The sequence below is a fragment of the Anabrus simplex genome, chromosome 2 (genome assembly GCF_040414725.1).
Source record: "Anabrus simplex isolate iqAnaSimp1 chromosome 2, ASM4041472v1, whole genome shotgun sequence".
Lineage (NCBI taxonomy): Eukaryota > Metazoa > Arthropoda > Insecta > Orthoptera > Tettigoniidae > Anabrus > Anabrus simplex.
In genome coordinates, this window is record NC_090266.1 from 379,827,467 (window position 1) to 380,115,824 (window position 288,358).

At 40.6% G+C, this 288,358-nt stretch overlaps 1 protein-coding gene across 1 annotated transcript; it reads left to right on the forward strand.

Annotated features, from left to right (window-relative positions):
• Positions 1–205: 205 nt before the first annotated feature.
• On the forward strand, positions 206–123,201 carry LOC136862849 (adhesion G protein-coupled receptor L4). The gene is made up of 4 exons (XM_067139112.2): positions 206–293; positions 64,861–64,918; positions 108,811–108,954; positions 122,968–123,201. Exons 2-4 carry the CDS (start codon positions 64,861–64,863, stop codon positions 123,123–123,125), a joined length of 360 nt encoding a protein of 119 aa, XP_066995213.2. The 5' UTR covers positions 206–293; the 3' UTR covers positions 123,126–123,201.
• Positions 123,202–288,358: the final 165,157 nt, after the last annotated feature.

The window sequence follows — 288,358 nt, forward strand, 5'->3', positions numbered from 1 at the left end:
GGACTCACGTCTGCATCTAGTGCGATGTTAATGTGGTAATGAAAGGTGGACTGTAAATGTTGTCCAGAAAATACAACGTATATTTCCGAGAACTAATTGGAAGGCCTGTTATTTATAAGTCTATTGTTATTTATCTTCCTATCACTCCAAGCTTTTTCTCGGGATGATCTCATCGTTGACCTTCAGTATAAGATGACCGAGAAGGCACTGCGAGTGTCTGTATAAAAGCGCGGACTGCTGCCAGGGACAACATTAGCAAGTGGACAGTCCGCACTTTATCAACAACCATCACAGTAAGTACTGCCAAGTATGTGAAGGTCACCTTTAATATAATTCATACGTTAATTCACTCCAGTGTGAGGGCGTCTGCAGGTATCTATATTGTTAGGCGAACCCTAGAGCGGAAAGCTGATTCAAGCAGCGTAGCCTCAAAAAGTCTAGTCGATGATGCATCTCAATTCTCGGACAGACATCTAACGTTTGAGCAATTAACGTGTATTTTTCGGCTATAAAATACGAATTGCATAACTGTTCTAACGTGGAAGCAATGAAATCACCCAATTTCCTAGCCACACGCTTTAATCAACGCTCCATGGTAGGTCTGAGAATTTACACAATTTCTTTTTCTTTTCCTTTCTGGTATTTTTCCAGTTATCTGGGGACTGCACTTTGTATGGATTCAGCCCTTTTTACGGGCGGATGCCTTTCGTGACGTCAACCCTACGGGGAGGGATCCATTTACTATGCGTGTTTCTGTGGTGATTTGTAGTGTGGTGTGTTGTACGTAGATGTGCGCTGAGACAAGCACTGACACCTAGTTCCCGAACCAGAGGAATTAACTCCACGCAGTTAAAAATCACCATACCAGCCGGGAATCGAACCAGGGCCCTCTGAACCGAAGGCCAATACGCTGACCATTCAGCCAAGAAGCCGGACGGGGAATTTACACAAATGTTAATAATAATAATAATAATTCCGAGCGAGTTGACCGTGTGGTTAGAGTCACGTAGCTGTGAGCTTGTATTCGGGAGATGGTGGGTTCGAATCTCACCATAGGCAGCCCTGAAGATAATTTTCCGTCGTTTTCCATTTTCACACGAGGCAAACGTTGGAGTTGTACCTTAATTAAGGCCACGGCCGCTACCTTCCATTCCTAGCCCTTCCCCATCCTTGCTTCGCCGTAAACCTTCGATGTGTTAGTGCCATGTTAACCACTAGGAACTAATAATAATAATAATCATAATAATAATAATAATAATAATAATAATAATAATAATAATAATAATAATGATAATAATAATAATAATAATAATAATAATAATAATAATAATAATAATAATAATAATAATACCGAGCTCGATAGCTGCAGTCGCTTAAGTGCGGCCAGTATCCAGTAATCGGGAGATAATGGGTTCGAGCCCCACTGTCGGCAGCCCTGAAGATGGTTTTCCGTGGTTTCCCATTTTCACACCAGGCAAATGCCGGAGCTGTACCTTAATTAAGGCCACGGCCGCTTCCTTCCAATTCCTAGGTCTTTCCTATCCTATCGTCGCCATAAGACCTATCTGTGTCGATGCGACATAAAGCAAATAGCAAATAATAATAATAATAATAATAATAATAATAATAATAATAATAATAATAATAATAATAATAATAATAATAATAATAATAATAATAATAGCGCGTGGCTTTCGAAGAGGCTTGGTGCTACCTGCTCCTCTGTGAGAATGGGGCCCTACCTATGAACTGTCGGAATTAACCAATGAATGTTAGAAATCCTAACTCGGCCGAGAATCGAACCCGAAGCCACTTGAACTAAAGGCCAGCACTTTATCCGTTTGGGCTTGGAACAGGAAATAACAATTCTTATTTTAATTTTACAATTTTCTTTACGTCGTACCGTCACGGATAGGATATCATGGGATGAAATGGCGTATGGCTTTTAGTGCCGGGATATCCCAGGACGGGTTCAGCTCGCCAGGTGCAGGTCTTTCAATTTGTCCCCCGTAGGCGACCTGCGCTTCGTGATGAAGATGAAATGATGATGAAGACAACACATACACCCAGCCCCCGTGCCATTGGAATTAACCAATTAAGGTTAAAATCCTCGACCCGGCCGGGAATCGAACCCGGGCCCTCTGAACCGAAGGCCAGTACACTGAACGTTCAGCCAACGAGTCGGACTATGATGGGATAGGAAAAGGCTATGAATTGGAAGGAAGTGGCCGTAGCCTTATTGAAGGTACAACCCCAGCATTTGCCTGGTGTGAAATTAGGAAACCACGGAAAGCCATCTTCAAGGCTGCTCAACAGAGGGATTCGAACCTATTATCTCTTGAATGCAACCTCACAGCTGCATGCCCCTAACCGCACGGCCAACTCGCTCGATGGAGATAATAATAGTAATAATAGAAAATGGACCAGAACTGCATTTCCTACACAGATCGCATCTGCAACCCCACCAGGATGTGGAAAAAAAACGACAGAAGAATAAAAGAAACACATTGTTATTGGTTCTGCGTACCATTAACTAATTTAACGGTTTTCGAAGCCGCTGAGGTGCCGGAATTGTACCCCGCAGGAGTTCTTTTTACGTACCAGTGAAAGTATCGACACGAGGCTGGAATATTGAATACCTCCAAATACCGGGATTGAACCCCCAAACTTGGGTTCACCGCCTTAGCCACTCAGCCCAGCACACCATGCATAAAACCGAGTTACTGGCATTGGCAACATCTTCATGCATGTAGCTTCGCAACAAGGTTTTGTACCGTGCGCTCGCTCCAGGACAATTCTGCCACAGTACCTTATTTGAAGTAATAAGCACCCACATCACCAAAAATAACATACATTCTATATATAGTATATATTAAAATGTTCACAGTAACACAGTCACAGTATTGGGGAGCTTCTACGTTAAAACAGGATGGCCAAATAATAATAATAATAATAATAATAATAATAATAATAATAATAATAATAATAATAATAATAATAATAATAATAATAACCTTAGCCGGGATCAGTGGCTCAGACGGTTTGGGCGCTAGCCTTCTGACCCCAACTTAGCATGTTCGATCTTGGCTCAGTCCGGTAGTATTTTTAGGTGCTCAAATACGCCAGCCTGGTGTCGGTAGAGTTAATAGCACGTAAAAGAACTTCTGCGAGACCAAATTCCGGCACCTTGGCGTCTCCGAAAACCGTAAAAGTACTTAGTGGGACGTAAAGCAAATCGTATTATTATGTTTTTGCTATTTGTTTTACGTCGCACCGACACAGATAGGTATTTTGGCGACGATGGGAGACGAAAGGCATAGGAAGGTGAGGGAAGCGGCCGTGGCCTTAATTAAGGTACAGCTCCAGCATTTGCCTAGCGTGAAAATGGGAAACCATGGAAAACCATCTTCAGACTGCCGACAGTTGGGTTCGAACCCACTATCTGCCGGATGCGAGCTCATAGCTGCGCGCCCCTAACCGCACGGCCAAATCGCCGGGTAATAACATTATTATTTATTAATAATCTTCTTCCTTTCTTAATCTGTTTACACTCCAGGGTTGGTTTTTCCCTCGGACTCAGTGAGGGATCCCACATCTACCGCCTAAACGGCAGTGTCCTAGAGCATGAGACATTGGATCGTGGAGGATGAAACTGTGGAGGACCGGGCTAGTTGGCCATGCGTGTAGAGGCGCGCGGCTGTGAGCTTGCATCCGGGAGATAGTAGGTTCGAATCCCACTATCGGCAGCCCTGAAAATGGTTTTCCGTGGTTTCCCATTTTCACACCAGGCAAATGCTGGGGCTGTACCTTAATTAAGGCCACGGCCGCTTCCTTCCAACTCCTAGGCCTTTCCTATCCCATCGTCGCCATAAGACCTATCTGTGTCGGTGCGACTTAAAGCCCCTAGCCTAGAAACTGTGGAGGAGGACCACTACCTTGCCTAGCTGGCCTCACCTTCTATGCAGAACAGGGGTCTTGTGAAAGGATGGGAATATTGGAGGGAATAGACAAGGAAAGGGGGATGGTAGCGGCCGTAGCCTTAAGTTCGGTACCATTCCGGCATGTGCCTGGAGTATCGAGTAGAAGTGGGAAGCCACGCAAAACCACTTCGGGGATGGCTGAGGTGGGAATTGAACCCCCTATACTCCGTTGACCTCTCAAGGCTGAGTGGACCCTTTCCCAGCTATTGTACCACTTATCAAATTTCGTGGCAGAGCCGGGAATCGAACCCGAGCCTCCGAGGACGGCAGATAATCGCACTAACCACTACACCACAGAGGCGGTAATAATAATAATAATAATAATAATAATAATAATAATAATAATAATAATAATAATTCATGTTTCTGTTACTAGCCTGTTATTAACCTCGTAAGGCAGACACTTTCATGAAGGTGGGTGGCGCTTGCCGTGTATAGGAAACAATGTTTAATGTGATGTAGTATAGTGTTGTATGTGGTTGTGATTTGCAGGAATGTTGAAGACAACACAACCAACAAGTTCTCCAGCCAATCAACCGTTCACGACTAAAATTCCAGGAACCATGTGGGAATCGAACCCAAAATTCCAAGGTCGAACGCCAGGGCACTAACCATTCAGCCACAGAGACTACAAACCTATGTGGACGGATGTATTCTCTATAGCGTGTTTCTGTGGTATGTTGCGTGTATGATGCTGATGATGCTTGTTGTTTTAAGGGGCCTAACATCGGAGGTCATCGGCCCCGTTGCGTGTATGTGGAGAGGTATGTATTGAGACAATTTCAAATGTCCATTCCCCGAGCTAGAGGAATTAATTGGATGCGGCTAAAATCTCCCATCCAACATGAAAGTCAAACCTAGCGCCCTCTAAGCAGAAAACCACGACGCTGACCATTCATATAAAAAGTTGAATTATAATAATAGTAATACTAATAATAATAACTTGTTTATCGTCTTTTCAATTGGTAGAGATTTTGCGGGTCCACCTCTGTGGTGTACTGGTTAGTGTGATTAGCTGCCACCCCCGGAGTTCCGGGTTCGATTCTCGGCTCTGCCACGAAATTTGAAAAGTGGTAGGAGGGCTGGAACGGGGTCAACTCAGCCTTGGGAGGTCAAATGAGTAGATGTGGGTTCGATCCCCACCTCAGCCATCCTGGAAGTGGTTTTCCGTGGTTTCCCACTTCTCCTCCAGGCAAATATCGGGATGGTACCTAACTTAAGGCCACGGCCGCTTTCTTCCCTCTTCCTTGTCTATCCCTTCCAATATCTCCATCCCCGCCCAAGGTCCCTGTTCATCATAGCAGGTGAAGCCGCCTGCGCGAGGTACTGGTCATCCTCCCCAGCTGTAACCCTTACCCAATGTCTCACGCTCCGGGATACTGCCCTTGAGTCGACAGAGGTGGAATCTCTCGCTGAGTCCGAGGGAAAAACCAAATCTGGAGGGTAAACACATTAAGAAGAAGAAGAAGAAGAAGAAGAATAAGAAGAAGAAGAAGAAGATTGATTTTGCGATCTGCCTGGCAGTCAGAATTTGGTTCCACAGTTCTTTAACATACCGGAAGCCACTGACGCAAAGTTATTATATTTAAACACCCTCAAATGCCACCCACGTCATTCGAAATCGAACTTACAATCTTGGAAATAGAAGAACTATACTAACCGACAGCTCCACTTCAGCTTTTTGTCCTGAAATGAGCTTCTTTGATGTATATTTATTTTTATTTTATTTATTTACTTGCTAGTAGTTTAACGTCGCACTAACACATCGAAGGTTTTCGGCGACACAAGGATAGGAAAGGGTTAGGCTTGTGAAGGTAGCGGCTGTGGCCTTAATTAAGGTTCAGCCCCAGAATTTGCCTGATGTGAAAATGGGAAATCTGGAAAAATATATTCTAATCCACCATCTCCCGAATACAAGCGCACAGCTACGTGACCCAAACCACACGGGCAACTCACTTGATGGATCCCCAATGTCTCATTAAATCTACAGGCCTGGATATATCTCATTTAAACACTTGTAAATGATGAACGAATGCCCCAGGATTCGATTCCACAATTTTGAGTGAGAATGGAGCCCTTCGATATAGTATGCTGCGTAGTCAGTCAAGTCACTCAAGGAAGTACTAATTCCATAATAAAATCACGAAAAGCAAACGAATACTCTATAACCTCTTTGGCCCATTGCTCACTTTATATCTGTTCTCAGTTTTCGTTAGATCAAGGGTCGGGGCCGATGACCTTCGATGTTAGGCTCCTTAAAACAACAAACATCATCATCAGCTGATCATGGGTCGGCGCGAGGGCATGTCCCCGATGTACTAAGCCAAGAGGATAACTGAACAAAGCAGAAACGTTAGGAGTAATGAATGGACTTCGTACGGAGATATTTTTGCTGTTGAGTAAACAGAAGTCCGCCTCTGTGCTGTAGTGGTTAGCGTGATTAGCTGCCACCCCCGGAGGCCCGGGTTCGATTCCCGACTCTGCCACGAAATTTGAAAAGTGGTACGAGGGTTGGAACGGGGTCCACTCAGCCTCGGGAGGTCAACTAAGTAGATGTGGGTTCGATTCCCACCTCAGCCATCCTGGAAGTGGTTTTCCGTGGTTTCTCACTTCTCCTCCAGGCGAATGCCGGGATGGTACCTAACTTAAGGCCACGGCCGCTTCCTTCCCTTTTCCTTGCCTATCCCATCCAATCTTCCCATCCCTCCCCAAGGCCCCTGTTCAGCATAGCAGGTGAGGCCGCCTGGGCGAGGTACTGGTCATACTCCCCGGTTGTATCCCTCGACCAAGAGTCTGAAGCTCCAGGACACTGCCCTTGAGGCGGTAGAGGTGGGATACCTCGCTAAGTCCGAGGGAAAAACCGAACCTGGAGGGTACACAGATGATGATGATGATGATAATGATGAGTAAACAGAAACGAACGTGTATTAAATTAAGTCTATAGGTTAGATATCCATGCGTTCAATAAAGAATGTAAACATAAATTTGATATTGTGTAGTTAAGCCCAGATCCATTGTTGGTAAGACGTGAAATGGCTCAAATCAAACTCGTACAGGGAAGAATAGTATCAAATAAGCTAAAGAAAAAAGTTGTTGATTCACCGAACTGAATTCTGCATGCATGAGGGATTGTATATTAAGAACACTGGTTTCATACAACTACGCATTACAAGTAAATTAGATAACGTATTTCTCTTTGCGACAGACTAATATCAAAGTAAAAACCGTACTGTACACTTCTAGAGGAAATACAGTAAATACAAGCAATTGTAAGATTAACTTCGCATTCCTACTCACAAGGGGACCATGGATAAGTTAATATCGAGACCGACAATAAATTTTCGCAGAGAAGATGAGGGGACCATAAGAAAACAATGCACAAAAAATTTAGTTGCCATTTCGAGCTGTAAGATCCTGAAATGGACACGGAAATGTCTAATAAGGTTGCACGCGTTAGCACATGGGTGTCAAAGCTTGCCCGCCGTAAGTGCAGAGCCCATGCAAGAAATACTTGTGCACGCGGGTGCAAGTCTCTTCCCCTCACTCGGCTTGTACTTCCCCACGTTGCTGTCTCAGGGCTGTGCACTCCTATTGATGATAGGCTCTAGTACCTGTTTTGGTCTACAAGTAGTGGTTAAAGCATTCAGCATAAGGATTGACACAATAATTTGTCAGTGTGTGTTTCTGTTTGTGTACTTCTGTATGAACATGGTTGCGTGAAGATATGCTACTTTTATCATAGCCTATTTTCTTTTGTTTAAGTTTATAAAGCCATGACGTTTTCCTACAGATGTGACATGGTAGCAGCATTATTCGACTTCATAATTGTTCATAGGAGAGTTGAGCATGTTAAGCCCCTAAGAAGTACATGCCATTTATTTTGTACCATATTTCATTGCTTATGGCGGGTCCTCCGTGGCTCAGGCGGCAGCGCGCCGGCCTATCACCACTGGGTTCCGTGGTTCAATTCCCGGTCACTTCATGTGAGATTTGTGCTGGACAAAGCGGAGGCGGGACAGGTTTTTCTCCGGGTACTCTGGTTTTCCCTGTCATATTTCATTCCAGCAACACTTTCCAATGTCATTTCATTTAATCTATCATTCAGTAATCATTGCCCCAGTGGAGTGCGACAGGTTTCGGCAGCCGGCACAGTTCCTATCCTCGCCGCTAGATGGGGCTTCATTCATTCCATTCCTGACCCGGTCGAATGACTGGAAACAGGCTGTGGATTTTCATTTCATTTTCACTTTATTGCTTATGGCAACCTTTGGAGTTGTTATTGATTTTCCTCGTACACGGTGATTGCAAAGCATGTTGTTAGCCACATTTTATAGAAACGTTGTGATGAACACGTTTAATTATGTACGTCCTTATATGAAAGAATATATATATGTATGTGTATTATACGAAGTAGGCCTACCGTAGTTCTGAAAGTTTAATATACACCCCTCCAGGCTTGCACTATATATAACGTCCTGGGCTAGCGTTCGTAACGGCTGTTTCTTGTGCACGCAGAGTTGTCAGTCAGCTAGTTACTTTTTAGCTTGATATTTATTTTATTTCTCATAATTTACAAGGTGTAAAACTATCAAACAAAAGTAACACAACAAACAAATCACTTGTGACAGTACAATGTTCACTTGTCACATGTCCTTTTGATCTTTGAACAATACACTTTACATTATTTTTCTCTTACACTATTCGTCTAGAACATAGTCATTTCAACTAAGCGGAAAAGAAGAATGTTGGTACAAAAGAGGCCATAAAAACACATTGCGTGAAAAACATTGCAATGTTCACTGCACGATCATTCGAATGGTATAATTAGAGCCCGGATTCATATGCACTAACATCTTAAAAAGTATGCATGCATGTATGCACTAAAAATGTTGAAAATATGCACGAAAAATTATTTGGTAGAAAAGAGTCCTCTGTTGTCATCCGTATGAAGATTAGATATTATTTTGCTCTTCCCGTACCTTTTTTCATTGGCTACATTATAGAGTTGTGCTTTTTATTCTGCTAAGGGTGATTTAGTACACGTACGAATTAAGGATCCTTTTAGGATGTTTTCCCGAATGGCTGTTATTTTTCGTTTCACTGCGGCTATTCTACTGTTTATATTGTAACCTGCTTGTTGACGCACCTGAAGGTAATTTAATATCGTGTAGTAGGAGTGTAGAGTGTTCCTTCTGTTACTTGCGTTTTATGCTCCATGTTTCTTAAAGAAGGTTTGGACCGCTGTTTTTTTTTGGCTAGGGGCTTTACGTCGCACCGACACAGATAGGTCTTATGGCGACGATGGGATAGGAAAGGCCTAGGAGTTGGAAGGAAGCGGCCGTGGCCTTAATTAAGGTACAGCCCCAGCATTTGCCTGGTGTGAAAATGGGAAACCACGGAAAACCATTTTCAGGGCTGCCGATAGTGGGATTCGAACCTACTATCTCCCGGATGCAAGCTCACAGCCGCGCGCCTCTACGCGCACGGCCAATTCGCCCGGTGGACCGCTGGTTTAACCTTATGCAACCATTTGTGAACAGTTAACGATCCCTGTTTTGTGAGACGACTGAGCATATCTGACCACATCTGCTGAATGTTCTCTTTCACTTGTTCGTCATCTAGCAACGCATTATTTAGTTTCCAATATCCCTTCCCGATAGCAGGTATTTTTCTAGTGGTACTGATCTTCAATAGGGGCTGCCTGGCCGAGGCGGTAAAGGCGTACCCGGTTCACCCGGAAGGACGTGGGGTCGAATCCTTGTCAGGAAGTCGTAAAATTTAAGAAATAAGATTTCCACTTCCGGAGGTGCATATGGCCCTGAGGTTCACTCAGCCTACACCAAAAATTAGTACCAGGTTAATTCCTGGGGGCAAAGGCGGCCGGGCGTAGACCTAACCACTCTACCCCATCAAGTGCCGAGGTTACGAATAGTGGAAGCCTTTACCTTCCACCACTCCCAGGACCCTCATGGCCTGTACGGAGATGACTTTGCTTTGCTTTTACTAACCTTCAGTACGACAGCGTGGTGATTATTGAAGGGTACTATTTTAACACTTATTTCATGTGCATTGGATGCTAGGTTTCTGTTTATGTAATATATATCAATTCTAGAGGCAGATGTTTCTCGGAAAAATGTAAATTGTACGAAATTGCCGTGTTTACTTTCCCATGCGTCGCGAAGCTGTAAGTCCTGATAAAACCTTGCAAGCACTGGAGAAGGGTTGAATTCTCCTCTCCGCTCTTTTGCGTGTAAAACACAATTAAAATACCCACCGAAAATTAAATCTTTGTAGTTATGTCGTAAATAGAAATGTAGTTGAGAGGTCAGAAACTCTTTTCACTCACTGCGACGATGTGTTCCAGAGTGTAGGTAGATGTTTATGTACAGTGTGTAATCTTCTGTCCGCCTCTGTGGTGTAGTGGTTAGCGTGATTATCTGCCACCCCCGGAGGCCCGGGTTCGATTCCCGGCTCTGCCACAAAATTTGAAAAGTGGTACGAGGGCTGGAACGGGGTCCACTCAGCCTCGGGAGGTCAACTGAGTAGAGGTGGGTTCGATTCCCACCTCAGCCATCCTGGAAGTGGTTTTCCGTGGTTTCCCACTTCTCCCCCAGGCGAATGCCGGGATGGTACCTAACTTAAGGCCCCGGCCGCTTCCTTCCCTCTTCCTTGCCTATCCCTTCCACTCTACCCATCCCTCCACAAGGCCCCTGTTCAGCATAGCAGGTGAGGCCGCCTGGGCGAGGTACTGGTCATACTCCCCAGTTGTATCCCCCGACCAAGAGTCTGAAGCTCCAGGACACTGCCCTTGAGGCGGTAGAGGTGGGATCCCTCGCTAAGTCCGAGGGAAAAACCGAACCTGGAGGGTAAACAGATGATGATGATGATGATGATGTGTAATCTTCTGTTAATATAGGCGTGATCCTCCCATTCGGGCTGTATTTCACAAATTTTAATGCTTAATCCAGATCTGTATTTAATTGCAGTACCTCTCGAGTTTTTCCCAGGATATATTGGTCATTTTCTCCAAGGTAAGGCGATGAGAAGTCTTAACTTCTCGCAGGAACAATATCAATGTTTTAATCTCTAATAAATTCTGGTAATAGTACTTGTTTGCTACGACTTCTCAGGCAATTTACATTAAGTGATGCTACGGAATGAATAATTAGAATGATTAAGGGAAGTAAAACTGCACCAATCATAATGATGAGTTGGAGGTGGAGACGAGTGCGGATGTTATTTATTCGGAACAAGTTTGATAATTCTAGTGCCTTCCTTTTTGCCATTGTCATCTATCGGCCGTTTTAACCAGTGGCGGCTGGTGCATGAAATCAGTTGTGTGCTGTAACCCATTTCCACTCCCCACCCTCCAAAATAAAAATATTTAGAAACATATAGAAAAACTCACTCAGTGACGATAAATGAAGTCCATACGTCGCTCCTTCTTGCTACAGAATTTGTCGATCACCCTGGCGTTGAACCCCTCCATGCTGGAGACCATTTTCTTCTCAATGGAGGGCATTGCGAGGGCACTTAGTCTTTCTTGTAGCATGGTGTTCCGAGGGAAGGTCTTGACCCTCTTCAGCGATGAGAAACATCTCTCAGGCTCTGAAGTAGTCATGGGTGTTGTTACTAATATCTTCAGAAGCTTAGTTATTTGGCAGAATGTACCTTGCAGATTACTAGAAATTATGAACTACAGAAGTGGAACTGCCCCACCAATATTCTTAAAATCTGGCCTACAATACAGAACCGACAGCTCTGTTCTGAGCCTTTTCTTTTCCACTATGCTATAGGCCTGGACAGTCACATCAAGTTCTTTATCCGGAAACGTTTTAGAAAAGCGTTCAAAGTTGGTGGACTCTAACAATTTTGCTGCTTCCAGGTGATCCAAGGTTTGGAAGCGATCACGGGCCTCACGTATTATTCTATCGCACACTTCCTTGGCATCAGTACGCCGACATGATAGTCTCCTGCGCTTGTTTTCTGAAGCACACGTTCCTTCAGAAGTACTGGCAATATTTTCTACAGATTCCCTGATGTTCTTTATCACTTGAATGAAGTGTGACACAGCATATTTTATTTTTACAGCATCAGCTGTTCTTGACTGCAACTGGTTGTACATAATGTCCACATGTGGCATCAATTTATGAAAAATTGGTAGCCAAAAGATGAATTCCTCGTCTTCTAAGCTGCGACGAAGCCCGTTTGCTTCAAAGCAAGTTTTATAGGATGGGGTTTTCTCCAACGTTAATAAACACTCTTTTATGGAAACATTTTGTTCGTACACCACATTTACGGTGCGCGACCTGAAATTCCATCTAGTCGCTGGTCCTGTTGGAATTCTTCGAGCTGCCACTGCTTCTAAAGCAGACATCCGTTGCGACGACCTTGAAAAGAAAACAGGGAACGCTGAAAGGTGAGCGAAGAACACCCTAGCCGACTGATTCTGCGAAGCAGCATGTTCCATTGTCAGATTCAGCTGGTGTGTATAGCAGTGGATGTAATGTGCGTTGGGTAGCAGACTTTTATCTTTGCTTGCCACCACTCATTACTGATGCCCCGGCGTATGTCTGCGCAATAACTTTGTGCGGTGTATTTTTAACCCGCGGTTACTCGCTAGGTGAGCGCGGCGCTCACCTCCGTAGTATATTGCTTGTTGTTGGAATGATACACGACCTTTTCTTTTGAAACTCTCTATACCTTTCAAACAGTCTGTTAGGAAGTGAAGGTGCCAGTTATTTCAGTTATATATGTAAACAAAGACCCTCACCCCATTATTAGGTGCGACAGTGCATGTTTGGTGAGCGGAGCGCTCAGTAGCGAGTAACAGTGTTACTCAAATTTTTCGCATTGTAGTAAGTCGAGTTTTGTCTTAAGCTTGTGTTAGTGTGAAATATTTATACTGTAACTGTTGTTGGGTGAATTTATACAAGCTATAATGGCGTCCACTGATCAGATACTTTCGTGGTTGAGTGAAACGGAGGAGGAAGTGGACTTGAACAATGAAAGTGATGGTAATGAAACAGATGATGTTTACGAAAGTGATCATAACTCTGAAACAGAAGTGTCTGCATGTTCTGAGGAAGATGAAGCAGTTTCGTTGATTGAAGGCCACATTCCATTCGTTCTCGGAAGGGATGGAATTACCAAGTGTTCAGATGTGTACCAAGCTGGTGAATATTGCACTGTAGATGAAATGTTGGAGGGCTTTCGAGGGCGATGTAGCTTCCGGCAATTTATGCCTAGAAAACCTAATAAATATGGAAATAAGATGTTTGCTTTGGTGGATTCCAGGGTATTCTATACCCTGAAACTGGAAATTTATGCAGGACAGCAACCTGATGGCCCATATAAAATGGATAATAGCGCAAGGAGCGTGGTGAAACGACTAATTGAGCCAATTGCCAGCACAGGGCGTAATATTACAACAGACAATTGGTTTACCTCTGTGCCATTAGCCATCGATCTTTTGGAAAATCACCGTACGACGATTGTCGGCACACTCAGGAAGAATAAACGTGAGATTCCCCCTTCGTTTCTTGATGTCACAGGGAGACGAGTTTATAGCAACATGTTTGGGTATGGAGAAAAGTGTCTCTTGGTGTCGTATGTTTCAAAAAGAAACAAAAATATTCTCATGCTTTCTACAATGCACGATAGTGACAAAATTGATCCAGATACTGAAGATATGGAGAAATCGGAGGTGATAACTTTTTACAACCTTACTAAAGGCGCAGTTGATGTTGTCGATGAAATGAAGAGTCTATATTCAGTAGCTCGAGTAAGTTGTAGGTGGCCCCTCACTATTTTTTTTCACTGTTGATTATTGCTGCTATAAATAGCCAAATCATTTATCGCAGCAACACAGATCATACCGAGTCACGGCGCGAGTATCTGAAATGTTTGAGCAGAGAGCTGGTAAAATCACACTTGTGACTTCCCCTCTCGGAGAACAATCATCAAACGAGAAATGCAACCAAGCAAGCAAAGGGCGCCAATCTTTAAGTTGAAGACTTAAAGATAAAAATTTATAATCAAGCTTGGACGGACTCTTATCACAGGGGTGGGGTGATAGTGCACTAATCATTAAGCAGGAGAATTAAAAATCAAAAGGCTAATTAAGGCAGATTGATTAAAATGAACTAGAAAAATACTATTTATTATATTTAATATAAATGACGACGGTTTAACGAGAACTGAATTTAAAATAGAAAATGAATTTAACAAAAAATTGAATGACTCTACTTCGCGAAAACTTGCAATATCTTTAACTCGCTTGCTCACCATGTAGTCTTGTTCTGCTGGTCCTGGGAAAGTTTCCATCCTCGTAGCGGGAACATCATCGGTCGTCTTTGAGATCTCTTCATCTGCAGCTAAGTACCATTCCTGCCTTGCCAATTGCACCTACCACTAATTGGAAGATGACTTCAAAACTAACACTCCCTATTATGCTCTATCCCATATCTTGGAGATAAGCCCTAAGTCATAGTTAGAAGAACCACCTTGGGTTATAGGGAGAGGATACTCAATTAAGAATCCTTCCAACTTTACTGAAAATGTTCTCTGAAGTTTCATTTCTATCTAGATTAAAACTATCTATTGACTTAGACTGGTTCAAACCGGTCTTGTAGCCGTTCTGTACGTAATTCCTGATGAGAGTGGCTCTACACCCCTCATTCAGAATTTCTAAGTATCGAGACGAAGAATCAAGTAGAAAATCAAGTAGAAGGTCTCGTAGAATAATATCAATCAGAATAATGTAGAGAGAAGATCAAGCCAAGAGCTCCAGCACGCCCTTTTATAACCTTCTCTCGCGCTAATTACAGGTCGCTACACGTGGTCCAATCAGATGACACGTCTCTCCCCACTCCAGATTTTAGAGTTGACGGGCCATAACCAAGATATCAACTGTTCTTCTATTCGTCCTTTCACTCAGTATCCATGGCAACATGACGCTCCTTTGAAAATATAGGCGGTGATCAGTTCGAATAATTCTGGTCGAAATACGGTAGCTTACGTTGGGACGCGTGAACACGTGCTCGCTTTCCCAGAACTTGATGTCTAAATTTGTCCTTTCTCCCTCCTCGGTGATGTGGCAAGATAGCGGAAATCTACTGCAAGTTAATTTTAAACAAATGTCGCAAGAATCTAAGTGAATATTAGAATATTCAGCCCTCGTTTACAAGTCGTAGTTACAAAGTAATGAAATGATAGTGAGCAAATGATTAAACATGAATTATAATACAATTACATACCAAAATAAATATCATGACGTTAAATTTCTGAATTAATTACACATAATAAAATTAATATAATTACACTGTAACGTCTGGAACGTTACATTCGCCCCCATGAGTTCTTAACAAATATCACATGAGTTGAGCTCACACACTTACTCCCACATTGACTTGAAATACCTCTATTACCTGCCCATTACGAGCGACAGTATTTTCATACAATTAATTATATCTCACTCTTTCCATATCTCTTTTAGACTGCTTACCATTGCGACTGTCTGTTATTTCAGTTCATCTTGAGGTTCAGATACCAAATTATGCCCAACACAAGCAACTTTCCATTTTTGTAAAAAACAAGATTACCCTAGAGAATATAACATAATATATTGCACCCGTCCACCTCCCGAGTCCCAGACTAGCATTTATCTCAGGGGTGTCGGTTCATTATTTAAATCATCAAATATAAATATAACGGCATAATAGAACACGGGGATGAACGGAACAACTTAAAATTAAAAGGGGGAAGGCTCGATTGTAACTTGAATTTAAGGACTCCATGATAGGACTAGGAAGTGACTGTTACTTTAAAAAGGGCATTATCTAACTACAATAAAAAGATTATGAGAGTGGTTTCCTTTGAAATAATTTGCCAGAAGGAGCGGTTTATTACGCCATTTGACGTATAAAACTTTGATACACGTGGCAACAATATTTGAATATACACACATGTTACATATATAAATCACTTGCCATACCGCAAGTGGTATCAATATCTTGCTGCGTTGCTTCTGAAATAAAATGACATTCGGAGGTATAATTTACGGATCGATTCCATTTGAATCGAACCGTTACTCAAGGATATAGCTTCCTTCTATCGGGAGCCCGAGCATAACCCATGTTACGGTCGGCTTCCCGATTTAACTAAGATGATGTACTCCGGCTATATACATTTTTCCGAGACCGGTACTCGGACTGGGTAATGTTTCTCGTGAAGTGCGAAAACTGGATTCCACGGACAGTTCCTATCTTACGATATCCAGCTGATGCCATACCAATGAATTAGCATTTACATTTTATTTACATGTGATCTGAATTGTCACCAGTTAGCCTCAGTAGACTACTGCCACAGATGAGATAACGAGGAGCGGAGGGAAATACCGTGCCAGTGACCCCCCTCGCATCGCGAGCGAAGTAAACAAACACGCAAGTATGACTGTAACATCGTCCCATACGGAAACCGTACAATAAAAAGATACCAAAAGACTCTAATATTATCCTTCTCATTGTTCAACATACGAATAGAGGGATGTTGTCACCAAATAATTTAATCCACGAAATTATCATCCTCGAAATTATTATTATTATTATTATAATTATTATTATTATTATTATTATTATGCAACGGTTCCTGGCACTGTCACGTTGATTAATATCGTCATTATTATGCGGGATGCAAACACAAATGGTTATTACTGTTATTATTATTATATCCCTCTCGTAGTTATTATTATTATTATTAATTAATAGGTGACTCAAGATATTATTATTGTTATTCACGTCACTTAAAAGGTTATTATTATTAATGGACCGAACACTTCCGCCAAATTATATATTAAGATATCGGTCGCAATTACAAATTAATTCACTGATCAACCAACGACATCATTACAGTTATTATTATGACAATTATTATTAATCTGACCGCGATGATTTAACATCGTCCTTACATTGTTATTATTATCGGTTGCATATTCTCAATTAGATTCCCGTTTAACATCGTTATCAACGCTCAATTAATTAAGGCGGTCCAATCCTTTATCTGCAATATTTATTATTATTATTATCACGACCTCATGATTGTCCACACTCGTTATTACAATGAATACAATATACGACCATTTCTGTGGAATCTGAACTCTCATTATCCTTAGATCCGTTGTATCTCAACGAATAACTGTGCAGTCTATTTATTTCGTACATGCTGTCACGGGTTCGAATTCTACCCGCTGCGTAACTCAGTATTTCTCTGTGACACTGCCCGTACATTTTACACTCATATCAATATCCTAAGTGTCTCTCGTACGGAATTTATTTTCCTCTCTATCTCACTATTCCTCGATTCATTTATTTATTCCTCACAGAATTATCAACTGACTTATTTATTCATTTCGGACATCGTACGACCTTTTATTATCTGACTGCAAATTCTTTCACATTTTCTATCTCATTTGGATCTATGCCTTAGTTCATTCTCCACAAATAATCGTAACATCTTGAAATTATATTTACCAAAATTTGACAATCATGGTCTCGTAATATTAGCACTACAAGTTCCGGCTAATGAATCGCAACTTCAACACGCGACATTTATACGTAAAAAAATATTGGACCGTAATTTAAACCACACGTTCATTAACATGTACGGATTATTAACACCGATCTACATTTCAATATTATTATTCGATCAAATTAAATTATCACGCACTTCAATTCCAAATAATAAAAAAAACGACATCCCGTCATTAAATGATTCCCAATAAACTCAACACTTGATCACATAAATTATTATTATCTCCAAATCATATTTAAAAAAAGAAATAATATCTTCTTTAAAAAAATAGTTATATTATTTATTTATTATTATTATTAATATTTAAAACAAAATAATAATTTCGCCTGTAATACGGTAGTCCACTCTTATATGTTTAACGCATAACCTCTTTTACAAATTCAATTTATTCTGGCACTAATCACTCCAGATATGATTTACTTGGAAATATTATATTAATCGCATCTCACAAATTTAACAACTTCACTTTGAAAATATGACCATATTAATTTCAACAAAACACACTTGGTATGGCGAAGCTGGATTTTCCTTCCATGTCATTAAATGGCTCGTTAAAACGACAAAACATAAAAGCACATATCGGGTCTTATTTAACTAGCATAATCAAAATCCAATGTAAAGAAAATTATCGACTACAAAGAAAATATGAATGCATGCATGACTTAACGTACTACACTATATATACAAATTTACATCTCCAACAAAATGAATACATAAAAGACCCGATTATTTACATTATTATGATTTACTACTGTCCGTGCTACAAATTTAGGATGGGGTCGTTAAGCGACCCATCTTGTTACAGAAGGTAACCAAGTATAATCAAATCATTCCCATTTTTCCCATCACGATAACATTTCCCAAATATATTTTACAGTTTAGTACTCATCTTAGTTATCGGTATTCCATTGCAGCTTTGCAGACGAGAGGCTTCATCCAGCCCCTCTCTGCGTTTTACTCCTCCATCCTTGATGGCGTAGTTTCACAAAAGATTTCCTGGCACATTATTATTATTTTACACTCATATCTTGATTACCACAAACCTTCACCATTTACTACGTTAACACTGTATACTTTAATTTGGATACAACAAATTTCTATCCTAGACCCAAGAATTTAATATATTTACACTATTCAATCTTCGTCCACCTACCGCACAATGGACCTGGACACGTACGACGAGGTGTCAACTATTTCGCCCGTCGCGATACGCCCGATTTATACGGCATTCTTGACGTGTTCATTACATCGGTTCGGTATAGCTAAGTACAGGCTACTACTTCCTTAAAGTACTGTTCGTCACACAGTCTATTATGTACGTACTTATGGTGATATATTTTATACTACTCTCTTGCAGGGTAATTACTTTACGTCACTGATTATTCATAAATAACAAACACTATCCTACGTTAACTATTTCCAGATTTAACATGTTGCTTGAGCGCGATCACACTTTTACAAACACTGGCGGATGCTCGCGCCATTAAATGACTGTACGTCCGTAGAATTCTAAGTTACCGGCGACCAACAGTTCAACTCCCGATTTTCAATTCACGTGTGCTGGCGACCGTCAATTCAGCTCCAACGATTCAAGACAAGTGGCTGGCGACCGTCAATTCAGCTCCGTATATATGGATGAAGCCTTTTTCCCGCGGATTTGTTGACGTCATGCCCCTTAGGGAGGGGGTGGATTTTTAATATCGGCACTTGCACTCCGAATTGGAAGTTAAAATTTACATCAAATTAATCCACTCCGCTAGCATATCTGCTGGATAAAATATGAACTCCAGGTGATCACAGATTTAGGAGATATGGATGGATTTCGCTCCTCACATTTCGCGCCTTCGTAAGCGTCCCTGACAACGTGGTCTCCTTTCAGCCAATGAGATTCAAGCTGTCCGGTTTCCAAGAAATCCAGCCTTCAATTTAATTAATTTGCCAATAAGTATTGATTATTTTTCCATGCGTGACATCTAATAAATTCATTACATCCATCCGCGTACTCATACTAATTTATTACTGAATACTTTTGTAATTACGAAAATATCTCATCCATCATTCCTTAAGATGGTATCACTGAGTCTCCCATCAAATTTTTACTATTGGCCGGCAAGCGGTCACGTGATTTAAATCTCCACCTGCTCGAACTTAGGCTAGCGAACGTACACTCAGCCGCTGTAATTTTCCATGAGGTCATGGAATTTCCGTCCTACCAAAAATATCCCAAGGTCTTACTCATGTGGTGAGTTTTCTTTGTATGATTCTCCCCCTTCCTCTTTCTGACCAAGACTTATTTGTGGACTCTGTATTTCCTTGTACGCCACCTAATGATATTCCCTGCTGTGAAGTAGCTAAAAGTTGTCGTGTTGAGCTAATCCGTCAGGCTCCAGTCTGTCGTCCTTCCTTCGCTCCGATTTCGACATTACCTAAACGAAATATTTTCAAATGCACTCCTCTGTATTTCAATAAATGTCTCATATTATTTTACCGATCAAATCATGATTGATTATGGGCCTAAGTCACTCGGGTTCATCTTCCTCTTGCCCAGGTAAAAAAAATCTAGTGAGCATCATGAGATTTTTTTATTTTTATGATGTGTCCATATCATCACTATCATGATTTGACATCGGATCCTCTGTTCTGCGACGGCTATTGATTTCGTCTCTCAACATCTGGTTCCTGACTCTTAACTCCTCGTTCTGTCTTTCGATTTGATGGATCGTATTGACAAATTCCTGCACGTCGCTGTCTATCTCTCCACACTCTGGACATGGCCTTGCTTCAATTGGTGTATGGATTACTTGGACTTCTTCTTCCCTTCCGTCATCTTCTTCATCCTCTTCTTCGACATCATCTTCTTCCGGCTCGTCATCTGCTTCCTCTCGTTCATCCTCTGCTTCCCTGTGGTCTGCTGGCGTGTGGTACAGCTTTAAATTTGCAGCGTTATAGATGTTCTCTGAACTTCCATCCAAGCTCTGAACTTTGTAAGCATTGTTGTCATAAGTTTGTATAATCTTGAAAGGGCCCACGAACAATTTGCAAAACTTGTGGTACACCTTCTGCTCTGGGTTAGATACACTAGGCTTCTTTACTAGAACGAGCTCGCCAACCCTCAACGGACGGTGGAATCGCTTATTCCTCAGCCTTCTCAATCGTCGTTCTGCTTGTGCCTCCAAATGTTCCCGTGTCTTTCTGATACAAATTTCGCTGGATACGCGTGGATCTGCAGGACATGCTACTGCATTATGCCATGGCCTGGCCGGATATCTGTTAAAGTGAACCACTTCCGGTATCTGGCCTGTTGCTTCGTGGATCGTGGTGTTAATACATTTAGTTATAATGGGCACCACGTCAATCCACCGCCAATGTGCCTCGGAACAATAGATCCTGCAAAATTTTGCAATCTCTCGCATGATCCTCTCTGATGGATTCGATTCGGGATGGCGAATCGAACTAAGTACATGCTGAATATCTAGTTGTCGTAATTGATTTGCAAACGCAGCAGATGTGAACTGACTACCATGATCAGTAAGGATCTTCTTAGGCTTCCCCATCTGTGGAATGATATGTGAAGTAATTCCTCGTAGTACAGTTTTAGAATTTGCCTTTTGCAGCGGATACAAGGCTACCAATTTAGAGAATACATCTAAACTAACAAGGATGAATTGATTTCCCCTACGGGCCTTGGGGAGTGGTCCGTACAGGTCCATTGCGAATATCTCGCGGGGTTCAGTAGGTAACAGTGGGCGCGGAGATTGCTTAAGTAAGTACGGATTAGGTTTAATCCTTTGGCAGACGTCACATGATCGTAGTACATTTCGGACTGTTTGGTTCATCTTGGCCCACACGAATGTCTCTTGGATAGTTGCCAAGACCTTCCCTATACCTCCGTGTCCAATGACCCGGTGTACATGGTTGACTACCGGTACTTGCATTTCAGATGGTATGACTATGCGAAGTTTCGTGTGTTCCTCATCCAAAAACTTATGAAGAACCCCATTCAAATAATGGTAGCTCGCTGATAATTTACTAGCTCTGTCATACTGTGGATTGTCTGGCTGCAATGTTTTGTTAAAGAACTCTATCATCAAGTTAGTGAACCCATCTCTCTTCTGTATTGCTCCTATGTCCTTCAAATTCCTTAAGACCTCCTGATCCTCTTCTATTAACTCAATTTGGTGGATTACGACTTCCTCCGGGTTTGGATGTCGACTCAATGTGTCTGCCAAAATATTGAGTTTCCCGGGGCAATGTTCGACTGTTAGATCAAATTGCTGGATAAATAATGCCCAACGGCTAACCCTCTCGCTTGCCATATTGGTTTTCATAATGAACGTCAGCGCTTTGTGATCGGTACGGATAACAATCTGAAAACCATACACGATCTTCTTCCAATACTGCAACGCGCTTACGATAGACAGCATTTCCAATTCTGTGATAGTGTACTTTATCTCATGCTTCCGCAATTTCCGGCTCATGAAGGCGATATAGGTCTTTATGCTTGGATCATCGGGGTTTTCCTGCAGTAATACGGCTCCTATACCTATGGTTGAGGCATCTGTTTGAATTATGAATTTGAGGCTAAAATCCGGGTATCCGAGCTTAACATTATGCAGTAATCGTTGCTTGGTCTGAGCGAACGCCTCATCACAATTATGGTCCCACTTCCATCGATTATTTTTCTTAAGCAGGTCCTGCAATGGTGCTACTACGGTTGTGTAATCAGGGCAATGATCAGCGAAGAATTGACACATTCCAAGGAACTGCCGAACATGTTTTACTTTAGTAGGCTTAGGAAACATCCTAATGGCCTCAATTTTGACTGGGTTTGGTCGCACACCATCTCCATCTACAAGGTGACCCAAAAATAACACCTCCTTCTGACAAAAATGTGATTTCGATAGGTTGACCTTGAAGTTATGCCCTCCTAAATCGGTGAGGACTTCATTAATATTTTCCAAGTGTTCCGAAAGTGTTCTTGTAGCTACCAAGATATCATCCACATACATGATAGTCGCCTCTTTGACCTTTGGACTTAGATTGCGGTCAAGAGCTCGAATGAGAACCGAACCCGCATTCTTAATACCAAACGGGAGACGGTTAAAGACATAAGTCTGTTGATCGAATAAGAATCCCGTCAACAACTTAGATTTAGCCTCCAACAGTATATGATGAAACGATGACGTCAGGTCAAAAGTGGTAAAATATTCCATATCTTTAAATCTCTTCAAGATCTCTTTAATAGGCGGGGCCTGCTCATACTCTGGGACCAATCTTTCGTTGATAGCACGTGCATCAAGGCAAATGCGCACTGATCCGTCCGGTTTCCTTACTATCACTAAAGGATTCAAAAATGGCGTCGGTGACTTCGATATCAATCCACTTGCTTCCATTTCTCTAATAGCTTCGCGGACTTGGGGATAGAATTTCTCGGCAATTGGATATAATTTCTTCTTATACGGGGACCAATCATTCACGTTTAATTCGTATTCAAAATTTTCAATTTTTCCAGGTTTTGAGCCAAACGTGTCGCTATGCTTTGTTAAAATTTTGAATAAATTTTCCTTCCCCTCGGGACCTATTACAGCTGCATTAACTTTATCTGCTATAACCTTCCCACAGTTGATTTCACCTTCCTGCAATTCTGCCGCAAATAGTTTATAATCATCAGAGGTCATATGATCATCCGTCTCACTCATGACACTTTCGTCCGTCCTAAGCGGATTCACGACTTCGGTGTTCCAAATTTCTTCATGCTCTCCTATCTCCGACTGAGGGTTCATGGTTGTATCCTCAATACCTTCCCTATGCTTAAATCTGACAGAGTTATCTCCCATATCAATCACAGCCTGGTATTCAGTCATAAAATCGGCCCCTAGGATCAAGTTATAGTTGATTTTATTCATGATGATAAATGTATGAGCAAATTTTGAATTTCCAATTTCGATGTCCAATAATGCCTGGTTCTTACATATGACGGATTTATCCGGGATAATTCCACGAATCTTCAAATTTGAAACTGGGATAATCGGGATGTTTACTTTGGATTGTAGTTCATTTAACAGAACTTGGGATACTACTGATACGCTGGCGCCTGTATCAATGAGTGATCGAACCCTCACGTGGTTGATCCTAGTGTATATCACTGGTAGTCTCTTAATTTCCTTTGAAATTTGGATTTCGGGATCGTCAATTAATTCGTCAGAGGTCACAACCCATGTATCGACCTCTACGATGATCCATTCTTCAGTTAAAATTCGGCGTTTTTTTTTTTCGCCCCGAGCCGTTCTTCAGATTCGAACGTCGGTGCATTCGGGTTTAGGTCGCTGCCCCCTTTCCTTGCTCTTTGGAATTGCAAGCTCTCCGCTCCTGTCGCTTCCTCATCACGGCCTCGATCATGGATCGCCTCCTTCCATTTTCTCTTGTTCAGCTCTTCTATGTACCGCCTAGACTCTTGGTATCTGTCATCCTTCTCTTGACGAGATCCTCCCTGGTAATATCTCGGGTTCCCTTGATTCCTAGCTGGATACGGCCTGTAATTACTTCTCTGGCATCCACGGTATCCCCTGTCGGCTCGAAAATTTCCTTGGTTTGTTTGCCGGTTGCCTTCCGCAAAATTCCTTGGTCTCGTCCATTGTCGCGGCTTCCACTCCGTATTATATGCTCGACGAGGTTCTGGATCAGTACTAGTTCCCTGGTTCTTCGTACTAGTGGTCTTCGGTTCGATTGTCCGTTCGATATTATTCACCTGTTGGTCCCTGCTCCTAATTTGTCTCGGGTTCGAATGATGCGTTGTGAGGTCTAATTGACGTAATAAAGCCTCCGCATCGACAGCTGTCTGGACATTTGACGCTATCATCATTCGTTGGACCTCGAATGGCAATTGCTTTCCAATGGCGCTAATCAATTCTGTTTCGCTCATTGGATTATCAAGCTCCCGTAGCTTGTGAAATTGTGCCACAAAGTAATCAGAGAATTTCGTGGGTGAAGATGTTGCATATCGTCTGGAGTATACTTCCAGCCTTAACTCCTGCTGTTCCTGAATACTCCAGAACTTTTGGAGAAAAGCCCGCCGAAATCCTTCAAAATCTTCAAAAGTATACAAGAAAGCCCTGAACCATACAGCTGGTGCTCCGTCTAGGAATTTCTCGACTGTTCGCAGTTGTCGCTCTACTGGTATTTTATTCTCACTTATATAACCGGCGATTTCCCGGATGAAACCTTTCGGGGTGACATGCCCACGGGCATCGAACTTTGGTGGCTTGTCATCAGACATCTTAATGACGTGTACCACCGATGTCGGGATAGCACTTGATGACGTAGACGACCCATCTCTGTTTTCAAACTTGAAACCGTGTGTATCAGCATGGGATAGGCCTCCTTTCTTATGAATCCCCTGGTTATCATGGGGTTCGTATTCGCGATATTGGAGGTTAAAATCTTGGCTAGACGCTGATGGTTCCAACCTAGCCTTCAACATCTCCAAGTCTTTTCGGATGTCATCCATTCCGTCGGGATTACAACTGGCTATTTCTTTTGTGCCGGAATTTTGCCCATTATACGCCTTGCATTGTTCTAATAGGCGAACTTCCGTGTCGGCAAATGATTGGCCCTGTTCGATTAGATCTTCCGTCCGCTGGAATAACGCTAAGTTTGCGTCTTCGCACTTAGTTATTCTCTGGCTACGGTCTTCTAAATTTATAGTTAGTTCTTCGACTTTGTTTTTCAGTCCTGCTACGATGACAAGTGTACGTGCGGCTTCCCCACGTAACTCGTTCATGCCCTTGTCATGCTTGTCCAAGGTGCCAGCTATCTGCGCGCATTTTTCTTCGACTTGTCCCCGGACGATGTCATTCTCCTTCCTACACTCATCCCGAATTTCCTCTATGTGTGATTCTATGTCTTTTTTATCAGTTAATCGCAGAGCGGCGAGTTCCTTGACACTAGCGTTCAATTTTTCCTTAATTTCTGCGCGTTCCATTTGAGCCTCATCTCTAACGCGGTCAACCTTTTCATTAACGATGGTAATGTACGCATCCATGTGCACTTTTAATTCGTCTTTCGCGAAGTGACATGCTTCCTGGACTTGAGTTAATTTGTCCCTAAGTTCCTGTCCCATCGCTACGCTCGCGGCCTGAACTGCATCTATTTGTGCCTTGAGTTCTGATTTATTTATTTCACACGCAGCCTGTACTCGGTCGATCTTATTCTCTAGTGAAACACTCGCAGCCTGTACTTGGTCGATTTTGTCAACAAGTTCATGTTTAGCTGAAACATTATCGGCCTGCATTTGATCAACTTTATTTTCTAATGAAACACTATTAGTCTGTAATTGATCTAACCTTCGTTCCATTGGACCAATACTTGCAGCCAATGCTTGCATCAAGTCCTCTAACGTGAGAGTTTTCACCTCTCCCTGTCCTTCTACCACTATGTCCTGGGATCGCTCCCTACCGTCGTCAGACATTATAACTTTTCTTGAGAAAGCAAAAGGGCCGATCGGCCTCTCGCCTTGCTGCACACGAAGGAATACGCTATTGGGTCTAGGCCCTATCCTATGACATTATACCCCTACACTAACGTTCATTTAACAAAAAAAAATTTTGCCTTTAAAACTTGTTTACATTTGCAGGTCATTCACCTTGAATGCTGGCTTGCGCCTAACATTCCACAATAAACCGCTCCAATATAACAACAACAACAACATTAAAAACAACGGTGAAGTTGGAAATCTCCTGCCCTGAAATACGTTAATTTTAATTTATTCCATCTCAACCTCTTTTTAAATAATAACTTGAACTGGTGCTCAGTAATATTTTTACCATTTCAAGCCTTCCTAAACAACTGTTTATAATATTCATCTCATGTCCAATGACATTTAAATGGAGTCCTGAATAACAAAAAAATATTAAATTCCATATGGGAAAAAGAGAAACATCAAATCTTCGAGCTTATTGAATTTTGAATCATTGCCAAACTTGAAGAGATTAGCAATGGATTATATTAATAACTAGCCAAATCTAGCTCCGTTCGAAACTAACCTTACTCTAGCATGATACTACGTTACAAGTGAACACACACTTGACCGTGATGCGGTCATCAATTAATAAACATCAAAAATTAAAAATAAAAAATTTGAAAAAAAAATATAAAAATCTAAAAATTGATTAGCAATAAAATTGGCCTCTCTGCCGTTCTTAAAGCAACACTTTGCCGTTCTTAAAGCCCCACTTTGGGCCAGCCATTTTGCACCCGTCCACCTCCCGAGTCCCAGACTAGCATTTATCTCAGGGGTGTCGGTTCATTATTTAAATCATCAAATATAAATATAACGGCATAATAGAACACGGGGATGAACGGAACAACTTAAAATTAAAAGGGGGAAGGCTCGATTGTAACTTGAATTTAAGGACTCCATGATAGGACTAGGAAGTGACTGTTACTTTAAAAAGGGCATTATCTAACTACAATAAAAAGATTATGAGAGTGGTTTCCTTTGAAATAATTTGCCAGAAGGAGCGGTTTATTACGCCATTTGACGTATAAAACTTTGATACACGTGGCAACAATATTTGAATATACACACATGTTACATATATAAATCACTTGCCATACCGCAAGTGGTATCAATATCTTGCTGCGTTGCTTCTGAAATAAAATGACATTCGGAGGTATAATTTACGGATCGATTCCATTTGAATCGAACCGTTACTCAAGGATATAGCTTCCTTCTATCGGGAGCCCGAGCATAACCCATGTTACGGTCGGCTTCCCGATTTAACTAAGATGATGTACTCCGGCTATATACATTTTTCCGAGACCGGTACTCGGACTGGGTAATGTTTCTCGTGAAGTGCGAAAACTGGATTCCACGGACAGTTCCTATCTTACGATATCCAGCTGATGCCATACCAATGAATTAGCATTTACATTTTATTTACATGTGATCTGAATTGTCACCAGTTAGCCTCAGTAGACTACTGCCACAGATGAGATAACGAGGAGCGGAGGGAAATACCGTGCCAGTGACCCCCCTCGCATCGCGAGCGAAGTAAACAAACACGCAAGTATGACTGTAACATCGTCCCATACGGAAACCGTACAATAAAAAGATACCAAAAGACTCTAATATTATCCTTCTCATTGTTCAACATACGAATAGAGGGATGTTGTCACCAAATAATTTAATCCACGAAATTATCATCCTCGAAATTATTATTATTATTATTATAATTATTATTATTATTATTATTATTATTATGCAACGGTTCCTGGCACTGTCACGTTGATTAATATCGTCATACCGGGCGAGTTGGCCGTGCGCGTAGAGGCGCGCGGCTGTGAGCTTGCATCCGGGAGATAGTAGGTTCGAATCCCACTATCGGCAGCCCTGAAAATGGTTTTCCGTGGTTTCCCATTTTCACACCAGGCAAATGCTGGGGCTGTACCTTAATTAAGGCCACGGCCGCTTCCTTCCAACTCCTAGGCCTTTCCTGTCCCATCGTCGCCATAAGACCTATCTGTGTCGGTGCGACGTAAAGCCCCTAGCAAAAAAAAAATATCGTCATTATTATGCGGGATGCAAACACAAATGGTTATTACTGTTATTATTATTATATCCCTCTCGTAGTTATTATTATTATTAATTAATAGGTGACTCAAGATATTATTATTGTTATTCACGTCACTTAAAAGGTTATTATTATTAATGGACCGGACACTTCCGCCAAATTATATATTAAGATATCGGTCGCAATTACAAATTAATTCACTGATCAACCAACGACATCATTACAGTTATTATTATGACAATTATTATTAATCTGACCGCGATGATTTAACATCGTCCTTACATTGTTATTATTATCGGTTGCATATTCTCAATTAGATTCCCGTTTAACATCGTTATCAACGCTCAATTAATTAAGGCGGTCCAATCCTTTATCTGCAATATTTATTATTATTATTATCACGACCTCATGATTGTCCACACTCGTTATTACAATGAATACAATATACGACCATTTCTGTGGAATCTGAACTCTCATTATCCTTAGATCCGTTGTATCTCAACGAATAACTGTGCAGTCTATTTATTTCGTACATGCTGTCACGGGTTCGAATTCTACCCGCTGCGTAACTCAGTATTTCTCTGTGACACTGCCCGTACATTTTACACTCATATCAATATCCTAAGTGTCTCTCGTACGGAATTTATTTTCCTCTCTATCTCACTATTCCTCGATTCATTTATTTATTCCTCACAGAATTATCAACTGACTTATTTATTCATTTCGGACATCGTACGACCTTTTATTATCTGACTGCAAATTCTTTCACATTTTCTATCTCATTTGGATCTATGCCTTAGTTCATTCTCCACAAATAATCGTAACATCTTGAAATTATATTTACCAAAATTTGACAATCATGGTCTCGTAATATTAGCACTACAAGTTCCGGCTAATGAATCGCAACTTCAACACGCGACATTTATACGTAAAAAAATATTGGACCGTAATTTAAACCACACGTTCATTAACATGTACGGATTATTAACACCGATCTACATTTCAATATTATTATTCGATCAAATTAAATTATCACGCACTTCAATTCCAAATAATAAAAAAAACGACATCCCGTCATTAAATGATTCCCAATAAACTCAACACTTGATCACATAAATTATTATTATCTCCAAATCATATTTAAAAAAAGAAATAATATCTTCTTTAAAAAAATAGTTATATTATTTATTTATTATTATTATTAATATTTAAAACAAAATAATAATTTCGCCTGTAATACGGTAGTCCACTCTTATATGTTTAACGCATAACCTCTTTTACAAATTCAATTTATTCTGGCACTAATCACTCCAGATATGATTTACTTGGAAATATTATATTAATCGCATCTCACAAATTTAACAACTTCACTTTGAAAATATGACCATATTAATTTCAACAAAACACACTTGGTATGGCGAAGCTGGATTTTCCTTCCATGTCATTAAATGGCTCGTTAAAACGACAAAACATAAAAGCACATATCGGGTCTTATTTAACTAGCATAATCAAAATCCAATGTAAAGAAAATTATCGACTACAAAGAAAATATGAATGCATGCATGACTTAACGTACTACACTATATATACAAATTTACATCTCCAACAAAATGAATACATAAAAGACCCGATTATTTACATTATTATGATTTACTACTGTCCGTGCTACAAATTTAGGATGGGGTCGTTAAGCGACCCATCTTGTTACAGAAGGTAACCAAGTATAATCAAATCATTCCCATTTTTCCCATCACGATAACATTTCCCAAATATATTTTACAGTTTAGTACTCATCTTAGTTATCGGTATTCCATTGCAGCTTTGCAGACGAGAGGCTTCATCCAGCCCCTCTCTGCGTTTTACTCCTCCATCCTTGATGGCGTAGTTTCACAAAAGATTTCCTGGCACATTATTATTATTTTACACTCATATCTTGATTACCACAAACCTTCACCATTTACTACGTTAACACTGTATACTTTAATTTGGATACAACAAATTTCTATCCTAGACCCAAGAATTTAATATATTTACACTATTCAATCTTCGTCCACCTACCGCACAATGGACCTGGACACGTACGACGAGGTGTCAACTATTTCGCCCGTCGCGATACGCCCGATTTATACGGCATTCTTGACGTGTTCATTACATCGGTTCGGTATAGCTAAGTACAGGCTACTACTTCCTTAAAGTACTGTTCGTCACACAGTCTATTATGTACGTACTTATGGTGATATATTTTATACTACTCTCTTGCAGGGTAATTACTTTACGTCACTGATTATTCATAAATAACAAACACTATCCTACGTTAACTATTTCCAGATTTAACATGTTGCTTGAGCGCGATCACACTTTTACAAACACTGGCGGATGCTCGCGCCATTAAATGACTGTACGTCCGTAGAATTCTAAGTTACCGGCGACCAACAGTTCAACTCCCGATTTTCAATTCACGTGTGCTGGCGACCGTCAATTCAGCTCCAACGATTCAAGACAAGTGGCTGGCGACCGTCAATTCAGCTCCGTATATATGGATGAAGCCTTTTTCCCGCGGATTTGTTGACGTCATGCCCCTTAGGGAGGGGGTGGATTTTTAATATCGGCACTTGCACTCCGAATTGGAAGTTAAAATTTACATCAAATTAATCCACTCCGCTAGCATATCTGCTGGATAAAATATGAACTCCAGGTGATCACAGATTTAGGAGATATGGATGGATTTCGCTCCTCACATTTCGCGCCTTCGTAAGCGTCCCTGACAACGTGGTCTCCTTTCAGCCAATGAGATTCAAGCTGTCCGGTTTCCAAGAAATCCAGCCTTCAATTTAATTAATTTGCCAATAAGTATTGATTATTTTTCCATGCGTGACATCTAATAAATTCATTACATCCATCCGCGTACTCATACTAATTTATTACTGAATACTTTTGTAATTACGAAAATATCTCATCCATCATTCCTTAAGATGGTATCACTGAGTCTCCCATCAAATTTTTACTATTGGCCGGCAAGCGGTCACGTGATTTAAATCTCCACCTGCTCGAACTTAGGCTAGCGAACGTACACTCAGCCGCTGTAATTTTCCATGAGGTCATGGAATTTCCGTCCTACCAAAAATATCCCAAGGTCTTACTCATGTGGTGAGTTTTCTTTGTATGATTCTCCCCCTTCCTCTTTCTGACCAAGACTTATTTGTGGACTCTGTATTTCCTTGTACGCCACCTAATGATATTCCCTGCTGTGAAGTAGCTAAAAGTTGTCGTGTTGAGCTAATCCGTCAGGCTCCAGTCTGTCGTCCTTCCTTCGCTCCGATTTCGACATTACCTAAACGAAATATTTTCAAATGCACTCCTCTGTATTTCAATAAATGTCTCATATTATTTTACCGATCAAATCATGATTGATTATGGGCCTAAGTCACTCGGGTTCAATATATACAATTCAGATTACAGACTCTGCCGAGTGTCTATCTGTCCTTTTACTCCCCACATCTCTCCGACATTCTTTGCTAGATAGCAATAACACATTCTCTTCCAATCTTTTACATTAGAAACATGTAAAACAAATGATACAAACAATTTACACTTTTATCACTCTTTCGAATGTTTCAACTTTATCTTGAAGCAGGATGCAATACACTTCACTCGAATTCACACGTGATTTAAGCTCACGGTAAAATTATTGCAAGTTAGAAATGCACATACGGGAAAATTAATTATTTGCCGTCGTCAGCTTTAATTAGCCTTCTGTAACATCTCAGAAAACAAATATATAAAATTTCATGGCCTCACATACGGAAAACAGATGATCGATAGTCAATGAACTAGCGTAAATCTACCGTCACACAAACACCTCCCTTGTTTACAAACACACCTAGGAAATACCGCCACAATTGAGACGTAAACTCATACCGCTCGTAGTCTGACATAACAAGTAGCAACTTCCCCGAGTTACTGACCTATATCTCACAATCCGGTTCAGCCACCTCACACGACAGGTATCTCCGTAAACTACTAATGTTATATGAACCATTCATTACGCTCTCGCCATCCGCTAACTTGTAAGCACATGGTCCTAGTTTTCTATGTACTTTATAAGGGCCTTGATATAAAAGAAAAAATTTCTTTGTTACCTTATCCTCACTATTTGACAACATGGGAACTCTCACCAAAACCATATCACCTACCTCAAAGTTATCAAGTACCTTACGTTTCTGTTGCCTTCTACGTTTATCTCCAGATTTAATCAGGTTCTCCCGTGCCAGTCGGACGTAAAATTCAGCATTACGAGGTGGTTCCTCAGGCAAACCTAACACTCTCACTACGCTCTCGCATTCAATACACAGACGTATTGATCTATCAGACTTAGGCACGACAATTAAGGGATTAACATATTGACTGTTTGATAATTCAATCACATCGTCTGCTAACATAGCTTGAATTTGATCCTCTACGGCTTTTGCATATTTGTGTGGTATCGGATACCGCGGTCCGCTGAATGGAGTCTTATCCAGCACAGAAAAAGAATGTTCATACAGATGGGTAACACCAGGTTTCTCGGAGAAAATCTCCACGTGTTCACATAACACTTCAAATAACTTGTCCTTCTGGATTTCATTTAACTCATTTCTACTTACGGCTTCTTTCAAGCCACATATTTTATCCTCATGAATCCACAACTGGCACAACTTCAGGCCCTCACTAGCCTCTTCATTTACTTTGGAAACCTCTCTCATTCTCCACACTGTACTAACTTCCGTTTTCCTCTGAATTTCCTCCTCAAACTTGACCTTGATATCCTCATTATTCCACCTCAAATTTAGCACTAGATCATTGTAATTTAACTGAGCCAATTTTAACGTTAACCAGTCAGATCCCAAGATAAGATCAAATATCAAATGCGGAATTACCAAACATATCTGAACGCTAATAGAATTATTAATACAGATCGGGACAGCTACTTGTTTACAAATTTGCTTAGACTTCTTTGCAACAGCCGTAATGATAAAAGTAGACTTAACAGGCATTTCCTCCAACTGAATACCCTGTTTCACTAATGACTCATACCACTGAGAACTAATACATGATATTTGGCTACCAGAATCAATCAAAACTTTAACCCACGCCCCCCAGACTTTCAATTTAACAACAGGATTGACTACTTTATTACTTGAATCTCCATTATTCTGCTCGGGTTCATACAACAAATCGTCTCTAACATCGAGGTCATATGGTAACACTTTCATGGCAAGACACTTCGCTACCTTCGTACTAGGCTGGAATTCTGACCTAACATTACAGCCTCTAGTTAGTTTAAAGGTTCCCTTTGTGTATTGACGTTAGACTCATTAGTACATTGCTCTGGCCTCCGTTGGGAATTTCCTGTCCTATATTCCTGTGCTCCGCTCCTGCTGTTCTGCTGAGGTCTGAACTGATTGCGAGCTTCGTGATTCTGTGTTCTACCGTTATGTCTCATTCCGTTGTGATGACTAAAGTTCTGAATATTCTCCGTTCTACTCCTAAGGTTACCTAACGCATCAAAACTGCCTAGTAGGTTCTCCATCTCCTGAATAGTACCAACTTTTTGCATGCAGGCTGCTTCTCTCACCCTGTCCGGAAAATGTCTTAAAAGTAGTCTTACTACATCAGACCCCTCGGTTATACCATCTAAGTTCTGACAAATCATGACATGTGCCAGGAAGTACTCGGTCATAGTGACTCCTTCATGCTGTTTGTACCTCCCAAATACCACCCTTTCTCTCTCCCGAGCTTGTATCGCTTCATTCCAGAATTTCTCTCTAAACTTATTTCTGAATTCTTTCAGGTTCGTCATCGTCTGCCTATATACCATGAACCAAGACCGTGTTTCTCCTACAAAAGCATGGTCAATATTCTCCATAACGTCTTCCCAGTCCATAGACCCTTCCTCTAGACGCTTTTCAAATCGTTTTTCTATCATCTTAAGGAAATCTAGCGGGTTCGTTTGTTTCCCATTAAATTTAGGTAGTTCAATTTCCCTAATGTAGCTATTTCCTAGACATTGCCTTCCCGTGAAAACCTGTTTATCCTTTGCCACCTGTTTTAACTGATTTTCTGCTTTCTCCATCCTGCATTCTACATCTCTGTCTCTCCTATCAATTTCTCTCTCCAAATTAACCTGCTTCTCTTTCAATGTCCTAATTTCAATCTTATTCTCTTCAGCTATCGCAAACCTTTCTTCACTTGCCCGGGTCTCATCTTCTATTCTAAGCTTTACCGTGTCAATCTCTTGTTGGACGTGGTCTTTAAATATCCGTATTTCCCCTCCTTGAGTCTCAACTCTCTTATCAATACTAGTGACCTGCCTCATTACTTCCTCCCTAGTAGAGTTGTTTTCCTTCCCCATTAATTCCAGAAATTCACTTCTCTGCCCCGCAAACTTTTCTTCTACCTCTTTCCCTCGCCGTTCATATTCACTTTTCTGGTCCTCTAATCGCTTATTAAAATGTTCATTTTTTACCACCAGATCGCGTAACTGCCTACTGTGTTCGTCCATTCTCCGATTCGCTTCCTCCTTATTTTCCCTCATCTCCCTGCTTAATTCAGCTTTAGTTTGCTCTAACTGTTCTTTAAGTTCATATTTAATATTCTCAATTTTAGTGTTAGTTTGTTCTAATTCACCTTTCAGCTCAGATTTAGTTTGTTCTAATTCACTTTTAAGCTCAGATTTAGTTTGTTCCAATTCATTTTTTATTTCAGTTTTACTGTCCTCTATCTTACTTAACATTAACTGCATCATTCCCATTAACTGATCATTATTATTACTTTCATTGTTAGTGTTCACTTCCGCTTCGCCCCCCATCCTACTATCATCTGACTCCATACTGACTTCTTTCTGCTTGCCTTCACTCTCCATACTACTTACACTTCTATCTTCAATTTCCTCTACTAGACTACACAACTCTTCCTCTGAACTCAATACATTATTGCCTTTTATCGCCCGTCCACTGCGCAACATCCTCTCCTCTTTCGTCTGATCAGCCATGACCCTTCCCACAATCAAACACTCCTAATGAAACGTGGATATCCAAATTTTGCCCATAATACTAATTCTGATATCGTTACTGTCATTAACTGCTCCGTACTTAATGATTTTCTCGCCACACGTTGGAGCGGCATTTATGTGACTTCCCCTCTCGGAGAACAATCATCAAACGAGAAATGCAACCAAGCAAGCAAAGGGCGCCAATCTTTAAGTTGAAGACTTAAAGATAAAAATTTATAATCAAGCTTGGACGGACTCTTATCACAGGGGTGGGGTGATAGTGCACTAATCATTAAGCAGGAGAATTAAAAATCAAAAGGCTAATTAAGGCAGATTGATTAAAATGAACTAGAAAAATACTATTTATTATATTTAATATAAATGACGACGGTTTAACGAGAACTGAATTTAAAATAGAAAATGAATTTAACAAAAAATTGAATGACTCTACTTCGCGAAAACTTGCAATATCTTTAACTCGCTTGCTCACCATGTAGTCTTGTTCTGCTGGTCCTGGGAAAGTTTCCATCCTCGTAGCGGGAACATCATCGGTCGTCTTTGAGATCTCTTCATCTGCAGCTAAGTACCATTCCTGCCTTGCCAATTGCACCTACCACTAATTGGAAGATGACTTCAAAACTAACACTCCCTATTATGCTCTATCCCATATCTTGGAGATAAGCCCTAAGTCATAGTTAGAAGAACCACCTTGGGTTATAGGGAGAGGATACTCAATTAAGAATCCTTCCAACTTTACTGAAAATGTTCTCTGAAGTTTCATTTCTATCTAGATTAAAACTATCTATTGACTTAGACTGGTTCAAACCGGTCTTGTAGCCGTTCTGTACGTAATTCCTGATGAGAGTGGCTCTACACCCCTCATTCAGAATTTCTAAGTATCGAGACGAAGAATCAAGTAGAAAATCAAGTAGAAGGTCTCGTAGAATAATATCAATCAGAATAATGTAGAGAGAAGATCAAGCCAAGAGCTCCAGCACGCCCTTTTATAACCTTCTCTCGCGCTAATTACAGGTCGCTACACGTGGTCCAATCAGATGACACGTCTCTCCCCACTCCAGACTTTAGAGTTGACGGGCCATAACCAAGATATCAACTGTTCTTCTATTCGTCCTTTCACTCAGTATCCATGGCAACATGACGCTCCTTTGAAAATATAGGCGGTGATCAGTTCGAATAATTCTGGTCGAAATACGGTAGCTTACGTTGGGACGCGTGAACACGTGCTCGCTTTCCCAGAACTTGATGTCTAAATTTGTCCTTTCTCCCTCCTCGGTGATGTGGCAAGATAGCGGAAATCTACTGCAAGTTAATTTTAAACAAATGTCGCAAGAATCTAAGTGAATATTAGAATATTCAGCCCTCGTTTACAAGTCGTAGTTACAAAGTAATGAAATGATAGTGAGCAAATGATTAAACATGAATTATAATACAATTACATACCAAAATAAATATCATGACGTTAAATTTCTGAATTAATTACACATAATAAAATTAATATAATTACACTGTAACGTCTGGAACGTTACACACTTGGTTACACGATCATCAGTTGTGAATATGAATACAATTTTGAAAATGCAGATAAGAAGAGAAGCTGGTTTGCCTGAAGTGGAACAGCAGCAACAGCAGGGTCCTCATGGGGTAGAACGTCAAAAGTGCATGTATTGTCCACGCAAGAAGAACAGAAAAACGACCGCTCGATGTGTGCAGTGTGCTGCGGCCATTTGCAAAGAACATACTGTAATAATGTGCAAACAGTGTTCTAAAAATGGTGCTGAGATCAACGAAAGTGATGAGTGAGTGTAGTTCGAATGTAAAATGTGAAATGATGACTAAGTGTGTAAAATATTTGTTTCCTGTTATGTTGATTTATATGTTTGAATAATTTATTTTGTACTAGCATAATCCTCCTACGTCAAATTTGTTTAATTTAATTATTAGGGTTTCTAAATAAATAACTGTTTGTTCAAATTTAAGTACCGGTATTCGTGTTCCTAGCGCTGTGCTCAGACGGTTCATGAACTGGCGCTCCGACCCCAACTTGGCAGGTTCGATCCTTATTATTATTATTATTATTATTATTATTATTATTATTATTATTATTATTATTATTATTAGACAGAGGTGAAATGGTTTTGAAAAGTGAGGTTGGACTCAATTTGATGTATTAAAAATACCTCCATCTTTATATGGGCAAATTTTGGCCTTTTAAAATGAAGGTGAGCGCTGCGCTCACTAGCGAGTAACGGCGCTCGTAGAGACCTAGCGAGTAATGCCGGGTTAAACATGTTCATTTCACTTAAAATGCATGATGCAAGAGCATCCGCATCCTGACCTTCTGGTTTAATGAAGCCCCAAAATCGTTCGTATGGAATACCATCCTTTTCATACCGAAATACCAACACTAACTGCGTCTGCTCTGAAATATCGGTAGCTTCATCGGCCATTACACTAACAAAATCTGCTTGCTGTATTTCTTCTTTCACTTCTCTGCAGGTCTCAAGCATGCAGTCCAACAGCTCGTTCTGGATGGTTTTTGAGGTCCCTTTAAAAACTCTATTAGATTCAATGTGCTCCTTTACTGCATTGTCTATGCTAGAAATTAAAACTACTAGCCTCAAGAAAACACCAGAATTGTCGGAACTATCACTTTCGTTGTGTCCCCTTAAAGCTAATTCAAACGCACCGCAAAACTTAATGCAGTCTACAATTCTGGATAGCACATACCTGTTCTTTTCCACTTGCTGATTGTGCTTTTCTTTTTCTTCGTGATAAGCACGGCTTAAAAATGTTGCAATATTAACCCTTCCTAAACCACTTACGTTTAAAGAATTATTAATGTGTTCCTCACTGTCATTATGCTTCTTAATTAAAGCGTTTAGATGTCCAAGATTTTTAATATCCACTGTTCCCCAAGAGTCACTAGTGCCAAAACACACACACGGAAAACAGAAAAATGGCATTTCTAATCTCGCATCCGCACACCCAATCGTTTTTATACACTTTTCTATTAAATTTTGTAGTGTATGGTGTTTTATTAGAGATGCCATTAAGAGCAATATCTAAATCTGGGGTAGGTCTACCTAACTTACTTACCTTGATTTTTTCTTATAGAGTTCTGGTTGAGAATCCTCTTTTCAAGAGGCTCTCCACTGAGTTTTCCATTCTGAACTAACACTTTTTTTGCTAGTTGTTTTACGTCGTACCGACACAGATAGGTCTTACGGCGACGATGGGACAGGAAAGGGCTAGGAGTGGGAAGGAAGCGGCCATGGCCTTAATTAAGGTACAGCCCCAGCATTTGCCTGGTGTGAAAAGGGGAAACCACGGAAAACCATTTTCAGGGCTGCCGACAGTGGGATTCGAACCTACTATCTCCCGAATACTGGATACTGGCCGCACTTAAGCGACTGCAGCTATCGAGCTCGGTGAACTAACACTCAAATAACCTCAACCCATATACACATACCTTATACAAAACTAATTAAGCACACAATAACACCTGCAATGACAAAACATTCACGAACTCAGAAGCACTTTGTGTGAGCGCGCAAAAACAAAACTTCTCAATGTTACCAAAAGCATTGAAATAAAACCAGCAACGCAGTAATGGAAAATACACGTTATGTTGCTATAGTGACATTTATGAACTAGGCATTTTGTAATTAAAGAAAATCAAAACATCGTGTCCTTATTCTGACAACGTAAAAAGTACAATTTTAATCGTTCATCGATTTACAAATGTGACAATGGAATAGGCAAGTTGGGAGTATTAAAAGACCTGGCGGGAACAGCTGATGCCTTCCTCTACACTATTTTGTTTTACCGCTTTTTGAGCGATTCCCTCTTAATACTACCACCGAATCCAGAGGGTGCCACCTGCCACGCTCTCATTTCGATCGAAATGCAAGTGTGATCACTGATCAGTGCTGCCTCTATGTGGTCGAACGAAGAATCGCTAGCAAGTGATGTCTTGGCTGTTCTTTCCACAGCATATCGGAAGTGTTGGGCACGCATGCGCAATAGGCAGAATTCCTGCTTTCTGGCAAAAATATTAACGAATTATCGCTGAGCTGTATACGGACAGCCTCCGGAGTGGGACGCACGACAACTTACCTGATTGTGACGGGAGTTGAATGATTTCTTGTTCTTTGACTGACGTATTTTTCAATGCACTGTATTTGATTGTACTAGATAACCTTATTAAAGTAATTTATTTTGAAATATGCAATGTGCTGCAGCACCTCAGCACATAAGGTACGGCCGCCCCTGGTGAATACCCGCGTAATGTTTATGTGTAGTAATTCTTATTCACGACGAAAGAAGAAGGAAGGAATAACAGTTTCAGTATACTGCTAAGTGGCTTACATGTGCTTATGTACACTTCTTGTCTACTTATTAATGCAGTTAAATTCACTATTAAAGATGCCGAATTATGTAGGAGTCAGAGAGCACTTCCTTCCGATATATATTTGTTGACGTTATCCCCCTTGTGATGGAGTGTGGCATAGGGAATAATAATAATAATAATAATAATAATAATAATAATAATAATAATAATAATAATAATAATAATAATAATAATAATAATAATAATAATACCGGGCGAGTTGGCCGTGCGCGTAGAGGCGGGCGGCTGTGAGGTTGCATCCGGGAGATAGTAGGTTCGAATCCCACTATCGGCAGCCCTGAAGATGGTTTTCCGTGGTTTCCCATTTTCACACCAGGCAAATGCTGGGGGCTGTACCTTAATTAAGGCCACGGCCGCTTCCTTCCAACTCCTAGGCCTTTCCCATCCCATCGTCGCCATAAGACCTATCTGTGTCGGTGCGACGTAAAGCCCCTAGCAAAATAATAATAATAAATAATAATAATAATAATAATAATAATAATAATAATAATGCCCGTCACGGTGGTGTAGTGGTTAGTGTGATCAGCTGCCACCCCGGGAGGCCCAGGTTCGATTCCCGGCTCTGCCACGAAATTTGAAAAGTGGAATGAGGGTTGGAATGGGGTTCACTCAGCCTCGAGAAGTCATCTGAGTAGAGGCGGGTTCGATTCCCACCTCAGCCATCCTCGAAGTGGTTTTTCGTGGTTTCGCACTTCTCCTCCAGGCAAATGCCGAGATGGTACCTAACATAAGGCCACGGCCGCTTCCTTGTCTATCCCTTCCAATATTCCCATCCCCAACATGGGCACTTGGCAGCCTCACCCACTGGTACTGGTCCTCCTTCCCTGTTGTATCCCCAGATTCAAAGTCTCACGCTCCAGGACACTGCCCTTGAGGTGGTAGGGGTGGGATACGTCACTGAGTCAGAGGGAAAAATCAACCCTGGAGGGTAAACAGATTAAGAAAGATGATAATAATAATAATAACAATAATAATAATAATAATAATAGCAATAATAATAGGGCCTAATAATAATAATAATAATAATAATAATAATAATAATAATAATAATAATTGTGGCCTCGGTCTCTTCTGATTTTTAAAGACATATTTGTAAGGATGACAAACTTACTGTTAAAATTACAGTGGAAGGATTATCACAGAATATTATTAAATATGTCTCAGGATATGTGGTATAATAATTTCGTGTGGCTATTTCTGGCTGGGTGCAAGCCTTGTAAGGCAGGCCCTCCGATGAGGGTGTGGCGGCATCTGCCATGTGTAGGTAACTGCGTGTTATTGTGGTGGAGGATAGTGTTATGTGCGTTGCAGGGATGTTGGGGACAGCACAAACACTCAGCCCCCGAGCCACTGGAATTAACCAGTGAAGGCTAAAATCCCCGACCCGGCCGGGAATCGAACCCGGGACCCTCTGAACCGAAGGCCAGTACGCTGACCATTCAGCCAACAAGTCGGACAGGATTTGTGGTGAAGATGTTAGTCAGTTGTCTACAATGTGACACTTGTAAGAAAGTAGTTGTACATAAAAGAAAATCCTTATCCAATCATTTCTTTCAAGAACAGAGGTAATCTGGATGTTCCTACGAAAGATGTTGTTCATGTGTGCAAACTTACTGAGATGTATTTCCGAGAGAATAAATGTAATGGTTTAAGCTGAGTCGTGACAGGAAACGTCACAGCTGTTGTACGAAACTCTTTAAGCTCACATACGTTAGAACTAAACCCAAGGACACACACGTTATTGGTGTAATTTAATCACAGTGCTTGAAAATACGTGTGAATCATGCTGTAAGAGACTTGAATGAAAACATATTTGATCATAGATTGGTCTGAAACAGGTGGCTATTTTTAAGCATTTATACCAGTGTTTCTCTTTCCTAACAGTAAAATAAACGACCTAATAGGTCTAATTAATCAGAATTATTGCTATTATTTCTGAGTGAATTTAATTATTTGAGTTATCTCCTGTCCAATATTCTGCTACTATTTTACATTAATGCATCAGGGAAGTGTAGTGACGTAAGATGGCGGCGGCCACACGCTTCCAGCTTCAGAATCCTGCTGCTCATTGCCAGTCTATGTCTATATGTCTGTGATTTAAAGTGTGGTAAGCTACAGGCCCTAGACAGTGATAAGGAAAGGATGACATGTAGCAAGTGTTTCGTGAACGGGAATGTGACTAGTGACAAAGCAAAAATTGACGAACTACAACGGGAATTAAATGAAGCAAATATCATGATTGCAGAGCTACAAAAGAAGTTACAGGAAGTGTATATGAGAAATGTGGGCAGTCATTCATCTACGGAGAATATTAAACCTGTAAACTGTGTGGTGATAGGCGATTCTACCGTGCGGCATATAGGACAAGAAAATAGGTCAGTGAAAGTGATGTGCATGCCAGGAATACGAGTGGAACAGTTGAACAGGAAAATAGAGGACGAATGCGGCGGGAATGTGGAAGTAGTAATTCTCCACGTAGGAACAAATAATTTTAAAAGGCAACCGTCTGAATATATAATGGGGGACATTTATGATCTAGCGAACTCGACTAAGAAAAAGTTCCCGAAGGCAAAAGTTGTAATTAGTGGTATACTAAGGAGACCAGATGTATCATGGAAGAAGATTGGCCGATTGAACGAAGAGCTTCAGTGGTGGCCGAAAGTTCCGGATCACTCTTTGTAGACGGCAACAGTTGGATCGACGACAGGGACTTCAGCAGGGATGGACTTCATCCTAAACAGCGAGACTAGGTGAACTCTTTTCGAGGGTTACAGAGTCCTTTTCCACCCAAACGAATGACTCCGCAGAACGGGCAGCCGAATGACGATCCCTGACGGAAGAAGATTCGATGCAAGTTTAACGACAACGGGGCCACAAACAGGATATTGTGAGAGGCAGTGATACCGGATCAGGTAAGTTTCTTAGATTCTTGCAGGTAAACTGCGGATGTATTGGTAATACAATCGCAACATTCTAAAACTTAGCTGATACGAGTGAACTTGATGTAAGTGTGGGAACGGACCTTTCATACAGAGATGAAGCAAAGATAGTGGACGGGCGAGAGTCGCGTTTTTAATTTGCTTTACGTCACACCGACACAGATAGGTCTCATGGCGACGAAGGCCTAGGAGTGGGAAGGAAGGGGCCGTGGCCTTAATTAAGGCACAGTCCCAGAATTTGCTTGGTGTGAAAATGAGAAATCACCATAAACCATCTTCAGGGCTGCCGGCAGTGAGGTTCGAACCCATTATCTCCCGAATGCAAGCTCACAGCTGCGCGCCTCTAACCGCACGGCCAGCTCTCTCGGTAAAAAGGACTGTGGACGAAGGAGTTGAATGAATGGCAATCCTATTGTTTGCCTCTTATTGTTAACGACGATCTGGTCTAATGCGAGTAGAATTAAATGGAAGTTTATGGAAGAAAAATAACTCTTAGAGCCTGAGGCAGAAAGGATTGCAAAGAGGCACTACAAGATCCTTTCGAAGCACTAAGTCCTCGTCAACCATTAAGCCCCATGAAATACACGCGCATAATTGGACAGAATATTTTTCAAAAGTCTTGTGCCACAACGGGTCCAGGCCAACGGAAGTGAAGCCTGTGAACAAACAAACAAACGAACAAACAATTCCATGGAAAGAAAATATTACGAAGGAAACTTCGAGATCACTGCAGCATTTTTAGCAGATGATATGACCAATATAACCAAGCAGCCGGTCCTGATGAAATCTTCTGGAACATTTATAGGAAATGCAGCCATGGCTCACTGATTCACGGGCAGGACTGTTTAACAAATGCATCGAATTACTAGAAATTCCTGGCATAAGGCGAAGATCCTCCATGAAGGTCCTGTATAGAGGCAAAGGATAAACCGGCGAACCAAATTCGTGTAAAGAAATAGCCCTAGATTCACAAGCATTCTAGCCAAGAAGATTATTGAACTAATGGATCACTAGATACCAGAGGAGCAGTTTGGTTTCCGAAAGAACAGGTCAACACTAAAAGCGGTTGGACGTTTCTTGGAGAGTATCAGGAAAGTCTAACGAGAATATGAAGGAAAACTCTTTTGCAGTGTTTATCGACTACATGAAAGCTTTTGACCTTCTAGACAGAAATTTAATAAACACGAAGCTCAAAGAATTAATAGGACAGAATACCCGATTGCCATACTCATGGTACAGAACATACTGTACTAGCAGACAACTACGTAACTGTAATGACAACTCAGGCCTTTCGGAGGAAGATCACGGGTTCAAACCCGACAGAGGTGGTAGGATTCTTTACGGGCAGTCCACGTCGTACGATGTCTGCTTGTAAAAGATCTCTGTTGATACATTTAGTGTTTAGCCAACAAAAGTAATTCAAACTCAGCAATGGTTCACCCAGCAGAGTAAAATAGAGTAAAATAGAACATCAAAATTGACGCGCAGGTGGACCAGACGGCGTCAAAAAACATTCTGCAAACAGTAGCTCAGGCCATACCAGTATTTATTATTATTATTATTATTATTATTATTATTATTATTATTATTATTATTATTATTATTATTATTATTATTATTATTATTATTATTATTATTATTATTATTATTATTATTGTACCGGGCGGTAAACCTCCACGCCGCGAATTCAAACATTGCGCCAGTTGAAACCTCTCTACAGGAGAAACTCTGAACTTTAAAATCTGTATCAAATCAAAGGTTTCTCGGAAGATGTCTCTACTGTAAATTTTGAAGTGTTCTGAATTATGTCTATTTCGATTTGTATTTGTTTGCTCTGTAGCAAGAAGTGTGGACATTCTCTTCTAGATGGCACTACTTAAGAACTATAATTGTGCACCCTAGTGCGAAGTGAAGGAAATATTTTTTTTTGAAGAAATTTGGTATTCATAAGTTTGTTCTTTGTTAAATTTCTTTCAGTCATTTTCTTGGGTTGGCAGTATAACCCTTCTCTTTCCGCCAGTTTTGAATTTAACCAATCAGTAATTTCTGTAATTTCTGTAATTAATTTTCCTCCAATCATAGCTTTCTTCCTCAGGTTTCCATGTGTAATTCCTAGTCTACCAATAAAGTTGAAGGGGTGTGTCTTTTTCATTCTTGAAAGGTCTCGAATTTTCCACGAGGGTATAAAAACTGCTGATTTTCTGGTCTCGGGGCCACTTCAGTAACATCTTTCGCAGTGTGTGAACATATATAGCAGGGGGCGGGAAGCGCCTCTTTCTCCAAGCAGCAGTTCATCTACAAGGTAATGGCCTGTTATCATCTTTTTTTTTTTGCTAGCTCAGCAGTTTAACTCTCGGGGAGGGTTCGAAATCTTTAGTATGTAAACTACCCCTTTTAAAATGTAAATTCTTTTCTGTCTATCTATAAATTACAAATCTGTAAAGCGGGGATAGGGAGTGCTTCACCCTCTCGAATTCCCCTTCATTTTGAATTTGAGGTGACTATGTTTTCGTAACCGTTTTTCTCTTCCTTCTTAAAGTCTTAAACTTATTTGCCAACTAGTCACCTCCCTAGTATGGGATTAGCCCCTGTATAACTGGCCGAGTGCCCCCTAGGTTTTAAGAAGTTTCATGTAGGAGTTTTCTGCCCTTTAGCTATTGTGGTGGTGAGCTGAGAGCTCAGAAATTAATCTTGGGGGCTCGAAGCCCAAATCTTGTAACAATTGTAATTTCTTAAATTGTTTTCCTGCTACTTGGTACCTGTTACTTTGTTGTTGTTATCTGTTGATTTTGAAAAGAAAATATAACCTTTGTTAAAGTTTTAAATTAACTTTAATTTCGTAATTTGAGACCTATTCCCGCCCGCACCTTCTTTCACCTCTAACTACCAGGGATAACTCCGTAACAAGTGGTAGCAGAGCGTGGTTGAATGGGTCTTAATTTTGCCCATTTTGATGGCTAAACATTGTTTTCGTTTCGAACTCTAACAATTTTCTCAGTTGTTGGAAATTTTTTTATTTTTCTAAAAATTTTCTGTCATCATGTCCGGCTCTCGCGACGTCCTCCATCCCGGCTATTTGCGCAAGGAGGAATTGATCTATGAATTAACGATCAGGAATGTTCAATCTGGAGGCACGGTTGCGATAGACACCATTAAGTTAAAAGATTCCCTTGATTTGCCTATTACCATCCCGACTTGGGAAAAAAAAAGAGATCGATGATGCTCTCTCCACGATCACTGATAATGCTACTGAGCTAGCATCTGTAGTTACTTTATTTGAAGTAAGCGATCCATCTCCTAATCAACTCAAAAGAGTACAGGCCAGATTGTACCACTTTTATAATAGGGTATGTGATCTATTGTCCTTAAAGTTAAATGACCTTCAGGGGAAGGAAGCTAGTGCTCTTGCTGGAAACCTGTCTAAAATGTCTAGTAAAGTTAGCCATTTGTTATCTGGATCTGCTATTCCAAAAACCGACCAACCTATGGTAGTAAATATCGTAAGTGGGGAGGATCCCTCTAAGGAGGAAGGAGGTAGCACTGCGGAGGCTACCCAACGAACATCTGCCCCATTAGAAACTGTGTCCGATCGTCGCACGTCCATTCCACCCTTCGTGTTAACTAATGCTCCTTCTTAATCCGCTTCTCCGCCACTTAGGCCCCTTCCTACTACGTTCCCGGGTTTCAGCAGTTTGCCCCATCCTTTAGCAATGTTGCTCAGAGGTATTTCTAAGTTTTCTGTTAACTCTACCAGTGACGTAATTTCATTCTTAAGGTTTTTAGTTGAGTTTCAGGATCATGCCCTTGTTTTTTCTCTTCCTCCGTGTCAAATTTTGCAGATCATTTATCCCTATGTAATTGGTGTTCTCTCCGATAAGATAGTTAGGGCAATTGCTGAACAGTCATCCATAGAAGACTTCCATGCCCATCTGTTGGCAAATTTTATCCCCGCCCGAGCTAGGTCATCGCTCATTCAAAAGTAGTACTACCGAGTACAACGGTTGGATGAAAATTTGGCAGACTTCATCCAAGACATTAAGTTTTACACTAGGGTATTTTCTCTACATTTCCCTCAAGATCAAATTGTACAGGCTATTGTGGAAGGAATTTCACCACCTTACAGGTCATACTTGTGTTTTGCGTCGCATCCGCAAACTTTCGCTGAGTTAGAGGCTATGGCTGTCTCAGCCGAAGGAGTTAATACGACGATACCTTGCGTGTCGCGAAAGAACCCCCTCCATCCTCTAGTAGTTTTCGGCCTCCACCTCGCCGACCCATCACACCCCGTAAATGTTACGCTTGCGGGTCGCCTGACCAACTTCGCAATAAATGTCCATTGATCAAATCTAGTAGGACAAATAATGGAGCAGGTTCATCCCAAGGCTGCTTTAAATGCGGCGCGTTTTCAAATATTACCAAGAACTGCCCTAATGCTAGCAGCACCCCCTCCTGCTCAACTTCTGGTGCAACTTCCACCAAGGCCAATAATAATAAGTGACTAGTGGCTTCGGCTGAGTCGGCGAACCCTTTTTCTCGAGGCTCAGCCCCAAGTAATCATGTCGAAATTTCAGGGAAAACTCTGTCTTCAAATTTATCTTTTGAAGGTCCCAAAGAATGTCTTAGGATTGCGGCGGATACCCCCGCACCGGTTCCATTTCTCAAAATTGAATTGAATAATGAGCCCGTAACTGCTCTTGTAGATTCAGGCAGTGTTTGTTCAATTATTTCGGCTGAGTGGTACTCCAAATTAAAATCTATTTGTAAACTTCCTGATCTTTGCTCGTCTTCGGTTCAATATGTTTCGTATTTCTAAATTTACTTGGATGGTTAAACTATTGTTGGCAAAGCACTTGTCTTGCCCCATTATATAGCGAGCAGACTTCATGTCCTATACTGGTCTAGTGCTCGATCTTCAGAGCAAGTCGTGCACTTTCAAATTTGACAGTAATTCCAAAATCCCTTTGCTAAAATGTAGTTCTGTGTCATGTTCATCTATTTCGCCTACCCAGGATGAGATGTTGTTAGATCTTAGACATCTACCTGAGGAGCAAGCTGATAGTACTCGTAAGCTGTGTCAGTCGTTTCCAGAGGTTTTCTCGGATACTCTTGGTGTTACTGACCTTGTTGAATACAAGATTGAGGTTACGGATTCCATCCCCGTCAGGTTTCCACCTTATCGACTATCTCCGCCTAAAATGAAGGCTCTGAAAGAGATCATTGATCAGATGTTGAAGGATGGCATTATTCGGCCCTCTAAGTCGGCGTATTCATCGCCTATTTTCCTTGTTCCGAAACCGCAAGGTGGCTTCAGGCCTGTGATTGATTATAGGGCTCTCAATCGGAAGGTGGTGTTACAATCTGTGCCCCTTCCCGACCTTCATTCTTGTTTTTCATGGTTTCGTAAAGCTAAGTTCTTCACCATATTAGACCTCAATCAGGCTTATAACCAGATACCGCTAGCAGAGGAATCCAAACATTTGACAGCTTTTGCCACGGATTGGAACTTGTACGAATACAACCGCGTGCCTTTTGTGCTTCCCACGGGAGCAGCTGTACTCACTAGACTGCTAGACAGGGTCTTCTCCGACATCAAGTTTGAGTACTTGTACCACTATCTTGATGATGTCGTCGTATTTTCGGAGACCTTCGAAGAACACCTGGATCATCTGAGAGAAGTTCTCAATCGCCTTCGTAAGGCTGGGTTAACTGTGAAGTTGTCCAAGGTTGCCTTCGCTAAGCCTTCCATGTCATTCCTAGGGCATATTGTGTCGCCCGACGGTGTTGCAGTGGATCACTCTAGAACACAGGCCATCCGTGATTTCAAGCCTCCCAAGGACATCAAGGGTATTGCTAGGTTCATTGGTATGGTGAATTTCTTCAGGAAATTTATTCCAAATTTCGCCAATAGAGCGGCTCCCTTGAACTTACTACGTAGGAAAGGCGTCAAATTTGAATGTGGACCTTCTCAACAAGCCGCTTTAGAAGAGCTCAAATTAGCTCTCTGTAATGCCCCTGTCCCCGCTATGCCCGATTTCTCTAAGAAATTCATCGTCCAAACCGACGCGTCGTCGTCGGCTGTGGCAGCAGTCCTCTTCAAGAGACTGAACTAGGGAGGCGACCCATCGCCTACGCATCTAGGACACTTGCGGCTCAAGAAGCCAAGTATTCCACCTATGAACTTGAGGGTTTGGCTGTCTTGTTTGCGCTAGAAAAGTTCTGCCTTTATCTGGAACATGTCAAGTTCGACTTGGAGACTGATAACCAAGCCTTAAGCAGGGTATTAGGTAGGCCGCGTCGTACTGGTCGTATAGGCCGCTGGGCCATCCGAATTTCTGCCTTCCAATTCGATGTCAGGCATATCAGAGGTACTGAAATTGTTGTGGCAGACGGACTCAGCCGTATGTTTTCCAATGATGTAGAGACCCATGAACTGGTCGATAGTTCTTCACCTCCTGAGTCCATACGACCTGAGGTTAATGCCATTTTAACTGATGCTCTCATGTTGTTTGGGGATTTGAGAAATATCAACGTGAAGATCCGACGCTGGGCCCTATCATGGAAACCCTTTCTTCTGGGGAACATGTTGTCCCTTATGTGCTGAGGAATGGTGTTTTATGTTGCCCGTCGAGGCATGATAAGAAGATGAAGGTGGTGGTTCCAGCCGTTCTTGTGCCCATGATCTTCAAGTACTATCATGAGACCCCATTAGGGGGGCATTTAGGTATCTTCAAAACCCGTGAAAAGATCCGGGAGATGTTTATTTGGAAAGGTATGGACGGTGAAATTCGTGAACTAGTTAAAGCTTGTAAATCTTGCTTGCTTAGTAAACCCACCATGTCCACCAAGGTAGGCCTATTGTCTTCTCATCAAGCATCGCGCCCAATGGAACGTCTGTATGTCGACTACGTCGGACTCTTCCCCCAGTCAAAGGGGAATGCCAACAAGTTCATCCTTGTGTGTGTAGATGGCTTCACTAGATTGTCATGGTTATTTCCGACTAAGCTGGCTACCGCTCAGTCCACCATTTCCTGTTTAAATTCTATCTTTGCTTCTTTAGGTCCTTGTCAATATATTCTGTCCGACAATGCTAAAGCTTTCACTTCCAATCTTTTCCGTAAATTCTGTTTTGATCTAGGCATCTCGCATGTAACAACCTCTGCATACTATCCTCAACCATCTCTGGCTGAACGGGTCAATCGTAATCTGAGTTCGGCTCTTATTGCCCATCATCATGAAGATCATTCTAGGTGGGACACGTCCCTACATTGGTTAGCTTTTGCTTTGAATTCAGCGGTTCATGAATCTCATAAGTTTACTCCAGCTTCTTTGATGTTCAAGTTTGTTCCGAACACGCCGCTCTCTAACCTTTGGCCTCTTAGTGATATTCTGCCTGATACAATAGATCCGGATAACATTAAAGATCTTTGGAAGAAGGCTAAGGCCAATCTTAAGGTGTCTCATGAAAAGGTTAGGGAAAGATATGATCGTGGACGGAGACCCACCAATTTGAAGGTAGGCGACCAAGTATTGGTCAAGAATTTTGTTCACGCGGGCAAGCTTGCCCCCAGATTTCATGGGCCGTGTATTATTCTCGATTTCCTCACACCTGTTACTTTATTATTAAGCAATCCAGCCACCGAGAGGATCTTTAGGGTTCACCTGTCGCAGGTGAAACCTGTGTAATTTCCGCGCTAACTTAGCTGGTTTTTATTTTTTTACCTTTTGAAAGAAATCTGAAGGTTATATTTTGGGTTTCATGTTGAGGCCTTCTGCCCTTTGAATCATGTTCTTTGTATTTAAATATTCATTGTACAACCTCCCCGTCAGTTAAACTGCTGTCCTGTCCACCTAGGCCATTACCAAGCTTCCGTCTCCTGCACAAACACACCAGTGGCTAATTAAAATGAAATAAAAACTTCCACGCCTCTGGATCCTCAGCCTCACCACAAAGACTGTACCCTAAAATCATCATGGTCCAACAAAATTCTGCTGCCGAGATCTTAATGTTTCAGTGCCCCCGCAGCCGTGCGGCGCCGTACCGCCACTGTGGTGGAGTACGGGCCCGCTCTACTCCAGTGAGGTCAACCAGCGTACGGCGAGTCGGAGTCCTCCTTCCGGCCAAGGCTGATGTGCGGCGCACCACCTGCTAACTGCCCGCGGTCTGTAAACAACCGCCGCGTGTGCGGCGTGCTTCACCACCACTACCACTCTCATAGTAGCGGGAGAGGTGTATCTCGGGGTACTTGAGGGGTCCGAGCGGCCTCCTCTGGACATAAGCAGCGGCGGCTGGTCTGGCCGTCAAAGTAATCGGCAACTAATGTACTTATGCAGCTACATGGACAGTCCATATCCACAATTATGGCGTTTTTGGATTCAACATCAACATTTGGTGGACTTAGAAAAAAATTTTCTTCTTCCAAGAATTAAAGTTTTCCTTTGGAATTCAATTACTACAACCATAGAGACCTTTTCATCAAAATCTACTACATAAGTTTAAAAACTGGACTTAATATAGTCGCACCCACCAATATCAAACCTATTAAGAGATCTCTGACTACTGAAAAAATTGGTATTTTATCTGCTAAATTTTTCTTCATCTTTTCTGAAAAAACTTGGACTTTTTAAACAAATTTTTGTTTTCTCCTGTGTCACCCCTTGGAAGGACTTTTAGGGGGGAGGACTGTACCGGGCGGTACACCTCCACGCCGCGAATTCAAACATTGCGCCAGTTGAAACCTCTCTACAGGAGAAATTCTGAACTTTAAAATCTGTATCAAATCAAAGGTTTCTCGGAAGATTGTCTCTACTATAAATTTTGAAGTGTTCTGAATTATATCTATTTCGATTTGTATTTGTTTGCTCTGTAGCAAGAAGTGTGGACATTCTCTTCTAGATGGCACTACTTAAGAACTATAATTGTGCACCCTAGTGCGAAGTGAAGGAAATATTTTTTTTTGAAGAAATTTGGTATTCATAAGTTTGTTCTTTGTTAAATTTCTTTCAGTCATTTTCTTGGGTTGGCAGTATAACCCTTCTCTTTCCGCCAGTTTTGAATTTAACCAATCAGTAATTTCTGTAATTTCTGTAATTAATTTTCCTCCAATCATAGCTTTCTTCCTCAGGTTTCCATGTGTAATTCCTAGTCTACCAATAAAGTTGAAGGGGTGTGGCTTTTTCATTCTTGAAAGGTCTCGAATTTTCCACGAGGGTATAAAAACTGCTGATTTTCTGGTCTCGGGGCCACTTCAGTAACATCTTTCGCAGTGTGTGAACATATATAGCAGGGGGCCGGAAGCGCCTCTTTCTCCAAGCAGCAGTTCATCCTCAAGGTAATGGCCTGTTATCATCTTCATTTTTTGCTAGCTCAGCAGTTTAACTCTCGGGGAGGGTTCGAAATCTTTAGTATGTAAACTACCCCTTTTAAAATGTAAATTCTTTTCTGTCTATCTATAAATTACAAATCTGTAAAGCGGGGATAGAGAGTGCTTCACCCTCTCGAATTCCCCTTCATTTTGAATTTGAGGTGACTATGTTTTCGTAACCGTTTTTCTCTTCCTTCTTAAAGTCTTAAACTTATTTGCCAACTAGTCACCTCCCTAGTATGGGATTAGCCCCTGTATAACTGGCCGAGTGCCCCCTAGGTTTTAAGAAGTTTCATGTAGGAGTGCAAGCTACGTCTCCAGTCAATTTGGTTTTTTGGGCCATTTAGTTAACCCAGAGTTTGTTTTCTTCATGTGAAGGCCCTGTAGGTTGGGTACAAGATACCCCTGTTTCACTGTATGTGTGCCTTAAGGGCAGTTAGGAATGAAGGTTGTGGTAGCCTTTGATAGGCTTGTAAAATTGAGAGTGGGTCTGGTCTTTTCATCTTAACATTGTAATTAGGAGCAAGTGCTCCTCGTACGTAGGGGTTTTCTGCCCTTTAGCTATTGTGGTGGTGAGCTGAGAGCTCAGAAATTAATCTTGGGGGCTCGAAGCCCAAATCTTGTAACAATTGTAATTTCTTAAATTGTTTTCCTGCTACTTGGTACCTGCTACTCTGTTGTTGTTATCTGTTGATTTTGAAAAGAAAATATAACCTTTGTTAAAGTTTTAAATTAACTTTAATTTCGTAATTTGAGACCTATTCCCGCCCGCACCTTCTTTCACCTCTATCTACCACGGATAACTCCGTAACAATTATTATTATTATCATTATTATTATTATTATTACGTCAACAATTAGTGAAAGAGAAGATTCAAAGTGTGCTGTGTGTCTTGATGCTTTATGAGTATGAGCTAACAGTATCAAAGAATATCGATAGATTTTCAATGAGATTTCATTATAGAGAACTGAGGAGAGTGTACGTAACTTGACAGAGAAAGCAGATTTAAGTCGCCGGATTGAGTGGCTCAGACGGTAAAGCGTTGGTTTTCTGAGTACAAGTTTGCGAGCTCAATCCCGGAACAGCCCTATTGTATTTGTAGGTACTCGTGTAATACAGCTCAGTGTCCGTAGATTTACCGGCAAGTAAAAGAACTCCTGCGGGATAATATTCTGGCATGTTGGTGTCCCCGAAACAGTAATCTTTGTTAGAGAAACGTGAAATCGATAACGTCATCATGAGATTAAGCTACTGCGCAAATAAGGACAGTCAACGCAAGGTCTTTATTCACGAGCACTAAGAAGAAAGCCTCGTTACGGTTCGAATCCATCAGTTGTTTAAGGAAGTGGGACTCATAGATCATGTGCGAATATCCTTGAAAGAATGTGACATATTTTGTTTGTGATTATTATCAGTACGTTTGTTTTCTAACAATAGGATCGTAATATGATAGTGATTGCTGTTTAAGGGGGTCTATCTTCAATGTCATCGACCCTAATTGTACAGGATAATAACATAAATGTTAAGGACAAAACGGGAGTAATATGGGCAAAGACGGTTCACAGCCAAGGCATTTGCTTTGAATTTTTCTGAATCAGCACTTTTGATTGGTGCAGACGTCTACAATATCATGACGTCATAATGACGTCATAAATTAGCCTAAACTAAGAGTCTTAACCTCACAGGCCCACGGAGGAGCCTATCGGTTAGGTTGGGGGAGAACAGCTCCCCTTTAACCGTCCCTCAATCCACGAAAAAGGTAGGGAGAGGGACTCTCCATGGAGGGTCCCTCGGCCCACCAAACAATTCCTAACCCCCCTCAGCAGTCCTCTACCCCCCCCTTCAGGCTTGGTGTCCTGGAGCGGTGGATCACTGAGGAGACCATTAGTTGGCACTCTGTCTGAAGACGGAATGCGGAGCTGTCGTTATTTTTTTCAGGGGGAGGGGGGGGGCGAGGCCGCAACCCTCGTGGCGATCAACACAAACTATATCGCCTCCGACATGCTTTTAATTCTAAATAGAGAAAGAGACAGCAGGGGGGATTGGAAAGTAGTGAAACTCATGGAGTATCGGCCTGTCCCCATGCTCAGTATGCTACAAGGCAGGTAAGGTGGTGAGGTAAATAGTGGTGTAAGCAGGTAGTAATGGTCAGGGAAACACCACATAGGCAGAAATAGAAAGGTGCCTCAGTGTAAAACCTGACAATTTGTAGAGAGCAAATGCAAGAATGTGGGCTGGGAAAGTCCAGGTAATATTAGTTAGGAACATTTTTTTTTGCTGGGGGCTTTACGTCGCACCGAGACAGATAGGTCTTATGGCGACGATGGGATAGGAAAGGCCTAGGAGTTGGAAGGAAGCGGCCGTGGCCTTAATTAATGTACAGCCCCAGCATTTACCTGGTGTGAAAATGGGAAACCACGGAAAACCATCTTCAGGGCTGCCGATAGTGGGATTCGAACCTACTATCTCCCGGATGCAAGCTCACAGCCGCGCGCCTCTACGCGCACGGCAAACTCGCCCGGTAGTTAGGAACAGGTATCATGCACAAGCCAAGTGTTATGATATATTTTGTCAGATTTAGGCAGCCTATTATTGTAGGAAGTACAAATAAATAAAAATTTGAGCCGGTCTAATTATACATGGCACTGCTATAGCCAGCGCGGGCCTTGGCTACCGGAGGACCTGAGACGCAACCTGCTCTCCATGGAGTCCCGATCCCGTAGAATGCGGCCACACCCGCCTATGTGCTTTTTTCATTTCTTTTTTTTTTTCGGGGGGGCCCCCGAAGCCCGCTCCCCCCGCGTGACCATCGACTCAATCTACATGGCCTCCGACATGCTATTATTTCTAAGAAGAAGAAAGAGATAGCAGGGAGGAGTGGGAGGTGATACAAGGAGTATCTGCCGGTTTCCGAGTTAGACTCGCTACCACGGCAAGAGTTTGTGTTAGGTATATGGTGTTGAAGTATGGTATTGAAGGGTCAGGGAAAAACCACATAGGCAGAAAGAAGAAAGAGCCTACATGTAAAACCTGACCCGCCTATGTGCGACCTATTGGAGGAGGCTGGCACATGACAACGGGTCTCCTTCCTCTCTGCCCGAGCCATGGCTTTGTTCAATGAGCATGCACGATGAGAGGCCGGGTGTCTTCCCGCCCCCCTCAGTTGGCGCACGCCGTCACCTCCCCAGGCGACGTGAAAGCTGTGTTGTAGTGGTCACAACAACAGCGATTGCAGCGTACCTGGAGCTCACAGCTAACCTGACGGTGGCCTCATCTCATACAGCGCAAACGCTGCAAAAGATGTTGAGGGGGACTTGTTGATCATACCTGATTGCCGCTACATGTTGAGGTCTTCTCCTGGCTAGTCCTTCCTTCGACTTCCTCCCTGGGCGTAGTCGTGGGTTACGGTGTGAGGTAGTTTCCCGTTGATTTCCTCACTGTATGCTAAGCCTACTGAGATGCATGCTTCTGTATATGCGTCTACATAATGTCTAGTGTTCGGTTTGACGATAAATTCTGTAGGTTTAATATTTTAATTTTTCTGTGTGTGTGTTAAGTTCTCAACAGCTGTTATAAATAGCCTAGGCATCATTGAAGAGGCGTACTAGATATACAGGGTGAAGCGTAATTCGCGCACTCGGGCGTCGCAGCGCGACTCCTCACATGCCACCAATAAAAAATGTCTCTTACAAAATTTCGTCTTGCGAGTATATCCGGTAGAAAACGGACGTTGAAGAGTAGCAATCTGGCAACACTGTAACCATATGTAGGGTAACTACCGCTGTCAGCACGTTCCCGTCGTGCTGTACAGTTGGTGCAGTGGGTAGAGTTTTTGGTTGTCATGCAGGAGGTCGATGGTTCGATCCTGGGTTGAGGCGCATTTTTTATTTGCTAATTTCCATCTGACATTACCTACTGCAATACAGTAAGACACCGTTTCTGAGGTGACATGTATCTTACATTTACAACATTTTGTAACGCTGAAACAACAAATACCTGGTTAGACTAATAAGATATAGACAGCTGAAACAAACAGGTTTCACATCTAGTAGATGAAGTGGTGCGAATAAATTCACGCCCACGACGTGGAAAGGGCGCCTTTCAAAGGTGACCAATGAAAACGATTATTCGTCCATTTCTAGGATCGTAGTATGTAAGTGCAAATGGTTTCTAGAGGACCCACTGCAATCGCTGTTGACGATTAAGATGCCAGATACCATACCACCTGGACTACATTTACGAAAGAAAAAAAAAAAAAAAAAAAAAAACATACGCCTCAACCCAGGATCGACCACTCGACCTCCTGCATGGTAACACAAAACTCTATCCACTGCACCAACTGTACAGTACGACTAACTCCTGTTGACAGAGGTAGTTATCATATATGTGGTTACAGTGTTGCCAGATTGCTACTCTTCAACGTCGTTTTTCTGCCGGATATACTCGCAAGACGAAATTTTGTAAGAGACATTTTTTTTGTTGTTGGCATGTGAGGAGTCGCGCTGCGACGCCCGAGTGCGCGAATTACGCTTCACCCTGTATAAGTAGTGAGGTAGTGTACCGTTGCATTCTTCACTGAGCCACAAGTGGGACATATTGTGTGCTAAGCCTACTGAAATGCATTCTTCTATAAAAGGGTCTACATGATAGCTAGCGTTCAGTTTGAGGATTGTGTTCTTAACTCGGACAGGTGAATGAATTAGAGTGTCATCATCATCATCATCTGTTTACCCCCCAGGTTCGGTTTTTCCCTCGGACTTAGCGAGGGATTCCACCTCTACCGCCTCAAGGGCAGTGTCCTGGAGCTTCAGACTCTTGGTCGGGGGATACAACTGGGGAGTATGACCAGTACCTCGCCCAGGCGGCCTCACCTGCTATGGGATGGGAAGATTGGAAGGGATAGGGAAGGAAGCGGCCGTGGCCTTAAGTTAGGTACCATCCCGGCATTCGCCTGGAGGAGAAGTGGGAAACCACGGAAAACTACTTCCAGGATGGCTGAGGTGGGAATCGAACCCACCTCTACTCAGTTGACCTCCCGAGGCTGAGTGGACCCCGTTCCAGCCCTCGTACCACTTTTCAAATTTCGTGGCAGAGCCGGGAATCGAACCCGGGCCTCCGGGGGTGGCAGCTAATCACGCTAACCACTACACCACAGAGGCGGACATTAGAGTGTCAGCTGTGTATAAGTTGGCATGTTTGAACCTAGTGCCCAACGGTAGGTAAGCAGTGCACGTGTTCTTACGTATATCAATATCGTATGACAATGTAACGAGATATTTAACGACATGTAAAACAGATCTCTCGGGAAGAGGCGACGTCTAGGTAGCCTGTATATCAGTTTCAACGTTTCAAGCCCACGTTCAACACTCACCCGGCTAACCTTACAGACACTGCCTGAGAATGTCATGTTTCTTTTTTAAAACGTTGCTTGCAGCAAGCTTGAAAAAAAACAAAAGTTATGCAGTAGAGGTCGGATAAGAAAGATTAAAGCAACGCACGGCACTCTCAACTTGAGAGTGTAGGTTGATGGCTGCAGTCCCTTCAGTCGAGCCTGCTTCTCGAATTTTGATATCTATCCTCTATAAATAAGATATCGTTCTGTTGCTGTATTAACTTCGCAACTCTAACAAGACAGCTTCGTTCAAAAGCACATCTATCAAACGTTAATAATAAGTTGAAAAGATAATATTTTCGCTATATCAAACGTTAGGAAAAACCAAACCAAACCCCATAGCAGTACAGCCCTTGAAGGGTCTTGGCCTACCAAGCGACCGCTGCTCATTCCGAAGGCCTGCAGATTGCGAGGTGTCGTGTGGACAGCACGACGAATCCCCTCGGCCGTTATTCTTGGCTTTCTAGACCGGGGCCGCTATCTCACCGTCAGATAGCTCCTCAATTCTAATCACGTAGGCTGAGTGGACCTCGAACCAGCCCTCAGGTCCAGATAAAAATCCCTGACCTGGCCGGGAATCGAACCCGGGGCCTCCGGGCAATAGGCAGGAACGCTACCCCTACACCACGGGGCCGGCCGTTAGGAAAAACGGTGAAGTATAATTTTTATATTATGTTACAAGTAAGTATTATTTCATACACATGTTTGAAGATTATGTTCCAGTTCCAAGACTTAACAATGATGTAGGTGTAATAAGTAAGTATATCAGATTTGTCGATGTTGTAAGAACAAAAAGAGCAATAGTAGTATATGCTTTCTGAGTTGAGTTTAAGGATTCAATTCTTGTAGGCTTCAGAAAATTCTGCTACTAGAAGGGGTTCTATCATTCTCAGCACCAGCTTCATCTACCTATCCCTCTATCTCCGCCTTTACCTTTACTTCCGTTTTAGTTCATAACACAAGGGGTTATTCTCTGACTGTTGTAAACAATATAGTATGCTGCCAGCAGCCTCTAGTATTGAAATCTGTATAGTAAACTGGTTCTAATAAAAACTGAGTTTTTCAATCATCGGAAACAAACATAGGGTCGTGCACGTTAAAGGTCAACTAAGAGGAGAGCGCAGCGAGTCCTACCGCAAAAGCACGTGCGTGTTCTTTTCTGTTCAGAACACAGCACATTTCATGCTAACTGGTTTAAACTTTCCTGTTCGTTACTAAATACACCTAGATTTTAAATTTATGGAGAGGGTAAGATAAAATCTGACAGTGAGTGTTATAAAATCAAACATAAGTTGTAAGCATTCAATATTATCGCATTCATATACTATCTGCGCACTTTTTAGCGATAGATTTATACCCTAGTGCTGAATAGATCGACTTCGGTTATCTTCGAGATTCGTATTGGCAACTTTTGAAACGCAAACTAAGAATCGTTTATCATCGCTGTGCGACATCTGGCGTACACTTTAAGTACTCGTAGTGTTGTAGTTTACACAGCAAAGCCAAACTATAGAATTCATGCTAGGAACAAGATTCGCATCGGGAAATATTATATAGTATTATATATTGTGTGTGTGACACAGTTGTTGGCGTTAAGATAATAAAGGTTTAGAAAATTCATATCGATCGATCATATTATCGATTCAATTCAGATTTCACTTCCATTCAGTTGGCAGTATTTACCGGAACCGGAAGAGCATCCTTCTTACTTCTCACCGAGTACAAAAATCTATCACTAAAAAGTGCGCGTACAGTACACATGTTGCCATGTTAACCCCTAGCGCCACCTGGCGATGGATACGGATCCAACAGCTACCTGATCCTATCACCTGTTAGCCATCTTCGCAACATAGAGTAACTCACGAACTGGCCGTCGGTGTGCGCTTCAGTACATGTGCACTTCAAATTCTATCTACGTATGCGCACTGTGCATTACCCTCACCTGGCAACACCCCGCCCGCGCCAGTGAGCATTCTATAAAACCGGGTGCAGACCCGACTTCTTCGCCACTCATCCATGCGGAAGAGCGGCCCGTCGAGGCTTCCTGATCCCAAGGCAATATTTTTGGACGGGGTCAGGCGGTGACCCCAGGAGAAGGAGAGTATTCTCTCTATCCCTCTCAAAAAACCTCGGTTTCTAACCTGACCGATAAGTCTCCTTGTATGAGGTTATGTTAGGGTCCATGGTGGTAAAGTTACCTGACTAATTGGGCTCCTCCATGGGGAGCCAGTTTGGTTAGGATTGCCCTCGTAGGTAAGGTTATGGCGTTATTATGACGTCAACTACGGGTAAATGATCCCTGGTCAACGATAGATAGATAGACAGATAGACATGATTTATTTTAACTGGCAAAGTTAGGGACACGTGTCCCTGTCTTACACTTAACCAGTGAAATACATAATTAACATAAAAATATATAACATCTATATATATAAAATAACTTGTCCTGACTGACTGACTGATTCATCATCGCCGAGCCAAAACTACTGGACATAAAGAAATGAAACTTTGGGGATATATTCATATTAAGATGTAGGTGCTCGCTAAGAGAGGATTTTTGGATATTCCATCGCTAAGGGGGTGAAAAGGGGGTTGAAATTTTAAAAAGAGTGTATCTATATCTCAAAACTTTAAAAGTTTACAGAAGTAAAAATTGGTATTTAGAATCTTCTTTTAAAATAAGGATACACGTATTTTTTTGTTTTCTGAAAACACCAATAGGAGGGGTGAAAAGGGGTGAAAATGTGGAAAACGGGTTGAATGCCTTCAATCAGGATACCGGTACTTATATCTCAGAAACTGAAGATATTACAGAGATGAAAATTGGTACTTTTGATCTCTTTTAAAAATAAAGAAATACGTATTTTTTTGTTTTTGGAAAATCCAATGAATGGGAGGGTGAAAAGGGGGTGAATTTTTAAAATGAGTGAATCTATATCTCCAAACTTTTAAAGTTTGCAGATGTAAAAACTGGTATTTAGTATCTTCATTAAAAATAAAGAAACACGTATTTTTTTGTTTTCGGAAAATCGCAATAGGAGGAGTGAAAAGGGGTGGAAAATGGGTTGAAAGCCTATAATGAGGCTACTTATATCTCAGAAACTGAAGATAGTACAGACCTGAAAATCGGTGTTTGGGATCTCCTTTAAAAATAAAGAAACACGTATTTTTTTGTTTGTGGAAAATCCAATTAAGGGAAGGGGGAGAAAAGGGGTAATATTTTAAAATGAGTGTATCTATATCTCAAAACTTTTAAAGGTTATAGATGTGAAAATTGGTATTTAGAATCTCCTTTAAAAATAAAGAAACACGTATTTTTTGTTTTCAGAAAATCCCAATAGGAAGGGTGTAAAAGGGTGAATAATGGGTTGAATGCCTTTAACGAGGCTACTTATATTTCAGAACCTGAAGATATTACAGACCTGAAAATTGGTATTTGGGATGTACTTTAAAAGTAAAGAAACGCGTATTTTTTCGTTTTTGGAAAATCCAAATATTGGGGGGTGAAAAGGGGGGTGAATTTTTTAAAATGAGCGTGTCTACATCTTAAAACTTTAAAATTTACAGATGTAAAAATTGGTAGTTAGAATATCCTCTAAAAATAAAGGAACACGTATTTTTTTTTGTTTCCTGTAAATCCCAATAGGAGGGGTGTAAAAGGGTGAAAAATGGGTTGCATGCCTTTAATGAGGATACATATATGTCCGAAACGAAAGATATTACAGAAATGAAAATTTGTATATGGAATCTCCTTTAAAAATAAAGAAACACGTATTTTTTAGTTTTTGGAAAATCCAATTAATGGCGGTTAAACAGGAGTGACAAATTGGGGTGAATTTTTTGAAAGACTATATCTACAGAATATCTCGGAAACGTAAAATGTTACAGACGTAAAAAGTGGGTGTTTGGAATCTCCTGTAAATGTAAAGAAACATAGGTGATTTGTTTTTGGAAACTCCACTTAAGGGGAACTCAAAAGGGGTGAAATTTTAAAATGAGAATTTTTACAGTATATCTTAAAAAACTTAACATGTTACAGAAGTGAAAATGGTATTTTTTATCTCTATTAAACATAAAGAAACGTGTATTTTTAGTTTTCGGAAATATCACTTGGGTGGTAGGGGGGGGGGTAAAAGTGACTAAAAATGGTGTTGAATTCTTTTAATTAGGCTACTGATATATCAAAAATGAAGATGTTACAGACGTGAAATTTGATATTTTCAATCTGCTTTAAAAGTAAAGAAACACGTATTATCTTAAAATCCTATGAAGCCGGGATGGGGGGGGGGGTGAAAGAATTGAAAAATTATTTGGCTAAATTGTATGAGAATACATGCATCTAATAAAAACTAAAGTTGTTACAGACGTGAAAATTCGCATTTGGATCTCCTTTAAAAACAAAGAAAAACGGGGTTTTGGGCGGGAAACCATCTTGGAGGGCGGGAGTGTAAAGGAGTTGAATTCCTTTCATGAGGACACATGAATCAAAAACTGAAGAAGTTAGAGTCGTGATAATTGGTATTTAGAAGATCCTTTACTATCAAAGAAACAAGTATTTTTTGCGGGAAAGTTCACTTGGGGGAGGGGGGAGTAGTGTGAAATGAAGTGAAAAAAGTAAATTACTTTTATGGGGATACTTATATCTCAAAACTGAAGGTAATAGACGTGAACATTGGTGTTTGGAATCTCCTTTAAACATAAAGAAACAAGCCTTCTTTTAATTTTTTTGGGGGGGGGGTGGTGGTAAATAAACTTAACGGCGGTGGGGTGTAGAAAGAGGTGAGACCAATTAATTTTACTGTTATTAATGTACTTATAAGGATCCTCCGTTGCTCAGGCAGCAGCGCGCCGGCCTCTCACAGCTGGGTTCCGTGGTTCAAATCCCGGTCACTCCATGTGACATTCGTGCTGGACAAAACGGAGGCGGGACAGGTTTTTCTCCGGATACTACGGTTTTCCCTGTCATCAGCCATTCCAGCAACACATAATAGTAATAATAATAATAATACTAATGTTCCGGACCGTCGTCAAATGTGCGGACCGCGCTGGAAACGGCTCCTGGACGGGTAATGACTAAGAATGCAGTCCGGCCGCGGGTTCAGTGCCGCCAAGGCACCCAATATGACACCACGCCGGATCTCCTGAAGGATTTTATCGATATTAAAAATGATTATAGGAAAAGATGGCAAAGATTTACGGACCCAGCTGGCCGGGAGGAATACCTGAGCGTAGTCCGGGTAGTACGAAATCGATTGCTGGGAAGAAAGATTGAAAAATGTGAGGAAACGTGCCGTATTCTAATAGAAAACGAGTCAGATCGGGAATTTTGGTGGATTCTCGCTGAAAACGAGTCAGATCGCGAATTTCGGCGGATTATATATCTAAAACAATAAGCATTCAATTATAAATTTCAGTAAAATACCGTAGCGAAGCACGGGTATCTTGCTAGTACTGAATAAATGAAGAAAGAGAATGAAACAAATTACTACGGTACTATGCTATCCTGCTGTACATAAAAATAACTATTTTAATCATCATCATCATCATCATCTGTTTACCCTCCAGGTTCGGTTTTTCCCTCGGACTTAGCGAGGGATCCCACCTCTACCGCCTCAAGGGCAGTGTCCTGGAGCTTCAGACTCTTGGTCGGGGGATACAACTGGGGAGTATGACCAGTACCTCGCCCAGGCGGCCTCACCTGCAATGCTGAACAGGGGCCTTGTGGAGGGATGGGAAGATTGGAAAGGATAGGCAAGGAAGAGGGAAGGAAGCGGCCGTGGCCTTAAGTTGGGTACCATCCCGGCATTCGCCTGGAGGAGAAGTGGGAAACCACGGAAAACCACTTCCAGGATGGCTGAGGTGGGAATCGAACCCACCTCTACTCAGTTGACTTCCCGAGGCTGAGTGGACCCCGTTCCAGCCCTCGTACCACTTTTCAAATTTCGTGGCAGAGCCGGGAATCGAACCCGGGCCTCCGGGGGTGGCAGCTAATCACGCTAACCACTACACCACAGAGGCGGACTACTATTTTAATACACAGTATAAATTAACATTTTGCTTCCTGCGAAGAAATTAACATACAACAAAGAACGAATTACAATTTCAATAATAATAGTAATAATATAGATAAACCTACTAATATTTACAATTAATTTGTCCAATTCCAGAAGTATATCACATTGACGAAATGTTCAGTTTTCATGAGTTTACTGTGGATGAAAAACATTGCAAAATGGGGATAGGGATAAGGATAACTATGCAGGAAAACCACAGCTGAGTACTTTCTAACACTACTGATGAATACTACTACTACTACTACTACTACTAATAATAATAATAATAATAATAATAATAATAATAATAATAATAATAATAATAATAATAACAATAATAATAATAATAATCAATAATGATAAGAAGAAGAAGAAGAAGAAGAAGAAGAAGAAGAAGAAGAAGAAGGACCATGGGGAGAAGGAGGAGGAGAAGAAGAAGAAGAAGAATGACCATTAGAAGAAGAAGAAGAAGAAGAATGACCATTAGAAGAAGAAGAAGAAGAAGACTGTCGCACTACGAGCTCGTTTCATAGAGATATTTTGAACACATACTTTTAAATCTTCCGTGGTCTGATATCCCTTTGACCTCCTGCGGAAGGAAGTTCCATTCACGGCTGGCCACAACAGTGAAGGAATTGTTGTAGGTTGAGGATTTATGCTTAGGAATAGCGAGCAATGTCGAGCTCAGCGCTCTGGTGTTTTTATCATGGTGTTCAGAAAGGCTATGAAATCGTTCATACAGGTAAGATGGGGATTGTAAGGTAAGGATTCGGTGCAATGAAGTCAGGGTATGCAGCTTGCGTCTGTCTTCAAGGCGTAGCCATCCGAGGTCGACGTAAGACTGGGTAACATGATCTGAAAATTTCAGATTACATATAAATCTTACACAGGCATTCTGTGCACGTTGTAGTTTATCTCGAAGCTCGGTTTTCACATCTTTGTAAACTACGTCACAATAATCGAATATTGGAAGAACGAGGGTTTCAACTAGTTTCTGCTTGTCTCACAAAAAATGCTGACTCAGCAAATATTCAAATTTCCCGCCAAAAGCATGGGAAATGTTGATTCAGCACCCATTGTTCCAGAACCTACTTTGCTCACACTACTACTACTACTACTACTACTACTACTACTACTACTACTACTACTACTAATAATAATAATAATAATATGGTTCCTTGTGAACATTGTTGACGTATTCCAACCTTACGTAATTATTAGGACTATTGTAGTTTCTTCAACGAAGGAAAGTCGTCGCGAAACTTTAAAATCTTCAGTCAGTTTGTCTCACTTCATGAAGCATAAACACAAAAGACTGCGGTTCCATAGGCCTACCTGGTGTTTCGAACTGATAAAGTATAAATTAAACCATACCGCCTGCTTATTACATTTGGTCCTATAGTGAGTACTTCTTCCAGCTGATGTGCTGCAACATCCCCCTCATGTGTAACCATATTTCTCTACTTTCATATACTGTATAAAAAGTAATGCCGTTTGTTTGGTTGTTCCAGATGAGTCGCCGTCTGAACGTGTTGTACCTCGGACTTGTGGCTATAGTAGCTGTTGCGGGTGAGTTTTCCTCAATGTGCTCCATGGTTGAATGGTCAGCGTCATGACCTCCCGTCCTCGGGACCCCGGTTTCGATTCCAGTCTGGTCGAGGGATTTGAATCTTAAACGGCTAATTCCCTTGGAACTGGGACTAGGTGTTAGTGCTGTCTTCAACATTTCTGCATTCACACACACACACACATCGCACTAACACACAGTTCCCCATACATGGCAGACACCACCCACAATCGTCGGAAAGTCTGCATTACAACGTTCTGCACCAGGCTAGCAACAGACACACGAAATTATTAATCTTTAAATTAGGAGATCATATATTGTGATAGAAATATATTGTGAGTTTACCCATGTCCACAGAAGAACAATAACAGCGAGGAATAATAATTTTTACTAATAAGATCTAGGTTGAAGTGTACTGTTCTCGGCGAGGAACTGGAGCTCCTGTGATGCCAAGAAGAGTTTCGCTGTTGCTATTGTTGACTGAAAGGAAACGAAGTTGAGGATGTATATTTCACAGCGCCCAGTGCTGTGCACTGTAGCAGCCCTGCGTTAAGCACTTATCGTTATTATTTATATTTATTCCGTATAAACAGAAGGTTTATAGCTTGCCTTTGGGTTCCATGACTGAATAGAATTCTTGGAAATTATAGAATTTAAAAATTTCCCGAAATATTTTTATAAAAAATAACACTATTTTTTGTTCTGCCCCGAGCTGGGTATAGTATCTTCAAATTATACGCGACTTGTGTAATAACTGTGAATGTTTACGAATTCGGTACATCATTAAATGGAAAACAGAGACGTAAGTTTTACACTGTAGTGCTGATAGCTATACTTTTGTTATATTTAAGTCTGCTATGTGCCGCAGCTCGTTTTAATCCTCCCGTATCACAACCAAGGACGTGGGATTAAATTATAGTATGATTGATAAATTGACGCATAAGGGTAGAAACTCTCCAGGACGAGAAAATTAGACAGAAGTACATGGATATGATTAGTGAGAAGTTTCGAACAGTAGACAGTTAGCAGGTTCAGGAAATAGGAAGAGAATGGGTGGCATACAGGGATGATATAGTAGAAACAGCAAGAGAATGCCTAGGAACAACTGTGTGTTAAGATGGGAAAAGGCGAACATCTTGGTGGAATGATGAAGTGAGAGCAGCTTGTAAACGTAAAAAGAAGGCTTGTCAGAAATGGCTCCAAACAAGGGCCGGGGCAGACAGGGATTTGTACGTAGATGAAGAAACAGAGCAAAACAAATAGTTGCTGAATCCGAAAAGAAGTCGTGGGAGGATTTTGCTAATAACATGGAAAGGCTAGGTCAAGCAGCAGGGAAACCTTTCTGGACAGTAATAAACAATCTCAGGAAGGGAGGGAAAAACGAAATGAACAGTGTTTTGAGTAATTCAGGTGAACTCATAATAGATTTCAGAGAATCACTGGAGAGGTGGAGGGAACATTTTGAACATCTTTTCAACGTAAAAGGAAATTTTCCTGGTGGTGTTGCGAACAGCCAAGCTCATAGGGAGGAGGAAAATGATGTTGGAGAATTTACGCTTGAGGAAGTGGAAAGGATGGTAAATAAACTCCATTTTCATAAATCAGCAGGAATAGATGAAATTAGACTTGAAATGGTGAAGTATAGTGGGAAGGCAGGGATGAAATGGCTTCATAGAGTAGTAAAATATGCATGGAGTGTTGGTAAGGTACCTTCAGATTGGACAAAAGCAGTAATTGCACATATCTATAAGCAAGGGAACAGGAAGGATTGCAACAACTATCGAGGTATCTCATTGATTAGTATACCAGGCAAAGTATTCACTGGCATCTTGGAAGGGAGGGTGCGATCAGTTGTTGAGAGGAAGATACATGAAAACCAGTGTGGTTTCAGACCACAGAGAGGCTGTCAGGATCCGCTTTTCAGTATGCGCCAGGTAACTGAAAAATGCTACGAGAGGAATAGGCAGTTATTTTTATGATTCGAAGATCTAGAGAAAGCACATGACAGGGTACCGAGGGAAAAGTCGTTCGCCATACTTCAGGACTATGGAATTAGGTGTTGATTATTAAAATTAATCAAAGGCATTTATGTTGACAGTTGGGCTTCAGTGAGAATTGATGGTAGAATGAGTTCTTGGTTCATGGTACTTACAGGGGTTGGACAAGGCTGTAATCTTTCACCTTTGCTGTTTGTAGTTTACATGGATCATCTGCTGAAAGGTATAAAACGACAGGCAGGGATTCAGTTGGGTGGAAATGCAATTTTTTGGAAGTTGCTTTAAGTCGCACTGACACAGATAGATCTTATGGCGACGATGTGAGAGGAAAGGGCTAGGAGTGGAAAGGAAGCGTCCGTGGTCTTAATTAAGATACAGCCCCAGCATTTGCTTGGTGTGAAAATGTGAAACCTCGGAAAACAATCTTCAGGGCTTCCGACAGTGGGGTTCGAACCCACTATCTCCACAATACTCGATACTGGCCGCACTTAAGCGACTGCAGCTATGGAGCTCGGTAGGTGGAAATGTAGTAAGCAGTCTGGCCTATGCTGACGACTTGGTCTTAATGGCAGATTGTACCGAAAACCTGCAGTCTAATATCTTGGAACTTGAAAATAGGTGCAATGAGTATGGTATGAAAATTAGCCTTTCGAAGACTAAATTGATGTCAGTAGGTAAGAAATTCAACAGAACTGAATGCCAGATTGGTGATACTGTGACCTTATCGGTCATGTACATATTTATTTATTAATTATTTGGCAGTGAAAAACCTTTGTAAAGCTCCCTCGTACTTGTTACAAAAAGTTGCATTAGGTTGCACATGCTTACACAACCTTTGTAGACTGCTAAACACCACTCCGTCTTAACTAAAAGAATACACAGATAGAGAGAGAGAGAAGAAAATGTCAAGCCAGAAAAATCGATAATGATACCTTCACCCGTTGAAAAAATGGCCGAACACGGTGTTGCCAGCTCGCGAGTTGCATTTGTATGATGAGATTTCGAGACATGCATAATATTTAATATGGGAAACCTCGGGATGTTATATGATTTCATTATAGACATCTGCCAAAATTCCAATTCTTTATAATATATTAATGTGTGGAAGAATACGCAATCGTTGCATTATATAACACGCTAAGCGTCCCTTGTACGCAGCACCCTCATGGAGGACATTGTAGGGGCATTATTGTGATAATTAATTTTAAATAAATAGCCGAACAATTCAGGTTCCGCACATAACCAGACTACTTAAGAAACTGAGTCACACGTTTGAGTGTATTACCGATGTCATACGACACGTGGAACTATTAATTAAAAAAGTAGTGGGGATTATCCACTATCTCTTGCATGAGAGGGGGAAAGTTTATAAAAGGAATCGCGATGATGACAACAGTATCCACTTCACGCGAAGGATCCAAAGCAGAACCACGGTTTGATGGTGTTCTGATCTATTTAGTGTTTCAGAATGTAAATGTACAGTTTATATCTTCGAGAATATTGTAATTGTCTACAAACAATAGTATTTAAAAAAAGGTTGAAGTTATGTGATCGCAAGGACGGTATATTTGTAACTTTTTAAGTGATGCAACAAGTATTAATTTCATTATAGTGTAATAATTGTATTTTTTGTGTTAAAGTGACGCAACAAGGCTTAATCTCATAAAAAATGTTATAAGTGTAGACGATAACCATTGGATTATGAACGTGCTCAGCGGGAGTAGCAACGGACATGAACCCGTGACGAACGTCAACACCATGGAAGCTTAAAAAATGAAGATGAGTGTCTTACCCGGGACCCGAACCTTGGATTGTTACGACATGATGATAAGTACTAAAATGAAATCATTTTTTAATAAATTCGCGGTTATTCATTATGCAGATCACGTAAATTAGGTTAGACATGTAAATTGCATGTATTTTTTAATTAGAGAGAGAACTTGTGAGTGGTCTTCATATCCATTTATGTTCATTTCATGGAATTAATAGTCTACTCCATGGGCTTAAATATATATATATATAATTAACGTAATGCATGTATTTGACGTGATGATAAAATATTAGTTAGTCTGAGAGTGCTTAGATTAGGTAAATGTAATAGAAAGTAGATTTGTTTTGGCACTGACCCAAGCCGTAATTTTGTATAATTTATTTACGTGATATCCAAGCTTATTATGATAATGCATGGTGATTATGCTTGTAAAAATGGATTATCGACTGTTAACATCAGGATAGCAAGGCACTCTTATTTTCACGTAATTTGCATGATAATATATTTGTTGATGGCTGTATTAATTATATGCGTAACTTGTGACATGCCTGGACATCGAACAAGCGCCCTCCTATTGAGATTAGCGTTTTCCTTTAATGTCGAATATTTTCCCTTTCTATATATGAGAATAACATTATGAATATGTTTAAAATCCATTTTTGATTTTATTGATTTGATTTTAAAATGTAGGAAAAACCAAGGCTGTATTCTGTAATCGGATGGAATCGAAGCCGGTCATTCTAAGTTGAAGGATGTGAATATGAGAAAATGAACAGTGGATTGATATTGTATTATAGAATTGTGGCAGGACAGTGAATTTATAAGCCAATGGAGCTTTGGAAATATGATATGAGAATATATAATGAAATAAGATTATTTAACAAATATGTGTTCCAAGGGAAACGATTTGCTTTCACCTTGAGATGTTGAAAGGATATTTCTGCCACACCGGGGCATTATTTGCTAGGGCTTTGACGTCCAGAGATTTACGAGCTGAGCGAAGATGGAAGGGTAGCGAGAGGGCTTGCCCCTTGTAGAGGATTACTGTATGCTGTATTGTTCGAGCTATTCCACTTAGAATGAAGGCAGTGCGACACCGATTATTGTTTAAAGGATTCTTTTACTTTTCCATGTATGATCTTATAATAATATTTAACTAGCTGGAACGCCAGTATTATTATATATTTGTTGACCCTATGATTAATTAAGAAAGGCAGGTTTTTTTGTCCCGTTTGTCGATGCCATCTTGGATATCATCGGTTCGAGTTCTGAGGCAACCATGGATTTTTGTTGTCACATATTTTTTTATATACAGCCAATTGCATGTTTATATTGTTATTGTTTCTTTTCATATTATGTGTACAAATTTTCCTTTTTTATACATTCTTTTAGTCGTGTTTCACTCTTTATGTGGATGACAAATCGAGTTTTATTTTCGTAATTTTTGTCATTGGATTCATTGGGATGTGGGTTCGATTTCTGGACCCGACATCAGTCATTTTATTTTGATTAGGATTATATCGACTAGCATTCATTTATTCTTTGTTTATTTTTGTAATATAATTAATTTAGCTAGGTGACCACTTCAAGTTATCTTCAATTTAATTGTTGTATAAATAATTGCTTCTTCTGATAGTGAAGAAAGTTATTAATGATAACCGTCGCATTTATAAGGATATTTCTGATTTTTTAAAAAGTATGTTATACAAATTATAATGTAATATTTATCATCATGTCGGGAAGAAGAAAGAGGTAAAGGAGAAATAAAATTTTTGACACTTTACAATTTGTATTTAGTCCATTGGACATTGCATATTCAACATTGATATACTATAAATATTCGGGATCAACCTTTAATTAATTTGATTTATCAAGGCTCAATAAATAGGCATTTAAAAATTGTCTGCCTGTCATTTTGCCGAATAACATTGTATCCCAGGTTTTCTTCCGTTCATTTATGCCTTTAAGCTAGTTATGTGTTATTTTCTTTGATCTTCTGCCGCGAACGCACCATGGCCTTGGGAGGTCGGTGGTTTGATTCTATGGAACGGAAGGGTGCAGTAGACACTTGCACGGTCGGAAGAGCATTTGCTCACCCATCATTGTGAAAATTTTTTTTGTTGTTCTTTCCTGATGAGGTGGCATTTGACTCTAGACTAAAAAGGTCCCTTTCCATCAGGCGCTTTGGCGTATGGTGCTATATGGCGGTATCCCGACTTTTTAGGGATTATCATGCAGTCATTTGGTTCTATGCGGCAAATGGCGTGGGGTGGAAAGGTTGCAATACAAAACTAGAACAGGTCGATAATTTCAAGCATTTAGGTTGTGTGTTCTCCCAGAATGGTAATATAGTAAGTGAGATTGAATCGAGGTGTAGTAAAGCTAATGCAGTGCGCTCGCAGTTACGATCAACAGTATTCTGTAAGAAGGAAGTCAGCTCCCAGACGAAACTATCTTTACATCGGTCTGTTTTCAGACCAACTTTGCTTTACGTGAGCAAACGTTGGGTGGTCTCAGGATTTCTTATTCATAAGTAACAGACATGAAAGTAGCGAGAATGATTACTGGTAAAACAGGTTTGAACAATGACAGGAGGGTACTCGGAATGAGGAGATAACGGCTAATTTAGGAATGAACTCAATGGATGAAGCTGTACGCATAAACCGGCTTCGGTGGTGGGGTCGTGTGAGGCTTATGGAGGAGGATAGGTTACCTAGGAGAATAATGGACTCAGTTATGGAGGGTAAGAGAAGTTGAGGGAGACCAAGACGCCGATGGTTAGATTCAGTTTCTAACGATTTGAAGATAAGAGGTATAGAGCTAAATGAGGCCACAGCACTAGTTGCAAATAGAGGATTGCTGGCGACGTTTAGTAAATTCACAGAGGCTTGCAGACTGAACGCTGAATGGCATAACAGTCTATAATGATAATGTATGTATGTATATGTATGTTGATAAAAAGAATACATAAGTAATTGCAAGTATAACATCTCGTTAACCGGTATTGCTAGGATGCGAGTATTTTGCCTTCAAGCACCTTATTAAAATTATAAAATCCTTTTATTAACAACCACCTACACAATACAATACATTACTCATTGAATTATAAAATAATCATGAGGTGCCTTAAATAATGGAACATGTTTCGTTCGACATAGCGAACATCATTAGCCTTAATTTACAAAGATTAGGTCGGGGCCCTGAGCTGAAATGATAAAAATTGTTAAAAGAGTGACAATGCCATAATAAAAAGTAAAATGATAACATTAGACTTGAAATTGTAACAATATGTACAGATTAACAGCAAGTATTTGTAGTGGAATACATTGAACGATGGTAGTCTGTAAAGTTAAAACAATCATGAGGTTGTTAAAGTAAAAGAATATAGATATAGTGGATCTTAAAATATATGTCAATGCGTGAAGCGTGGATTAATTATTGACGATGGAGTTCTTAAATTGAGCAAAACAAAAGTTGAAATAGAGTTTATTGAATAGTACGAGTCAAACTGAGCCAGTTAAAAGGCGCATGGCGACGAAACAAAGGTTAAAATGACGTGATCTCCAGTAATTAGGAATTCTGTAGGAGTGCCAAACACAATGCCAGAAGGAAATACAAGTTGAACTACTCCGTATTTACACGCTAGCAGTAAAATTCATCGTATACAACATAGGACACCAATGTGAACTCGTTAAAGAGTAACTATAATCTTGAAAGTAGGGAGAGTTCCAGCAAATCAGAGATGGATGGAGCAGATTATGGCACAATTGGAGTTAGAAATCTGGAATGAAAGAAAAGGGAGGAAAAATAAAGTTATGTTATAATGAAAAAAAATTGAAGAAGGAGGCTTACCTTTGGGACTAGTGTGAAGTGTTCGCTAACGTTGGCTGCGTGAAGCAAACTGGCGAGTAACCTTATTGCTGCTTCTAGTGTTGTATGTATGTATACGTAGAGGCGGGGAGTGAGTCATGTGAGGAGGAGGGGTGACCGATTCCTTGGACGGGTCGGGTATTCGTGGAGGGGGTGTCGCATGAGAGGGCAGTAGAGTAGTAGTTGTTGTATTATTAACAGTTGTATAATTAAAGATTCTAGTAAAGTTATTATTATTTATATTGAAAAGAGAAAGTAGTTCTGGAATTTTCTCGATTATTGGACTTTTAATTTCTGAAGTATCATTTAAATTTTGATGTCCGTTAAAATGCTGGTCTAGGAATATGTAAATGTTCTCAAACTCTGTCATAAGTTTACTTTTATTGACGTATTTCAAGATTTGAAGGTCTTTTTCAATTGTAGTAAAACTGTGGCCAGTCTCTTCCATATGGGTGCTCATGGCGGAATACTTTTTATGTTTCGAAGCGTTGTAGTGTTCAAGGTATCTGGTCAAAAAGCTACGTCCGGTCTGTCCGATATAGGAGAATCCACAATGGGTGCATTTAAGCCTATAGATACCAGAGTTCGAGAATTTATTGTGATTAATGTTAACTATATTTGAATTGAAGAATATATTACGGTTCGTATATCGGGTTCTATAAGCGATATTAATTTCGTATTTCTTTAGAGGGTTAGTAACTTGAAATAGGCCTGGATTTGTGTAGGTGAAGGGAGCATATTTCGTTTTTTTAGGCTTGTCCGGAATCAGTTTCGTTGTGGTTTTTAATTTTATCTTGTTAATGATTTTATTAATCATTAAGGGGTTATAGCCGTTAATTCTGGCCAAATCCTTAATATAGTTTAGTTCTTTTTTGCGATTTTCAGTTGTCAGCGGGATTTTAATGCTCTATAGACAACACTAAAAAATGCAGCCTGTTTATGAGATTGCGGATGTAGGGAATCGTTTCTTATAGTGATGGGGGCACAAGAAGGCTTTCTAAATATTTGAAAAATGAACTTATTATTCTCTCTTGAAACGTTTAAATCCAAAAAGTTTAGAGAACCATTGATCTCGTATTCCTTAGTGAATTTGACATCATTGTCAAGCTCATTAAGGGATGTTAGCACACTGTGACTATCGTTTTTCTGTGTATCTATAATGGCCAAAGTGTCATCAACATACCTTAACCATAATTAAAGACCATTAATATTATTGATTATTTTGTTATTTTCCAAATCATCCATAAAGATATTAGCTAGAATGCCCGAGATCGGGTCACCCATTGCTAGGCCCTTTTGATGATATATTCTATTATTGAAGGTGAAATAGTTATTATTAAATACAAATTCTAACAGACTGATGAAATTATCTATTTCGCATTTGCTAAGGTTACTGTGTTTTAAAAGGTTTGATTTAATAATCTTGACAGTTTTGCTTACCGGAATATTGGAATACATATTGGTAATATCATAGGATACCATTATATGATTATGCTCAAGATTGAATTTCGATAATTTTTCACAAAATTCAACGGAATTTCTTATATAGGCTGTATTAATGAATTTAAAGTGTTTACTGAGAAAATTATGCAAAAAGTTTGAAACTTTGTAAGAAGGGATGTTCATGCAGTTGATAATAGGGCGTATAGGTACGTCTTTTTTATGGACTTTTGGCAAAGCTTTTGCAGTTGGAAGTTTCGGGTTCATTATTATAAGTTTCTGATATTCGTGTTCTTGTAATAAGAACGGTAGATTCTTCAACAGGTTCTTCAAACTTCGTTGGATTTTGGGGGTGGGACATTTATTAATAATAGTAAAACTGCTATTAGCGAAGAAATCTTCGGTTTTTTTAATGTAATCATCTTTATGTAGTAATACTATGGTGGGACCTTTATCAGCTTTAGTGACGATGATATTATTATTATTAAGGGACACTGGGACTGAGTTTTAGGCATATTTTGTCAAATAATTCGATTTTTCGTTTTACGCATATTATTGAACCCCTGACCATTGCGGATCAAGTAGTGGTATTATTTTCATGTTCCGCCATTTTTAAAGGCACAGCGAGAGATTTAAATGCCTGCCGCACAGTCATTTAAACGTCCCTTTCTCTTGGTTCCTTACAGAGCATTATACTGTACAGGAATTTATGCATTTTTCATCGGATAATTTTGAATCTTGCACTTGAAATACCCACTGTACTAATGGCTCTGCTTTGTGCTTCTATCTAGCGTTGAATATCGACACTATTACTACGTAAACTATATAAATACTTCATATGTTTGAAAATAAATAAATATTTCATACGGTTGACATGAGGAAATGATATATTTAGATTTTGTTTTCTTATTTCTTGAGATATTATAGTTGCTTATACTACCAGTAAATGAACTAGTGCTATTTCTAAAATATATGTAATGACTACCGATTTCCGTGGCGCATGGTTACCTCTGTTTACAAACAAGTTATCGAGATACAATTGTACCTTCTTTTGTAATTTATTGTGGTTGTGAAGTTTTTTGTGATTTGTATTGCTTTCAGTGAGTGTATTATTTAGTGATTACGAAATGCATTCAGTCACCTTGCGCTGGCGTAAGCCTATATGCAAAAGCAAGAAGAAATCTGAAAAAGGTTTGAAACTTGCGGCTGCTAGGTGGAAATCTTCAGGTAAGGAAGCTGGCATTTCAGACCAAACTGGTAATGAGCAGGTGCTTGTGACCTCACGTCTTGAAACACCCGTCAATTCCCAGAACACTGCTGATGAAAGAGATATTATTTGTAAGAGTGCACAAAAGTTAGGTTTATTGGAAAACCTGGATTTAGAAAGTAGGCCTAAATTACAATCAACAAATGGTGAATATATTCTGGTACACTCTTCCATGTTTTGTGAACTAGTGAAGAATTTGAAATGTAATGAGTGTGGGGAATCATCGCTAACTGTCCAAGTAAGAGAAAGGCATGGCTTAGCTCATAAACTATGTGTCAAGTGTACCAAGTGTGGCTGCTGTCCAAGTCAAACTTATTCAAGTCCTCGGGTAAAAGATGACACTAAAACACAAAGGCCCCCCTTTGACATCAATAGGAAGAGTGTCGATGCATGTCTTAGTGTAGGTGTAGGGCACAGGGGGTTGGAGAAATTTTGTGCCACATTGGGTATGTCGGGCATGGATTCTAAAACATTCACAAGACATATGACTCTTTTAGCCGTAGAATCCAAGAGACTAAAATATCTTACTCTCTCCCAGTCAAGAGAAGTGGTACGTAGGGCATATGGCACACTTGATGGTAATTCTGAAGGTACTAGTAATGCTGTAATTGATATTGCAGTCTCCTACGATGGGACCTGGCATAACCGAGGATACACTTCAGCTTATGGCATAGGCATAGTAATAGACCTTCTAACAGGGTTAGTCTTAGACTATGAGGTGATATCAAAATACTGCCCAATGTGTGTCATGACCTCTGCTGAGCTTGGTTCAGGGTCTCCAGAATTTAATGTGTGGTATGTGAATCATAAGAAGAATGGGGAATGTCAGCAAAATTATGAGGGTAGTTCTGTAGCAATGGAAATGTTTGCTGCTGGAATTTGATGGGATCGTTCCATTACAGACTGTCAGATGCGCTACACAACTATCCTCTCTGATGGTGACTCTAAAACTTTCAGCCATTTGGTCAGCAAAAATGTGTATGGCACCAACAAGGTACTGAAGAAGGAGGAATGTGTGAACCACATTTCTAAAAGAATGGGATCAGGTTTGCGACAGATGGTACAGACTTGGAAAATAAAGGGTGTGCAGTTAGGTGGTCGTTCAGGTGGGCTTACTAATGCTACTATTACCAAGCTTACCAGCTATTATAGGAATGCTATTGTACAAAACACACCTAATGTTGCCAATATGAAAAATGCTATCTATGCCACTCTCTGCCACTACATGTCAACTGACAGTAAGCCCCAACATAAGAAATGCCCCCAAGGCTTAGATTCTTGGTGCTTCTACAACAAAAGCATAGCGGAAGGTAAGGTGCCTCAGAGTCATGACAAAATGTCTGTCAAGCTTTCTGAGCCATTAGTATGCAAAATTATGCCTGTATATCAGAGGCTGGCCTCTGATGAAGTACTATCCCGATGTGTCCGTGGCGCCACGCAGAATCAGAATGAATGTCTGCATTCTAGCATCTGGAGAAAGTGTCCAAAGGAAACTTTTGTATCAAGAAAGAGACTTGGAATTTGTGTATGTAATGCTGTGGCAGAGTTCAATATGGAATGCAGTGCAACAATAGACCTGAAGCTGGACATCAAAAGAACTTCAGTTGCTCATGTGACAGAACAGGCAGTCCTTAGGCTTGATGCTCGCAGGAAGTATGAAAGTCAGCGATCGTCCTCTGAGAAGAAAAAAGCAACTCGACGGAAGATGAAGGTCACAAAGATTAACCAGTAGGCTGCAAAACGGAAGAAGGAGGGTGTGACTTATGCTGCAGGACAGTTTTAATGAGTAAGTTGAAGTGAAAGTATTAAAAAATGTGCATGTTTTTAGAAAAATGCAATTTTCTCAGTTTCACATTTTCAGATGTGTAAAATCTACTGCACATTACATATCTGATGCCATTATCTTATAAATTCTCATACTTGTTCCTTAGTACTTTGTCCACAAACGTGTGCATTACTTTTAGAATTGCAGCTCAGGTTTGCCTGTAAAAAAAATTCAAACCTTAAAATTTTAAGAATTTTACAAAAAATAAAGGTCGATGTGGGAAAAAAATTATATCTTGATAGTGAATAATACAATATCGAAAACGATGCACAGTTTTATTTGTATAATAATAAGGCAGTAGATAATTATTAAAAAATTGCGCAATCTGGCTCGGTTGGTTATGCTTAACATTTATAACATTTCAATAATTTGCATATAAATACTAGAAAATAATTAACATCTATGAAACTAGTAAAGCTATATTGATCAAATTTGGTACAGATATTTATACTGCCACATACTTTGAGCACATACAATATTAAGATGCTAACTTCATATTTACAGGAATTAGAAATTTCAGTCCCAGTGTCCCTTAATTTTATTTCTTATATCATGTATTTGTTTGCTAAGGGTCGGATTCGAGGTAGTTTTCAGTTCCTTCGCCAGAAAAGGAAGCGTTTTATTTATATCATATTTAATGTCTTTATGCACTTCTACGGGGAGTTTTTGATGTTAGATTCAATTTCCGCGACTGTAGTAATCAGATCGTCAGTTTTTTCGGGTTAGGCCAATTAAATTTCAGGCCTTTATCAAGGAGGGATAGTTCATTATCTGAAAAGTCGGTATTAGATAAGTTCACCGTTGTAGGAAAATGATTTAAGTCGGTGGAAGGGAAGTTAATTTTACTGTTGACGCTACTCTGTTTATTCTTAGTATTTTGAAATTGTATCAGTTTATTGTCTAATTTTGTCTGTTTCTTCTTCACTATGTCATGTATCTTTTCATTGACAAACCTGGAGTATGAACTCCATTCTAATGGGGACATACTAGAGGATATTTCAAGATGCGTCTTATAAAGCTGTAGGTTTAGGAACGATTTCTTTTTGTAATGCGCCTTGATTTCGTTTTTTAACCAAAATTCATTAAATTTCTTTTGAGTTTTACGTGAATCAGAAATCGAAAAGTTTTTTCTTTGAAGGTGTTTTAGAAATTTGGGAATTAGTCCATGCTTCATACATTCTTTTAAAACCTTAATATCTCTAGATATTTTGCTGACCTTGACTTTGAGATTAAGATATCTATTCCTTTTTGTAGCCTGATAGGCAGCTAAGTTACATGTAATTAATCTCATAATAGAACCGTATTGAGGACAATATATTAAAATTATAAAATCCTTTTAATAACAACCACCTACTCAATACAATACATTACTCATTGAATTATAAAATAATCATGAGGTGTCTTAAATAATGGAACATGTTTCGTTCGACATAGCGAACATCATCAGCCTCAATTTACAAAGATTAGGTCAGGGCCCTGAGCTGAAATGATAAAAATTGTTAAAAGAGTGACAATGCCATAATAAAAAGTAAAATGATAACATTAGACTTGAAATTGTAACAATATGTACAGATTAACAGCAAGTATTTGTAGTGGAATACATTGAACGATGGTAGTCTGTAAAGTTAAAACAATCATGAGGTTGTTAAAGTAAAAGAATATAGATATAGTGGATCTTAAAGTATATGTCAATGCGTTAAGCGTGGATTAATTATTGACGATGGAGTTCTTAAATTGAGCAAAACAAAAGTTGAAATAGAGTTTATTGAATAGTACGAGTCAAACTGAGCCAGTTAAAAGGCGCATGGCGACGAAACAAAGGTTGAAATGACGTGAACTCCAGTAATTAGGAATTCCGTAGGAGAGCCAAACACAATGCCAGAAGGAAATACAAGTTGAACTAGTCCGTATTTACACGCTAGCAGTAAAATTAATCGTATACAACCACCAATGTGAACTCGTTAAAGAGTAACTATAATCTTGAAAGTAGGGAGAGTTCCAGGAAACCAGAGATGGATGGAGCAGATTATGGCACAATTGGAGTTAGAAATCCGGAATGAAAGAAAAGGGAGGAAAAAAAAAGTTATGTTATAATGAAAACAAAAAAAATTGAAGAAGGAGGCTTACCTTTGGGACTAGTGTGAGGTGTTCGCTAACGTTGGCTGCGTGAAGCAAACTGGCGAGTAACCTTATTGCTGCTTCTAGTGTTGTATGTATGTATACGTAGAGGCGGGGAGTGAGTCATGTGAGGAGGAGGGGTGACCGATTCCTTGGGCGGGTCGGGTATTCGTGGAGAGGGTGTCGCATGAGAGGGCAGTAGAGTAGTAGTTGTTGTATTATTAACAGTTGTATAATTAAAGATTCTCGTAAAGTTATTATTATTTATATTGAAAAGAGAAAGTAGTTCTGGAATTTTCTCGATTATTGGACTTTTAATTTCTGAAGTATCATTTAAATTTTGATGTCCGTTAAAATGCTGGTCTAGGAATATGTAAATGTTCTCAAACTCTGTCATAAGTTTACTTTTATTGACGTATTTCAAGATTTGAAGGTCTTTTTCAATTGTAGTAAAACTGTGGCCAGTCTCTTCCATATGGGTGCTCATGGCGGAATACTTTTTATGTTTCGAAGCGTTGTAGTGTTCAAGGTATCTGGTCAAAAAGCTACGTCCGGTCTGTCCGATATAGGAGAATCCTCAATGGGTGCATTTAAGCCTATAGATACCAGAGTTCGAGAATTTATTGTGATTAATGTTAACTATATTTGAATTGAAGAATGTATTACGGTTTATATATCGGGTTCTATAAGCGATATTAATATCGTATTTCTTTAGAGGGTTAGTAACTTGAAATAGGCCTGAAATAGGCCGAAAAAACCGACGATCTGATTACTACAGTCGCGGAAATTGAATCTAACATTCAAAAACTCCCCGTAGAAGTGCATAAAGACATTAAATATGAAATAAAGAAAAAGCTTCCTTTTCTGGCGAAGGAACTGAAAACTACCTCCAATCCGACCCTTAACCTTTACACTGCTACGCCCGAGATATCTCGGGCGCGATAATGCGTCATGTCCTTGCTGCGCCCGAGATATCTCGTCGGTAACTTAAGCTAAAGTTCTGAACAGGAAATATATACCTTTGGAGTTTACTTTGTTTTTCAAACTTGAGAGGCAGCAAGCTACATCTTTTAGCAGTATAATGGGCCATCAGTCAAAACGGAGACTGCATTTTAATGCTATCTACGGTCAAATATCTGAAATAATGCACTCAGCTCAGCGCGCAACCTAGGTTGGCAGTCCCGCAAAGCACCTGTATCCAGGGTTTGCAAAAATGGCTTCAAGTAGCGGACGGCGCGTTCTTTCCGAGTTCGAACTTATAGAAGCCGTGAATACCCTTGAATCGGAAGATGAGTACTCAGATGTCAGTGATTGGGGTAGTGATTACAGTTCTAGTGACAGTGATAGTGCTGAGCCTCAAGTACCAGCTCCACAAACCAGGAAAAGAATTCGTTCCGAACCTGATTTATTTCAATTGCGCATGGGTAATATGTTTAGTTCTGTAATACACACTTTTGATGACAGTTCATCGGGTATACCATTTAGTGTGATTCATGATGAACCAGCGGTTTTAGATGTATTTCAGTGCTTCTTTTCACAAGAAATCATGGAGCATATAGCAGTTGAAACAAACAAGTACTTTGTATTTGTTACGCAAACAATGCCACCGTCTCCAAGTTCAAGGCTACAGAAATGGAAGGAAACCACACCTGAAGAACTGTACGTCTTTTTCGCCGTGACAATGCTTATGGCAAGAATGAAGAAACTTACAATTCTTGAATACTGGTCAACTGATCCTCTAATAATGACCCCGCAGTTCTCGGATTTCATGTCTAGAGACAGGTATCTCTTATTATTGCGGTTGTTATATTTCAATGACAACAACAGTCAGCCTGAAGGTGACCGGCTATATAAAATAAAACCTGTAATTGACCATCTCAGAAACAAATTCAGAGAAACGTTCACCCCGTTTGAAAACATTTGCATTGATGAAAGTTTGACGCTTTTCAAAGGCAGGCTTTCATTCATTCAGTTTATCCCATCTAAGAGACACAGATTTGGAATAAAGACATTTGTTATCTGCGATTGTGAGACCGGTTACGTGCTGGATTTTATTGTTTACACTGGGTCAACTACAGAAATAATTCCTGAACGTGAATTTGGGGTATCAGGTGCAGTTGTCTTGACGCTAATTGAAAGGTACTTGCAGAAAGGACATACACTGTGGATAGATAACTGGTATTGAAGTCCACAACTGTACGATCACCTACACAAAAACAAAACCAACACATGTGGTACCGTCAGGAGAAACAGGAGGGGTATGCCGAAATTTACTACAAAATTGAAGAAAGGACAAACTGAATCAAAAGCGACAGATAACATGATTGCCATCAGGTGGTTCGATCGTAGGGAAGTTTGTATGCTGACCACGCGACATACAGACAAAATGATACCTATAGGGAAGACGGACAGACAGACAAGACTGCCTGTAGAGAAACCCCATTGCGTCGTTGAGTATAATAAGTACATGGGTCCTGTTGACCGGTCAGACATGATGATCAGTTCTATAGAATGTGTGCGGAAGTCAATGAAATGGTACCGAAAGTTCTTTTTCCACCAGCTGGACATCACTGTTCTAAATTCTCATGCCCTCTTCAATGTCAAAACAGGACAGAACATATCACTAGCAGATTTCCAGCTACAGCTTATAAGGGAACTCATCCAGAAGTACCATGTATCTAGACAAACCAGTAAAAGAGGATGTCCTATATCTGGTGACCAACCACTCAGACTAACGGAGAGACATTTCCCATCCCCTGTACAGCCTACTCCAAAGAAGAAATTTCCTACAAGATGCTGCCATGTCTGCTCCAACACAACAACTAGCGAAAAGAAGAGGCGAGAAACCCGGTACATGTGCATCAAATGTGACGTGGCCCTCTGTGTTCACCCCTGCTTCGAAATATACCACACATTAGTGAAGTTTTGAAGACGGTACATTGGAGTGTCTGTTGTAAATTATGAAACAATTTGGTGTAAATTAGGTGAGTTGATATTTTAGAACTTGGTGTTTTCACTACATTTCTTATTTTGGCCAACCCTGGCTTAAATTGAATTTTTGTTACATTACTGTAATAGTGAAATGTTCCTTGATTGCTTTTTATTATGAAATAATTAGTCATATCCGATCTATTCAAGGCGATAACCAGTGAGTACTTTGACTATTATGGATAATCCTGATTTGAAAAATAGCTAAAATCTCTCACATTCGTAACTGTTGAAAGAGTGTTGTCTAATTTGGTGAGAATTTAGCGCTTGTGCAAATGGAATATAGAATTTTTTATAGGAAAGTGTATTTTTGGCTCACGTGTACAAACCTGATTTTTTGTGTTAATTTTTGTGAAAAAAAATAAAAATGAAATCTGTTCTGGAATCTTGCACAATTTTCATATTTTTCATGTATTGTGAGGCATTTTATTTTTAAAAAATAATTCAGCACCGAGGGTTCGGACAGTCGCTCACAATATTAGCAGCGAAAAGGTTAGCAAATAAATACATGATGTAAGAAATAAAATTAATAATAATAATATCATCGTCACTAAAGCTGATAAAGGTCCCACCATAGTATTACTACATAAAGATGATTACATAAAAAAACGAAGATTTCTTCGCTAATAGCAGTTTTACTATTATTAATAAAGATCCCATTCCCAAAATCCAACGAAGTTTGAAGAACCTGTTGAAGAATCTACCGTTCTTATTACAAGAACACGAATATCAGAAACTTATAATAATGAACCCGAAACTTCCAACTGCAAAAGCTTTGCCAAAAGTCCATAAAAAAGACGTACCTATACGCCCTATTATCAACTGCATGAACAGCCCTTCTTACAAAGTTTCAAACTTTTTGCATAATTTTCTCAGTAAACACTTTAAATTCATTAATACAGCCTATATAAGAAATTCCGTTGAATTTTGTGAAAAATTATCGAAATTCAATCTTGAGCATAATCATATAATGGTATCCTATGATATTACCAATATGTATTCCAATATTCCGGTAAGCAAAACTGTCAAGATTATTAAATCAAACCTTTTAAAACACAGTAACCTTAGCAAATGCGAAATAGATAATTTCATCAGTCTGTTAGAATTTGTATTTAATAATAACTATTTCACCTTCAATAATAGAATATATCATCAAAAGGGCCTAGCAATGGGTGACCCGATCTCGGGCATTCTAGCTAATATCTTTATGGATGATTTGGAAAATAACAAAATAATCAATAATATTAATGGTCTTTAATTATGGTTAAGGTATGTTGATGACACTTTGGCCATTATAGATACACAGAAAAACGATAGTCACAGTGTGCTAACATCCCTTAATGAGCTTGACAATGATGTCAAATTCACTAAGGAAGACGAGATCAATGGTTCTCTAAACTGTTTGGATTTAAACGTTTCAAGAGAGAATAATAAGTTCATTTTTCAAATATTTAGAAAGCCTTCTTGTGCCCCCATCACTATAAGAAACGATTCCTTACATCCGCAATCTCATAAACAGGCTGCATTTTTTAGTGTTGTCTATAGAGCATTAAAAATCCCGCTGACAACTGAAAATCGCAATAAAGAACTAAACTATATTAAGGATTTGGCCAGAATTAACGGCTATAACCCATTAATGATTAATAAAATCATTAACAAGATAAAATTAAAAACCGAAACGAAATTGATTCCGGACAAGCCTAAAAAAACGAATTATGCTCCCTTCACCTACACAAATCCAGGCCTATTTCATGTTACTAACCCTCTAAAGAAATACGATATTAATATCGCGTATAGAACCCGATATATAAACCGTAATATATTCTTCAATTCAAATATAGTTAACATTAACCACAATAAATTCTCGAACTCTGGTATCTATAGGCTTAAATGCACCCATTGTGGATTCTCCTATATCGGACAGACCGGACGTAGCTTTTTGACCAGATACCTTGAACACTACAACGCTTCGAAACATAAAAAGTATTCCGCCATGAGCACCCATATGGAAGAGACTGGCCACAGTTTTACTACAATTGAAAAAGACCTTCAAATCTTGAAATACGTCAATAAAAGTAAACTTATGACAGAGTTTGAGAACATTTACATATTCCTATACCAGCATTTTAACGGACATCAAAATTTAAATGATACTTCAGAAATTAAAAGTCCAATAATCGAGAAAATTCCAGAACTACTTTCTCTTTTCAATATAAATAATAATAACTTTACGAGAATCTTTAATTATACAACTGTTAATAATACAACAACTACTACTCTACTGCCCTCTCATGCGATACCCCCTCCACGAATACCCGACCCGTCCAAGGAATCGGTCACCCCTCCTCCTCACATGACTCACTCCCCGCCTCTACGTATACATACATACAACACTAGAAGCAGCAATAAGGTTACTCGCCAGTTTGCTTCACGCAGCCAACGTTAGCGAACACCTCACACTAGTCCCAAAGGTAAGCCTCCTTCTTCAATTTTTTTTGTTTTTGATTATAACATAACTTTATTTTTCCTCCCTTTTCTTTCATTCCGGATTTCTAACTCCAATTGTGCCATAATCTGCTCCATCCATCTCTGATTTCCTGGAACTCTCCCTACTTTCAAGATTATAGTTACTCTTTAACGAGTTCACATTGGTGTCCTACGTTGTATACGATTAATTTTACTGCTAGCATGTTAATACGGACTAGTTCAACTTGTATTTCCTTCTGGCATTGTGTTTGGCTCTCCTACGGAATTCCTAATTACTGGAGTTCACGTCATTTCAACCTTGTTTCGTCGCCATGCGCCTTTTAACTGGCTCAGTTTGACTCGTACTATTCAATAAACTCTATTTCAACTTTTGTTTTGCTCAATTTAAGAACTCCATCGTCAATAATTAATCCACGCTTCACGCATTGACATATATTTTAAGATCCACTATATCTATATTCTTTTACTTTAACAACCTCATGATTGTTTTAACTTTACAGACTACCATCGTTCAATGTATTCCACTACAAATACTTGCTGTTAATCTGTACATATTGTTACAATTTCAAGTCTAATGCTATCATTTTACTTTTTGTTATGGCATTGTCACTCTCTTAACAATTTTTATCATTTCAGCTCAGGGCCCCGACCTAATCTTTGTAAATTTAGGCTGATGATGTTCGCTATGTCGAACGAAACATGTTCCATTATTTAAGACACCTCATGATTATTTTATAATTCAATGAGTAATGTATTGTATTGAGTAGGTGGTTGTTATTAAAAGGACTTTATAATTTTAATATGTTGTCCTCAATACGGTTCTATTATGAGATTAATTACATGTAATGCAAGCACCTTCTTAACCAGAACCTGCCGTAAGTAACAATCATATAATAACGTAATGCAGTCCAGGTAAACAGTTGTTTTAGTGGAATATAATTTCCGCCAACTTTCAGTAACTGCCATTCCGGTTTAAAAAAATCGTGTTCATCACTGAAGAACAATAGATACTATTCACTATGCAGTCACAAAGTCGTAGCAAATCTTTTTTATGGAATCGGAAGTAAGTATAATTTAGAAAATATAACTATAATTTAGAAGGTATAACACATTATACTCTGAGAAATTAAGAAATGTAACCCAGATGAAAACTACACTATTCGTAAAGATCCGAACACATTGAAGCAGTTGTGATTATCGTTTATTTTTCACGGGAAATATTTAGGCTGCTATCCAGTGAGGGTGCAGATGAGGATGAAGTTGACAAGTTTTATGAAGCATTGAGTGACATCGTGGTCAGGGTCAACAGCAAGGATGGAATAGTGCTAATGGGCGATTTCAATGCGAGAGTTGATAATAGAACTGAAGGATACGAAAGGGCGATTGGTAAATGTGGGGAAGATATGGAAGCTAATGGGAATGGGAAGCGTTTGCTGGACTTCTGTGCTAGTATGGGTTTAGCTGTTCCGAATACATTCTTCAAGCATAAGGCTATTCACCGCTACACATGGGAGGCTAGGGGTACCAGATCCATAATAGACTATATCTTAACAGACTTTGAATTCAGGAAGTCTGTTAAGAATGTACGAGTTTTTCGCAGATTTTTCGACGATACAGACCACTATCTGATCTGTAGTGAACTAAGTATCTCTAGGCCTAGGGTAGAGAAAGTGAAATCTGTCTGAAAACGAATAAGGGTAGAAAGTCTCCAGGACGAGGAAATTAGACAGAAGTACATGGATATGATTAGTGAGAAGTTTCGAACAGTAGACAGTAAGCAGGTTCAGGATATAGAAAGTGAATGGGTGGCATACAGGGATGCTGTAATAGAAACAGCAAGGGAATGCCTAGGAACAACTGTGTGTAAAGATGGGAAAAGGCGAACATCTTGGTGGAATGATGAAGTGAGAGCAGCCTCTAACGTAAAAAGAAGGCTTATCAGAAATGGCTCCAAACAAGGGCCGAGGCAGACAGAGATTGGTACGTAGATGAAAGAAACAGAGCGAAACAAATAGTTGTTGAATCCAAAAGGAAGTCATGGGAAGATTTTGGTAATAACCTGGAAAGGCTAGGTCAAGCAGCAGGGAAACATTTCTGGACAGTAATAAAGAATCTCAGGAAGGGAGGGAAAAAGGAAATGAACAGTGTTTTGAGTAATTCAGGTGAACTCATAATAGATTTCAGAGAATCACTGGAGAGGTGGAGGGAACATTTTGAACATCTTTTCAACGTAAAAGGAAATTTTCCTGGTGGTGTTGCGAACAGCCAAGCTCATGGGGAGGAGGAAAAGGATGTTGGTGAAATTATGCTTGAGGAAGTGGAAAGGATAGTAAATAAACTCCATTGTCATAAGCAGCAGGAATAGATGAAATTAGACTTGAAATGGTCAAGTACAGTGGGAAGGCAGGGATGAAATGGCTTCATAGAGTAGTAAAATTGGCGTGGAGTGTTGGTAAGGTACCTTCAGATTGAACAAAAGCAGTAATTGCACCTACCTATAAGCAAGGGAATAGGAAGGATTGCAACAACTATTGAGGTATCTCATTGATTAGTATACCAGGCAAAGTATTCACTGGCATCCTGGAAGGGAGGGTGTGATCAGTCGTTGAGAGGAAGTTGGATGAAAACCAGTGTGGTTTCAGACCACAGAGTGGCTGTCAGGATCAGATTTTCAGTATGCGCCCGGTAATTGAAAAATGCTACGAGAGGAATAGGCAGTTGTGTTTATGTTTCGTAGATCTAGAGAAAGCATATGACAGGGTACCGAGGGAAAAGATGTTCGCCATACTGGGGGACTATGGAATTAGGTGTTGATTATTAAAATTAATCAAAGGCATTTATGTTGACAATTGGGCTTCAGTGAGAATTGATGGTAGAATGTGTTCTTGGTTCAGGGTACTTACAGGAGTTAGACAAGGCTGTAATCTTTCACCTTTGCTGTTCGTAGTTTACATGGATCATCTGCTGAAAGGTATAAAATGGCAGGGAGGGATTCAGTTAGGTGGAAATGTAGTAAGCAGTCTGCCCTACGCTGACGACTTGGTCTTAATGGCAGACTGTGCCGAAAGCCTGGAGTGTAATATCTAGGAACTTGAAAATAGGTGCAATGAGTATGGTATGAAAATTAGCCTCTCGAAGATTAAATTGATGTCAGTAGGTAAGAAATTCAACAGAATCGAATGTCAGATTGGTGATACAAAGCTAGAACAGGTCGATAATTTCAAGTATTTAGGTTGTGTGTTTTCCCAGGATGGTAATATAGTAAGAGAGATTGAATCAAGGTGTAGTAAAGCTAATGCAGTGAGCTTGCAGTTGCGAACAGCAGTATTCTGTAAGAAGGAAGTCAGCTCCCAGACAAAACTATCTTTACATCGGTCTGTTTTCAGACCAACTTTGCTTTACGGGAGCGAAAGCTGGGTGGACTCAGGATATCTTATTCATAATTTGGAAGTAACAGACATGAAAGTAGCGAGAATGATTGCTGGTACAAACAGATGGGAACAATGGCAGGATGGTGCTCGGAATGAGGAGATAAAGGCTAATTAGGAATGAACTCGATGGATGAAGCTGTACGCATAAACCGGCTTCGGCGGTGGGGTCATGTGATGCGAATGGAGGTGGATAGGTTACCTAGGAGAATAATGGACTCTATTATGGAGGGTAAGAGAAGTAGAGGGACACCAAGACGGCGATGGTTAGACTCGGTTTTTAGCGATTTAAAGATAAGAGGTATAGAGCTAAATGAGTCCACAGCACTAGTTGCAAATAGAGGAATGCTGGCGACGTTTATGTATGTATATGTATGTTGATAAGAAGAATACATAAGTAATTGCAAGTATAACATCTCGTTAACCGGTATTGCTAGGATGCGAGTATTTTGCCTTCAAGCACCTTCTTAACCAGAACCTACCGTAAGTGACAATCATATAATAACGTAATGCAGTCCAGGTAAACAGTTGTTTTAGTGGAATATAATTTCCGCCAACTTTCAGTAACTGCCATCCCGGTTTCAAAAAAAATCATGTTCATCACTGAAGAACAATAGATACTATTCACTCTGCAGTCACAAAGTCGTAGCAAATCTTTTTTATGGAATCGAAAGTAAGTATAATTTAGAAAATATAAGTATAATTTAAAAGATATAACACATTATACCCTGAGAAATTAAGAAATGTAACCCAGATGAAAACTACACTATTCGCAAAGATCCGAACACATTGAAGCAGTTGCGAGTATTGTTTGTTTTTCATGTTAAATAATTAGGCTGCTGTCCAGTTTATTGGACAGTTCTTCGTTTTTGCTCGTACAAGAAGTACGAAATTAAGCAGTAAGTGGCGTGTCCATACCTGGCTTATACAAATTTTCGTACTCGTCTGAGTATTTGAAATGCTATCCCCATCAATTCCGTCTTTTAAGTATGTCTTTGGCATTTCCAATAGGCGAGGAATCAGGCAGTCACTGCCACGGGCAGAACTGAAAAGTTGTTACCCCTTAAAGAGACGCGTACGTTAACTACCACGTGTGGCCTAGTATATTCTTGCTGGAATCTGGTCAGAGGACTAGCCTGTAAGAATGGAAGTGTGCTACTGGGCTCGGAACATCATTGACGTAATGGACACTCGCAATGGTGGTACGGAGGCGTCATAATATCGTTAATTATTACTTTATAGACAATGTTGCCACCATTGCATTATTGCGGTATGCCTTGCGTCCTGCTGAAGCCGATTATCAAGTCGTCTGACAAAAATGCGTCTATTATTTTCCCACATACAGAGCATTAATTCATGCGAAATCGCAATATTCTGTTATTTCTTCTTCCAGTCACGACGTTCGATGCAGCATTGCAGCCCTAAAATCTTGTGATGGTTTGTCAAAGGTTCACAAACCGCACTGTAATAAACGAATACGAGAACCGGGCAAGTTGGCTGTGCTGTTAGGTACGTGCAGGTGTGAGCTTGCATTCGGGAGATAGTGGGTTTGAACCCCAATGTCGGCAGCTCTGAAGATGGTTTTCCGTGGTTTCCCATTTTCACACCAGACAAATGCTGCGGCTGTACCTTCATTAAGGTAACGGCCGTTTCCTTCCCACTCCTAGGCCATTCCTATCCCATCGTCGCCATAATACCTCTCTATGTCGGTGCGACGTAAAGCAAATAATAATAATAATAATAATAATAATAATAATAATAATAATAATAATAATAATAATAATAATAATAATAATAATAATAACGACTAAGGACTGTTATGGAATACATTGGATGAGCTGCAAGATCAATAGTTTTGCGTAGAATCTGAACCACAGAGTCCGCCTCTGTGGTGTAGTGGTTAGCGTGATTTGCTGCCACCCCCGGAGGCCCGGGTTCGATTCCCGGCTCTGCCACGAAATTTGAAAAGTAGTACGAAGGCTGGAACGGGGTCCACTCAGCCTCGGGAGGTCAACTGAGTAGAGGTGGGTTCGATTCCCCCCTCAGCCATCCTACAAGTGGTTTTCCGTGGTTTCCCACTTCTCCTCCAGGCGAATGCCGGGATGGTACCTAACTTAAGGCCACGGCCGCTTCCTTCCCTCTTCCTCGCCTATCCCTTCCAATCTTCCCATCCCTCCACAAGGCCCCTGTTCAGCATAGCAGGTGAGGCCGCCTGGGCGAGGTACTGGTCATACTCCCCTGTTGTATCCCCCGACCAAAAGTCTGAAGCTCCAGGACGCTGCCCTTGAGGCGGTAGAGGTGGGATCCCTCGCTCAGTCCGAGGGAAAAACCGAACCTGGAGGGTAAACAGATGATGATGATGATGATGATGATGATGATGATGATGATCTGAACCACAGGACGAGAGTTTCAAAAATCCTATATACAAAGTGAACACAAAATGCCGCACGCTGAGGTCGACATGCGGTTCCTCGTCGAAATTCACGACAAAAGTTTATCTGGCAAAACGTCGTCCCACCAATAGGTTTAATAGAAATGCGAGTTAAGAAACCGGGCTCTGGCAACGCTGTAACGGCGTGCAGCGTGGCAAGCACAGATCGCATGAACTCGGCGCTCTGCCAGAGCTGTCTCATTAGCTCAGTGAAACGAGGTAATTCCAAAAATGCCGGCTGTGCGGACGCGTCGATGGTCGAGTTACGTTCGCGTCAATTTTTTTTCAGTTAATGTATCAAATTGTATCCAAGGTACACCTCCACTATGCAATACACTATGTTCTGTCTTACCATTAGTTACCTTTATTTAAACATTCAAACATAACATGAACTTCTTACAGACGTAAACGACCACTTTGTTTCGTCCATGGCACAAATAAAGCCAATGCCTAGAACATAATAGTGGATACAGTAACATCGTCTCTATCCAATGCGGTATAAGGAAACACAATACAGTACAGTAGGTAGGCTACACTGGATTGCCCATTATGCTATGCACAATAATTCCATAGTGTACGTGTGACGTCCAGTCTTATCTTCACGTAGCCAGTACGTACACGTACGTGCAACGTTCACTTCATAGCAGATGTTCAAAGCGACCACCGTGCATTTGCAAACACTTCGCCACTCGCTGGAGCATACTCTGCCGGACCCTACGCAACACAATTTCATCTACCATTGCCAATGCAGCATGCACGCGGGCTATTAGGTCTTGTACATCCATGGGTGGAGTACTATAAACATGTTCCTGTAAGTGTCCCCACAAATAAAAATCTAGTGAATTAAGGTCCGAGGGACGAGGAGGCCAGAACATTGGACCTCCACGACCAATCCATTTCCCTGGAAACGCTTCATTTAACCAGTTACGCACAGTCATTCCAAAGTGTGGCGGTGCACCATCATGCTGAAACCATAGCTGTCGCCGAACACCAAGTGAAACGTTTTCTAAACCGTCAAGCAATGTATTGCCCAGAAATGTACGATAGCGGGGCACATTCAACTTGTCCGGCAATAGGTAAGGGCCTAAAAGCACTCCTCTCACGATTTCAGCCCACAGATTTTTGCCAAAGCGTGTCTGAAAGCCACGTTCATGGGTGACATGTGGGTTGTGGTCAGACCAATAATGGCTGTTGTGATGGTTGAAAATACCTTCCCGAGTGAAGCTACATTCGTCACTCCATATCACATTCTTTATAAAATGTTCGCTATCTTCAACTTGTTGCAAAAAACCATTCACACTTGTTGAGTGCGGTCTTCTGGCCGCTGGTGTTGAGTTAACGTTTAATTATATGGATGCAGTTTTTCGTCGTGCAACACGTCAACAACCAGTTTTTGAGATACCTGGAACCGCCTTGCAATATTACGGTTACTTTGCCGAGGTGATTGGTGAACGGCTTCAAGAATGTCGTCCTCTGTTTGTGGAGTACGTCTAGTCCTTGGACGACCTCTATCCACTACTTGTGGACGAAGATTACCGGTTTCCCGCAGGCGTTGCTCAAGGCGACGAAAAACATTCTTATCGGGATGGCGCCTTTGAGGGTACCGTGCCGCATACTCACGAGCAGCAGCAGAAGCTTGGTTATCGGATGCACTCAACACTAAAAGCATATCGACGTATTCGCCGTTTGTGTACTCCATCAGGAAGCCGCCCTACATGCACTTGACAGGACCAGTTATGGTTGTGCACTGCGTGGTTAGTCGACTCATGTATTCAGTTGAATGGATCACACTGTCATGTGTTCGACTATTGTCATGTGACAACAGGATAATGTGCTTACAAACGCAGTTACACGACGGGAGCTAGATACCTGACGTCACACAGACAAAAGAAAAAAACAACCTGACGTAGATTCAAGCCGTAGCTCCATGGTGTATGTCAAAGACAAAGACACCTCCGTACAGGCCATGAAGGCCCTTGGAGGAGTGGAAGGTAAAGGCTTCTACCATTGTTAACCCCGGCACGTGATGGGGTTGAGTGGTTAGCTCTATGCCCGGCCGCCTTTGCCCCCAGGAATTAACTTAGTACTCATTTTTTGAGTGGGCTGAGTGAACCTCAGGGCCATATGCACCTCCGGAAGTGGAAATCTCGTTTCTTAAATTTTACGACTTCTTGACAGGGATTCGAACCGACGTCCTTCCGGGCGAACAGAGCACGCCTTTACCGCCTCGGCCAGACAGCCCCTCCATGGTGCATGTGGGTTTGATAAACCAGCCGTCTACTCAGTGAGCTGCGACGGTGGGTACGTTAGAGCGGGATGATGCACATTTCTCTATTACATTCCGATGCGCTGCAGGATGTGACGGTGTTGCCAGCTTCTCGTTTTCGACTTGTTTTCCAACAGCACCAGATCCGATTTGGCTATAGAAACTTTTGTCTTGCAATGGGATGAGGAATCGCATGCCGACCTCCAAATGCGGCAGTTTTCGTTCACCCTGTACAATGGTAAGGAATGGATTCACTGAAGTCTTGGTGAGAAGAAAGTTACAACGTCCATGAAGCATCGCGTCCTTCAAGCTAACATGAGCGTGGGTTGAACTAATTTCACACTCCCTACTGTAGGCCCCTCAATAACAAAAATTATAAGGCAGGTTGCGTAGAGAGGTTGTAATAGAGAAATTCACTCCCTGTGTTGTCTCGGAAAATCCTCGTAGCTAGTGATCAATTCTTTCTGCTCGGTTCGACTACAACCTAGTTAATGAAAACAGTCAAATAATTGGCTTAAATGTTGAGTTGTCGAAGGCGCTCGGGATTTTTTGGTTCATGGGTGTAAACAGTTTGTTTCAAATGCCCGGCAGGAAGAAGTGTAATAGCGTTAAATACACTGATCTGGCGAGCCATGGAGAGGCCCTCCTCTTCTAGCCATTTTCGCGGATGGAATCGTTCAGATGGTTACGGCTACGTCCAGTGTGGTGGAGCTACATTCCTGCTTTTTTAATTTCGTGTGGTAGCCGAGTGCTGCCCTTGTAAGGCGAACCCTCCGATGAGGGTAGGTGGCACCTGCCATGTGCAGGTAAATGCTTGTTATTGTAGTGGAGGATGGTGTTATGTGTGGTGTGTGAGTTACAGGGATGTTGGGGACAGCACAAACACCCAGCCCCCGATCCACTGGAATTAACCAATGAAGGATAAGATCACCGACCCGGCCGGGAATCGAACCCGGGACCCTCTGAACCGAAGGCCAGTACACTGACCATTCAGCCGACGAGTCGGAATACATCCTGCTGAAACCACATCATTAAACGTTCTCCAAGTAGCACATCCTCCAGCAGAAGTGGGACGTCATGGCGTAGAAAGTGCAGGTAGCGTGCACCTGTTAAATGGCCCTCAAGGAAATATGGTCCAATAAGACGATAACACAAGATTCCACAACATACAGTATATTCACTCCCCATTGCACCTGATAGGTTGCCTGTCCCTCCCATTGGGAAATGTCAACACTCCAATAGCACATGGTGTGACGGTTGACTGTACCATTATTGTGGAAATGCGATTCGTTCCACAACGGTATTTTCCAGATTTCTTTGCAGCAACTGACTGAAATTCATTCGAGCTTCGAAATCTCGCCTTTGGAGATCCTGGATTAGCTGTAGTAGATAGGGGGGTATATTTGTGCACATCCAGAATTTGTAGTACGAAAGCCTGGCAGATGTTCACCTCTTGTGTAGGTGTCGGTGTAGAGTTGTAGAAGTGTGTGGTTTCTTGCCAAGAGAGTCTCCTCCTTCTCACCAAACCGTTACGGTATTATTTCGGAGGGGTGGTATCGTCTGAAGTACCCCTGTTGTTCGTAAGCGTTTTTCAACACTACGGAAACTCTTTGGTGTCGGATGTCACATCTCCGGATACATTTTCTGATACAGACGTAGTGCCTGCAACGAATTCCCTCTTGCTTTCCGATAGATGAGGAGCTTCTTAACCTATTCGTCCGTGAAATACATGGCGAATGACTAAAACTAGAGCAGTTGCTCCTATGATTGCGATCGGTAGTGCGAGTTCAGCGCTCCATCCGGTGTTCTCCGGTAGTAAACTGTCGCTTAGAAACCAATCGGTGTTTTCGGTGGGCGAGCGAAGGACGGAGGAACAGTACTGAATGTGTGCTCGCTTGCAGTTCCAGTAGTGATGCGCAACGGATGTGCTAGCGACGTAGTAAATACTGCTTTATAAGTATGCTAGTGACTTTAAGTCGCACCGACACAGATTGGTCTTATGACGACGATGGGAGAGGAAATGCCTAAGAGTTCGAAGGAAGCGCCCGTAGCCTTAATCAAGGTACAGCCCCAGCATTTGGCTGGTGTGAAAATGAGAAACCAAGGAAAACCATCTTCAGGGCTGCCGACAGTGGATTCGAGCCCACTATCTCCCGGATGCAAGCTCATAGCCGAACGCCCCTAACCTATTATTAGTATTATTATTATTATTATTATTATTATTATTATTATTATTATTATTATTATTATTATTATTATTGTCCACCTCTGTGGTGTAGTGGTTAGTGTGATTAGCTGCCACCCCCGGAGGCCTGGGTTCAATTCCCGGCTCTGCCACGAAATTTGAAGTGGTATGAGGGCTGGAATGGTGTCCACTCAGCCTCGGGAGCTCAACTGAGTGGAGGGAGGGGGTTTCGATTATCTCCTCAGCCTTCCTCGAAGTGGTGTCCGGCTCCATGGCTAAATGGTTAGCGTGCTGTCCTTTGGTCACAAAATGCTGTCCTTGGATACTTTGGTTACCATCTTAGGTCTGCATTTGGCACGAGTGTGTCTTCAGAGGGACGAAGTGGAACTACTTTTGTACCTTAATATGGCAAAACATTGACGACATTGAACATAGCCAATGTATTTATGTGCCGGAGGAACAAACATTAGGGAAAAATCTGCCCAAATTGAACTTGAACAATTTGAAACATTTCGAAAAATACAAATGTATTAGTTTGGTTTGACTTTCACGTGTTCTTTGCATCCCAGTGCCATTTGATGACATTACAAAATTATCTTCGCACAGCTCATTTTTGGAACGAGATTGCTAATGTTCCGTATCCACTGACGACAAGACAAACACTGGCCGGTTGGGAGAGTTATTCCCTATTTCTAAGGTATCCGAGTTGGAATACACCGGCATAGCAGGGTTGCATAACAATTCCGGCGTACTCCAGAGTGAAGCATGAAGCCCTCGCATACGTATGAAGAGCTCGTGCTTCGTTAAGACACCAGGCTCGATGCCAATCTCTACAACAAATACTGATCCTCCTAACGGTTGTTTCGCCGTATGTTTTCTATCAACAAAGATTTTGTTTTTAATTTTTGCCTTTGGGCTCCAAGGAGCCATAGAGCCATAAATCCACAATCACACGAAAAATCCTGTTTCCATTTTCAAACGGGTGAATAATGGAATGATGAAGACTCCATCTAGCAGCGAGGTATGGAACTACGACGGCTGCCGAAGCCTGTCGCATTCCTCTGGGGTAATGATTAATGAATGACAGATGAAATGATACTGGAGAGTGTTACTGGAATGAAATACACTGACTGACAGAGCAAATGCAACACCAAGAATGAGTGGTCAGAACTTTATGCCAATTACAGGGTAGACTGACGTCACTGAGGTATGCTCATGATGTGAAATGCGCCGCTGTGCTGCTCACGTAGCGAACGATAAATGGGACACGGCGTTGGCGAATGGCCCACTTCGTACCGTGATTTCTCAGCCGACAGTCATTGTAGAACGTGTTGTCGTGTGCCACAGGACACGTGTATAGCTAAGAATGCCAGGCCGCCGTCAACGGAGGCATTTCCAGCAGACAGACGACTTTACGAGGGGTATGGTGATCGGGCTGAGAAGGGCAGGTTGGTCGCTTCGTCAAATCGAAGCCGATACCCATAGGGATGTGTCCACGGTGCAGCGCCTGTGGCGAAGATGGTTGGCGCAGGGACATGTGGCACGTGCGAGGGGTCCAGGCGCAGCCCGAGTGACGTCAGCACGCGAGGATCGGCGCATCCGCCGCCAAGCGGTGGCAGCCCCGCACGCCACGTCAACCGCCATTCTTCAGCATGTGCAAGACACCCTGGCTGTTCCAATATCGACCAGAACAATTTCCCGTCGATTGGTTGAAGGAGGCCTGCACTCCCGGCGTCCGCTCAGAAGACTACCATTGACTCCACAGCATAGACGTGTACGCCTGGCATGGTGCCGGGCTAGAGCGACTTGGATGAGGGAATGGCGGAACGCCGTGTTCTCCGATGAGTCACGCTTCTGTTCTGTCAGTGATAGTCACCGCAGACGAGTGTGGCGTCGGCGTGGAGAAAGGTCAAATCCGGCAGTAACTGTGGAGCGCCCTACCGCTAGACAACGCGGCATCATGGTTTGGGGCGCTATTGCGTATGATTCCACGTCACCTCTAGTGCGTATTCAAGGCACGTTAAATGCCCACCGCTACGTGCAGCATGTGCTGCGGCCGGTGGCACTCCCGTACCTTCAGGGGCTGCCCAATGCTCTGTTTCAGCAGGATAATGCCCGCCCACACACTGCTCGCATCTCCCAACAGGCTTTACGAGGTGTACAGATGCTTCCGTGGCCAGCGTACTCTCCGGATCTCTCACCAATCGAACACGTGTGGGATCTCATTGGACGCCGTTTGCAAACTTTGCCCCAGCCTCGTACGGACGACCAACTGTGGCAAATGGTTGACAGAGAATGGAGAACCATCCCTCAGGATACCATCCGCACTCTTATTGACTCTGTACCTCGACGTGTTTCTGCGTGCATCGCCGCTCGCGGTGGTCCTACATCCTACTGAGTCGATGCCGTGCGCATTGTGTAACCTGCATATCGGTTTGAAATAAACATCAATTATTCGTCCGTGCCGTCTCTGTTTTTTCCCCTACTTTCATCCCTTTCGAACCACTCCTTCTTGGTGTTGTATTTGCTCTGTCAGTCAGTGTATGACAGGGGAAACCGGAGTACCAGGAGAAAAACCTGTCCCACCTCCGCTTTGCCAAGCACAAATCTCACATGGAGTGACCAGGATTTGAACCCGGCGGTGAGAGGCCTGCGCGCTGCCGCCTGAGCCACAGCGGCTCTCGACAATCACATACCATGAAATAATCTCTATACATAAAACTAACAAGATACCCGTGTTTCGCTACGGTATTATACTGAAATTTATAACTGAATGCTTAACGTTTTATATATAATCCACCGAAATTCGCGATCTGACTCGTTTTCTGAGAGAATCCACCAACATTCGTGATCTGATTCGTTTTCTGAGAGATTACGGCTAAGTTCCTCCCATTTTTCAATATTTCTTTCAAGCAACGACTTAGTACTTCCCGGGCTAGGTCCAGGAATTCCACTCGCTCAGCTGGGTCCCTAAATCTTGCCATATTTTCCTATACGCATTAAAAATGGATGAAATCATTGAGGAGATCCGGCGTGGTATCGTCTTCGGTGCTTTGGCGGTACTGAGCCCGCGGCCGGACTGCATTCTTAGTCATTACCCGTCCAGGACCCGTTTCCAGCGCGGTCCGCACATTTTGACGACGGTCCAGAACATTATTATTATTATTATTATTATTATTATTATTATTATTATTATTATTATTTTTGCTAGGGGCTTTACGTCGCACCGACACAGATAGGTCTTGTGGCGACGATGGGATAGGAAAGGCCTAGGAGTTAGAAGGAAGCGGCCGTGGCCTTATTTAAGGTACAGCCCCAGCATCTACTGGTGTGAAAATGGGAAACCACGGAAAACCATCTTCAGGGCTGCCGATAGTGGGATTCGAACCTACTATCTCCCGGATGCAAGCTCACAGCCGCGCGCCCCTACGCGCACGGCCAACTCGCCCGGTATTTTTATTATTATTATTATTATTATTATTATCATTCTGGACCCCACAGCAAAATGCAAGACGGCTACTTGGCGGTAAATTTCATCTGCTGTCATTGTCATTGCTGACAATGCGACCAGCACCATGGTCGCGCGTAGGCAAGTGCGCAAGATTTCTGGCGACACGAATTATATACTTCCGTGCATTATTGACCTTATTATAGAGGTGAACAATTGCAGGGCCAATTTCATTCCTATCGTTTATTTCAAATGTGTTTACATTTTTATTTATATGCCAGGAGAATTTACTGTAATCTAACTTTATGTTCTCCAAATGAAAAGATGGCTCTTGAAAACAAACCCAGGGAAGATTAAAAATGATCAGTTTATGGTCAGAATAAGTACATTACGAACAGTAAAATCAATTGGTCTCAACTCCTTTTTTCACCCCACCGCCGTAAAATTGATTTAAACCCCCTCCCCACCCGAAAAAGGAAGGCGTGTTTCTTTATGTTTAAAGGAGATTACAAATACTAATGTTCACGTCTGTTACCTTCAGTTCTGAGATATAAGTATTCCCATTAAAAAATTCACTTCTTCACTTCCTATCAAACTTCCCCTGAAGTGAATTTCCTGCAAAAAATACTTGTTCCTTTAATAGTAAAGAATCTTCTAAATAGCAATTATCACGAATCTGACATCTTCAGTTGTTGAGATATGTGTCCTCATAAAAGGAATTCAACTCATTTTCACCCCCGCTCCCAAGATGATTCCCCCCCCAGAAACGCATTTTCTTTGTTTTTAAAGGAGATCAAACTTCCAGATTTCCACGTCTGTAACCACTTTTGTTTTTATTAGATGTAAGTATCCTCGTACAATTAATTCAATTCATTTTACAATTCTTTCACCTCCCATCCCCTTCATTGGATTTTCCGGGAAAACGTGTTTCTTTAATTTTAAAGCCGATTCCAAATACCAATTTCCACGTCTGCACAATCTTTCGTTTTTAAGATAATAGTATCCTCATACAAATAATACAACTAATTCTTCAATTCCCCCCTCCGGTGAATTTCCGAAAACAAAAGTTCCAAATACCAAATTTCACGTCTGTAACATCTTCAGCTTTTGAGATATCAGTATCCTAATTAAAAGAATTCAACCCCATTTTCAGTCACTTTTGCCACTCCACCCAAGAAGTTTTTCAGAAAACAAAAAATACATGTTTATTTATTTCTAATAGAGATAAAAAATACTAATTTTTTTTCTTCGATAACATGTTAAGTTTTTGAGATATACTGTAGAAATGCTCCTTTTAAAATGTCACTCCCTTTTCAGGTCCCCTTAAGTGGAGTTTCTAAAAACAATTCACCAATGTTTCTTTACTTTTACAGGAGATTCCAAATCCCAATTTTTACGTCTGTAACATTTTACGTTTCTGAGATATACTGTACAGTAGATATAGTCTTTCTAAAAAATTCACCCCAAATTGTCACTCCTGTTTAACCCCCGTTAATTGGACTTTCCAAAAACAAAGAAATACGTGTTTCATTATTTTCAAAGGAGATCCCAAATACCAATTTTCAGGTCTGTAATATGCTCTGTTTCTGAGATATAAGTCTCCTCATTAAAGGCATTTAACCACTTTTCACCCTTTTTCACCCCTCCTATAGGGATTTTCCGAAAACAAAATATATGTGTTTCTTTATTTTTAAGGGAGGCCTAAATACCAATTTTTACATCTGTAAACTTTAAAAGTTTTGAGATATAGATACACTCATTCAAAATCTCACCCCCCTTTTCACCCCCCCATTAATTGGATTTTCCAAAAACAAAAAATACGTGTTTCTTTATTTCTAATGGAGGTCCCAAATACCAATGTTCAGGTCTGTAATATCTTCAGTTTCTGAGATACATGTATCCTCATTGAAGGCATTCCCCCCCTTTTTCACCCCCTTTTCGCCCCACCTATTGGAATTTTCCGAAAACAGAAGAATACGTGTTCCATTATTTTTAAAGGAGATTCTAAATACCAATTTTTACATCTGTAAACTTTAAACGTTTTGAGACATAGATGCACTCATTTTAAAATTTCACCCAACTTTTCACCCCCTTAGGGACGGAATATCCAAAAATCCTCCCCTAGCGAGCACCTACATTGTACTATAAATGTATCCTCAAAATTTCGTTTCATTACGTCCAGTAGTTTTGGCTCGGCGATGATGAATCAGTCAGTCAGTCAGTCAGTCAGTCAGTTAGTCAGTCAGTCAGTCAGTCACTCATTCAGTCAGTCAGGACATGTTATCTATATATATATATATATATACAACTATCAAGATACCCGTACTTCGCTACGGTATTACACTGAAATTCATAATTTAATGCTTATTGTTTTAGATATATAATCCACCGAAATTCGCGATCCGACTCGTTTTCTGCGAGAATCAGCCAAAATTCGCGATCTGACTCGTTTTCTAATAGATTACGGTAAGTTTCCTACCATTTTTCAATCTTTCTTTCCAGCAATCGATTTCGTACTTCCCGGGGTAGGTCCAGGTATTCCACCCGGTCAGTTGGGTCCCTAAATCTTTGCCATCTTTTTAATATGGATCAAATCCTTCCGGAGATCCGGCTTGGTGTGGTCTTGGGTGCCTTGGCGGTACTGAACCCGCCGCCGGACTGCATTCTTAGTCATTACCCGTCCAGGACCCGTTTCCAGCGCGGTCCGCACATTTGACGACGGTCCAGAACATTATTATTATTATTATTATTATTATTATTATTATTATTATTATTATTATTATTATTATTATTCATTCATTCATTCATTCATTCATCATCTGTTTACCTTCCAGGGTCGTTTTTCCCTCGGACTCAGCGAGGGATTGCACCTCTACCGCCTCAGGGGCAGTGTCCTGGAGCTTCAGACTCTAGATCGGGGGATACAACTAGGGAGGATAACCAGTACCTCGCCCAGGCGGCCTCACCTGCTATGCTGAACAGGGGCCTGGCTGGAGGATGGGAAGATTGGAAGGGATAGACAAGGAAGAGGTAAGGAAGCGGCCGTGGCCTTAAGTTAGGTACCATCCCGGCCTTTGCCTGGAGGAGAAGTGGGAAACCATGGAAAACCACTTCCAGGATGGCTGAGGTGGGAATCGAACCCACCTCTACTCAGTTGACCTCCCGAGGTTGAGTGGACCCCGTTCCAGCCCTCGTACCACTTTTCAAATTTCGTGGCAGAGCCGGGAATCGAACCCGGGCCTCCGGGGTGGCAGCTAATCACGCTAACCACTACACCAAAGAGGCGGACATTATTATTATTATTATTATTATTATTATTATTATTATTATTATTATTATTAGATGTTCTGGACCCCACAGCAAGATGCAAGACCGCTACTTGGCGGTAAATTATATCTGCTGCCATTGTCATTGTTGACAATGTGACCAGCACCATTGTCGCGGGCAGGCAAGTGTGCGGGTTTTCTGACGATGCGAATGACTGACTTACGTGCATTATTGACCTTATTATAGAGGTGAACAATTCGACGGTCAATCGCATTCCTATATTTCAAATGTGCTTAAATTTTTATTTATATGCCAGGATAAGAACGTTCTCCGAAGGAAAAGATGGCTGTTGAAAACGAACCCAGGAAGGATTCAAAATGATCGATTAATGATCAGAATAAGTACATCGAAAATCTACAGCCTATATCCAGTCATTCGACAGGGTCAGGAATGGAATGAATAAAGCCACATCTAGCGGCGACAATAGGAATTGTGCCGGTTGCCGAAGCAATCCTCTGGGGCAATGATCGATGAATGACAAATGAAATGAAATATTGGACAGTGTTGCTGGAATGAATTATGACAGGAAAAATAGGAGTAAACGGAGAAAAACCTGTCGCGCCTCCGGTTTGTCCGGGACGAATGTCACATGGAGTGACCGGGGTTTGAACCACGGAACCCAGCTGTGAGAGGCCGGCGCACTGCCGCCTGAGCAACGGAGGCTCTTCATAAGTACATTATGAACAGTAAAATCAATTGGTCTCATCTCCTATTACACACCACCGCCTTTAAGTTATTAACCCCCCCGCAAAAAAGAAGGCGTGTTTCTTTATGTTTAAAGGAGTTTCCAAACACCAATGTTCACGTCTATTACCTTCAGTTCTGAGAGATAAGTATCCCCATAAAAATAATTCACTTTCTTTCACTTCCTTTCACACTCGTCCCCCCCCCCCAACCCCCAAGTGAATGATACGGCAAAAAATACTGTTTCGTTAATAGTAAAGGATATTCTAAATACCAATTATCACGGCTCTAACTTCTTCAGTTTTTGATTTATGTGTCCTCATGAAAGGAATTCAACTTTTTTTTTTCATTCCCGCCCCCCAAGATACGTTCCCCCCAAAACGCGTTTTTCTTTGTTTTTAAAGGAGATTCAAATACCAATGGTCACGTCTGTAACAACTTTAGTTTTTATTAGATGTATGTATTCTCATACAATTCAGTCAATTAATTTTTCAATTCTTTCACCCCTCCCCCCCCACCTCTTTGGATTTTCCGAGAATACGTGTTTTTTTTTACTTTTAAGTCAGATCCCAAATATCAAGTTTCACGTCTGTAACATCTTCATTTTTGAGACATCAGTAGCCTAATTAAAAGAATTCAACGCCATTTTCAGTCACTTTTCCCCCTCCACCCGAGTGTTATTTCCGAAAACTAAAAATACATGTTTCTTTTTTTAATAGAGATTAAAAAATACCATTTTTTACTTCTGTGACGTGTTGAGTTTTTTGAGATACTGTAGAAATTCTCATTTTAAAATTTCACCCCTTTTTATTTCCCCTTAAGTGGAGTTTCCAAAAACAAATCACCTATGTTTCTTTACATTTACAGGAGATTCCAAAAACACTCTTTTTACATCTGTAACACTTCACGTTTCTCAGATATTCTGTAGGTATAGTCTTTCAAACAATTCACCGCAATTTGTCACTCCTGTTTAACCGCCGTTAATTGGATTTTCCAGAAACAAAAAATACGTGTTTCTTTATTTTTAAAGGAGATCCCATATACAAATTTTCAGTTCTGTAATTTCTTCAGTTTCTGAGATGTATGTATCCTCATTGAAGGCATTCAAACCGAGCTCGATAGCTGCAGTCACTTAAGTGCGGCCAGTATCCAGTATTCGGGAGATAGTAGATTCGAACCCCACTGTCGGCAGCCCTGAAAATGCTTTTCCGTGGTTGAATTATTTTTATGAGTATACATTTATCTCAAAAACTGAAGGTGTTATAGACGTACAGGCATGAAAACTGGTATTTGGAATCTCCCTTAAAACTAATGAAACACGTATTTTTTTTGTTTTCTCAAAATCCAGTTAAGGGGTTGAAAAGAATTGGAAAAGCGGGTAAATTATTAAAATGAGTACCGGTATATCTACATTATATGCAAAAAATTTAACATGTTAGAGACAAGAAACTTGGTATTTGGAAAGTCTTTTAAAAATACAAAGACATGCACCTTTTCGTTTTCGCAGAAGGCACTTAACGGGGGGTGAAAAGAAGTGAAAAGTAGTTGAATTATTTTTTATCAGGATACTTATATCTTAAAAACTGAAGATGTTACAGACGTGAAAATGGGTATTTGTAATCTCCTTTAAAAATAAAAAAACATTGGGTTTTGTTTTTAGAAAATACAATTAAATGGGGGTGGGGTGGCGGAAGTACTGATCAAGGGGTTAAGTTCTTTTTATGGGGATACTTATGTATATCTCAAAAACTGAAGATGTTACAGATGTGGGAGTAGGTATTTGGAATCTCCTTTATAAATAAAGAAACATGTGGTTTTCGGAAAATACACGTAATTGGGGGTGGGGGTGGGGGAAGGACTGATCAAGGGGTTGAATTATTTTTATGAGGATACTTATTGAACCCATGACTTTGGACCAAAGGGTTCATTATGTATATCTCAAAAACTGAAGATGTTACATGTGTGGGAATAGGTATTTGGAATCTCCTTTAAGAATAAAGAAACATATTTATTTTATCGCCTTGAGGGAAGACAGTTTCTCACATGTACAGTTCTATGTCGCATGGTCGTATTAGCCGCAAAAGGTAATACCACAAACATGGTTTACAAAGATTTTCTGGGGTAGAGAAAATCAATTTTTGGGTGTGCTTTCATACTTTAGGAATTTTCAGACAATGTCTTAGTACAATGCCGAGGAACGCTTACTTTGATCAAATTACGAAATCCACGCGAGCGAAGCCGAGGGTAATTGCTAGTTTTATTCTGACTGACAGATTCATCACCGCCGAGCCAAAACTACTGGACATAAAGAAATGAAATTTTGGGGATACATTCATATTTACATGTAGGTGCTCGCTAAGAGAGGATTTTTGGATATTCCATTGCTGAGGGGGTTGAAAGAGGGATGAAATTTTAAAATGACTGTATCTATATCTCAAAACCTTAAAAGTATACACATGTAAAAATTGATATTCAAAATCTCCTTTAAAAATAAGGAAATGCGTGCTTTTTAGTTTTCGGAAAATTCCAATAGGAAGGGTGAAAAAGGATGAAAAATGGGTTGAATGCCTTTAATGTGGATACTTATATCTCAGAATCTGAAGATATTACAGACCTGAAAATTGGTATTTGGGATCTCCTTTAAAAACAAAGAAATATGCATATTTATTTGGAAAAAAACAATTAATGGGAGGGTGAAGAGGGGGTGAATTTTTAAAATGCGTGTATTATATCTCAAAACTTTGAAAGTTTAAAGACGTAAAACTTGGTATTTAAAATCTCCTCTAAAAATAAAGAAATACGTACTATTTTGTTTAAAAAAACAAGAGGAGGTGTGAAAAAGGGGTTGAATGCCTTAGATGAGGATACTTATATCTCAGAAACTGAAGATATTACAGACCTGAAAATTGTATTTGGGATCTCCTTTAAAAATAAAGAAACATGTAGTTTTGGTTTTGGAAATTGCAATTAATGGGGGGGATGAATAGGGGGTGAATTTTTAAAATGAGCGTATCTATATCTCAAAACATGTAAAGTTTACAGATGTAAAAATTGGTATTTAGAATCTCCTTTAAAAATAAAGAAACATGTAATTTTTTGTTTTCGGAAAATCCCAATAGGAAGGGTCAAAAAGGGTGGAAAAAGTGGTTGAGTGCCTTTAATGAGGAAACTTATGTCTCAGAAACTGAAGATATTACAGACCTGAACATTGGTATTTTGGATCTGCTTTAAAAATAAAGAAACACGTATTTTTTGGAAAATCCAATGCATGGGGGGAGTAGAAGGGGAGGGAATTTTTTGAAAAAGTGTATATGTGTATCTCAAAACTTTTAAAGTTTACAGATGTGAAAATTGGTGTTTAGAATCCCGTTTAAAAATAACGAAACACATACTTTTTTTCGGAAAATCCCAATAGGAGGGGTGAAAAGGGTGAAAAAGATGTTGAATGCCTTAAATGAGGATACTTATATCTCAGAAACAGGAGATATTAGATACCTGGAAATTGGTATTTGGGGTCTCCTTGAAAATAAATAAACACGTATTTTTTGTTTTTGGAAAATCCAATCAATGGGGATTAAACAGGAGTGACAAATTGGGGTGAATTTTTAGAAATACAGTGTCTGCAGTATATCTCAAAAAACGTAAAATATTACAGAGGTAAAAATTGTTTGGAATCTCCTGTAAAAGTAAAGAAACATAGGTGGTTTGTTTTTGAAAACTACACTTAAGGGGAACTAAAGAGGGGGTGAAATTTTAAAATGAGCATTTCTACAGTATATCTCAAAAACATAACATGTTACCGAAGTGAAAAGTAGTATTTTTTATCTCTATTAAAAATAAAGTAACATGTATTTTTTGTTTTCTGAAAAATCCCTTGGGTGGAGGGTTAAAGGTGACTGAAAATGGTTTTGAATTCTTTTAATGAGGATACTGATATCTCAAAAGCTGAAGATGTTACAGACGTGAAATTTGGTATTTGGAATCGCCTTTAAAAATAAATCTTTCGTATTTGTTGTTTTCGGAAATCCAAGTAAGGTGGGAGGGAAATTGAAAAAATTAGTTGAATTATTTGTATGAGGATACCATTATCTCAAAAACGAAATATTTTGCAGACGTGAAAATTGGTCTTTGGAATCTGCTTTAAAATTAAAGAAACACGAATTCTAGAAAATCCAATGAAGTGGGGGGGGGGAGGCGAAAGAATTGAAAAATTAATTGTATTAGGATACTTACATTTAACAAAAACTAAAGTTGTTACAGACGTGAAAATTGGTATTTGATCTCCTTTAAAAACAAAGATAAAAGCGTTTTCGGGGAAATCATCTTGGCGGCGGGGGTGAAAAGGAGTTGAATTCCTTTTATGAGGACACATATCTCAAAACTCAAGATGTTCGAGTTGTGATATTTGGTATTTAGAAGATCCTTTACTATTAAAGAAAGAAGAATTTTTAACGGGAAATTCACTTACGGGAGGGGTGTGGTGGGGGTAATGTCCAAGGATGTGATACAAAAAATGAAATTTCTTTATGGGGATACTTATATCTCAGAACTGAAGGGAACAGACGTGAACACTGGTATTTGGACTCTCCTTTGAACATAAGGAAACATGCCTTCCTTTTTCGTGGGGGGGGGGGGGTAAATCAAGTTAACGGCGGTAGGGTAAGAAAGGAGGTGAAACCAATTGATTTTACTATTCATAATGTACTTATTCTGATCATGAACTGATCCTTTTTAATCTTTCCTGGGTTCGTTTTCACGAACCATCTTTTCCATTGGGGAACATAAAGTTGGATTACAGTAGATTCTCCTGGCAGATGGGTTCCAGACCATTAATAATAATATTAATAATAATAACCTAAATTCAGCTAATATCACCCACCCCAATAGTAATAGTACTAATAATAATAATAATAATAATAATAATAATAATAATAATAATAATAATAATAATAATAATAATGTCTTGGACCGTCGTCAGAATGTGCGGACCGCGCTGGAAACGGGTCCTGGCCGGGTATTGACAACGATTGCAGTCCGGCCGCGGGTTCAGTACCGCCAAGGCACCCAAGACCACGCACACCACGCCGGATCTCTTCAAGGATTTGATCCATATTAAAAATGCTTATAGAAAAAGATGGCAAAGATTTAGGGACCCAACTGACCGGGTGGAATACCTGGACCTAGCCCGGGAAGTACGAAATCGATTGCTGGAAATAAAGATTGAAAAATGGGAGGATCTTTGCCGTAATCTCTCAGAATACGAGTCAGATCACGAATTTTGGCGTATCTCTCAGAAAACGAGTTAGATCGCGAATTTCGGCGGATTGTATATAAAACGTTAAGCATTCAATTATAAATTTCATTATAATTCCGTAGCGAAGCACGGGTATCTTGCTAGTAATACATATAATAAAACTGAAAGCACTGGAATACACACACAAAAGAAAACAATACCTGTCGAAATAACGACTTGTGAACTGCTGATCAAACTAAGGCCTTCTATCAAAAATAGTCTTTACAATGTTCTGACAACGTTAAATTTAAAAAAAAATTCTTACAAAATTTGTTTACAAATGTAAATTAAAGCACAATCGAATAAAATAACATCCTACAACAGACTTCACAATATTGAACAAAATCGATTTTACTAGTGTAAATTAGACTGCCTTAGGAAAGAAGCAATGTCATTATAACTCGAAGGTTGTTCCAGGAAAGTGAACACTGGATGTTAGCTGGGAAATTGAATCCCAACAGCCCAAACTGTTAAAATGATATCGTCGTTGTTCTCGATGGAGGTCACACGCGAAGAAAATGTAATATAAGTCTTGAATTCACAGTTGAGAGAGTCAATAACTCCAATGTGACATTAAGTGACTTCTAGAACTTCCATGATTGAGTCGCATACTTATAATAAATGTTATGTATCTTCTGTTAACGTTCCATTTGGAGAACCAAGGATTTGTTGGCAGATCAACATACATTCGGGTCTCCCTGAACGTTTTCCAAACTCTGGAGCCATCACTCTGACCCACTTAAACATGGGCGGCGTCATCCACTTGTCGCCATCCCGTTTGCAGCAATTTCATCATTCGAATGCAATCAGTAGCAGAAATGTGTACTCCTGTCTGCTTATCCGAGTACTACACATGTTGCCCAGACACCACCGACCTTATGACTAACCGAGAGGAGGACCGATGACCTAGATGACCTCCTATCAGACAAATACTGGACCTGATGTGGGATTAGCGTCTCTATATGTCTCAGACATGGGTGCACAGTGCATACTGTTTGAGGTACCATGACTTCTACCGCGTGAAATCTTAATGTGAAAACTTCTTTTGAGCACTTTATAACTGTTTCAGCTGCAGCAACATTGCCAGAATGTTTGTCACCGTGCAAGGACAACGCCTTTTGTGACACAAGCCTGGAGTACCCCAGCTGCGTGTGCAACCCTGGCTTCTACGGCAGTGGTTATGTTGGCTGTACTTCCACACCTGAGTGTACCAGTAAGTTCGACATCCAGACTACATTAGTTTTACATATCTACTGTTCTTCAAAGATAGAAAGGAAGGTCTTAAAAGTAGGACTATTAGGCAGTACCATGTGGTTGATAAAGCAGCCATGAGGCAGTTTCTAAAAAGTAACTATGATCGGTGGAAAACGGTAAATAAAAATGTAAACAGACTCTGGGATGAGTTTAAAGCAATTGTTGAGGAATTCAAAAACAGGTTTGTACGTTTAAGGGAGGTAAGGAATGGTAAAGACACACCTTATTATAATAGAGAAATAAAGAGACTAAGAAGGAGGTGCAGACTGGAAAGACGTAGAGTTAGAAGTGGCTGGGAGAAATTGAAGGAACTTAGTAGAAAATTGAATCTAGCAAAGAAGGCAGCTGAGGATAACATGATGGCAAGCTTAATTGGCAGTCATACACATTTTATTGAAAAATGGAAGGGCATGTATGGGAATTTTAAGACAGAGAAGGGTTCCAAGAAGCACATTCCAGGAATAATTATTGAACAAGGGGAGTGTGTATGTGAGGATCTTCAAAAGGCAGAAATATTCAGTCAGCAGTATGTAAAGATTGTTGGTTACAAGGATAATGTCCAGATAGAGTGGGAGACTAAGGCTAAAGAAGTATTAAAATTTACATATGATACAAATGACATTTACAATAAGATACAAAAGTTGATAACGAGAAAAGCGGCTGGAATTGATAAGATTTCTGGGGATGTACTAAAGACAATGGGTTGGTATATAGTACCATATCTGAAGTACTTATTTGATTATTATTTGGTCGGAGGAGGTATACCAGATGAAGGGAGAGTTGATATAGTAGCCTCTGTGTATAAAGGAAAGGGTGATAGACTTAAAGCTGAAAATTACAGGCCAGTAAGTTTGACATGCATTGTATGTAAGCTTTGGGAAGGCTTTCTTTCTGATTATATTAGACATGTTTGTGAAATTAATAACTGGTTCGATAGAAGGCAGTTCAGGTTTAGGAAATGTTATTCCACTGAAGCTCAACTTGTAGGATTCCGGCAAGATATAGCAGATATCTTGGATTCAGGAAGTCAAATGGACTGTATCGCGATTGACCTGTCTAAAGCATTTGATAGGGTAGATTATGGGAGACTACTGGCAAAAATGAGTGCAATTGGACTAGACAAAAGAGTGACTGAATGGGTTGCTATATTTCTAGAAAATAGATCTCAGAGCATTAGAGTAGGTGAAGCTTTATCTGACCCTGTAATAATTAAGAGGGGAATTCCTCAAGGCAGTCATTTATGTTTTCTTACAATGATATGAGTAAAGGAGTGGAATCAGAGGTAAGGCTTTTTGCGGATGATGTTATTCTCTATAGAGTAATAAATAAGTTATAAGATTGTGAGCAACTGCAACGTGACGTCGATAATGTTGTGAGATGGACAGCAGGCAATGGTATGTTGATAAACGGGGTTAAAAGTCAGGTTGTGGGTTTCACTAATAGGAAAAGTCCTCTCAGTTCTAATTACTGCGTTGATGGGGTGAAAGTTCCTTTTTAGGATCATTGTAAGTATCTAGGTATTAATATAAGGAAAGATCTTCATTGGGTTAATCACATACACTTGATTGTAAATAAAGGGTACAGATCTCTGCACTTGGTTATGATGGTGGTTAGGGGTTGTAGTAAGGATGTAAAGGAGAGGGCATATAAGTTTCTGGTAAGACTCCAACTAGAGTATGGTTCCAGTGTATGGGACCCTCACCAGGATTACCTGATTCACGAACTGGAAAAAATCAAAGGGATAGCAGCTCGATTTGTTCTGGGTGATCTCCGACAAAGGAATAGCTTTAGAAAAATGTTGCAAAGTTTGGACTGGGAAGAACTGGGAGAAAGGAGAAGAGCTGCTCGTCTAAGTGGTATGTTCCGAGCTGTCAGCGGAGAGATGGCGTGGAATGACATTAGTAGACGAAAAAGTTTGTGTGGCGTTTATAAAAGTAGGAAAGATCACAAATTGAAGATAAAGTTGGAATTCAAGAAGACAAATTGGGACAAATATTAATTTATAGGAAGGGGAGTTAGGTATTGGGATAACTTACCAAGGGATATGTTCAATAAATTTCCAATTTCTTTGAAATCATTTAGGAAAAGGCTAGGAAAACAAGAGATAGGGAGTCTGCCACGTGGGCGACTGCCCTAAATGCAGATCAGTATTGATTGATTGATTGATTGATTGATTGATTGATTGATTGATTGATTGATTGATTGATTGATTGATTGATTGATTGATTGATTGATTGATCATTTAGGAAAAGGCTAGGAAAACACGAGATAGGGAATCTGCCACCTGGGCGACTGCCCTAAATGCAGATCAGTATTATAGTAGTTTGCATTATACTTTACACCATTTAATTAGTTGTAAAGGGAACCTAACTATCATAATACATACATACATTATCATTATAGACTGTTGTGCCTTTCAGCGTTCAGTCTGCAAGCCTCTGTGAATTTACTGAACGTCGCCACAAACCTCGATTTGCAACTAGTGTTGTGGCCTCATTTAGTTCTATACCTCTTATTTTTAAGTCGTTAGAAACCGAGTCTAACCATCGTCGTCTTGGTCTACCTCTACTTCCCTTACCCTCCATAACAGAGTCCATTATTCTCCTAGGTAACCTATCATCCTCCATTCGCCTCACATGACCCCACCACCGAAGCCGGTTTATGCGTACAGCTTCATCCATCGAGTTCATTCCTAAATTAGCATTTATCTCCTCATTCCGAGTATCCTCCTGCCATTGTTCCCATATGCTTGTACCAGCAATCATTCTTGCTTCTTTCATGTCTGTTACTTCTAACTTATGAATAAGATATCCTGAGTCCACCCAGCTTTCGCCCATGTAAAGCAAAGTTGGTCTGAAAACAGACCGATGTAAACATAGTTTCGTCTGGGTGCCGACTTCCTTCTTACAGAATACTGTTGATCGCAACTACGAGCTCACTGCATTAGCTTTACGACACCTCGACTCAATCTCACTTATTATATTACCATCCTGGGAGAACACGCCACCTAAGTACTTGAAATTATCGACCTGTTCTAGCTTTGTATCACCAATCTGACATTCAATTCTGTTGAATTTCTTACCTACCGACATCAATTTAGTCTTCGAGAGGCTAATTTTCATATGACTGCTTACTACATTTCCACCTAACTGAATCCCTCCCTGCCATTTTATAACTTTCAGCAGTTGATCCATGTAAACTACGAACAGCAAAGGTGAAAGATTACAGCCTTGTCTAACCCCTGTAATTACCCTGAACCAAGAACTCATTCTACCATCAATTCTCACTGAAGCCCAATTGTCAACAGAAATGCCTTTGATTGATTTTAATAATCTACCTTTAATTACATAGTCACGCAGTATAGTGAACATCTTTTCCCTCGGCACCCTGTCTAGATCTACGAAACACATAAACACAACTGCCTATTCCTCTCGTAGCATTTTTCAATTACGCGGCGCATACTGAAAATCTGATCTTGACAGCCTCTCTGTGGTCTGAAACCACAGTGATTTTCATCCAATTTCCTCTCAACGACTGATTGCACCCTCCCATCCAAGATGCCAGTGAATACTTTGCCTGGTACAGTAATCAACGAGATACCTCGATAGTTGTTGCAGTCCTTCCTGTTCCCTTGCTTATAGATATGTGCAGTTACTGCTTTTGTCCAATCTGAAGGTACCTTACCAACACTCCATGCTAATTTTACTACTCTATGAAGCCATTTCATCCCTGCCTTCCCACTATACTTCACCATTTCAGGTCATATTTCATCTATTCCTGCTGAGATGTTCCAGACTCTCTTACTAAATTTACAAATATTATAAAACTGCATTTAATTTGTAAAATCTGAAAATTAACATTCATTAAATAAAATACACACTCGTCGGAACTTATACTCACACTTACTTGTTACCTGCTTACTTACACATACGTTATTTGAAGGGTGCCAGCTGCCACTCAGTGCAGCAATAATACAATGAGACTCTTGACTATCTCTAAGGTGTGGGGTAATAAGCTTACTTTTGACAACATACCATATAAGTTCTGGGAAAAGAAGATTGGCGTTCGGTTTCCCCATTAATTTTGAAGTTAAGGTATTTTACTGTCAATGAAATGAAACTATGAATTCATTTGATAGAACAATATATATTCTTTAAATAATATATCAAAAAATAGTGAGTCTTGTTGCGATAAAACAGATGAGAGTATGAAATTATGACATTGCAACTGAAAGAAACTAGGCATGAATTTGAATTCTTCTTGACCGGATATTTAACAATTTATACGAAATATTTCCCTCACTGATTCACTTGACTGTACCTTCAGCACTTTTAGTGTAATTACGACGTATTCCTTTGATCTGGTGTTTACTGTAGATGTGTCACGCCTAACTTGGTGATACCTCCTTGTGACTGCTTCTTCTCCATATCATCCGACTTCTTTGTAAGTCAATATGGTATTACCTCTTGGCAGGTGTGTCCCTCTGTGACTCCATGGTAAGCCTTTGCGTCCGTGTCTTCAACTAAGTGACAGACCAAGTTTGGCCTCACTCTCTCAATGACCAAAGAATAATGGCTCACTGAGTCTTCTCCATCTCTCGTTCACACTCGTTGACTGACCGACTGAGGCCTCTTCATCTAGTAGACTACTTCACTGTTCAGCTTCCGTTTAACTAATGACTGACGCTACAATATGCACCCACCTTTTATAGACGTTGGTTGACACAGCTACGTGATCTCCAGAAATAACAATGACATACTCCCACCTACGCGACAGATATTACATACAGTGGTGAAATAGCCCGGGGCGGCTAACTCTCTGAGCGCATTGCTAAATAAATACGATGACGTAGCCATGAAGTGGCGATGACTTGGCAGAATCGCCACCAATCTTGCACAATGTACCAACGTCACATCCATTCTCTGATATATACAACAATTCTCACTGTACAGGTATTGAGTGGCATTCTACACATACGTATATATGCATACATCTAAGTACAATCTTGCAAGCAACAGGCATTGCAAAATCGAATTGAATAAAACTGATAATTACAATAATAGTAACAATATCACAGATAACATAATAATAATACTGACATAATAATAATAATAATAATAATAATAATAATAATAATAATAATAAAATACAGATAAAATCATACAGTAATAAAAATACAGATATCATCTTGTAACGGGATTTGAACCGTTACAATTCGCCTCCCTCATAAATAAATCGAAGAACAAAGAATCGATTGATTTATGAACAAAATTATATATATATAACACTAACACAGATAAACACTTTAAATGAGTATACAACAATAATTTTCTTTTTCAACATCCATACATTTTATAAAATATCAAAGGTATGAGAATTTTTCTCGCACATTGTCATCGCAGTTAACTGTCCAGTGTCCCATTCTCATACAATACACAAGAGCATAGCCCTTAATTTAACACACACAGATCATTTTCAATCAATATACAACATTCTTCTCCTTTTTTAACATATCAAAATATTTGGTGAAAATTCACTTATATGAGAACTTTTCTCGCATATTGTTATCGCAGTTAACTGTTCAATGTCTTGTTCTCCGCCTTTTGCCACACAACACATGACAATGTAGCACTTATTCTTCCAATACACCAATACGACACTTGGTTCACACGCAAATTCATATATGTTAGTTTTATTTTGCCAGTTTCTCACACAAATTAATCATCTTATTCTTATATCAACAAATCTCACGTGAAGTACTTCTTTACATATATAATACTATAAATACCGACAATATCCCCTTCCTGATCTTTTAAAGAATATGCACACTTCCCGATACGGTTCACAATAGTGAAATACCCCTGATACAAAAAAATAACTTCAACATATTTCCCGCCTCTGCAGATGATGAAATGGAACTCTGCACTCTGTCACTCAAACTGAATCAATTTTGCCCTTGTAAACTTACATATCTCAAAAAATCACATCCTACTTAGCAACAATAATTAAGGAATCAATACTATGGCTACAAGATGGTTCAATTATTCCGTAATCCAGCATAATGTTTATTTGTTCTTAGACTTCACTAGCACATTTAAGTTGAATGGGGTACTTGCCTCCCACAAATGATGAATGGTCATATACTACAAATTTATGTTCATATACGTGTTCTTCCTCACTTACCACTAAATATCGCTCGATGCTTACCTAACATCGAACACAATTTCTCCTCCTGTAATTCACTCAAATTACCTCACGTCACTGCCTCATACCGACTATCCCTCGGATACTGGTCGTACAGGCACGTAACACACGCAACAAAACATTTCCTCTCACTAGGAACAACTTCACTTACCTCTCATATATATTTAAAGAACACACATTATCAAACACTTACCTCAGACCATCATAATTAACACGTACTTCTTTGCTAGTTTCCTCACAGAACAAACACACACTACCTAAATTAAAGTCTACTCTACTTTCATGATTTGCAACCAAGTATCCCCTAAAATAAGTGAATACACAAGTTCTGGTACAACAAGGCATGGCTGAAACTTACAATTATCTTCAATTATGATTGGTACCGCTATCATTTTATTTACTTTCTGTGACTTACCCAACGGCTGTTATAATATCTAATAGTACCTTTGCTTACCTTCTTCGTATCACAATTTCTATCGTCGGAGTTACTACCTCACTACTTACATCATATTCTCAGTATTATATGTACTTACATCACTTTAACACATCACTTCTTACGTCGAACTTACTACTACCATTAATTACTTCATTATCAACGACTACGTCATTACTTAAATATCTCACTTAACATTACTTAGGTCACAATCACACTATACTCTTAAATCTACTTTCACTACATAACTACTTATACTACATACCTGTTCAACTTCTACCTTCGGACTGTTCACTTAATTTACCCGATTCCCTGTGAATCTGAAATACTCTGGCTCGATAACGACACCTTGATAACATTCATATTCAGACTATCATAGTCTCTCTGATAACTCAAATCCGTACGCCTCCCATCTTCTGATTCTCTCTGATTACTCTTCTGACCTTCTGTCTCATAACTCAAATACATACGCCTCCCATCTTCCGATTCTCTCTGATTACTCTTCTGATCCTCTCTCTCACAACTCAAATCCATACGCCTGACATCTTCCGATTCTCTCTCGTTACTCTTCTGACCACTATCACCATCAACACAACTATTAATCCTCTGCGGATCATGATCACCCCCTCACCTCTGATACACGGCTAACATTTTCCCCCTTCTCTCTACTATACTACTTTCCCCAGACATCATGCGTTCTCTCTCACGCGCGCGCCCTTCCACACATTCCTTCCAAAGCCTGTCAATGAAATTTTCTCTAAATTCTCCAAAATTAGACATATTATCCCAGTACACTCGAAACCATATTTTACTTTTACCAATAAACACATTAGACAAAATCTCCAACACGTATTCCCATTCAATAACATTATTCCTCAACTTACTTGCAAGTCTTTTCTCAATTACTTTTACAAATTCTATCGACTTAAACTGTTTTCCAGAAAACATGTTTAAATCACGATCCCTACTGAACAAACCACTCGCTACTATCACCTCTCCTGTCATCTCACCTGTACCTTCTTGCCGTATCACTTCCTGGCAACTCAAAATTTCTTCTACTGCTACTCTCTCAGCATTCTCTTCCTCTATTCTCACTTCTTCCTTCAATTCTTCCTCTCTTTCTCTTACCCGTTGTGATAGCGTTTCCTGTTCGTTCCGTAGTTCAGTGACCTCCACAAGTTTGCTTTCAACTTGCTCATTTCTACTAATCTGTTCCCCCATCTCTTACCCAACTGCATTGCAAATCCTGTCCAATCCTTTCTCGACTACCTCATGAATTTCTTCCCGATTACTCGAAATTTTACTACTTAACAGTACGATCTTGTTTGTACATGTTGCTTTGACATGCTCAATTTGAGTATGAAAACCGCTCCGACTCAACTCCCTTTCTCCTCTAAGGTCAACACACACTTTATTAAACTTATTTTCTAAGTTGTATATTTGACCAGTTACCTCTACTATATTAGTATCTATTTTAGAATTTAGTGATACACTTAACCTATCTAATTTATCATCGATCACATTAAAATATTCGTTACAACTACCAATCATTTCTTCCATCTGTTTATTGTTTTCATTACTAGTATCAATCTTTTCTTCCATTTTGCTACAGCTACCAGTCACTTCTTCCATCTGTTTATTATTATTTTCATTACTAGTATCAATCATTTTCTCCCACTTTTCGAAACTCCTATTCATCATTTCCTCGAACTCGTCCATTTTGGCCATGAACAAATTAACAAAATCTTGGTTTATCCCACCCACGATTTCCTTTTGAGTTTCAGTGTGTCTCTCAATTTCTGCACTTTCCTGAATTATATCAGAAGCTTCCATCGTATTCACCTGCTCCCTATTCTGAATTTCACCTTGGATGTCCGCAGAAGCAATGACCTCGTCGTCACATGACTTGTTATTGTCTTCCTTGTCCATCTTTGGTTCACTATTAATAGTCCGCGATCTCAAATTAATTTCCCTCTTCAAATCCCTTGACATATCCCCAAAATACAAATATATATCACAAAGTTACACTCCTGACATTTACCGGTAATAATTTCCGTTGGCTTAAATGCGCACACTCTTCCCAAAATGAACCTATGATATGCTGTCATTCAGAACAAATTTTGAATTTCTTCGTGTCCCACGTTGCGTCGACACTTTGAGATGTTCCAGACTCTCTTACTAAATTTACAAATATTATAAAACTGCATTTAACTTGTAAAATCTGAAAATTAACATTCATTAAATAAAATACACACTCGTCGGAACTTATACTCACACTTACTTGTTACCTGCTTACTTACACATACGTTATTTGAAGGGCGCCAGCTGCCACTCAGTGCAGCAATAATACAATGAGACTCTTGACTATCTCTAAGGTGTGGGGTAATAAGCTTACTTTTGACAACATACCATATAAGTTCTGGGAAAAGGAGATTGGCGTTCGGTTTCCCCATTAATTTTGAGGTTAAGATATTTTACTGTCAATGAAATGAAACTATGAATTCGTTTGATAGAACAATATATATTCTTTAAATAATATATCAAAAAATAGTGAGTCTTGTTGCGATAAAGCAGATGAGAATATGAAATTATGACATTGCAACTGAAAGAAACTAGGCATGAATTTGAATTCTTCTTGACCGGACATTTAACAATTTATACGAAATATTTCCCTCACTGATTCACTTGACTGTACCTTCAACACTTTTAGTGTAATTACGACGTATTCCTTTGATCTGGTGTTTACTGTAGATGTGTCACGCCTAACTTGGTGATACCTCCTTGTGACTGCTTCTTCTCCATATCATCTGACTTCTTTGTAAGTCAATATGGTATTACCTCTTGGCAGGTGTGTCCCTCTGTGACTCCATGGTAAGCCTTTGCGTCCGTGTCTTCAACTAAGTGACAGACCAAGTTTGGCCTCACTCTCTCAATGACCAAAGAATAATGGCTCACTGAGTCTTCTCCATCTCTCGTTCACACTCGTTGACTGACCGACTGAGGCCTCTTCATCTAGTAGACTTTTTCACTGTTCAGCTTCCGTTTAACTAATGACTGACGCTACAATATGCACCCACCTTTTATAGACGTTGGTTGACACAGCTACGTAATCTCCAGAAATAACAATGACATACTCCCACCTACGCGACAGATATTACATACAGTGTTGAAATAGCCCGGGGCGGCCGACTCTCTGAGCGCATTGCTAAATAAATACGATGACGTAGCCATGAAGTGGCGATGACTTGGCAGAATCGCCACCAATCTTGCACAATGTACCAACGTCACATCCATTCTCTGATATATACAACAATTCTCACTGTACAGGTATTGAGTGGCATTCTACACATACGTATATATGCATACATCTAAGTACAATCTTGCAAGCAACAGGCATTGCAAAATCGAATTGAATAAAACTGATAATTACAATAATAGTAACAATATCACAGATAACATAATAATAATACTGACATAATAATAATAATAATAATAATAATAATAATAATAATAATAATAATAAAATACAGATATCATCTTGTAACGGGATTTGAACCGTTACACTGCTGCCTTATGATACTGGAATTTATTTACCATCCTTTCCACTTCCTCAAGCATCATTTCACCAACATTATTTTCCTCCTCCCCATGAGCTTGGCTGCTCGCAACACCACCAGGATGATTTCCTTTTACATTGAGAAGATGTTCAAAATATTCCCTCCACCTCTCCAGTGATTCCCTGGGATCTATTATGAGTTCACCTGAATTACTCAAAACACTGTTCATTTCCTTTCTCCCTCCCTTCCTAACATTCTTTATTACTGTCCAGAAAGGTTTCCCTGCTGCTTGACCTAGCCTTTAGAAATTATTACCAAAATCTTCCCATGACTTCTTTTTGGATTCAACAACTATTTGTTTAGCTCCGTTTCTTTCATCTACGTACAAATCCCTGTCTGCCTCGGCCCTTGTTTGGAGCCATTTCTGATAAGCCTTCTTCTTACGTTTACAAGCTGCTCTCAATTCATCATTCCACTAAGATGTTCGCCTTTTCCCATCTTTATACACAGTTGTTCCTTGGCATTCCCTTGCTGTTTCTACTACAGCATCCCTGCATGCCACCCATTCACTGCGTTGGAAGCAGGAAGCGGCCGTGGCCTTAGTTAAGGTACAGCCCCAGCATTTGCCTGGTGTGAAAATGGGAAACCACGGAAAACCATTTTCAGGGCTGCCGACAGTGGGGTTCGAACCTACTATCTACCGAATACTGGATACTGGCCGCACTTAAGCGACTGCAGCTATCGAGCTCGGTTATTATTTTCAAGAGACTAGTGCTTGACGATAGCTTTACTACTGGCTAGATTTAGTTTTATGATACAATATTCATTCACATGCACATCATTATCAATGTGGACGAAAATGATCGAACAAAATACCCCAAAGGAACATTTCCAATACCCTAGTTATTATTTTTTTTTTTTTGCTAGTTGCTTTACGTCGTACCGACACAGATAGGTCTTATGGCGACGATGGGACAGGAAAGGGCTAGGAGTGGGAAGGAAGCGGCCTTGGCCTTAATTAATGTACAGCCCCAGCATTTGCCTGGTGTGAAAATGGGAAACCAAGGAAAACCATCCTCAGGGCTGCCGACAGTGGGGTTGGAACCTACTGTCTCCCGAATACTGGATACTGGCCGCACTTAAGCGACTGCAGCTATCGAGCTCGGTATACCCTAGTTAACTCAGAGTCATAGAAGTGAAAACTTATCAGTTCGTTTCAGTTCATAAAAAAAAGTGTGCTGGTTTGACGATGCTATAAACAATTATATATCTGTTCGTTACCTGAGGTCATCTATTTGTCAGAGTTCAACATATTGAAAGTGTGTTGTGATTGAATGATTGTTGTTTTGAGTATTGAAGATGCGTATGGTATGGGGTAAAAGTCTCTGCCTCCTGCCCAGAGGCCCCTGCTTCGATTACCGACTCATTTATGGATTTTGATAACGGTGTAGGTCTTAGAAAGTGATTCTCACAACCTCATGAGGTCAACTTAAAATCTGTGTGATACGAGAATCTGCAGGACTGTCAAGAAAGCCAATGATACGGTTGTGGACATCGTCATGCTGAGCACATGGCATTCCAATAGGTTCCGGCCATTTATGTGGGCAGCAGTCGTTCTGGCAGGCCTTGAAACTGAAGGGGATGTATGTACAATAGGCTTACTTTTCTTTACTTGGAGAGTGAATGACGGAAACCGTGACTGAACGTTCAGATCAGTGACTACGTCAAATGGTATCATTAATTAATATGCACCTTCAGATACAAATGACTTCGTCGTACCTGAATTCATTTTACCAGAATGTCCACTGATTAATATCCAGGCTCTGCAAGTCTTAACGTAGTGTCTGTGTTCATATGGCTTCGCTAACGAACTCGATTACGCCAATGAAGATACAAATCTCTTATTTTCTTTCTTAATCCGTTTACCGTACAGGGTTAGTTTTTCCCTCGGACTCAGCGAAGGATCCCACCTCTACTGCCTCAAGACAGTGTCCTGGAGCGTGATACTTGGGTCGGGGGGAAACGACTGGGAACAAGGACCAGTACCTCGCCCAGGCGGCCTCACCTGCTATGCTGAACAGGGGCCCTGGTGGGGGATGGGAAGATTGGAAGGGACAGACAAGGAAAAGGGAAGGAAGCGGCCGTGGCCTTAAGTTAGGTACCATCCCGGCATTCGCCTGGAAGAGAAGTGGGAAAACATGGGAAACCACTTCGAGGATGGCTGAGATGGGAATCGAAACCCCTCTACTCAGTTGACCTCCCGAGGCTGAATGGACCCCGTTCCAGCCCTCGTACCACTTTTCAAATTTCGTGGCAGAGCCGGGAATCGAACCCGGGCCTCCACCGGTGGCAGCTGATCACAGTAACCACTACACGACAGGAGTGAACACAAATATTTTACACTGTAGGATATTGTTTTAAGGTGATCGGCTCTGAACGAGAAACACCGAGAGCATTCACCTCTTCAACTCGTTATTATTTTTAATCACGATCCATCCATTGTAATACACGGTATGACTTCGACACTGATAAGACATGTCATCGTAATCTGGGAAGGGTGGTCTGTGGACATTCAGAGGATTTGCTGAACTTCAGTCTGATACGTGTTACTGTTAGAACACACTTGTTGCTGTTAGGAACTTGCAGCATCGCATTAAATAACTCCGAATTCTTTGACACAGTAGACATATAGGCCTACTATAGAAAACAGCGTGGTCAGAAACAACGTGGAATGGCTACATGAGCTTTAGAGGGTTGGTAACACTGATAAATAATTTGAAAAAATAATTCAATATCCCGCACTGTTGTCATTTTACCACCTGCTGATTTGGCCGAACAGATTGTCTCGCGGGCGAATTGAAAAGAGCTTCGCGAGTCGGTGTAGCTCAGGGCCTCTCAAACGCCCAAAATCTCACGCGTGCAGATAGAGGCGCAAGAGCTCCGTGCACTGTGCATCGCTACCGCTCGGCATGGCTCGGATCAACGCTTCGTCTCTGGGCAACTCGGCTAAGCTCGGCTTAACTCGCCTATGCTCGGCTCAAGTCAGCCTGGATTTGAAGCGCTACGGCGCAAGTGGGGCAGAGGGAGACAGGCGGAGCGAGCGAGACAGGCGTGAGGAAAGAGAGAGTAAGCGCTATTGCTCCAAATCGAGGAGTGGGGGATCTGCACTCTGGTCAACCAAGCCAAGTCGTCTCTTGCACCGTGCACAGTGCATGCACCACGCGCATGCACCCTGAGAGACCCTGGTGTAGCTGAATCTGCACGTGGCTTAAGACCCGCTTGCGAGCGCCAATGGAAGAATGCTTGCGTGTCCAAGTCCACTGTATGCATGGCTGCTTAACAAATATTTCCGTAATGACCAATCACCTTGCAGATATCCATGCCGAGAAATGAGCACCAGACACGAACACACCGTAGCGCACATGTTATGGCGTGATCCTGTCCGTATTCATATCCCTCCCCTGGCGAAGATTTTTCTTCCATTGGTGCTCTGAAATCGTTTTTATGCTAACTGCAGATTTAACAACACCGCCTCGCAAAGCCAATTTGAATACGCCCGTGAAGTGATCTGATTGGTTAAATTCAGCAGCTGATAAAGTGACAACGGTGCGAGATATCGAATTCATTTTTAAAATTATTTATCAGTCTGACGAACCATCTAACGCTCATATACCCGGTTCACATTGTTTCCGACCATCCTGTATATACTAGATGATACAACATTCCTTTCAATGGACTTGATTCTAATAGTGCTAATGTGATGTGTGTTCAATTGCAGGAAATGAAGATTGCGCTGATGACATGATGTGTGATACCGGTTACAACCTCTGCTCAACGCCTTGCGCTACCCAGTGTCCCCAGGACGTCGGTTGTATAGTGCGGAACCACACGGCTGAATGTATCTACGGTGGTGCCAGTATAGGTCATTTTGATTAAAGTACTTATGCTTTGAATGGTGGTTTATGTATGAAGGAAGCACTAATCTTCAATAAAGGGAGCAATTTACAATCAATGAGCATATTATCCCCTATGTCCTTCAACTAAATAAGATCCAGCTCCATAGAGAAAGTAAATAAATTACAATATCTTGTTTATGTGTTATTGTTAAGAATTTCTCACCCTTCACTGGTATTTTAGAACTCGGTGGTTTTTACTCTATTAGGCTAACTGCCGTCATATACGGTGCAGTAGTAAAGTAGCTCATTAATGTGAAAAAATGGGGTCCAACTCCTTGGCTAAATGGTCATCATTTGGGCTTTCGGGTCAGAGGATTCCAGGTTTGATTCCCGGTGGGGTCGGGAGATTTTAATACCTTCTGATTAATTCCCCGAGCTGACTGGGTGTTTATGCAATTCCCAATACTTTCCTCTACATATACTCACAATAAATTACACTACCAACCACCACAGGAACCCGTAATAATGAATACATCCCTCCGCATAGGTTTTCCTGTCAGGATGGGCCGCCGGCAGTAAAACAGCGCTATATAGTGCTACACAGTTCGCACCCGCGAACACACCAGGGCTTGGAATAAGCGGAAGAAGAAGAAGAGTGACAAAATGGGATTGAGCATACTCAGCAGTTGACAGCACTGTCGTCTCTAAAAATGTGGATGTTTAAGGTCCTGAATGTACAGGATGACCCAAAAGTCTGTTAACATTTGATGAGGTAATACTTCACGGAATATTGGAGGTAGAGAGGTAATAACTGACACACATGATTGGTATGACATGCGGGTGTTATTGACACCAAAATAAAGTACACAAAATGACCAACAGATGGCGCTGGGCAGCAACACGTCAGGTAAAAATGGCCACACATGCCTGACACGACAGGGTTTTATTGACACCAACGACGAGTGTGCAAACAGGTAAACGGATGGAGCTGGACGTCAGTAATATCGCATGAGACAGGTGTACGGTATAAAAGGAGCTGTCGTGAAAGAGGGCGTCAGATGCGCCTGAAATTGCGGCATGTCTTGCTTGGCCTCCCAGGTCCCTAGACCTCAATCCGTGTGATTATTGATTTTGAGGCTACCTGAAGTCGCAAGTCTACCGCGAACATCCGACTTTATTAAGGATGCTAAAATGCAACATCCGGCGGCAATATATCACCATGCATACGGATATGGTGTACAGTCCTGTTCAAAACATTGTTATAAAGAACATCGTCTTTGCTAAACTTCGATTGTTATGCTAATTATTGCTTGTGTATCGTATGAAGCGCCATCTGTTGTTCATTTTGTGTACTTTACTTTGCTGTCAATGAAACCCCATGTCGGCTGTGCGGTTAGGAGCGCGCAGCTATAAGCTTGCATCCGGAAGATAGTGGGTTCCAACCACACTGTCGGCAGCCCTGAATATGATTTTCACGTTAATAAAGGCCACGACCGATTCCTTTCCACTCCTAGGCCTTTCATATCCCATCGGCGCCACAACACGTATGTGTGTCTGTGCGATGTAAAACAACATAAAAAGAAAAGTCATGTCGTATCAATCATGTGTGTTAATTATTACCTCTCTACCGCCAGTATTCCGTGGTGAAGTATTGCCTCATCAAATGGTAGCGAACTTTTGTGTCACCTTGTACTTTATATGTCCCTTTTTACGTGGACTATAAATTCTTTTAAGCTTCTAGCTATTAGGAGAAGAAATTCAGGTACAACTAGAAATCCTTAAAGAAAGGTATGATGTTATCGCTAATTTAGATGGATTAGTATTTCAGCAGATGACAGATGATAGGGCCTAATTGTGAGGTTGATCAAATAGCAAATGATGAAGAATCAACTGATGAATATACACGTAAATTCTTGAGCTGTAGGATTAAGGCAACAAGATATCTGAGTACCATTGTGACTGTTTCCCTTCCCCAAACTGTAGTAAATAAAAATATAGCTGAAAGAAATACAGGCTTCCAAAAATAGAATTGAAGAAATATTCCGGAGAAATAATCGACTGGTTATATTTTTGGAGTCAGATCCGTAAAATACACGAAGATGAGGACATGGGGGAAGAAGATAAATTCCTGTATCCCATTCAAGCTATGATAGAAGGTTTTAGAGCGTACGAATTAGTCACAAGTTTCCCCCAGACTGCCGACAATTATCATAAAGCGATAGACAGTCTTCAAGCTCGATTTGGTAGAGAGGACTTACGTTTGTGAACTACTGAAGCTATCATTAACTAATGCAGTGAATTTCACAGAAAAACCAACACTTAGTAGCTTATATGATAAATTAGAATCGCATCTGAGGTATCTGGAAAATTTAGGAGTTACTACAGAAAAGCGTACTGAAATGTTGTGCCCATTAATTGAATCGTCCTTGCCAGAATACATACTAAGAGCCTATCAAAGGAATACATCTTTCAGATGTGATTCTGTCACCAAATGTCTTTTGAAACAGCTCATGGCTTTTCTCCAAAATGAAGCTTAAGTGAGGAAAGAATTCATTAGCTATGTAAAAGTTCAACATTAGTACATCCCAAGGGCAAAAGATTAAGGGAGGCACAAAACAAAGAGAAGCCTCTGAACCAAATGTTCCTACTGCTCCTGCTTTGTTGTCTACTGATATTTCTAAAAGACAGGAGTGTGTGTTTTGTCTTAAAAATAATTCGGGTTCAGAATGCATTAAACTCGACAAATGACTGTAGAGGAAAGAAGGAAAATCTGGAGTAACAAGCACTGTTGTTTTTATTGTTTAAAGGGAGGTCATCAAAATAGATCTTGTAGATCCATTATGAGGTGTATTGTTTGTGGTGGGAAACATGTGGTATTAATGTGTTATAAACTTGGTAATAAAGACAAAGAAAGTGTTTTCAAAAGTAATTTTGAGGTAGAAAAAAATTCGATTAGTGAGGATGCCAATCACGCAGATAAGTTTATGGCTAACGTCTCTCGTTCTCCTGAGGTATATTTTCAAACCCTGGCAGTTTATGGGAAATTGTAAACAAAAAACAGTACGAGCGATCATTGATACCGGGTATATTAAATCTTACAAATGGGGTACCAGTCAATCGGCAAGGAAACTCTAATACACTCTTTGTTTGGTGCAGTACGCGTCCAAGAGGCAAAGCATGGATGATACAACATGAGTTTAAGGAGATTAGAGGGAAACTATTCCAAGTAACTGCAAGTTTTGAGCCAAGAAATGATATGTGAAAATGTCCCATATGTTAGGAATGGTACTTGGAGTGTTGAGATCAAGGATCTGAAGATTTCTTTAACAGATGTACAAGACCTAAGATCCATTCAGATTCTACTGCGTGCAGATGTCGCAGGTGAATTGCTTACAAGGAGGACCCATCAACTAAAATGTGGTCTAGTTCTATTTGATGCTGTTCTAGGGTGGACACTAATGGGAAGAATTGTAAGTAATAAAACTAGAAGGGATGCAGCGTCACTGTTGGTGACATCGTTGTTTTCAAAACTAACAAACATTTCTGATCTCAGGGTCTTAGGCATTCTTGGAATTACGTCACCAAGAAACTACAAGCTGAACGACATTATGAAGGGTACGATGGCGTCTTATGAGATTGAATGGGGCAAGGAATTATTGAAATGTTACCCGAAGAAGAGCTGACGAATTGCGGGCACTACTTACTTCATCGACCTGTCTTGAAAGAATACAACACCACCAAGGTAAACCCTGTTTTTGACGCCCCGTCTCTAAATGATTGTATTGAGGAAGGACCTAATTTTAAAGAGTTGACTCCTAGTTCATTACTGAAGTTGAGAGAAAATTATATTGGTGTGATTGCAGACATAGAAAAGGCATTTCTCCAACTATGCTTCCATCATAGAGACCGCGACTTTCTAAGATTTCTTTGGTGGGATCAGGAAAGCACAGGATAGATGAAAGTGTGTCCTCTTAATAGAGTAGTTTTCGGTATTGCATGTTCTTCTTTCTTGTTGCCAGCAGCAATAGAATTCCATTTGAACGAGATGAAGGGAGAGCCAGTTGATAACAATGCTTACTTGATTCCGACATTTGAAAGGCTGAGAGAATGCTTCTATATAGTTCATTGTACTACAAGTGTCAACAATGAAACTGAACTCATTTCATTTATGAGAGACGCAAATACACAGTTCAAAAAATTAGAGGATTTTTTTCTAACGGCTGGTATGTGAAGGTTACTTTGGTAGATGTGGTTCCAATGGTCATACAGCATACTTTGAGACTTTAGCTACTCAGGGTATGTCAAATGGAAGTTATACTCCATCTGTAGGCGTAGTCATTCATTAAACTGTCAGGTGACCCCCCAAAACAAAGTGAATAGCGGTGATTCCGTGTGTCGTTGTGAGGTACACAGACTACTACTGTCACTGAGCACGTTGTACGTAAACCAGCTTATCCCGTTAGACATAGTAACGAGGTTCAAGTCGCAACGGACGTCACTTTCATTAAAGAAGGATGGACATTTCTTCGTGTTGCTGTGGATCTCAATGTCTCTCCGTCAGTTAGTCAACGCTTGAGGAATCGCTACAGTGAGACAGGAGGGTTGGACAACGTCGTGGACGCATATAAACCCCACAGGATGACGGATATCTGACCAACCGTGCGTTGCGGCGTCGTTCAGCAACTGCCGGAGAACTGCAACAAGACCTTAGGAGGGTCACTGGAGACACGGTGTCTGACCAAGCAGTAAGAACAGGTTAAGATAAGTCTCCTTACGACCCAGACGTCCTGTTCGAGTGCCCCGTTTAACGCAGCAATATCGCGCAGCTCGCCTTCTGTTTGCCCGTACCATCATCAACTGGCAACTTCGCCAGTGGAGATCTGTGTTGTTCACAGACGAGTCCAGATTTTCCCTGGAACAGCGTGATGGACGTTAACGTGTATGGAGACGCCGTGGCGAGCAGTACATGCCGAATGATGTCCAGGAAGGCGACAGATTCGGACAAGGTTCTATGATAATATGGGTTGGCATCAGTTGTGATGGACGTACGGATCGTGTCGTCGTCCGTGGTAATCTTACCGCTGCGGTGTACATCGAGCAGAAACTGCTACAGCATATGTTGGTTGCTGCATACGGTGTTGGCCCTGAATTCGTACTCATGCACGACAATGCCAGGGCTCATGTAGCGCGCATCACCAGAGCTGTCTTACGAGAACTGGACATTCAAGAGATGGAATATCCGGCAGTAAGTCCTGAACTTAATCCCATCGAGCAAGTGTGAGATAGGCTTGACAGAGGTGTTCGTGGGCATCCTGTTCCACCACAGACTCTCCAAGACCTCGAAGAGGCTCTCATTGAAGAATGGGATCTGATACCACAACGTGACCTCCGTCGACTTATATGTATCATGCCACGTAAGTGCCAAGTTGTGATAAATGCTCGTGGAGGACATACACCATACTGAATCTCTCCAACTGTTATAAAAATCCAGCCAGGAGGACTGTTATCACTTTGTTTCGGTCCATATTTAAAAAACATTTTTGTGTTCTGAAAACGAACGCGAATCAATCGCTGTTCTTTAGTATACTTCAACGGTAAAGGATAAAGGTTTAGTTGCTAATATACCTGGATGTGAGGTATTGTTTTGTGGAGCATGGCATGCGTTAAAACATGTTCCCCTACTTTTTTGAAATTTAATAATAATGGAGAAGGTATCCCTCAATCTGCGAAGGTGGGAGTATTCTTACGATAAAACAACTGAAAACCTGTCGCAAGTGTTAGAACTAATTTGGAATAAAGGAAACGATAGATTTTGAGTTGAATCTGACACATGTCCTCGATTTAATACCTGACATAATAACAAAGAGGACAATACTAAAAGCTGTTCATAGAGTATTTGATCCTATTGGTTTTTCATGCCCTGTATCTCTCTGCACTAAATTAATTCTACAGAAACTTTCGGCCTCTGTGCTAGACTGGAACACTGAAGTAAATGATTCATCAACGAAAAAGTTTCTGAAATTGTTGGCAGAACTACCTCACCTGGCTGAGATTAAGATTCCTAGATGTTTGACTGGAAGGCTGCCCTCTGTTGAAGATATCTCTGTACATATATTCTGCGATGCAAGTCAAACCGCATATGCCGCAGTTATATTCTTGCGAGTTCAGAGGATTGATAACTTTGACCTACGATTTTTACAAGCGAAAACACGAGTGACACCCAAGAATAAGATGACCATTCTACATCTGGAATTATTAACAGCTACTATAGATGTTAGACTTGTCACATCAGTGTCACCATCATCGACGTCAAAAGAAATTACTGTTCATTATTGGAGTGACTCATCGACAGTGTTATCTTGCATAAAGTTAGACGAACCTTGAGGAACATTCGTATAGAACAGAGTTCAAGAAATCCGAAGATTATCCAGAATCGAAAAGTGGAGACATGTTCCTGGAATCATGAATCCAGTTGACCTGGTATCAAGAGGCTGTGATCCAAATCATTTACTGGAACAGAGAAGGTGGAAGGGTCCTAAATGTCTGAAACAGCCCCTACACAATGGCCCTGCCCCGAAGTTACAAGAAACGATGAAGAAGTGTTCAAAGAAAAAAGGAGAAAACTCAACGCTATCATCGCATTAGAAAACAAGTCGAATACACAAGAGTGGCACCTCGACTATTTCTCGAGTTTTCGGAAAACAGTTCGTAAGATGGGGTGGATCTTGAGATTTCTGTACAATTGTCGACAGCAAAAACTGACTGGAAAATATTCAGAACTCACAGCTTAGGAGACGAAAAAGTGGAGAAAATTGCGATGAAGTTTATACAAAAGGTGTGTTTTGTTGATGTAAAGGACGATATTTTTAGCAGACTCTGTGTTTCCACTGATGGCGAGAGAGTGATTGACTGAAAACAAAGATAATAGCACGTCGGGATGGGCTACGACAGAAATAATGGATCCTCGGTGGAGGAAGAACGGTGAAAAGTGCAATCGCACCATGTGTTGTCCGCCGAAGATATCATGGAAAACATCTAGAAGCGGAACAGGCTTATATACCCGTTGACAGTGTGAAAGAGGCTTCGGTTTTTTGGGATATCAGGGGTAAACTTTGCAGGGCCCTTGATTTTGTGAGGAGGAGAGTAAGCCTGTGTCTGTTTTTCCACGGGTGCTCTTTTTCGTGCGGTCTACCTGTAGCTTGTGACATCTTTGGCTACCTCAGCATTCCTCGAAGCTTTTCGACGTTTTGTATCCAGACGCGGAAGGCCAGCAAAAGTCTACAGAGACAATGGGACGAGTTTCCATGGCGTTTGTAATGTCTCAGAGACGATTCAGTGGGATAAAATTGCTGAATATAGCTCTGCAAATGAGACTGAATGGAAATGTAATCATCCCGCTGCACCACGGTGGGGAGGTTGGTGGAAGAGAAGTTCTGGGAAGTTCGTTCCTGTCGTACCAAGAATTGATGGCAGCTTTGTGTGACATCGAAGCTGTGATGAATTCTCGGCCACTTAATTACCTGTCCAATACTGGAAGTTTCTGCAGTGTTTCTGCAAGAGGTCAAGGAGGTTGGAATCCCCGATGTCGACATGACGGAAAATGCAGGATTTGACCAAAGATACATATATAGACAGAAAATAAAAGAAACTTTAAGGTTGAGAATTAGGAATGGATGTTTTGGTTAACTAATTCAGAAGAATCACCCTACAAAAAGTCAGTACAAACCCTTCGTGTGTGAAGTAATGCTAGTAGACGACAATCCCAAGAGACCGAATTGGCCATTGGCAAGATTGATGGAAGTTATCCCTGACAAATGCCTTTGCTGGCGAGATGTAGTGTTTACAGTGCACTATGTCTTCTGGTATGGGCTATATCAAATTTGTTACTTTCATTGACCTGTCACAGTCTCATCCTTGGCTTTGACAATATGAAAGTGACTGAGGTATGAGTGATGCTAGTAATACCATTCCTTATGCAGCCAGTCCCTGTTATGAATGGTGTGAAAATATCGCTCATAGGGTCAGTTGGTGCATACTTTCAGTGGGCTTGGCAGACTGATATGTAAGAGCAACTGCTGGCTCGGTGAGGAAAGCAACGGGAAACTACCTCACTCCTCGTTTCCCTAGTACACCTCTTCAGTGACGCCTAGGCTATTTATGACAGCTGTTGGCGAAGCTGCAGAGGATCAAACCAGCCTTCGGGCTGATTACCCAACATACATACATCCCTGACAACGTTGGTGTTGTGAGACTTGCTCGTCTGAAGACTGCAAGAGGGGAACTCATGAGACCAGTGCAGAGGGTATATCCACTCGAAGTGACATCTGTAGAAGACCACGCCTTCAGACAATGTAAGTAGTGTGAAAATGAAATGAAAGGAAGTGATCAAAGGACAATTAAATCATCGACCGGTAGTTCCAAACTCAAAACTAGAAGTGGGAGATTGGTGATTAAACCGAAGAGATTTGAGGATTGAGTGATATTTTTCACGATTTCATTTATTCTGTGTGACATTCTTCTTAACTGAGTTCCAAACAGGCAAAAAAGGGGGAAAGGTAATCTTGCTCTGTTTTGAATTGTGTATTGTAAATTCAACTTCCTTCTCTTTAAATAATGTCATTTTGTATTGTTCAAGTGTTTTGTAAAGGTGCATAAATGATGTGTTGAGTTGTTCCCACAACTCAAGGTGGGAGGATGTTGAGTTGGTAGCGTATTTAACATTAAATTAACCATGATAGTGTTGGTGGCAGAGGGAGATGTCTGGGTTAGAGGGTAGTGTGTGTAGAAAAAAAATGGATGACGTGTATAAATATCTGTTTTTCCGAATAAATAGTGAAAATATATGATTTTAGCGAGGTGTTTGTAATTTTTAATTGGTGAACCTATCAAATACTTTTACCTTTTCTAAAGCCTAGCATTTGAAAATTAATTACTATTGGATTGTGATTACTGTATAAATCAACACCAGGATATGTTTTGACGGATGTTGCATACTTCCTTAGTTAAATAGCGAGTATTTAAGTTTAACTTAAATATAATATTTAAGTGGTCCGCCTATTCAATACATATATAATTTATTAAATTTAGTACATGTTTCGTCCTCTAAGGGACATCATCAGCTATAATAAACTACAATAATATATCAGAATACCAAAATTGGTACATTATTAAATTGGAAAGACACAAAAACATTATTGTATGATAGGACATTTAAAATAAAATATTGGCAAACTTTGGTGAACCTATCAAATATTTTTACCTTTTCTAAAGCATAGCATTTTAAAATTAATTACTTGTTTGAGACATAGGAAGATGAAATTCAAAAAACCAGAAAGTATTCTCAAAACTCAAAGAAAACCAATGAAATATGGATTAAGAGTGAAATCAAATTTCTCCACAAGAATAAAGCTCATTTAAACTCCAAACTTTATGAGTCACACCTCAAAACTCCATTGTCATGGGGCCCGATTGAATGGGACTCTTACAAAGACACTTAATCATTAAACTTAACCATATTTTAAATTTAAAACAAAGTCATTTGGACAAGACATTAAGATCCCTATTTAAAAAACGTGAAGTCTCTCCTGATTTTTCTGCAAAACCAAGGGAGAACACAATAATAGAAACCCAGTTCCATCAACCCATTAAGAATTTATCTGACATTCCCTTCAGTATAACAAACAGAAGAAACTATCCTTAGTAACGGACCTAAACATAATTGGCCCCATTCAAATAAATTGAAAGACGAGATAGATACAGTCGCAGAAATAGAAAAATCAGTACAAAAATTACCCCTACACCAATAACAAAAAAATACTGTTTTAAATTAGAAAGAAACTAAAGGATGTCTTAGTCAACTCGGATAGAAAAGATGAACCTAAACATACTAATAATAGACAAAAGAACTGAAACGATTTATTCAAGATAATCTTATAGTTACAAAGGCCGATAAGAGTAATATTACAGTCATTATGGACAAAACTCAATATTTGAAAACACAGAACTATTCTTCTCAGAAAGTAATATTTCAGTAGTTAGGAGAGATCCAACTAATGGACTCCAAAAAGAGTTGAAGCAAATTTGGAAGGACAACATATTTCTAATGAATGAACAGGAAACTAAAAAGCTGTTCAGTATGAACCTAAGACTTCTTACTTCTGGAGCGATGCAAAAAATACATAAACCAAGGGTACCCATCAGACCTATTACAATTATAAGACTAGTTCAAATTTTAAAGTGTCACAATATGTTCACAAATTTCTTCTAACAAATTTCAAATTTCACAACAATAAATCTATAAAGAATTCTGTCGAATTCTGTAACCCTACTAAAATTTAGAGTTAAATTCCAATCACACAATACACTCGTTTGATATTAAAAATATGTATCCTAGTATTCCGATAAAAGAAACCATTAACATTATTAATGAGAATTTGATCCAATATAGCCAGTTGAGTCTTCAAGAAATAAATTATTTTTTACCGACAAAGAGGTCTTCCGATGGGTGCCCCAGCATCAGGCATCATGGCCGAAATTTACATCCACCAATTGGAAAAAACTAAAATTATCGTTAAACTCGAAGGATTGTACCATTTGTCTAGATATGTAGATGACACCTTTGTAATATTAGACGAAAGAATAAATAACGGTCAGGCCTTTTTAAACCAACTTAGCTCTGTTGATCCATATGTTAAGTTCACACTCGATTCTCACGTAGATAATTCTTTAAATTATTTAGACTTGAAAGTTACTAGAAATAATTAAAACCTATCATTCAATATTTTTAGGAAACCAACGCATACCGTTAACATGATCAAAAATGATTCTATACACCCGGGAGCTCGTAAAAGAACCGGTTTCTTTAGTATGATTTACAGAGCATTTAGTGTTCCTTTTTCAGCTCCAGATCTAAAAAAAGAAATTAATACTGTATACTATAAAGCATATAAGAATGGCTAAAATAATGAATTTGTAAACAGGATTATAAATAAAAAATAAACCTGTGACTACTTTAGTAAAAGAACGAAAAGAAGAAGAGAATAAGAAATTTGCTGTATTCATATATAATAAGAGTAAAGTTATTCACACTCGATTCTCAAGTAGATAACTCTTTAAATTATTTAGACTTGAAACGTAATTTAAGAATCGCTTTTAGGACTAACAACACGAACACGAAATTATTTTATAATGCCCATATCGTTAACTATAATAATAAATTTCAAAATTCTGGTGCATACAAATTGAAATGTGCGAGTTGTTTACGTACTTATATTGGAAAAACCAGAAGGAACATTGTTACAAGATATCAGGAACATGTTAGGGCCAAGAAATACAACAGATACTCGGCCACGAGTGATCACATGACAGACTCTAATCACATGTTTACAAACATAGACAATGACTTTCAAATTTTGAAAACTATAAACAAAGGCCATTTATTGAATATATACGAGTAAATTTACATTTGGACAAAAGGAACAATCCAACAGGTAATATTAACGATCTCTCTGAGAAGTATAACATCTTATATGAAAAATTAATTAAAGCGAAAATTAGAAAGAAACGTCAGACTTTAACATGTCACACGCTCGGTGACACCCAAGCCGTTCCTCCTAGGACACGCCTTCCCAATTCCTCTCCATATTCCCCGCTCAACGTAGCAACTACCAGTACTTGTTTTGAATCAGATACACACTTACCACAGCAGAAGTGAGTCCTTTTTTGCACATCGGGGCCAATAACAAGGAAGTAACACGATTTAAATCATATTATATTATTTCATGTTCCATTTCTGTTTATTACACTTAGTTTTTCTTTTAATTTCAGACAGAATAGTATTCAGTTCCACAAATAACTTTACTGCTTCGGCCACGTGTTGGATTTAAATCCTGAAGCGTTCACTCTTACATAAAAATTAAGGAATGCCCATCAAATGTCTTACAGATCTTTTATCAAGAAATATTGTAAATCAAGAGTTCTTATTTAGAATAACGATCATCTTTAGATTTTATGGATACAACTGTTCGTTTCCCACGAACTTTATCATCAAGAGTTTAATGAAAAATTCAACCAGTTTTATTGATCATATGACTTGCAACTTTAACAAAGTTTGCCAATATTTTAAATGTCCTATCATAGAATAATGTTTTTATGTGTCTTTCCAATTTAATAATGTAATTTAGGTATTCTAATATCTTATTTTAGTTTATTATAGCTGATGATGTCCCTTAGGGGACGAAACATGTACTAAATATAATAAATTATATGTGTATTGAATAGGCGGACCACTTAAATATAATATTTAAGTTATTCGTAAATATTCGCCTTTTATTTTATAGTCAATACAGGATTATTATCTAAAATGAAGCTATTAAGTCTTGTTACATGTAATACTTCCTTAGTTGTTCTTTCGACAAAATGAAATCAATTTGGTTCCTTATGATCGTTTCGTCGCTATCTGCAGGTGATGTCCATATGTGTAGCCGCCGGGGAGAAGGTTTGAAAGGTGTGTTGGAAACACTTGCAGTTCCCTTCTGCATCGTAATGCCGTTGTACCTATATCTGCTGATCCACTCTCAAGGAGACTGTTGGCACTTGGTATAGGGGATATCCTTATGCCGGGAGATTTTCGGTCTCTTGAATCGTTAGCTGCCTGTATATAACAACACATTTTATTATATGCAGTCGTTGCCTCCTCTCTACCTCGGGGAGGTGATTGTCAGGATTCCATCATTATTAAAATTGGAACCACAAACGCGTTTCCCAGTTTGCTTAGAGTAATTCTCTCAATTATATTGCAAAATCTCCCAGTATGCATTATTTTTACACTCTGAAGCAAATTTTGCTTTTCGTATCCTTAAAACTTAGAACTATATTTTTACATATTCTTTGACGTTGTGTACAATCCTCTTCCCTGCAGTTTCCCACTCCTACATTTTACAGAATCTCTTGTACCCCATCCACCCTGTACCATTGATTTTGATATTTCATTTGATGTTGATAATTTATATTTAAGATTTCACCACCTGGTCCTAACTTTAGTCTTAGCCAGTACTTAGTTAACTTTCTAACAATATCTCCTTGAAGACTTGCATTCTTACTCCACAGTTTGCTGTACAACTGAGTAATCCCATAACTATTTTGGCAAATTTACTAATGATTTCATCAAGTGTCGAAACTTTTTTCTCAACTCCCCAGATTTCTGCTTCGTACAATACACATTATTCGACCTGTGCATTGAATACATTTGCGTACAATCCGTAATCAGAGTTTGGCATTTTTTACTAAAATATGAATAGCTGACAATGCATAAATTCCCTTCAGTTTAGTTTCTTGATTTGTTCTGACCATTTTCCAGTTTCACTTACTATCATGTCCAAGTACTTTATTTTATTGACGAGTTCTAATTTGCCTCACCCATCCAACATTTTCCATTCCTTGATAGTTTATATACGTTCTTTTTGCATACCATTACCTTTGTTTTCTGATCATTACTTTTTAAATTCCAATCTTCACAGTAATTTACCATTTCATTCATACTACCATGCACGATGGCAGAAGTTAGGTTGAACAGGAGGATGTCATCTGAAAAAATTAGAACCGGAATATCCTGATAATCAAGAATTGGGTAAACCCCAGACTCGAAGCCTTTCTGTAGAAATATATCATTTATGAATAATGAAAACAATATAGGGTATTACCTGCATCTTTTTTCAGTCCTACTTTAGAGTATTTTCCTATTTACTATACCCCCTTCAACTTTAAGTGAGCACTTAACTTCTGGATATATGAGGGGTTGAGAAATACAGTGGCGTAAGTCAGCAAAATCGAAAAATTGAGTTACACCATGATTTGGCATTAGAACAACAAGCTCTGCTTAGATTCATACCGAGGTAAGCCCAGATACAATCAACTGCCGCTAGAAGGCAGCACGACCTATTGGCTGCCATGAACACTGAATAATTTACAGCATCGCAGTTGCGTAAGTCAGAGTTAAGCCACTATGATTGTTACGGATTGAACTGCAAAACTGTTGTTGGTTTTTCTCCGTGCTAACAGTTACAGCGTGGTTTCCTCAACTATAAAAAATCTGGGTACAGTTTTAGAATGTATTGAAAATAGTGACGACTCTCGCAATAAACCGGACTACCAAGCTTCCGACCATAACAACAGTGCATCTGAGGGATCAGACAAGTAAATAACAATTCATTGCTGCCAATGCACTTGATTACTTTACTGTTATCGTAAATTTGAGGTATGTTTAATTAGGAAACTTGATATCGAGACATATAATTTAGTACCTACTAAGATTTCAAACAACTCTAATGGAAAAAACTTTGCTGTATCAAGGTTTCGTTGTATGCAGGTCAATATGTACTGTTTCTGTAATTTATTTCATAATTTATTATTGTATTATTTAGATATCTATTACATTTTCTGAATGAACACATCTCTATAATACGTGGTACTGAGTCTTGCTTTTACGAGCATTGGAAAATGTCTATCGAATAAAAACGAAGGATGTCCAAACGACAACATTATAAACTGTCACGGAAGCCAAGGAAGTAATCACGGGTATAACCACCGCTGCAATCTCTAAAACCAGGAAGAGAAAAGGAACCCATTAAAAAAGAGATTTTGCAAAGCAAAGGAACTCTACTAGAGGAAACTTTTCCCTATATATCGACGGCATCCGTTCGAAAAGATGTGTTCAATCATTCTTTCGGAATGAAAGAAATAAAAATTCTACGAAAGATTCCACAAAATTTGTGACCATTCAAGGCAGAATTCTTATTTGTTAGTACTTGTACACCAGATAGCAATTAAGCAGTCAAGTCAATAAATATCAGCAATTTTGCTCTAATTGTCTTTAGGATAACTCTGTGACATTTCGTGTTTACCAGCAGCTAGATGGCACCGTTGTCTACGTCTGTGGTAGGTTTCAGCGTTATCAGAACAGTACAGGTTGCGCTGCTGCGACGTAAATATGGCCACTCCACTCTCTGTTTGCACCAAGAAAGAACATATTTTAACGCAGTCACAATGCAAAATGTGAGTGGTAAAGATTTATTAAAATTGTTTACTATTGTATTTCAAAGAATGAAAAGTAGTAAAAAATTCGTGGACAGCAAAAAAGAGAAAACGAGAATAGAACCTGAAAATCGGGCACCATTGATCCAAACGGTAACTGGGAGTTATTCCACACGATCCGTGGAAATTCTGACCTTCAACAAGTAGAATTCCAGATTTATGTTTAATTAAGGTTATCCACCAGTGGACTATCTTGTCGGATATTGGAACAAACCCCCGAATGGATCCTTAATCGACTATCAGTTTCTTTGGATAGGTTGCGAAATATTACTTGAAAGCATGGTGTTCATTACAAGTTAACAGCAATTGTCACAATCAAAATATAAAATTTACTACACGTTGCCACAATACTCTATTTGCAACTAATGCTGTGGACACATTTAGTTCTATACCTCTTATCTGTAAATCGTTAGAAACTGTGTCTAACCATCGTTGTCTTGGTTTCCCTCTATACTACTTCCCTTACCCTCCATAACAGAGTCCATTATTCTCCTAGCTAAACTATCCTCCTCCATTCGCCTCACATGACCCCACCACCGAAGCCGGTTTATACGTACAGCTTCATATATCTAGTTCAATACTAAATTAGCCTTTATCTCCTCATTTCGAGTACCCTCCTGCCATTGTTCCCACCTGTTCTTTACCAGCTATCATTCTCGCTACTTTTATGTCTGTTACTCCTAACTTATGAATAAGATGTACCGAGTCCACCCAGCTTTCGCTTACGTAAAGCAAAGTTGGTTTGAAAACAGACCTATGTAAAGATAGTTTCACCGGGCGAGTTAGCCGTGCGCGTAGAGGCGCGCGGCTGTGAGCTTGCATCCGGCTGTGAGAGGTTCGAATCCCACTATCGGCAGCCCTGAAAATTGTTTTCCGTGGTTTCCCATTTTCACACCAGGCAAATGCTGGGGCTGTACCTTAATTAAGGCCACGGCCTTCCAACTCCTAAGCCTTTCCTATCCCATCGTCGCCATAAGACCTATCTGTGTCGGTGCGACGTAAAGCCCCTAGCAAAAAAAGATAGTTTCGTCTGGGAGCTGGCTTCCTTCTTACAGAATACTGTTGATCGCAACTGCGAGCTCACTGCATTAGCTTTACTACACCTTGATTCAATCTCACTTACTATATTACAATCCTGGGAGAACCTATATACTTGAAATTATCTACTATCTGCGCACTTTTTAGCGATAGATTTACACCCTAGTGCTGAATCGGTCGACTTCGGTTATCTTTCGAGATTCGTATTGGCAACCTATGAAACACACAGCAAGAATCGCTTATCATCGCTGTGCGACATCTGGCGTACACTTTACGTACTCGTACTGTTGTTGTTTACACAGCAAAGCCGAACTATAGAATTCAGGCTAGGAACACGTTTCGCTTCGAGAAATATTATATAGTATTATGTATTGCGTGTGTGACACAGTTGTTGGCGTTAAGATAATAAAGGTTTAGAAAATTCATATCGATCGATCATATTATCGATTCAATTCAGATTTCATTTCCATTCAGTTGGCAGTATTCACCGGAACCGGCAGTGCTCCCTTCTTACTCCTCACCGAGTACAAAAATCTATCACAAAAAGTGCGCGTACAGTACTTGTTCTAGCCTTGTATCACCAATCTGACATTCAATTCTGTTGAATTTCTTACCTACTGACATCAATTTAATCTTCGAAAGGTTCTCATTGCACCTATTTTCAAATTGCAAGATATGAGACTGCAGGCTTTCAGCACAATCTGCCATTAAGACCAAATCGTCAGCATAGGCCAGACTGCTTACTACATTTCCAGCTAACTGAATTCCTCCCTGCCATTTTATACTTTTCTCCAGATGATCCATGTAAACGTCGAATAGCAAAGATGAAAGATTTCAGTCTTGTCTAACCCCTCTAAGTACCGTGAAACAAGAACTCATTCTACCATCAATTGTCACTGAAGCCCAATTGTCAACATAAATGCATTTGATTGATTTTAATAACCTACCTTTAATTAAATTAACACCTTTAATAACTTACGTCATTAAGTTTGATCAAACACAAGTCCACAATAAAACACACGAAAGGAAATATTTCCAATTTGGTATAACTATAACTACCATTACAAGTCTGTCCACCTACACGTGTCCCATTATTGCTAAAGGGCAACGTCTCACATAAATGATTTGAATAAAGATAAATGACAATAATATATATGAAGAGTTGACGAATCGAAACTGCATTCTTATTGTAAATCGTACAAAAATCAACCAAGTATCAACACACGGCATTATCATAATATCGGACACGCGAGCAAAAATCTTAAATTAAAGAAAAGTGAATAATTATGAACAAAAGTTCATCAGACTTGAGCACGTGCGGCTAAGCAGTAAGGATCAGTCTATATTAGCTAGGATTCCACGTGGGACAACCCTTACATTCATGCCATTACTGATGCAACGCTATCATGGGAGCACCTTCTGGCTAGTAAGAATTATGCCGAAATATGGCCTGAACAGTACCTGCTAATATCTTTCACTTTCGTATCCACTACTGCAAACAATAACACCGTTCAGGTCGATTCGCAAAAATTCCTAACTTACGACTTGACTATGTACAGACGACATCCTAACCCTGTCGTTGAGCCAACGTTGTCTACTCATCCTTAAGTTATATAATACACGCAGCATCCTAAATCTGTCGTTGAGCTAACGTTATGGTTTCTACACATCATATTGCCTGGCGAAATCGAAACTTTAACACATTGTCCGGATAAATAAATCTGATCCTCGTTGAAACTGTAACACATGAAGTAAAATTCGCTACAAAAGTGAACTAGAACAATGGAAATATTACTGTGACTATTTCCTACAATAAAGCGTGAAATCGAACTTGAACAACTTGTCCGAATGGTTTAATCCATTCCTCAATACAATCTCAACGCATGCAGTGAAGTTCGCTAAATTAAAATAAACTCAACGCTGGCTTAATATTACGCAATATCACTGAGAAAAATAATCACAATATTCATGGCACAACTCGAGTGTGAGGCTCCAAATTGACCTTCCATGTTAACACTCCAAACAGGTATCACCGTAAACTGTCCAGTGAAGTAGCTTTTCATCAATCTACTCAAATCCTAACTATGATTCTAATAACATTCATCTTTCACACCTGCAATGTTTCTAGTCAGCGATAATTTCGTCTCGTAAAGATACAGAATAGAATTGAATTTTTTATAATCAAGTATTATCTTGACCGTGTGTTAGAATGTATTTCATGAGGGCGGCAATCACAAAAATTCACTTCGGTGGTATCAAATAGAACCGTCACCTATACTTAATTGCCGTTACCTACGGTCTTACATAAAATAGTAATCATGGGTGAAACGTAAACTTGTACTTAAAATAGGCGTTACAACGCTCTCACTTGGATTTGACAAGCTTTAAATTCATCAACCGTTCTAGATTGCTAAAGGACATCGTTCCTCTTATACAGCCTGTCTCAGAAATTTTACACCTCAACTTATACGCCCTGTCACAAAAATTCCTCTCCGTCGAATTAAAGGGCCTCTTATCCTCAGCATCCTGCTTGTTCTACATTACTCATAAGATACAGGCTTACATTGCCTTCAACATCTTCATAACTATTCTCAAAATATTTCACTTCCTTTACATTCCTTTCTGGTTTGAAAGGTTTTAATACAAGCGATCCCATGACCAACCAACTTTATAATCTCACAATTAACTTCTAGAAATTTTCCTGACCTCAGGAGCAAAATAGCATACCGTGATTTTCTGTATCACAAATACACGGTGTCACAAATTTAATTTTCCCAAAAATGCCTACCTTATCATACTTCACTGGATGTCGATATTGTCCCCTTCAAAAGTGGTAATAATTTAGTAAAGGAGAATGATTTATTTCATCAGCGAGTTGAAACATTATTTAATCGCCAGGAGGGTGAGATTTTGTATTTCCGTGCTAGTGCGAGCCAGCCACTTGCGAACCGGTTTTCCCGACCTACCAAGAGAACGAGAAGCAGGGTGAAATTCCTGTTAGGTGGCCTTCAAACACATGTGTGCGTACCACGTGACCCGGCGAGCAGCGTGATCTCAATCGATCAATAAATGCAAAGTCAAGTGACGTGAAACTGGAGCAGCCAATAAAAATGACAACCTTCACGGGAATGCAATAGATCCACCAATTAGATGTAATTAAAAGGCACACCTACGTCTTAAGACAGGGAATTAATGGTAATTCCAGAGGAAATTTTATAGAGGGTTCTTACTTCTGAACACTTGATTTGAGCGTTACTCTAATTGCAGCTACGGAAGAGACTGGACGTCGTTTGCTTCACTGGGAGACTTTACATTAGAGAAGGCATTGAGGACTGTATAAACTGCAATTCAGACACTTGGAAAAATTATCTACGATTTGTTTAGGATTGTCATAAGATAAGTGTCCATCTCCAAATTATAAAACATCGCGTGTGTATCCTGGACTATTGCTAAGACGTTTGTTAGTTTCAGCTTTCTACGAGAACTCGGAAGAAGGAAGGTCGTTGGTTCGAGCTCACTTCAAGATGGCTATCCAGTTCCGTGATGAATACTACAGTTTCCTGTGCACCTTCAGCTCCTCCATGAGTCACTAATCATGTAAGGCGTCGGACATGGGCAAGACTTTGTTCGATGGAAGGTGATGTGACCACGTACTAGGTCATCAGCCAGAATCCAGTTAACACCAGCCACATGAGTATTCTTTAAGAATTCATTTCTTTCTGTTTCTGTAAAATGTTTGTAAAACGTAGCCTTACCTTATTCATTTAGATTTCTATAAGTTTTGCAGTAGTTTGACTTTTCATTCTTCTTTCTTTGGTGGGAGGTAGTTTGTGCTCTGGAATGAATGTGTATTTGTTCTATTAGTTAGAGATGAGTGTATGTCATCGAGAGAGACCTCAAATGTCCTAAGAATTTAGAAGGCAGGAGAGATAAAAATAAATGAACCCCGCGTTAAACTTGAATGATTTTGAAGTAATTTGAAAATTAATTGAGACAAATTAGGACAGTGTTCTAGTGTTTATCTAAGTGTAAAATTTCATTCTATGATTGTACGACATGTTTGTGGGCTTGAGTTCGTTTAGAGTCATCCGAATAACTTCGTACGATAGCTTTGCGAGTGAGATTATGCACGGTCAAAAATATAATAATAATAATGAGTTAAAATAATTAAACCTAATTACGGGCTAAAATTTTAATAAGGTCATGGGTTTAATGTTAGTTTATTCTTGGAAAGAATTATCGTGTGCTCACTTTATGTAAAGTAAGCCTGGAACATGGCAATCCTCCGGACGGAGTAATGACGAATTATATGTATATTTTCTGCGCTATTAATTTGAGTATGACTTGCAGATGGACATTATATTTTGAGTAATAATTTATGCATCCATTAGAGTCATTTTGGAAGAGATGTGTCACTGGACATGATTTCTTCGAGCTTCAGTGCAGATTAATTGATAGCCACGAAATTATAGGTGAATAAAACTAAATGCCGCAACTCATGTACCGTAAGCGCGTATTCTAATATTTTGACCTGTGTTGTAGTTATTTTACTTGCTTATTTTGGATGATTTCTGTTTAAAATATTCCTTGAACATCGTTGTATAATTAATTTCTACACATAAGTGATAACCTCAATTCTATCACATTCTAAATCGATACCTAGGATATACGTGATATTGTCATCTAGAGAATGATTTCCCTAATTTGCAATAAATCCTAAATTTAATAATAATGGGTTAGTGTTCGTGTAAATAATATTATAATATTGTCGTGTACCTATGTGTGAATGTGTGATGTGTGGTTTAATTATATTCTGTGTTTTATGAATATTTCTTGAATGATTTTGTGATGATATTCTCCACTGTGCGCGTCAAATTTTTGACCGATTTATATTATTTCGCGTGTCCATAATTGGATGGATTATGAATCTTTAGAAGATTTTATTGTAATTTAAGGTAGATTAGGGCCTAATTCAAGAAGTTAAAGTGAATAAGAGAAGGCAACGTCCGTGGACTGATGTCACGAGATTGAATTATTAGTTATTGTACAGTCACTTTCTGCATAAAAACGAGTAAGATTTAGGTTGATATGAGTTCAAGTAAAAATTTATTATAAGAAGTTTAGTCAATTAATAATTATAAAAATGAAGTAATTGTTGATGGGAAAGTCTAAGGAAGACTTATTAACCATAATTTTTTTGAATTAAATAATTTTCAATAATTTAAATAAGGAAGAGAAAATGATCATTTTCTTGTGAAATAAAAGCGAGATCCGGATGGAATATTTAATTTAAACCATTTGATTATCATTATAGGAGAATGATATCAGATATTATTTTGATTTTCAATTCATTTTACAGTAAATTAATGATCCCTATATTTGTTATTACAGACACGAACAGTCGTTGAACTTTAATTTGATCAAGATCCCTCATAAATGATAGCACGAGGAGAAGATATTTCCAAGAATCAAACCCAGATTTTGTGAATTTAATTGTTTTATTTGAAATAGTGTCAGTTTTTAATAAATGTATAAACCTATTTTAGTCTCCTTTCATTTGTCGCTAGTCCTTCATCTATCCCTGCCTTTAAAAATTTTCTGCACAGCCGATAGCGAACGGTCCACCTCTGAGACCCTCGCTCTCCGGCGAGCTGAGCCCGGCATGATGGGGGCAATATAAACAGCAAATCTCGCTTGGCATTACTGCTGAATACATAATTTATCATCTCAATTTTACCCTGACGTGAATATTATTATTTTTATTATATTTTTTATTACTACTATTCGATAATTTGATATTTGACTTCATCACACTCATAACGGTTATTTTATCGTTATCATTATTGTAACTTTTACCGGTACGAGCATTATTTCATTGATTTTCTGTGTAATATTTAACTTCACTGTTACATTTTTAATAAATTAAAACCCATTCTAAAGTCTCACGTGCTGACAAAAATAATAGACCAGTCGCATCCACACTAGAATAACGACAAGACACTTCTTCACCATCGCAATATACTTGATTGCACAGGCCACATATATATATAACGCGATGTTATGATTAATTAATTAATTAATTTAAACGGGCAAGCACTTACATCTCTAACTACAAAACATAATATTTAAATTAGACAGACCTGTAATTGTGGTCGTTTAGCATGACATTATGTTGGCTTGATCTTGTGCCAGCCATATCTAACTTAGCACTTCATAATTGCAGGATACATTCTTCACTTAAATATTACCTTATACATACACAAATTTTACACTTGGCTTGAAGCAACACACGTTACCATAAATTATTCTATACACAACAACAGTCAAAACATCCTGCTTCATCTCGAATACTCAACTAATGCAGTTTGTGGATCCTTCCCAACTCCTTCTTAACTAGGTATTTTACAGATATAACTGACCGCGAGACACAAAGCTCATCTCCGCCGGACTATCGTCCTCCCTTACCGATTACAAAAAATAACATTGTCTGCAGTAATTCACAAAAATTCTCTATGAATCTGCTGTCTCCCTATGAGAAGTTCAGGAATCCTATAGTTATTAAACTTATAATTTTCTTCCTAGACCGTGATAGATGTCGTAACTACGATGTTTCAAATAGCTAATTTAGTCTTCGTTCACCATTTACCACTTGGTAAAATATTCATCGCTCAAGCCAACTGGCTTTAGAGATTCTACAAGTCTATTTCGCCCACTTTTAGCCTTCGTCTTATGTTGCTTGACGTAGTTTCACACTCTCGGAACATAGAATGACGACTGACGCTTCTGCCTGAGGAGGGGGTATTTAAACCTTTTCTAGGGACGCTCCCCTTAGCGTTATGTACTGTGGCTCAATCATTCCGATTGAACACCACTGGGCCGATTTCTTCGAACTCACTGCAGAGATTCCACCTATCTTCCGGTCATGACGGTTACTTCAACGGACATAATTAATTTCGTGCATTAGGGTTGCCGCGCATATTGACTGCATGTCCTTGACACGTGTCAACACTCTGCCAGTATGGATGCCAACTTTTCTCCAGGCCTGATTAAATACATTTCCACCCTGTGGACTTTAGATTCATCACATATTTCCAAAAATTCTTATTTACTTATTTCTTTGTTAATAACCATGCCGAAATCTCTCGCAATGGGGGTTATTATTCGACCTCGTTCGAATTCTTGGTGGCTCGCTCCCCACTGTGAGTTGTCACGCCACAGAACGCTAGGTGAGCTTGCAATAAAAATATGGTTGCACTCCATCTGGTAGTGGCATTTTTTAACAAGGTAGAATTATGTGTTCAATACAGTATATTTATTTTGTCACTATCTCTTCTTATTCACAAAGATATTGCTGTATTCGTATGCATACACTCGTTAGTTACATTTTTGATCTTCTTATCCACTTCCTTGTAGAGTCATAAATCTGTCAGATTTTACACCAACCCACTAAAATTACTTTTCAACGATTCTGGCATTTTGCCGGAGCAGATGAATACTAATTCATTCCACACCACCAAATCGAATACTTGAATTAAAATAACAGTTTTCTTTACTTCTTAAAGTAATCTCCATTTCCATTTCATTTTAAGGACACGAAAATAAGAATACATTACTTAGGTATAACAGCGGTTTTGAAATAAAAATATGGTGGGGGAACTGATTTGTTACACGTTTATAAAGTCAAAAAGAAATCTTCCTTTATATAATGCATTTAATATACCTTTAGAGTTTAGTACGTAAATGTGCCGGCCTCGTCGTGTAGGGGTAGCGTGCTTGCCTCTCGCCCGGTGGCCCCGGGATCCAATTCCCGACCAGGACAGTGACTTTTCTTTCGACCTGAAAGCTGGTTCGAAGTCCATTCAGCCTACGTGATTACAATTGAGGAGCTATCTGGCAGTGAGATGGCGGCCCCGGTCTCGAAAGCCCAGAATAACGGCCGAGGGGATGCGTCGTGCTGACCACACGATCCCCCGTATCTGCAGGCCTTCGGGCTGAACAGCGGTCGCTGGGCAGGCCAAGGCCCTTTCAAGGGTGTTAAGTGCCGTGGGGGTGGGGGTAGTAGTACGTAAATGTTAAAGGGAAAAATGAAAGTTTATTTCATTAACATACCAATGAAATAAACATATGGATATGAGGAATGAAAATATAATTTTGGGACCTGACAAAAATTGCCCCCTTAATATTTTTGGCCTACATTATTGAAATAAGAATGTTCATTCTTTGTTAATAACCGTGCCGAAATCTGTCGCAATGGGGGTTATTATTCGACCTCGTTCGAATTCTTGGTGGCTCGCTCCCCACTGTGAGTTGTTACACCACAGAGCGCTAGGTGAGCTTGCAATAAAAATATGGTTGCACTCCATCTTGTAGTTGCATTTTTTGGAAAGGTAGAATTATGTGTTCAATACAGTATATTTATTTTGTCACTATCTCTTCTTATTCACTATATCTTGTTATTCTCTTCTTGTCAATATAAAAATGTTACCTCAATGTTGTTACATCGAGATTTACAATGAAACAAAAATGGTACCAGAGGGCAATAGTTTGAAAACTGTAATGCGGGACCAAATGACGAATATTCTGCTCTTTATTCATTATAATATAAGATAACAGCCAATATCCATTAATCAAAATTATCATGATGTGATATAGATTTCTGACTCTTTCTATTCGTTTGACTAGTACGCTGATCACCATCACGAACCACTGATAGAATTAGTGGAACTTACAGATCAATTATATGTGATCAGGACCATGGTCTAGGAAATAATTTATCTCCCGGTCAATCCAGGTTTGATTCTTGGCACTGCCACACATGTAAGACTGCTTGAGAGACTGGAAGCCGGCCCCGCGGTGTTGGAGTAGCGTGCCTGCTTCTTACCCGGAGTAGCCTACGTGATTACAATTTTAGAGCTATCTGACGGTGAGATGTCGGCCTCGGTCTAGAAAGCCAAGAATAACGGCAGAGGGTATCCGTCGTGCTGACCACCCGACAGTTCATAATATGCAGGCCTTCGGGCTGAGCAGCGGCCGCTTGGTAGGCCATGGCCCGTCAGGGCTGTTGCGCCAAGAAGCATAAATGTGGACAGTAGTTAATTAAAATCCCCCTACTGGTAAGCCTACATATGACTTTACATGGGTTTTGACTTCAACTGAATACGACTGGTGGGATGATAATTAACGTAAGTCCAAGTCCACTTCCACCCTAAAACCCAATTTAGCTACAATGATGCAATCCTGCTCAGATAATAGACACAAACAGGACATTAGAGACTTGTCATAGACTCAGCACTTGAGGCTATTAATGAAGAAATCCAAACTGTCTACGTGGAACAAAGACAATTATGAAATGTATCGAATGATAAATTGGAAGAGAAAAGGAGAGAAGCAATTGATATAGTTGCAGGAAACTTTGCGATACTTGGGTGGTCCGAGCCCAGCATCACAATTTTTGAAGAAAATCTGGGAATAATGTTTTCCAGTTCCCTGCAGGAAAATTCTGGAATGATAACTAACGTAAAGATCCTGGTAATCATTCAGTGTTCTTTTCTATCGAAGCCCAGTCAGTTCATGTGGGATTTTTGAAATGAAAAGTCACGTTAATATTGTTCGTTTCCACGTAAAACTGGAGGTCATATGGCTACGTCCATGGTATTAACAGTCACGTAAAACTGGAGGTCATATGGCTACGTCCATGGTATTAACAACAACGTAAAACTGGAGGTCATGAGGCTACGTCCATGGTATTAACGATCACGTAAAACTGGAGGTCATATGGCTACGTCCATGGTATTAACAACAACGTAAAACTGGAGGTCATGAGGCTACGTCCATGGTATTAACAATCACGTAAACTGGAGCTCATATGGCTACGTCCATGGTATTAACATTCACGTAAACTGGAGCTCATATGGCTACGTCTATGGTATTAATATTCACGTAAACTGGAGGTCATATTGCTACGTCCATGGTATTAACAATCACGTAAAACTGGAGCTCATATGGCTACGCCCATGGTATTAACAACAACGTAAAATTGATGGTGATATGGCTACGACTATGGTATTAACAGTCACGTAAAACTGAAGGTCATATGGCTACGACTATGGTATTAACAACAACGTAAAACTGGAGGTCATATGGCTACGACTATGGTATTAACAACAACGTAAAACTGGAGGTTATATGGCTACGACTATGGTATTAACAATCACGTAAAACTAAAAGTTTTTTCCTAGCGGTCTAATGTACTGATAACAAATATCTTATATATTCTTTTGGTGGGACTGGGATGGGAAAGAATTAGGACTGCTAGGTAACGGCCATGACCCTAATCATGGCCAGCCACAGTATCTGTCTGGTGTAAAATTAGGAAACCACGGAAAACCGTCTTCAGGTTGCTGATGGTGGGGATCGAATCAAATGCAAGCTTACAGCTTCACGACCCGTTCAACTCGCACCATCTGGGTAGAGACCACCTCATACAGTTTTAAGGAACTGTTGCCGGGCGGAGTAACTCATTCGGTAGAGAGCTGGCCATCTGGACTTAAGTTGGCAGGTTTGATCCTGGCTCAGGCCTGTGGTATTTGAAGGTGCTCATATATGCCAGCCACATGTCAGTCGATTTAGTGGCATGTAAAAGATCTCCTGTGGGACAAATTTCCCGTACCTCGGCGTTTCCTAAAACCGTTGTAACGGTTCAAATCCCGTTACAAGATAATATCTGTATTATTATTATTATTATTATTATTATTATTATTATTATTATTATTATATTATTATTATTATTATTATTATTATTATTATTATTATTATTATTATTATATTATTATTATTATTATTATTATTATTATTATTATTATTATTATTATTATTATTATTATTATTATTATTATTATTATTATTATTATTATGTCCGTATTATTATTATTTTATCTGTGAGATTACTATTATTTTGTTATAATTATTATTCAATTCAATTTTGCAATGCTTGTCGCTTGCAGGATTGTACTTAGATGTATGCATATATACGTGTGTGTAAAATAACACTCAATACATGTACAGTGAGAATTGTTATATATCAGATGTTGGATATGGCATCGTTACATTGTGCAATAATGCTGGCGATTCTGCCAAGTCATCGCCACGTCATGGCTACGTCATTGTGCTCACTTAGCACTGAGCTCTGTTCCTTTGAGTTTCTTAGGGAGTCCCAGGGGATTTCACCATTACATGCAACAGTTTGAGTCGTTGTGGGAGTATGTCATTGTTATTTCTGGAGGTTACGTAGCTGTGTCAACCAACGTCTATAAAAGGTGGCTACATCCTGTAGCGTCAGTCATTATTTAAACGGAAGCAGTACAGTGAAGAAGTCAAAATGGATAAGTGAACAGTCATTATTTAAACGGAAGCAGTACAGTGAAGAAGTCAAAATGGATAAGTGAACAGTCATTATTTAAACGGAAGCAGTACAGTGTAGAAGTCAAAATGGATAAGTGAACAGTCGTTATTTAAACGGAAGCAGTACAGTGAAGAAGTCAAAATGGATAAGTGAACAGTCATTATTTAAACGGAAGCAGTACAGTGAAGAAGTCAAAATGGATAAGTGAACAGTCATTAGTTAAACGGAAGCTGAACAGTGAAGAAGTCTACTAGATGAAGAGGCCTCAGTCGGTCAGTCAACGAGTGTGAACGAGAGATGGAGAAGACTCAGTGAACCATTAATCATTGGTCGTTGAGAGAGTGAGGCCAAAGGTTGGTCGGTCACTTAGTTGAAGACACGGACGCAAGGGCTTACCATGGAGTCAGAGAGGGATACCACCTGCAATGAGGTAATACCATATTGACTTACAAAGAAGTCAGATGATATGGAGAAGAAGCAGTCACAAGGATGTATCACCAAGTTAGGCGTGACACATCTACAGTAAACACCAGATCAAAGGAATACGTAGTAATTACACTAAAAGTGTTGAAGGTACAGTCAAGTGAATCAGTGAAGGAAATATTTCGTATAAATTGTTAAATGTCCGGTCAAGAAGAATTCAAATTCATGCCTAGTTTCTTTCAGTTGCAATGTCATAATTTCATATTCTCATCTGTTTTATCGAAGCAAGACTCACTACTTTTTTATATATTATTTAAAGAATATATTTTGTTCTATCAAACGAATTCATAGTTTTATTTAAATGACAGTAAAATATCTTAACCTCAAAATTAATGGGGAAACCGAACGCCAATCTCCTTTTCCCAGAACTTATATGGTATGTTGTCAAAAGTAAGCTTATTACCCCACACCCTAGAGATAGTCAAGATTCTCATTCTATTATTGCTGCACTGAGTGGTAGCTGGCGCCCTTCAAATAACGTATGTGTAAGTAAGCAGGTAAGAATTAAGTGTGAGTTCAGGGTTCGACGATTGTGTATTTTATTTAATGAATGTTAATTTTCATAATTTTCAAGTTAAATGCAGAATTCCAAATTTTCCATTTTAAATGCAGTTTTATATGTCTGTAAATTTAGTAACAGAGTTAGGAACGACTCTTACACCGTAAAAGTAGTTAGTGGGACGTAAAACAACTGTCGGTATTTACAATTTTTAAACGACTTTAGCTCGTAAAGTACTTGAACTAGAATCCTGAAAAAGAAACACCATTGCTGTTCTAAATAATTCCAGTTTTATTTTATTAGTGTCAATAGATGTTGTTCCATTTTAAAAATGGAACATTCTAATGTAATGCACATTCTAATAATAATTAAAATCTGTGTATGGGCCGTAGTTATGAGTCCTTCATTACGCTTCATTTATGTGAAAATGGCACCTTCCTTTTGGGAAATATTTGGGGTGAAAATTTTAGGAGATTCGCCCTGTGTATTTGATATTATGTTGGAAATGCGCTTAGTTAACCCACCTACGGCAATTTTCGGTTAGTTTCCCTTCTCAAGACGTGCAATTGTTCTGTACCATAATTTTAATTTATTATTCAGATCTTGAAAACTGCTCCTTATGTCACTGGTGTAGAATTCTGTGAGCGAAGTGAAAGCAGAAACGTGAGACGGCAGAGGCAGAATGATGGAGTTCGTAGGTAAAAGGCACTGAAAGCCTTTAAATATTTCCATGTGTTTGAAGGAACGTGAATCTAGTTGGGGCATGAATGTTTCAAGACATGAAATAAGAATTGAAACACGAAAATTAAGTTCTGGCGTCACTGATGTTAAGATGAAGTTCACACGGTTTTCTGTTCGCGCTGCCACGCGATTGATTTAAATGGAGTAGCCCAACCTATTCAAGACATAAGAAGCACAAATGAAAATTTAGAAAATTCTTCATCAACAATTTCGCGTTATGGTCAGCATGGTGAAGAGAGTTGTCCGAATCATTAGAAACGTTTCACGGACGAATGTAGCACCCCTCAATAGTGAGATATTGGGAATGGGACGTAAGATAGAGTCAAGAGTTTCTTTTGAGTTACAGGCCTCTATCAAATGGCACCCATCATCTTGGATGTCATCAGTCACAGAATGCTTCAGGTAGATTACGCACTTCAAATGTTTGTGCCTCTATTACGAGTTCAGTCACACAGAAAGCACTGCGCATTTCTCCATTCGTCATTGCGCCTTTTCGATTATGCAATTTTCCTATCAGTGGGCATGAAACTGTGTCCGGACATCGGATAATAAATATGAATATTGTTATATTTTGCGTTTACAAGATGCTGCCAAAATGCAAAAATGCTTTTATTTATTCATTGTGAAAAACATTTAACCATGAAGACACTGAAGCGTTTAGTAACACTAAGAACTCTATCTTTCTATACCAAGGCAAGCAGCTCAGGACCTCATTTGGTCCCTTATCACAGTGATGCTCACCGTATACGACTACGGTAGCTTTCAAATCCATGAATCCGAAATGATGCAGCCATAAAAGGCGTTTGTAAAACTCATGTCCAATATTAGTAACTGTAGCGCCAAGTTCTTTTCTCCTTTTTTCAATAACGAAGGTCATGAGAATGGTTAGACGAATGGTATAATCTCCTGTCTAACCCTGTATATACCTGTAAAACTAATATACAAGTTGTCCCAGAAGGAATTGTCAATAGGTAGGGATATTACAGAAACGAGCATTTGATCTTTTCTTCAACAAGGAGGTATGGTGGTGGAATAAACGTGTACAAAACGCCATTAAGGCAAATAAAATAGCCTACAAGACCTGACTCAGGACTCAGGACAGGACTCAATGTGGATCGTCGGCAGTATAGACATATTAATTTAGCACCAAAGAGTGAAGTGGGAAAGGGAAAATTAGACCACAGCAAGGATGTCTGTGACCAGCTCAACACCCCCAGAGGGCACTAAAATGATCTATTATTTGGCAAGGGATCGCCACCGCTCAACGCAGGGTGTTGGGATCGTAATAACCATAAAAGATGGAAAAGCTGGAACTACTATGAAGACCAGATATAATCCTCAACCGTTGGAAGAGACATGTTGGGAAAATGTGCAAGGAAGTACTTCCTTATCCTCCAGTACCAAACGCAGAACCTGTGTTTAGACCTACCCCAGCCATCACCGCTAATGTATTAGACGCGGCTATCAAAGATATTAAGAATGGAAAGACTGGATGATCTTCCAGGTGAGGTGTGGAATCTATTTGGACATAAGATGGTTCAGCTTTTTGCAAATTTATTCTACAGAATAATTGATGAAACAAAGTTCCTCCCATCTGGCTTAGTAGCATTACAATTCCAGTATGCAAATGTACAGACGATGCCATAGACTGTTCCAGCTACCGTTCAATTCATCTACGATATCACACAACGATGATGTTCGAATGTGTTCTGGATTCTCGTCTTTCCGACCAAGTTGACAGTACCCCAAACCAATGTGGTTTTGTAATAGGCAAGGGGCGATAGATGAAATACATGCCCTATGTCTTCTAATGAAAGATACCATTAAAAGCGGAGTTTTTCACTTGAGTTTCTTGGATCTTAAAAAGGAGTTCGATAGAGCGTCACACAAGCTTATCTGGCACTCGCTTAGGACGCATGGAGTTCCAAATATTTATGTTCAGATGATCCAAATCCTTTATCATAATTTTACCAGCCATGTCCGATGAGTCGCACGAATCTCCACACCTTTTAACATCCCCGTTGGTGTTCATCAGGGATCGTCTTTGTATCCGATTCTCATTAACTGTGCCTAGACACCATACCTGCGGAACTGCACACTCCACACCCTTGGACACTGGATTAACCCAATGATATCTTGATTGTCAGAGAAACTCGGCGCGACAATCAGCAGTTAATCCAGCGCTGGAATACTCGCCTCAATACATATGGATTGAGGCTTAATCTGAAGAAGACTGTGTACTTGGAGTGGGGAGAACAGAATGATGGGTCAATTAGCGTCGATGGCGTTGATATTCCTAAAACCAATGATTTTCAGTATTTGGGATCGGTCATTTGTTCAGATTGCACCACTCTGCCAGATGCATGGAACAGAATCATTGGTGCCTGGATGAAGTGGTGCCAGGTCACGGCAGTTATTTTCGACGGGAAGATGCCACTGCACCTGCTATCAATGAATTACAGAACGATTGCACGTCCAGTGGCATTGTACGTGACGCAGTGTTGGCCTGTCGTAATGAAGCATGAACAACACCTACATGTTATGGAAATTAAAATGCTTCGATGCAAATGGGACTCACTAAATTGGAAATGTCAGAAATAAGGATGTGAGGACGGCATTTGGTGTGACTCCAATAATCGAGAAAATGCGAGTGACTCCTCTGAGCTGGCACGGCCATGTACTGCGCAGCAACGGCACTTCAGCTGCAAATACAGCATTAGAATTGAACCCTGAGGGCCGTCGACTACCAAAGAAATGGTGGCTCGGTGCTCTGAAGGAGGACGTGTGTTTGGTTGACGTAACACCAAACAAAGCCTCGGATCGGACGATGTGGAGAGCGAAGTGCAAAGCATCGGGGCCTGGAATGAAGCTGGATAAACTCTAAAGAGAAGAAGAATCAAGATTAGTTCCAATATTCTTTGGTGGTTTGCTGCAATCGGCCCTAAGGGATGATATGTCAATGATTCAGAGATAAGTAATATTCCTTAAACTGTTTATTGATTTCTTCTAACAGTTATTGTAGCAGGGGTACACCTTGCCTTCCTGTGTGTTTTGTGCGCCATTTCTATTACGGTATGGCCATTTCTGAAAGCAACACAGAACTTTTGGACTGTTGTCAAAGTTTTTCCGCCGATCGTTAGATGGCTTTAACGTATATTTTGGAATGAACTCTGGAGGGATAAGCCCAAACTAATTCGTGAGAAAGTTTCAATGTTGAAGATGGTAAATCTATCGTTATGCTGAAATTATATTTCGGGTTTTCAAAGTTGTCAGTATTTTCCCTGACGCCTCCTCCAAGTCTACCAGCCTATCACAAGCTAGAAAGTTGAATTATTCACCAACCAGGGATCTGTTTTGTAACTTGTGGCCGCCCAATGACATTTTTGCATTGTAAAGGTCTAGATGTTTCTCCCTTCCTCCCATTATAAGGGGAGCGATTTTTAGGCCCCGCGTCTCCTCTAGCTAGTGTGGTACTGTGTGCCTCTGAAGGAAGATTGAGAGGGGCTCCATTGGAAGCTAAGGAGGCGGGGATCAAGGCCTGAAGGAGGACCAAACTAAAAGGTATGGCAGAATAAATCTGAATAGGTGACTGTTCCGGCGGTTGAAGTGAGGGGAAGATTTCAGCGGTTTTTCATGTACAATGTAATATTTAGGCTTTTCCTTTTCTAGTAATGTAGGATTATCTGCTCATTCTTAGGACTTAAAATTGTATTCCCTACCCGGAAATTAATCATATGTATGGGAGCACGAGGGTTACCCTCGGAATCCTCCCCTTCTTTTCGAACTGGGCGACCAAAATTTCTTATCTTCTAAATTTTGAAATTCGTTCTTGGCCTTAAATGTTTTTTCCTTTTAGTCACCCTGTAGCATGGGATTAGCCCCTGTTTCTTTGAGCTTTAACCCCGCTTTGGTTGGGAATTCCTTCCCTGATTGCTGTACCTATTCCAAACGATACGCTCATGATTGTACCTGTTTGCAGCTGTACGCTCACGATTGTACATGTCTGAAACTATACGCTCATGATTGTACCTGTCTGAAACTATACGCTCATGATTGTACCTGTCTGAAACTGTACGCTCATGATTGTACATGTCTGAAACTATACGCTCATGATTGTACCTGTTTGAAGCTGTACGCTCACGATTGTACATGTCTGAAGCTGTACGCTCATGATTGTACCTGTCTGAAACTATACGCTCATGATTGTACATGTCTGAAACTATACGCTCATGATTGTACCTCTCTGAAACTGTACGCTCATGATTGTACATGTTCAGTGCTTACAAGCTCTTTTTCTTTCTCTTAGACCCGACGAGTGCCAGTTGTAAACTATCATTTTGTAGAGCACCTACGCTCTTAGTTGACTGTTGTTTTTGGTTAAAGAAATATTTCAACTGTAAGCTTGCATCCGGGAGACAGGTGAGTTCGAATCCCACTGTCGGCAGCCCTGAAGATGGTTTTCCGTGGTTTCCCATTTTCACACCAGGCAAATGCTGGGGCTGTACCTTAATTAAGGCTTCCTTCCAACTCCTAGACCTATCCTATCCCATCGTCGCTATAAGACCCATCTGTGTCGGTGCGACGTAAAGCCCCTAGCAAAAAAAAAAGAAATATTTCAAAATCAATCAGATAGGAGAGAAATAAAATTTTACGAATCTCATTAGGGTAACTTGTACTCTAATTTGTTAACTGTCAGCCATTCCCTCCACACGCTTCCTTACCTCTGCTGACCACGGATATGCCCGGAACAGTTATAATTACAATTAAGGACATGATAAGACATTGCGTTAACATAAGCGCTTGTTTCTCACACTAAAGTCAAAATTTGCTGCAATACGAGTGTAATATTCGTCCGTAAATCTACATTTTAGATGTCGACATCAAATCCTTCAGATAAATTACAACTAACTATCTATAGAGCAAGAATTACCTCTTCTTTCACACATGTTATAGAGCAAGTTGTACTCATTCGAAGGTAAAGCGATGGTATTGAATTATGGAAACTGTTGTAAGATTTGTTTCGTTCAGGTAGGTCAGGATACAGTAGGACGTTGTTCTAGCTAAAGCAAAAATCATCTACGATAAAAAAGGCTCCATTCCGACAATGAAGCTCAATGAACATTGAACCACAGGAGAAAAGGAGATATGAAAATAATGGTCACGCATGTCAAATGTAACGCATGGTGACCCAGTGATGGTGTGTTAGTAGGCAGGATTGAAAATGACTTTCAAGAGCTTAAATTCACCTCCAAAAAGATAACGATTTTGAGCGCAGAAAATTTAATTTAATTTAAAATTTAATAACTTTAACGTTATGTAACCGCAGTTTTTGAGAATAAATAATCATCTTGCACCGATGACCTCGCTGAGAGACCCCTCATACACCCTCCTCATCATCATCTTTATCATCGACAGCATCATACAATGGTCCCAATGTCTAACAAAATGTCTTTTTAAATAATAGACTTTATTCCTCCTCTTGATGCCAAGATTGGTTGAAATCCGTGATAAAACACTGCTTATAGAGCCAATTTTCTATCATTCACACGTGTTTATCCCATGCTGCATTTGCCGTTGTTATTGTTGTGCTTTCATGTAAGTGAATTTGGATAACTCAGACAACAGCACCGTTGAGCCCTACTTCGTGTTGTTATGTGTTTATAGTTCAGCGATGAACGTATGGAAAATAATCTGGCAGGTTAATGTGATAGAAAGCATCTCAGCATTTACTGAACCGAAAGTCGGAAATCATGGGAACTCGGGTGGCTTTACTGTTCCGGTGATTAGAGTAAAATGAGAGTTGGAAATATTCGATAGAGCACATTGAAGAGGATGTCAGTGACTTTCCTCCAAATCTGCGTTCATACAACCCAATAAGTGATATTTTTACTTTAGTGGCACGCGAGGAAAAAATTATACATTGGAAGTTAATAAAAAAGCGGAGTACTTTATTCATGCTGATTGGATGCGATGTTAACATCCGTCTCCACCATTTAAATTACTCAGGGTCGCGCAGCTGTGAGCTTGCATTCGGGAGATAGTGGGTTCCAACCCCAATGTTGACAACCCTGAAGATGGTTTTACGTAGTTTCGCATTTTCACACCAGGCACCGGGGATGTACCTTCATTAAGGCCACGGGCATTTCCTTCCCACTCCTAGCCCTTTCCTATGCCATAGTCGTCATAAGACCTATCTGTGTCGGTGCGACGTAAAGCAAATAGAAAAATATCGATCGACGAGGGTTAGTTACTTCCCTCCTTGATTATACATTTAAATCATGTTTGTTGCCGCTACAGCCCAAGGCACGTACAATATGAACAGTACACTAGCCGCGGAGGAGCAAGTGAGTGAGCCATAACTTTGCGCGAAGTGATCAGCGGTGCGCGCGCACACGAAAGATAGTCCACGTTCTACCAATATAAGAGAGGGGAAAACGGTGGAGAATGTTGTTGTTGCTGTTTTTATGACCACGTGCCATGTTTGAGCACTTTGCGAACATTCACAATAGGATAATGTGTTGTTGATGTTGATGTTTTTGTGACTACGAGGCATATTTGCAGAGTTTGAACTTGTGGAGTTTGATAACACCGCTTGAGATAGGAAGAGGAACAATGATTAAAGGAATGCACCGGTGGCATCGTTTATTATTATATCATTATATTTTCATCTATATATATATATAAAAGAACATGTCCCGACTGACTGACTGACTGACTGACAGACAGATTCATCATCGCCGAGCCAAAACAACTGGACATAAAGAAATGAAATTTTGAGGATACATTTATATTGCAATGTAGGTGCTCGCCAAGGAAGGATTTTTGGATATTCCGCCGCCAACGGGGTGGAAAGGGGGGGTGAATTTTTAAAATGAGTGTATCTATATCTCAAAACTTAAGAATTTTACAGATATAAAAATTGGTACCTAGAATCTCCTTTAAAAATAAAGAAAAAGGTATTCTTTGTTTTCGGAAAATCCTACTAGGAGGGGTGGAAAAGGGTAAAAGAGGGGTTGAATGCCTTTAATGAGGATACTTATACCTCAGAAACTGAAGATATTACAGACCTGAAAAATTGGTAATTGGGATTTCCTTTAAAAAAAGAAACACGTATTTTTCGTCTTTTCTTGTTTTTTGGAAAATCCATATAACGATGGGTGAAAAGGGGGGATGAATTTTTTAAATGGGCCGATGACCTTCGATGTTAGGCCCCTTAAAACAACAAGCATCATCATCATCAATTTTTAAAATGAGTGTATCTATATCTCAAAACTTTTAAAGTTTACAGATGTACAAATTGTTATTTAGAATCTCCTTTAAAAACAAAGAAACACGTACTTTTTGTTTTCGGAAAAACCCAATACGAGGGGTGAAAAAGGTGAAAAAGTGGTTGAATGCCTGTAATGAGGATACTTATATCTCGGAAACTGAAGATGTTACAGACTTGAAAATTGGTATTTGGGATCTCCTTTAAAAATAAAGAAACATGTATTTTTTTGGATAGTCCAATTGATGGGGGTGAAAAGGGGGTGAGTTTTTAAATGAGTGTATCTATATCTCAAAACATTTAAAGTTTACAGATGTAAAAATTGGTATACAAAGTCTCCTTTAAAAAAAAAAGGAAACACGTGTATTTGTTTTCAGAAAATCCCAATAGGAGGTGTGAAAAAGTGTGAAAAATGGGTTGAATGCCTTTAATGAGGATACTTATATCTCACAAACTGAAGATTTTTTTTGTTAGGGGCTTTACGTCGCACCGACACAGATAGGTCTTATGGCGACGATGGGATAGGAAAGGCCTAGGAGTTGGAAGGAAGCGGCCGTGGCCTTAATTAAGGTGCAGCCCCAGCATTTGCCTGGTGTGAAAATGGGAAACCACGGAAAACCATTTTCAGGGCTGCCGATAGTGGGATTCGAACCTACTATCTCCCGGATGCAAACTCACAGCCGCGCGCTTTTACGCGCACGGCTAACTCGCCCGGTAGAAACTGAAGATATCACAGTCCTGATAATTGGTATTTGGAATCTTCTTATAAAAAGATATATGTATTTTTCGTTTTTGGAAAATCCAATTAATGGGGGGTTGAAACGGAGGGTGAGTTTTTAAAATGATATTATCTTTGTCTAAAGACTTTTGAAGTTTACAGATGTTAAACCTGGTATTTAGAATCCTCCTTAAAAGCAAAGGAACACAAATCATTTCGTTTTCCGAAAATCCCTATAGGAGGGGTGAAAAACCACTTTTGCACCAGAAATGAAGTTAGTAGTCATTCCGTTTACCGCGCTTACAGCGTTTAAAGCCGTCGCGTACCGTAAAGGGCCCCATAGACGGTCCGTCTTACTGTCCGTCTTGCCTGCGCAGTTCTAAGATGAGAGGTAAGACGGAACACGGAAGAGGACACAGACGCTCCGTTTTGCTGTCAGACTTGCGATCAGTTTTCGCTACTCGTGCACGGATAACATGCTAGAGGAACTTCTAATTTACACCGCTCTAGCATTAGCTTTGAGATCAAAAGCTAAAAAGAAAAGGACTTGTTCAAAATGGGCAAAAGCTTGGTTACTTAAACGAGATACACTGTCGCATATAAATTTAATGAAAGATTTAACTCTTGAACCAGGTGACTGGTACAATTATTTGAGGATGGACAGTGAAACGTATTTATACCTTCTTCACTTGGTAGCACCCCATATCAGAAAGAGTGACAGTGCAATGAGACGGGCAAAAACACCTCATGAACGACTCAACGTCACACTTCGTTTCCTAGCAACCGGTAGAAGTTACGAAGATCTGAAATTTTCCGCTGCAATTTCAGTCCAGTCTTTGGGAGTAATAATTCCTGAGACTTGCTCTGCAATATATAAGGTGCGCAAGAATCAGTATCTCAAAGTAAGTAAAATTTATTTATAAGTTTCTTGCACAAGGTAAAAGGAAATGTATTTCATGTTAATTTAATATAAAACAAGGTATAATGTATGCTTAGAGTACAATAAGAAACAATTATATAACGGAGTGTGAAAATTAACAGTTTTCGTCCAACCAACCTGAAAACAAAAAAATATAATTAATTACATTGGGTTAAATTATATTTTAGTTGCATGATTTAATAATAATAACAATAATAATAATTTTATTTTGTTTCAGTTTCCAACAAAAGAAGATGAATGGATATGTATCGGACAGCAGTTTGAAAGAAAATAGAATTTTCCAAATTGTCTGGGTGCGGTTGATGGAAAACATGTAAAAATAACCCTGTACCGTGTACTCTTTACTTTTGATTTTCCATAAGCACGGATTACAACGGTATAGCTGTATGAATTCCATTAGAAACGCTCGAGGCATGATTCTTAAATCCTACATTATGTCCTACGAGCGAACTGCACTGTAGGAGCAATTGGTTAAAACTGACGCTAAGTCTGAAGACCCCACACACGCTCCAACTTGCTCGCCGACTTACCTGTACACGCACAGAAAAATCAGGCGCTGCCAGATTCACTTCGAGCCAAGCCTAAGACGGTACAGGGATGAAAATTCTACCACACACGGTCCGTCTTACCTGTCATCTTAGAACTGCGCAGGTAAGACGGACGCTAAGACGGACCGTCTATGGGGCCCTTAAGAGAGTCCCATCTACTCTCGCCGTTTACACGCGCTGGGTACCTTAAGAGAGTGGGTGGAAAGGGGGTTGAATGCCTTAAATGAGAATACTTACATCACAGAAACTGAAGATAATACAGACCTGAAAATTGGTATTTGGAATCTCCTATAAACATAAAGAAACACGTCTTCTTCTTTTTGGGGGGGGGGAGGGGGGATGGGAATGAATGGCGGTGGGGTGGAAAAGGAGTTGAGACCAATTGATTTCACTGTTCATAATGTACTTATTCTGATCATAAACTGATCATTTTTAATGTTCCCTGGGTTCGTTTTCAAGAGCTTTCTTTTCCTTTGGAGAACATAAAGTTAAATTACAGTAGATTCTCCTGGTATATAAATAAAAATTTAAACACATTTGAAATAAACAATAGGATCGAAATTGACCGTGCATTTGTTCACCTCTGTAATAAGGTCAATAATGCACGGAAGTTTATAATTCGAGTGGCCAGAAATCTCGCGTACTTGCCTACGCGCGACGATGGTGCTTGTCACATTGTCAGCAATGACAGTGGCAACAGATGTAATTTACAGCCAAGTAGCAGTCATGCATCTTGCTGTGGGGTCCATAACATTTATAATAATAATAATAATAATAATAATAATAATAATAATAATAATAATAATAATAATAATAATGTTCTGGACCGTCGTCAAAATGTGCGGACCACGCTGGAAACGGGTCTTGGCCGGGTAATGACTACGATTGCGGTCCGGCTGGGGGTTCAGTACCGCCAAGGCACCCAAGACGACACCGCGCCGGATATCCTCAAGGATTTGAACCATATTTTAAATGTTTATAGGAAAAGATGGCAAAGATTTAGGGAACCAACTGGCTGGCTGGAATACCTGCACCTACCCCAGGAAGTACGAAATCGATTGCTGGAAAGAAAGATTGAAAAATAGGAGGAAGGAACTTTGCCGTAATCTCTCAGAAAACGAGTCAAATCACGAATTTTGGCGGATTCTCTCAGAAAGAGAGTCAGATCGGCGGATTATATATAAAACGCTAAGCTTTCAATTATACATTTCATTATAATACTGTCGCGAAGAACAGGCATCTTGCTAGTGGTAGTGAAGTGAGAATAAGTGGTGTAGTTGTTAGTGTGATTAGCTGTCAATACCAAAGGCCGGGTTCGATTCCCGGCTCTACCACCAAATTTGAAATGTGGTATGAGGGCTGGGACGGCATCTACTAAGCTTCGGGAGGTCAACTGAGTAGAGGGCGGTTCCCACTTCTTCTCCAGGCAAAAGGCCGGGATGATAATTAAAGGCCACGGCCAATTCCTTCCCTCTTCCTTGTGTATTCCTTCAGATCTTCCCATCCCCCCACAAGGCCCATGCTGAGCATAGCTGGTGAGGCAGCCTGGGCGAAGTACTGGTCCTCCTCTCCAGTTGTATCCATTGAGCCAGAACCTCACGCTCCAGGACACTGCCCTTGAGGCGGTAGAGTTGGGATCCCTCGCTGAGTCCGAGGTAAAATCAACCCCTGGAGTGTAAGCGAATAATGAAATGAAGTGAGAAGTAGAATTCAGTTCATTTTCATTATTTTACATCACACTAACTACCTTTACTGCTTTCGGGGTCTCGAAGAGCCGGCGTTCCTTTGCGTGTCAGGCTGGCGTATATAATCTCCTTAGAATACCTTCGGACTGACCTGGAATTGAACACCCATGTTGGGCTCAGAAAACTAACGTTCTATCGCCGAGTCAGTCAGCCTGGGTATGGTGATGATTATGATGCCCATCTAGTAGGCCTAGAGTAAAACGGAACGTCGAAATTGGCGAGCAGGCAGCCAGATGGGGTCAAATTAAAATGCCTCGACACAGTAGCTGAGGCCATAGGGTTATTATTATTACTGCCGGTACCGTAGTGTAGAGATAGCGTGCCTGACTCTTACCCGGAGGCCCCGGTTCGATTCCCAGCCAGGTCAGGGATCTGGATCTGAAGTGTTGGTTCGAGGTCCACTCAGCCTACGTGATTAGAATTGAGACACTATCTGACGGTGAAATGACGGTCCCTGTCCAAAAAGGGAAGAATAACGGCCGAGATGATTCGTCGTGCTGACCACACGACACTTCATAATCTGCAGGTCTTCGTTCTGAGCAGCGGTCACTTGTTAGGCCATGACCCTTCGAAGCTGTTTCAACATGGGGTTTCGTTTTATTACTGCTATTATTATTATTATTTTATCTAGTGTTCTTAAATGTTAAGTTACGTGTGTAACGCCCACTACTTCGTTCTTAAGATGCCTCTTCACAAAATGCACGATTTGTCTAGAATGAGAGTCATTCCACTGAACATGGAGGGAGATATTTCATAAGGCTCTGGGTTTTTAATTGCGTTACGAGGGCCTTTGATGTCACTACAGCCGCTGACAGCCCTTTTTTATTTTCCGCTTCGCGCAATCACCCATTCTTCTCGACCCTTAAACAACACTAACGTTTCCAGTCTGACGCCATTAATGACAGAGAGAGAGAGAGGGAGAAGTAGTGTGATATTACATGGCGTCGAATTAATCAATGTCTCTGGTGGTAAATAGGAAGAATAATACTCAATAAATTTAACACTCGCACTAATTCCACAAATGTTACTAACTAGCCGCAGTTTTTATCAAAACAAGCGTCGAGAGCAAGAAGAGCGAGCACATCGCCGCCAGTCTCTTGCCATACCATTAATTTAATTCCATCAGCCAACTCTTGACTGTAAAATACTTAATTACATTTAGTAATGTATTGAGGGTGCTTTAGTTAGTGGTTCATGTAACAGAAATAATAAAACTGTTAGCTGCCTCGGTAGATCAGTGGTAGAGTGATGTCTCATTATTTTAAATTCAAGGATTCGATCCCAGCTGAAGTATTCGATTTTTGATGAGCGGCCAAAAATCTTGACACTCTGTGTCCTTGTTGTGGTCATGTTAAAATGAACTGCCATAGAAAATCTGGACGTTACTCAGGAGAGGTACAAGGGGGTGAGGTAATTTCCCGTTTGTTTCTTCACTGACTAAGTAGGGGCTATTATTGGTTCCTGGAGTGCAGAGTTGTTCAGCAGGGCGCCCTTTGAGGCTTGCCCAGTGCGGCTGCGTTCGCTTATCTGAAATTCGGGCAGCTTGCGTAGCAAGTGTACGTCAGAGTCAAGCAGGAGAGCGAACACACACGGCACGGGACAGGAGCAGTGACTACGAAACTCTCCTCACACCATTCAACGAAATATTGGAGTACAGTATAAAAAAACCTCAATCCCAAAATAAACCGATCTTTTAAAAATATTCGGGTTTGATTTTTAATTTGTTTTTTACAATTGGCTTTACGCCGCACCGACACAGATAGGTCTTACGGCAACTATGGGATAGGAAAGAGCTAGGAGTGGGAAGGAAGTGACCGTGGCCTTAATTAAGGAACAGCCCCAATATTTGCTTGGTGTGAAAATGAGAAGCCACCAAAAACCATGTTCAGAGCTGTCGACAGTGGAGTCCGAACCCACTCACTCCCGAATTTAAGTTCACAGTTGCGCACCTCTAACCGTACGGCCAACTCGCTTGGTGTTTTGATTTATACTGTGCTCGATATTAATATACATGGTTTTATTTTCGTATATTTACACATTCAAAGAAAACTGGCATATTACAAGTTTCGTGTTATAATACAGGAATGGATGGGGTTGAAGTGTGCAGGCTACGATTTACAACTTCTTGAAGGGGAATGGCAGAATTTCCACCAAGAAAAGTAAAATTCATTCAGTAAAACGTGATACATTTACACATTTCAACAACTTTAATGCTTGGTCTTGAGCAGTTTCGCAGTGCTATGTGACTTTTCCTGTTCACTGATTTCCTGAAAAATGTATTTAAAACTTATCCTCAGACGCCTTTTGATAATAGTTAGCCTCTGAATAGTGAGTGAGTTTCATTACTAGAGAGGACTCAGTTATTTACTATCAAAGTACAACACTGTAAATGCAATAAAATAGATATACAGTACGTCTTCAAATAAATAATCTAACGATTGTTACGCGCGGTAAACCTAACGGGGTTGTTAAGGTGTTTATCAAATCATTTAAACTCCAGTAACAATAACCCACAGTTTATCCGCGTTACTCCTTATAATATTCGGAATGTTTCTCAAGCATCCCCCCTTTTAAAATATAATAGCGAAAATTGTCATTCATTGTGTACAGTACAAAAGTATTTTCAGGCACCCGTCCATATATTACACAGAACATAAATAACTAGTCTCTTACAACTAATTATCTGAATGTATCTCCGCTGAAAATTCTCAAATGAACGTTCACCGTTTATTGACTATTACGGTCTGTGACGTAACCATAACATTGCTGTCGCGCTGAAGCGCAAACACTGATCGCTCACCCCTTTTTCGAGGATAGGGGCTGAAACCCGCTCCCAACGCGTGGCCACCAACAAAATCTACATCGCCTTCGACACGCTTTTAATTCTAAGAAGGGAAAGATATAGCAGGGAGGATTGGGAAGAAGTGATACTGTAGGATACAAGCCAAATGAGGTGATGAGGTATCATTGTGGTGTAATAGGGTAGTAATGGTCGCGAAAAAACCACGCAGGCAGAAATAGACAGATGACTACATGTAAAACCTAACAAAGTGTAGATAGCACATGCAAGGATGTGGCTTGGAAAAGTCCAGATAATCATTTTAGTTAGGAACAGGTATCATGCACATGTCAATAGCCCATTCCAAGCCGGTCAATTTATTCGGGGGATCAGGTCTTCTAGGCACTGCGGTAGTTAGCGTTGGGCCTTGCCGGTTACCAAGCCATGCCGCGAGATATCCTAAGATCTGGTGCACAACCTGGTACCTTCGGGCCTGGTACCAAGTCTCCGATCCCGGAGAATGTGAACTCACCCACCGAGGTGGCGGCCTACTGGAAGAGGCAGGCACGTGGGGACGGGCTCCCATCCTATCTGCCCGAGTCATGGCTCTATAAACCGGACAAATGCGATGAGAGGCCTGATGGCCCCCGCGCAGTTGGCGCACGCCAGCGCCTCCCTAGGTGCCAAGCAAGCTGTGTGGTGGTAATCATCAGAACAGCGGCTAAAGCACACCTGGAGCCCACAGCTAACCTGATGATGGACCCCACCTCATACAGCGAAAGCACTGCACTGAGGGGAACGTTCATGTCTCACCTGATTGTCCCATCTTCTTGCTGATGTCCTCTCCTGATTGGCTCCTCCTTTGACTGCTTCCGTGAGTTTAGTCGTGCATTGCGGCTGGGTGGCCCTTTCCGGTGAGCCGCCGACTTCTTCCTCTTGGTACGGGCCGCCATTATTATCCTACCGTCTGTCTCTTCTCGGCAGGGGTTGAGGCCTCGTCCTTGCTGTGGCCCTCCTTCGGGGCTGAGAATCGTGAGGACATGGGTAGCCCCACTGCGCTGGCGACTTCTCCTCTTCCGTTGTTCGCGGCAGCGTTTGTTGACGCAGGAACCTTCGTGCTTGCGCTGTCCCGTAGGGCACACCCAGACGTCTGCACCGTGAAGCTGGCGCTAGCAGGCCAGGATGCCAGGGTAGGAGCCTCGGAAAGCCAGCCTCCTAGCAGTCTACGTGGCTGTGGTTTTCGTCATCTTCTCCTCCTGCAGCGTCTGGGTGGCCACCTTCTCTATGCCTGCAATCTCTGAACTTTCTGAGGCACATGACATTTCGAACGACCTGAAAATAGCGAGAGCTGCTTCTCGTAGAAGTTGATGTGGTTCGAGTCCTCAGGATGAATGATAATTGCCCATCCGGGGACCACATCGATGACCCCGTGGGTTCGCCTCATCCAAAGCGCTTCATTATTGCTGCAAGGAAACCGATTATTATAATGGTCTTGTTGCTGTACCTGCCTCAGCGGTTACACCATTAGCGCCGCGAGGTACATGTTCGTGGATTCCCTGCAACTCCTCCTCTGGATGAAATCTGCCACTGCGGCCTCGTAGTTGGAGTCGGGTCTATTCTCGTGTGTCATCTCCCCTTGGTACATGCGATAAAATCCTGAAAGCGAAGTTGCACTTAAAAGTGCAGGACGACTGCTTTCTTTATGTGTACTTAAAAGTTCGCTGCGATAGAAAAATCCTCATAGTTGTACTTACGAGGGAACATCGGCAATGGTTAAGCCTCCGATCGCGATGAAACTTGGAAAACACATTGATGTATACGTAAAAAGATGTCAGCATCAATTTTGGGTGCCGAAATTCATTAGGGCGTTAACTGTGTGGCCTAGAATATGCGCCATTTCAAGTTCCGCGCGAACAGAAATGAATACCTGCTAGCCAATGCTAAGCCGGCACACTGCTTGCCTCGTGCCACACCTCTGCATCTCATCCCCTCCCTCCTCCTTCTGGTTCGCCGCCGCACGTTTTCCTTCTCCCCGCACCTGCCCATCTGCGTAACTACCGACCGGGTCCGGTGCTACACTTTGCGTACTCTACCAGCCTTCCTCACAGCTTCCCTTTGTAATTTACACGTTGTATTTATCAGTTTACTTTCTATGAAATGTTTATGAAAATGTTTGCGACGATTCCTTAAGTGTAATGTCGTTGAGTGTGTCAAAAATATTTTTCATCTTCAAGCAAATCACTGAAGTCACGGTGAAGAAGGTCCGCAGAACTTTCGTGAGGTGCAGCTTTATGACTCGATTGAGGGTGAGTGTTAAGCAGTCATTTTTTTTCGAATAGGTTTTGACGCTGCGTGACATACTCCGTAATAACGTAGATTGAAGCCTGATCTTTTTGCTGCATATGAAATCTTAAGTTTTTGTTTTCAGCACTGGACCGTCTGATATGTTGATACCGATAACTCTCTCGTTTGTTTTCTTAAACATTTGTGTTTTCCGTTGTTTCTGTCAACGAATATACAGTATATATATATATAACAACATGCATTTTAATTATTTTATTTTATTTTATTTTTCAGAGCTTATTAATTGAAGGTGACAGTCTCTATATGGAGAACGTTACAAGTCGGAGGAAGACGAAAAGCATATTGACTCTAGCGAACCAGAACCGGGACGAAGCCAAGACAATGCCAATTCGACGGACTTACAGTATAAAACAAGAGCAATCAGCTACTGGAGGAGTGGAAAACGGAAAAGACTGAAATTTGCAACCGTGCAAAAGAAATTCCGTCGTTTACATAGTGAGGCACAGCTGTCCGCCTGGAAGAAAAGTAGTGGATGAAGGAGGCTCCCTCCGAGACAAATTTGGTCTTATTGCGATGGATTGCAAAGAAAAATTTGACGCGGAATACCGTACGTCCACAATCCATGACGTCACAGTCAAACAGTGGGCAATGCAAAGGGCCCGCACTCGAGGGATCCATGACTTTAAGGCTTTCACGGGTTGCTTGTACGACTTCAAGGACAAATTTGGAATCACACCCCGAAAAATTACTATTGTGACAAAAACGAAAAAACTTGATAGCGAAACTGACGTTATGGCGGAAGCCAAAATGTTTGTGGAAAACGTAAGAGAAAAAATATATTAGGCCTACACAGCCCATCACATGTTTTAACAGCGACCAAAGCGGCTTTAATTAGGAAATGTACAATGGCAGAACGTTAGCGCGCCGAGGAGAAAAGTTGGTTAGCACGGTGGTCCAATCACCTCCCTTTACAGAGCACAGCTACACGATTATGCCTACCGTGTCAGCACAAGGTGAGTTACTCTCCCCGTTGCTGAAAGCTTTAAAGGAAAGAAATGTTGTCTTGTGTTCCCTAGTTAAGAAAAGTATATTTCCACACGAAACTATTAATGTCGTGTGCACCACTTCTGGAAAGATGGGCAAAGCAGAAGTTCAGAGCTTGCACAATGACATCTTGAAACCAAGTTTACCCGATGGAGAAAACATTGTATCGTTAGATTCTTCCTCTGGCCACAATGCGCTTGTTTGTGGTACGGAAGTAGAAGTTATGACGACTCCAGCCGGCGCTACAGCAGTTTGTTAGTCATTTGATGTGTATATGAGTTTCGGATTTGGAAAACGAATACAACAGGAATTTATTCCGGGCGGCGACTGATAAATACCGGCATCGTGTTGCACCACCGTAACACCATCTTAAAGTTGCAATCACCGTTACATTTTCAGCTGACATCTCCTCGATTCAAAAACATGTGAAAGTACTCGTTGTACCGCAGTTGGTACATTGAACAATTTGAACACCCGGTAGTGTATTCCTTTGACAGTGTTGGCTTGGTTGTATCAGTTATACGCGGTACATGCCGTATTTTTTAGATCAATAATATTTAATCATCCCGCATGACATTTACTGCGAGCTTGGTCTGTCTACGATCGGTGGAGCGTGCCCGCCTGAAGCAGCTACAGCTGTACGAGTGACGTGGACGCCGGAGCATGATAGGCCGCCCGCCTGTTCTGCCACGTGCTACCCTGCATGGACTGGCGTGTTCTAGGAGAAACGTCACGCCTCCCCGAATGTTCGACTAGGAAATTTTCAAAACTCCTGTAATAATGATCTATCAACTCGAGGGAGACGTCATTTTGTAGAGAATCATGTAAACGTCTCTAATATCAAATTTCACTTAAATCTATCCAGGGATAGATTTACGTGAAATCATGATATCTGATGATGTAGAAGCACAAATCGTATATAAGACGAGCTCAACCCAAACAAGTCAGTCAGTGATAGCTGGGAGTCCAGTCTGACTCACCACGCTACACTATTGTTCTGTTCGTCGAGGCAAAGTGGTGTCCAAATTTATCCTACAATTCTACAAGTCTTTATAGTGGACTTAGATTCTGTCAGTTGATTGGAACTTAGATTTTATGCGCGTATAGTAGCTTCGATATGTGACAAGTCTTTATAATTGTGGAACTTAGTTTCTTACCACTTTACAATTGTGGAACTTAGTTTTGCGCGAGTAGAAACTCCGATATGTGGTAAGTCTTACAGCGGACTTAGATTCTGATAGCTGATTGGAACTTAGATTTTGTGCGCGTATAGTAGCTTCGATATGTGACAAGTCTTTATAATTGTGGAACTTCGTTTCTTACCACTTTACAGTTGTGGAATTTAGTTTTGCACCAACAAATGCTGTGAATTTCAAAGTGACCAACTACTGCATTATATTATTAAGGCCCGGTTTCACAGTTTGAGTTTAAGCCGAAGCTTTAGTAAGCCACGCACGCCGCTTAAGCAAGGCTTACTCTTTGGCTTAAACACTACGAGTTTCACAGTAGGGGGACCATGTGCAGCTTTACTAAGCTGAACATCTCCGAAGTTGGTAATGCTTGCGCATGGGCAATGATTCATTTCTCATCTTTGTTTACATCCGTAGCCTATGATTGATTGACTTGTAGGTTATACATCGTTTATCAGTCAAGATAATTTAGAAAAATGAATGGAAAATGTGATTCCAATAATAGTAACAAAAATAAAGTTTAAAAAAGGTCACTCGCCCTCCTGCTGACACGTATTACCACTACAGTCTAAAATGGCCATAACTTCTGAACCATTCATGCAAATAATGTCCTGACAAGGTTATTGTAATCTTTATAAAATACTGGAGGAGGTCAAACAATTTATTTGAATGAGGAGTTCGAGGATAATATCGAAATAATTATTTAATGTTAAGGAGTTATATTTTTTACCGCTGAGTATAGCATAAAATCGCTTCTAGAGGGCAAACGGTTGGAAATAGGTATATACCATCGCGGACTTTTTTGTAGAGGTTTCTATGCTCAACATTTCGTACGCTTACACTTGGGGTCTATCGTTGATGGTTCACGCAGCGTAAGCCAAGAAAGCAAGTGACCGACCGACATTTTTGTCTCTTTTACTGTATATCGGAACACGGAAACTGTATTATTTCACGAGCCTCGAAATATATTCAGAAATATAAGTTATTTAATGTTAATGTTATTGGTTTTACGTCCCACTAACCATGAACTTGAGCACCTTCACCACAGGACTGAGACAGGATCGAACCTGCCAAGTTGGGCTATAAGAAGGCCAGCGCTCTACCAACTGAACTGAATACTTAGCTTAAACCTCCGTTTCATACAGCTTAAGCCAGTCACAGATAAGCTCGGCTTACCACTTGCACTCCCCACTATGAAACTCGTCCAGAGTTTAAGCTCCGCTTAAGCCCGATCCAAGGCTTAAGCGTATACTGTGAAACCGGGCCTAACTGTGGAATTTCTTCAAACTCAGCCAGCTTATTTCTTTTCATTGATAAAGTGGAAGTGATCATGAAAATGTTTAAACTTTTCCACTACCCTAAATGCAAGTGATTGCCTATTACACAGTCTATACTCGTGTGCTTCGACACACGTGATTAACTCTGGGTAGAAGTGAACGATACTCATTTCATAATGAATTGAATTTACAACTGTGTATAATAATTGCTAACTCTATTATTTCTTCAAATTTTGGGTTGAAGTGAACGATACCCAATTCAAACTGAGTTGAATTTTGAACTGTGCATGATAATTTGCCAATGTTATTTCTTCCTCAAAGTGATTAATAATTTATCAATGCGTTACTCACAGCAGTGTCCGTTGGAAAATCTCTTGGGCAGTCGTATATTTATTCTAGTGTCAAGTGCGACCATATTTAAGTGAAAAGCAACCACGAACTGTGGATAATATGTGAAAAGTCTTCAGTTTCGTTATTCTTAAAGCTTATGTTCATAAACTGTGATTTATTTCTTTTATTAATTTGACGCTATCCGCATCTTCATCTTTAAATAACATTTAAATTCCATCTACAAGGGACCAGTGAAGATTGATGCCATATTACGTCAATATTAAACGAAACGTTGGTGTCAAATAAGAGTGTCGGGGGACTGTGCAATTGTGGACACTCGTGTGAGTAATGAAACGAGCGATTACCACGCATGATCATCGGAGATCGTCGAAGACCGTCTAGAACTTGAGAAGTACGAGATCGACCCTATGTTGGACCAACCTGGGTGTTCCAGCTCCATTCTACGGTGACGAACGAGGCCTTCAGAACGAGTTCCAGTCCAGTTTAGCATGATGACCTGAGAGTACGGGTTACCTGATAGGCGATGTTGAAGACGACGAAAATCTACACTAAGGTGATATCCAATTCAACATGCATGTATTTGAATAAACTTCATTCTTTAAAAGAACTTACTAGTTTTCTTGTAGATAGTTCCTTTCCAATTATTTTAATGTTTCGTATAGACCAAAGATTGTTTTTTGTTTACTATCAGTTATTGACGGGGAGTTTGCCCTCTGTAATGTATACGGAATAATTTATTGTGTTGTCTTGTAATTTTTTGTTGTTGTAACAGTTCTTACAATAGCCCTTTTAATTTTTACGTATGTAACTGCCATTGTGCCCAGAAGACTGTAGTGTGATATTTTAATATCGGTACTTGTTGAATACATAGACCTTCGTAAGTAATAACGCAAAAGTACCAGTAAAGTAAGACTACAGGTCTGCCTGTGATTACTGTATACCTACTGCATATATAAATGCACAACGTTCTTTATTTTTCAAGGCTTTTCTTATTACGTCAAACTTTACTACATTCCATGTCATACTCGTATCAAAGTTGTTTATGCATTAACTTGATTTATATTCGGCAACCATTGCTGCAATTGAAATGTGTTGTGTTTGTCACTGAAAAACGTAAGTAAATCGTTCACTAGAAGCACAAATAAAAGCATTCTACCTATATTCCTTATACCAGAGTATGCAATACCGAAAATACCAGTAGTTTCAAACTCGGAGTTTATAAATGTTGTTCTGCGCGATTTCGTTATGACACAATTGATAGCGTACACAAAGTGGGGGCGGGTCGGGACATAAAATGAAGGTCTTGACCTGTAAACAAGTTTTGGTATCACGAGGTACCGAATCGCATTACATTCATAGAGATCCTCTACCTGGGCATGTAATTTCTTTAAATAAAAAAAGATATTTAACGTTGTTTAAAGGTGGGTGATTTATTTAATTGCGGGTGATTTAATTTAATTTCTATGTATGTCCACTCTAAAGGACACTGCCGACAGCTTTAAGGCCGGAGACCAGCAACGCCACCACAGAGGTGGAGCGTGACACTCACTGGCACCGTGACTGTGCGACCCAGGCCGAGCGGCCCGGCTCTGCCAAGTGGACGCAGACCGCTCTACCAAGGTCCACTTCTGACCAGGAAGGGCCTACTACCAGGGCGCAATCCAGAAAGGTGCTTCAGATGGCACAACAGTGGAGGAGGACGCCCCCTACCGTTCGGAGGCTGCTACCGAAGCCCGGCCTGCCAGCGCGTCTGGCATGTTGCAGACATCGTTATGCGCCCCACAGAATAGCAAAGTGTACGAAACTGGGCCAGAAAATGCTGTACAATTACAACAATGAATTCACGAGGCCTGTGCTGCAGTGACACCTGAAATGTTGAGACTTGTCCATCCAGACACCGCGAGACGCGTTCAGCACTGCCTGCACCACCAGAGACATGTTTTTGAGCATATCTGTTATGAGTAGCTGTAGAAGGGAACAGTATGCTAGATCCAAGTGTGACATTTTAATCTTCTGAGCTTTGAAGCTTTGTGTTAGTTTTTGTTTCATACAAACAACTCTTTTATAGAGTGGAGTGGCTGCATGTGTATAAATTAATAAGTTATTACATTTTCTTTTCTGCATCTTTGGCGTATTTACAAATGCACCCTGTCACAGATCGTGTGCAGTAAAATGACCGCTATTATTGTTTCACAATATTCGAAACACAGCGCGTTGTCACTCCTTCGAAAACTATTGAATAGGCATCCCATGCATCACTAGTGTATGTAGAAAGCACGGCGTTCGCGGGCCGTCTGGTACAGCCTGGCAGAATGATGCATTCATGTTAGAATGTAAACGTAAAGAACATTCATCACAAATAGTTTCAATTATGAAGTACCGTGGGTAGAGGATGTTACATAACAGAAAGGAGCAGAACCAAGCAAATAATTGCAGAGTATGCTGGTAAACGGTTCTAATGCAGCTCCAGACGTTTGATTATGTCCAAGATAAGTTATTTTCAATGAGTGACAATATATTCTAGTGATCTAGTGGATCATTATTGAGGTGGAATATTGTTAACCATTAAAAAGACACGTATGATTGCCACTACATTCAGCCTGATAGAATCGTACTGGAATATGATCCTGAGGCTGGTGTACGACAGTGGAAGGTCTACGGTCTGAAATGAACCAAATTAACTGATTAAGGTCAGATTATCAATTATTCGTAACATTGCTATTAATTTCGTCTTGGAAAAATCATGCCTTATGGTACAAGGTTTATATTGCTTACAAATCTACTTGTTACGAGACTGGAAATATTTGCTTGCCTTCAGTAGCACTATTTTGAGCTGAATTATTCTTTCCAAAGAAAGATTCAACCAACAAGGATCGGTCGTTTAGCCCAAAATTAAAACATAACAGGTTCTTCATAGATAGATTTGAAATGAAATACTTTTTCCTCCCTTGAAATATTCTATCATTCTTTTAGGCTATACATAACGGATTGTTTACTCATTTCCTTGTTGTAGAATGCCAACATAATAACTATAAGTGTGTTAGAGTTTTCCGTGGTTTCCCATTTTCATACCAGGCAAATGCCGGGGCTGTACCTTAATTAAGGCCACGGCCGCTTCCTTCCAGTTCCTAGGCCTTTCCTCTCCCATCGTCGCCATAAGACATATCTGTGTCGGTGCGACGTAAAACAAAATAGCAAAAAAAAGTGTGTTAGAGAACTTAAAACTTTCTGTCGCACTGTATCTCACTGGAGAGGGAGTGCTGATTTTCTGTTTGGATGGTGCCTTTAGAATAAAGTACCCTTTCGATGCAAAATATAAAGAGTATCATTGTTTTTGCTCTATTTAGAACATTAATTAAAGTGATATAACTCGGGAATGGACGTTATACATGCTCATAAGTTGTGAGTTTTTAATAGTCTTTTTACCTATAGTTTTGTGCCAAAATATAACGCAGTGAAATGTTCTCCTTTTCATAAATTTTAAATGGTAGATATTTTGGCTCCGATCCATAGTTTCTTAGTTCATTTAACCAATCACACAAATGGTGGCTTGTGCAGATATCTGAACGAAACTACTAACAGATAAATTAAGCTGAAAACACAGTACATCACACTTACTCGTTCAACTCTCCATGGGGGTGTCCTTACAGCACTCACAGTAAAGTAGATGATCACGTAGTCCTCGAACACAACGGTACACAGTTGCTCGCCTATGCAAGTAAAAGTGCAAACATGGGCTCGGTATGATAGTAAAATATTGAGGAGCGCCGAGGGAATTGCGAGAGAACAAGAGAGAGGTGTATAACTGGCAGATATTTGCGGTGCATGCACATTCAGTTTCATGTAAACTGGGCACCTGTCCACTATGATTGTTCGCTGATTGTCACCCCGGCACCATCAGCAGCCACCCTTCCGAGCTTGCTCTTGATGAGAGCAGAACATCCCTGCGATTCCTCTAGCAACCACTCCGAGAGTTGAATAATGCAATTAGAGCCGCTCTTCCAAGACCTCACCCGATGCTCCTATTCGCCCCCAAAATTGTCTATTGTATTGAGGTCTGTACTCTGGACTCTGGGCGGGCCAGTTTAATCGACGAACATTGTTGTCGGCGGACCACTGTATATAGACCTAGAAACATGGCATCTTGCATTGTCATCCTGGAAGTTACAAGGGTCCATTCTTTAAAAACGCCACGATCTTGGGAGTATTTCATTAACCAGATGTGTTAAAATGCTTTTGGGTTCATGCCGCCATGGACAAACACCAGCAGTCCCATACCAAAGTACGAGAAACAGAGCCATACTATCACTCCACCATCGCCGATTTTTCTGGTTGGCACTGTACTCTCAAGCAGAAGACACTCCCCTGGTAGCATCTCGACTCGTCACTCCACACAACCATACAGATAAGAAAGATGTTGTTTGAGCGTGAAGGATCAACACTTCCGGTTAAAGTGCCGTTATGAAAAGGACAGAGAATTGTTGTAGTGCATGTGGGGAGCAAGGAGGGGTTCGTGCCGACTGCTCTGCATGCCTTCCGTTCCAATTACTCAAAAGGTTATCACGAAGAGATGGATTCAGATAGGTTCGAACTGTGGTTTCGAGAACAGCTGTTACCCAATATTCCTCAACACTCTGTTATTGTTACGGACAATGATTTTTATCATTCAAAACAAATTAACAAGGCTCCGGCATCTACTTATAAAAAGTTATTTGCAAGGTTGGTTAACCACACACAATATTTCATTTGGCGGAGATATAATCAAAACTAAACTTTACGATTTAGTAAAACAAAATAAACAAAAAAGTATTAAGTACAGCGTAGGCACATTCGCAGCGAATGTAGGACATTCGGTGTTAAGACCCCTATATCATTCACTGCGGCATCAATCCTTTTTTTACTTACTGTATATGGTCACAAGGGTCATATAGCAAAATACAGCCTGACTCTTAAAATGTATGATGTTGAACATTTGTTTCACGAAGCGGTAGTCAAGGTAACTCCCGAAAAAGGAAAAACGGTTGTCGTCATTCCTTTGAAGTGGAAGAATTCTATTGGAAAAATGGTGCGTTAATTGACGATAATGCCTAGGACATTATAATACACATCATTATATTCAGACTGTGATAAAAGTGATGAAAACCGAGCTCGATAGCTGCAGTCGCTTAATTGCGGCCAGTATCCAGTATTCGGGAGATAGTAGGTTCGAACCCCACTGTCGGCAGCCCTGAAAATGGTTTTCCGTGGTTTCCCATTTTCACACCAGGCAAATGCTGGGGCTGTACCTTAATTAAGGCCACGGCCGCTTCCTTCTCACTCCTAGCCCTTCCCTGTCCCATCGTCGCCATAAGACCTATCTGTGTCGGTGCGACGTAAAGCAACTAGCAAAAAAAAAGTGATGAAAGACATAGGCCTAAATGAACCATCGTGCTCTTCATCAGATGAAGACGAAATGGACGCAACTGGGATACTGGAATAAGAAGATGCGTTCAATGTTAGTCCTTTAACCTTTCATTGACCCATGATATACAGGGTTATTCGCCTAATATGTTACACGGAAATAACGTCTAAACCATTAAAGATATCTGTATTCTGTTCTCATATTCTTAAATGATACCTAGGGGCTTGTAAAATGATGTGCTACTTATTCTTATGGGGTGATTAATAACTGAGATATAGATACTAACTTCATATTTTTCAATGGAACGGCACGAATATATACAGCTGGCCTAAAAGTTGAACTGCGTACAGATTCAAATATTTAAGTATTTTCAAAATCCAACAGTTACTTTTTGAGATATCAATAAAAACCTAATTTGGGCTTTTGCGTGCCGCATCAGACAACTTGCGGTCGGCCAAGGACGTACTGGCACGCAAGTTGTTTCCTGGCATTGATTCCAGCCACAGAACGGATATCAGGCATGTACTGCAAACTGTCGTACACATAACCTGATGTACCGTAACATACTTTGGGTGTGCAACGTTATTGTATGACTGGCGAACACACAACTGGGAAGGCGGGTTAAAGTTTTTGGTTTTGTTTTGAAATCCATGTGTAACAGGCTGCGCTCAGTTCGGCATCTTTCCCCACGAGTGGGAATGGGAAGGATTTGGAAAGGACTATTACACTGACGAGACGTTGTTATGTTCCCGTGCCCACGCCCTTAGGATCATTTCCAATGAAGTCTACATCGGACATTATTCATTTTCTTTTTCAGAAGGAGCTCTTCAGGTGTCCTGAGTTATGTTTGTTTTTCAGTTCATACAGTAGTATGTACTGTACACTCAAACCAGTGACAATTATAGCTTTCGTTATGTTCCTTTGAAGTCAAAGTAATTATTTTATTCGTTTTGAAAGCATTCAACCCTCCCTGTACTGTCATGAGTTCTCCTGTCATGCATACTTTGCAAACCACGTGTATGGTATGCTTACATGCCTGGTATCCATTCTGTGGCTGGAATCACACGTGGGAAACTGCTTGCGCGTCAATATGTCCTTGCCCGACTGCACGCTGTCTGATGCGGCATGCATGTTCTTATCGATATCTCAAAAAGTAACTGTCCGATTTTGAAAATACTTACATATTTGAACTTGTACGCAGTTGAACTTTTCGGCCAGCTGTATAAATATGTGCCGTTCCATTTAAAAATATGGAGTTAGTACCAATATCTCGGTTATTAATCACCCCATGAGAATACGTAGCACATTATTTTACAAGCCCCTAGGTATTATTTACGAATATGTAAACAGAATGCAGATATCGTTAATGGTTTAGATCTTATTTCCGTGTAACACCTTAGGTGCATAACCCTGTATATTCCTGTACGTTACATTGTTCAAATAGTAGCTGTTCACTGAGATATTGTCTGGTCATTTTTTACGCTATATTATACTGAAGTGATATTATATAATATCGTTGACGTTCACTATAACTTCTTTGGCTTTCAGAGACGCCGGGTCGTCGGAATTTTACTCTGGTACGTAATTCTATGACTATTCATAACAAAATTAAGCAATGAACAGTTCTCTGGACATTGCTGACCGCTCAGTTTTGACCTACTTCTGTAAACTTTACTCCGAGGTTTCCTTTGCCCAGCGAGGATGTATATACCTCTACATTATTGATATTATTGGGGAACAGGATGGTGTAGCGTTTTAGCTACTGGCTTGTCATTCCGGCGACTGTGTTTTGATTCCTGGTGTTGCTTGGGTGGGATTTTCAGTTGATAATCCCGTGGTGTCAGGGAGGGCATGCGGTCTTAAATCCCCGGCCACAACTCCTGCCTCAGTACGTGCAGGGACCTTGAGAAAGTGGCCTAAACTGAGGAAGGTAATGATTATAGTTAATATTATTTGGCATCCAGCAACAATCATGTGTTATTTCTGGTATAGTCGCAATATATACTCGAACTTCGGGGGTACGAAGGTAAAACAGTTGGCTTTTGGGGGTACGCCAACGAAAAAGTTTGAATATCACTGACCTTTAAACAACAAACAAGCAAGAAACACTTTTATAATTTCGATATTGCATATTTTGAGGCTTTTTGTTACTGTACATATTTCATAGGTTAATAAAACCAAACCAACCCCATGGTACAACAGCTCCGAAGGCCTGCAGATTATGAGGTTCCATGTGGTCAGCACGATGAATCCTCTCGGCCTGACCTCGAACCAGTCCTTAGGTTAAGGTAAAAATCCCTGACCTGGCCGGTAATCAAACCCAGGGAGTCCAGGTAAGAAGCAGGCACGCTACCCCTAAACTGTGGGGTCGGACAATAATGTAGATTCTAGTAATGAGTGAATGGCAGGAAGGAAGTCTCCGTGTCTTCTTTACATCGCGGTTGGCGGCAAACTTGCGTGCATTTCTCTATGTTTTCTTTCGTGATTAAATAGTGAAATTAAGCAGTATCATAGGCAATATATTTAGTTTATTTGTTACTTCATTATTTAAATATGTTTATCAGGTAATTAGGTGCATAGTGTTAGTGAAGTGTCAGTTCAGTTATGTTTGGCCTAATTATTTGTCGTGTGCAACATGGCGAAGAGAGTTCATTCAACTTACGATGATATCACTGAATATCTTGACAATTATTCAAATGGTGATGATCTTTCTTTGTCCGAATCAGAAAGTGTAGATGATGATAATCCAGCAACTCCAGACAGTGGTGTTAGTGTGGATAGCGATTTGGAAGACGAAGAGTATCACGATAACTTGGCCCCGGAGCAGCCCAATCCACTTCCTCATCAGTATCAGGAACTGACAGGACCTGAGCATATGCCACCACCAGATTCCCCTCCCATTTTATTTTTCAATGTGTTCTTTATCCTCTGTGGTGTAGTGGTTAGCGTGATTAGCTGTCACCCCCGGACGCCCGAGTTCGATTCCCGGCTCTGCCACTAAATTTGAAGAGTGGTACGAGGACTGGGACGGGGTCCACTCAGCCTCAGGAGGTCAACTGAGTAGAGGTGGGTTCGATTCCCACCTCAGGCATCCTCGAAGTAGTTTTCCGTGGTTTCCCACTTCTCCTCCAGGCAAATCTGGGCATTTGTACTCCGGGCAGTAGGCCGCTCCATCGCTGTCATCAACACATAACGCCTTGTCAACGGTCCCCAACTGCTTCCCGACGTGTGGCAAAAGGTAATAGACTTTGCAGGTGACTATAGCAAAGGAATATAATACAATAGTACTTGTTAGTTCAATTAAATATTGCGTTCTATCAATATTGCTACTAGTGAGAGTCTTACGGGAGTTCTTAAATGCGCCGAAGGTCAGCGACACTAAGTTGTCACATTCAACACACTCAAATGCCGCCCATCTAAGTCAGAAAAGAGCCCAGTATCTTGGAAGCGGAAGGACAACAACTTAGGACAGACAGTACGACAGAAGGATTTAATTAAGAATTTACTCTGTATCACTGGCATCCAGCACATCAGTGAATTTCTACAAGATAAAGTCCAACACCCAGTCGACTTTTAAAATCTCATTGAAGGAAAGTCGCACATGTAACATCGAGAGAGTGAAACAATAGCTAGTTGTGGAATGAATGATTTCTGGACTGTAGAACTGTGGTCCACTGGAACTCCTCTTCCTTCCAAACGTTTCGTTGATAGGTGCTAACAGTGCAACGTGAAGGAAATTTTGATCAAGGTAGCCACATCACTGAAGATGTCTACCGTAGCGGCAAACGAAGGGTCTGAAAGGACGATGAATTCCAATGGAATACGGCTTTACAGCCCGGAAAGAAGACATTAAGCAGTCACTGGCCGTGAAAGCATACTCAGTTTCGATTAACATTTGGCCGAACGAATCATCGGATTCATCAAATCAAAATGAAATCACCTTTGAAATGTATACAAGTAGAGGTTGCTTAGCCGAGATGTTAACGGCGTACTCAATTCATCAAGAACGACATGGATTTAATTCCCTGTGAGGAAGTCGAAAAATTTAGAAACGACATTTCCACTTCTCGATAAGTATATGGCCCTCAGGTCCTGTCAGCCTGCACAAAAACTGAGTACCAGGCTAATTCCTGAGGGAAAAGGTGGTTGGGAATAGAGCCAACTACTCTACCTCCCTTAGTACTGAGGCTGCGAATGGTGGAAGCTTTTACTTTCTACTCTTCTAAGGGCCTTCATTGTCAGCACAGAGATGGCTTTTCCGGGCGAGTTGGCCATGCGGTTAGGGGCGCGGAGCTGTGAGCTTTTTTCCGGGAGATACCATAGTCAGTTCGAGCCCCACAGTCGGCAGCCCTGAAGATGGTTTTCCGTGGTTTCCCATTTTCACACCAGGAAAATGTTGGGGTTGTGCCTTAATTAAGGCCACGGCCGATTCCTTCCCACCCCTAGGCCTTTCCTCTCCCATCGTCGCCATAACACCTATCTGTGTCGGTGCGACGTAAAGCAAGTTGTAATAAAAAAAAAGAGAGATGGTCTTTGGTGACAATGTACAGATGTGATTCCGAGTTGTAAATCTGTTGTGCTGGAAAAGGATTGCTTTTAACATATTCGCAATCAAACGTATCCCGCGCCCCATGGAATGAAATTAGTACCTATGTGGCATCTTGGTTACTTGGAGCAACACTGGCTGCATTAGAGGGCTGTGGTGGTGATCAGTTATGTTCACAGACACTTGCAGGCTGAACAGTTAAAAAAGATACTCATTTCTGGGGTAGGCTGAGTGACCCTTAGAGCCACGTGCCTTTCCGTAGGTGGAAGCCTTGTTTATAAAATCTTCGACTTCCTTACGGAGAATTGTACCCACGTCCTTCCGTGTGAACTGAGGACCCATTTATCGCCTCTACTGACGAGTGTTTCAATGTTTTTTTCCTTGCTACATGGGCACAGATGCTGTAGGTCTTACGGCGATAATGTGATAGAGAACTACGTGACCCAAACTCACTCAGTCGACCGGTTTTAATTGCTGCGTCAAACATTAAGGAGCTATTGTCCAGTTTCTCAGGGCTAAATGATTTTACCCTGACCCTACGTCCCCAGATCGCCCACTTCCGCGCAGCCTCCGCCCGCATGGACCGCGTGCGTATCGCAGAGCTAGCGAGTTACGTGAGTCACGGGTGGTTAGTCGTCGTGCTAGGACGCACATCACAGGAAATAGGCCGGTGGTTGGTAGTTGGACGATCAATGCCAGTAGCAATATCAGCATATCGGCAACACGCGTGACGGAGCGGGGTGCTGTGGTTTAATCCATTACATGACAGACAAATCGTTATGTCAGATGTTAGTGTAAACAAACAGGTTGCCATAGGGACATAGTTCGTTCAGTAGCGACCTGCAGGCCCTGTCATCAGAAAGAACTGACCATCGGCTAAGACCATCCACCTCCCCAAACGTTGCAGTGTTCATCAAGGTGAGTTGCTTTTAGCAGTATCCAGAAACCTTCTAAACTTACAAACTTTTGAACAAATTTTCTAGAATCATTGTCATGTGTGTCAGTTTGCCGTTCAATTTATCATTGAGATGAGCTAACCGCATTCTTCTTCACGTCTTATTCCTCTGCAATCCCTTTCCAGTAAATTGCCGTATATTTTAACTACTAATATTCGAATATTTCAATCAAAGGGGAGCATTTTCACTAAGCAATTGATTTCGCCTGTTTTCATTTGTTCATCTTTCTAAGATAAAATTTAATTTGGGAATTTTAAAGATTTTCCGGCCAAGAAAGCCATTAGGCCTAATACTATAGAGGAACTCATTCAGCTCATCACTCACACTATAATATCTGCTGACCATCTGGCTGACGCTAGGCTCTTAATCAGTTGTATGACCCAAGATCTCAGTTTTAAAGATTAGGGTACCTTCTAGAAGGTTGAGGAGCAGAGGATCAACTTCCATATGTTGCAAACTTTGTACATTACTGCGGGTGTTTTAAGTAATGTTTTACTTCCATCATAGTAAATGATGTTATGAATTTCGAGAAAAATGGCTGACATATGAAAGCTGAAATATAAAGGAATGGTAAATGAAATTTGGGTATTTTATGTGAATGTTAGAAAGATAGTGTCTGTTTAATTTTTTTTAATATTCCGGAGATTTTTAAAGATTCATTGGATCTTACCATTCTTTTACATCATTCCCTTCACCCACTTAAGGCAATGGAATATAAATAATAGGTCCGAAGCTTATTACTCAATCAGCAGAAGGAGAATTGTAAACGATTATGAATTAAATTTTCCTTATGGTTCGGGTTTTGAAATTCGGAATATTCTAGAACACATGTATTTATAAAAATTAGAAGTAAAAATTTTCTTTATATTTAACTTTCTCGTGGATAAATTAACTTGGGGATGTTTTGAGCGTGGTTGCTTTACAGTAGGTTCGAATGTTGGTAGATCCCGGCTTGAAATTTCTACCTGAAAATATACGTAGCCGACAGAAAGGACATCTGATCTCAAGTCTCCTTCAAAAACTGGAAATGAGCCAGAGTGGCTCTAGGGAATCACAAAATAATTTAAATAAGCTGGAGAGTGTCTGTGTATGATTTACTGATTTGCAAAAAAGTGATTTTCAGAGCTGCTACATAATTCATACGACAGTCAAGTAAAAGTACGAAGTATGCTTCCATATTTCCTTACTGTGTATGTGTTCGCGAAAATGAAATTTAATGAAATATAAATATGCATTACTAGTGTGAAGTGAAGAATCTCATCTAGATAGCCAAAGAAGCAAAATAAATAATGTTGCTATAACCATACATGTTCCCTGACTGATTTGTTTTTCCAGCGACTTCATAGACAAAGCCAACATTTTGGAAATGAACATCTGGTATTGTTCCATAGGCATTCAATTCCTAATTGGTTTTCTCATAATAATAATAATAATAATAATAATAATAATAATAATAATAATAATAATAATACTATCGGCAGCCCTGAAGATGGTTTTCCATGCTTCCCAGTTTTCACACTAGGGGCCTATTCCACAAAAGTATGGTCTTGTACATTACAAGTAAATTCTCTTGTAACTAGTACAAATACCAGAGTTTCTGTTCCACGAAATAATTTTCTACAGTTGTACTTTACTACACCATACTTACAAATTACCAGTGAATTTTTATGGGTGTGTTCCACGAAAGTACTAGTACTTGTAACTTACTAGTTAATTGGGAAGTATTCTTTATCAGTGAAAGGACAAAAATATATAAATATACTAGTGCTATTTATATATACTTATTTCAGATACATTTTGATAAATATGTGGTATAGCAGTAGTGATAGTGATGGTGATGAAAGTGAAAAATACAGTCTGTATAGGGAAAGAATAAATTTCCAGTTTAATACTATTTGAATACAATGAGCGTTTTAGGTTAAGGACAATACAAGTGGAAGAACTTTGATGGATATTGGGCATAGGTTAAAACATCGAACGAACAGAAATAAATCTCTCTCTGCTAAACAACAGTTACTAATAACACTGCATTGGCGAGGAAATGGTGGTCAGTACCATGGTATTGCAGATATGCATGGGATGGCAAAATCTTCGGTCTGTACGTCAGTACATTCCGCGGTAGCTGCAATAAATGATATAAAATTTCCTCAAATTGTTCGTTGGCCTGAAAATACTGAACAAACATGTTCCAAGAAGGACATTCCTGGAATTATTAATTCCAATTAATTCCAACCATTAATCCAACTTTTCCACTCAAAAGCTCCATGAGCTTTTCCCAAGTCAAATATTTCCATCCAACCATTTATTTTGTCTTATTTCTTTCAGACTCTCGCTGAATGCACCGAAAAGAATATCTTTCCTTCTTTCTATTTCCTTCAGAATGAATAACTTCCTTTCTCTTGACACCATTTTAACAAATCATGCAGAGTTTTCAATTTCTTAACAAGTTTTGCGGCCGAATATCGTTATTAGCGGCATCTGATTCCTAATGACAGACCTAGGCGGGTCTGTCAGACTATCGTGGAACAAATGCGAGGATCGCGGAAGAACAGAATGGGTGATAATAACGGAGTAATTTCCTATCATCAAAGAAATAAACTGAAAAATATCATTGTAGCTTTAAGAAATTCACAGAAATATTAGAGTTCTTTGAATCTTTGCTGCATAACTTACCTTAAAATACGATATTACGATAAATGCGGCAAGCATAACCTAATTCAACGAATGGAATACGAAGATAAACAGCTGATCCATGCTATGACGTAGTATGTTTATTGATACGTCGTCACTTGTAAAACTTGTCACAATTCACTGGTAATACACAAGAGACTTTCAATCTCTTGTGGAACAGAAATGTACAACTCCATACATTACAAGAACCCATACTAGTAACTTGTAATGTACAAGGCCATACTTTTGTGGAATAGGCCCCAGGTAAATGCTGACGATCTACCTTGATTAAAGCCACAGTCGCTTCCTTATCTATCCTAGCCCTTTCTTAGACCATCGTCACCATGTGTCCGTGCGACATAAAAAACTGTTTATTCTTAATGCTAATCCCTAGAAACTAAGTACTCTGAGAGCAAATCATGCCGACCATGAGAAGTAAGGAGTAATATAGTAAATATTAATTGTACTTCACAGCAATTGTACTCGACGCAATAAATGCAGCATACTAATGTTCTGCTCATGCAAGGATCTACTGAAATTTAGTGTAAAACCATATTAATTTTAACGTAAAAATGATTTAACATAACTTTCTCATCTTTCAATGGATTGTGGATATTTCTTGTAAATCAAGAAATGTAACCCTGCTGAAATAAAATTGGAAGGATATTGGCGATCACATTATATTACAAATCACATGTAAAATTAAAGAAATCATAAACTGATATTTAAAGTATAAGAATTCTTTACGGATCACTGTGTGGGAGTAGCATCTCTCTGTATCCCATGCATCTTAATAACGAATTCTGCTAATAAAGGACACTTCCACTTAATTGAGTTTAGCGAGTGTGATACAAATGAATGATTTGGTTTTTAGAATATATGGGTTTGAATGCATGTCCAACTCCATGGCTGAATGGTCAGCACTGAGGCTTTCGGCTCAGAGGGTCTAGGGTTTGATTCCCGGCCGGGTCGAGGATATTAATCGCGTCTGATTAATTATTCTGGCTCGGTGACTAGTGATGGGTTGCGACTGGAATCATGAAGAGTCGATTCCATATGCCTGGGGTTTCGGATATCCGATTCCGGAATCGATTCTGAGGAACTAGTAGCACCACCTATGATGCAGATACCTAAACACGTGCTGCACTAATGTGTTCTGTAATGTGAGTTCGTTTTATTTTATAACCAAGTCACTCTACAAGCCATGCTTGCTCTCATTATAGTGTCCTGGAGTTATACTGTATACTTTAATGCGAATGTAATTTGATCAGAATATATTATTCTATGTTTGATACTAATTAAATTGTATGGATTGTTCATAAATCAAAACATGTACGGGGATTACGACTTAATACAGTATAATATTACTATTTCAACAAAATACAAGGTCGGTAGATGCAGAGTGGGTTGTTGTCCCATATGCTCTGTACTCTGACCGGCTAACCGAACAGAGGAAAGTTGGCCACGGCTCTACTGTGGCTCTACGCCTCTGCATTCGGGAGACGGCCCTGGGACACAGTGCCGGACTTCACGCCTGGTCCCACCCGTCGGCTGTCCTGAGAATGGTTTTCCGTGGTTTTCCATTCTCCTGCACTAAGGCGAATGCCGGGACAGTTCGTAGTATAGGCCATGGCCGCCTACCCCCTCACCTCCGCACATCTCCTTCACCGTAACAAATCTCCCGGCCTGAGAGACGGCGTTACCGTCTAAGAGGCCCGCCTCCCCCTTCAGGGGAGGAATGAAAACGTTTAGTAGTATTTAAAATACAACCTGGCCAGAGAGTAGGCGTAACCTACTAGGTCGCCCGCCCCTCCCCTTGAAGGAGGGAATGACAGCTTGTAATGATGATGATGAAAATATAATTGTACTAAAGAGAACACCTTAGCTAATTTTAAGCAGTGATTAAAACAAAAATAATGTTTCTAACCAAGTCAAACCCCACGGCGTAACAGCCCCGAAGGGACATGGCATGCAAGCGGCCGCTGCTCAGCCCTAAGTCTTCCAGATCACGAGGTGTCGTGTGGTCAGCACGGCCGTTATTCTTGGCTTTCTAGACCGAGGCCGCCATCTAAGTGTCAGATAGCTCCTCATTTGTAATCACGTAGGCTGAGTAGACCTCGAACCAGCCCTCAGATCCATGAATCGAAACCGGGGCCTCCGTGTAAGAGGCAGGCACACTACCCCTACACCGCGGGGCCGACAGTAATTTTAAGTTTCTCATAATAATATTTAGTATTAGTATGAAATGTTCATTGCACATTAAATGTATCCGAAGACAGATACGCTACAAAACAAGTTGTGTAGCCTACTTACAAATGTGACTTAAATCCACAGACTTTATACGTTTATATTAGCGATATTAGAAAGCAACATTAGAAGCAGAATACAGTATAAGCGTAAACAACAACGTCGATTGATACACTCAGTGTCGGAATGTGTAATGTTATTTCCAGACTACCAGGTTAATTTGTTATTTCATTATTATGTGGCATAAATCATTCTTAACAACCAATAAGACATTTAATTTAAATAGGTGTTATATCATACTATACTGTACACAAAAGAAAAAATAAATATTGCATGTTCGAATTTGCACTCTAGTAAGTGAGCCCAGCACACACTGGTGACGTCTTCGCGCAACCGATTCCTCGCATGCGACGTAGAGTGCGGCTTCGGAGTCGTAGGAATCGATTCTCGCGATTCCAAGCGTCATTCGCGCACATCTCTATTGGGGACTTCATGTTTGTATTCGTCCCAACACTCTCCTATTCGTATTCACACAACACATACACTACCAACCACAGCGGAAACACGCAATAGTGATTACATCCCTCCATATAGGGTTGGCATCAGCAAAGGAATCCGGCAGTAAGACATGGTCAAATCTACATGTGCGACAAAGTCCGCACCCATTACCCCACTGATGTGAGAAATGCGGTAGAATAGGAATAAGAAGAATGCGCTTGAATGCATAAATGGAAATCTTCAAAGTCTTTTATTTTAAATTAATAAACCAAAATAAATGTTCATTCAGAAATTTATTTACCTACTTATTTCCAGTCCACAGTTCAGAAATATTTAGCGTGAAATTATTTTAATTGGTTATTCAATCTCGCTGTCAGCATACAATGCTACTAGTTGCCCCTATCCATCTGAGAATACACACTCGTACTTTTGACATTATCTTAAAATCTTAAATCTGTTAAACTCATAATATGTAACCTACAGTTTGTGATCTACCTTAAATTTCTCAAAGATTTGGGCTGAAACTTTCAGTGCGATCAGCTGTTAGCGAAAACGAATGCTTAGACACGCACAAGACTGTAAATTATTTCCAGATGAAATAATCATTCCATTTTTTATAACAAGCTGAAAACTAAGGAGTTATTTGAGTACTACATTGTCTTTCCTTAAATGTCATTCAAATTCTCCGAAGTTTGAAATATCTCTATGGAATACTGCGAAAAGAGATATGATGTTAAAAGTAGGTTGTTGAAGACAGTCTGGGTGGATTGAGTCACGAACTAAGAGGTACCTCTTAGAATGGCAGAGAATTCACCACTACTCAGCATGTTAACAAAGAGAAAATTAATCTGGATTTGACATATCATCAGGTAAGAGGGACTTGTTCATATCATTCTAGAGGGTTGAAAAGAGGGAAAGAATTGTATGGCAAGAACCAGACTGGATTAGATCAAACAGCTGATGAAGGTACTTGCGTACAAATAACTGAAAACACGGAGACTTATGGAGAACTGCTGCAAACCAATCCTAGGACTTTAAACTGAATTATTATTATTATTATTATTATTATTATTATTATTATTATTATTATTTCTATTATATCTATTATTATTATTTATAATAATAATAGAAATAATAATCGGGAAACGTTATTCGCTGATAGAAAATACAATAGTTATTGTATACAGATGAAGTAGATTCCTTCACGTTTCTTGCCAAGAATTCCGTCAGAGTGTGGATCTCCCTCCTCGTTTTAATTTTCTGCATTCATATCTGGGTTCATTTCCACTGGTGATATTCAACGTAATAAAGCCCGTTTACTTGCTAGCCTGTGAAACAACACTCCCTTTCTGAATCTTAATGAAGCCCTTTTATTACTGGTGACGGCCACATAAATGCGGTTTCTCGTCAGAATTGCGTCGCTTAAAGTAATTTTCTAGGCCCGCCCTTTTGCGATCATGGTTATTTTTACCAAAATATCTAACTTGTTCCCGCACCTTATTAATTAGATTGGTAGTAATTGCCAGTCATTAAGCTAATATTCAATTCTATATTTAATACGAAAAGCAAAGAAGTAGCAACCATCGTTTTACGTTGGGGATATTTTCTAAAGTGTAACACATGGTTTGTGGAAGACACTTCACATACAAGCCGAATAAGACTAGAAAAATTAAGTTGAAAGGTTCGATATCAGGGACTGTGAATGACGACATTCCTGAGTGTTGATTTCCTCCAAACGTTTGTCGCACTCTTTCTCGGACGAATCAATACTTCACGTAGGCCTATATCTTTTTTTTTTGCTTGTTACTTTACGTCGTACCGACACAGACAGGTCTTATGGCGACGATGGGATAGGAAAGGGCTAGGAGTGGGAAGGAAGCGGCTGTGGCCTTAATTAAGGTGCAGCCCCAGCATTTGCCTGCTGTGAAAATGGGGAACCACGGAAAACCATCTTCAGGGCTACCAACAGTGGAATTCGAACCAACTGTCTCCCGGATGCAAGCTCACAGCTGCACGCCCCTAACCGCACGGCCAACTCAGCCGGTAGGCCTATATCAGTACTAGACCTAAATAATTAGATTTTCATACACTTGTACGAACACAACAAAAATAGCAGAGATAATCAGAATGGTTCCGTACATATACGACTAAAATAGCATATGACGAGCTACATTATATCCTTAATCTCTATAACAAATCAAAAATATTAGCAATGTACTGTCTGTAATATCTTCAGTTTCTGAGATATAAGTATCCTCATTCAACCACTTTTTCACCCTTTTCAGCCCTCCTATTGGGATTTTCCGAAAACAAAAAATGCGTGTTTCCTTATTAATAAAGGAGATTCTAAATACCAATTTTTACATCTGTCAACTTTTGAAGTTTTGAGATATAGATACACTTATTTTAAAAATTCACCCCCTTTTCATCCCCCTGTAAAAGTAAAGAAATATAGGTGATTTGTTTTTGGAAACTCCACTTAAGGGGAGCTAAAAAGGGAATGACATTTTAAAATGAGCATTTCTACAGTATATCTCGAAAACTTAACATGTTACAGAAGTAAAAATTGTATTTTTTATCTCTATTAAAAATAAAGAAATATGTATTTTTTGTTTTCGGAAAAACAACGGGGGGGGGGGCTAAAAGTGACTGAAATGGGGTGGAATATATATATATACCAAAAAATCTAAAGATGTTACTAACGTGAAAACTGGTATATGGAATCTCCTTTAAAAATAAACACACATGGGGTTGGAATTAACATGGTAGGAGGGGATGGAAACAGAGATGAATTCCTTTTTACGAGGATAAATATATCTGAAAAACTGAAGAAGTTACAGTCGTGACAATTGGTGTTTCGAAACTTTCTTAAGGAAACGGGTACTGTTTGTTTTTGGGAAATTCACTTGATTGGGGAGTGTGAAAGGAAGTGAAAATAATTGGTCTTTTTCTGGAGATACTTATATCTCAAACTGAAGGTTACAGAAGTGGAAGTCGGTATTTGGAATCTCGTTTAAAAATAAAGAAACACGCAGTTTTCGGGTGGAGGAAACCAACTTAACAGGTGGGGGTGGAGTGAAAAAGGAGTTGAATTCTTTTCATTAGGATACTTATATCTCTAAAACTGAAGATATTACAGACATGAAAATTTGTATTTGGAATTTTCTTTCAAAGTAAAGAAACACGTAATCTTTTGACTTTGGAAAATCCACTGAAGGGGTGAATTAATTGAAAAATGTGTTGAATTCTTGGTATGAGGATTCTTATATCTAAAAACTGAAGAAGTTACAGTCGTGATAACTCGTATTTGGAAACTCTTTGAAAGTAACGGGTACTGTTTGTTTTTGGAAAATTCACTTGAGTGGGGAGTGTGAAATGAAGTGAAAAAAAATTGAATTCTTTTGCTGGAGAAACTTATATCTCGAAACTGAAGGTTACAGAGGTGAAAATTAGTATTTGGAATCTCCTTTAAAAATGAAGAAACGCGCATTTTTGATGGGGAAATCAACCTGGGGTGGGGGCGGTTAAAAAAGCAGTTTAATTCCTTTTTATGAGGATACATATATCTCAAAACTGAAGATGTTACAGTCGTGATAACTGGCATTTGGAAGCTCCTTTATAAATAAAGAAACAAGTATTTTTGATTTTCGGAAAAGTCACTTACGGGTGGAGGGTGAAAGGAAGTGAAAATATTTAATTCATTTTATGGAGAAACTTACATCTCAAAAACTAAAGATGTTAAAGACGTGAAAATTGGTATTTGGAATCTTCTTTAAAAATGAAGAAACGCGCATTGGTTTCCTTCGGAAAGTCGACGTAAGGAGTGTGGAGTTGAAAATAAGTAAATAAGGAGTTGAAATATGTTTATGAGGACACATTTTTCTTAGAAACTGAAGCTGCTACTGACGTGAAATTTGGTATTTTGAATATTCTTTCAAAATAAAGAAACGCGTATTTTTTGTTTTCGGAAAGTCCACTTAAGGTGGGAGAGGGGTGGAAAGAAGTTAAGAAGAAATTGAATTATTTTAATGAGTACACATTTATCTCAAAAACTGAAGGTGTTACAGACGTACAAACTGGTATTTGGAATCTCCTTAAAAATAATGAAACAGATACTTTTTGTTTTCGGAAAAGCCAGTTAAAGGGCTGAAAATAATTGGAAAAGCGGGTAAATTTTTAAAATGAGTACCGGTATATCTACATTATATGTCAAAAACTTAACGTGTTAGAGACAAGAAACTTGGTATTTGGAAAAGTCCTTTAAAAATACAGGAGCATGAACCTTTTTGTTTTCAAAGAAGGCACTTAATGGGGGGTGAAAAGAAGTGAAGTATAGTTGAATTATGTTTTATGAGTACACATATATCTTGAAAACTGAAGATGTTACAGATGTGAAAAGTGGTATTTGGAATCTCCTTTGAAAATAAAGAAACACGTAGGTTATTTTTGTTTTCGGAAAACACACTTAGGTGGAGGTGGGGTTTTGTGGGTGGACTGATCAAGGGGTTGAATTATTTTTATGCGGATACTTATCTATATCTCAAAAACTGAATATGCCACAGATGTGGCAATAGGTATTTGGGAACTCCTTTAAAAATAAAGAAACATGTACTTATTTTTTCGACTTCTCACATGCACAGTTCTAGAGTATGTCGCGTGGTAATTTAAGCCCCAAAGGGTAATAGCACAAACATGGTTTACAAAGAATTTCTGGGGTAAATGAAACTTAATTTTGGGGAATTTTTCAGAAATTTTCTGATAATGTCAGTACAATGCCGAGAATGTATTACTTTGATCAAGTTATGAAATCCACGCGAGCGAAGCCGCGGGTAATTGCTAGTTGTAAATAAATTTGTAAGTACTGGCTCAGTGCTCAATAAAAAACATGCGCCCACACGAACTGTTTTAACAGAGGAAAAGCTAGATGACATTGGTGCGAATCTTGAACAGTCGCTGAATAAGTCACTCACAAAATTAGCACAACAAGGAGGGATTCTGGTTTCTTCTGCACACAGAGCTACAAAGCTGTTACACGTCAAACCGCACAGGTTTACACGTGCCCATTGTTTAAAACCTGCTGATCCAGCCACAGGAGTGAGATATTGTGAGTGTTATCTCGCATCGTTTATTCGTTTATTCGACCCTCAGCTTGTGTTCTTTTCGGATGAGGCCTGGTTTCATCTTAATGGTCGTGTGAACAGTCATAACTCTCGCTATTGGTGTGCAGAAAATCCTAATGGTGTTTATGAAGTCCGTCATTATGAAGGATGGCACTTCCAGAATTTTTATAAGATAATATTTCACATAAGGTTGTATAGACACTTAAAGCAGGGCGGCCGCGCGCGACGTAAGTTGGGCTGAGGCAGCTGCCGTAGCGCAGAGTACAAACACCGTGCGCTCGGTCTGGTTTTATGACATACTCTGTTGTTCTTACAGCTCCTCCTTTAGCACTGAACACAGCCATCAGATACGTGGTATTTCTACCACCCCCAGAGTAAATTCTCAATGAGTGGCGCAGAATCGGTTCTCGGCTCTACTACGAATTTATAACTGAGAAGAGATATTGGGTCAGAATCTCACTCTCGATCTTTACAGAAGAGGATTTCCGTGGTCTTCCACGCCATCTTCAGGGGAATGACGGGAGAAAACCCCACTTGCAGGTCACGACCGATTCAATTCCAATCCTGTACCCAGATAAATGCAAGTACCACATTCGCACAGGTATCACAGTGACACACGTTCAGACAGCCACCATGCACACTAACAAAGGGATTGTTTGGGTTTGACAACACAGATCTCAATGAAACTTGGTCCGACTCGTTGGCTGAATGGTTAGCGTACTGGCCTTCGGTTCAGAGGGTCCCGGGTTCGATTCCCGGCCGGGTCGGGGATTTTAACCTTAATTGGTTAATTCCAATGGCCCGGGGGCTGGGTGTTTGTACTGTCCCCAACATTCCTGCAACTCACACACCACACATAACACTGCCCTCCACCACAATAACACGCAGTTACCTACACATGGCAGATGCCGCCCACCCTCATCGGAGGGTCTGCCTTACAAGGGCTGCACTCGGCTAGAAATACCCACACGAAATTAAATTAAAAATATGAAACTTGGATAAATGCTCAATTAACATATCCTAAATGTAAAGGTGATAATCATTTTGTCGTACAATCAGCAGTAGTGTTATAATGCATCGCTAAATTATAGCTGGGCGGCTCGGAGCAATTGCCTGATGATGACGTAAGTTGATCTTGCGTATTCACTGTGGAAATACAGTGACATTCCAAAAGTCATGGAATAGCTGTATGTAAAGGTAATAGTGGCGCCACCGTACCGTGATGTGTTCGAAATGCCCAGACCTGTATCAGGTGTGATCTGACATTTCACCGTGCTAAGTGGCTCAGACGGTTGAGGCACTGGCCTTCTGACCCCAACTTGGCAGATTTGATCCTGGCTCAGTTCGGTGCTTTTTGAAGGTGCACAAGTACGTCAGCCTCGTGTCGGTAGATTTACTAGCACGTAAAATAATTCTTGCGGGACTAAATGCCGGCACCTCGGCGTCCCCTAAAACCGTAAAAGTAGTTAGTGGGACGTAAAATAATTGACAATATTATATTCTGACATCTCGAGAGTGAGTGTAAACACCGTCTGTGCTAGTCGTGGCAGAGCGACATGCATTATCTTTCGAACGGGGCATGATGGTGGGGGCCAGATGGATGGGACATTCCATTGTCCAAGTTGTGTGGATATTTAACATTTCTCGATCGACAGTGTCACGTGTGTATAGGGATTACCTTATGGAAGGCGTTACCACTCGCAGTGAAGAGTGCAATGTCCGAACACGAATGCTTAATGATCGCGATTAGCGGCGTCCGACTAGAATTGTCCGTGGTAATAGACAAGTCACACTGGCTCAAACGACATCCATATTCAATGCAGGACGTATCAAACGCATATCCAGCAGGACGATGCAGCGTCCTTTGTTGTCAATGGGATATGAGAGCAGAAGACCTATTAACAGTGCCCTCATTAACCCACGACACCGGGCCTAGCGTCCCACCTGGGCACGTGACGTTCCAAAGTGAACCCTGGAGGACTGGCGGCATGTAGCTTAGTCCGATAAGTCACTGTTCCAGTTGTTTCGAGCTGTTGATAGGACTCTGATATGCCGCAGGCCCCATGAAGCCGTAGGCACTAGTTGTTAACAAGGCACCAAGGCTCCGTAATGGTGTGGGATGTGCTCGCGTGGCATTGGCGGGATCCTCTGATCTAGCTGAACTGGTCATAGGCCAGTGCTACTATGCTGAACTGTATAGCGACCGCTTGCAGCCTTTCACGGACTTCATGTATCCCTACAACGATGTGATATTCCAGCACGATAATGCACTTTGGCATCGGGCCCAAGTTGCCCAGAATCCTGATATTATCCCTGTCGGACATTTATGAGGCGTGGTTGTGACGTCCACTCGCACGCAAGACCCTGTACCTACAAATAGCGGGAAGCTGTGGGTAGCCTGTTATCCAAGCGCCATGGATCAGAATCGTTCCACAGGTGTTTCTTCCACTTGTGGAATCGATGCTACGACGCGTTACTGCACTTGGCTAAGCTGGAGGAGGGCCAGCTCGATACTAGACCCCTATCCCATGACTTTTAGCGTGTTCTGTTCTGTTGTAAATTTACATAATACACTTTATGCTGGAAACGAGATTTTGACAACATGAATACAATTTCGCGCTCTACAAACCATTTTACTAAGACGTGCAGTATATGAATATATCAAAATATAGGAGTTTAATACTTCTGTATAGGTAGAGGCTAACGGTGGTGTGAAATACTGGTCACATGTATATAAACGGGTGTCAATGAATATAATACTAGCACAAACGACGAAACTGCCGGGTACCTGTTCAGAAATACACATGTTGCCATGCTATGGACAGGCCTAACAACGCCTAGAGTGCAGTGATATACTGATGTTTCAATTGAACATCCCACCGAGTTTCATTGCAATTGATCACCACGTTCCACTTAAAATTGCAGCAATAAAGTTCTATGTTTAAGTACACAAGTATTTTTTACGGCAGAGTGATTATAACCATTAATTATATTATGTCATAATTGATCATAATTGATCACTTCCAGTGAGGTCCGGTTCCATGGCTAAATGGTTAGCGTGCTGGCCCTTGGTCACAGGGGCCCCGGGTTCGATTCCCGGCAGGGCCTGAATTTTAACCGTAATTGGTTTATTCCGCCGGCATGGGGGCTGGGTGAATGTGTCGTTTTCATCATCATTGCATCCTCATTACGACACGCAGGTCACCTACGGGTGTCAAATGAAAAGACCTGAATCTGGCGAGCTGAACTTGTCCTCGGACACTCGACACTAAAAGCCATACGCCATTTCATTTCATTTACTTCCGGTGAGATACATAGCCCCGAGGTTCACTCAGCCTATACCAGAAATGAGTACCACGTTAAACGGCCTGGCGCAACCCGAGCAGTTCACTTGTCAGTACAAAGAACTGTTGACCACGGTGTTCCAAAAACATGTACCTGAGACACCACATCATGAAAATTTTTTCTCAAAAAGACAATACGGTACTGCACGTCACTTAAGAACAGTAAGGTTTTTACCGAAAAGGTATAAACAAACACAGCCATGGTGCAACAACCTATTGTACCTTTGGTCACCCAAGACGACTGCTGCCCAGCCAGATGGCCAGCAGACCTTGGTCAGAGTGACGGCATTCTCAGCCGTATTGCTAGGCTTTATTTGCCGGGCTCGCTGTCTTTCGTATCAACAGTTCCTCAGTTGGCCTCACCAGGTAAGGTGAGCCACATTCCAGCACTCGGTCCAGAATTAAAATTCTTTACAGGTCGGGAATCGTACCCAGGGATGCTGGATACGGGGCAGGCATGCTGACCGTATAGCACGAGGCATGTATTGTAAGTTCTATTTTAATAAGCAATCATTTATAAAAGTGTTCGCCGTAAATACTTCTAGCCATGGAATGCACAGTTAATTGCAATGTTGTAGGTCTAAAATAGATTGAATACTTTGGCATACGACCGGCGAGTTGGCCGTGCGGTTAGGAGCGCGCGGCTGTGAGCTTGCATCCGGGAGATAGTGGATTCGAATCGCACTGTCGGCAGCCCTGAAGATGGTTTTCGGTGGTTTCCCATTTTCACACCAGGCAAATGCTGGGGCTGTACCTTAATTAAGGCCAAGGCCGCTTCCTTCCAACTCCTAGGCCTTTTCGCCATAAGACCTATCTGTGTCGGTGCGACATAAAGCCACTAGCAAAAAAATATACTTTGGCATTCAACATGAAGGTTTTAATTAGTAAGCTGAAGTCCAGAGAGTCCGTTTTACGAACTGCACTGTTGTAGATAGTGGAGAAAAAGTTTGCAGGAGTGAATGTTCTAACCATATTTTTGGCAATACTCGATACTCGATAGCCCGATAATTTAATTCTTGAAATAAAATAGTAAAACACATATGTACAAGACGATTTTTAAAATAGGCATTTTATGTTAACACTTGAATACCGGAATCTGTATAATTGTAAATTACATAATATAATATAATATACATTGCGGTACCTACGTAGTCTTCCGTAGTTAGTAATTATGTATATATCCACAAATCAAACGTTAAAAATGTTTTCGACACTATTTAAAACAAATCAAATGAAATAATTCCTAAAACAGAAGCATAATAGTGGTATAAGTTTTTGTTAAAAAATACAAGCATTCTCACTCTGCCGGGGTTGAGCCTACAGCCTGTACTTTTTTTTGTCATATTTGAGTCCAGCTGTGCTAAACATTCTCCCTCGAAAACGCTTGCTGATGGTATACATAAATATTTCGCAACTAGTTTCGGACTTTGGAAACTTTGCATTTGTTTTCCAGTAGAAAGGGGAAATAACAGATCATCTTTCAGGTATGTGTGATTTCATCTTCGGAATATTAACTGGAAATGGATTTCTACTGTCATATTTTTCTTAATTCTGCCGTGAAAGCACCACATACCAGGATATTTTGCTGATTTCGAAGAATGGGTCATCTGAAATAACATGTAAAAAAATCATTACTATACTACTTTTAGTGAGTATTCAAGTGCAACCTGTAATTTCACCAAATATTTAAATATACAGGATATTACAATGAAGACGCAAGCTTACCTCTTCATTTGTAGATTAGAAAGTTGCAGCAGATTGTAGCAGCAGTGAGAGCACTCGAACTGCGAAAACCTCGTCCTTTTAACCGGGGATCCAACAGCTTTGCGATGGAATATATTTCGTTCTTTTCAATGTCTTTGTGCCGCATATTAATTGCATCCAAAAGTGGCTGTCTTACTGGTACAATTCCTGATCCACTGTGTAATTTCTGGAGATAGGATACGACACTGTTCACAATGAGTATTGTCTCGGACACTGTCCTTATAGAAGAACTTAGGGCGAGTGTTACTTGATGAAAGTGTGTTTCAAGTATTGATCATTGAATCAATATGTTCCCCTTGTAATACTTTCTGGAAGGGTAAGATCGTCATATCTGAATATCATGTCTCACTTCTGTTCTTGCAATCCTTTTTAGCATATGAAGAGTTGAATTTCATCTTGTTCATCAGGGTTAATCTTGAATCAAGTGCTATAGACGTACAGAAAGATATTCCTGTGCAGGTTTGAGAATCTTTGTGGATTTTGAGGACTGTTTGAAACTTTCTACTAATTGTCTATATAACTCAATGAACTGAAAAGTCCCTCTTTCATAAAAAGTTGTAGTGCATGAGGTACACAGTGCAAGTAGTGAATTTTTCCCAAAATCACTTCTTCAAATGATATCACTTCAATGCATTTGTGCTGAAGTTTGTAGTTCTGGTCTACAAAGTGAACGGTGATAATTAAGAAATCGTCGGTTGCTGCTGACATCCACAAAAACGTTGTAACAGTTATGTTATCTGCATTTCGTAGCTCATCTTTTAATTTTGCTTCTACTTCGTTATACAGCTATAGGGGATACAATTTGGTATATGCTTACTAGTAGCCATAGCATTCATATGTTCAAGGTGCTTTATGAAAATGAAAACCTACAACCTGTTTTCCAGTCAATGACCGGGTCAGGGCGAGGATAGGAATCGTGCCGGCTGTCGAAGCCTGTCGCACTCTTCTGGGGTAATGATTAATGACTGAGAGATGAAATGAAATGATAGTGGAGAGTGTTGTTGGAATGAAAGGTGACAGAGAAAACCGGAGTATCCGGAGAGAAACCTGTCTCGCCTCCGCTTTGACCAGCGCAAATCTCACATGGAGTGACCGGGATTTGAACCACGGAACCCAGCTGTGAGAGGCCGACGCGCTTCCGTCTGAGCCACGGAGGCACCATCAAGGTGCTTTATTAACTGCTTAAATCCTTCATCTTCTGCAATACTAAATAGCTGCTTTCTTTACATAGCTTATCATGTAATATTTTCTTGGCAATTACCTTCGACCGATTACCTCCCAGTTTAAATTTGGATTTACCGTCCAGAAGAGATGAAAAAGTAGTCCAGCTGTATTAAGTACTGTGATGATGTTGGTGAAGATGAAAAGGAGAACAATGACTTGGAAGTAGAATGAACGGGCGCAGGCTCTCTACTGCTATTTCTCCACTTCCAAATATGTAGGTTCCCCCGTAAGTTCTGATGATGTCCAAGTACCTATCATTTACAAATAAGCACTCAAATATAACTCTGTAAGGTCGCGGGTTATTTGTCTGGAATGCAACAAACACATGCGTGGTCCTAATAATCAAATTGTCTCTAAGAACGGAAACAAGAGAAATTAATGAGATGGCATTCAACAAAATTGTCAATTTTTTCATCTCACCGACTCCCGACATGTCCTATGCCAACGATGGGATAGTACAAGGCCATAACCGGGAAGGAAACGACAGTGGCCTTAACAGAGGTACAGCCACAGCATTTGCCTGGTGTGAAATCTGAATCCACGGAAAACCCTGGTGACGGTGGGGTTTGAACTCATCAACTCTCGAATGCAAGCTAATAGTTACACGGCCCGAACCACACAACCAACTCACTCAAGAATATCGCTACGTAGGTTACTTTCAACTATTTATTTCAACGACTCCTTTCTTGAGAAACTAATTTCATAACCTCCGTACCCATGTCTGGCTCTAATGGTTCTCAGACATGTAAGACATTTCAGACACAACTGCTGTAAATTGAGGTGATGTCTTGAACAACAAGGGATGCAATTATATCAAGAAACAGGCAAGTTCGGTGTACCCGACTGTGACGCACAGTTATTCTTGTTTTTAAGAACGACTTGAGACTTTCCTATTTAAATGAGTGTTGAATTTCAGAGCAAAAAGGAATCCACTGTTCTACAGAGTAAGCTTATTCATTGGCTAAAGAACACGTAACACAAACAACGATTTACTTTTTGCTCGGCGCTAGGTCAGACAGTGATAGCCTTCTCGCTTGAAAGTGCGGAGCAAATTAGAATGACTTAATTAGTGTTAATCATGGCATTAACTTATCGTAATCTCTATGCCCACATTAAATGTGAAGGTCCATGTTTGTCTTGAGTTGGAACACTATTAGGAACATATTTACTAAGTTTAATTCCAAGGGCAACAACTTGAGTGTGTGTTAAAGGTGATTGCTCATTCTAGCTTTCATTTGGACTCTCACAGTCAGAAAAGGTACGCAATACTGTACTGCGTAAACAATTTTTTTGAAAGTTGCTTTACGTCGCACCGACACAGATAGGTCTTATGGCGACGAATTGCGTAAAACAAAATAAGAAGATGGTATTATTCTGAATGTGAAATACTGTAAACTTAGGTGTCAAGTCTAGGACAATAAGGGATACACGTATTAAATTAAGTGTTATAATCACCGAGCTCGATAGCTGCAGTCGCTTAAGTGCGGCCAGTGTCCAGTATTCGGGAGATAGTAGGTTCGAACCCCACTGTCGGCAGCCCTGAAAATGGTTTTCCGTGGTTTACCATTTTCACACCAGGCAAATGCTGGGGCTGTACCTTAATTAAGGCCACGGCCGCTTCCTTCCCACTCCTAGCCCTTTCCTGTCCCATCGTCGCCATAAGACGTATCTGTGCCTGTGCGACGTAAAAGCAACTAGCAAAAAAAACCTGTTATAATCGAATATAACACACAGCTTATGAGGATTTTGTACTTAAATCTGTTACGTTTCAGAACGAAAATAATTCAGGTAAACCGCACGTATCACGCGTGTCTTCATCAGAATCAACTACAGTATTGCAACATATGGGACTATGCTCAGCTAGTGCCTCTGACAGGAACTTATATTCTTTTTAAACATCACCACCTCAGAAAAGTTTGAATTTTCGACCTGCCAATACATATTAAAATAGCATTTAAAGGTAATGATTGGATAAAATAAACACGATCTACCTAATAAATGAAATAAACGTTAAAAAATTAACTAAGTTTAATACATATGCTGGCAACATGAATATGTATATTCGTGACTATACATTTAAGATTTCATTCGGATTCCCAAGGCCACATCACAATTAAAAATCGATGAACACTGGTTATGGAGAGGGTAAACAGTTCTCTTTCTGGCAAATGGAACACTACCAGCTGTACTATATATCGTCGCTGGATCGGTAAAAGGTTGTATTCCACAAAGCTTTTCCTGTCAATTATTCTCCTTAAGACTGGTCACGCCTCCCAGCCACGTATGGATATGCAGTCCATCAGAACAAATTTTGTTGTGTTCATTTTCTTATGCCCATGTGTAAAGGAAAATGAACCTTACAGTACCGTACTGTAGATATGTACGTTTGCATTACGTATTTACGCACTCCTAGTGTACAATGCATGTAAGGTTCATTTTCGTTTAATCATCCACATAGGAAAACGAATACAACGGACATTGTTCTGATGGACTGCGTATCCACATGTGGCTGGGAGGCGTGACCAGTCTTAAGGAGAATAATGGGTAGGAAGAGTATTGTCGGATACAACGTTTTACCGGTGATGCGACGATATTATGCAAGAATACGCTGTTTGACTAGGTAAATTTAATACAGGAGCCAATGGACGTATACGGGTTTTGTACATTATCTATACAAAAACATATACAATAAATGGACTGAACTGGGTGGCCACGTACATCTGGAAGCTGTGCTGAACTGGACTTCATAAAAGTACTGCCTCAATCTTCTTGGAGTTATACAGGATGTATCCATGATAATGTTACCGACTTTCCGGGATGATGGGCTACAGCACACGGATCAATCTGAGACAAGGAACCGTAGTCCGGAAACGATCGAGTCAAAAGTTATTAATAATCCAAGTTGTTTAACGTCCGTAACAGAAGCTGGGGTGTCGGAATTTCGTCCCGCAGTAGTTCTTTAACGTACGGGAAACAACGATACGGGGTTGTCACCTTTAAACGCCTTTAAAAGCCACCGACCTCAGTCAGATATGAACCCGTTAACGCGACGCTGTTCAAACGACACCGGGGATATTCGAACGGGTACTACAGAACTTTGTGCGACGATGCTATGCCTGCATTGACGCAGGGGGACGCCATTTCGAACAATTGTTATAAATGGAGAAGCTTGTGAAACTTGTGCAGGTAAACGGACTTAAATGAGCAGAATTTTGCTTAACTGCTGACTCGATCGTTTCCGGACTACAGTTATATCAATTTCATCCATTTGCCGTCCTTCATCATCCCTGATGGTTTGCAACATCATCACGGATACACCCTATAGATAACAATGAGTTTGACTTACAGTCTGATTGTCGTACTCTTTCTACTTGACAGTCATCTTGAAGATGAATGATGCTATGAACAAACGTAATTTCTCAACTTGTATAATTTACAGGTGGACGAACTTGTTCGCTTTAAGGACAGCATGAGAGAAGTCGTAGTAAACTTGACCTTAACTTCAAGTACTAACGTGTACATGAGATAAGCACATAACTGTTAATTATCAACTGCAACAGATATTGCAACTACTGATCTTTCCAGTAAGAGACAGATTATGTAACTGAACTCTTGTCAAATAACGATGACGAAGAAGTATTTTAATTCTTAGAAAGGATCTCAGGTTTAAATACTTAACAGAACATAATGCGGATGCAATTGATAATGAGTGCTCTCATTACTAGATGGCACGAAATAATTAACAACATCTCTTTACCTTCTTCCAAAATGACTAACGGCAAATCGTCTAATATGAAAAAATATCTAGCCTCCAAACAAACTTCTTCCAGCATGCACCTCGGTTTTATATATTGAGGCCGTCCATTTCCTCAGAACATAGAGTTCTTACTCAATATATCTCCTTTCGTTCGCGTGATATCTATCATTACTCTGCCCCTTGTGAAATATCAGACTTCTGATAATTACTGTGTTACGAAATATTTTTTTTGCTATTTGCTTTACGTCACGCCGATACAGATAGGTCTTATAGCGACGATGGGACAGGAAAGGCCTAGGAATGAGAAGGAAGCGGCCGTGGCCTTAATTAAGGTACAGCCCCAGCATTTGCCTGGTGTGAAAATGGGAAACCACGGAAAACCATCTTCAGGGCTGCCGATAGTGGGATTCGAACCTACTATCTCCCGGATGCAAGCTCACAGCCGCGCGCCTCTACGCGCACGGCCAACTCGCCCGGTTGCCCGTGAGTTGGGTCTGTAAATCTTTGCCATCTTTACCTATAATATTTTTAATAAGTTATGGATAAAATCCTTCAGGAGATCCGGCGTGGTGTCATACTGGGTGCCTTGGTGGCACTGAACCCGCGGCCGGACTGCATTCTTAGTCATTACCCGTCCAGGAGCCGTTTCCAGCGCGGTCCGCACATTTGACGACGGTCCGGAATTTTATTATTATTATTATTATTATTATTATGTGTTGCTGGAATGGCTGATGACAGGGAAAACCGGAGTATCCGGAGAAAAACCTGTCCCGCCTCAGTTTTGTCCAGCATGAATGCCACATGGAGTGACCGGGATTTGAACCACGGAACCCAGCTGTGAGAGGCCAGCGCGCTGCCGCCTGAGCAACGGAGGATCCTTATAAGTACATTAATAACAGTAAAATCAATTGGTCTCACCTCCTTCTACACCCCACCGAAGTTAAGTTTATTTACCGCCAACCCCCCCCCCCCACCATAAAAATTAAAAGAATGCTTGTTTCCTTATGTTTAAGGGAGATTCCAAACACCAATGTTCACGTCTATTACCTTCAGTTTTGAGATATAAGTATCCTCATAAAAATAATTCACTTTTTTTCACTTCATTTCACAATAATCCCCCCCCCCTTAAGTGAATTTTCCCGCAAATAATACTTGTTTCTTTAATAGTAAAGGATCTTCTAAATACCAATTATCACGACTCTAACTTCTTTCAGTTTTCGATTTATGTGTCCTCATGAAAGGAATTCAACTCCTTTACACTCCCGCCCTCCAAGATGGTTTCCCCACCAAAACGCGTTCTTCTTTGTTTTTAAAGGAGGTCCAAATAAGAATTTTCACGTCTGTAACAAATTTTTTTAATTAGATGTATGTATTCTCATACAATTCAGTCAATTAATTTTTCAATTCTTTCACCCCCCCCCCCCCTTCATTGGATTTTCCGAGAATACGTGTTTCTTTACTTTTAAAGCAGATTGCAAATATCAAATTTCATGTCTGTAACATCTTCATTTTTGAGATATCAGTAGCCTAATTAAAAGAATTCATCACCATTTTCAGTCACTTTTACCCGCCCCCCCCCCCTTCCACCCAAGTGGTATTTTCGAAAACTAAAAGTACACGTTTCTTTATGTTTAATAGAGATAAAAAAATACCATTTTTCACTTCTGTAACATGTTAAGTTTTTTTAGATATACTGTAAATATTCTCATTTTAAAATTTCACCCCTTTTAAGTTCCCCTTAAGTGGAGTTTCCAAAAACAAATCACCTATATTTCTTTACATTTACAGGAGATTTACACCCACTCTTTACGTCTGTAACATTTTACGTTTCCAAGATATTCTGTAGATATAGTCTTTCAAAAAATTCACCCCAATTTGTCACTCCTGTTTAACCGCCATTAATTGGCTTTTCCAAAAACTAAAAAATACGTGTTTCTTAACTTTTAAAGGAGATCCCATATGCAAATTATCAGTTCTGTAATATCTTTAGTTTCTGAGATATGTGTATCCTCAATGAAGGCATTCAACCCATTCTTCACCCTTTTACACCCCTCCTATTAGGATTTACAGAAAACAAAAAAAACGTGTTCCTTTAATTTTAGAGGAGATTCTAACTACCAATTTTTATATCTGTAAATGTTAAATTTTTATGATGTAGACACACTCATTTTAAGAAATTCACTCCCCTTTTCACCCCTCAATATTTGGATTTTCCAAAAACGAAAAAATACGCGTTTCTTTACTTTTAAAGTAGATCCAAAATACCAATTTTCAGGTCTGTAATATCTTCAGGTTCTGAAATATAAGTAGCCTCATGAAAGGCATTCAACCCATTATTCACCCTTTTACACCCTTCCTATTGGGATTTTCCGAAAACAAAAGAATACGTGTTTCTTTATTTTTAAAGGAGATTCTAAATACCAATTTTTACATCTATAAACTTTAAAAGTTTTGAGATATAGATACACTCATTTTAAAAAATCACACCCTTTTCACCCCCCCCCCATTAATTGGATTTTCCGCAAAAAGAAAAATACGTGTTTCTTTATTTTTAAAGGAGATCCCAAACACCAATTTTCAGGTCTATAATATCTTCAGTTTCTGAGATATAAGTAGCCTCATTAAAGGCATTCAACCCATTTTTCACCCCCTTTTCACTCCTATTGCGATTTTCCGAAAACAAAGAAATACGTGTTTCTTTATTTTTAATGAAGATTCTAAATACCAATTTTTACATCTGCAAACTTTAAAAGTTTGGAGATATAGATTCACTCATTTTAAAAATTCACCCCCTTTTCATCCTCCCATTAATTGGATTTTACAAAAACAAAAAAATACGTGCTTCTTTATTTTTAAAAGAGATCAAAAGTACCAATTTTCAGGTCTGTAATATCTTCAGTTTCTGAGATATAAGTACCGGTATCCTGATTAAAGGCATTCAACCCATTTTCCTCAATTTTCACCCTTTTTCATCCCTCATATTTGGATTTTCTGAAAACAAAAAAATACGTGTTTCCTTATTTTTAAAGAAGATTCTAGATACCAATTTTTACATCTGTAAACTTTTAAAGTTTTGAGATATAGATACACTCATTTTAAAATTTCACCCCCATTTTCACCCCCTTACCGAAGGAATATCCAAAAATCCTCTCTTAGCGAGCACCTACATCATAATATGAATATATCCCCAAAATTTCATTTCTTTATGTCCAGTAGTTTTGGCTCGGCGATGATGAATCAGTCAGTCAGTCAGTCAGTCAGTCAGTCAGTCAGTCAGTCAGTCAGTCAGGACAAGCTATTTTATATATATAGATTTATTTATTTATTCATATTTGGCTTTCGAGGACTAAATGTCATATTAGGTATTGAAAAAGTCCCCATGTACTTCGATTCTACCATGAATGTTACCTTAAATATCTAAAGAAAATAAGTACTGTGCACACCATATTCATAACCTTTGTAGAAAGCTGATTTTCATTATTCTTGAACGGTTATTCACATGGCTGGTGATACACTAAATATCGGGACAAATTATAAATTTCTTTATTTACGTACGGTATTTATATTTCGCCCACATTATAGTGATTCATTGATTACCGATTTGGAATATCTTCCCTGATTATATCAATTTTAAGAAAGGGTCAAAATATTTCTTACAGGCAGTTCTTCCATTTGCATACTTGAAGAACAAAACCGACCAAATTAATACAGTGTCTCAAATGTTATAGGTAGATATGGAAGCAAATGCTGCGAGATTAGGCTCATAGTCATGGTAGTTCCCGACTGCTATCCGCGATGGAAATTTATCAGTAATGTTTATAACAAATTCGAAAACAATGTCATAGTGTTCTATTGAACGAAAACCCTATATAACATTTCCACTCTTCACGTTAGAGATGCACGCTTCCTGACGAAATCTGAGTGGTTGCTTATACGGAAGGTTCAGTATCAAACTTTGTATACTTCGTCCCGAACAATTATAATTTTAAAAAATTCTTATTTTAATCTTTAATATCCTTTTTTTACAACTAGCTTTACGTCGTACCGACACAGATATGTCTTATGGTGACGATGTGAAACAGCTAGGAGTGGGAAGAAAGCGGCCTTGGGCTTCATTAATGTACAGCCCCAGCATTTGCCTGGTGTGAAAATGGAAAACAAAGGAAAACCGTATTCAGGGCTGTCGACAGTGACGTAGGAACGCACTCTCTCCCGAATGCAAGCTGTGAGCTCCTAACCGCACGGCCAACTCGTTCGGTAATATCTATTTGTCTCTGACAATGATTTTACGCACTTCTATTATGTTAGGAAAGTGCCGAACTGACCTTATGGCAATTTGTAGCAGATGGTATCATATAAACTCGTTCTAATAGCAGAGAAGTGCATTTTGTAGTTTGTAGAGTGTAGATAATCTTACATGTGTATGTATGTACGTATGTTTAGTCATCAGCCCGAAGGCTGGTTGGATCCTCAACAGCTTCACCATCAGCTGTAATAGATGGCCTAGGCATCATTGAAGAAGCGTACTAGGGAAATGAGGAGTGAGGTAGTTTCCCGTTGCTTTCCTCACTGAGCCAGAAGTTGCTATTGCATATCAGTCTGCCAAGCCCACTGAAATGCATGCAACAACCGACCCTATGAGCAATAGTTTCACACCATTCATAGCAGGGACTGGCTGCATAAGGAATGGCATTACTAGCTTCGCTCATACCTCAGTCACTTTCATATTGTCAAAGCCAAGTATAAGACAGAGACAGATCAATGAAAGTAACAAAATCGCTCTAGCCTATACCAGAAGACATAGTGCACTGTAAACACTAGGTCCCACCAGCAAAGGCAGAATCTATATAAATAAAATTGTTTCTGTTTGTCTGTCTGTTTGTCTGTTCCACCATCACGTCGAAACGGCTAGATAGATCTCAACCAAACTTCATATTTAGGGTATACTCATCCCGGGGAAGGATTTGATATGCATATCATTTTAAAATCCTTGAATAGACGGGGGGTTTATAGGAAAATCAGAATGTTTTTTCCACCATCACGTCGAAACGGCTGGATAGATCTCAACCAAACTTCGTATGTATAGTATACTCATCCCGGGGAAGTTTTCCATATGCATATCATTTTAAAATCTTTGAATAGACGGGGGGTTTATAGGAAAACCAGAATGTTTCTTCCACCATCACGTCGAAACGGCTTGATAGATCTCAACCAAACTTCATATTTAGAGTAAACTCATCCCGAGGAAGGTTTCGATATGCATATTATTTTAAAATCCTTGAATGGACGGGGGTTTATAGGAAAACCAGAATGGTTTTTCCATCATCACGTCGAAACGGCTGGATAGATCTCAGCCAAACTTCATATTTAGAGTATACTCATCCCGAGGAAGGTTCCGATATGCATATAATTTAAAAATCTTTGAATAGACGGGGTGTTTATAGGAAAACCACAGTGGTTTTCCTCCATTTTCTCTTATACTATTGATTTTCTGTAAACTTCGTTTACCGTACGTGAAACGTCTCTTCATTATAAACAACTTTCGTTATGTTCATAATTTACCTTACTCTTCACATGACGGAGAAATTTACAATTTTATTCTGCTATCATGCTCCGCATTTTGTGACCGACAGACCGACAACGAACCTACAGGTTACCATGGCAACGTCTCTGACTGCATGCCAGTAGGGAAGTAACGTATTGCCATTTTCCTCATCATGCTTTTAAATTCGTGGTTGTTCCTTGGGTAGATGGCAAGAGAGGCGAAATCGGCTCATCTGCGGGATATTGGCGGAATATCGTTGGAGGTTATAACCGCCCTCGAATAGATTAAGTAATAACACCATTAGTCATCTTCTTATTTGTTTACCTAAGAATCACTGGACCTAAATTTCTCCTCTGTTACCGCTTTATTATATCCATAACTCACACTAGCATAATTTATTGAGGGGCATTTGATTTTCCAATACATTCACTTGGCATTTACATATTTGTCGTCATCCGGCTGTCCTCAGTTATAATCCATTTTCTATTAGTTTCAACATTCTTAACTGTATTATTTTCTTCCTTAATTACGCCGTATGTACGCGAGTGCTAGAAACTACTGGATGCATTTCCACCAAGATTCGTATTTAGAATACACCTGTCCTTGATAGGTTTTAGGGCAAATATTGTTTCTAAATCCCTGAACTGACTGGGGGTTTATACGAAACCGAAACAGTGATTTTGCACTTCCAAAAAATATACAAAACCAAACTTTATGGAAGTCTACCTACCTTGGTAGAAATTAATTTCTAAACCTTTTTTCTCATGTGCATCATTTCGATACGAGGATTAATAAGGAATATATCATTAACGGACCGTTTTTCTGTACAAGTCCCATCGGACTTGACTCACGAGCGGGTGCGTGTAAAGCGTATTCCTTACAACTTGAAAACTACTGAAGACATTCGAACCAAAATTTATATTTAGCATCCACCTGTCCAAAGGTAGGTTTTAAACGTAAATAACATTTCATGTTCCGGAATGGACTGGCGGTTTATAGGGAACACAAATGGTGATTTTACTCTTCCACAATATATACAGAACAAGACCATCCTGACTGGAAATCGACCAACCCTGATGGAATTCCACCTCTAAACCTTCTTTTTTTTCATGTGCATTTTTTCGTCAGGAGGATTAATAAGGGAGATATCATGAATGGTCACTTTTGCAGGTTAAGTCCAGCGGACATAGCCCAAAAGGTGTTTTACATGGAGCAGATTCCTTATCTATATAAATCAAATCGTAACGACTGTGTGCCTCTACACTGACTATTTTGGCGAAATTTTCGTACAGCTTTCCGTTTAAGGGGTAATAATAACCATCTCCATAATTTTTGGTAAGTTTCCTGAAAGTCCTAATTTTTACCCGCCTCGCCCAAAATCCACATTGTGGCATAATCTGCCAGAAGAATAAGAAGATAATTGAAATTTGACAAAATTATACGTTTTAGCCTGTAACGAATGGAAAAATCCTATATCATTAAATTTTTCATTTTTTATCCCCGAAGAATATCGAAATATGCAGGCAATTTTAATGATGGTGCAGACCTTCGGAAATTCCTATCACATAACGGACTGCACAATCTCCGTTCCATTTGGAATGATCTACAACCTTGGTCTTATGACTTTTTGCCGTATCTGTATCCCTTTTACGTTTGATTTTTCTCTATTAATCGATGTTAAGTCAATTTGGAATTTTCACATGCATAATTCATACTTTCAATTACTTACATGAAATACAGAATCATCAAACTCTTCACGAAAATTGGCCCACCCAGTAGCCATATATGAGCCAAATGCTACGTATGTAGCTGTCACATTATTATCCGAAAAGTAATGTAATGTGAGATAATCTTACAAAACCTTTACCCTGTTCCAGGTTTCTAACTCAATCTGACCCAGGAATAGATGACATATCATAGGACCAGCCATTTAGGCCACTAAATCCGGCGTGTCTTTTGGTATAATCCTTTGTCGATATGACGTACGTTTAGTAGCAGTTAATCTGTAAATGAAGGTCTTCAATATTGTAAACACGCATATACTTTCGTATGTCGATCTATATATATTCACTGATGTCGATTTTTAGCGATCGAGAAAGGGTGGGTCTGCTATTGTAATCAGTACTCCCCACACCGACTTTGACTGGCAGTAGGAAAGGGTTCCTTCTCCCAACTCCTGTGTAACTGTCATTAGTAAGGAAGGCCTACAATTGTAATGAATAGTTCCCTTCTCGATTTGACTTGCAGAAGGTAAGTGAGCATGCAGTTTTGTTTAAAACTCCCCTACCCGATTGTGTTTGGCAGTAGGCAAGGGTGCCCGCCATTATAAAGAAATGTCCTCATCTAAAATGTGACTGGCATTATGCATAGTGGCCTGCTATTTTGATGGAAACTCACCAACTTGGTGTGACTGGCAGTACGCTGGCTGGCAGTAGGAAAAGGGGTCTGTCATTATAATGATAACTGCACAACTCAATTTCGAGTGATAGTAGGGTAATTGCCTACCATTATAATAGAAACTCCTCAACTGTAATCTGTCTGGAAGTAGGAAAGGGGGGCTGCCATTTTAACGAAAACTCCCCAAATCGATTCTGTCCGCGTTGTAGGCAATGGGGCCTGCAATTATAATGTAAACTTCCCAACTTGATTGTGAATGCCAGTAGGCAAGTGAGCCTGCCGTTATATCACAAATCCGTAACAAACACTTTACATTGGAAACAACGTACGGGGACCTCCCAATGCTCTTTCTCGGATAACGCTAAGAGGCATGCAATTTTAAAACAATCTTATTTACTGCATGTACACTATTTACTTCGATATTCGAGTACAATGTAGAATACCGTAGCGAAGCACGGGTACATTCGCTAGTCTTACATGTAACTTATTAAATACCCAAGAAATCTCTGAGATAATTTATTAATTCTTTTTGATCCTGTTTGTAACCGGGAAATTTCAGCCGATCATTTTTGTGTCAGGAAGTAAAGAGTAACTGTATACCTAGTGGCAGACGAAACACAACAGCCATGAGGAAAACAGGACTCTTGAAGAAGATTGGCACACTGGACCTCCTCCTAAAGCTAACACTCTCGTACCAGCCGATATTTCTGCAAAAGACAGAACAGTTAATGCTATGGAATAACAAACATATTATTTAATTGTTTACAGACGATTTCTGGGTTTGTACACTGTGGTCCATTGGAGTTTGAAGTTTCTGACTTTTAACCGAAAACTGTATTCGGCATTTTCAAGGATCCGCCAAGGCTACTGGTAGATGCCTCCCTGATAAGGGGTGGAGTGCGGGAATGGATATTGACTTCTCTGCTAGAATAACGTGTGTATTCTTCCTTTATTCGTGAGTGCAATAGCGTTCTTTGTGTTTGTGGTTTTTTGTTTCAGGTGTGGTATTTGATGGATTCACATTGATTAGTTGAGATCATGTTATGATCTCTATGGAGAGACATACGGTTGTCTTACTAAGAAAAACTTGTACCTCCTAATGTTCTTCCTAGCAATTATTTCCCTTAAAACTGGCCACGCCTCTTAGTCACATATGAATATGCAGCCAATCAGAACAATTTTTGTTGGGTTCATGTTCCTATGTTAATGTGTAAAGGAAAATGAACCTTGCCGTACCGTACTATAGGAATGTATGTTTGGGGATGTATTTACGCACTCCGCCTATAATGTATTTAAGGTTCATTTTCCTTTACTCGCATAGGAAAACGAACACAACGAAAATTATTCTGATGGACTACATATCAGTATATGGCTGGGAGGCGTGGCCAGTCATAAAGGGAAATAATGGACAGAAAGAGCATTGGAAGTTACAAGGTTTTCTTGGTAAGCCAACCATATTTACTTGTCCTTTTGCGAGGTAATGTTAGAGACAAGTTAATCCCATGATGGCGCTTGTAATGAACAGCTATATGGGAGATTATCCTCTTAATTTAATGGATCATAAATTAAAATTAGCTTCAAATTATCTCATTAAATTTTGATGAGAATACTTCATGGTGTGGGTTTCTGCAGTGATATCACAGTCCGTGGCCCATGGACATCGGCTGAGTAGCCTAAAAAGAGGTCTTGATATCCGGAGTACCAGTTGCTATCGAACAGGAGTGGGCATCTTTGACAAAGTCGGAGTCATCGCTCTCCTTGAGCTGAGACGGCTACGACTATACAATCCACCGGTGGCTATCGAATAGGAGTGGGCAACTTTGACAAAGTCGGAGTCATCGCTCTCCTTGAGCTCAGACGGCTACGACTATACAATCCACCGATGGCTATCGAATAAGAGTGGGCAACTTTGACAAAGTCGGAGTCATCGCTCTCCTTGAGCTCAGACGGCTACGACTAGAGAATCCGCCGGTGGCTATCGAATAGGAGTGGGCAACTTTGACAAAGTCGAAGTCATCGCTCTCCTTGAGCTCAGACGGCTACGACTATACAATCCACCGGCGGTCACTAACACGTTAAAAGAGAGATCTTCACTGGGATTATATACATGGCGTGCAAAATAAAACTGGCTCGGACAATATTTATAAGACTGACGCGGAATATACCCTTGTCAGTGATAAGGAGAACTGCCCATCACAGGAAACGTTGGAGACCTTGATTTCAGTGCAGCAATCGATTGCTGTCACATGCCTGCTCATGCGCATCTCCCGAGTACGTCGCTGTGTCATTGAAATGGCGTATGGCTTTTATTGCCGGGAGTGTCCGAGGACATGTTCGGCTTGCCAGGTGCAGGTCTTTTGATTTGACTCCCGTAGGCGACCTACGCGTCGTGATGAGGATGAAATGATGATGAAGACGACACATACACCCAGCCCCAGTGCCAGGGAAATTAACCAATGATGATTAAAATTCCCGACCCTGCCGGGAATCGAATCCGGGACCCTTGTGAACAAAGGCCAGTACGCTAACCATTTAGCTATGGAGCAGGACGCTGCGTCATTACGAGTGAGTGACTACCGATCCCGGGAAATCACTGGACAAGTGGAAGGCATATATTGAAAATCTTGTCAACTTAAAACGAAATACTTTTTATGAGGTCACAAAAAACCGAGCTCATGGGGAGGAGGACAATGATGTTGGTGAAATGACGCTTAAGGAAGTGGATGGTAAATAAACTTCACTGTCATAACACAGCAGGAATGGACTAAATTAGACCTGAAATGGTGAAACATCGTTTGAGGGCAGAAATGACATGGCTACATAGAATATTAAAATTAGCATGGAATGTTATTAAGGTGCCTTCCGATTGGACGAAAGCAGTAATTGCACCTATCTGTAAGCAACAACTATCGGGGTATTTCATTGATCATTAAACCAGACAAGATGTTCACTAGCATTCTGGAAGGAAGGGTGTGATCAGTGGTTGAGAATAATATGGATGGAAACCAATGTAGTCTGAGATCGCTGGGGTGCCGTCAGGATCAGACATTCAGTATGCGCCTGGTAACTGAAAAATGCTACGAGAGAAATGGACTGTTATGTTTGTTTCGTAGATCTAGAGAAGGCATATGAGAGAAAACCGAGCCAAAGGAAGTTAGGTGTATTGATGGACTATGAATTAAGGGCATATTATTAAAAGCAATCAGAGGCAATTGGGTTGCAGTGAGAATTGATGGTCATGGATGCCCAGGTAGAAGATCAGTTAAAAATTCTTAATTGTTTTATTTTTTGAAATATTATTACATTTTATGCACTATCTCTTATTATACATGTAGAATATTAGTTTTAAGAATTTTTAACTTTATTACATTTAATTTATTTCAACATAATTTAATTTCATCACTCATCATTTTGGATTATTATTATTAATTTAATGTAATTTGTATTTCATCTAATTAGTGTAATGTAATACAATGTAATATACCTGTATTTCAGTGTCTGGTTAGATGGAAGAGAAGGCCTGAAGGCCTTAATCTTGCCAGGTAAAATAAAACATTACCAACATTACCAACTTACTTACTTACTTACTTACTTAATGGTGTTGTGGGGGGAGGGTGACTTTTGTTCATATTTTAACAGATTTGTTGTTCGAGGTGGTATGTTTAGCGTTTAGATCAACTATGTCCATAGTCAAGCAGCATGCTCAAACTGGAGAGTTTGAATTTCATCTTGAGAGGGGATGAGCAGGTACTCTGATATTATTATTTAGGTTGCCTGTGAGTGGAGGTCTTGTATACGTTGCTTCCATGTTTCTGTTCAAAGGTTGTTATGTCTGAGACTATATTTTGAGGCACTCATCGTAACTTCCGTTGCTCTGTCCTCAGTCTCTTCAGTATATGCTATAATTACGAATGAAAATGAAAATCCACAGCCTGCTTCCAGTCATAAGACCGGGTCAGAAATGGAATGAATGAAGCCCCCATCTAGCGGCGAGGACGGGAATTGTGCCGGCTGCCGAAGCCTGCCGCACTCCTCTGGGGCAATGATTAATGAATGATAGATGGAATGAAATTATAGTGGAGAGTGTTGCTGGAGTGACATATGACAGGGAAACCGGAGTACCCGGAGAAAAACCTCTTGTCCCGCCTCCGCTTTGTTCAGCACAAATCTCACATGGAGTGACCGGGATTTGAACCACGGAACCCAGCGGTGAGAGGCCGGTGCGCTGCCACCTGAGCCACGGAGGCTCTATAATTGGGAATAAGAAGTGTAATTTACGTTGCCTTTTAAGAATGTGAATAATTTAAGACCTTTGATTTTGTCATTGACTCCGTTGGCGTTTCATGGCGATATTGTCAATCGCATCTTTCACATATCTACTCTTAATTTCCAGTCCGAGAATGTCATTAATGGCAGTTTTGACAAAGGGGGGGTTGTGTGATTTATTGCCGCACGTCTTTTACTGTGGTTCCCAACACTGATTGCCTTGAGATACTTACTGTTAGTTTCGGCTCTTGCGTACTTCAAGCTTCCTCATTTCCACGTTTTAAAAGACAGTAATCCAGCATTTGTTAACTTCTTCAACTCGTACTTTCGGTTAAAAATATTCTTTGTGTGTTTCTTTGAAAATGTTAATGGCGTCCAGTTACAGTTGAACGTGGAAACGTATTGTCATTGAAAGTACATGTCTAATTCTGTAGCGTCAACTCTAACTTTCGTGGACACTGGAGGTAGCAAAGCCTTGACTTCTGCTTTAAAAAGCGGTCATTTGAAATTTGTAGAAAATAAATAACTTATAGAAAATTATAACTAATTTAAAGGACATAATTTAAGACCTTTGACTTTGTCATTAAATTCGTTGGCATTTCATGGCGATATTGTCAATCGCATCTTTCACATATATACTCTTAAGTTTCAGTCCTAGCAGTCATTAAAGGCAGTTTTGACATAGAAGGGTTGTGTGATCGATTCCCGCACGTCTTTTACTGCGGTTTACTATTCTTCTCCTCCAATATTCGTCATAAACTGTTTTGAACTTTCCGCTTTGCATTTCTTGAATATTCTTCCCTCCTTATGTAACAGGTCTTTTCCGGTCATTAGTTCAACTCTCTTGCTAGTTCATACATGCATTGTGCAAGACACTTACTTAACGATTCTTAAGGGTCTGTCTCACCAAAATAAACTTCCTATCTCACTGAGGAAGCCTACCCTATTAAACATATTACCATGTCCATTACCAAAGTTCATATCACCATAGATTCTTCTTTAAAACTGGTAAACATATTACCATGTCCGTTATCAAAGTTTATATCTCCATAGATTCCCTTTTTAAAACTGCGGGCTTGATATCGGCTCTGTGAGTTGGTATTGGAATGTGAAAGTGCTGAACTATGACATCTCCCTGTCGGTAGATTTACCGGCGCACAGAACTCCTGCGGGACAAAATTCCGGCACATAGTCATGTTCGAAAACCGAAAAAGTAGTCAGTGGGACGTGAAACTAATAACATTATTGTTCCATTCTATTATTGGAACTTTGAACAAAGTCATATTTCCTTCTGACTTGCACTGTGCTGTGTCTGCAAACACTCAGTTGGGCTACAACTGAGGGGGGGACCTTGACCATTCTGGCAAGGGAATCGGGAGGGTACAAGCTAAAGGTTCGAGAAAGACCGCTATGATTTATGTTAGGTACCACCCCAACACTCGGCGCGAGTTGAAGTGGGAAACCACGCTCTAAAAAATCCCATCTCTACTCCGTTGCCCTTACGAGATTGAGTGGACACGGTACCAGTCCTCGCGTCTTAATTTAAATCTCTTGCATAACCAGGAATTGCACCCGTGATCTTCAGGGCCGGAGACCACGAAGGCAACATTTTTCATTTTCTGTCTGATAAATAAGGAAACGAGACTGAAGAAATATTTCAGAAAAAAAGAAATGGCGTATGGCTTTTAGTGCCGGGAGTGTCCAAGGACAAGTTCGGCTCGCCAGATGCAGGTCTTTTGATTTGACTCCCGTAGGCGACCTGCGCGTCATGATGAGGATGAAATGATGATGAAGACGACACATACAACCAGCCCCCGTGTCAGCGAAATCAACCAATTAAGGTTAAAATTCCCGACCCTGCCGGGAATCGAACCCGGGACCCCTGTGACCAAAGGCCAGCACGCTAACCATTTAGCCATGGAGCCGGACAATATTTCAGAGTAAAATATACTTCCGCACTCAACTGTCATCTGATTATATGGCATGACGGACTAGTGATTTCTTGTTATTCTCTCGTTTATCTCCCAAGAAGTTGTCTATCACGGCATCGTCTACTATTGTTAGAAGTGTCCTATCAGTTTTCTCCTTCAGTTCATCACTCGAATAAGCTGCTGAGTGGCGTGGCCGACACTTGCACGTAAATGTCACTCAGAATTATTTAATGGCCGGTCCTGTCCATTGCCAAGTATTATAAGTTTTTCATTGAATGAATGTAGGGTGTGCTGTGATAATTGGGTAACTGTCATATGCATATAAAGAGCATTTCAGAGTGTTATATTCGTTTAAATAATAATAATAATAATAATAATAATAATAATAATAATAATAATAATAATAATAATAATAATTGTATTTAAACTATTTAAACTGCGCACATTCTCTAAGGCCATCTAGGCCAACAGACTTGAACTTGTAAACTTCCAAAGAATTCTGTCTTCTACTGTGGGATGGCTATACCATGTTTATTTTAGGAGGTGGTAAACCTGTGCCTTATCATTGATTTTTAATGTACCAATGTTGTCAAAACTTCAGCTGGTTCCTCTTCGATTGAAATCAACCCATCCGATGACCGGCAAATATGTTCCCCAGCCTATTAAACCCGGGGGTGGGGGTGGGGGTGGGGGTGCAGGAATCCAACCAATCAGCAAAGTGTTCTAGAAGGTACCCCTTACGGCACTATAACAGCAGGGCACTTTAGGGCCATCTTGTCTCTATTGCTTCATTGCTGAGGAGTGCCACTTGACATGGATCCAGGAGGCAGGGGCGAGGCCTGCCTGAGGTAGATCCAGCGACACAAGGTAATGTCAGACTTTACCTAAACCTGTGATAGCGCCTGCGGATAGTGTGAGGGGAAGGTTTCAGCCGTTTTTCTTTTAATGTAACGTTGTACACTGCTGCTTTAAATGTAGGATTTTCGGCGAAGTCTGAGAACTGCTTTTCTATTCCGTAATGGGAAATAAGTAATGTAAGAGAACAAAGAATGCTGGCCCTCTGTCGTTTCCCAGTCAACCTTGCATTAGATGACTAAAACTTTTAAACCTCAACATTTTGTAAATCTTGTCCTGGCATTAATATTTCTCCCATAGACACCCCCGTGTAGTATAGGATTAGGCTAGTGCTTCGCCTCCTTGCATTTTGTTTGTGGCCGGTTATGTGCAACCCTTTCTCTTTACCATCAAGGCGACGTAGTATGGGCAAATATGCCTCTGTTTATTCATTTCAGAGTGTAAATATTCCTTGGTTCAGTATGGCTAAATGCTTAGCGTGCTGGCCTTTGGTCACAGGTGTCGCGGGTTCGATTCCCGGCAGGGACGGGAATTTTAACCATCATTGGCTAATTCCGCTGACACGGGGGCTGGGTGTATGTGCCGTCTTCATCATCATTTCATCCTCATCACGACACGTAGGTCGCCTACGGGAGTCAAATCAAAAGACCTGCACCTAGCGAGCCGAACTTGTCCTCGGACACTCCCGGCACTAAAAGCCATACGTCACTTTTTTCCTTGTGTCAGTTCCCTTTGGGAACAGTGAGTAATATAACTGTTGAGCAATAGATGAGCCCACATCGGCGCAACTGTGCATGAACACTTTAATGTGAGGAGGAAATTTTATTGCGTCAAAAGAAACTGATTGCCTCTGCGAGGCTAGACTATTTCATCTTTGGAACTCTGATTCCTGAGTAGTGTACCTTCTTGGAGCAAATCTTGCCCTTGTAAAATATTGTACCTGTCAAGAGAAATAATGCTCTTTCCTATATAAATTAACAAATTTATAATTCTCTCAAATTTGTGTACCTGATGTTCGGACTTCTAAGTCCCATTATTCTTAGAGCTGACGAGGTCAATAATATTGCTTGCTATTCATTCAGATCTTCTGTCCATAAAAAAGGGAAGAAATACAATTTCCAAATTTGTTATATTAAAAGTTGCTTTAAGTAATCCCCTGTCCAGCCATTCAACCCAGGCGTTTCCTAATCCTCCGTGAGTACGGAAACACAATAACAATTGGTAGCAGAGCGTGGTTGAATGGGCCTCGACAATGCCCTTTTTGACTATTTTAGCTAAATTTTAGATTTGAACATTATAAATTTTACGGTTTTCCTACTTTTCTAAATTTTGTCAAAATTTATTTCATCATGTCTGGCACTAGAGACGTTCTTGCCCTTTGGTATCTAGGCAAGGAAGAGCTTATTTATGAATTAGCAATTAGAAAGGTTCAGTCTGGTGTCACGGTTGCGACTGATGCGTCTAGATTAAAGGATGCTTTAAATCTACCTATTTGTATTCCTGTTTATGGAGAGAAGCAAGTTGGTGAGGCTTTATCCACGATCACCACCAACATAGCTGATCCTGCATCTGTTGTTAGTTTTTTGAAGGAGGTGAGCCCTCCGATAATTAACTTAAACGTGTTCAGGCTAGCTGTTTCAGTTTGATAATTTTGCGGGGGATCTGTTGTCTCTTAAGCTGTGTGAAGAACATTCTAGTATGGCTACTCCTTGTGCCAAGATATTTCTGAGTTGTCCAGTAAAGGGAAGCAATTGCTGTCTGGGTTTGTTAGTGATATGTGTGATTACGTCGCCCCATTAACTGTGAATACGGAAGGGAATCTTAATAAGTCTTCAGATAGTGGGGAATCGGTTGAAAAACAGCGGGCACCAGCCCCATTTTAATTTTTTCTTTCAGGGTGATCATTGTTGTTTTGGGTTGAGTGACCATGATCTAGTCGTTGGGACCTTATATCTTCTTAACACGTGTACTACTTCTCATCTTCCTAATCGACCGTCAATTTAAGGTGTACTTAGTTTCTTTTGCTATATCGTTGGGTACGCCTGTGTGGTAAATTCACACGTGTAGACCTACTCCTCTAGTACTGGTGCTGCGGCTCTAGACCACCTGCTCCTTGACCATTGGCTAAGCTTAATTGGTTCTCGTTTCTAGTTAAATATCTACCATTGTAATATGTGTTTATTTTCTAGTACGATTTGCCCACTTTTTCTTTAGTCGGGCGTTTCTATTTTCATTTCTTGCCGTTTATGATGTGTGTCTCCTTTGTTCTAGCTATCAGTGACAGATTATTTCTCTTTAAAGTGGAAATTGGTTTCCTTTTGGCCTATACCCCTCTCACTACAGGTCCTGTGCCTATTCTATGATGCGGGATTATTCATTTCCTACCCTGGATCACAGTTTTCTCTGATTTTATGTCACGAGGTGGATCTTGCTTTGCCTAGGTGCCTGCGTAAAATGTGTTGTTCCTTGATGACGCCATTGTCCATGTCCTTCTCACCCACATTTTCTCACCTTTTGAGTTGCTGGTATTCCTCAGTACTATTTCCGCCATCAGGGTTGATATTAATTTAACCTTGATGGGTCTTCTAGCTTTCACTTTCCCCACTCTATATAGCCTACATCGTCTACGTCCACCTCACTAAAGTTTATCTTCAGTTTACTTTGTATTACTTCTACCACTTTGTATACCATTTCCACCTTGCTTTCGTTCTCTCCTTCCGGCACACCATAAATAAAAAGGTTTTTCCTCCGAAGATCTTGGTTAGTCCTGTTTTCAGACCACATTACTTGACTCAGTTCCTCCTCTAAATTCCTGACTTTGATCTTCAGTCGTTCTACTTCCTCCTTGTTCTGAGCCACTCTCTCTTTTATCACATTCATCTCCTCTTTAACACATTGTTTTTAACTCTTGCATTTCCTTATTTATTTCCTTGGCTTGTTCTCTAATTAGGTTTCTTGTTTGCTCATCCTGACATGATCCTTTGATCAGTTCCATAATCATTTCGAATTCTTCCCATCCGATTACACCAACTGGTCCAGGCCCCGGGTTTAGCTCAACTCCACCAATTTCCAATAAGATTGCTATCACTGCGGCTACAATAACGGTTGCCAATACACCCATTTTACATCTCTCCTCTCACTTTTTTTACATTTCACTCCTCCATTCCGCCTTCCGATTACTGCCCTGTACTGCACTAGTGCATCGCCCATATTCAGCACTCTACTCAGCACATCCTCTCACTCCACTGTCTCAATCACGACTGTAACGTGGTGAATCGTATGTCTTCTAAGTCATTTGAAAATGATTTTAAGGTGTAGAATGAATTATTTGTTTCTTTCGGTTGGGATTCTGCTATTCTTTCTCCTTTTGAACCCATTCCGGTTGGAGATTGGTCATATGGGGTAGTTCCTATAACATATTTGAATTGTGCTCATTAATGTTTACTGCGTTTTCCTTTTCTTCTTACCTCACTGGATAGATATTTTCCGACAGTTTCTTATTGTGTTGCCTACTTAACATGGAACTTCTTGCTTTTGTTCGGGATGAGTATCTACCCTAATTTCGGCCCATTATCTGGCCTTCTTGCTTGGTTCATCCGTGATGTCCCTTGTATTTGATTATTTTTAGGATTATATTTTGTGTGAAACGAGACTTTGTATGGGAGTTCTAAGCTCCTTTTTTGGATATATATTTTAGTGTTTGTGATTAGGCTATTTGTTATGTGAGAGAATGGGAGGATGTGTTGGGAGTATGTTGCTCCTTTTTGAGAACTGATACATCTTCTCTTGACATTTTTGGTGTATATTGTGAGGTTGTGGCGTAACCTCTTTGCTTGTATAATAAGAGTTTTGTGCTTTTTCCTTTTGACATGGGTGTGATGAGGTCATCCCGGAATGATTATCCCTGGTAGGACATTTCTATCGGTAGGAGGCTTGTTTTGATCTTTTGTATGTTTCGGTGGAGTTCTGCACGTGGATTGTTCACTCCGTGGGAGCTGTCCTGTTTTAATACTGGCATGTATTTATGAGGTAGTAAACCATCTTATTGTTGATATGGTGTTGTTTATCACTATGAGGTTCTCGATTTTGCCGCGAATAGCTTACGGGTAGTATGTGCAATTATCCATTGAAAGTCTTCCCTTGAATTCCATTGTGAGTTAGACATGGCGTCATTCCCTTATAGGATGTTCCGGAATTTCTGTACTTCAGCTATTTTTCTTTTTCTATTTTTGCGATTCTTGTGATGAACTTCGGTTTCCCTTTCATTATCTAGTATCTTGGTATCTGTGGTATCCGGTTTCTTCTCCATCTTAGGGATTCTCGTAGCAGTCTCTCTAGTTCTGTGCCTTTATTTTTGGGAGGGGTATCGCTAACTTCGATATTTTCTTTCTCTTTCCAGGTTACATTACAAGTTTAAGTATGGCGTTACTTTCCTCGAGCCCACTTGTATTAGTATTCTTGAAAGCTAGTCTGTTAGTTTGACGCTTAGGTATTATCTAGTTCCACCCCTAATTAGCGGTGAGGTAATTTTAGCATAACTGCTACCTAATTCTGGTTATTTTTGTAAAATCTTATCTTTTCTGGTCCTTGATATTCTTAGTTTGCTACCCCCATCCATCTCTCGGTGAGCGATTTAATCGAAATCTTCTAACAGCCCTTATTGCCTTTCACCACGAATATCATTCTCGTTGGGATACATAGTTGCAGTGGATATCCTTAGCTTTTAACTCGGCCGTCCATGAGTCCCTCAAGTTTTCGCCAATTTCTCTTATGTTTAAGTTCGTCCCAAACACTCCATTGTCAAATTTGTGGTCGATCAATGAGCTATTTCCTTCCTTAAGGTTTTTGGTATAAGTATTATAGAAAGTTATGATAAGGAGGACTTCTGCTCCTATTGTTCACCTAATATTGTGTATGTAAATGAATGATTTAAAATATGATTTAAGTTGTGCCCTAAATGTTAACTTTGTTTTGTTGCTAAAATTCATTTTTAAAAACCTTCCCTTCTCTAATGTCTACGTATTCTGCCATAAGCCACCCCTGCCTCCAAAGTCGCCATCCTTATCTACACTATACAGTATGTAGCACCGTTTGAACGACGGTTACTTTCGCCACAAAATGTGCATGCTACAGTGCCCAATATTCCTGAACATCTGGGGTATGTGACATCTACGTGGGAGAGATGCCGGCGCGTTCGGACTAAGACTCCAGAAAAGTACCTCATTTGGGCCCGTCATCGTGGGAAGAAGCTGGGAGGCAAGACTCAACCTCCCACTCTATCTTTGGTTGGGACCTTACTATTTGGTCTTGGGCTAACACCACCTCGGCTTCAGCCCTCAGTGTATTTGGAGGATGGTATCTCAGGGTACCCAAGGGGTCCGCAGCGTCCCATCCAGACGTCGGCAGCGCAGGCCGCTCATGCCCTCATCCCTGGGCACTACAGCCCGGACTTGAACTACTTCGGTGCTGTTATCAGGGCAACTTTACTTCAAGAATCCGAAACAAACAAACAAACAAACAAACAAACAAACAAACAAACAAACAAACAAACAAACAAGAAGGGACTCTTCAATAAGATATATTCCAACCTACCCATGTATTTCTCAAAATCAAGGTGCTAATGTACTTCAAGATTTCAAAGCTGTTCACCTCACTGTAAAACCTTAGGGGTTGGAGGTCTGTACCAGGGGTACATCATCCCTGGTTATTTAAACTGTGCGCCTTCCCTAAGGCCATCTAAGCCAACGGACTTAAAATTGTGAGCTTCCAAAGAATTCTGTCTTCTACTGTTAGATGGCTATACCATCGATTTGTAACCACATGAGAGAGTAATGTTTATTCTAGGAATTGGTAAACCTGTGCCTTAGGATTGTTTTATTTAATGTACCGAAGTGGTCAAAACTTCAGCTGGTTCCTCCTCGATTGTAATCAACTTATCAGATGCTGGTAAATATGTTCTCTAGCCAATTAAACCCGGGGGTGCGTGCAGGAATCCAGGCAATCAGCAAAGTGTCCTGGAAGCTTCCACTTACGGCACTATAAAGGCAGGGCAATTTAGGGCCGTCTTGTCTGAATTGCTTCAGTGCTGAGGAGTGCGACTTGACGTGTGCTCAAGAGGCAGGGGCGTGGCCTGCTTGAGGAAGATCCAGCGACAAAAGTTAATGGCAGGATTTACCTAGACATGTGCTAGCACCTGCGAATAATTTGAGGGGAAGGTTCACCCGTTTTTATTTTAATGTAACTTTGTACACTGGTGATTTAAATGTAGTTTTTTCGGCGAAGTCTGAGGATTCCCTTTCTGTTCCCTAATGGGAAATAAGTAATACAAGGAAACAAAGAGTGCTGACCCTCGGTCGTTTCCCATTCAACCTTGCATTGGGTGACTAAAACTTTTCAACCTCAACATTTTGTAAATCTTGCCTTGGCATTAACATTTCTCCTATAGTCACCCCTGTGTAGTACAGGATTAGGCTCTGTATCTTCGGGCCATAAGCTCAGTTAACGTGTTAGAAATTTATATAAGGAGTGCTACTATTCGCCGCCTTGGATTGTGGCCGGTTATGTACAAAACTTTTCTTTTTACCATTAAGGCGACATAGTATGGGCAATTATGCCTCTGTTTATGCATTTCAGAGTGTACCTTGTGTCAGTTCCCTTTGGGAACAGTGAATAATATAACTGTTGAGCAATATATAAGCCCACATCGGGGCAACTGTGCATGAACTCTCTAATGTGAGGTAGAAATTTTATTGCGTCGAAAGAAACTCTGCGAGGCGAGACTATTTCATCTTTGGAGATTTGGCTCCTGGGTAGTGTACCTTCTTGGAGCAAATTCTGCTCTTGTAAAATATTGTGCCTGAGAAGAGCAATATTGCTCTTTTCTATATAAGTTAACAAATTTATAATTCTCTCAAGTTTTTGTACCTGATGTTCGGACTTCTAAGTCCCCTATATCATTGGAGCTGATGAGCTCATTAATATTGCTTTGTTATTCATTCATATTTTCTATCCACAAAAGAGGAAAGAAATAAAATTTCCAAATTTGTTATATTAAAAGTTGCTGTAATTAATTCCCTAGGAGTAGGAAGGAAGCGGTCGTGGCCTTAATCATGATACAGCCTCGGCATTTGCCTGGGGTGAAAATGGGAAGCCACGGAAGACCATCCTCAGTGCTGCCGACAGGGGGGTTCGAAGCCACTATCTCCTGAATACAAGCTCACAGTTGCACGCCCCTAACCACACGGCCAACTCGCTTTGTTTTAGTATATTATATTTTCAGGTATGAGACAGAAGTTGTTTTTCAGTTTCATTAGCTCAGTGGCCTAGCCGCTGGTTTCCCTTCTGGAACGCCGAAGTTCGAATCTCGGTCGATCCTGGGTTGACATTTTCATTTCAAAGATCCTGTGTCATCAGGAAGGTCATCCGGCCTAATCCAAATGAGCCTGGGTGGCTCCAGTGACCCCACAAATAACTGGGATAAGCTACCATTTCCAATGTAGCCAATCCCAGTGATAGTTTGAAATAGTTTATAGGGTCAGGTGATGTACGGTATACTTTCTTGCAGATTTCACAGACTGATATGTAATAGAACTTTTTGGCGCAGTGAGAAAACAATGGGAAAATACTCCAACCCTCACTTCCCTAGTACGCCTCGTTATTAAAATCTGATTATGGAAACGATAGAGATCCAACCAGCTTTCGAGGGAAGGCATCCACATACTCTAATTACTTTAACTTGAATTTAATCTTAATTATGACTACAAATTGCAAATGGAAAGCTCGAATGTGATCGCTGTAATAATAATACTATTTGTTTTACATCCCGCTAATTACTTTTACGGTTTTCGGAGACACCGAGCTGCCGGAATGTTGTCTACCGACACGAGGCTGACGTATTTGAGCACCTCCAAATACCACCGGACTGTGCCGGGATAGAACCCGCCAACTTGGGTTTAGCATTCTACCATCTGAGCTACATAGCCTGTCTGATCGTTGTTGAATATAAAACAATGATAATGTCCGTTTACATATTTCGGTGATGGCACGAGGAGGAGCGTTGACATTGAGAAGATTTGGTCATTTGGATAGATTCGATACACCGAACTAAATCTGAGAAAGGTTTGCTGGTGATTATTACTTTTCACAATGGCAACACATAGCTGATAGACTCATGACCTACTAACCGATGACTGCCTTCTTCAGGGATAGGACTAGGTGTCAGAAATCATTTCGATAACGCATTCACGTGTGTATTTCTTCTCTTTACACACCCCTCCATCACCTAGTTCATCAGCATGTGGATTTTATTCACTTTTGTAATGTAACATCTTTTACTGTCGTCTTGAAATGAGACTTGAGAACCGGCACTGTTCAGTTTAAGATCGCTAAGGTTCTAGTATCCGTTTACAGTTGGAGTGACCGGGTGACTTGGCCGCGCGGTTATGGGCGCGCAGCTGTGAGCTAGTGGGAGATAGTGGGTCCAACCCCACTGTCGGCAGCCCTGAAGATGGTTTTCCCTTATTTCCCATTTTCTCACCAGGCAAATGCTGGGACTGTACCTTAATTAATTAAGGCCACGACCGCTTCCTTCGCGCTCATAGGCCTTTCCTATCCCGCAGTCGCCATAAAACTTACAGTAGACTCCCTCTAGTTCGCCCCCCTCGGGACCGGACCCTAGGCCGGACTAACGGACGATATGCTATAAATACCAATTTTTAGCTTAAGTGAGCTAGTTGCTTTACATCGCACAGACACGGATTGGTCTTATGGCGACGATGGGATAGGAAAGGCCTAGGAGTGGGAAGGAAGCGGCCGTGGCCTTAATTAAAGTACAGCCCCAGCATTTGCCTGGTGTGGAAATGGGAAACCACGGAAAACCATTTTCAGGGCTGCTGACAGTGGGGTTCGAACCCACTATCTCCCGGATGCAAGCTCACAGCCGCGCGCTCCTAACCGCACGACCAACTCGCCCGGTAGCTTAAGTGAAATATAGTACGTAAATAAAGACCCAATTATAAGGCAAGTAGTATTAAAGTGTCTTTACCAAGTGGACTCATCCGAAATGAGTTGATGTTGTCTTTATGATGTCTCCATACACTATTAAAGTTTCACTCCCGATGACAGATAAATAATCGAGGTGGAAAATTAAGTGCAGAAAAACATAATACAAACATTCAGAATTTAATTTGTAAAGGTACACTAACACTTCGTATAAACATCACAGACTGTCGTAAACAGAAGCAACTCACATTATGGTATAGTACTGTGTCATAAACTCTGCAGAATTCAAAAATTACATCCGTTATCTTTTTCTGGTCTTTTTGTGTGTCAATTGCATTTTAGAAGCAAAATCAAGCCACTTCTTCATAAACATTACATCAACTACTGTTGCTTCTCTCTGCTGCTCGATATAAGACGCTACCGATTGTAACTGCCTGCTGTCATTTCTTGATGGTTGCAGTACTTTTGCATCCATCTCTTGGCACAGGCCAGACCAAAGTGTAGCTTCCACTGAAGTCCCAGTCTCATCCATGGATGTGACAATATGGAAGCTGCTGGGGTATGGGTGGTGCTGATTAATGACATTCAGAGCACAACCAGTGCGTCTGAGTGCCATGAAAGGTGTTGCTCATAGGGTTAGTTGTGCTACAATAGCACTGTCTGGCCCAGTGAGGAAAGCAATGGCAAACTACCTCACTCCTCATTTGCCTAGTACGCCTTATTTTGGTACTGCCATTGGTTTTTGTGGTTTCCCTATAACTGCATAGCCTTTGGTGATGCTGTTTGAGGATCCAACCAGCCTCTGGGCTGATGACCTAACAGACAGACAGACACCGATTGTAAAGCTGCACTGGCATCAGTGTGACTCATTTTCCCCTATTCATCATCAACTTCTTCTACTTCTTCGTCCTGCCGAATTACAGGTTGCACAATTCCTACATGAGGGAAGCGTGACTCAAGGACAAATGCCGGCCGGACTTTTCCGGCGGCCGAACTAACGGAAACCGAATTAGAGGGAGTCTACTGTATCTGTGTCGGTGTGACGTTAAAAACATTCAGTTACAGTGCTCCAATAATAAGGTAAGAGCACATATTTTCTAAACAATATTTGAGCGTCCCTTGCTGAGTAGGTAAAAGGTTTGGTTGCGAATCGTTGTAAAATAAATATGAACTGTAGTACACTGGCAAAATCTTTACTATTCCGTTCTGCCTCGATGTGCTCATCCCCAATCAATTGCCCCATGGCTTGTTCTTTGATATATTTGTTCAATGGTCACCGTAACAGGTATCTGCTTTCCAATATAATGTTGCATGAATATTATTTCCATTGAGCTTACCGAGCAAGTGGCCGCTTGGTTTGCGACACTTAGCTATCAGCTTGCATTCGGAAGATCGTGAGTTCGAACCCCACTGTCGGCAGCTCTGTAGATTATTTTCTGGGGTTTACCCATTTTCACACCAGGCAAATGCTGGGACTGTACGTTAGTCAAATCCACGGTCATTTCCTTCCCACTCCTAGCCCCTTCCTATTCCATTGTCGCCATAAGACCTATCTGTGTCAGTGCGGTGTAAAACAAACTATAATAACTGAGCTTATTCGTCTGTTCGTCTCGGGGCAGATAAGCGGCGTAGAGCGTCAAAATGGACACCAATGGCTGGAGTTTGAGTCCTGTCCAGCAGGTTACGTGTAAGTTTTCTTTGTTTTTGTTATGAAATTTTCTTTTATTGTTTACCACATCCTTTGTAATTAAGTGGCTCTGTTTTGGTCCCGTAAAGCACTGCCTTCGATCCCTCAACCAGAAGTTTAAAAAACTCACATTCTCCACCACTCCTCTAGACAATGAGATAGTTGATGGTGGTTGTTATTTCAGGGCCTAATATTAGGTCACTGGCCTCGTTGAGATAGAGATCGGACAGTTGCAAAGGCGCAGACTTCGCCTCATTCTATGGATCACGAATCGTTTGCTCGTGAATGATCTGTCGTCGTGGCTAATTGGCTATGTGAGAAATCAGTTTAATAGATTTCCCCCGTAAACCTGCCACGTTTAATAACTGAAAGAAAATTCACTGAAACGTGTATTCGAGCTCGTGCTACCTCAGTTGTGAAGCTGGTGATATAGTAAATACAGTATGTTTCGGACACGTTTCTCGCGAAACGCTTCGAATTTCACACTACTCTAGACCGGTTACCGCCATTCGCAAAAATAATTGCGATAATCTGCATCGTGTTATACTCCGAGAACTCTTTCTAAACCCGTCGAGTTGCGGTGTATTCTTGGCAACTCATTTGACTGTCGAATTATTATCATTGCGTATAAACTGGGATATGCATGAGAACACAACGAATATCATCCTAACTTATGCCTCTGAATGTCCATGAGGATATAATTTCTCTCTGTCGTTCACATTTTACGCCTCCTTTGCTTAATGATCAGCGATCTGGCCTCCAGTTCCGAAGGTCCCGAGTTCGAATCCTGGCAGGTCCAGGGATTTTAACTGCGTATGGTTAATTCCTCTTTCTCGGGGACTGGATATTTGTGCTAGTCTTAAAATACATCTCTTCACCTACAGGGAACACTTTACACTCCCAACCACCACAGAAAGGCGAAATAGTAAGTACATCCCCACCCGGCCGTAAAATTGGGCCAAATCGGCACACACACACACACACACACACACACACACACACACACACACACACACACACACACACACACACACACACACACACGCACACACACACACACACAAACACACACACACACACACACACTTTCGAACCCAAGAAATTGGAAACAGGCCAAGGAGAAGAGGAAGAAGAAGAAGTGTAAATTTCAAATATTATGTCGAGATATATTTGCGAGCTCTTTTCGCTATGCTGCTTCTAACCGATACCTTTATTTTAGCCTCAGTTTGAATTCAAACTAGAGATCGTACAGTGTGGCACCGCCAGGAAAATTTCTAAGTGCAGTTCCTTAAAGATGTAATATTAAAGATATTGAAATGAAATGGCGCATGACTTTTAGTGCCGGGAGTGTCCAAGGACAAGTTCGGCTCACCAGGTGCAGGTCTTTTGATTTGACGCCCATAGACGACCTGCGCGTCGTGATGAGGATGACATGATGATGAAGACGACACATACACCCAGCCCCCGTGCCAGAGAAATTAACCAATTATGGTTAAAATTCCCTACCTTGCCGGGTCGAACCTGGGACCCCTGTGACCAAAGGCCAGCACGCTAACAATTTAGCCATGGAGCCGGACATTAAAGATATTAATGCGTATAAACACCCATCTTGAAATGCTGAAGAAATGTTATCGACTTTGAACCCTTCCTCTGTACGAAAACACAAGCTACATGGTTCCTCCCTTTCGCTCACTCAGTTCCTTACGAGAATAATATCTATTGTAGAGCAATCGAATCATGAAACTCATAACCTGCTCTTATGTGGGGACTGTCCGTCAGTGCGTTTAAAACTATGTTAACACCTGGAAATAACCTACCCTCTCACGAAGACTTGGTGAATGTCTCTCGAGTGTAAACATTGTTTGTAATGTCCGTAACGGCACCGACTCCTTATAGGAGAATAGCGAATTTGTTCCAAGCATAAAATAGTCAGTTTAGTCTTCCAATGATACCATCAAGCCGAGAAAAATAGAATTTTAAAACAAAAATGTAACCAAGCTTGTGTTTTTTTGAGGCTGTTTATATCGCGATCATAGTTAGGGAACCTCCAGCTCCACGTGTAATCCAAGCCACAGAGGATGACTTCTCACATCCGTTAGCTAAGATCCGGACCACAGTAAATCTGGTTGGAAACCAGTCTTTATGCCACGCGGCTATCCCACCTCTCTAAGACATTTCTGGCCGTCTGTTCAACTCTCCCCGTGCTGTCTTGATAGTATAAGCATCGGATATGAAACATAGTCGAATCGGTTTCCTTTTAGCTTCCAACGAATGTCACCCAAGTTTCCCGACCATTCCCTCACAGCAGTTAACTCTACAACCACCTGTAGATTAGTTTAGTCAGTAACTTGATCACAGAACCGATCGTTGTAGTGAATTTTGTCTGGGATTATCAGCCACAGTGCAAAAACAACCATAATCATTTTTTGCTATTTTGCTTTACATCGCACCGACACAGATAGGTCTTATGGCGACGATGGGGGCGGGGAAGGCCTAGGAATGGGAAGGAAGCGGCCGTGGTTTTAATTAAGGTACATCCCCAGCATTTGTCTGGAGAGAAAATGGGAAACCACGGAAAACCATCTTCAGGGCTGCCGACAGTGGGGTTCGAACCCACTATCTCACGGATGCAAGTCACAGCCGCCTGCCCTTGACAGCACGGCCTACTCGGCCGGTCGATTAAGTTGCTCCCTCCACTGGACTACAGATTACCTACTGGATAGAGCTAGTTCCTCCTCGATTGGGTAATCAACCTATCAAATGCTGGTAAATATGTTCTCACGCCAATACCCGGGGGTGTGTGCAGGAATCCAACCAATCAACAAAGTGTTCTGGAAGCTTCCCCTTACCTAACCCCATGGCACTATACCCCTTGAAGGGCCTTGGCTACAAAGCGACCGTTACTCAGCCCGAAGGCCTGCAGATTACGAGGTGTCGTGTGGTCAGCACGACAAATCCTCTCGGCCGTTATTCTTGGCTCACTAGACCGGAGCTGCTATCACACCGTCAGATAGCTCCTCAATTCTAATGACGTAGGCTGAGTGGACCTAGAACCAGCCCTCAGGTCCAGGTAAAAATCCCTGGCCCGGCCGTGAATCGAACCCGAGGCCTCCGGGTAAGAGGCAGCCACGCTACCCCTACACCAGGGTTCCGGCTGAAGTTCCCCTTACGGCACTATAAAAGCAGGGTACTTTAGGACCATCTTTTTTTGAATTGCTTCAGTGCTGAGGAGTGCGACTTGACGTGAGCCCAGGAGGCAGGGTCGAGGACTGCTTGAGCACAATCCAACTACACAATATAATGGCAGAATTTACCTAGACATGTGATAGCGCCTGCGGATAGTTTGAGGAGAAGGTTTCAGGCGTTTTTCTTTTAATGTTACTTTGTAAACTGGTGGTTTAAATGCAGGTTTCTCGGCGAAGTCTCAAGAATCCTTTTCTATTCCATAATGGTAAATAAGTAATACAAGGGAACAAAGAGTGCTGACCCTCTGTCGTTTCCCGTTCAACCTTGCATTGGGTGACTAAAACATTAAACCTCAAAAGTTATAAACCTTCTCCTGCCATTAATGTTTCTCCTTTAGTCACCCCCGTGTAATATACGATTAACCTCTGTATCTTCGGGCCGTAAGTCCACTTAGGGTTTTTAGAGATTTCTATAAGGAGTGCATGTGTTTCGCCTCCTTGCCTTTCTTTATGGCCGGTTATGTGCAACCTTTTCTTTTTATCATTAAGGCCACGTAGTATGGGCAATTATGCCCCCGTTTACTCATTTCAGAGTGTAAATATATCCTGGTGTAATTCCCTTTGGTACTAGCGACTAATATAAGTGTTGAGCAATGGATAAGCCCACGTCTGTGCAACTGGCATGAACACTTTAATGTGAGGTGATATTTTTATTGTGTCAAAAGAAACGTGTTTGCCTCTGCGAGGCTAGACCATGTTTTTTGGAGCTCAGACTCCTGTGTAATGTAACTGCTAGCAGAAAATCTTGCTCTTGCAAGAAAAGTGTAAGTACCCGGTGTTATAATGCTCTTTTACATGCACATTAACAACTTGTTAACTATGTCAAGTTTTGTACCTGATTCTGGACTTTTAAGTCCCAGACATTATTAGAGATGACGACCTCATTAATAACTTATTCTATTGTTTGTTACTTATTCACATTTTCTACCACTCAATTTTAAAATAAAATTTCCAATTTTTAAAATTAAAAGTTGCTGTAAGTAATTCCTTGTCCAGCCATTCAAACCAGTCGCTTCCTAATCCTCTGTGAACCACGGAAACTCCGTAATAATAATAATAATAATAATAATAATAATAATAATAATAATAATAATAATAATAATAATAATAATAATAATAATAATAATAATAATAATAATCCCTTACAGTTTTAGGGTTTAGTAGTCTAGTAAGAGAACTTCTTAAACTCTACAAAGTTTTGTTCAAAACTATGATTTTTGATATGTGTATTGAAAAATACCGTTATCTTGGCTATATTTATCCCTAGCTGAAAATCAAGTCAGTGCGTGAATAAATCGAAGTAAAAGTATTTACAAATAAATCTAGTGCGAGCGCCCGCGGTAATACGTGTTCTCTTTGAAGCCTTTCATCCTCACCCCTTACAGCGCTGGACTGTTCCCAACATTGATTTTTCTAAACTGCGTATTGCATTACATGCTCTTCTTCAGGAATTGACACCCTGAATATCTGGCGTGTCCGAGAACATCGTCATCTGCTCAAACCATATCGCAAAACAGAATCTAATGAAAACAGGAGAGCTTTGATCGCTAGAATCTCACACATGTCAGTAGTTCTCTGGTTGGCCACTGGTTCTTGAAGACGTTCTCTAATCACAGTGTTGAAGTAAATAAGCTTTTACTTGTTCCCCTAACTTATTCTCAGTTACCACCACAAAATGATATTACTAAGTATGTATTCGTGCAACGACTCTTTTTTCTTAATTAATAGGTACATTATGCGAGGATTGATTCACTCTTACATCCCTTCAACGTCCCTCGTTGATAGTCCTTCCAGATACAAGGGAACTATGAGGACACTTCGATATTGGTTTTTGCAGCTTAGCTGACTTCTATGGCTAAGGCGCTCAGAACAGAATAACAAAGATTTTCTTCCTACAGTACTTCAAGGTAACTGCACCAAACTCTGATCAACTGAAGAGAAAACGAATGGTTCACTGTGTTTCGTTCATAGCAATGATGATTTCGTAACAGCAACAAGATAAATTTCACTTATCCTAAAATACATGTTGATAAAATATGTCCACGCCGACCCTGCGGTCAAGGGTTCTCACAGAGGTCCGGGATTTTTACCTGAGTATTCGGGCTGGTACGAGGTGCGCTCTACCTACGTGTGAACAACTGAGGAGCTGTCTGACGATGACAAGGCGACCCCAGTCTAGAAAGCCAAGAATAACGGCGTAGAGGATTCACCTCGAAATTTGTAGGCCTTCAGGCTGAGCAGCGGTCACTTGGTAGAAGACGCTTGTTGTTTAAAGGGCCTAATATTCAGGTCACAGGCCCCATCACTTGGTAAACCAAGGGCCATCAGGGCTATAGCGTCATGGGATTTGGTTTGGTTTTGTTTCGTTTTGTGTAATGTATTACTTTCATTCCCTGTATTGAAAATGACTTTCCTATTTGATCCAACATTAGGAGCTGTTCATGACTTGAAGAACAGGTGTTTACTTTGTACGTATTGCACCCCAAGTTTGTGCTTCGTTATTTTTCTATGAACACTTCTACTCACCATGCTTGGTACTTTCTTCTTCATTCTTTAATAAAGTCAGCTTGGTCAAGGGCTGAGGTCATAGTGAAGGTTATTCGAATCAGCTGTGTACATTGCTCCCCTGCCTCATTCTAACCTGCGAAAAAATTATCTGCATTTTATCACCTGGTAGATGGAATTACGTCACGCCGCTTTCCAATATACTTTGGATGAGGTAATTGTCCCCAAAGATGACAAGCGCAAATACTTAGGTGTGAGATTTGAAAGTAATTTGCACTGGACGGGCGATGTTGATGACACTGCTAAGAAAGCATACAGATCGTTACATGTCATAATGAGGCTACTTAAAGTATGCAACAAAGAATTAAAAGAGAAAAGTTCCTTAAGTATGGTTCGTTCATTATTGGAATATACAAACAGTGTTTGGGATCCTCACCAGGAGTACCTAATAAAAGAAATAGATGGCGTGCAGAGGAAAGTAGCAAGATTTGTAACAGGGGATTTCATGAGAAAAAGTAGTGTATCAGAAATGTTAGAGAAACTTGGGTGGGGAACTTTAAGTAAGAGAAGGGAGAAAACTAGACTTATGGGATTATATAGAGCCTATACAGGAGAGGAATCATGGGGAGAAATCTGTGAGAGGCTTCAGTTGGAAAATAATTACCGGCAGGGCTGACCACAAGTATAAAATTAGAAGGGATTTTAGCAGACGCGATTGGGGTAAATTTTCATTCATTGGGAAGGGGCGGGAACGAATGGAACAGTTCACCAGGTGTAGTGTTTGATCCTTTTCCAAAATCTACACAGATATTCAAGAAAATAATAAACAGCATCAGAGAAAAGAAATGTTAGAGGACATTCGACCTGTGCAGGTCATTGTAAATAAAGAATTTTTGTGAATAAATTAATTCCATCCCCTGGTCTATGGAGATTGGACAGCCGAAGTAGGGGACTGCCTGTATGGGTGAAGTACAGTGGGGACTTCGAGGGCCCTGGGACCGCTACGGTAGCTGTGAAGGCCCTTCAGGAACTCTGAAAAGCGGTGGCAAAAGGGGCTCTGGTTAAGACGCAGCAGGTCATTATGCTTGTTAGGTTCCAAAATGGGAAAGTAAATAAACAAATAAATAAATGCAATATAAATATTGACCTTATAGCAGATGTATTCTACATACTGTATACGAGTTGATTATGTTTGTAAGTACAGAAGATATTAAGAGTGGAACTTTGTAAATAATATAAATTGATTCAAGATTACTTCTGTGTTTAATAGAAAATTATTCTTATTATTATTATTATTATTATTTTTGTTATTTGCTTTCCGTCACACCGACACATATATGTCTCATGGCGACGATGGGATGGGAAAGGCCTAGGAATTGAAAGGAAGCGGCCGTGGCCTTAATTAAGGTACAGCCCCGGCATTTGCCTGGTGTGAAAATGGGAAACCACGGAAAACCATCTTCAGGGCTGCCGACAGTGGGGCTCGAACCCACTATCTCCCGATTACTGGATACTGGTCGCACTTAGCGACTGCAGCTATCGAGCTCGGTAGAAAAATTGTTAGCGTAAATTGTATAATAATGCATTTTAGAAAAAATGTCTTCTTTTCTTGTTAATTTAAAATTTAGTGCTTGATAATAATATATTTTTGTGTCCACCGAGGTAGACACCCCATTTGCAAATAAATGATTTTGATTCGATTTGATTTGATTTGATTTGATTTGATTTGATTTGATTTGATTTGATTTGATTTGATTTGATTTGATTTGATTTGATTTGATTTGATTTGATTTGATTTGATTTGATTTGATTTGATTTGATTTGATTTGATTTGATTTGATTTGATTTGATTTGATTTGATTTGATTTGATTTGATTTGATTTGATTTGATTTGAAATATAGGAGCCGTTTCTCCAAACATTTGGTTTCCTCCACTTCCGAATATTTGCAAATTTAACAATCCAATCTGAGTGTTAGAACGTTTTTATTACTAAGTTTGACTGTGAGTTGGTTAAAATAATTTTGAACTTTCAAAAAGCTACCACTTTCCTCTATTCGTATATTTACAGCAATAAGACGGTTGAGTAGTAGAAATTTCGTGCAGTTCCTCTACTTCCCATCCTGCGACATAATTTTACCTTAGGAAAGTTTGGCCACATGTAGGTTTGCTTACATTTACAGACAGTTTAAGGGAATACTGTGTTGGCATAATATAATCTTTGATCCTTAGATAGACCTAGTGAGATGGCCGCCTGGTTCAGATCACATAGCTGTGAGCTTGCATTCGGGAAATGGTGGTTTCGAGCCCTACCATCGGTAGCCCGGAAGATATTTTCCGTGGTTTCTCATGTTCATACGAGGCAAATGCTGGGGCTGTATTCAAATTACGCACACGGCCACTACTTTTACAATCCCAGCCCTTTCCAGTCCTTGTATTACCGAAAATGTTCAATATCTTAGTGCGACGTTGAAATGAAATGGCGTATGGCATTTAGTGCCGGGAGTGTCCGAGGACAAGTTCGACTCGCCAGGGGCAGGTCTTTTTATTTGACTCCCGTAGGTGACATGCGCGTCGTCATGAGGATGATATGATGATGAAGACGACACATACACCCAGCCGCCGTGCCAGGGAAATTAACCAATTATAATTAAAATTCCCGACCCTGCCGGGAATCGAACCCGGGACTCCTGTGACCAAAGGTCAGCACGCTAACTATTTAGCTATGGAGCCGGACAGTGCGACGTTAAACCACTAGCAAAGAAAAACTCAGAAATAGAAACATGATAGCCGAGTGGCGTTGTCACTGGCTTCTCACCAAGGCGGCCGTAGTTCGAATCCTGTTCAACGCATGTAGAATATTTGAAATGAAATATCACGTCCCTGTAGTTCGGATTCCACGTAAAAATGGCTATGATCACGATATTAAGTCACTTATACTGCGTGCTCACTTTGAACTCCAGAGTCTGCTGGCGAGATGTAGGAAGGTGGTGAAAACGTTATTATTATTATTATTATTATTATTATTATTATTATTATTATTATTTGCAGACCGATATTTATTTGCAGATAATTGCCATGGTACCGTGTGATTATTATCGACATTTTTATAGCGTTCTTTAATCATCATCATCATCTGTTTACCCTCCAGGTTCGGTTTTTCCCTCGGACTTAGCGAGGGATCCCACCTCTACCGCCTCAAGGGCAGTGTCCTGGAGCTTCAGACTCTTGGTCGGGGATACAACTGGGGAGTATGACCAGTACCTCGCCCAGGCGGCCTCACCTGCTATGCTGAACAGGGGCCTTGTGGAGGGATGGGAAGATTGGAAGGGATAGGCAAGGAAGAGGGAAGGAAGCGGCCGTGGCCTTAAGTTAGGTACCATCCCGGCATTCGCCTGGAGGAGAAGTGGGAAACCACGGAAAACCACTTCCAGGATGGCTGAGGTGGGAATCGAACCCACCTCTACTCAGTTGACCTCCCGAGGCTGAGTGGACCCCGTTCCAGCCCTCGTACCACTTTTCAAATTTCGTGGCAGAGCCGGGAATCGAACCCGGACCTCCGGGGGTGGCAGCTAATCACGCTAACCACTACACCACAGAGGTGGCAGCGTTCTTTAATCAAAAAATAATATCCTAATGGTTCCAAATGTAGATTTGTTTACCTAGTAAACTTGTATTAAGGCAGGTTGTGTTAAGCAGATTTAAAATTCAACAAGTAATATGTCCTTAGTCCGCCTCTGTGGTGTAGTGGTTAGCGTGATTAGCTGCCACCCCCGGAGGCCCGGGTTCGAATCCCGGCTCTGCCACGAAATTTGAAAAGTGGTACGAGGGCTGGAACGGGGTCCACTCAGCCTCAGGAGGTCAACTGAGTAGAGGTGGGTTCGATTCCCACCTCAGCCATCCTGGAAGTGGTTTTCCGTGGTTTCCCACTTCTCCTCCAGGCGAATGCCGGGATGGTACCTAACTTAAGGCCACGGCCGCTTCCTTCCCTCTTCCTTGCCTATCCCTTCCAATCTTCCCATCCCTCCACAAGGCCCCTGTTCAGCATAGCAGGTGAGGCCGCCTGGGCGAGGTACTGGTCATTCTCCCCAGTTATATCCCCCGACCAAGAGTCTGAAGCTCCAGGACACTGCCCTTGAGGCGGTAGAGTTGGGATCCCTCGCTGAGTCCGAGGAAAAAACCGAACCTGGAGGGTAAACAGATGATGATGATGATGATGAATATGTCCTTAAAATTATGTACTGTATATTGAGTTACAACTTCTCTGAGCGTACCAAGGTTAGTATGTAATACCTGTATGAGCGGTACTGTGACAAGACCAACTTAAATTCTTTGAAATTATTTAAGAAAAGACTAGATAAACAACTGATAGGGAAACTGCCACCCGGATGATTGCCCTAAATGCAGATCAGTGGTGTGATGGTTGAGATAACGAATTTTCCTTGATTAATAATCTGATGATTGCAGAACTGGACTGTGACTTTAAGAACTGATTTCGAAGAAAAACTTATCTTTGTAATCGTTGCTGGACGATCCAGAACAGTATATCATTTCTATTGCACCCTGGTGGGGGTGTGATAAGCGTCATGCAATTGTAATTATGATGAATTATTGAGGAATATATATTTCATGTTCAGAATAAATAGTATCTTACTGTACCTACAGTAAGAACAGTCCAGGCCGAGATGGCAGGTTTCACCATACCACAGAATGTTGTCTCCAGTGAGATTAACAAACACAATGAGGGACAGAATTAGGTTTCTCAGAACTTGGGACAACGAAGGAAAGAGAGAGGGTAACTTGTTGCCAAAGTTTTCATAGCCCCGGGCAGTCTTGGTAGTAGCAACAGCGCAGGGAGCCGGGTGCAAATTTCTGAGAAATGATGGCTAGGTATCTCCATGTAACTCGCGGGAGTTAAAAACGGGGTTGGCACTGGAAGAAAAAAATATGAGCCTTCCCGGTCACGTGGTTAAGGTGGACCAATGGAAAAATTCACTTGACCAAAGCAAGGCGACAACTTCGTATTGTAAGAAGCACTAGCGAGGCTAACTCCGTGGATTAAACTGATAGAAAGAAGTGAAATATCGATTCAGAATAAAGTGGAATTTAGGAGCCTTACTATACCATAAAACTCATATAAAGTTAATAATTGCGGGAGATTGCATGGTGTAATTCTGAGAATTCATGGACGCTATTCGTTGATTGGCTGAAGGCAAAGGACGCCACAATAGAGCGCGAAACCCCGAGCCGGGATACGGCAGCTAAATTCGCGAATATATCCATTACCAGCGAACGATAATAGTTGAGAATTGGTATACAGCATTTGAGAACATAATTACATCATTGGATCATATATTAAAGCCACGGGCCAAACCGCAAACTGTCGTATGAAGATATCGGGACTGTGCATCCCAGGATGACCTCCATTGAACTCGGAAGAGAGGGGATACAAGTATAAATATGAGGTCGTACACTAGGACGCGCAAGTACTTCCGATATTGTGTTCGAGCCGTGACCACGCCAGTGGTACGCAAAAAGTACTTCCGATATTGTGTTCGAGCCGTGACCACGCCAGTGGTGCGCAAAAAGTACTTCCGATATTGTGTTCGAGCCGTGACCACGCCAGTGGTGCGCAAAAAGTACTTCTGATATAGCGTTCAAGCCGTGACTACGCCAGGGGTGCGAGTGTGTACTTACGCAAAGTAGAGTTCGAAGTATTATATTGTTACATAGTACAGTGATTCATGACGTGATGTAGCTCATATTACGGTCTTGAGCAGTCTACTAGTATGAAGTGTTTCAAATAGACAGGACTCAGTAAAGCCTAACTTACGGAGTGTGAGATTCTACCAACAGATTAGGAAGTGCGTTACATGAGAACGGTCACGAGTGTTTATGTCACCTAGTAAACAGTCCATTCTAAACTGATACCTGGTCAGCTACACGAACGTGAGACGGGAAATTCAAGTGCGCGCACGGGCCGTTGTAAAGGGAAACCCGATGTATCCCATGTTCCTAGTGTCCGGGAAAGGAATGAAGAATGTAAATCTACATTAAGTGGGCTAGATACAAGGCCGAGAGTGTAAAATTTGTGAATAGAATTTAGGGTGGAAATTATTCCTAAGTGCAACAGCTAATTTATTTGTTTTTATTCAAAATGTGTTAAGTTGTAAAGGGTCAACAGATTTTGATTGTGTGTAAAATTTCATTTGTTTACTTAAATAAATGCTCCTTTAGCATTTGCAAGGAAACAGTTCCAGGTTCTTGTTCTTGTAGAATAGTAAACCCTCGGTGACCGTTTAAATATCCGTCCCCATTCCTAGGACGGAGCCTTCATAATTTCCCTTTGATCTGAATATATATAATTTGTGTGTTTTATGATGAGCCTTAAAGTTAAAGATTAGAGTGTCCCGTTCAACCCTGTAGTACTGATTGGATAGCGCCGTTACATTTAGTTTGAGATCTTATATCTCAAAATATTTTTTTTTTATTGAGTATGAGTTGCGATAGATTCGGACCGTAACACTCCCTGAGATAAATGCTGGTTGGGACTCAGGCTTTGAGCGGGTACACTATACTAAGGGCAAATGAGGAACGCACTACATTAATCCTCTCTCCAGTGAATAAAATTCTTATCGGTCCCATATTGATAGCTTATATTGGGTCTAATGGCTAAAATGCCCATCTCACACAGCTTTGAAACCAGTAAAACTATCGAAAATATATGTTTAATTTTAGTATGGCTGGAGGGGAGTCGGAATCCCACAACTGGAAAACTCAGACTTTTAAATTTTCGTCCTACAAAATAATTTCATATTTCGTTGGAAAAATTAGTGTAGAATTTGTTAAGAATCAAGTCTCTAACGTTTACTAAGTTGTAGTTAAAATTAATCTTTTTTCACGTGGTTCTATCGAAAGCTTTCCTGTCCCCAACCAACTGATACAGAAGTCTTGGGCTTCCCCGAATTTGCAGAGAAAGCTGAACTCCTTGCAAAGTTAGTATTGTAAACCAAATGTGACTGTCTTCAGTGCAGAACTTGATCAGGGTTTGAGTGCTCTATTGTATGAATCTTGACTGTTAGATCATCGGCTCATAGCATCACCACAGTTTATGCGGTAGTAAGAAAAGCGTAAAAACTTAAGGCGCCGCCAAAATGAGGCGTACAAAGCAAGTGAGGAGTGAAGTAGTTTGCCTTTGCTTTCCTCACCAGGCTAGAGAGTTCTGTTGTAGCACAACCAGCTCTATGAGTAGCACGTTTTGTAACAACCACGTGCACTAATCATACACTGAATATCCTTACTCAGCACCTCAGCAGCTTCCAAACTATCACAACCGTAAGTGACACTGAGAATTTAGTGGGAATTACAGTTTACTCTAGCCTATGCCAAGGGACGGACGTAGGAATACTGCATCCATGAAGACCTAGCAACCGGCGGAGTAATATTTTTATCGATTATTATTATTATTGTCATTATTATTATTATTATTATTATTATTATTATTGTCATTATTATTATTATTATTATTATTATTATTATTATTATTATTAATATTATTATTATTATTATTATTATTAATAATAATAATTTTCAACAAATACTTCGCAACTGAGAAATATCCCGGTGGCAATGTTCACTTAGAGTAGTGTGATAATAAGGTTAAGTTAAAACACAATTATACAACAACAACAAAAGTACAACAAGCATCTCCACGGAAGGAAAATATTACAAGGAATACTACTAGTTTAGCATTATAAAACCAGCATCATTATGTACAAATTCACACACAACATAAGTATATCCAGTGCTTAACTTTACGGCTTACAATGTTATAGATTGAGCTTCATGAGTATTCATTACGAATTACTTCGATCACGGCTTCTTGCATTCCACCTTTCAATATAACATGTACCTCTTCTTAATGATTTAACTTCACACTAACACATCGAAGGTTTTCGGCAACGGAAGAATGGGAAAGTGTTGGGGTTCGGAGGGTATGGGCCGCTGCCTTAATTCAAGTACAACCTATGGTGTGAAGATGGGAAACCATAGAAAACCATTTTCAGGTCTGCTGACGACGTTGAGATTCGATCCCACCAGCCCACAACCAAGGTTCCCGATCCGCGTGGCCAACTCGCCCGGTATAGGTATTATTCTATCTGACCACCTAATGAACAGAGGATATATACATTATTAAAACAATTACGAGGAGCCACTCCTGCAATATCATAATCAAATGTTTCCCTTTGTTTGAATGGGGGAGTTTTAAATAATATTTGTTCCCTCCAAGTATGCCTTTAAGTCAAAGGAAATCGTCAATCGTATATAAATCATAAGAAACTCTTAGTTCTAGCGAACTTCTAGATGAAGACATTCCCGAAATACAAGTGCATAACTTTGTCAATTTTAACATTGACGAGAAAAGATATCTTAACACATTCGCACCCATGATCAACCATGGTCGATTATATCTGACTTGCTCAAAATCCCGTCATCGACCATGGTCGATTATATACGACTTATCCGAACTCCTGTGATCGACCATGGTCGATTATATGTGACTTGTCCGAACTCCTATGGATAACTATGGTCTGTTAGTGGATTGAAGCTAAAGGATCTGTAAGAATCCTCTCTGAACGCGAATTTATTGCGTTTTTCGGGACATGTTTGACGGACAACATTTTTTTTTTGCTAGGGGTTTTACGTCGCACCGACACAGATAGGTCTTATGGCGACGATGGGATAGGAAAGGCCTAGGAGTTGGAAGGAAGCGGTCGTGGCCTTAATTAAGGTACAGCCCCAGCATTTGCCTGGTGTGAAAATGGGAAACCACGGAAAACCATCTTCAGGGCTGCCGATAGTGGGATTCGAACCTACTATCTCCCGGATGCAAGCTCACAGCCGCGCGCCTCTACGCGCACGGCCAACTCGCCCGGGACAACATTTGAATCTTGAACTAATTCATTGGGTTTTCTTGTTGACAATAATACGGAATGTATTTTCACTTTCCTCATCCTTAGAAAGTCTGTGCACATGTTAGTCCTAACAAACAACGCGGCATGTGTAGCGGAAGCAAAATTCGCAGAATGTCTCCAGAAAGATGTTTAGATAAAAAAGAAATAAGTAATCTGTATGTTTTCCATATTCAGAACATGGGCTATTTCCGTCGTGTGCGGAATGTGACCCGGACAGCGAAGATACATCAAATGCAGATGTGATATTTAATTCTTTTGAGTCGTCTTGACTTTGCTGCCAGGAGTAAATATTAAGTTAATTTTCCTGATGACATAATGTAGCATTTGAGGGCTTGTCTTGTACTCCTGAATTTTACCAGCGTGTTGTTGTTCAAACTAACCTATACGTAAATCAGGTGACAAGAACAGAGCACGCAGTATTTTATATTTCACACTTGGATTTCTGTGACTGGAATAAACGAGCAAGATTTTAGAGTTGATGCTCATTATTGGAATTAATCGGAAACCTAATCAGAAGATATTTTGTACTACAGATACTGTTTTCGAATCCCCTATATTTCATACAGAAAAAATGTCTGGAAATCGATTCTACATTTCAATGATAGCATACATGAGCATTTTTTTACAAGATATCACACTCTGAAACATGTAAGGTTTCATGTAAGGATTACACGCTATAATGCTTCTGAGTTTAACAATATTTCTTTCCTGGTTAAGATATTATACCTCCATTTCAAAGTGTCATACTGGTTTCAAAAAATTGCTGGACCAGGAGTGTACGGCGGACGTGAACGCGTTAATAAAAGGTCCAAAAACAGCGGGCATTATTATTCTCGGGTGCCAATAATTGAATAGTTAACAGTAGAAATACTAGAATACCGTCTTCTGCACGTAGTATTTTAATTGTATGAACTGCAGATCAGAGGTATAGCTATTTTCAAAATCCAATTAGAACTTTTCGGTATAAAGGGATCTGTTCATACGAACTAAATGTACCAATCATGAATTATCCTGTTAAAATGAATCACCTACCTCACACTTCTTACAAACCATGATTTGTTCTTCTTCATCTTTTTTGGCATCTAAGTGTTCGTCCTAATATGTCCGCAAATATTGAAACAAGAATGACACTTTGAAAAGGAGATAGAAAATCATAACCAGGAAGGAAATATTGTTAAATAAATGGTAAAGGAAAAAGGATATGCAAAGGTTTCTGAGGAATAACATGATTATCTTCACTTGAGGAATAAAGTAGAATTTTGTATATCGACAAATTGTGATTCATAACATCTGCAGGCTTGACGGTCTACCTGGTGATTCTTTCAAGAGGGTAGCCCATGGATGTACACTGAGCACATTTTAATACATTCCACTATCTCAGAAAGTAGTTATCGTCTTTGAATTAATAACACCCATGAATTGCAAAACGTGTTATGTCCATAGGACAATGTATGTATGTATGTATGTATGTATGTATGTATGTATGTATGTATGTATGTATGTATGTATGTATGTATGTATGTATGTCAACCACTTTGTATTGTTTCGTGATAGGGGTGAGATTAATTTTATGGTATGTTTTAAGGCTGGATGCCCTTTATGATATCAACCTTAGTTGAGGGGTTAATGAAGATGAAATGAATGATGGCGAATGAAACTGGGTAAGGAGGCAGAAGGAATCAGCTGTGGCCTACTAACAGGAATTATCCCGGCATTTTCCTGGAAGTTAAAATGGCAAACCACAGAAAAGCACTCAGCACAACCGACGGTGGGATTCGGATACGAATCCACGCGTCTTCAGAATAAAAAGTTTGGCTCCATAGCTGTAATGCGTTAACAAGTTCGTTGTTCACAGGAAAATACATCTTGCTTTCTTTGTGCCGTGTTGGTCCTTGGTACCTTCTCTATCTACACGGCCACAAATAACATTTCTTAATGTGTTCTGAAAGTGAGAGAAATTATTATAAAAGTTAGGTGTAAATGCAAGGATTGTTATGTACTTTAGGATACGTGTGCTCTGTTTCAAGATGAACTTGTTTCCATTGTCTCACATTTCATGGGAAAAACATAGCCTAAACCAGTGAAACATACCACATACAAAGCAATGCTGTAGCTATTTTTTTTACGCCGCACCAACTCAGAGAGGTCTTATGGTGACGATGAGATAGGACAGGGCTAGGACGGGGAAGAAACCAACCGTGGTCTTAACTAAGGTAAACTCATCTTTAGAGCTTCCGACACTGGGGTTCGAACCTACCACCTCCCGAATACAAGCCAACAGCTGCGCCGCTCGTAATGCGCGGCTAACTCACTCGGTGCTCATCTTGTGTTTGTTTGTTTGTGTGTTTGTTTGTATTGGTTATAGTACTGAAGTAAACGAAATATTGAGAAGTTTAATAACATAATAAAATGTGATAATTAAGGATTCAATACTATTTCTTATTCATCACTTAATGCATTATGTGACGGTCCTGTTACAGTTTCACAACCACCTGTTTGAATAAGCCATTATTTTCAGTCTCAATTTTAAACACATATAAACTATGTTATGTTCCTCATACGGGTGCAAAATGTGCTATGTCCGAACAATCCCCAGTATTCTGACGTGTTTTCCTTTGAGGAAGATTTTTATACACTTCTACTTTATTTCAAAAAGAGGTTATGAACATAATACAACAGGAATGATATATCTGTCTCCAGTGAAAGGCTTGGAATATGTTTTTCATCATTTACCAATATGCTGTTTACATGGACATAACAGGTTTTGTAATTTTGCAACTCAATTTACACTAGGCCTTCAAGCAATTGTAATGCTATGTGCAGGAAATAGTATACTTCCTATTGAAAATACTGTGTTGATACCATTATCTAGGATTTATAAACACAATGAAAAACTATTGCATGTTACGTTATGACCCCACCCCAATTTACCATGATTCGAAGAGAAAGCAGATTTTCGATATTTTTAACGGTTTAGATAAATATATTAACTTACTAACCCTATGTAGTAAATCAACTGAAACATTCTAGGGACTCGCCTATGGAATGGTATATGAAGATTTTCAAGACACACTAGAGATCTTTTACTGCAGAACTCCACGATTTCTAAAAGTACAGTTTATTACCCTGGACAAGTAAAAGCTTGTGGTCGATAGTTGCTTTTAATCGATCCTCATGACAATAGCACAGCAGCGGGGGATGGGGCTCTCTCTTCCCCAAGAGCTGTGGTCGACCACTTGTTGAAAGTAGCAGACGTAAAATTGTCGGAGTTCTTGGGTTGGTTCTGAAGCCGAACATCCGGAGCTCAAGTTGGCTCCCGTGAATTTAACATTGCTCGATTTATTTCCCGAACGTTTTTGGCCTTGAATTATTGTTCTATCGTGAATTGATAATAATCATCATATTAGATAGTTGTGATACTTCGCCACATTACTTCTATTGCTACTGACATTCAGTACCGATCTGCAATTTGGGTGGCGTTTTCAAGTTCGTCTGAACGTACAACTAATCACAGCAAATTGAATGGACTGTTTGACGCCACACGTACCAATATTGACAAATGTCCTCAAGGAAATTCACTGCGACACTTATATCGAATTAATGAGCACAACTAAAACCAGGCCTAAAACAATTGCAAAAGATGAATGTATGCAAAAGTGCATTGAGACGTTAAATGAGCGTAGTAAAACTAGGTATTAATTCTTACAATACGTCTGCTTTAAAATGTTACCATCCACGATTTAAACACAATTTCAGACTTACATTCACTTTAATGTACTCGTATCCTTCATTTTACCTCGAAACTGGAGTGTCTGATACTGTAAGATATTCCTGACTCGGTTACTTACTTGAAAACATACTAATCTGCATTTAACTTGAAAATATGAAATAACTGCATTTAAAATGGAAATTATGAAAATTAATATTCCTTAAATAAAATACACAATCGTCGAACCTTGTACTCACACTTACTTCCTACCTGCTTACTTACACATACGTTATTTGAAGGGCGCCAGCTACCACTCAGTGCAGCAATAATAGAATGAGAATCTTGACTATCTCTAGGGTGTGGGGTAATAAGCTTACTTTTAACAACATACCATATAAGTTCTGAGAAAAAGAGATTGGCGTTCGGTTTCCCATTAAATTTGAGGTTATCTAATTCTGTCATTGATATAATACTATGAATTCATTTGACAGAACAAAATATATTCCTTAAATAATATATAAAAAATAGTGAGTCTTGTTGCGATAAAACAGATGAGAATATGAAATTATGACATTGCAACTGAAAGAAACTAGGCTAGAATTTGAATTCTTCTTGACCGGACATTTAACAATTTATACAAAATATATCCCTCACTGTTTCACTTGACTAAACCTTCAACACTTTGAGTGTAATTACGACGTATTCCTTAAATCTGGTGTTTACTGTAGATGTGTCACGCCTAATTTGGTGATATATCCATGTGCTTCTTCTCCATATCATATGACCTCTTTGTAAGTCTGTATGGTATCACTTCTTTGCAAGTGTGTCCCTCTATAACTCCATCAGTTCACCATCCACTTCTTCTCTCTTCATCTTCCGTTTAACTATTGACTCCCGTTGACTGACTGAGGCCACTCCATCTTCGTTCACTTAATGGCCAACTGTGCCTCTCCTTCCAATAGAATAATGACTGTTCACTTATCCATTTTCGCTTCTTCACTGTACTGCTTCCGTTTAACTAATGACTAATGACTGACGCTACAATATGCAGCCACCTTATATAGGCACAGCATGACACACCTACGTAACCTCCAGAAATAACAATGACCTACTCCCACAACGCGACAGATATTACATGTAATGGTGAAATCCCCTGGGGCTCCCTACGAAAATCAAAGGAACTGAGCTCAGTGCTAAATGCTCACGATGACGTAGCCATGACGTGGCGATGACTTGACAGAATCACCAGCAGTATTGCACTATATAGCAATGTCATAACCAACATCTGATATATAACAATTCTCACTGTACATATCTTGAGTGTTATTCTACACATACGTATATATGCATACATTTAACTACAATTATGCAAGCGACAGGCATTGCCGAATTGAATTGAATAAAAATGATAATACAGTAATAGTAATCTCACAGATAAAATAATAATAATACAGACATAATAATAATAATAATAATAATAATAATAATAATAATAATAATAATAATAACACAGATAAAATCATAAAATAATAAAAATACAGATATCCTCTTGTAACGGGATTTGAACCGTTACAATACTGTACAATGTTTTTAACCATACCTACTCTACTGCAGTAGCAGTAGACAATTCTCAGTTCGTTAAAAAAGGGCAGCAATGTATTGTTTACTGGGTAACCAGCATCTACACTGACCCTTCAACGGTTTGGAAAGCAACTCGGGTGTCGCCTCGAAAATGTTTAGCAATCAACTAACAGGTTTGGGAACCAACTCCATTAAAGCCGAAATTTTAAGTAGAGTGAATAGGAGAACAATAGCCATGTGGCGCTGTAGCGTAGCCGGTGTTATTGATTTGCAGGTTTCGGCGATGATTTGTCGAATGCATTGGGGATTTTCTGCCTTCTGAGCGTGAACTCTTTGGTTCAAATACTCCCATCGGAAGAAATCTAATAGCGATGAATCCGGTGACCTGGCGGGCCGAGACAGAGGACGTTGGCGTTGGCTTGACGCTCAGTTTTCACGCATAGCTACGCTTTTGACATTGGCAATAAGATTCTTTGAGGCTGAGAAAACATAGCGTTGAACTTCACCGCATCAGTTCCGTGTGCCAAGCAAAATATAGGTTCTTCTATTTGCTTTTGGATAAATCTGAATGCAACAACCGATACTTTTAGAATAGCACATGCCTTACAGTTCAAGAATTGGAATGTTATACTCAACAAACTGCAGTCTGGTTTCACGATGTGACACTATTTTCATACTTTTCCTCAAGAAAATAAGAATATAACATAGGTTTTAGACAGGGACATGAAAGAGAATTGTTGTAGATTTGTATGTGTTTTTTAGTTTGGATACCTTACAGTGAGGTCTTATGTATTGTAATTTTAAGTACATCCTTGGAGACTTTGACTGGTTTTTACTATTACCGTTGAAGAAGAGAAATTATCATTTTCTCGAAACATGCACGATGACGATTGATGAAATTAATTAAATTAGTCATCAACCCCAATCCCCATGGCTCAACAGCCCCGAAAGGTCATGGCCTACCAAGTGACTGCTGCTCAACCCGGAGATCTGCAGATTACGAGGTGTCGTGTTGTGAGCACGACGAATCCTATCGACCGTTATACTTGGCTTTCTAGACCAAGGCCGCCATCTCACCGTCAGATAGCTCCTAAATTGAAATCACGTAGGCTGAGTGGACCTCAAACCAACCCTCAGGTACACCTGGCCGGGAATCGAATCCGGGGCCTCCGGGTAAGAGGCAGGCACGCTACCCATACACCACGGAAATTAGTAATGACCATGTACTAATTGTGTAAACCAATTTGTATCTATAGGCGGTCCCTTTTTAGCCCTGTTTCCTCACATATTGTTAAATCACTTCAGTAGAAGCGAAGTTTTTCGCTGGTTTTAGCCAAGAAATAGATAAAAAGATACTGCACACATCAAAAAATAGTCAGTTGTTTGGAAACCTCACGGATATGTATACCCAATGTACATATCAGTGTCCTAATGAAATGAAATGTCGTATGGCTTTTAGTGCCGGGATGTCCCAAGGCGGGTTCGGCTCGCCAGGTGCAGGTCTTTCTAATTGACGCCTGTAGGCGACCTACGCGTCGTGATGAGGATGAAATGATGATGAAGACAACACATACACCCAGCCCCCGTGCCATTGGAATTAACCAATTAAGGTTAAAATCTCCGACCCGGCCGGGCATCGAACCCGGGACCCTCTGAACCGAAGGCCAGTACGCTGACCATTCAGCCAGCCAGTCGGACATTAAAACATATAGACTATATTTACTCTCAAAATTCGGACGCATGGTAACCCAGAAATATTGTGAAAATATCATCTACCTTCTTCCCGTTTACTAAGGGAACAATGGTCTACGTCTACGGTCTCCCCGTCCCGTCCGGTAAACCATGGGTGTAATGCTCTGAGAGCTGTCGCGAGAGCTCTCTGGCTAGTCAGTGGTTAAGACCGACTTGCTTCTATTCGCCGTGTGCCCTGACTTGGCATATGGAGCTGTTGTTACTCGAGCTTTGTCTATTGAGACTTGAACTGACTATGCAACAGTAATTTGTAATGGTTTTAGAAAAATAATTATATTTCATTCGGTATTCAGTTTCATTTCAGATTCTTCTCCTTCTGTAGGTATACATTTTAGTGGTTCTCTCGGTTTAGCGACTTAGTTGCTAGATCTTCAGAAAACGATTATCATTTATAGTGTGCATCCAGTTTGATATCTTGTTCAATAGGTCGCCTACTACCGTGTCATTAGCAGCTCTTCTCTTTATTCATGTAGATAAGGCTACAATAAACACGTTGCCTACCCGGAAGCGTACTTCAATTCTGTCGGTTGTCGTACAGTCCAATACGGTGTACCCATACAGAGATTATTCTCAACCCATCAACCATATTTACATATATGGTTCTGTCTATCTGAGGTCATAAAGGTGTTTCTACGTCAGAAAAGGAAGAAAATTGGAAACGCGACTATCACTTTTAGGGAGGCACTGGCATTGGGTTTCACTCCACATCCCATAGGAATGAGCTAACAGGTTAAATCCGAAGGCATAGGTGGTGGACTATATTAGTAATTGCCGGGCTGAGTAGCTCAGACGGTAGAGAGCTGGCCTTCTGAGTTCAAATCCGGCTCAGTCCAGAGGTAATTGGAGGTGCTCAAATAGATCAGCCTCGTGTCGGTAAATTTATTGGCACGTTAAAGAACTCATGAGGGAGAAAATTCCAGCGCCTCAGTGTCTGCGATAACCGTAAAGGTAAATAGTGGGATGTAAAACTAATAACAATAACTAGCTGAAAGCGGTCAAAACATGACGGTCAATGGGGTAAATATTTAGTGAAGGGTTTCCATATACAGTGTGATTCAGCAGCCCCTTCCAATATCGTTTGCTGCAGCCCAACTAACGTGCAAATGGTTATAGGGATGCTATTCCCCAGCAGGCGTACTGTATGGTACTAATGTTCAGTGAGCACATTTTGTACACGATTCTGAACCCTAGCGAAATGTTATATCGTCCTTTCGCAAAATACGACGCTTTGAAATCATGTGCTAACATCCTTTTTCCATGTAACTATGTTAATATGTCGTGCCTCGTGACCAGGTGGAACGAAGAGGGGAATCAATGCATAAAACTAGGTAACAGTGCAGTAATTAATGTCTTAAACACCGAACCGGTTGGCGTATGTACTCTGCTCTGGTCGTACTACCAGCATGTTTCAAGCAGTGTAGCGTAGCGAATGTTGTCAGGCGTTCACCTAGTAATGGAGCGAATGTTCCAGCTGCGCTTCGAATCCTGCATCGTACAAATACAGTTCCTCTCATAAACATTCGGTCAGTCTGATTTTTCACACACTTTTATATGGTAGTTATTCTTACACTATAATGATAACGTATAATACAACGAAACATGTAGGAAAACATAGTAACACGTTATACAAACATTGTGGTGTAATTCAAAATCTTCTGACAGTCATTAGTACGCCCTCTGTCGTACATTAAATAAAAGCAATAATTCCAGTGGCACCTCAAAAATATTCGGCCACTTGTAGCAGTCTCCTCTTCAAGTCTCTGAAGGAACTTGACCGGCGCAATTGCAGAGCTGCCTTCATTCGACTCCATACCTTCTCGATGGGGTTCAGGTCGGGTGATTGTGATGGAGTTTCAAGACCTTCCGGCAGTTGTACAACAGCCACTCCCTGACAAGTTACGACTTGTGCTTGAGGTCGATATCTTGGTAGAACTTGAAAGTACACTGTATATCAAGTTGTTCCGCAAATTGTCGCAAATTGTTTTTGAGGATAGCCAAATTCCCACTTTTTTGTCAAAGTATCTTCAATGAAACTCAGTGTACCAACCCCGTTCGATGCTACACATCCCTACACGATTGCTCTTCCTCCACATTTTTTACCGTTGCTTGTAAATTGGTTGTTCTCAGTTCCTCGTGACGTTTCCGACACACAAATTGCTTTCCATCGGACCCGAAGACGTTGAACTTTGACTCATCAACAAATAACACATCCTCTCACCAAGCACTGGGTTTGCGTACGAAGGTTTTTGCGAACTCTAGCCGATTGTTTTTATTTACTGCACTAATGTATGGTTTTCTCCTAGCTCTTCTCCGAAATAACTCATTCCTTCGCAGTGCTCTTCGCACGGTATCAGTACCCGCTTTCTTTCCACACTCTTCTAAAACAGTTGCTGCCAGTTTCGGAGCACTAATTTTCGGATTTCATTTTCCATTCTGAAGCACAACCGCTCCTCTCGTTGTGTCAGCCTTCTTGGTCTGCCTGTCTGGGGAATTGAAACAATTCTGTCTTCATTTTTGCATCGTCTTATTATATTTCCAATTGTTGTTCTGGTTATGTTAAGCATCTGCGATATCTTTCTATGCGATTTACCTCGAGCACGACGGAATATCACGAGCTGGCGTTCTTCAAAAGTGGTATTGTGTTGTCTTTTGCACCCCATTTGATACCATTCCGCAACACTGCAGCAAATGATTTCTGTACGACGTGTCTCACGGCACCGCACTCCTGAACTGAACGTTTTGCAACGCTATCTGCCCTCTCTCTGTCAATGAACACAACGGCAATTCCGGCCTCTTCGGGTGACCGAATATATTTGAGGCGTGTCATTTCACCCCGGTCCACTATGTCCTTTCTTTTACAGCATACTGTACATCAATGTTCCGTGATTCCTCTTCGGCCTAAGCAACCAAATGTAGTATCGTAACTTGGACACATTTGGTTTCACATTCGGCTCATGGGCGCGTTATTGTCATCAATTTTTCGCGGATTTTATCAGTGGCCGAATATTTATGGGAGTGACTGTATCTCTGCATCGGTATGATGTTTGAATACGTAAACACAGGGCCACATTTGCCACATTCCAACAGCAGAATGACGCTGTTATTCACCTTGTAGCCTGCGTATACTCCGCTGGTTAGAGCCTGAATGTTCTGTAATCTCTGCTGTCATTCGGCATATTTTCCACAGAAGAATACGTTCTTTTTCAACTTGCTTTACGTCGCACCGAGACTGATAGGTCTAATGGCGACGATGGGATAGTAAAGGGTTAGGAATGGGAAAGAAGCGGCCGTGGCCGTAATTAAGGCAGAGCTCCAACATTTGCCTGGTGTGAAAATCGAAAACTACGGAAAACCATCTTCAGGGTTGCCGACAGTAGCGTTCAAATCCGCCTATCTCCCTGGTGCAACTTCACAGCTGTGCGCCCCTAACCGCACGCCCAACTCGCCAGGTCAGAGGAATACCTTGGCATGCTCCTCATTTATGGGGAAGCAAGACAAAATGCGTGCGAGGCACTACGTCTCTACCAGGAACGTTATCCTGACAGGCGACACAGAGCTGCTACGGTATTCCGCCTTGTTGAAAGTCGTCTAAAGACAACATGCTTGATTTCCAACCAGCCACCAGTCCGCGATAGGCCCGTTACATCGGCGTGGACAGAAGAGGCCGTTCTGAAGGCAGCTCGTAATAATCCACACAATAGTACAGGGGCGATTGCACGACAGGTGAACAACAACCAGCTGGCGAATACTGCATGGGCATAAATTTCACCCATACCGTCTTGACCTGCACCCAAAGCTCCATGGACGGGATATCGAAGCTCGAATGAAGTTCTGTCGGTGGCTATTAGGCAGGCTGGGCAATGATGCAGCATTCGTATCGCATATATTTTTCTCGGACGAATCGCGCTTCCACAATAATCGCCATAAAATACACTGTTGGAGTCCGGGCAATCCTCACTGGGTGCAACAGGCGGCCCATTAAGTACGATGAGGAGTAAATGTGTGGTATGGAATCTTAGGGGATCGCCTGATTGGTACTTATTTATTTGAAGGCCATTCGACTGGCCCACGCTACCTGCATTTTCTGCGTCAAGAACTTCCACTGCTGCTGGAGGATGTTCCCTTGCACGATCATTTGACGATGTGGTTGCAACAGGATGGAGCTGACCACATTCGACTTTGCCCGTTCGTAACCATCTGAACGAGGAACTGCCAGAGAAATGGGGACGCCCTGTTTCTTGGCCCACTAGTTTACCGGATTTAACGCCGATAGACTTCTTCTTGTGGGGACATTTGAAGAGCGTCGTTTACACTCAAGCGCCAGAAAACCCCGACCAGCTCCGGCAACTCATCACGAACGATCTATTAGATACCGGGCCCGAATGTATATAAACCAAAACGGTCATCACATCGAGCATTAGCTGCGATAAAACGTTGTCAGGGCAGTTGTGTTCCTATTATTTCCGGTCTGTATGTGTCCGGCCTGCTAACTAATCGACCCTTCTTAGAGCCACAAACACGTTCATTCACACACAATTTTCACGAAAGTGGGTATTGAACTTACACTGCGTGCGGTGCGTATTAAATATATATTTCAAAAACTTGTAGTCTTCGTCGTGGACTCGAACCTCCCACCGGATATGCAAGCCCGTACCGCCACGCCTTTATCAACTACACTATGACTCCGTACGACACAGTGCGCAGCTTATAGCCAGTATTAGGTTTACTGCGGTCACAATATTAATTTAGTGTTTCGCCGGCGTGTCAGGTTCATATGATCTAGAAGTCACACGCATGTCTTCCAGTGTTTAATACGAGTATAACATTACGGCGTCCTATCATGGTGAGGTGGTAAATACCAATATATCCGGTTGTGTTGTCTGAGCATACCGGCAGGGCAGATGTTTTCAGGACGGAATGAATATTGTAGGTTTAATAAAACTACATTGGAAGGGGCGGATGAATCACGCTGTATAAAACATTATTTGTACATTTACTTTTTGGTAGTGTTACAACTTTAAGGACGTCAAAAATTCACACTCTTGACATTGCAACATAGGACATGGATGCAAACTGGCTCAGGTGAATTGAAACCTGCATGTTCCATTCTTTCCCCTCGAGCTTTATTGTTCGTGATTCAAAATGCCAAGCAAATTGGAAATTGGTGCCACTTGAAATAAAATGGAATTGGAGGGATTATAGTTCTCTGCCTATTTTGTATGAACAGTGCACTGATCGACCGTTGGGAAGCAAAATGGTGGCTATTCCTCTCCACTCTACTAAGATAACAGGAAGTCCTAAACTGAAGCACTCTTGTGTTATATACGTATATACACTGGTGGATAAGAAGTGGACCAATTTAATTTAAGAGGAAAAACTGTATTTATTTACCTTAAGCCTTAATTTTTCTTCATTCCTACAGCATATTATAACAAAATTAAGGTAACCAGTGCTCTGGATACATACTGATTATCGGAGTCATATTTTTAAGTTTGTGAAAATGGCATTACCTTAAATCAACATGGCATTACACTGAGGAAACTTATGAGCATACCACTGAAAGTTTTCTTGATGACACTCTACTGTTATATTGCCTTAGTATCGAGTGTTACCACCCCTGACGATGATTACGGCCTCCATGCTTCGCGGTATGCTAGCTAGAAGATCCTGAGACGTTTCCCGGGGGCTGAGCGCCCTCTCTTCCAGTAGTATTGCCCGCATTAAGTTGCGACGCCGGACATTTCGGCCAAGCACATCCCACAGGTGTTCTATGGGACTGAGTTCTGAACTGCGAGATGGCCAGTCGAGGGTTCGTATCTTAACGTTGTGTACATATTCCGTCACCCAGCGAGCGGCCTGGGGGCGTGCATTATTATGTATCAGGATGAAAGTTTCACAAATTAAGATAGAATAGAGGATTACATACTCTGCCTTTATGGTGTAACGGTGTTCATTCAGAGTACCTCCATCGATGAAAAGAAGTTTCGTCCGGGCCTCGAAACTGATACCGGCCCATATTATGGGTGATCTCTTGGAGATGTTGCAAGGTGAATATCGCTCCCGAAACTCCCTCTCTACTATCAGGTGACCGGAAGCAAAATCGTGACTCATCTGTGAACAATACCTTGACCACTGCCCCACAGTCCAATACCGATGTTGACGCCCAAACTGTAATCGAGCTGCTCTGTGATGGGGGTAAACTATGGACCAGTTTCAGGTCTTCTCGAGGACAAATTGGCTTCTCGGAGACTTCGTCTGACAGTCCTCTCAGTCACAGGGACATTTCTTACATTTCTTTACTGCCTCGAGTCGATTTCTGGCTTGGACAGCGGTAGTTTGGCTTTCTTTCAAGGCTTGGATGATCAGAAACCTATCGCCCCTATCAGATCTAAACCTCCAACGACCTGATCCAGGTTGTCTGTGGTAGGTATAAAGTTCACGAATAGAGCACGCTGGACGCTTCCATATGACTCACCGATGGCATTGGCTGCATAACGAATGCTGGGTCCATCATCCACCAACGCCACTGCTCTTAAAACGTCTGGGCTATGAGGCATCTTAACTTGTCAAATGTGAAAGAGAAACATAAGCAAAATGTTCCTTTGATACAGATGTTGTGTCACACACTGATGATCCATCAGTAGCTTTCGCCCCAGTATCGTAAAACTTAAGGTTTCTTGCTAGTCGTTGCAATAACATTGAGTGACTAGCACTCAGGGGTTGAAAGCGGGTCCTAAAGTTTATTGATGATCACCAAACATCATATTTTTCTCCAATACTGCAGAATACACATTAGAAAGCATCTTAACATAACAATGAATGTAATTAATGGAACAATGCTCTCTAATAATCGGTGTTTAACAATTACGATTTCGGGTTTACAAAGTGATCTACTTTTTTCATGTTCGGCAGTGTATGTTTTTTCAGTGCGCACGGGAGCATGGATGAAACATGCATTCTTTACATTTGTGTTGTTTTGTCGGGGCACGACAAAGATTTCATTAATATAATTGAAAGTTGCTCCTATTTTGCTGTGAGCACAATGTCGGCTAAGTCCGAATTGAAAATGGGCACATTAGCTGTTTGCTGGTAGTAAAGGTACAAACCTTCGTGTTTCCATGACAGTAAATTATGACATAGAGGATCGACTCACTTTCCTAACTACCGGAATGGACGGAATGGAAACAAGTTCATAGCATTAGTGTTAGAATTACGGCATGTAGAAAAGGACTAATTACATTTCTCCGACTCATTTCAAGCTAGTAAATGTAGGGAGAGCTACAAAGAGGCAGTAACATAGCGAAGAATGCCTTCTTCTTCTTCTTCTTCTTCTTCCACTTCTTGATTAGTTTTTGGACATCGTAATAAACGAATGCCTTCTCGACTAAGCGACTCTGCACCACAACAAGACTAAACTGTAACAGCTGACCAGAAAGAGTCCGAATGCGCATGCGTGCTTGTCCCCTACCACCTCCCTTCTCGCATTGTATGGCTCAGCGCTCCTACAGTCCAGGGTCTTGAAGTACTGGCGAGTGCTTTGGGGAATCAGAATGCTACACTATTCTTTAATAATTTATAAATATGCGGCAAGAATGTTTTGTGTTTCCAAAGACACTTTGCAAATCTAGACGCCAAGAGCTTTCGTCAGAATGCTTTACGATGTAAATCGGTTCAGCCGTTCTCTCAAACTGGTGGTCACAAAAATCAGCCTAGTGCTTTAAATATACAGATCATTATATTACAACTAGCAATTACCCGCGGCTTCACTCGCGTGGATTTCATACCTTGATAAAAGTAATCGATTCTCGGCATTGTACTAAGACATTATCTGAAAATTCCTAAAAAAATCCCATAAATTGAGTTTCATTTACCCTAGAAATTCTTTGTAAACCATGTTTGTGCTATTACCCTTTGGGGCTAAAACGACCACGCGACATACTGTAGAACTGTACATTGAGGAACAATCTTCTCGCAAGTCGAAAAAATAAATACATGTTTCTTTATTTTTAAAGGAGATACCTGTTCCCATATCTATAACATCTTCAGTTTTGAGATGTACATAAATATCCCCATCAAAATAATTCAACCCCTTGATCAGTCCATCCTCAAAAACCTACCCCAACCTAAGTGTATTTTCCGAAAACAAAAAGACATCTTTCTTTAATTTTTTTTTTTTTTTTGCTAGTTGTATTACGTCGCACCGACACAGATAGGTCTTACGGCGACGATCTTTATTTTTAAAGGAGATTCCAAATACCACTTTTCACCTCTGTAACATCTTCAGTTTTCAAGATATAATTATCCTCATAAAAAATAATTCAACTATTTTTCACTTCTTTTCACCCCCCGTTAAGTGCCTTCTCCGAAAACAAAAAGGTACATGTTCCTGTATTTTTAAAGGACTTTATAAATACCAAGTTTCTTGTCTTAACATGTTAAGTTTTTCACATATAATGTAGGTATACCGGTACTCATTTTAAAAATTTACCCGCTTTGCTAATTCTTTTCAGCCTTTAACTGGATTTTCCGAAAACAAATAATTCTTGTTTCATTATTTTTAAGGAGATTCCAAATACCAGTTTTCATGTATGTACGTCTGTAACACCTAGAGTTTTTGAGATAAATGTGTACTCATTAAAATAATTCAACTTCTTCACTTCTTTCCACCCCTCTTCCGTCTTAAGTGGACTTTCCGAAAACAAAATATACGTGTTTCTTTATTTTGAAAGGAAATTCAAAATACCAACTATCACGTCTGTAGCACCTTCAGGTTTTAAGATTAAGTATCCTCATAAACATATTTAACTCCTTATTTACTTATTTTCAACTCCACACTCCTTACGTCGATTTTCCGAAGGAAACAAATGCGCGTTTCTTTATTTTTTAAGGAGATTCCAAATACTAATTTTCACGTCTGTAACTTTCAGTTTTGAGATGTAAGTTTCTCCAGAAAAAGAATTCAATTTTTTTCACTTCCTTTCACACTCCACACTCAAGTGAATTTCCCAAAAACAAACAGTACCCGTGTCCTTAAAAGAGCTTCCAAATACCAATTATCACGACTGTAACTTCTTCAGTTTTTGAGATGTATTTATCCTCGTAAAAAAATTCACCTCCGTTTTCATGCCCCCCCAACTAAGACGATTTCCCCCATGAGTGTTTATTTTTAAAGGAGATTCCATATGCCAGTTTTCACGTTAGTAATATCTTTAGATTCTCATACAAATAATTCAAGTAATTTATCAATTCTCCCCCACCCCCAAGTTAACGGATTTTTCCGAAAACAAAGGAATACGTGTTTCCTTATTTTTAAAGGATATTCCAGATACCAATTTTCACGTCTGCAACATGTTAGGTTTTTGAGATATATTGTATACATGCTAATTTTAAACATTCACCCCCTTTTTCAGTTGCCCTAAATGGATTTTCCGAAAAAATTATATTTCTCTACTTTTACAGGAAATTCTAAATACCAGTTTCCGAAACTGTAATATGTTACGTATCTGAGATAATTTGCAGATATAGTATTTTTTAAAATTCACACCCTTTGTCACTCAAGTTCCCCCAAATTCATCTGATTATCTAAAACACAAACATACGTGTTTCTTTATTTTCAAAGGTGATTCCAAGTACCATTTTCATGTCTGTAACATCTTCAGTTTTTTGATGTATAAGTCTCCTCATAAAAGGTTTTCAACACCTTTTCCCCCTTTCCACCCCTCCCCCATTAATGGGATTTACCGAAAACAAATAATACATGTTTCTTTATTTTTAAAGGAATTTCCAAATACCAAATTTCACGTCTGAAACATCTTCAGTTTTTGAGATATCAGTATCCTCATTAAAATAATTCAACCCCATTTTCAGTCACTTTTACCCCCGCCCCCCAACCCCCACTCAAGTGGTTTATCCGGAAACAATATTCATGTTTCTTTATTTTAATAGAGGTAAAAAATACTACTTTTCACTTCTGTAACATGTTAAGTTTTCGAGATATACTGTAGAAATGCTCATTTTAAAATTTCACCCCCTTTTCAGTTCCCCTTAAGTGGAGTTTCCAAAAAAAACAAATATATTTCTTTACATTTATAGGAGATTCCAAATACCAACTTTTACGTCTGTAACATTTTACGTTTCTGAGATATACTGTACTGTAGATATAGTCTTTCACCCCAATTTGTCACTCCTGTTTAACCCCCATTAATTAGATTTTCCAAAAACAAAAAATATGTGTGTCTGTGATATCTTCAGTTTCTGAGAAATATGTATCCTCATTAAAGGCATTCAACCAATTTTTCACCCTATTTCACCCTTCCTATTGGGATTTTCCGAAAACAAATAATATGTGTTTCTTTATTTTTAAAGGAGATTCTAAATACCAAATTTACGTCTGTAAACTTTTAAAGTTTTGAGATATAGATACACTCATTTTAAAAATTCGCCCCCCTTTTCACACCCCTTCATTTAGATTTTCAAAAACAAATAAAATACGTGTTTTTTTATTTTTAAAGGAGATCCCAAATACCAATTTTCAGGTCTGTAATATCTTCAGTTTCTGAGATATAAGTATCCTCATTAAAGGCATTCAACCGATTTTTCACCCTTTTTCACCTTTCCTATTGGGATTATCCGAAAACAATAAAATACGTGTTCCTTCATTTTTAAGGGAGATTCTAAGTACCAATTTTTACATCTGTAAACTTTTAAAGTTTTAAGATATAGATACACTTATTTTAAAAAATTCACTCCCCCCCCCTTTTCACCCCCTTAGCGACGGAATATCCAAAAATTCTCCTTAGCGAGCACCTACATTGTAATATAAATGTATCCTGAAAATTTTCATTTCTTTATGTCCAGCAGTTTTGGCTCGGCGTTGATGAATCAGTCAGTCAGTCAGTCAGTCAGTCAGTCCGGACATGTTCTTTTATATATACAGACTAGCAGTTACCCGCGGCTTCGCACGCGTGGATTTCGTAAAATAATAAAAAGTAATCGTTCCTCGGTACTGTACCAAGACATTATCTGAAAATCCCTAATGTATAAACGTTCACCGACAAATTGAGTTTCATTTACCCCGCAAACTCCTTGTAAAACACGTTTTTGGGGCTAAGATGACCATGCAACATAGAACTGTACATATGAGAAACAGTCTTCTCTCAAATCGAAAGAAAAATGCTTATTTTTAAAGGAGATTCCATATATCTATCTCCACGTCGTAACATTTTCAGTTTTTGAGATAGGCTATAAGAATCCCCATAAAAATAATTAACCTCTTTATCCGTCCTTCCCATTTTCCGAAAACAAAAAGAAACACATGCTCCTTTACTTTTAAAGGAGATTCCAAATACTAATTTTCGCGTCTGTAACATCATCAGTTTGTGAGATATAAGCATCCTCATTAAAAATTCACTTCTTTTCACCCCCCATTAAGTGCTTCTTCCGAAAATAAAAAGTACATGTTCCTGTATTTTTAAAGGGCTTTCCAAGTACCAAGTTTCATGTCTGTAACTTGTTAAGTTTTTGACATATACTGCAGATATACCGGTACTCATTTTCAAAATTCACACACTTTTTCATTTCTTTTCAACCCCTTAAGAGGATTTTCCGAAAACAAAAAGTGCGTGTTTTATTTTTAAAGGAGATTCAAAATACGGTACCAACTTTCATGTCTGTAACATCTTCAGTTTTAGAGACATAAGTATCCTCATAAAATGAATTCAACTTCCTTTTCCCTTCCCCCCCCTCACCCTTTATTAGGACTTTCCGAAAACAAAAAATATGTGTTCCTTTATTTTTAAAGGAGATTAAAAATACCAACTTTCACGTCTGTAACATCTTCAGTTTCTGAGATATAAGTATCCTCTTAAACAGAATTCAACTCCTTCCTTCCTTACTTTCACCGCTCCCCCCACCAAGTCGATTTTCCGAAAACAAAAACATACATGTTTATTTTTAAAGGATATTCCAAATAACAAGTTTCACGTCTGTAACATCTTTATCTTCTAGATATACAAGTATCTTCATAGAAATTATTCAACGAATATTTCAGTTCTTAAGTGGAGTTCCGAAAACAAAAGAAGACGTGTTTCTTTATTTTAAAGGAGATTCCGAATACCAATTTTCACGTCTGTAACACATTTTTTTTAGATATAAGTATCCTCACAAAAAGAATTCAACTCCTTTTTCAACCCAATCCCGTTAAATTGATTCTCCCCCCCCCCCACCCAATGCATGTTTCTTTATTTTTAAAGGAGATTCCAAACACGAATTTTCATGTCTGTAACCACCAGTATGTGAGACATAAATATCCACATTAAAAGAATTCAATTATTTCACTTCCCTTCAACCCCCCCCCCCTCCCTTCCTTCCTCAAGCGCATTTTCCGAAAAAAAAATACATGTTTACTTATAAAGGAGCTTCTAAATACCACTTATCAAGACTGTAACATTTTCAGTTTTCTAGATATTTGTCCTCATAAAAAGAATTCAATTCCTTTTCACCCCCTCCATCCAAGTTTATTTTAAAGGAGATTCCATATACTAATTTTCACGTCTGTATCAACTTTAGTTTACATAAGGTATAAGTATCTTCATACAAATAATTCAATAAATTTTTCAATTCTTTCACCCCCCTTAATTGGATTTTCGTAAATCAAAGGAATTTGTGTTACTTTACTTTTAAAGGGGATTCCAAACACCAATTTTCATGTCTGGATATAAGTAGACTCTTGCAAATAATTTAACTAATTTTTAAATTTTTTCCGAAAACAAAATATATGCATTTCTTTATGTGATTCCAATCACCAATTTTTACGTCTGTAACGTCTTCAGTTTTTGAGATATCAGTATCCTAATACATAGAATTCAACCCACTTTTCAGTCCATTCTACCCGCTCCTCCCCCCTCCGCAAGTGTTTTGTCCGAAAAACAAAAATACGTGTTTCTTATTTTTGAAAGGGATTAAAAATACCAATTTTCACTTCAGTAACATGTTATGTTTTTGAGAAATACTGTAGATTTTTTTCATTCTAAAATTCATCCCCGTTTTTGTTCCCCTTAAGTGGATTTTCCAAAAAAATTCTACGTCTCTTTACTTTTACAGGAGTTCCAGTTTTCAAGTCTGTAGCATGTTAAGTGTCTGAGGTATATTGTAGTCCTAGATATAATTTTTTTAAATTTCCACCCCGTTTGTAACTCCCGTTCACCCCCTATTCATTGGATTTTTAAAAAACAAACAATATGTGTTTCTTTATTTTTAAAGGAGATTCCCAATACCAATTTTCATATCTGTAACATCTTCAGTTTTTGAGATATAAGTATCCTCATAAAAGGTATTCAACCAATTTTTCCCCCTTTTTCAACCCCCTTAATGGGATTTTCGAAAACAACAAACGCGTGTTTCTTTATTTTTAAAGGAGATTCCATACCAAGTTTTACGTCTGTAAACTTTTAAGTTTTTGATATATAGATATCCTCATTCAAAATTTCACTCCCCCCTTTCACAACCTTATAAAAATATACGTGTTTTTCATTTTTACAGGAGATTCTTAATACCAAATTTTACATCTGTAAATGTTTAAAGTTTTGAGATATAGATACTCTAATTTTAAACATTTCTAAAAATTCACCCCATTTGTCATTCCTGTTTAACCCACATTAATTGGATTTTCTAACAAAAAAATACGTGTTTCTTTATTTTTAACGGAGATTCTAAATACCAATTTTCAGGTCTGTAATATCTTCAGTTTCTGAGATATAAGTATCCTCAGTAAAGGCATTCAACCCATTTTTCACCCTTTTTCACCCCTCCTAGTGGGATTTTCCAAAAACAAAATAATACGTGTTTCTTTATTTTTAATGGAGAATCTAAATACCAATTTTTACATCTGTAAGCTTTTAAAGTTTCGAGATATATATACTCATTTTAAAAATTGACCCCCCTTTTCACCCCCTTAGCGACGGAATATCCAATAATCCCCCTTTAGCGAGCAACTACATTGTAATATAAATGTATCCTCAAAATTTCATTCCTTTATGTCCAGTAGTTTTGGCTCGGCGATGATGAATCAGTCAGTCAGTCAGTCAGTCAGTCAGGACACGTTATTTTATATATATATATATATATATATATATAGATTATCGAGATTACGGTTGGTGGAATCGTTTCCCTTACACCATTGTACGGAGGTGGTTTTACTATTCAATTTACTTACACATACATATTGTTTGTATTACGTTTAGAAAGTAAGTCATGGGTATCGTCAAGGCTCATACGCTAGTATACAGACACTTTGCTTCTACTGTACACTCAGCATTAAGCTTAAGGATGGTCGATATAGAATTAATTCTCACAGTAAGAATCGGAATTGGCTCCCTGCAGGAATTATGGATTCCTCTTGCCAATTCCGCTCCAGTAAGGTACAGCTGTTCATTAAATAGGACATGTGCGACAGATATCGCCAGCTGCATATAATCCTAATACATTTCCAGCAGGTATAAGCATGTAAGAAAGAACTTCTGATGTCTTTTTAGTACCGTATATTCCAATATAAGGAAACTGGAAAAGACGCCGTTAAATATTCCCCGCGCATAGCGAAAGCACTAAAGACGAAATGGAGTCTACATGTAAAGGATTCTCGTTTGCCGAGAAAGCCTTTTGCTGTTGTGCAGCTCCCCTCTGGAAGGCTGTTTGGCGTCATTAACTCGAGAACATAACAGCCTTCAGACGAAGTGCACTGGGCACGGGGACGATGTAGTTAGCGTTTCCTGTAAAATGTTCACGTCTATTCCTTCCTCTACGAATACATAAACTTTACCCCAACGTGAACCTTTCTTCCTGACACACTTTTCCTTGTATTACCTTCTATGAACTCGTAACTTACACTTGGTTGAATTCCCATGGGCAAATCCATCAGTTAATTCACCTTCCCTGCATCAAACCGTCATATTCCCGTAGATAAGTCATGTTTGTTATGTTTAAATAATAATAATAATAATAATAATAATAATAATAATAATAATAATAATAATAATAATAATAATAATAATATATCTTCGAGTAGTTTTTACATTTCTATGCTTGAAAATATAATTAGAATGGAAACACATTGAGACTGTCAAACGAATATCAACATAACTCCAGTTTAGCACTACGTATATTATTAATTTTAGCCTTAACGAACAATATTCGTTCAAACTAGATAACGTTTTCTTGCTTTATCTTACCATATTTGTTTATTTTGTGTCTAAAACTTCTATGTCTTCGTCACTAGTTTCCTTTACTCAGATTATGAAACTTATATTCTATATTTGTTTGAAGCATGCAATTAAATATTGATTTGTAGTCCTGCTTGCTGTGAACAATCAGGGACTGCTTCCCACAGCATACCACATGTCGAGAAAATACAGGTCAGCGCAGTCAACCACAACAACAATTTCGTGAGGCTATTGCTCTTCGCAACCGAGCAAGTTGGCTGTGTGGTTAGGGTCGTGCAGCTGTGAGCATGCATTCGGCAGATGTTAGGTTCCACTCCAACCATTGGCAGTGTTGAAGTTGTTAGTGTTCCGTGGTTTCCATTTTCACACCAGGCAAATGCTGGGGTTGTGCCATAATTAAGGTCATGGCCGCTACCTTCCCAATCCTAGCCCTCTACAATCCTTGCTCTCCGGAAACCACCGATATCTCAGTGCGACGTCAAAAAACTGGTTAAAATAGGAAATGTTCCTGACAGCAACCTTTCGTTTACAGACCCTCCGCAGAAGGTAGGTGGCGTCTCCTGTGTGGGGTCCTCCATATACTTGAAGAGAAGGAGCGTACTAGTGTAAAGAAATGCAGTTGTTGTACAAACAACCAGTCCACCTCCATTCGCCTCGCATGACCCTACAAACTTTCAAATTAACCATTTGCGGTTAAAATCCCACAGCCCAGCCTAGAATCGAACCCGGCCCCCTCGAACTGAAGGCTGTCACACTACCACATAGTAAAGGTGGCAAATACAGTGAAGGTAATACTTGTCTTTAAACGTGAGGTATTCTGGTATCCTCAGAACATACCTTCACATACACTTCCCATTTGCATTTTCGTAGCGGATTGCTAGACTTTGCTTGACTCTAAGCCTGTATGAATAACATTAGCGCTTGAGTAAGTATTTAGTCCCTCTTTGATACACTTTTTTTTGCTAGGGGCTTTACGTCGCACCGACACAGATACGTCTTATGGCGACGATGGGATAGGAAAGGCCTAGGAGTTGGAAGGAAGCGGCCGTGGCCTTAATTAAGGTACAGCCCCAGCATTTGCCTGGTGTGAAAATGGGAAACCACGGAAAACCATCTTCAGGGCTGCCAATAGTGGGATTCGAACCTACTATCTCCCGGATGCAAGCTCACAGCCGCGCGCCTCTACGCGCACGGCCAACTCGCCCGGTTTTTCTACACTTACCAACCACGCGATATTTATTCATCACCACAGTAACCTACTATTCTCCATTAGGCAGTTCGGGTTTAGGACCAATGAGGCTCAATTTCTAGGATTCCAGCAAGATATAGAAGATATTTTAAATTCAGGAAACCAATAGACAGTATGGCTATTAACGTGCCATAGGCTTCTGATGGGATGTATCATGGGAGTCTACTGACGAATATGAAGGCTATTGGACTGGACAAGAGTGACTGAATTTCTAGTAAACACAACTCAGAGAATTGGAGTAGGAGGCGCATTATCTTATCCTGCAACGATTATTAAATGGTTAAAACGTGGGAGGTGGTCCTCAAGACAGTATTATTGGACTTTATTTTTCTTTTATATATATATACTGTATACGAATGATGTGAATGAAGATCTGGAATCACAGGTAAGTATCTTTGTGAATGATGTCATACGGTTTAGATTAGTAAATAAACAGGCGGAGAAAACCAAACACCATGAAATAATGAGTGTAAAATATGGAAAATTTGGCAATATATTTGCCGAGGTAACGTATTTAATTAATTAATTAATTAATTAATCAAAAGTGCAAGAACACAGGTTGATATCTACGCGAGAAAAGTCATCGAAAATATGCCATGCTGGTCCATTAATAACCGGTGTAATCGCCTGACTGTTGAATGCAGGCATGCAAACGTGCATGCATTGTGTCGTACAGGTAACGGATGTCAGCTTGTGGGATGGAGTTCCATGCCTGTTGCACTTTGTCGGTCAGTGCAGGGATGGTTAATACCGGTTGTGGATGACGCTGGAGTTGTCGTCCAATGATGTCCCATACGTGCTCGATTGGGGACAGATCGGGGATCGAGCAGGCCAAGGCAACATGTCGACATTCTGTAGAGCACGTTGGGTTACAACAGTGGCATAGGGGCGTACATTATCCTGTTGGAAAACACCCCCGGGAATGCTGTTCATGAATGGCAGCACAACAGGTCGAATCACCAGAAGGACGTATACATCTGCAGTCACGGTGGGTGGGATAACCACGAGATTGCTCACGCCGTCATACGAAATTCATCACCAGACCATTAATTCCCGATGTAGGTCCACCGTGTCGACGCCGCAGACAGGTGGAATGCAGGTGCTCACCTGGCTTCCTTCTAACCAACACACGGCCATCACTGGCACCAAGACAGAACCGGCTTTCATCGGAAAACACAACGGACCTTCACTCCATCCTCCAATGAGTTCTCGCTTGGCACCACTGAAGTCGAAGACTGCGGTAATTTGGGATAAGTGGAATGCACGCCGCAGGGCGTCTGGCTCGGAGCTGTCCTTGAAGTAACCGATTTCGAACAGTTCGTTGCGTCACGGTGGTGCCAACTGCCTCTCGAATTGCTGCTGCAGACGCAGTCGGCTGCGCCACAGTCATTCGCCGAATACGGCGATCTTCTCTCTCGTTGGTGCCACGGGGACGTCCAGAGACCGGTCTTCTTGCAAGCGCACATTTTCGTGACCACTGCTGCCAGCACGCATGCACAGTGGAAACATTCCTACTAGGGATGGGCAGCGAACGGAGTCGCGAAGAGTCGAGACTGCTACCTCTGGAACCGACACTCTCGACTCCAGTGTCGACTCCACTGATGCACTAACGCCATCTAACAAGTATTGTCGGAACTGCTTGGAATTATAGTTCCACGTTCGTCTCTTGGTAACTTGTGATACGATGAATACAAGATGATTTTATTAGCCAGCAAACATTAAATATTGTTTCGGGATCTTATCATCGTTGGTGTTAATGTTGTAGGTCTATTTTGGTGACGATGATGATAAAGATGACGATAATAGCAGTGGTAATAATAATCTGACAGTATACGTTTACATAATTGCCATTTATTATCTTCAGTCAGTTCAGCCCCGCGGTGTAGGGAGCAAAGCGTCCGCCTGTCACCCGGCGGCCTCGGGCTCGATTCTCGGCCGGGTTGGATTTTTTAATTGTAAATGATTAATATCTCTAGCCTGGGGCATAAAACAGAAAAAAAAGAAGCGAGTGCTTAGAGTATGATTTTACAACAAATATTTTACCAAACATTGTGCGTCATAACAGCCACCTCCGCAGTCTAGGGAGGCCCCGGGATCGATTCCGGCCAGATCAGGGATTTTTACCTGTATCTCAGGTTTCGAGACGACGGTGAGGTAGAGACCGGGTCCAGAAAGCCAAGAATAACGGTCGAGAGGATTCGTCGTGCTGAGCACACGTCACCTCGTAATCTACTGGCCTTCGAGCTGGGCAGGAGTCACTTGGTTGGAGTTGGCTGTCGCGAAAAAGGGCTTTTGTGTATAGTAATAATAATAATAATAATAATAATAATAATAATAATAATAATAATAATATTGCAACAAGACTTCACGTGGTCCTTGAATTATAACGAAAACCTACAACCTGTTTTCCAGTCACTGACCGGGTCAGGAATGGAATGAATGGAGCCCCCATCCTGCGGCAAGGATAGGTATTGTACCGGCTGCCGAGGCCTACTGCACTCCTCTGGGGCAATGATGAATGACTGACGGATGAAATGAAATAATGGAGAGTATTGCTAGAATGAAAGATGACAGGGAAAAACGGAGTACCCGGAGAAAAACGAATTTCACCTGGAGTGACCGGGATTTGAACCACGGAATCCAGCGGTGAGAGGCCTACGCGCTGCCACCTTAGCTACGGAGGCTTTAGAAGGCTTAATCTATATTCGAATTATGTTAGTGGATTTACCCATATTAGATTTGTTTTCATCGTTCATGTGGAATTCATAATGATTTACCATCGATATCTGTTTATCAATTTCCTGATCACGACAAATAAAGACGTGAAATTAAATGTCCGTGGTCTGTTATGACGGTACTTTCTGACTTGACACGTTTAGTTTTATTTCAACTACACCATTACGCTCGTCGTCTTCGTTTTTCCGCGCCTCGAAACGCAAGCGGCCCCGAAATGAGTCAAGTTCGCTTGGAGTCATGAGGCTTCATGCGAAACGACCGTGCGGCCCCGCAATGCGCATCAGGCTTACTTGGAGTCGAGAGGCTTCATGCGAACCGAGACCGGTGTTCGGAGTCGATGGAGTCGACGTTCTCGATTCCAGGCTTCAGTCGCGCCCATCCCTAATTCCTACCAAGCCGTTCTGCAATAGCGCAGAAGGAAAATCCACCTTCACGAAGCCCTATTATACGGCCTTGTTCAACGGCAGTAAGCTGTTGATACTGGACTCTTCGTCGTCGTAGAGGCATTCTTGACCTACGCACAGTCACTCCGTCCAATTTCACAGGTAACTCGCACAGTACAGCCCGTATTTAAAGCAAACCTGATGTGCAACGTCATGGGGCCGCTAATGTGATTTGCGGGAAATTTGAATCAACGTCATCTTTCAGATGTATAAACACTCCTATCAACGTTCGTTAATACAATACAACCCTTTCTTGTTGTTTGGGCATTTCTTTCCGTCAATGTAATTTACACCCTTGCAAGTGACTTTAAAAATACCTCGACAATGCTGTGAGATGGCCAGCAGACAATGGTACGATGGTAAACAAGGCAAGAATTCACGTTTGAAGTTTCACAAAGCGAAAAAGTCCCCTCAATTTTAATTACTGCGTTGATGGAGAACCTCATGGGGATCATTGCAAGTAGAAGCAAAGCAAAGCAAAGTCATCTCCGTACAGGCCATGAAGGCCCTTGGAGGGGTGGAAAGTAAAGGCTTCCACTATGCGTAACCTCGGCACTGGATAGGGTAGAGTGGTTAGCTCTACGCCCGGCCACCTTTGCCCCCAGGAATTAACTTTTACCCATTTCTCGCGTAGGCTGAGTGAACCTAAGGGCCATGTGCACCTCCGGAAGTGGAAATCACGTTTCTTAAATTTTACGACTTCCTGACGGGGATTCGAACCACGTCCTTCCGGGCTAACCGAGCACGCCTTTACCGCCTCGGCCAGGCAGCCCCTGTCGCTGCAAGTAAAGCAAAGCAAAGCAAAGTAAAGCAAAGTCACCTCCGTACAGGCCATGAAGTCCCTTGGAGGAGTGGAAGGTAAAGGCTTCCACAATTGTTAACCTCGACACGTGATGGGGTAGAGTGGTTAGCTCTACGCCCGGCCGCCTTTGCCCCCAGGAAGTAGCCTGGTACTCATTTTGAGTGAACCTCAGGGCCATATGCACCTCCGGAAGTGGAAATCTCGTTTCTTAAATTTTACGACTTCTTGACGGGGATTCGAACCCACGTCCTTCCGGGCTAACCGAGCACGCCTTTACCGCCTCGGCCAGGCAGCCCCTTATCACTGCAAGTACCTAGATATAATATAGTACAAGGATCTTCTTTTTATAAGTTGCTTTACGTTACACCGACCACAGATAGGTCTTATGGCGACGATGTGATAGGCAAATGCTAGAAGTGGGAAGAAAGTGGCCGTGGCCTTAATTAAGATACAGCATCGCCATTTGCCTGGTGTGAAAATGGGAAACCAAGTAAAACTATCTTCAGGGCTGCCGATATTGGGGTTTGAACCCACTATTCCCCGAATGCAAGCTCACAGCTACGTTACGCAACCAGCGCGACCACTTGCTCGGTAGAAAATATCTTCATTGGGGTAACCAAATTAATGGGATTGTAAATGAAGGTTACACATCTCTTAATATGGTTTTAAAGGTTATTTAGGGATTACAGCAAGGATGTAAAGGAGAGGGCGAGTAAGTCACAGGTGAGATCCCTCTTAGAGTATGGATCCTGTGTATGGAACCCTCACCAGAATTACTTCATTCGAGAACTGGAAAAAATCCAAAAGAGCTAGTTGCTTTACGTCGCACCGACTCAGATAGGTCTTATGGCGACGGTGCGACAGGTAAGGGCTAGGAGTGGGAAGGAAGCGGCCGTGGCCTTAATTAAGGTACAGCCCCAGCATTTGCCTGGTGTGAAAATGGGAAACCACGGAAAACCATTTTCAGGGCTGCCGACAGTGGGGTTCGAACCTACTATCTCCCGAATACTGGATACTGGCCGCACTTAAGCGACTGCAGCTATCGAGCTCGGTCAAATCCAAAAGAAGGCAGTACGATTTGTTCTGTGTGATTTCCGACCAAAGTGTTACGTTGCGAAATTGTTGCAAACTTTGGGCGGAAAACCATCTTCAGGACTACTGACGGTGAAATTCGAACCCACCATCTCCCGAATGGAAGTTCGCAGCTACGCGACCCTAAACGCACGGCCAGCTCGCTTGGTCTCTTACGTGTTGTCTGTGTATGAAGAGAAGAATGTTGGTACAAACTCAAAAACCCAGTCCCCGAGTCAGAGAAATTAACCTAACGCTATGAAAATCCCCGACTGGGCCGAGAATCGAATGCGGAATCCTCTGAACCAAAGGCTTCAATGCTGACCATTCAGCCAAGGAGTTGGACATTATTATGATTATTATTGTTATTATTATTATTATTATTATTATTATTATTATTATTATTATTATTATTATTATTATTATTATTGTTGCCGTATTTTTGTGGTAGGTAGAGGTGAAAGAAGGTGCGGGTGTGAACGGGTCTCAAACTACGAAATTAAAGTTAATGTAAAATTTAACAAGGTTATATTTTCTTAGCAAAAAACAAGAAATAACAATAATGGCAGGTACAGAGTAGCAAATCCACTAATCGAGAATGTACAATTACAGGATTTGGGCTCCGAGAGCCAGACACACAATTCTGAGCAATTAGCCCCACTTTACGATATACAGAATTCAACAAAGGGGCAGAAGACCCCAATCAAGCCCAGAAGCACTTGCTCCAAATTACACAGTAAAGCCTCCTCGAGGCATACAACACTCAGTTTTCGAAAAAGAGCCACTCGCTCTCAACTTGAAGCCTATCAAAGGCCACACCAAACTCCACCTTCAAGTTGTCCTCTAAGGACATATGCACAGGGGTAACATACCCAACCTACTGAGGTCTATTAAGTGAGAAAAAGATTAATTACTTGACCTCTAAAATAACAATTGAGAGGAGGCGATCTGCACTCCTAATACACTTGTTTAAAACCCTAATCTGGCACTAGGGCGCAAATGCAAGGGCTAATCCCATACTAAAGAGGTGACTTAAGAAAGAAACAATTTACATTACTGTAACGGAAGAATCGGTTGAGAAAAATAAGTTCACCTCAGAACAATATGAGTGGGAGATCGAGAGGGTTAAGCACTCTCTATCCCAATATGTAGTTTTGAAAGAGAATAGAGGCTAAGAGTCTTTACATTTTACGGAATGTTACATGGTAGAAACGCTTCGGACCCGCCCCGAGAGTTAAACTGCTGAGCTAGCAAGAAAAGAAGTTATTAAAAGGCCATTACCTTGGTGTTGAACTGCTCCCCGAAGAAAGAGGCGCTTCCCGCCCCCTGCTATGTACTTTACACACTGAAAGATGGTACTGAAGTGGCACCGAGACCCGAAAATCAGCAGTTTATATACTCTCGCGGAAAGTTCGAGGCGTTTTTGGAATGAGAACACCCTCCCACAAGGATTTTATTGGTTCACCAAGAAACCTCCTACACAATACGAAGAAGAAACATATTATTGGTTGAAAATTAATTCGAGAAATTCGGGATTGGCTAAATTCAAAACAAGGGGAAGGAAAGGGTTAATATTGCCAACTTAAACAATGACTGAAAGAAATTTAGCAAAGAACAAACTTTTGAAATTAAATTTTCTCAACAAAACAGTTCTTTCACTTCGCACTAGGGTGCACCGTTGTAGTTCTTCAGTAGTGTCCTCTAGAAGAGAATGTTCACACTTCTTACTACAAGCAAAACAAAAATACATCGAAAACAACACAGTTCAGAAACTTCAAAATTTCCAAGTAGTGGCATCTTCAGGGTAACTTGCAAATTAACACATAAGACAAAGTTCAGACTTCTCCCGGTAGGGGAGTTTCAACTGGCGCAAATTTTAAATAAGCGGCGTGGAGGTGTACCACCCGGTACAATTATTACACTGACTGACAGAGCAAATGCAACACCAAGAAGGAGTGGTCAGAACTTTATGCCAATTGCAGGGTAGACTGACGTCACTGAGGTATGCTCATGATGTGAAATGCGCCGCTGTGCTGCGCACGTAGCGAACGATAAATGGGACACGGCGTTGGCGAATGGCCCACTTCGTACCGTGATTTCTCAGCCGACAGTCATTGTAGAACGTTTTGTCGTGTGCCACAGGACACGTGTATAGCTAAGAATGCCAGGCCGCCGTCAACGGAGGCATTTCCAGCAGACAGACGACTTTACGAGGGGTATGGTGATCGGGCTGAGAAGGGCAGGTTGGTCGCTTCGTCAAATCGCAGCCGATACCCATAGGGATGTGTCCACGGTGCAGCGCCTGTGGCGAAGATGGTTGGCGCAGGGACATGTGGCACGTGCGAGGGGTCCAGGCGCAGCCCGAGTGACGTCAGCACGCGAGGATCGGCGCATCCGCCGCCAAGCGGTGCCAGCCCCGCACGCCACGTCAACCGCCATTCTTCAGCATGTGCAAGACACCCTGGCTGTTCCAATATCGACCAGAACAATTTCCCGTCGATTGGTTGAAGGAGGCCTGCACTCCCGTCGTCCGCTCAGAAGACTACCATTGACTCCACAGCATAGACGTGCACGCCTGGCATGGTGCCGGGCTAGAGCGACTTGGATGAGGGAATGGCGGAACGTCGTGTTCTCCGATGAGTCACGCTTCTGTTCTGTCAGTGATAGTCACCGCAGACGAGTGTGGCGTCGGCGTGGAGAAAGGTAAAATCCGGCAGTAACTGTGGAGCGCTCTACCGCTAGACAACGCGGCATCATGGTTTGGGGCGCTATTGCGTATGATTCCACGTCACCTCTAGTGCGTATTCAAGGCACGTTAAATGCCCACCGCTACGTGCAGCATGTGCTGCGGCCGGTGGCACTCCCGTACCTTCAGAGGCTGCCCAATGCTCTGTTTCAGCAGGATAATGCCCGCCCACACACTGCTCGCATCTCCCAACAGGCTCTACGAGGTGTACAGATGCTTCCGTGGCCAGCGTACTCTCCGGATCTCTCACCAATCGAACAGGTGTGGGATCTCATTGGACGCCGTTTGCAAACTCTGCCCCAGCCTCGTACGGACGACCAACTGTGGCAAATGGTTGACAGAGAATGGAGAACCATCCCTCAGGACACCATCCGCACTCTTATTGACTCTACCTCGACGTGTTTCTGCGTGCATCGCCGCTCGCGGTGGTCCTACATCCTACTGAGTCGATGCCGTGCGCATTGTGTAACCTGCATATCGGTTTGAAATAAACATCAATTATTCGTCCGTGCCGTCTCTGCTTTTTCCCCAACTTTCATCCCTTTCGAACCACTCCTTTTTGGTGTTGCATTTGCTCTGTCAGTCAGTGTATTATTATTATTATTATTATTATTATTATTATTATTATTATTATTATTATAAAGAATTTTGCAGTGTATTCGATAGCCTGTATAGCTGAACTCATGCAAACTTGGGCTCTAAAAAAATATATATACTGACCTAGTTAAGACCCGATACTGCTACCTGCTTCAGTAGCTACGTATGAAAATTAACGAACATCATGAAAACAAATAGTATTTTAATGCAAAAACCAATAATCAAGATTCACTTGCCTGGGTGTAATATTCATGAAACTTAAGACGTAATCCTACTTGAACTAGGCTATTAATACGTTATTCGTACATGCCTTTACTCTACTGAACTGATGTTAACCTAATAGCCCCAACATCTTATATGAACATCCTATAGTAATTAATGACACTCCGAAATGTGCCAGCAGTGACTTTCATGATGCGGCAATATGAACGTTGGCAATAATTCAATTGTTCGCATGCGAGCGGGTCAGTTAAAAGATAAGTGAGAGATGTTTTATAGGGAAGCAGGGTATCTTCATTGCAAGGCTGTCAACATTGAATACAACCAACAATGAGAAAATAACAGTAAACAGCTAGCTTTAGTAATGGAGGAGAAATTGTAAGATACCCTGTAGGAACCGGCCCTGCGGTGTAGGGGTAGCGTGCCTGTCTAGGTACGATTCCCAGCTAAGTCAGGGATTTTCACTGACTGACGTTGTAATGTATCTTGCAAAACAAGAACTTCCTTTCAGAGCGCATGCAGAAGATAAAAGTTCCTTAAATCGTGGAAATTTCATAGAACTCATAAAGCTGCTGAGCAAGTATGACGACACACTAGCAAATCATTTGCATTGCAAGTTGTTTTACGTCGCACCGACACAGATAGGTCTTATGGTGACGATGGGACAGGAAAGGGCTAGGAATGGGAAGGAAGCGGCCGTGGCCTTAGTTAAGGTACAGAGCCGATGGCCTTCGATGTTAGGCCCCTTTAAACAACAAGTATCATCATCATCATCAGCAATTAAGGTACAGCTCCAGCATTTGCCTGGTGTGAAAATGGAAAACCACGGAAAACCATCTTCAGGGCTGCCGACAGTGGGGTTCGAACCTACTGTCTCCCGAATACTTGATACTGGCCGCGCTTAAGCGACTGCAGCTATCGAGCTCGGTCAAATTATTTATAGAAAGCAACGGTGTTCACAGGTCTTTCACATCAAATACAAAATGATTTAATTGATAGAGTAGCCAGTGTGTTATTGACCGAAATAAAAAAGAAATATCACAGTCACCAGTCGTAGCGATTATTATTGATGAAACTACTGATATTTCTGTCCATTCCCAACTTCCAACTGTTGTTAGGTACATGTCTGCTGATGGAAAAGTACAGGAGCGATTTCTCGGATTTACCGACGTAAGCGCCGATCGCAGTGCTCCTGCTCTTGCAGATCACGTGTTCCACATAATGGACGAGATCATCTATGGTTCTAAAATAGTCGCTCAGTGTTACGATACTCGTTGGCTGAATGGTCAGCGTACTGGCCTTCGGTTCAGAGGGTCCCGGGTTCGATTCCCGGTTGGGTCAGGGATTTTAACCATCATTGGTTAATTCCAATGGCCAGGGGGCTGGGTATTTGTGCTGTCCCCAACATCCCTGCAAATCACACACCACACATAACACTATCCTCCACCACAATAACGCGCAGTTACCTACACATGGCAGATGCCACCCACCCTCATCGGAGGGTCTGCCTTACAAGGGCTGCACTCGGCTAGAAATAGCCACACGAAATTTTTAAAAAAAGTGTTACGATGGAGCCAAAGTGATGTCAGAAGACCTCAGTGGTTTACAGAAAAAAGTGAAAGACAAATATCCCGACGCTATATTCATACATTGTTTTGCTCAGAGACTGAACTTTGTCTTTACACAGACAACTTCTAATATAAAGGAATGTAAAATATTCTTCATGACTCTGAGTAGCTCTGGTCTCTTTCTTTTGTAATTAGACGAAGAGAACCGCTGCATTAGATAAAGAAGTCCAGAGACGATTTCCTAAAGTGTGCCCAACAGGACGGAATTACAACGGAAGACTTGTTGAAACAGTTCGTGAACAAAACGAAGAATTAGTTCAGCTGTTCGATAATCCCTTGATAATCCAGAGCAATGGGATAGTCAAATCAAACGTATCACGAAGCTCGAGGTTTGATCAGTGTTCTCTCAGAATTCCAGTTCAGTTTCATATTATTAGTTTTCAGCGAGATGTTTTGCTTAACCGATTCTCTGTTTGAAATTCTTCAAACGACGAAAGCACTGGATGCAAATTTCTGTATTGCCAAAGTAGAGGAAACAAAAAGTATCATTCAAGGAAATGGAACAAATGTCAAGAGAGCTACACGAGCTGCCAAAGAAGAGGCTACGTCAAAATGAAACCTGCGACATAAATTCACACTACCGTCGCATATATTGCGAGATATATGACAATATGCATACCCAACTAGAAGTTCGGTTCCAAGCACTCAAGAAATTAACATTTTTACAGTTAGTTGATCAAAGGAACACAAAGAAAAGTTTTCCTGAAGCAGCATTCTGTTCTTTGAAACAAAGTTACGGTCAGTATTTTGATTTCGCCCGTCTCAGAAATGAGCTCAGCGTAGCTTATTCCTCTGATGAGTATCTTACGATGGGAGTTCTGAAACTTTTGCTTCATTTAAAAATTAGTGGATTGTCATCTTCTGCCTTTTCTGTACTGTTTAAGTTATGTGCGTTTATTTCAACTATCCCAGTGTCCAGCGCTAGTGCCGAACATTCATTTTCGGTACTTCGGAGAATCCACACCTACTGCAGAAATACACAGGGACAACAGAGACTCTCGAACTTGTCTCTACTGTCGATTGTGAAGACGTTATTAAAATTGAAATCATCAAAGAATGAAGAAGAATTCTACAGCCCTGTTCAAGAAGAATTCGTCAAGAAGGAGCGGCGGATGGAATTATCATTCAAATAGCACAAGACAATGTGAGTTATCGTATTTATTTTACTGTGTATTTTTGTCCGCCTCGGTGGTGTAGTGGTTAGTGTGATTAGCTGCCACCTCCGGAGGCCCGGGTTCGATTCCCGGCTCTGTCACAACATTTGAAATGTGGTACGAGGGCTGGAACGGGGTTCACTCAGCCTCGGGAGGTCAACTGAGTAGAGGTGGGTTCGGTTCCCGCCTCAGCCATCCTGGAAGTGGTTTTCCGTGGTTTCCCACTTCTCCTCCAGGCAAATGCCAGGATGGTACCTAACTTAAGACCACGGACGCTTCCTTCCCTCTTCCTTGCCTATCCTTTCCAATCTTCCCATCCCCCACCAAGGCCTCTGTTCAGCATAGCAGGTGAGGCCGCCTGGGCGAGGTACTGGGCATACTCCCCAACAGCTGCATTCTGTTGCTTGATTTGCGATGTCTTTCCACCCATCGTTGATCCATCCACAACAGAAAAATATCTGATCCCTTTCGATCGGTAGAAACACGGTGAGAATTACTTTATTTTCTTCTATCACCGGGGGGGGGAGTACCTGAATCTAAGTTCGCAAGCTCGATCTCGACTTAGTTCGGTGGTATTTGGAGGTATTCAAATAGGCCGGCCTTGAGTCAGTAGAATTCTTCATCTTTTCTTCAGCGCACAGCTCTCATGGCTTGATCATTCCTTCCTTCGCAGCCGATGCCCATTATTATCGATCAACAGCTGCTACTCTCCATCTTCGGTCAGTGGTTGAGACAAAAGTTGTATGAAAACCAGTGTGGTTTCAGATCACAGACGTGCTGTCAGGATCCGATTTTCAGTATACGTTAGGTAATTGAAAAATGCTACGAGAGAAATAGATAGCTATGTTTCCTAGATCTGGAGAAGACATATGACAGAGTACCGAGGGGAAAGTTTTTCGCCGTGCTGGGGACTAAGGGATTAACGGTAGATTATTAAAATCATTCAGAGGCATTTATTTTGACAAATGAGTTGCAGTGGGAATTGATAGTAGATTTAATTCTTTGTTTAAGGTATCTACAGGGGTTAGAAAAAACTGTAATCTTTCAGCTTTATTCATACTTTACATGGATCATGTGCTGAAAGGTACTAAGTGGCAGGGAGGAATTCAGTTAGGTTAAAATGTAGTAAGCAGTCTAGCCTATGTTGACGCCTTGGACTTAGTGGCAGATTGTGCCGAAAGCCTGCAGTGTAATATCTCGGAACTTGAAAATAGGTGCAATGAGTATGGTATGAAAATGACCCTTTCTAAGAATAAATTGATATCAACAGGCAAGAAATCCAAGTGTAAATGAAACTGAATCAACGAGCACCAAAGCTAATGCAGTGAGCTCGCAGTTGCGATCAACAGTATTCTGTAAGAAGGAAGTCAGCTCCTGGACTAAACTGTCTTTACACCAATCTGTTTTCAGACCAACTTTGCTTTATGGGAGTGAAAGCTGGGTGGACTCAGGATACCTTATTCATAAGTTAGAAGTAACAGACATAAAAGTAGCGAGAATGATTACTGCTACAGACAAGTGGTAACAATGGCAGGAGAGTGCTCGGAATGAGAAAATAAAGGCTAAGTTAGGGATAAACTCGATGGATGAAGCTGTACGCATATACCGGTTTCGGTGGTACGGCCATGTGAGGCGAATGGAGGAGGATAGGTTACGTAGGTGAATAATGGACTCTGTTATGAAAGGGAAGAGGAGTAGAAGGAGACCAAGACGACGATGGTTAGACTCAGTTTCTAACGATTTAAAAATAAGTGATATAGAACTAAACGAGGTATTAGAACTAGTTACAAATAGAGGATTGTGGTGGCGATTAGCAAATTCACAGCGGCTTGCAGACTGTATGCTGAAATGCATAACAGTCTGTAATGAAGATATATGTATCATGGATAAGAATAATGATAATAAAAACAATAATATATTTATTCCAATAATAGGAAAAATATTACATAAAATATATTTACAACGGTAATATTGTATACTGATTATGAAGTATGATATGTACATATTATGCTGATACAATATCTCACCTAACCGAGAAAGTTGGCCGTGTGATTAGGTTCGCGTAGTTATGAACATGCATTCGGGAGATAGTGGGTTCGAATTCCACCGTCGGCAGCCCTGCAGATAGTTTTCGGTGTTTTTCCATTTTCACAACTGGAAAATGTTTCATTAAAGCAACTGCCGCTACCTTTCCAATCCTAGCCCTTTCTCATCATTCCGTTGCCGAAAACCTTCGAGATGTTAGTACGACCTTAAACAAGTAACAAATGTATATACACATCGCCGAAATGTTGTTTTGACTGCTCCAGTTCGTGTTCTTTATAGACTGCATTAAAATATATGATCACTAGGCTAGTACAGTTACATAGGTTTTTAATATTTAATATTGGTATAGATAGCGGTGATAATAATAATAATAAGAGGAAGAAGTTATGATAAAAATAGTATTAATAATAGGAATGAAAAACAACAAGGATAATAATCATAGTAATAAAAGTAATATATGGTGGAGGACAGACTAAACTTAAAATAACAATAATAATTTCGTGGGGCTATTTCTGGCCTGGGGAAATCCTTGTAAGGCAGACCCTTCGATGAGGGTGGGCGGTATCTGTAATGTGTAGGAAACTGCATGTCATTGTAGTTGAGGGTAGTGTTGTGATAGAAATAATAATAATGATAATAATAATAATGATAATGATAATGATAAAAAAGGCAAGATGGCGGCTGGAGGAGACACGCGCAAGCTTAGTGCTGCTGCAGTTTGTGTTGTTTGTGTGGTAATAATCAGAGTTGTTGCGCTTTACGGTTCGCTGCACGGGTCTATTCGAGTTAAGGAATCGGTGTGTGCAAGTGAAAAAGTGAGTTCTCCTTTTGCATGGCTACTAGCAGAGAGAAACTACTACATTCCGGCGTTCTCTCTGACTGGATGCGCCATTTTCCAGACTTATAGGCGCCTCCCTACTAGCTCGGAGCCGAACAAGCCTAGGCCTGGTCGCTCAGCGATTAGGGGCTTGCTTTGCCTCCTACTACTGGCTGGAGATGTCCACTTAAACCCCGGTCCCACCACTTGTGAAATGAAAACAGACATAAACATCTATTGTCAGAATGTGCAAAGCCTAAACAATAAGTTGTCTGATTGTGAACTATCCCTGCCAGACTTAAGAGAAGTTGACGTGATCGGACTTACTGAAACATGGCTCTCTTGGGCTAGTGACAGTGAACTACCACTCAGTGCTAATTACAGCATATTCCGTCGTGATCGCACTACTCTAGGTGGTGGAGTGTTGCTAGCAGTGAACAGTGCTTTACCATGTAAACGAAGGACAGATCTCGAACGGAACTGTGAGTTAGTGTGGGTGGAGCTACTCTTTCCTCGACGCCCTGTACTTGTGGGATGTTACTACAGACCACCAAACAGCCAATTCAGTGACCTTGAGCAGTGCCTGGACTCAGTCATTGCAGCTCTCCCTCATGGTGAAGTAATTTTAATGGGCGACTTTAACTTGTCTATAAAGTGGTCTTCTCCAACTACCGGACTGTCAGCTAACAACTGTGACACATACTTTATAGACAGTTTTATTAATGGCCTCGGACTGAAACAGTTTAATATGTACCCAACCCGTGGACCCAACACCCTGGACTTCATACTCTCCTCATTAGAACTTAAAACAATAACCCCAGGCAGAAACCTTTTCCTGTGCGACCACCAGTCCCTCGATGCTACATTCCTCCTTCCACACCCCTCCTCAAAGCCTCACAGTAGGACATCCTACCGCCCTACCTACATCTGGCGCCGTGCCGACTGGCCTGCAATGTGTCGTGCCCTGGAATGCCTTCCCTGGAGTCTGCTCGAAATAGCTGATATCGAATCGGCTCTTGACCTGCTGTACGACTGGCTGCAAGCTGCAATTAAAGACTTCGTACCTGCACAACGGGATACTACTAGCAAACATCAACACTGGATATCACAAGAGACCAGACTGATATTATTTAATAAGAAGAGAGCTTGGCGCCTGTGGAAAGACTTCCCTAACCCACACACTCACAATACCTTCGTTAAAATCCGCCGCCACGCGAGGTTTATGGTCAGAAGAGACTACAAAACACACGTAGACACTGTCACTGAAAACGTCCGCAGCAATCCCAAGCGCTACTGGAGTCTCATCAACACACGGAGAAGGACGGAGCGGATTCCTGTCAGCGTGAACCACAACGATACAACAGCAGATGGCGCCGATCGCAATGAACTGTTCAACAGGTATTTTTTCTCCAACTTCTCCCCTCCCTTACAAAACCAACCGCTCCCTCCCGTTGGTACAGCTTCAAACAGAACCCTATCAAGCATAACTACCACACCAAGTGAAGTTCATAACCTTCTTCAAACTCTTCGTACCAACAAAGCTACCGGTGCCGACACTATAGGTCCTCTTTTCCTAAAAAATACTGCCAGCACTCTTTGCGTCCCTCTCTCTAAATTATTTAACAGATGTTTTGCCGCGGGCTATTTTCCTATTACCTGGAAACAGGCAAATATTGTTCCACTTCTCAAATCAGGCAACAAATTTAATGTTTCATCTTACCGACCAATCTCTATTCTCCCCACACTATCCTTTATCTTTGAAAAAATTATACACCAGCGTCTCCTCGCATTCACTTTGCCGTATATCTCAACCAAGCAGCATGGTTTTCTACCAGGTGGCTCTTGTCTAACAAACCTGGCCACTCTGCATAGCTTTGCATCACACGCCATTGCAGCTAAATCACAGCTGGATATCTGCTACGTAGACATTTCGAAAGCTTTCGATTCTGTTGACCATACTCTGTTGCTCCATAAACTCTCCGAACGATTTAATATACATGGCACTCTACTGACCCTTCTTGCTGGCTTCCTACATAACCGTTGGCAGAGAGTGGTAATATCAGGCACTTCATCCTCATGGTTACCAGTCACCTCCGGTGTCCCACAAGGCAGTACTCTTGGCCCCTTGCTGTTTTCTTTGTTTATGGACGATCTGCCGTCCGAACTCAACGAAACAGCGAATACCCTACTCTTTGCTGATGACTGCAAGATATTTAGGGAGATCAGGAATCCAGCAGATGCAGCTCTGCTACAGTCATCGCTTAATGCCCTCTCGAACTGGTGCCGTACTTGGAAACTTATCCCCAATCCACAAAAATGCAGCCACATGACCATAACACTACGTAAATCTCCTCTACCGACATCATATCACCTACTCGACAAGCCCATCACCGTGGTTACGCAATAGCGTGACCTAGGTGTAATATTCGGTACAAAATTACAATTTAAGACCCATATAGAAACATATACAACCAAGGCTATGAAATTACTAGGCATTCTCTATCGCTTCACAGAAATTTCTGACCCCGTTGCTCTTCGCCACTTCTTCCTCACGATCGTTCAACCTCTCTTAAACTACTGCTCTCCGATTTGGTCAACAGCCGCCCCCTCCAATACCAAGCAGTTAGACAGAGCAGTGTCCTTCTTTGCTGCAATTGTAAGGAACAGAAACCCCAAGCTCAGAAATCTGTCTACGCAGCAGATATTAATGGCAATTAATGTGTCACCGCTGCACATCAGGCGACAGGTAGCTGATCTGAGTTTCCTCCACGAGATCTTACATGGACATTACCGCTCGGAACATCTTGTTTCTCTCTTCTCTCTCCGCGTTCCTTCCCGCTCCACCAGAACCAAAGACTTTCTCCACATTCCCCACACTCAGCACTCAATACTTCAACGATCTTTCCTAATCCGCCTCCCAACACTCTTTAACAATATTAATAGGAGACAAGAGCTTGATATAGCATCGAATAAAAGTGTATTCGAGAGGTGTGTAAATAGTATCTTAAATATTAGTTGATGTGAAGGGATTATACCGCCATCTTGACCCACGACGACTTGGCTATGAACATGGACATTCTCATGGTTTTCGATTTGGACAGTTATTAGTAGGAAGTGTACCTGATCTTGTTATATTTTGTTATGTTTGTTATATTTTATTATGAAACTTTACGTTTGTTAAATAGTCTGTTGACAGTGCAAGTGAAATTTGCTCAGTGTAGCTGTATCTTGTGCTTCGTGAATAAATAAATAAATAAATAAATAAATAAATAAATAAATAAATAAATAATAATAATAATAATAATAACTTATAAGATATTGTACCAGCCGCCTCTGTGCTGTAGTGGTTAGTGTGATTAGCTGCCACCCCCGGGGGCCCGGGTTCGGTTCCCAGCTCTTCCACGAAGTTTGAAAAGTGGTACGAGGGCTGGAACAGGGTCCACTCAGCCTCGGGAGGTCAAATGAGTAGAGGTGGGTTCGATTCCTACCTCAGCCATCCTGGAAGTGGTTTTCCGTGGTTTCCCACATCTCCTCCCAGCAAATGCTGGGATGGTACCTAACTTAAGGACACAACCGCTTCCTTCACTCTTCCTTGTCTATCCTTTCCAATCTACCCATCCCCCCGCAAAGCCCCTAGTAGTATAATGGGAGAGTTCTGCGGCCTCCTCTTCCTCCCGCGGGAAATTTGAATTCTGGCGGGAAATTTGAATTTTTGGCGGGAAATTTGAATTTTGGCGCGAGATTTGAATTTGTAAACAAAGCCACGTGCTTTTTGACAGCTGTCATCGACAACAACGCATCGCTAACCTCACTGCTGCCATCTTGACGGGCCTAAACCTCAGTAGTGCCAACTTAACCTAACTAGCGCGAGGTAAACGAAGCCACGTGTTTTTTGACAGCCACGTGCTTTTTGACAGACAACAACGCATCGCTAACCTCAGTACTGCCATCTTGACGGGCCTAAACCTCAGTAGTACCAACTTAACGTAACTAGAGCGTGGTAAACAAAGCCACGTGCTTTTGGACAGCCACGTGCTTTTTTGACAGCTGTCATCCGCCATCTTTAAACCACAGAGCACTGTGCTGCCCTCTTTATCGCAGTAGCCGCAAATTCGTCACCTGTCATCCGCAGTGCTGCCATCTTGACGGGTCTAAACCTTAGTGCTACCAACTTAACCTAACTAGCGCGAGGTAAACAAAGCCACGTGTTTTTTGACACCTGTCATCCGCCATCTTTAATCTATAGAGCACAGTGCTGCCCTCTTTAGCTACTTACCTTTGAAATGTGGTGGCGGATAATTTGAAAAATGCTTTTTGACAGCAGCCATATTTAATCTAGAGAGCACCGTGCTGCCCTCTTTAGCTAGATACCTGTGGTGGCAGGCAATTCCACATGACAGCAGCCATCTTTAATCAAGAGAGCACCGTGCTGCCCTCTATGTGGTGGCGGCAAATTCTACATGCTCTTGTTTGGAAACAAACTCACGCGCTTTTTTGACAGCCGTCATCCGCCATCTTTAATCAACAGAGCACAGTGCTGCCATCTTTAGCTAGATACCTTTGAAATGTGGTGGCGGCAAATTCCACGTGCTCTTGTTTGGAAACAAAGCCATGTGCTTTTTTGACAGCTGTCATCCGCCATCTTTAATCAACAGAGCACCGTGCTGCTATCATGCGGGCAATTTCGTCAGCTGTCATCCGCCATCTTTAATCTACAGAACACCGTGCTGCCCTCTTTATGGCTACTACCTTAAGCACGTAGTAGTGGGCAATTTGAAAAGTTCTGTTAGCTATCATCCGCCATCTTTAATCAAGAGAGCACCGTGCTGCCACCTTTAGCTAGATACCTTTGAAATGTGGTGGCGGCAAATTGAAAAATTTCACGTGCTCTTGTTTGGAAACAAACTCACGTGCTTTTTTGACAGCTACCATCTGCCATCTTTAATCAACAGAGCATAGTGCTGCCCTCTTTAGTTTGAAATGTGGTGGCGGCAAATTCCACGTGCTCTTGTTTGGAAACAAAGCCATGTGCTTTTTTTGAGAGGTGTCATCTGCCATCTTTAATCAACAGAGCACCGTGCTGCTATCATGCGGGTAATTTCGTCAGCTGTCATACGCCATCTTTAATCTACAGAGAACAGTGCTGCACTCTATGTGGTGGTGGTAAATTCCACGTACTCTTGTTTGGAAACAAATTCTTTATGCTCTTCAGCTGTCATCCACCATCTTTAATCAAGAGAGCACCGTGCTGCCCTCTTTGTGCTGGCGGATAATTTGAAAAATCTTTTTGACAAGCAGCCATCTTTAATCCAGAGAGAACAGTGCTGCCATCTTTAGCTACTTACCCTTGAGGCGGATAATTTGAAAAATTATATTTGAAAAGCTGCCATCTTTAATGAAAAGAGCATCGTGGTGCTATCTTGCGGGTAATTTTTTACGTCACAGCTGTCATCCACCATCTTGCATTGCTAACCTTAGTGCTGCCCTCTTTAGCTACTTACCTTTGAAAAAACATCTATTTGACAAGCTGTCACCCGCCATCTTGCATCGCAAACCTCAGTGCTGTACTCTTTAGTTGAAATGTGGTGGCGGATAATTTGAAAAAATCTTTATGACAAGCAGCCATCTTTAATCCAGAGAGAACAGTGCTGCCATCTTTAGCTACCGCCATCTTACAACACTTACCTCGATGCTGCACTCTTTAGTTGAAATGTGGTGGCGGTAAATTCGAACAAGTTTAATCACGCATCGGGAAAGCTAGAGTAAGCATGTGCTGCAGTGATGACGTCATTGTGCATGTTTAGACTTGTCCGTTTTCTTAAGAGTAAGTCGGTGTAAAGGAATGTGGTAGCGGTAAATTCGAACAAGTTTAAACATGCATCGGGAAAGCTAGAGTAAGCACGTGCTGTTGTGACGACGTCATTGTGCATGTTTAGACCTGATCGTTTTTCTTAAGAGTAAGTCGGTGTAAAGCAATGCAATAAGTACAACATTTTTTGAATGCGATCAAATATTTATTTACAAATGTACTACAACAGTGTTCGTTTTTGCTGCTGAGTAGGTTGGTATGCTTCTTAACAACGTATGCTTCTGAAATGCCTCCTGCAACATTCAAATTAAACAAAACATTTAGAAATATATTATACTAAGTATGTTATGCTT

What these genes read in the sequence shown, in the direction of transcription:
- LOC136862849 (XM_067139112.2), top strand. Translation starts at nt 64,861, where the DNA reads ATGAGTCGCCGTCTGAACGTGTTGTACCTCGGACTTGTGGCTATAGTA. An exon ending in GGCTATAGTAGCTGTTGCGG is followed by an intron (nt 64,919 to 108,810) that starts GTGAGTTTTCCT and finishes TAACTGTTTCAG; the next exon opens with CTGCAGCAACATTGCCAGAA. An exon ending in TTCCACACCTGAGTGTACCA is followed by an intron (nt 108,955 to 122,967) that starts GTAAGTTCGACA and finishes GTTCAATTGCAG; the next exon opens with GAAATGAAGATTGCGCTGAT.